Source organism: Arvicanthis niloticus, chromosome 16, assembly GCF_011762505.2.
Source record: "Arvicanthis niloticus isolate mArvNil1 chromosome 16, mArvNil1.pat.X, whole genome shotgun sequence".
NCBI classification, from domain to species: Eukaryota; Metazoa; Chordata; class Mammalia; order Rodentia; family Muridae; genus Arvicanthis; species Arvicanthis niloticus.
The window spans coordinates 46492334-46780691 of record NC_047673.1 but is presented as its reverse complement, the minus strand read 5'-3'; the positions used below and the strand labels follow the sequence as shown (position 1 = coordinate 46780691).

The 288358-nt window shown below is 35.0% G+C and overlaps 2 protein-coding genes across 3 annotated transcripts in view; one reads left to right on the top strand and one right to left on the bottom strand.

Moving 5' to 3' along the window:
* Window positions 1–90007: 90007 nt before the first annotated feature.
* Glra3 (glycine receptor alpha 3) lies at window positions 90008–254241 on the bottom strand. 2 transcript variants are annotated; one of them, XM_034520708.2, is made up of 10 exons: window positions 253693–254241; window positions 206203–206330; window positions 194143–194210; window positions 165316–165539; window positions 149058–149140; window positions 122569–122706; window positions 118591–118805; window positions 104511–104654; window positions 102189–102233; window positions 90008–91583 (listed from the first exon to the last, which is right to left on the bottom strand). In XM_034520708.2, exons 1-10 carry the CDS (start codon window positions 253761–253763, stop codon window positions 91305–91307), a joined length of 1395 nt encoding a protein of 464 aa, XP_034376599.1. In that variant the 5' UTR covers window positions 253764–254241; the 3' UTR covers window positions 90008–91304. The 2 variants fall into 2 exon arrangements, with proteins under 2 accessions (XP_034376599.1, XP_034376600.1); XM_034520709.2 differs by lacking the exon at window positions 102189–102233 and having other exon boundaries at window positions 91181–91583; window positions 253693–253846.
* Window positions 254242–284296: 30055 nt separating this feature from the next.
* The window catches only part of LOC117722028 (disintegrin and metalloproteinase domain-containing protein 29-like), a 20433-nt gene continuing 16371 nt past the window's right edge, over window positions 284297–288358 (top strand). Inside the window, exon 1 of the mRNA XM_034520963.2 lies at window positions 284297–284381. The gene's annotated coding sequence lies outside the window, so the exon portion shown is untranslated. The remainder of the gene's footprint in view (window positions 284382–288358) is intronic.

Here is a 288358-nt window from a genome sequence, read left to right as displayed (position 1 = left end):
TGTTCCGTAGTCCAGACTGGACATGTGCTGCTGTCTTGGAAAGGAGTTTCTCATGAGCACTGGAATGAAGTGAGCCAAGAGATTCTCTGTGGAGGGCTTCCCAAAGACAGTCAGCTGGGATGTACACTACTCTCTTTAGAAACATAAAACAATTTGCCAAAATGTCTCAGAAGTAATAGCACTTGCTATCTTCTACCCGAGAGGGTTCCATCTGCTCATGAAAACTATATCCTTCAGTGTGAAGTCCTGTTATCTCAACATTACTTTGCTCATCATGACTTCTGTACCCAACCATTAAAGGGTTAGAGGTTGCAAAGTGAAGGCTGAGAAGTAGAAGCAAGAGACACGGAAGTACCATGCCAAAATAAATAAATAAATAAATAAATAAATAAATAAAAATAAATAAAAAATAAATAAATGCAGTATTCTACCTTTGCTAAGCTTTCCTGAATCGAACTAGAGAAAGAGATTTAAATCTGTAGAGAATTTGACAGTTTTATAGGGAGCTGACGTTCCTCCAATACTGATAGCATTCATTAGTTCATGAGAATGGTTTTAAAGCTGAGTCATCTTTGCTCAAGGAAGGAAGAGAACAACTTGATGGAATTACAGCTAAAGAAGTATTTAGGGCGGGAAGAACAGAGGTTCTTCATGGTTATACCCATTCAAGTTTTACTTGTGCAATGAACTGGTCACATGTGCATGATAAAGAGCAACAAAAGCATTTCAAATCATGGAAATGACAACAAGGAAAAGATGTTTACCCACTCAACGATAAGGCTAAAATTATTTCAAAGACTTTTATTTTGGCAAACTTAGTGGAAAATTTCATAGGAAAAGCATAGTATTTAAGAAAATGCACTGCTATTTGCTTCTGATAGCAGTTTTAGTGAACTTATACCAATATAGTTGCAAAGGAAAGTGGGGCTCACCTATCGACAATAAATGCTGTATTTCAGAAGCAGAATAAAACCTATCCATGCAAATTAACCACATATATATCTGATTTTTAAATTTTAGAGGAATTTTATAATAGATGAATAAATAAATATTCCAATATTTGTTATTTTTATCAGTCATTTAAAGGGTGGATTAAAAACAGAAATATTCATAAAATCTAGGGTATAGCACTGAATATAAAAGAACATTTTTCTAGCTGTCCACACTAAGATCATGTGACTCTTGAAGCTAGGGAAGGATGGAGTATATGCCTATAAAGATTCTTTCATAGAAAAGACAGCAAGCCTGGCCTTTAGAAAGCCATAAGATGAGTAAGGACATGTCTCTGAAGAGCAGCCTTGTGCCCTTTCTAAAATTCAGGTTGGGATACTCTGAGCCCTTCAAGGAGAAAAATAGATATACATTCAAATATGAGATGTGAATGGACTTTCTTTATGAGATGTATAATGGAGGTTGTGGCAACAGCAGAAGCAGTAGTAACAAACATTAAAGATCTTACCCACATTCTCTTCCCTCAATAGTTCTCAGAGAGAAGATGACAGTTTCTCTACTTGATAGACTAGGAAGCAGAGACTTCAGGAGTATAGTCGAGCCAAAATTTTAAGTATCACATGATTATGAGATAATAAATCATGTATTAATGTCTCTTTCTTTTGTTCTTTCTTTCTTTGTCTTTCTGAATGTCTTTCTTTTCATGGTTACAAGTTGTACTTGGGGTCTTACACATGTTAGGCAATCTCTCTACTAAGGAACTTTTGTTCCCAACAATTGCTTCTTCTTGTGCCAAAATTATATAAATTATATGTATGTATGTGTGTATGTGTGTGTGCATGTGTGTGTACACACACGTATGTATGTGCATGCACAGGCACCATACATACCTGAGCTTGTAGCCTGTGCACACACTTGATTGTGCTGGTATAAATGCATGCAAGTTCATGTGGAGGACCAAGGATAGTAAGTATAATTCTTCATGGGCTATCCACCTTGGTTTTGTTATTTATTTATTTATCAGACTGAGTCTCTCTGTGGCCTAGGACCCTTCAAGCAGACTGTGATGACTGACTAGCAGGTTCCATGATCTACCTGGCTCTTCTTTCCTGTGTAAAGTTTATGAGCATACAGTATAATGCACAGATTTTTCATATTGGTTTTGAGGACTAGACTCGGGTAGAGCCTCATTCTTGGAAGGCAAGTGGCCAAATTCTGCTGGTGAAAGATCCCTGAGAGAGGAGTCCCTTACTCAAGTCTCGGGATGTCACGGCCACCCAATTATTCACAAGGCACCGATCTAGATGCAATCAGAAAGAGGTATATTTCGGGATCAACCCGCTGATGGTCAACTCATAACTCACACAGGAGCAGAGGAATTGACAAGACAGCTTGGTTAGGGGTGGTCTTGTATAGGGGAAACCCACAAACGGGGGGTGGTGGTGAAGGGGTAACTAAGGAAACATAACAAAAAACAGTGGAAAGTCTCAAAAAAGTCCCAACCGGTAATTCAGTCAGAGTCACTCGGAAATATCTTGTACACTCATCTTTCACAAGAATGTAACCTTTTCCAACCATCTGTGCTTCGGGCTTTGGGCCTTCCCCACCCGCAGGTGGGTTCTCTTCCCTGAGGTCTGAGGAATGTTAATCAGCCTCTCCCTTCCTCTCCTGAATGTTAATCCAGCAAGTGTCCTCTGACTTAGAAATAATGTACCTCTCCTGAAATGTAGAAGGTATCCTGGGCAGTGAAGACATAAATCTCACATTTAGTTCTGCTTTCTTGGTGGAACTAGTGAACCAGCTAGCCTGCATTCTTTTGCTCAGGTCTAGGGGTCATAAAATTTTTCTATATTTTTCATAAGTTTTCTATACCTTTCACTGGGCCATAGCAGGTATGATGTCAAATGGTTCCTGTCCCTGGAACAGAGCCATGAGAGTGTGGGCCTCCACAAATGTCAATGGCTGCTGTGGCTCTAAGGCTTGTTTGTATATATTTTACTTTATGTCTTCTCTACCAAGGTTAATGACTCCATGATAATCAGTGACAGCATGAAAATGGGAATTGAGCATGTGTCTAATGTTTCAGCAAAATGGTAGAATGCTGTGATCTTCAAAAGAGCCCTTAAGGCTGTAGGAAAGAATGCTGAAAACATGGGTTCAAAAATATATAATTTTTAAACTATATAAAATGTAAGGATACAATATGAATTGTATTGGAAGTTGTATAGGTCTAAAGGAACAGAGGCAGCTGTACTGTGAGCCAGCTTGTCAGAAAGGTACTAAGGAAGGGGAATAAAGAAATTTAAGGAATGGTGATCACAGGAGATCCCACCCAGCTATGTTTTTTTTTTCTTTTTGCTCACAGAGGTAGACAGATTCCTGAGTTCAAGGTCAGTTTGAGTCTAGGTCCAATCAAGGCTGGAATGGTAATTTCAGAGCCAGGTTCCACCCAGCAATCTCATTGTCTGTGCTTGCGCTTGTCTCTCTTTCTAAGAATCAAGAGGCTGAGGTCAGGAGTTGCTGATTTATGGAACATTCAAAAGGGAACCCGGGATAATGACTGGATTGATATGTAAATAAAGGACTGGGCTTAGAGAGGAGATATCCAGAGAGTTTTTAGAAGAGCAAGAAAAAGCTGTCTCAAGCAGAACACAGAGAGTGCACAATTTGGAAATTTGTCATGAGCAGAACATAGGCCATCAGCTTAAATCCTTGATTTGACTTGCAGTCATTTGTTTGGCCATTACAAGCACCCCTTCTCTCTGGAAACACTCTCCAAGCCTAGGCTGGTCCTTGGCAACAAGTGTTTTATCAACTCCCTCCTCACCCTCTTGAGTACTCTCTATACATTGTGTTAATTACTGCTGCATCTGTTTACTCAACAAATAAATATATTAAACATTTGTAACTTCATTAGTGTATCTGCCATATCGAGGGATCAAAAGAAGAATGTCTGAGGAAAATAAAATTCTAGTTTAGAATTTTGAACTGGAGTATTTTATATAGATCATTTAGATGGATTAAAAAGAAATTAACTGATTTATAAACTGTCCTTGTTATTCTAAGTTATTCTAACTTACACCTATATCACCCCATGAAATGTGTCTCTACATTATACAATCTTATTCTAGACTAGTTCTCATTTACCAGCTTCTGTATGCTTATGTTTCATGAAGAGATTAAACAAAAAGATGCTCAAAGACCGAACATTATTTATGTAGGGAATGAATGTATGTGAAGATTCTGGATTTAATAACAAAATTGACATAATTTCAGATGTGACCCTCTGACTTAGGAGTAACCTGATATACAGAAAATGACAATAGAACTGAAAGAGAAAGAATGAGGAACAGTTTTGAATGTCTGAGATACTTTAAGGCATTAGCCATATACTTCATGTAATTAAACCATAGTGCTAGGCTCTCTTTGGGTTATCAATATTATTTCCAACTTCAGAATTAATGAAGGCTTAAAAACTAAGTTGTTTAGGTTCATCTGACTGCTAAATTGAAGAGCCTCTGTGGAAAGCCACGACTTTCTCATTATAAAATATTCTTTATATTATGTGAAAGAAACCATCTTCCAAGGGATTTGTATAGAAGCTTGCAGTGTAGAAAAGGATCACAGAAAATTTTTAAAATTAAGAATCTATTTCTAAATTCAAAAATTGGCATAAAGTCTAGGAAGCACCAACAAACGATTAATAATGTCTTTCATGATGCAACAGCCCAGGACATAAACTAGGAACAATGACTCATCACAGTCCTAGTTATTATGCTTTATGATAATTACAAATACAGCTTCATCCCAATAGTAACTTCTTGCTTTGTTCTTTTGTGATAGATGAGATTTACAGTTATGTAGCTGTATAATAATGTTATCTATCTATATACTATGTTGTTTTTAGTGTGCTTTCAGTCTTATTAAAACAGAAACAAAGCAGATTAAGAACTAGAATCCAAAGGCACCACACAGAGGCACAGTGTGGACAGTGTAGCAAATAGATCTAAGTGTTCCCAAGAATAAGCTATAAAGTTTATGATGTAATAAACAGAAAACATTTTATCTTTAAAACAAAACTAATGCCAGCCAGCTCCTAGAAAGATTAATAGGGTCATAAGCAGTGCCATTTGGAGATAGTGTACCATGAAGAGAATGTTCACAATGAGTGAAAAGCAACAGACAATTGCTCCCAATGAGGCTGACAAGCGATCCAGGATCTAGTCATATTTACTTTTCCTCAATGTGAAATGAAAAGACTATTCTGACCTTACACTTCTGAGCACAGGTGTGGGTGATAGTTAAAGCAGTGTACCTCAAATGTATTGTCATAATTCACCAGTCAAAGCAATTTGTTATTGTATCACATTTTCTACAATTAAAACCAAATTACCAAGTGAGTATTTTCTTTTTAGGAAAAATGTATGGGTATTTTGTTGCTGTTGTTTGTGACTGAGTCTTATGTAGCCTAGGATGGCTTCAGACTCCCAATTTAGCTGAACCATTAACTTCTGATCTTCTGACTCTTGCCTCCCAAGTATTTGGGTTATGGGCATGTGCACCATACCACATATACCATATATGGGGATTAAACTAGGGCTTTATGATGCTGGACAATCATTCTATTTCTTGAGCAACATTCTCAGCTTCAAACTTTAAAGTGAGGCACAATATGCAAAAAAAAAAAAAAAAAAAATACATGAATTGAAATACAAGGAGGATTTTCCATAATGAACTCTCCCATGTTGACAACATCCAAGTCAAGAGATTTCCGTAAAATTTCAGCTCTACCTCCTAGTTGTGTTCTTCTTCATCACTGTTTCTAACACTGCAGGTGAATTCTCTAAGTCTAAAAGTCCTGTTTTGTGTCTGAGTTTTATACTCAACATTAATTTTCAGAGTATCATTAGTATGTTAAATACAGTAATAGTATATTCTCTTATGGATATTCCATTCTATAATATACCATAATTTCCTTAGGCATATTATAAAAGGCTACCTAGGTTTGTTTGTTTCATCTATGACAGTTTAGAAAGGGTACTGCAACACTCATTATTATTATTATTAATATTATTATTATTATTATTATTATTATTTTGTATGCTTTGAGGACATTCCTTAAAGACTTGCTGAGTTCTATGATTAAACACATTCACCTTCAAGGGTAAACTCTCATTCATCTAGAGAACTCCCAATAGCCCCCACCTTTAAAACTTTCATCAATTCCCAATAGTACCACTATGAGGATCAAACCTTTGATGAATGGTCTTTTGGGTGACACTCAACCTCTAAACTATAAAATACTCTCATTTTTCTCTATGGTCTTGAACTTCCTAGCTTCCACAACTGTGAATTCCAATATCTTTGCTCTTTATAAATTATATAGACCTTGGTATTTTGCTATAATGGCATAGACTAAGATGAATGCACAGACTTAAGTAAAAATTCTAAATTTAACAGGAATAAATTGAAAAATAATAATATTTAAAAATTCAAGGGGAGTGAGGGCATAATTTATTATGAGGTAGTTAAATACTCTTAATTTAAATGTTAAGTATAAAAAATCCAAATGACTCATTGAGAGCAAAGGATAAGAATACGTTGGAGGCAGAAATAGGCCTATATGTTTTGACTTCAGTAGTTTGGCACAATGGCTTATCCCAGTATTTCCAATTATTATTAATATATTCTTTATTGTTATTCAAAATACACTTGAAAATAAGCTCATATAAAAGATGCTTTGATGTTATAAAAACATAAGGACAATATAAATCAAAGTGTTGTGATTCAATGCCAAGTAATGTTTTGGGGCCTAAGGAACTATTTTCACTTATCATTGGCTTACATTCATGTTGGATGGTTTGGTTTGGTTTCTAGAATTCTTTGAGTTTTATGTGGAGGCGCCACAAATCTATTTCCATTAAGTGAAACTTATGCCCTTGATCTCCATGAAGCAAAATGTCAGTGGTCAGTTTGGTTAGCTACAATTCAATGAAAGCACTGCTAGTTAAATACCCAACCAGAAGAATAAACATTAAGATATGATCAAATTTATAACAGAGATCTGAATGTATTATAAATGTTCTAGTTCCTTCAACTGCAAAAATCCTGCAAACACAAGCTAGGACACATAGTTCTTAGTATCTTCCTGGAACATTTCCTTTCTGACCTTTGATTTTTTTTCTTTTCTTTTTTTTTTTTTTCTTTTTTGGGCCAAAACGCCTCCTATATTTTCAGTTTTAGAAATGATGTGTGTGTAGCATATCTTTATCTTACAAGTATTTGATCTTGAGTTTGTTCATCTTGTACTTCCACATCTCTGTCCATCACTAAGGGAAGTCAGTGCAGGAACTGAATCTGAGACCATGGATGTACTACTTAATGGGATTGCTTTCCATGGCTTGTTCAGCTATGTTCATTGTGCTACCTGTCCAATTGAGGACTATGCCCTCTCACATCAATCATTAATCAAGAAAATGTTCTCCTCACTGAGATGTGCCTGTATGCGAATATGATAAACAGAGTTGCTCAATTGAGGTTCTCTAAAGTGGAAATTTCTGGATTCTTTGGAGACTCAGTGGTGTCATGTGATGTTTTTCTGGAAACTTTTTTTTTTTTTTTTTAGAGGATCTTTTTGCTGAGGCAGACATGGGGGGATGTTTGGTTGAGAACAGAGAGGTGTATTTATCTGGAAGCTGCCTGAAAAAAGAGCATGTGATGTTTTGCTAGAGCAGATGCTTGAGAGGATGTGTGATGTTTGGAAAGGGTATAGATATAGCCCAACAGTGATCAATGATGCTGTGTGGCATAGGTTCACCTTGTCACTCTTTGCTGGTCTTTATTGAGCTTTGCTGACATTGGTCTTCACTATGATGCTGTGGCATTGGTGTGTGTGTGTGTGTGTGTGTGTGTGTGTGTGTGTGTGAGAGAGAGAGAGAGAGAGAGAGAGAGAGAGAGAGAGAGAGAGAGAGAGAGAGAGAGTTCATAGAGAAAAATGCCCCCAAAAACTTCTGGTGGTGTTCTTGTGGCTTCTTGCTGCTTCTTCAGTCTCAGGGCAATTGGCAGATGGCAGAACATTGTGGTTTCTTCTAGATTGAACTGCCATTGCTGATTTATGAATGGTGTTTGTGAGTGGATCAAGCTACCATTGCTGAATCCTGTGAACTAAACTGCTAATATCCTGACAATGAAACTTAGAATTGCATCACAGAACCTTTTCTAAACAGGTCCATATTCTCCTTTGACCTATTAACCTTTCCTTTCTACTACCTCTGGTGGGTGGTGGGCTAGAATGAAGGTTAAAACATTCAAGAAAGTATGTAAAATAAAAGCCTACAGTCCCTTCTTTCCAGACAACTCTATTTTTTTGTCCTGTTGACAAAAGCTAATCAGTACTAGCCCCTTCAAATTGGTCTTTCATGTCCACATTCAAGCAGTAGCATCTCAGCTCCTCCACACACACATACCCAGGCTAACAAAATAAATAAATAAAGTAATATAGTCATTAAAAGAATATTCAGGAGATTCAAGAAGGTAAACCAAATATTTGCAAGAGTTGGAATTAGGCACTTAAGGTTTCACTGTTTTATTTCACAATGAATTTACAAATCAGTATATGTTTAAGTAATTCAGTAAATTGATGCATTATTTTAGAACAGAAATATCCTCTCACTTTCTCTAAACAGTACTCTGTTGGTGGGGGGAAGAAATGTGTTGATTTCAACATTATTGAAGAACCAGCTCAGCCAAAAAAACCAGGTTTACGAATTGAAGAGAAAGATAATCAACAACTAAACTCCCAAGAAGAAGGAAATTTATTAAGGAAGAAGTAAGTGGTTAACTAGAGAGAAAAGTGTTTCTGGAAGCTGAGCAAATTAATTTTAAATGATTAAAAAGGAGGACTGAAATACAATTTGAAATTGAGAAAACTTGTTTTTTTTTTTTTTTTTTTTTTTTTTTTTTTTTTTTTTTTTTTTTTTTTTTTTCTATTCCTAAGCTTGGATTTCATTCTTAACTCCCTTGTCAGTCAGAAGTCTCTAACCATTCTCAGTTTCTGGATAAATAGCCTAATGTACATTATGGGTATCTAACAAAATGTAGGTTGGTGCAGAGTAAATCTTTAAGGAGGAAAAATAGAAATTCACAACTATTGAAATGTTTACTCTCCCATAGTTTCTTAGATTGTGGTTAAGGAGCCTAAGTAGTTAAACAACAGAGAGTGTAGACCATTAGAACAGAACATCTTGGGAGAAAAAAAAAGCTTGAATATGCTCTGTGAAGAGGGTTACTGATGAGATAATGTAATAGAAATTCATCACAAGTGTATAAGAAATATACTATTGTTAAAAAGTTAATGTGAGCTGCATTGTTGGCCTAATTTCAGCTACTGAATCTATAAAGGAGGTTATATGTGAGCATTAGAATTATAACAGCAAGAAAAGAAAACACCATGAAATATATCGCATAATATTAAATGGATACATGAGGGAATATGCCAAAAGAACTAAAATCATAGAAAATATTGTTAATAGAATTATGTTTTGGGATGAAAGTTCCTCACTATAGTCTATATAGAACACAGATCTAACACTAGCATTATATAACACTAAATGATATATATATATATATATATATATATATATATATATATATATATATACCAACTAATTCTGTTTATACAGTTATAAAAACGTGTACTAATATGAAAGCTCTACCCTAATTTATGAAGGCTAAAGTACAAATAGGTTTAAGATGTTTAAAGAAATCATTCAATTCTCAATTACATTTTAAACTCACATTATGTCTTAAGACTTTTCAGGGATTCAGTGTTCATACAATAGACTAATTGCCTTCAAGAGTCCAAAGTCCCATCAGAGAATAAAAGGCTCTACCACTGGGAAAAAAATAAAACAGTCATGCCAAAGTGCTATATTTTGGTGTGTCATATTTGTGGTCCTTTGGTGATAGTATCAGCATGAAATTATGTTCAATATCTCAGAAAAGTATAGGCAAATTAAAATCAGAATTGTGTATTAGTTCATTCCTGTTAGACTGGATTACATAAATGAGTTAATATATAAATAAAGAATATTGTTCTCTTAAGTGTTGAACACAATACCATGTACTAGTAGGAATTTAATGTGATGCTGCCACTCTGAAAACAATTGGCTGGTTCACAAAAAAGTTTAATGTATTGTCTACCATATAATCCGGCAACTCCTCTCCTAAATATTTGCCCAAGAGAAAGAAAAGTATAAATCTACTCAACGACTGATTTTCCTGTGTTCATAAGGGCCTTGTTCAACTGGAATCTAGCAAAAATACCCATTAGTAGGTCAATGCATTGATATTTTGCTACATGACAAAGAAATATATGCTACTTGAAAATGAAAAGGAAGTCCCAATTCTGTGTGTGATGGCATGAACACGTCCCAAAACAACCATACTAAATAAAGAGGCAAGCATGAAAGGATGCACAGGGAATGAATTCCATTTATATAGCACTCTAAAAATGAAACTAATCTACAGTGACAGCCAGCAGGTCAGTGTGTGCCTGGGGAAGGAAGGGATAGGTACATTAAGGCAATAATGGACGGAGTTTGCTTTGTGTATGAAGAACAAGTTTTCTGTCCTGGTCCTGATCATCATTTTACAGGTTTATATACATGTCAAAATATCACACTGCAACTTTAAACAGTGTCAAGGATTTGTGATACAAGTCCACTAAACATCAACAGCCAGAAAAAAAAAAAAAAAAAAAAAAAAGGCAGGATTTCAGGAAAGGTTTCCAGATTATTTTAAAAGGGTTAGAGGGAGAGGAAACCAATTGTTGTGAAACAGTCCTTTTTCTCTGCTCCAGTGTGTAGCCTAAAGCAAGCACAAACTGAAAATGAGAGATTTGTGTTAGAAATGTTAGTGCATGCCCATAACCCTGGCACTGTACTCAGAAGGTTAATCCAGGAGGCGTCTCAAGTTTAAGACCAACCTGGACCATGCAGTGAATCAAAGGCCAGGCTCACCAAGGTTATATAACAGATTCCACCTAAAAGACAAAAAACAAAAATACAGGGGAGAAAGACATTCTGCCCCTGCCCACTGAATACATAAATCTTTACAATGACCAAACAAGCCTCGACTAGTCTCACAACTCAGAAATATTTCCTCAAGGATCTAAATATTTCCTCAAGGATGAAATTCTATTGAATTTCAGACAAAATCCAGAAGGCAATTTGTTCCAATTTGCCACGAGAATTTTAATCTCTCCTGAGGAAAGCCAACACAGGGAGTCTCTCCAGCTCCCATGGTGCAATCAGGAGGAGGTACATGTGACAAAGCTGTATTGAGGTCCTCTATAGGAGCTGAGAAGGTGAATGTCATTGCGTTCTAGTAGCACTAGGGAATGCAGCTCCTTTCTGTGTCTTCAGTGTGATGTGCACTGCACTCTCGGATTAGTGCTTATTCTGTAGCAAAGGCTGACTTCTGTCTCTATTACAAAGGAAGAGATGTTCCATGTTAAAAGACTATTGTTGTTTTTAATTGTTTTACTAGTATTAGATATATTCACTTATTTCAGTTTGAAGCTTTAATTTTAACTTTCAATTAGAATAAGAGAAAATTTACTCATTCATCTAAACCTTTGTTTCCCTGAATGGTATAAAGCAAACTACTATTGTATGGTTTCTTTGTAGTCCATGACTTACCAAAGAGTACATTTGTAAAAGGGTAGTAGTGATCACTCAAATTGTTAATGCCTATTGACACTTAACATGAATACATACATATATATATACATATAACACATATACACACATACTTATAGATATATACACATACACACATACATATACATAAATATATATGTGCTTTTATATTTGAACATTATTTGCTTGTTTATATACACATACATACATATTTTAAAGTACAATATTTGTGATCCTTTTGGCAGTAGTAATTGCATGAAATTAGGTTCAATATCATAATTAAGTAAATGCAATCTAAAATCAGAATGATATATTATCACACTCATATTAGACTGGCTATTTATGTATATAATTACATATATTTATGTATGTACACATAATATATATTATGTACATATTTTATATATGAATATATGTAAATATAAATGTTATACATGTGATATATTACACATGTTATATGTATAATATACATTATGTATATATGTACAATACATATACACCCATGATATCTTCTTCATACCATGTTGCTCATATGTATATGTGTTTATGGCTGACTACTTGAGATTGGATAACCTATCTGGAAAAGTATGCAGAGTCAGCAACAACTAATTGAAAGTAGTTCTTTATGTAGGGGAAATATCTCAGGGTTCCACTTCTAGATGTTTATATTACATTTTATAATTTTTAATTTTTACACTACGTGATGGTTTTATAATCTTCTGATCACATTATAAAGAATTAAGAAATGTTCAATTATAGAAAACATACTCATGTCTTTTTTCAAACTGAAATAATTTTCAAACATAAAATCAAAATATTGTATTTGCTAGTTTCTTGAGTTTTTTTGTGTTTCTTTTTGTTTTTTATTCTTTTCTCAACAGTGATGTCATTCATCAGACTACGAAATGTCATGGAGGAATACCAAAATAATATTATAGCTGATTTGACAAAGCTATGTCAGACTGTATGGCTCCAACTCTGACATTTCCCAAAAGATAAACTGTAGAGGCTATAGGGATAGAGGAAAATAGGAGAGTCAAAGAGGATCTTATGGTACTCAAGAAATAGATCCACATGTCTGAATACGCATGTAACTCAACAGTAGTATTCATAGAAAACTCCATGAAGTAGTGTTCTGTGAATGCTGGTACATAAATTATAATAATTTATCACAGTATTGCAGAACACTTGGCAACCTGTGTAATTCCTTTTACTCACTCCAAGGGCACTTGCTTATTCCCTCCACACTTACTGACTATGATACCTTCAGTAAATTGCTTGACCAACAAGAGTTTCAGTTTCCTCACCTGTAACTGATAACCTCTTTACAGGAAGGATTATATAAATTATATAAATACCTTGCTTTTTTTTTTTTTTACCAGGGTCCAAGAAGTAATGGTTGCCATTGCTTTGTAATCATCAGCTATTCTGTGATCCACAGGCTGGAAATATATCACCTGTTAACAGACAGTAATCCTGGGCAGTAAATGAATCTTAGCTTCTTTCTTTTTACTTCTCTGGACAACCATAAAATTTTATGAGCAGGAAAAGTGTTATAAGAATGCTAACATTTATTTATTTATTTATTTATTATTATTTATTAATTTTTAATTTATTTTTATTGAATATTATATTTACATTTCAGATTTTATCCCCTTACCCCACTTCCCCCTACCACCCAGGAACCTCCTATCCCATCCCCCCTCCTCATGCTTCTATGAGGATGTGCCCACACCCAGCCCCCACCCTCCAATTCGCCCCCACTCGGTGTTCATCCTTCATGGGACCAAGAATCTCCTCTCCCACCTATGCCCGACAAAGCCATCCTCCCCTTCCCTCTCCTTCAGGGAGTCATGGGTTCCTCCCTATGTGCTCCCAGGCTGGTGCTTTAGACCTTGAGGAGCTCTGGTTGGTTGGTATTGTTACTCTCCTCATGGAGCCACAAACCCTTTCTGCTCCTTCAGTCTTCTCTCTAGCTTCTCCATTGGGAGACCCTTGATCAGATCAGTGGTTAGCTGTAAGCATCAGCCTCTGAATGTGTCAGCCTCTGGCAGACGTCTAAGGAGACAGCTATATCAGGCTCTTGTCAGCATGCACTTCCTGCCATCCACATTAGTGTCTACCTTTGGTGACTGTACATGGGATGGATACCCAGGTGGAATGATCTCCAGATGGTCCCTTCTTCAGTTTCTGTCCCACACTTTGTTTCCATATTTGCTCCCTTGAGTATTTTTGTGACTCCTTCTAAATACGACTGAGGCATCCACACATGGTCTTCCTTCTTCATGAGCTTCATATGGTTTGTGAGTTGAATTTTGTCTATTTCAAGCTTTTGGGCTAACATCCACTTATCAATGAGTAAATACCATGTGTGTTCTTTTGTGATTGGGTTACCTCACTCAGGATGATATTTTCTAGTTCCATCCATTTACCTAAGAATTTCTCGAATTCATTATTTTTAATAGCTGAGTAATATTCCATTGTGTAAATGTACCACATTTTTTGTATCCATTCCTTTGTTGAAGGACATCTGGGTTCTTTCCAGCTTCTGGCTATTATAAATAAGGCCACTATGAACATAGTGGAGCATATGCCCTTATTATATGTTGGAGCATTTTCTGGGTATATGCCCAGGAGTGGTATAGCTGGATCCTCAGGTAATGCTATGTCCAATTTTCTGAGGAACCGCCAGACTGATTTTCAGAGTGCTGGTACCATCTTGCAATCCCACCAACAATGGAGGACTGTTCCTCTTTCTCCACATCCTTGCCAGCATCTACTATCACCTGAGTTTTTGATCTTAGCCATTCTGACTGGTGTGAGGTGGAATCTCAGGGTTGTTTTGATGCATTTCCATGATGACTAAGGATGTTGAGCATTTCTTAAGGTACTTCTCGGTCATTCGAGTTTCCTTAGTTGAGAATTCTTTGTTTAGCTCTGTACCCCATTTTTTAATAGGGTTATATGGTTGTCTGGAGTCTAATTTCTTGAGTTCTTTGTATATATTAGATATTAGCCCTCTATCAGATGTAGGATTGGTAAAGATCTTTTCCCAATCTGTTGGTTGCCATTTTGTCTTATTGACAATATCCTTTGCCTTACAGAAGCTTTGAAATTTTATGAGGTCCCATTTGTCAATTCTTGATTTTAGAGCATAAGCCATTGGTGTTTTGTAATTGAGGTTGAGCAATGTACTGATCTATTGATATAACAACATGCTATTTGGAGCCATTGTATTGCTATGTTGATTTAGAATAGTAGTAGCAGTAGATTTTCCTTAGATCCGTCCTATGACTTACCTAGTCTCAGATTTTTAGCCAGTTTAACAGCATCATGTATGAGTTCCTACTCATGGAGTGGGCCTTAAATCCAAAAAGAGTTTTGTTATTCCCATAACGTTTATGTCAGTGTTGCAACAGCATGTTGCAACCCATGGTAGGCCTTGGGTTTAAGTCACAGGGTTTGTAGCTGGGAGATATTGATGATTACTTTTTTCCTCTGGTATTTTGCAGCATACCTTCTAGTACCATGCGTGCAAGTCAGTAGGGGAGAGCTTCTAGTTGGAAACCAGCTAGATTTTTCAGTGTTTGATGACTTAAGTCAGTATTGTCTTTAGCAATAATGTATTACTATTAGGTCGTGGGAACTAATAAATTAATTTGGCAATAACCTATGATTTTGTTAAGGTCAGGGGTGGGGAATTTATGAGACTCAATGACTTAATAAATAGTAATGTATTCTTGGCATTGGAGATATTACTTGGTGGGTGGCATAAAATGTCTAGTTGAAGCACTGTCACCCCCTTATTATTTGATGACTCAATTCAAATTCCTTTCATAGATGTATATTTTAGGAAATGTTGACAATAGTAGGTTTCTATTTAGCTTTTTAAAAGGCCTTTATTGTTAGTTTCCCCTCTCTATATTCTCCCCTTTACCCCTGCCTTCTTATCCCCCTCCTCATTTATTCTCCTATTTTTGTTTCTCCTTTATTTCTTTATAACACTACACTCCATGTTCCACTTCATTGGCTACATACCTGCCTCTGACTTAGTCTGTCACTGGCTACTGATGTGGATGCAGGGGTAGAAGAACAGTTATCTCTTACTGATAACAGCATAAACTGGTACAAACACTACAAAAATCAGTATGAAAATTCCCCCCAAACTCAATATTGTTCTACCTCAAGATTCAGCTATATTACTCTTGGGCATAGACCAAAAGAGATCTTCATCTTGCTACAGACGTACTTGTTCATGCATGCTCATTGCTGCTCTATTCATAATACCAGAAATTAAAAACAACCTAGATGTCCATTAGTTAATGGATGAACAATAAGAGTGTGGCACATTTACACAACAAAATATTGTTGAGTTGTTAAGAAAAAAGAAATTATGAAATTTTTAGGTCAGTGGGTATAGCTAGAGCAATCATCCTGAATGAAATAACCTAGAACCCAAAAGACAAATATTACATATTTTCTCTTATATGTGGAGTTTAGTTTTCAAGCTTTACATATGTTTACATAGTTTACAAGCTTTACATAATTTTAATCATATTAAATTATATTTTGAGAATGCTATTACTTGGAATAAGATCACCCATGTCAGTGATAATTAGCCTTCTTATATGAACGCTGTGAAGGATTCTACAATGGAACTAAAGGAACTCTTCATGGAGGTGAAAGAATTGATGGCAGGTGGTTAGGAACAATGGTTTCATGCTGAAAAAAATGAAAGAGAAAAGAGGCCTAACTTGTCTCAAGAAAGATCTGGCAGAAACAGGGTTAAGGGCAATGGAGTGCAACTGTGAGACAGAAAACAAATCAGTAACTGGATTTCCAGAAGCAAAGGCAGGCAAGTGCACAGGCTTGCCAGTGCAGATGAGAAAACTAAGAGAGATCTTTGGAGTGATATACAAAATCCCTTCCTGTAAGTTCTTTTACACAGTCATACTTTAGAAGCTTCCGGAGGCATGCTCTTGTGATGACATTTGTTACATAAGTTGACACAGTTAATAGATGTTCAAGGTATGCTTGAGATGAACACAAAGAAAACTAAGCTTGTCCAACATTCATTCAATGTTTACTTCCTTTTAACTAAGCTTTTAGCACATTTGGCATAAAGCAGTTTCCTTTAGCTTTCTGAGTTCTAAGAGTTTTAAGTCCCTTCAAACTATGACTCTTCTGCAAGCAGTATCCAAGACTCTAAATAAAAAGAATGGCAGTAATTAGTGTATTTCATTTCAAAACAAAACTAGCACAACTCAGAACAAGAAAGATGTGTACCATGCAAGACAATTTCAAAGGTCACATGTCAACTGCCAGAAGCTCTGAGAAAAGACTAGACAAGTCTGTATTATTACATAGAAGAAACATGTTATTTCCTTCACAATTACACTGAATGTATGACATTTCTCTCTGCATGTAGATTCCTCTATATTTACAGATACTATGATTTAAATAGCAATGGCATAATATTTGTATTCTATTTTTGAAGTAGCTATATTGAGTTAGCGAGATTATTGTGTAAGGTGTCTGTCACTAATTAATATGAAAATATTTGATTCCAAAATTTTATTATTGGGCTGGAGGGTTGCCTCAACATCTAATAACATTTGTTTCCTCTTGCCTAGGACCGGGTTTAAATTCACATCACTTTAAATGGTGGCACCCAACAGTCTGTAACTCCAGTCACATAGTGCACATATGTACATGTGGGCAAAACACTCAGACATATAAAATAGTAAATCTAAAATAACTGTAATCATCAGTAAGAATACATGCTACAACATCATAGTTTCCTAATGTAATCCCAACCTCAATAGTGTAGTAATCTCAGTCAATACTCATATAGACTACTACTATGATAACATTTTTGACTCAGAAAAATTCTGATGTTACACATAATTATTCAATAAAAAGAATAAAATTATACTAATTTCTTCTATAATAGAAATGTTGAGTTGCTATCAACTGTAATAATAAAAACATTATCTAAATGGACATGATAATTTTTTTTAGCATTGAGGCATTAGATTATAACTATATTGTTGAATTGTATATTTTTTAATTTTTGAAAATTTTATAAATGCATACAATGTACAATGTGTCTTTACCATATATCCTCCTTACATCCTACCTCTAATTTGACACTAGACTATTCTATGTATCAATCTGTCTATCTATCTGTCCATCATCTATTTTTAATAAATTTAAAATATTTGTTTATTTTAAATTTTTATCCTATGGAGTCTATTTAATGGCACTATCTACATGGACCTGGGCTCACTGGGTTTTCTCCAGTGGCCATATGCCTAAAGAAAAGTGGCTCTCCTTCCAGAAGCCATCAACTGCCTATAACTCTCAACTAGGGCTAGGCCCTCAGCCCTACCCAATCCACATGAGAATTTTTAACTGGCTGGATGTCTTGCAGATATTCTATAGATAACCACAGCTGCTATGAGCTCATGTGTTCAGACCTATTCCATACTTAAAGTCAGTTTCACAGCACCCTCTGCATCCTCTAGCTCTTACTCTTCCCTCTTCTTTCATGATGTTCTCTCAAGCTTGGGAAGGGAATTGTTGATGGAGATGCCCAACTACACTGAGCATTCAATCAGGTCTACTCTCTTGGCTGAATCTGAGGCCTGTTCTTCAAGAGGGAAATCAGGCTTAGTACTTTAAGCATGCTCAAAAGCCAAAGCTAGGAAAGTCATAGACCTTCAAGAAGAACTCAATGATATAATTATTATGGCCAATTTTGAAGACAGTTCCATGACATGCTGAGAAGAAAGTACATTCCTTATTGTCTGGGTACAATGTTCTGTAGATACTTGTTAGGTCCAATTGACTTAAGACAATATTTATCTGCAATGTTTCTTTGTTTATGTTTTCACTAGGTGATCTGTCTATTAATGATAGTAGGGTTTTGAAGTCATCCACAATCATTGTTTTAAGATTAATATGTGATTTTTAACTGTAGGAATTTGCTCTATATGAACTTAGGTGTCCTTGAATCTTATATATAAATATTTAGAATTGCAATATCCTCTCAGTAGATTTTTCCTTGGAGGAGTATATGTACTATTCTCCATTTCTTCTAATTCGTTTTGGTTTCAAGTCTATTTTGTCAGTTATTAAACTTGCTACATCTGTTTCTTTTTGGGTCTATTTGTTTGGAATACTTTTTTTCAAACTTTTATTCTGATATGATACCTGTCTTTGATGTAAAGTGTGTTTCTTGGGTATAGCAGAAAGATGGGTGCTATTTTCCAATCCAGTCTCTTCATCTGAGTCTTTTTATGCAAAGTTGAGAATTTTAATACTGACAGTTATTAATGAACAGTGTTTGTTGGTTTGTTATTTTCTTGTTCTGTGGAGTTTCACACATTCTTTTTTTGATTTATTGTCCTGAGATTATTTATTCCTGTGTCTTCTAGGGTGTGGCTAAAATTTTCAGACTCATGTTTTCCTTCTAGTACCTTTTGTAGAGCAGGATATGTAGGCAAATTTGGTTAAATTGTTTTTCATGTGGAATGGTTTTCTGTGTGTATCCATTGTGATTAAGAGTTTTTTATGGGTACAGTAGTCTGAGATGGAATCTCTGGTCCTCCAGAGCATGTAGAATATGCTTCTTCAGAGATTCAGAGTCTTCACTGAAAATCAGCTATTATTTTCATGGTTTTTTCATTGATTTGTGACTTGGTTATTGTTTCTTGCAGTATTTAATGCCCTTTCTTTGTTATATACATTCTTTTATTGTGTGTCATAGGGAATTTCTATTCTTGCACTATTTGCTTTGTATTCTTCATGCTTCTTTTGCCCAGTAGGTGTCTCTTTCTTTAGATTGTACATGTTTTCTATAACATGTTATTTAAGATTAATATGTGATTTTAGCTGTAGGAATTTGTCTTATATGAACTTTAGTGCCCTTGCATTTTATATATAAATATTGAAAATTGCAATATCCTCTTGGTAGATTTATTATAGAATGTCTGCGATAATTTTATTAAAATTTTCTTCTGCTCTTTGACTCAAACTTTTTCTTTGTCCTCTCTACCTATTACTAATATTTTTGGTCATTTCAAGTGTTCTAGATTTCCTAGATGTTTTGTCTCTGATTTTCTTCCCCCTAGACTTAGCATTTTCTTTGACTGAGATATCTATTTCTAATTTGTCTTCAGGACTTAAAATTCTCTCTTGCATGTTTTATTATGTGTCATGGGGAATCATTCTCTTCTTGCCCTGTCTAATTTGTATTCTATATCCTTCTTTTAATTGGTTGGTGATGCTCACCTCTGAGATTTTTGTTTGACATCCATTGCCAGTTATTTAAGCTTGGGTTTTCTTTAGTGATTCTAAGCATTTGTTATACCTTATTTTCATGTTTTTATTATTTCATTTAACTGTTTGTATATTTATGGTTTTCCCTAACACATTTATTTATAACTTCCTTAATGTCCTTAATCATAGTTATGGCTGCCATTTGAAGACCTTGTCTTGTGCTTCAGCAAAATTTCTTTACTCAGGGCCTATTGCAATAGGGTTGCTGGAATCTGGAGAAGGCATACTGTCTTTATATGTTTTGTTATTGTCCTGAGATCTAGGTATTTACACTTATGGCATTTGAAGGACTTCTTGGCATAAATATGCAACCTCATCTTTGTCAAATGTGTGTTCTGTTCTTTGGTTGTTGTTGCCTGCTCTGGGTTAATGCCTAATGTGGTCACTGGGGTCCCTGGCAGAGAGTAGTTTTTTTGAGTAGGCATGTGTCACAAATGAATGGATATGGGCTTGAAGGAAAGGCTGAAGGGGGAGCTAAGAAAGAACTAGGTCACTGTCAGAGAAACTTTTGACTGCAGTAGGTGGTAGTTACTACTGGGATATCTTAAAGCACTGGGATGAGGTGACAATCATTATTGAATAATTTTAAAATCACATGTGATTTCTATTTTGTTGTTGCTGTTGGTGCTATTGTCTTTGAAACACTCTACCATGGAGATTAGGTAGAGCCCAAACTCTTACTGTATCCAAGTATGACCTTGAACTTCTGATTGCCTTGCTTATTTTTCCCAGTTGCTAATGTGTGCCACCACCCCTAGTTCATGTGCTATGGTGGACAGAACTTATGGCTTTGAGTATGATAGAAAAGCACTCAAACAGCCTAGCCACAGCTCAAGTCTATAGATGCAATTCTGTAAGGACTAAATTGCATCTTCTGTTTTGGGTGCCACTCTTTTTCTATCACAGAATTTCAGAATTATTTGTGTATTAGCTACTATACAATAAATGTACTTTATAAGTGGGGGAGTTTACATAGTGATCCAGCATGAAACTTATATGCTTATTATCAATAGATTCTATCATGGGTACATGTAGAAACTTTTCAATAATGTAGAAAACATAATATTAAGAATTAATACTTTACAACTTCTACTTGATTGAGGATTTATATTGTATTTTCTTCATGTATACAGTTGCAGTAGCAAATATGATCATAATTATTGTTTGTATAGTTAAATTAATTCTATTAAGAGAATATTATTAATGTTCTAAGATGAACCAAAACAAATCTCATTAAAATAATCCTGCAAAATAGATTTCTGTGGTGGCATTTTAAACTCTTCCACACTTACTATTTGCCTTGTTGGTTAACTACTAAAACCCACATTGAAACTTGTCACTCAGAAAAATCTCATGCTCTGAAATAACAAATAATTTCAGGCTTCTATGCTAAGAATAATTTTCAGACTAAATCAAACCTAGTGCCAAATGGAAAAGTTGGAATAATACTTTCCTGAACTGTCTCTTTTCTTTTTAGTATAATGAGGTTATATAAAAATGTGAACATATAGTACCCTATGACATTCATTGTGTTATTGCTGTTAGCTGAATATACTAATACACTTATCTTTTCTTGTTTAAAGAAAGATGAGTAAGACATACCTCATAAAGAGGCACATGTTTTAAATAAATAATATATAGTGTCCATACCATGGGTCTTGAGTTATATCTTGTACAAAATACTTATTTTTTATTATGTTAAATGCTGTGTATTTTAAATATGGATTATATGGTTTTCTCCAATGGGGTAACACTGAGTATATCAGCCACTTTAGGGCAAGCCCCATCTTCAGGAGTAGTTGACCAATATATAACAGATTCCACAGTTTGTGTGTGTGTGTGTGTGTGTGTGTGTGTGTGTGTGTGTGTGTGTGCTTATTTGGTTACAGTTTGATAGGGTTTTTGGGGGGGAAGGCTGTTGCTTCATTTTGTTTTCATGGTTTGAGAGGGTTTGCAGTTTTTGTTTTTTGAGAAAGTACTTAAAGTTGGGTGGGTATGGAGCAGGAGAGGCTATGAAAAGACTTAGAGGAGATGAAGAATATGATCAAAATATATTTAAATTTAAAAACGGTTTTATATAATTAAAATATGGATTATACCTTCCATAGAATATTATAATTTGAACTGTAAGAATTACATAATTGTGATGTATGCTGTTACATGAAATATTATATTATATAATACATATATGCATTGCATATTAAATATTCTCACTTTCAATACTAGTATTTATTATATGTGCTATTCTTAATGATATTTTAAGCATTTCTGTTTCTTTTTGTGGTATTATATTTGTATGACATTTGTATTTTAGAAAACACTGTATTTTAAACATTGCAAAATGTTTCATGGTTTAGTTAGTTCTATTTCTTAGTTGAGTTCTATGTTGCTTTTCAAGTTGCATAACAAGATACTGTCAAGAAGGAATGCACAGAAACTTTCTGATTACCAGTGTTCTTATAGTACCTTTTAAAGAATTTCTCTACTTCAGCGTTGAGGTACCTAAACATTTTAGGAGAATGTGAATTCAATTAGGAACTAAAGCTAAAACTCAAGTATTGATCCAATATTTTATCAACATGTCTTATGAAGAACACCCACAGTCAAGTATTATGTCAGCTACATGTGTATTATTTTTACTATTGAGCTTATTCTAATCAGCTGGATTTTATTGTGAAGCCTTGTGAAATCCCTTCATTTACAATGCATGTGGTAGAGAGATTAGTGACACATATTCTATTTTATGTTCTTATTACCTGTGTCCTCAATACAGAACCATGGATCAAGTTGTGATCAAAGGTGCATCTAAACTCTACATATATGAGAGAGTTAAAATAGAAAAAAAAAATGAGGAAATCTTGTTTAAAAATGTTTCTGTAAGCGAACTGGTGGTGGCGCAGCAGCTAAGGCGTCCGCCTGCAGAGGGTGCGGGGCCCTCTGCCATCTCTCTCTATCCGCGCGTTCGAATTCCACTCAGTCCCGAGTCTCATGGGAAAAAAAAAAAGTTAAAAAAAAAAAAAAGCCTGGCAGTGGTGGCAAACGCCTTTAGTCCCAGCACTTGGGAGGCAGAGGCAGGCGGATTTCTGAGTTCGAGGCCAGCCTGGTCTACAAAGCGAGTTCCAGGACAGCCAGGATTACACAGAGACAGGGTTCTGTCTCGAAAAACCAAAAAGAAAAAAAAAAATGTTTGTGTAGTTCCAAGCAAATAGACTTCTGTTCCGTCTTTTAAATTAAATAAACAACTGAGTTGGGAACAGCACACTTCTTAGAGATTGCAGTTAGAGCTCCTTCTCTCTGTGGAGTTCTAGAGGCAACAGGAAATGAAAATAAATGGAAGTGAACATTAACTTCTGGCAGGAAAATGTGGCATCCGGATTTTGAACTGTGTGAGGGACAGAGATGAAGCAGACATTGTCTCAGTGGGGCATTTTCACTGAGAACAGTGAATTATTTTATATCCTGACTTATTTATACAGAAAGAGCTGGAAACTCCAAATCAACCCATTGTGCTTAAAGAAGACTGACTTTACTTGAATTACCAGACTGGTCTATTTCTGACAGCTAAGTAATATTTACCCTTCTGAACTACCATCACAACAAAAATAGATAAATTAATTGACTGCAAAAATTTTTCTGAGTCTTTTTTTTACAATGTGCCTATCATAGACGATGCAGCATTTCTCTATATATTTACTATTACTTTAAAGGAGCAACACATATTTGAGTATTATTCTGATGTTTATATTAAATTTACCCTGCAGGCATCTATAATACCACAGGATAGCAAAACATAATTGTAAAACTTATCATCTCAAGAAAATACCCCTCTAAAATTTAGGTTGCAATTTATCTAACATCATAGCAATATTAGACAGTAAATCCTTTTGGTGGTGATTTGATCATAAGTTTTCTGTCTTTACCAATGGCTTAATGACTCTACTCAAGTAGTAAGCACTTCTCACAGCAATGGATTCCTGATAAAATCATGGGATTCAATGGAATTTCTTAATTTTGTCTTGAATTTACTTCTTTGTTTTTATACTCTATCACAATTCACTTTTATCACTAGGACGACTTTTAGATACCAGCAGTCTTCTTCTGGACCTTCCATCTTGTAGAACTGGGAGTTAGAGAAATCGGCTTTTGATAAATTACAGAGTCTTAGACATCCTGCAATTGAAACATCAAATGACCTCCAGTCCAACATAATGAACAGTTAGGCAGGTAAGGAAAACTCTGAGAGCCAAAAGTATTCTTGGGTTGTTACATTGTAGCAAGGGGTAGACTTCAAGGACTAAGGAATAAGATTCAAAAGTTAAGTAAAAATAAATTCTCAAAGTACTCCAACACAGAAAATTGAGCGTGATAATAAAGTGTCTAGAAGAGACAGAGCCTCTATTTAGTTATAATGAAAGCCTCTCTACTACTGACCTTCCACTCCTTGTTTGGTCCTTTTGGCTGGGGCAGATATCTAGCAGGTCTGCTCTGTGAAGACACCTTATCCTGAACCTTTCTAGAGCAGCTGACCAGTGGTAGAACCACTACACTCAGAGCAGCTGAGGAACCACTGCACTCAGAGCAGTGAAGGAACCACTGCACTTGGAGCAGCAGGATTTCAGGATCCCAGAGGAAGCCTGAGTACAAGGAGCTCAAGATCACAGGATCACAGAGATATCTGGAATCTGAGGAGTTCTGACACAAGCAAGATACCTGGAAAGACAGGCCCCAGGCAGAGACAGTGAATGCAGGTAACACTAGACTTAACCAAATGGCAAAAGACAAGTGTAAGAATATAAGCAACAGAAACCAAAGTTACCTGGCATTATCAGAACCCAGTTTCCTACCATAGCAAGTCTTGGACACCCCATCACAGTGGAAAAGCAGGATTTAGATTTAAAATCACTTTTCATGAGGATGATAGAGGACTTTAAGGACACAAACAACTCCCTTAAAGAAATACAGGAGAAGACAGGTAAACAGGTAGAAGCCCTTAAAGAGGAAACACAAAAATCCCCTAAAGAATTACAGGAAGACATAACCAAACAGGTGAGAGAATTAAACAAAACCATATAGAATCTAAAAATGGAAGTAGAAACAATAAAGATTATCAAAGGGAGACTACTCTGGAGATAGAAAACCTAGGAAAGAGATCAGGTGTCATAGACACAAGCATCACCAACAGAATACAAGAGATAGATGAGAGAATCTCAGGTGCAGAAGATACCATGGAAAACATTGACACAACTCTCAAAGAAAATGTAAAATGCAAAAAGCTCCTAACCCAAAACATTCAGGAAATCCAGGACACAATGAGAAGACCAAAGTTAAGGATAATAGGGATGGATGAAAGTGAAGATTCCAAACTTAAAGGGACAGTAAATATCTTCAACAAAATTATAGAGGAAAACTTTCCTAACCTAAAGAAATAGATGCCGATGAATATACAAGAAGCCTACAGAACTTCAAATAGACTGGACCAGAAAAGAAATTCCTCTCATCACATAATAATCAAAACATCAAATGCACAAAACAAAGAAAACATACTAAAAGCAGTAAGGGAAAAAGGTCAAGTAATATATAAAGGCAGACCTATAAGAATAACACCAGACTTCTCACCAGAAACTATAAAAGCCAGAAGATCCAGAAGTGATATCATACAGACCCTAAGAGAACACAAATGCCAGCCCAGGCTATTATACCCAGCAAAACTCTCAATTACTGTAAATGGAGAAACCAAGATATTCCATGATAAAGCCAAATTTACACAACATCTTCCCACAAATCCAGCCCTACAAAGTATAATAGATGGAAAACTCCAACACAAGGAGAGAAATTACAACCTAGAAAAAGCAAAGAAGTAATCTTCCAACAAGCCCAAAAGAAGATAGCTACACAAACATAATTACACCTTTAATAACTAAAATATCAGGAAGCAACAATCACTTTTCCTTAATATCTCTTAAGATCAATGGACTCAATTCCCCAATAAAAAGATGTAGACTATCAGACTGGATACATAAACAGGACCCAGAATTTTGCTGTATACAGGAAATGCACATCAGTGGCAAAGACAGACACTACCTCAGAGTGAAGGGCTAGAAAAAATTTTCCAAGCAAATGGTCCTAAGAAACAAGCTAGAGTAGCCATTCTTATTTTGAATAAAGTCGACTTTCAACCAAAAGTTATCAATAAAGATAAGAAAGGACACTTGATACTCTTCAAAGGAAAAATTTACCAAGATGAACTCTCAATTCCGAACATCTATGCCCCAAATGCAAGGGCACCCAAATTTATAAATAAAATAAAATAAAATAAAATAAAATAAAAAAGTTACTAAAACTCAAAGCATACATTGTACCTCACACAATAATAGTGGGGGATTTCAACACCCCACTCTCAGCAATGTACAGATCATGGAAACAGAAACTAAACAGAGACACAATGGAATTAATGGAAGTTATGAACCAAATGGATTTAATGGATATCTATAGAACATTTCATCCTAAAACAAAAGAATATACCTTTTCCTCAGCACCTCATGGTACCTTCTCCAAAATAGACCATATAATTGGTCATGAAGCAGGCCTCAACAGATACAAAAATATTGAAATAGTCTCTTGCATCCTATCAGATACCATGAACTAAGGCTGGTCTTTAATAATAACAAAAACAATGGAAAGCCCACATACATGTGGAAACTGAACAACGCTCTACTCAATGATGACTTAGTCAAGAAAGAAATAAAGAAAGGAATTAAAGACTTTTTAGAATTTAATGAAAATGAAGACTCATCATACCAAAACTTATGGGACACAATGAAAGCTAAGGGGAAAACTCACAGCTCTAAGTGTCTACAAAAATCAAACTCAGGGCTAAAATCAACCGAGTAGAAACAAACAAACAAACAAACAAACAAACAAAAACTATACAAAGTATCAACAAAACAAAAAGCTGGTTCTTTGAGAAAATCAATAAGATAGATAAATCCTTAGCCAGACTAACCAGAGGGCTAAGAGACAGTATCCAAATTAATAAAATTAGAATTGAAAAGAGAGACATAACAACAGAAACTGAGAAAATTCAAAAAATCATCTGATCCTACTACAAAAGTTTATATTCAACAAAACTGGAAAATATGAATGAAATGGACATTTTTCTAGACAGATATCTGGTACCAAAGCTAAACGAGAAACAGAGAAACCATCTAAACAGTCCCATAACCCCTAAAGAAATAGCAGCAGTCATTAAAAGTCTCCCCACCAAAAAAAGCCCAGGACCAGATGGTTTTAGTGCAGAATTCTATCAGACCTTCAAGGAACACCTAATAGCAATTCTCTTCAAACTATTCCACAGAATAGAAACAGAAGGAACACTACCCACTTCACTCTATGAAGCTACAATCATCCTCATACCTAAACCTCACAAAGACCCAACAAAGAAAGAGAACGTCAGACCAGTCTCCCTTATGAATATCGATGCAAAAATACTCAATAAAATTCTCACAAACCAAATCTAAGAACACATCAAAACAATAATCCAACATGATCAAGTAGGCTTCATCCCAGGAATGCAGGGATGGTTCAATGTACAGAAATCCATCAATGTAATCCACTACATAAACAAACTCAAAGAAAAAAACCCACACGATCATGTCACTAGATGCTGAGAAAGCATTTGACAAAATTCAACATCCCTTCATGGGAAAAGTCTTGGAAATATCAGGAATTCAACGCCCATACCTAAACATAGTAAAATCAATATACAGCAAACCAGTAGCCAACATCAAACTAAATGGAGAGAAACTTGAAGCACTCTCACTAAAAACCAGGTCTAGACAAGGCTGCCCACTCTCTCCCTACCTATTCAATATAGTACTGGAAGACAACAAAAAGAAGTCAAAGGGACATAAATAGGAAAGGAAGAAGTCAAAATATCACTATTTGCAGATGATATGATAGTATACTTAAGTGACCCAAAAACCTCCACCAGAGAACTCCTAAACCTGATAAACAACTTCAGTAAAGTGGCTGGATAGAAAATCAACTCAAACAAATTAGTAGCCTTCCTCCACTTGAAAGATATACAGGCTGAGAAAGAAATTAGGGAAATGAAACCCTTCAAAATAGTCACAAATAATGTAAAATAACTTGGTGTGAATCTAACCAAGCAAGTGAAAGATCTCTATGACAAGAACTTCAAATTTCTGAAGAAAGAAATTGAAGATCTCAGAAGATGGAAATATCTCCTATGTTCCTGGATTGGCAGGATTAATATAGTAAAAATGGGCATCTTGCCAAAAGCAATCTACAGATTCAGTGCAATCCCCATTAAAATCCCAACTCAATTCTGCACTGAGTTAAAAAGAGGAATTCTCAAATTCATTTGGAACAACAAAAATTCAATACAGTGAAAACTACTCTCAACAATAAAAGAAATTCTGGAGGAATCACCATCCCGGACCTCAAGCTGTACTACAGATAATGAAAACTGCATGGCATTGGTACAGACATAGGCAGGGAGATCAATGGAATAGAATTGAAGACCCAGAAATGAACCCACACACCTATGGTCATTTGATCTTTGACAAAGGAGCTAAAACTGTCCAGTGGAAAAAGACAGCATTTTCAACAATTGGTGCTGGTTCAACTGGAGGTCAGCGGGTAAAAGAATGCAAATCAATCCATTCTTATCTCCTCATACAAAGCTCAAGTCCAAGTGAATCAAGACCTTCACATCAAACCAGATACACTGAAATTAATGGAAGAGAAGGTGGGGAAGAACCTTGAATACTTGGACACAGGGGAAAAGTTCCTGAACAGAACACCAATGGCTTATGCTCTAAGATCAAGAATTGACAAAGGGGACCTCATAAAATTGCAAAGTTTCTGTAAGGCAAAGGACACTGTCAATAGGACAAAATTGGGAAAAGATCTTTACCAGTCCCATGTCCAATAGAGGGCTAATATCGAATATATACAAAGAACTCAAGAAATTAGACTCCAGACAACCAAATAATCCTATTAAAAATGGGGTACAGAGCTACAAGTATCCTCAACTGGGGAAACTTAAATAGTGGAGAATCACCTAAAGAAATGTTCAGCATCCTTAGTCATCAGAGAAATGAAAATCAAAACAACCTGAGATCCACCTCACACCAGTCAGAATGGCTAAGATCAAAAACTCAGGTGATAGTAGATACTGGAGTGAATGTGGGGAAAGAAGAATGCTCCTCCATTGTTGGTGGGATTGCAAGTTGGTGCTACTACTTTGGAAATCAGTCTGGCATTTCCTCAGAAAATTGGACATAGCATTACCTGAGGACCTAGCTATACCACTCCTGGGCATATACCCAGAAGATGCTCCAACATATAACAAGGACATATGCTCCACTATGTACATAGCAGCCTTATTTATAATAGCCAGAAGCTGGAAAGAACCCAGATGTCCTTCAACAGAGGAATGAGTACAAAAAATGTGGTACATTTACACAATGGAGTATTACTCAGCTATTAAAAACAATGAATTTGAGAAATTCTTAGGTAAATGAATGGAACTAGAAATTATCATCCTGAGTGAGGTAAACCAATCACAAAAGAACACACATGGTATTCACTAGTTGATAATTGGATATTAGCCCTGAAGCTCACAATATCCAAGATTCAACTCACAGACCCCATGAAGCTCATGAAGAAGGAAGACCAAGTGTGGGTGCTTTGGTCCTTTTTAGAAAGAGTAAGAAAATACTCAAGGGAGCAAATATGGAGACAAAATGTGGGTCAGAACCTGAAGTAGGGGCCGTCTGGAGACCATTCTACCTGGATATCCATCCCATGTGCAGTCAGCAAAGGTAGATGCTGATCGGATGTCAGGAAGAGCATGCTGATAGGAGCCTGATACAGCTGATATAGCTCTCTGCCAGAGTTTGACATATTCAGAGGTGGATGCTCTCAGCTAATCATTGAACTGATCAAGAAGTTCCCAATGGAGGAGTTAGAAAAAAGACTGAAGGAGCTGAAAGGGTTTGAGGCCCCATGAGGAGACCAACAATACCAACCAACCAGAGCTCCCACATTCTGAACCACCAGCCTGGGAGCACATAGGAAGGGACCCATGGCTCCAGCTGTATATGTAGGGGAGGATGGCCTTGTAGGGCATAGGTGGGAAGAAGATCCTTGGTTTCATGAAAGCTGGATGCTGAGTGTGGGGGAATTCAAGGGTGGTGAGGTGGGAGTGGGGAAGTGGGCTGGGAAAAAAAGAAAGAAAAAAAATGGTCTCTCAGTACCAGCCATTCTTCCACAATGCACACATTAGAATTTTGTGTTTAGATCTGACACATTATTTAAAGCAAGAATATATCCAGAGGGGGGGCAATGACAAAGATAGTAAAGAGATGTGAAACTGTGTGATGAATATTCTGTGACTATATGACCTGAAAACAATGCTCCTTGGGAAAATACTCTCTGAATTGAAGAAAAACATGCAGAAGGGAAGTGGCATTTTTCTGTGTCCTCCCAAGGGATAGGATTATAACAATAGGCATTTTTTTCCTATCTTGGAAATATTTTGTTGTTCAGCATCAAACTTTCATTATATTCGTTTCAAGTTAGTCAGGGAGATTTACGCCAATGAAGGTATTGCTAAATGCAGAAACAAAAACACCACACTGAAGTAGCAAACACATGAGGTTCTTTACAATTTCTGATACATACGTTCTTATACAGAAGTTTACTTTTAATCTGATCAAAATATTTTAATCATTAACAGAAAATACTTTATTATTTATTTTCAGATTTTAAAACAACTTAGCTTGGAATTGTCAAAGTACAACTTTGGTAATATATGTAGATAACTTGGATTTTTCTTTTCATTTTTTTTTTTTTTTGTTTAAACTAGTCTATGAAAAGCACAGGCTGGCATGACTTTAGGCTGTCCACACATCTAATAAGCCATTACTCTGTGCCTAGTTCCCAGTGAACAGGAAAGTGGAATCCGAATTGACTTACAGCATCTGAGTAGTAACATCATACCTGCAATCAATGTTGTAGAATAACCCCCACTAACAATGGGTTTTTGTTCTCCCTACTTTTGATATAATTCCCTTTTTATGAGAATTCAATAGTCTTAACACAGAATCAATTGAGACACTACTCTATAATGCACTTAAGAAAACCAATTAGATACTGCTTCATGATATGGATATGTGACAATGTATTAAACCAGTAATTCATAATTATTTGCTCATCTATTTTGTTAATGTTAATGAATGAAAATCATCTGCTAACTGACATTGTCTTAGCTCCTTGGAACTTACATAGAATGTAACCTAACTGATAACTCTCTGCAACAGCCCTCAACCTCTGCTGCCTGTTTGTTTCTCCAATAAGTCCTTGTTATATACTTTATGTATACCTAGGTGCTGGTACAGACTTTGAAATGTCTGCACTTTGCCTTTGCCACCAGCACTGTGCTGGCCCTCTGGCTCCCTCCTTTATATAAATAATTTTAAAATGTAATTCTCTTATTTGAAATTCATTCAAACACCAAGCCTAATGAACACTAGACATACATGATGAGATGCTATGTGTTAGATCATGTCCTCTCCTCGGCACACAAATAAGTTGAGAACTTTATTTAGAAATAGGACATTGCGGAGACTGTTAGTTACACTTAGAAGTGTTCACACTAGACTCAGGTAGGCTTTTAATTCATCAGGACATTTGTCTTTTCAAGAAGACAGCAATATCAAGACAAAACATAGACGATGCCACATGGCCAAGATGCTGCAGACTAAGACACATGGTTGTACATCCAGAAATGAAAAACACCTTCCAGCAAACCAACAGAAACCAGCTGGGGCAAGAAAGGGAACCACAATGTCATTCAGAAGAAATGTGGCTCTGTTGACATCTTGGTTTTAGACTCCTAACTGCCTGAAACATGAAACAAAAATTTGGGGTGTGGTATGTCACCCAGTTTTTAAAACATGATTCTTATAGATTTAGCTAATACAGAAAATGGCTAAATATTCTTTCTTAAATCTTAGGGACAAAGCCAGGGATTTTATCATGTGTCATATAAGGGATAGAATCAGTGAAAGTCTTTTTACTATTACTTTCTCCTTTCTTTTTGTGGTTGGTTGAACACTAGAAATGCTAACTATGAACTACTCAAAATTATGAGTGAAACAACATTGTCATTTATTAAAGTTTCAGCTGAAGTGGTGCTTTAATGGGAAGGAGAAGGAAATTGGCCTAGAGATTTTTACATATTTATTTATTGTATATTTATAAATGCAATGTCCTGAATATTTATGTTTTGTTCATGCTACTTCTGTTTAAAATAGAAAGTTAAGTATTTTGAAGAACAGCTTACCTTAGTATGGCATTTCTTGCTTCTGTTGGAGCAGAGATGATTTGGAAGGTTTTGGTGGGGCATCCTATAATGAAAATACTTCAAACCAATTACATGTTCTCTATATATGACAATGGTTGTTCTGAACATTTACTATAGTACTGGCACATGTTTCCTGTAATGAGCTCAAAATTAACAGATTATCTAGAGAAAAGGGGTTTTGCATTCATTATTGCACAGAACTATAAGAGCCATAGGCTTTGTATGGGCCAGATGTTTAAAGTATCAATAGCATTTGAGCTATGCAAAGAAGCAGAGGCTTGAGCCTCATACAGAGATCTGTCAGTAGGTTATGGGTGGGTGAAGACATCTAAAGAAGTATACTAAAAACAAAACCTGCCCAGTTATATAGCTAAACTGTCCCAAGAAATCCTTAGTATCTATTTGCTGAAGAACAAATAAAAGTCACCCTGACAAATGATACCTTCTAGTGTTTTCTGCAGTGGCTGTTAACTTTCTGGATTATTTAATGAGATGCTGAGATCCCTACAGGGGAGGTTGTAAAGCAGTTGCACTTTTTGATGAAAGTGTTCTTAAGTAAGAGATAAATCAAAAACATATGTCACTCAATATTATTATATTTTCTATTCTCTCTCTCTCTCTCTCTCTCTCTCTCTCTCTCTCTCTCTCTCTCTCTCTACTTATTTGCTGTGACTTTGTATATTAATTAATCAACCTGAAAGTGAATCATGGTTTGGGTCATGGTTTCAGAGGTTTTGGATCATGGTCATTCTGAAGCTAAACAGTTTGGGTCATTGTGAACCAAAAGCAAAGTGAGTATGTGGCAAAGTAGAACTACTAACTTCAAGGCACCCAGGAAACAGAAACAGAAAGACAGCAGTCTTACAAGATAAAGCCCCAAGGATACCCTGTCACTGACTTACTTCATCTAACCATCTTCCCAAAGTTTCCATACCCTGTACGTAATGCTCTCACCAGTCTTTTTCCTGCAAGAGTAGAGGATGATTGAGTAATAAAGGTGAAAAGGAAATCAGGGGAACTCTAGCAAGCTAAGACAGTTTTTCTAGATCAGCACTTCACAAAGCCGTACTTCACCCTTCCAGACCTCCTGTTCAAATGGAAGCATCTCAACCCTTTTTAGAGAGACTTTCTGTTTGAAAGTAATGTAATTATCACTATTGAGACTTACAACTACCCAAGACAGGGAATGAGAGATGTTAGAGTACTCAGTTCTAAATGGAACCTATATACTATACCCTGTCCTTCAAAAACTCAGGGATCATTAGATATTAAGTTCCACCCCTAGACAATAGATATTGGAAATACTTAGCTGCTGGAGCGAAAGAGTCAGTATTCGGTAAATACTGTAATGTAGCCCTTCATATAGTTACCAAACTCCAGTCGAAGACCATACATCAAGAATACTTGCATAATACAAATTGGTATTAGTGGGCTAAAAAAAACCATATATAGTGTGCAGGAAAAAAGGACTAAATCTGGAAAGAGTTGAGGGAAGGAGGGTAAATATTAAAACACATTTTATAGAATTCTGAAAGTACCAATAATAAATAAATAAGATATGAAGTCACATTGAGGATAAAGCCATATCATCTCTCCCTGCTTTGTCAACCTTGTTCATGGAGCTGATGGTATGAGGCAATTAATATGTAAATTGGATGCTGATGATGTAACAAGGACCCTGTCTTTATTCACAGTAAGGGCTTTCAATAGTCTTGCTTTACTGTTCCTTCTCAATTAACTTAGAATGTCCCCATAATACTTTCCTCATGTGTTTTTAATGGCATGTTATTGTGGTTTTCAATTAGTGAATAAAATTTTATTTTGGATCCTCAAATAAAGCAACATATTAATGTATTGTTTTCTAAGTTTCAGCACTACTTATTAAGGTGAAAACAAATCAAATAAATAATTACAGAAAAACAATTTACAGCTCCCATAGGCTTTAACCTAATTAGCCTATGTGTGGCCTAGTGTTAAATAAATCTTTAAAGAGTGGGAAAAGTCAACATAGGAAGAATTAAAATAAGCTAGCATGGACCTTGCTGATGGTTTAGATGAATATCTTTCCAAAAGGTCTATGTGACAAATGCTTATAAAGTGAAACTGTTGGATGATGGTGGAAATTTTAGCAAATGGGACACTTTATAGGTCATTAAATTACTGGGGAATACCCTTGAGAAAGAGTGTCACATTTCAGTCATTTCCCTACTGTATCTCTGTCTCACAAGGCATGGTTTTCCCTCTGTAACACACTCTAGTCATGATAGGATGCTTGGCCAGAGACCAAAGGATGATATCAGTTCATCACGGACTAAAACTTACAAACTTGTGAGTGAAAATAAATCCTTTACTCATTTATAAGTTAATTATCTCAGACATTTCTGTAAAGAAACATGGCAGTGAACAAAAGAATTTTATCTGAACCAAAGATGTTTTACTCAAATGACTGTACAAACACTATCACACTTTCTGTCGTAGTTACTTTTCTGTGGGAAGCCATGGCAAGGCCTTACTCTTGGCAAACACTCACCCTTGGCTCTCCTATCTACTATTCTTCTTTCTGCTTACCTTCTATGTTTCACTTGTCAGTTCTCAGAACTTCAAATAAGGCCTCATAAAAACCCACCTTAGTAACCCTTCCTCCTGATCTCTAGATTTAGCCAACATCCTGCTAGATAGATGTTTTTAGAGCCCCTGGTAATGGAAAGGCTTTGTAAGAATAACTTAGTTAGACCCCACAGCTGCAGCTAGCTTCCTCCACCTACAGAGTCCTCTTTCCTTTCCTACCCATCCCCATATCCTGTTTTCAGAGTATGTAACCTGTGTGAACAATAAAAAATTTGCCAGCTTGATCAGACTTCTTGACTTGCTGTGTCTCCTTATTTTCTCACACATCTCAGTCCTCTCCACAGGGTTTAAGGGTCCCACTTGATTGTCTAGCTGGCCTGGACACTTTTCTATTGCTATGATAAACTGCCATGAGCAAGGGAACTTAGATGGACAAAAAGTTTATTTGGGGCTTATGGTTCTAGAAGGTTAGGGTCCATAATAGCACAGACGGTAGGTTGCAAACATAGGGGCAGAGCTGGAAGTTGAGAGCTGACAGCTCCCAAATAGAACTGCAAATAGGAAGTACAGGGAGCTAATTGAGAATTGCATACCTCAATTGAGAATTTGAAACCTCAAAGGTGGCTCCCAGTGACAAACATCTTTCAGCAAGGCCTAGCCTCCTAAGCTTCTCTAGACAGTAGCAGGAACAGGGGACAAAGTATTCTCATGACTGAGACTTACAAGGGACATCTCATCTAAACTTCTACATTTCCTTGATATGGATATGGAGATATGATGGTAAAATTCTGACACACATCAAAGCTAAGAACATCAATGCACCAATGCTTCCTTTCTTACAAGAAGAACAAATAATTTGGGGTAGAGAAAAAAGTAAAGGATGGATAACAATAAATATTGTTAGGAAAAACCATACAAAATCCTATTTTATTAAATATATATTATAATATATCCAATTTTATACTATCGTTTTACATAAAAATAAACATAAGAGTGTTTAAGTGGTGTTACCCTACACATGGAATAATGCTCTTCACAGAAGCCATAGGCTTCCAAATAAAAACACCATCCGTGGTACACCCAAGTGTAGCCATGGATTCCGTGAGTTATATTAATGCCATAGTATGCTTACGAGTACAAAAGTGGCATAAATATTAAAGGGGTAACCATCTTCTTTCTGCTTGGATTTAAGAATTACTCCATAGAAGAAACACGTACTTGGTAATGCAAATTTCTCCAAAAACCTGTATTTAGGGAGCTGATAGACATCAATGGTCAGCCTCCTACTGTTGTTATTTTGCTAAATGGACATATTATCAGTCTGCTCTTTACTTTCATATCTTTGTACCCACTGTTTAACATAATTCTCAGACCGCATCAGGGGAGTTGCTTTGTGTAGTAGATGGCAGTTAATGTAGAAATTTGCAACTGTACAAAGTGAACAGAACTAGTACTCTAATGAATAGCCAACCATACAAGACACATCTATATCACTCTTCTCCCTACAATGATTAGGACTTATTGGGGAAGATGGGGCAGAAAGAGAAGTCATGAAGGACTAGAGTAAAATAATGTTTTCTGGATATGACTGGAGTGCTACACTCACGGATTCATGGCAGCTGTGGTAGACCACACAAGGTCCAGTCTACATCCTAGCACAGAACAAGGGGGAATGTGGGGGACACTTGCTTTTAAGGCTCCAACTCTGAGACACTATTGACATCTGGTGCTTCTAGGAGAGTGAAGGTCAGATATGACTCCTGATAGAACAGCCACACTCCAGAGGATAACACTTGCTTCCCGTATTCATAAGTATATGGGCAGCTGAAGTTATTTTGTGCAATATAAATAGGACTTGATGGGTTATAAGGAAAAGAAAAACAAAACAAAACAACCCAAAGAAAAAAGAGGACATGTAGTTAGGAGGAGATAGAACATAGAGGGTGTCTCCAGTAGAAGTTAGCTGGAACAGTTAATGGTAAATACAAATACATTGGAGTATGAATGAAATTCTTAAATTTATGAATAATTTTTTGTATAAAACAGAAAATGGCACAATAAATCCCATTACTTAGCATGGATTCTATATTTGTGGAATATACTATGACATTAGAATGTTGTTACTCTTTCTTAAGAAAATTTGTTCACTTGAACTGTTTGATTGTACCAATTAAGAGTTTGGTGTTCTAATGGTGATTGATTCTGAAAAAAACAAAAACAAAAACAAAAAACAGTTTAGTAATACATTTTTTAAAGAAGAAAAATAATGACATGGCTTATAAACTCTGGCCTCTTACTCAATGAAGCACTTAATTTGTTAACTTTCGTTTAGCTTTCTGACCTTTGGTGAGAGTTTTATGTTGTAAGAAACCCACTTCAAACTAAACTGGATGTAATTTAAGATCTATGCACAGGATACCCCCTTCACACACACGGAGAAACACAGACACAGAAACACGGACACACAGACACACAGACACACACACACAGACACACACACACACACTCACTCACTCACTCACTGGATTTCTGCAGAAATTGCTTCTTTTTAATTTGCAAGTATTTTCAAAAGCTAATTGCTTTCTTGATTTTTATGTTGATGCCCTATCTTTAAGTAATACTATTTTGAAAGAGGCCTTTCACTACATATGAGTCAAAGGTATAAAGAGACATAAGCTTTTATATAGTTCTTTTTTTGTTTTCCATGAATTCAAAGTACAAGAAGACACTGTATAAGACCTATTTTAAAAAAAATTGTCTCCCATGTCCTCCTGGGGGTAAAAAAAAAAAAAAAAAAAAAAAAAAAAAAAAAAAAAAAACGTACAAATTCTGGAACTCAAAAATAATGCTACATTCTGGAACTCAAAAAAAATAATACTAATTAAGTTACAGAATACATTTAATCATATGCAAAGGTATATTATTGTTATGTTTTCTCCTTTTTAATCCATGGATAATGTCTATTGATTGCATAAGATGTCCTATGTGTGTAAACTATTTGAAAAAGGCAAGGTAGTGGCTGATATACAAAATAATAAAATTCTTATTTGGAAAACATTTGAAAATGAATGTCACATGTATGTACACATGTATGTATGTATGATGTATGTATGTAAAATAACAGTAATACCACACAACATGTGATTTTCATTCCAATACTTTCACAAGCTTATAGTTGTGATCACAGGGTCCTTGCTCCATTCACTGTTGGTCACAATCCTTGTGAAAGGTAACTTTGTGGAAGTATTTGATCCTTTCTTTTAAGATTTAGTTGTATGCACTCTGATATAACTTTGTTACCATGCAAGATAAGTTGAAATTTGTTTCTTTGAGACACAATCCCTAATAGTTCACTAGGATACTCACTTAGTCAGGGAACAGGGAAAAGAGAGCTTGTAGAATAATAACAAAAGATACATGAAAACAACATTTGAACTAAGTTTTCTGTGTAACTGGCCTTATCATGAAACAGATTTGGTGAATATTCATTACATAAATGTAAATGTTTTCTTCTGAAAAAAAATAGGTACACACAGAGAAAGAAATAAAGAAATTGTCTTTTCTACTACTGGCTACGATGCAGAGTTCTTATCAGATGAAAGAATCCCACATAATAAAACTTTCAATTCAGAGTAGAATCTAATACATGAATGTTGACATCTAATGTCTCATAACTATTTTTAAGACCATTTATATCCACATGCTTTACAAAGGCATTTGTCTAAAACTGGATATTTTTTTAAATCCCCACAGCTACCAAGATATTGTTTTTCACGACAGGAGTCCTGGAAAAATATTCAAACTTCCACATGAAGAAAGCATCTTACAGATGAACTTCAGCAACAGGGACACTGGCTTCCTATTGATGAATTAGTGTCACTCTTTCTGCATATTTAAACCTGAGACTAAGGGAAGTGTATTCCTTTGCTATATCTAATGGTATTTTAGGAGAGAGACTAATGAAGGGAATATGCAAAATACCTAATGGTTCTCCTTAGAACTATCAAGGTCATTAGGAAGGAAATGCTAACGGGCTGCCATGGCCACAAGATGTCTAATGAGACATGGCAACTGAGATTACCATAGTAACTTTGATGGATCTTGGATCAGAAAAAGAACATTATGTTAAATATAGAATATTTGAATAATGTATGGGCTTTATTAAAAATAAAGTGTCAATACTGGGACATTAATTATAATGTATTATCCTAATACAAGATATAAGCAGCAGGAGACAGAGGTTGTAGGATACATGGAAAATCTCTGTACTATGTCAGTCTTCTTGTACTTCTAAAATACATTTAAAATTTAAATTTACTTTTTTCTTCTATTGAAATGAATTTTTCTCACATGATATATCCTGGTTATACTTTCTCCTCTCTCTACTCCTTACAATTTTTCCCCACTTCCCCTTCCCTCTGGATCTACTCCCTTTCTATCTCTCATTAGGAAAAGAAACAAGCTTCTAAGGGATAATAATGAAAAAATGAAATACAATAGATAAAACCGAAGCTAACTCATTGGAACTGGACAGAGAGAGAGAGAGAGAGAGAGAGAGAGAGAGAGAGAGAGAGAGAGAGAGAGAGGAGAGAACCACTGATTTGCACACTTAGGAATCCTATTAAAATAATAATGAGAAGTCATAATCTATATGCAAAGGATATATAGAAAACAAAATAAAGAAGAATGCACAAATATCTCAATCAATATTAATCTGATTTTATTGAAGGCCAATTAAAAATAATAAGATGAAATTTAAAAAAAAAAGGAAAGCTTTAACATGACATTATGAGAGAAGGAACCTTTAAACATGATGTTGCTGTTGGCCCTCTACTACTGGGCAGGCATCCTATCCTGAAGAGTAGTTTTTTTTCTCAAGTGATAATCCCTCAGAAGAAACTAAGTTTTTATTTGCAAGTGATTATCAATTAGAAACGGCTTCTGGGTTAGGACAGAAGTAATGTGTTTGTTTCTTCTGTCAGTTCTGGGGCCCTGGGCACTCTGCCTCATGATCTATGAATTCATATGTGTGGTGATCATGTTGATTTAGAGGGCCTTGTTTTCTTGGCATTCTTCATCTACTCTGGTTCTTAAACTCTTTCCTCCTCTTATTCCTCAGTATTGCTTGAGCCCTGATAGATTATCATGGGAACATTCCATTTAGGGCTGAGTATTCCATGTTCTCTCACTCTGTACATCTGGATGTGGGTCTCTGTATTTGTTTCCATCTGCTGCCGGAGGATGCTTCTCTAATGATGGCTGAACAAGGGACTGATCTATGAGGATAGCAGAAGGTCATTAGGAGTCATCTTGTTGCTACATGTATTTTTATTTTAGAACACTGTATGGCTTTATCCTAAGTCCCTGTGCTATCTAGTCTCAGGATCTTCACTGACCAAGCAGTTTCAGATATGGCCACCTAAGGAGTTGCCCTTAAGTCAAACCAGATTGATATTGGTTGATTACTCTATAAGCTTTATGCTATGCTTGCACTAGCATATCTTGTAGGCAGGATATCATTATAGACTGAAGGGTTTGTCCCTGGATTGCTGCTTACATTTCTCCTTTGGTATATAGAGTACTTTCCTGTACCAAAGACACTACTAGCACAGTAGGTATAAAGGCTCCATGTAGTCATAGTATTGATTTATGCAGCATGTTCAATGAGTTTTTTAGATGTTGTCTTTAGTAATAGGGAGACCAACCTTGGCAAAAGTGTTGGCAACAGTCTAGTTTGTTTAGGGATCCCCATGGAACTCCCCTGGCTGAAAACTCAATTAGACGTAAACTCATACGAGTATTGGAAGCTTCATTTGGTGACAAGAGATTTCCAGTTGGAACTCTGTCACCGCCTTTATTTGGCTTTAATTTAGATTGTCTTCATATATATTTATAGTTTAGAAAGCTTCTACTTTATTTTTTTGTGGCCACTCAAATTGCCCTCAATTTTAGCTGTCTTTTCTCATATTCCCTTCCTTGTCCCTCCTTCCCTAATCTACACCACTTGATCCTCATATAAGAGCAACCCCCAACCCTCCATAACTATTTGTTCTATTTCCCTTTTCTAGAGAAATCTATCTGTCCCCTATAGTTCCTTATTCTATACTTAGCCTCTGTGATTCTATGAATTGTAGGTTAGTTATGATTGGCTTAACAGCAGGTGCCCACAAATAAGTGAATGTATACCATATTTTTCTTTCTGATTCAGGTTACCTCACTCAGGATGCTTTTTTTCTAGTTTCATCCATCTTCTTGAGAATTACATAATTTATTTTTTGTCTTGATTTTTTTCTCAAGACATGATTTTTCTGTGTGACTCTGTCTGTTCTGGAACTTGGTCTGTAGACCAGACTAACCTCAAACTCACAGATATCTCCCTGCCTCTGCCTCTGCTTCCTAAGTGCTAGGATTAAAGACATTCACTACCACCACTGGGTTTTATGATTTCATTTTTAACAGCTTAGTAATGCTGGATTATGTAAATGTATCACATTTTCTTTATTCATTCTTCTATTGAGGGACATCTAGGTTGTTTCCAATTTCTTGCTATTATGGATAGAACATAATGCATATGGGTAAGCAAGTGTCTTTGTGGTAGGATGAAACATCCTTTGGGTATATGCCCAAAAGTGTTTTTCCTGGAGTTTGAGATGAGAAGTTCCCCTCTTCTTGAGGAACTGCCACACTAACATCCGTAGTGGCTGTACAAGTCAGTGCTCCCACAAGCAATGGTGTGGGTTTTTTTCACATCCTCACCAGCATGAGCTGTCATTTGTTTTATTGACCTCAGCCAGTCTGACAGATATAAGATGGATTCTCAAAGTAGTTTTGAATTGTGTCTCTCTGATGGCTAAGAATGTTGAACATTTATTTGTTTCTCAGCCATTTGAATTTCCTCTATTGAGAATTCTCTGTATATATTGGCACCTCATTGTTTCTATTTGAGTTAATTGTTTGCTTGATAACTAGTTTTTTGAGTTCTTTATATCTTTTGGATATCAGCTCACTGTCAGATGTATAGTTGTTAAAAGTCTTTTCTCAATCTATAGGCTGCCACTTTGTCAAGATGATGGTATTTTTTGCCTTACAGAAGCTTTTCATTTTCTTCTTTTTAAAAAAAAATATTTTATTGGGTATTATATTTACATTTCAGATTTTATCCCCTTACCCCACTTCCCCAAACCACCCAGAAACCTTCTATTCCATCCCCCTCCTCATGCTTCTATGAGGATGTGACCCACCTACCCCACCACACCCACCTCTCCCCCTCACACCCCCCCACTCGGTGTTCATCCTTCATGGGACCAAGAATCTGCTCTCCCACCTATGCTCAACAAGGCCATCCTTCCATACATATACAGCTGGAGTCCTGAGGAGCTCTGATTGGTTGGTATTGTTGCTCTCCTCATGAGGTCACAAACACTTTCTGCTTCTTCAGTGTCTTCTCTCTAACTTCTCCATTGGGAAACACTTGATCAGATAAGTGGTTAGCTGTGAGCATAGTCCTGTGAATGTGTCAATATCTGGCAGACCTCTAAGGAAACAGCTATACCAGGTTTTTGTCAGCATGCACTTCCTGCCATTCCCTTCAGTGTCTACCTTTGGTGACTGCACATGGGATGGATACTCAGGTGGAATGGTCTCCAGATGGCCCCTCCTTCAGTTTCTGTCCCACACTTTGTTCCCATATTTGCTTCCTTGAGTATTTTTGTTACTCCTTCTAAGTAGGACTGAGGCATCCACACTTGGTCTTCCTTCTTCATGATGTTTATGTGGTCTGTGAGTTGAGTCTTGGCTATTCAAAGCTTTTGGGCTAACATCGGCTTATCAGTGAGTAAATACCATGTGTGTTCTTTTGTGATTAGGTTACCTCACTGAGGATGATAATTTCTAGTTCCATTCATTTACCTAAGAATTTCTTGAGTTCATTATTTTTAATAGCTGAGTAATACTCGATTGTGTAAATGTACTACAATTTTTATATCCATTCCTCTGTTGAAGGACATCTGGGTTCTTTCCAGCTTCTGGCTATTATAAATAAGGCCACTATGAACATAGTGGAACATATGTCCTTGTTATATGTTGGAGCATCTTCTGGGTATATGCCCAGGAGTGGTATAGCTGGGTCCTCAGGTAATGCTATGTCCAATTTTCTGAGGAACTGCCAGACTGATTTCCAGAGTGGTTGTACCATCTTGCAATCCCACCAACAATGGAAGAGTGTTCCTCTTTCTCCATATCCTCGCCAGCATCTACTATCACCTGAGTTTTTGATCTTAGCCATTCTGACTGGTGTGAGGTGGAATCTCCGGGTTGTTTTGATTTGCATTTCCCTGATGACTAAAGATGTTGAGCATTTCTTAAGGTGCTTCTCGGCCATTTGAGGTTCCTCAGTTGAGAATTTTTTGTTTAGCTCTATACCCCATCTTTTAATAGGGTTACTTGGTTGTCTGGAGTCTAATTTCTTGAGTTCTTTGTATACCTTGGATATTAGCCCTCTATTGGATGTAGGATTGGTAAAGATCTTTTCCCAATCTGTTGGTTGCCGTTTTGTCTTATTGACAGTGTCCTTTGCCTTACAGAAGCTTTGCAATTTTATGAGGTCCCCTTTGTCAATTCTTGATCTTAGAGCATAAGCCATTGGTGTTCTGTTCAGGAACTTTTCCCCTGTGCCTAGGTATTCGAGGGTCTTCCCTATCTTCTCTTCTATTAGTTTCAGTGTATCTGGTTTTATGTGAAGGTCCTTTATCCATTTGGACTTAAGCTTTGTACAAGGAGATAAGAATGGATTCATTTGCATCCTTCTACATGCTGACCTCCAGTTGAACAAGCACCATTTGCTGAAAATGCTGTCCTTTTTCCATTGGATGGTTTTAGCTCCTTTGTCAAAGATCAAGTGACCATACGTATATGGGTTCATTTCTGGATCTTCAATTCTATTCCATTGATCTTCCTGCCTGTCTCTGTACCAATACCATGCAGTTTTTATCACTATTGCCCTGTAGTACAGTTTGAGGTCAGGGACAGTGATTCCCCAAGAAATTCTTTTATTGTTGAGAATAGTTCTCGCTATCCTGTTTTTTTTTTTTGTTTTTTTTTGTTTTTTGGTTTTTTTTTTTTTTTTTTTTTGTTATTCCAAATGAATTTGCAAATTGATCTCTCTATCTCTATGAAGAATTAATTTGGAATTTTGATGGGGATTGCATTGAATCTGTAGATTGCTTTTGGCATGATGGCCATTTTTACTAAATTAATCCTGCCAATCCAGGAGCATGGGAGATCTTTCCATCTTCTGAGATCTTCTATTTCTTTCTTCAGAGACTTGAAGTTCTTGTTATACAGATCTTTTACTTGCTTGGATAGATTCTCTCCAAGATATTTTATATTGTTTGTAACTATTGTGAAGGGTTTCATTTCCCTAATTTCTTTCTCAGCCTATTTATCCTTTCAATAGAGGAAGGCTACTGATTTGTTTAAGTTGATTTTATATCCAGCCACTTTGCTGAAGTTGTTTATCAGGTATAGGAGTTCTCTGGTAGAAATTTTAGGGTCACGTAAGCATACTATATGGATTTTTGAATATTGAATCATCCCTGCATTCCTGGGAGAAAGCCTACTTGATCATGACGGATGATTTTTTTGTATTCATAAGTTAGATTGGTATGAAGTTCTCTTTCATTGTTGTGTCTTTGTGAGGTTTAGGTATGAGCGTAATTGTAGCTTCATAGAATGAATTGGGTATTGTTCCTTCTGTTTCTATTCTGTGGAGTAGTTTGAAGAGAATTGGTATTAGGTCTTCCTGGAAGGTCTGATAGAATTCTGCAGTAAAACCATCTGATCCCGGACTTTTTTTGGTGGGGAAACTTTTTCTTTCTTTCTTTCTTTCTTTCTTTCTTTCTTTCTTTCTTTCTTTCTTTCTTTCTTTCTTTCTTTCTTTTTATATTTTATTTACATTTCAGATGCCATCCCCTTTCCCCATTTCCCCTCCCTAGAAAACCCCTATCCCATGCCCCCTTTTCCTTTTTGCTATTACACATTTTTTTAAAAATGTTAATCAAAGGCTTTATAAGTTTGGTAATGCTCAATCAGAAGTGTAACCCAGTACCCAACCTAGATATATAAATTATCTTTGACTGGTGGAGACAAGTGAACATCTGGTTCCATGACCCCCCCCCTTCTCTTTCTTTCTCTCTCTCATCACCTAGCTTCACCCTTGCTGTTAAAATAAAATTTTTTCTCTCAAAATGCAATTAGAGAATAATTATTCCTAATGTACCAGTGAGGTACAAAATAGTCCTAATACCCAGTCCATCAGTTTGTTGACTAACTAGAACCTCTGTCATCTCTTCTAACTAAAACACTAACTTTTGATCCTGGCGTTTTTCTTGGCTTTAGAATGAATGTCAGCTGAAAACCATCCACTCAGATCTTTTCTCTCAAAGTAAATAGCCAGGATTGGCTATGGGACTATAGATTTTCAACCCCGTCAGAAATCCAGAATGACTGAGTTAACTGAAATTATGGGAAGCACTAAGCTTAGCTTCTAAAACTTAGCCAATTTATAGAGACCACTGAACACCTGGAAAGCCCCTATACTACTGAACGTTGGAGCATCAAATCTTCAGCCTTCTGGCCCAGAATCATCTGACAGACTTTAGTGATGCAGAATTATTAAGGGCTGATTACTCTGTCTAGGCAGATATAATCAGTTGACTATTCTGCAAGTGTGTCCTTTTCTGAACAGTAATTTGTCTGTAGATGAAAATAGGCAATTCTTGCCTAGTGGCTGTCACCGCACAACTGGAGTAACTCCAAGGATGCTCAATTTCTTCTTAGAATCCACTACAGGAAGCTGTCAGGAGCAGACAGGTCTCTAATAAAAATGAACATTAATATAGAAATATTTATAACATCAATTCTATGGACTTCTGACATTTTGAAAACCAACTATCCATGTAAGGTAACCTGGACTGTTGTCTGTTAACTCCTCTCAGCTATTTCTAAATAAAATATGGAAAACACCCTAACAATAAACTCAAAGCCCTGAATTTGCTCTAGTCCATTAACTCATAGGCTAACCGTCCCAAATCAGTTAAAAAAGTTAAAGAAGAACTGGGCCTAACCCTTGTATTCCTAAATGTGTTATACAGGCACAATACCCATGAGAGTATCAATATTCATCTCACTTTTATATCAATAAGAAGCTCGTACCAATGAAAACCTTAAATTTGAAATCAAAGTAAATTTTGTACCATTTAAGAAATTATTACGTCATCTTGATATTAATTATACAGATTTCTACCAATAGGTTATGGCTATGCAATAAGTCCTAGCTAATCCTCTCTGTTCCAACAAAACCACTACTTTTCCCTAGAAAGACAGCCCAATATTTACCACCTCAGTCCCCAAGCCCAGGGAATAGGGGCACTGACTCTTCTTTAACTTTTTCAAGCTGATTAAAGGCGTTGAGATATTAGAAGAGGGGTGGTGGGAAGAGTAAATTGATAAGCCTCTGACCCTGTGTCTTTACTGCATCCAGATGGAATTCCAGGACATCGGAGGTTTGGGCAGGTCTGCTCAGTATGCTTGATGAGTAGATACACCAAGGCTGTGTATTCTGCAATATACAATTCTCAGAACAAGTTTTAGTATCAAGAAAAAAAAATGTTTTTCCTAGAGGGCTGACATTTTTTTTAAAGACGTTGGTCCTAACAACTTTTCTTTTTTTTCCCCTTTTTAAAATTGGTTGTAATATTTACATTTCAAATTTAATCCCCTTATCCCATTCCCACCACCACCCAGGAGCCCCTTATCCCATCCCCGCCTCCTTGTGCTTCTATGAGGGTGTGATTTTCCAGTTTCTGTGATGCTGTTTCTATTAACATAAATTGCCTCCTAAATTTTTAAATCCTTCCCTTTGTGTTATCAAATCTCCTATTTTCTTTTTTTTCTTTCTTTTTTCTCTTTTTTCCTTTTTCCCCCCTTTTCATCTTTTTTTTTTTTTTTTTAAATTGGGTATTATATTTACCTTTCAGATTTTATCCCCTTACTCCACTTTCTCCCACCACCCAGAAACCTCCTATCCCATCCCCTCCTCCTCATGCTTCTATGAGGCAGTGCCTGCACCTACCCACCCCCACTACCCTCTTTCCACCCTCACATCCCCCCCCCACACACACTCTGTATTCGTTTTTTATGGGACCAAGAAACTCCTCTCCCACCTATGCTTGACAAGGCCATCCTCCCCTATATCATATACTGCTGGAGTCATGGGTCCCTCCCATGGTGGTTTAGACCCTGGGGGGCTCTGGTGGTGGGGAAACTTTTAATGACTGCTTCTATTTCTTTAGGGGTTATGGGACTGTTTCGGTGGTTTATCTGTTCCTGTTTTAATTTTAATACTTGGTATCTGTCTAGAAAATTGTCCATTTCATCCAGATTTTTCAATTTGGTTGAGTATAGGCCTTTGTAGTAGGATCTGATGATTTTTTAAAAATTTCTTCAGTTTCTGTTGTTATGTCTCCCTTCCCTGATTTTATTAATTTGAGTACTGTCTCTGTGCCCTTTGGTTAATCTGTTTGGTTAATCTGTGCCCTTTGGCTAAAGGTGTATCTATGTTGTTGATTTTCTCAAAGAACCAGCTCCTGGTTTTGTTGACATTTTGTATAGTTCTTTCTGTTTCTACTTGGTTGATTTCAGCCTTGAGTTTGATTATTTCCTGCCATCTACTCCTCTTGAGTATATTAGCTTCTTTTTGTTCTAAAGCTTTCAGGTGTGCTATCAAGTTGTTAGTGTATGCTCTTTCTAGTTACTTAGAGCTGTGAGTTTTCATCTTAGTACTGCTTTCATGGAGTCCCACAAGTTTTGATATGATGTGTCCTCATTTTCATTAAATTCTAAAAAATCTTTAATTTCTTTCTTATTTCTTCCTTGACCAAGTTATCATTGAGTAGAGCATTGTTCAGTTTCCAAGTGTATGTGGGCTTTCTGTTGTTTTTGTCCAAGTCAAAGACAAGTCTTATTCCATGGTGGTCTGATAGGGTACAAGGGATTATTTCAATCTTTTTGTATCTGTTGAGGCCTGTTTTGTGACCAATTATATGGTCTATTTTGGAGAAGGTACCATGAAGTGCTGAGAAAAAGGTATATTCTTTTGTTTTAGGATGAAATGTTCTATAGATATCAGTTAAGTCCAACTGGTGCATAACCTCTGTTAGTTTCATTTTGACTCAGTTTAGTTTTTGTTTCCATGATCTGTCTGTCCATTGCTGAGAGTGGGGTGTTGAAATCTCCCACTATTATTATGTGAGGTGCAATGTATACTTTAAGCTTTAGTAAAGTTTCTTTTATGTATGGGGGTGCCCTTTAATTTGTGGCATAGATGTTCAGAATTGAGAGTTCCTCTTGTTATATTTTTCCTTTGATGAATATGAAGTGTCCTTCCTTATCTTTTTTGATTACTTTTGGTTGAAAATCAATTTTATTTGATAGTAGAATTGCTATTCAAGCTTGTTTCTTGGGACCATTTGCTTGGAAGATTGTTTTCCATCTTTTTACTCTGAAGTAGTGTCTGTCTTTTTCACAGAGGTGCATTTCCTGTATGCAGCAAAATTCTGGGTTTTGTTTATGTATCCAGTCTGATAGTCTATGTTTTTTTATTGGAGAATTGAGTCCATTGATATTAAGAGATATTAAGAAAAAATGAATGTTGCTTCTTGTTATTTTTGTTATTGGAGGTGGAGTTATGTTTGTGTAGCTATCTTCTTTTGGGGTTGTTGGAAGATTACTTTCTTGCTTTTTGTAGGTTGTAGTTTCCCTCCTTGTGTTGGAGTTTTCCACCAATTATCCTTTGAAGTGCTGGATTTGTGGTAAGATATTGTGTAAATTTGGTTTTGTCATGGAATATCTTGGTTTCTCCATCAGTAATGATTGAGAATTTTGCTGGGTATAGTAGTCTGGGGTGGCATTTGTGTTCTCTTAGGGTCTGTATGATATCAGTCCAGGATCTTCTGGCTTTTCAGTCTCTGGTGTGAAGTCTGGTATAATTCTTATAGGTCTGCCTTTATATGTTACTTGATCTTTTTCCCTTACTGCTTTTAGTATTTTTTCTTTGTTTTGTACATTTGATGTTTTGATTATTATGTAGTGGGAGGTATTTCTTTTCTGGTCTAGTCTATTTGGAGTTCTGTAGGCTTCTTGTATATTTATGGACATCTCTTTCTGTAGGTTTGGAAAGTTTTTTTCTATAATTTTGTTGAAGATATTTACTGGTCCTTTAAGCTGGGAGTCTTCCCCCTCATCTATATCTATTATTCTTAGGTTTGGCCTCTCATTGTGTCTTGGATTTCCTGGATGTTTTGTGTTAGTAGCTTTTTGTATTTTGCATTTTCTTTGACAGTTGTGTCAATGTTTTCCATGGTATCTTCTGCACATGAGATTCTCTCTTCTATCTCTTGTATTCTGTTGGTGATACTTGTGTCTATGATTCCTGATCTTTTTTCTAGGTTTTCTATCTCCAGGGTAGTCTCCCTTTGTGATTTCTTTATTGTTTCTACCTCCATTTTTAGATCCTAGATGGTTTTGTTTAATTCCTTCACCTGTTTGGTTGTTTTTTCTTGCAATTCTTTAAGGGATTTTTGTGTTTCCTCTTCAAGGGCTTCTACCTGTTTACCTGTGTTCTCTTTAAATTCTTTGAGAGTGTTATTTATGTCGTTCTTAAAGTCCTCTATCATTGTCATAAGAAGTGATTTTAATTCTGAATCCTGCTTTTCCAGTGGATGGGGTGTTCATGGCTTGCTATGTTGGGGGAACTGGATTCTGTTGCTTATGTTCTTGCGCTTGCCTTTCGCCATTTGGTTAACTCTAATGTTATCTGTTCTCACTGTCTCTGACTGGAGCCTGCCTTTCCAGTTATCTTGCTTGTGTCTGAACTCCTCAAGGTCCAGATGTCTTTATGATCTTTTAATCCTGAACTCCAGCTGCTCTGAGTACTGTGGTTCCTTTAGGATGTCTCAGGATATGGTGTCTCCAATGTAGCAGACCAGCTAGGTGTCTGCTGTTCTGGGTGCCGTGTCTCCTCTAGGATGTCTCAGGATAAGGTGGCCACTGCTCTGAGTGCACTGGCTCCTCTAGGATGTTTCAGGATATGTTGTCTGTCACTCTGAGTTCAGTTGTTCCTCTGCCGCTCTGGGTTCAGTGGTCCCTCTAAGATGTCTCGGGATCAGGTGTCTACACAGGAACAGACCATGTGGGGATCTGCTCCAGGCCTCAGATCCGGGAGAGGGTTGGAAGGGGAGTGGTATTCCACAGGGGCAGGGTTTGGGTGTCTGCTGAAACCTGAGTGCTCCCTGCACTCAGCTATGGGTGTAGGGCAGTGTGTGAGTGTTCTTACCTGCTGCTCTGGGTTCAGTGGGACCCCTAGAATGTCTCGGGATCCAGTGTCCACACAGGAGCAGAACAATGGGGGGTCTGCGCCAGGCCTCAAATCACTTTTCATTTTCATGAAGTCAAATTTATTAACTGTTGACTTTAGTGCCTGTGCTAATAATGTTCTGTTCAGAAAATCTTTTTTGTGTTCCAGTGAGTTCAAGAATATTCATCATTTTGTCTTCTATCAGGCTTAGTATATTTGGTATTTGGTTGAGTCTTTGATTTATTTGGTGTTGCATTTTGTGCAGGGTGATAAGTTTGGATCTATTTGGACATTTCTATAGGAAGCTATAGAGTTTGACCAGCCCAATTGTTGAAATTGTTGTTTTCTTTTCCAAGTGTGTTTTTCTTGCTTTTTTTAAAATCAAAAATCAGGTTTGCTTAAGTGTGTGAATTCATTTATATGTCTTCAGTGTGCTACTGATCAATATATCAGTGCTGTGCCAATACTATGATGTTTCTATTATGAAGAAAATATAATTTGAGTTCTGGGTTCTCTCGAAGTTCTTTTATTGTACACGATTGTTTTAGCTATTCTGGTTGTTTTTGTTTGTGTTTATGTTAAGCTGAAAATTATTCTTTTAAGATCCCTGAAGAAGTGTGTTGTTGGAATTTTAATGGGGATAGGTTTGAATCTGCAGATTGCCTTTGGAATGCATTCCATTTTCACTGTAATAATCCTACTGATATATGAGCATGGATAATCATTCCATATTTTGATACCTTCTTCAATGGGTTTCTTGAATTTCTTCAAGTTTTCTCATTTAACAATTTCACTTGTTTGTTAAGATCTACCTCAAGATATTTTATATTATTGAAAGTTATTGTGAAATGTATTGTTTCTCTGATTTCTTTCTCAGTCTGGTTGTCATTTGCATACAGGAGGGGTACTGGTTATGTGAGTTAATTTGGTGTCTAGCAACTTTGCTGAAAGCTTTAGGAGTTTCCTGGTGGGATTTTTTTTTTTACAGTCAATTATGTCTATTATCATATCAGCTGCAAATATAGATATTTTCTCTCCAGTGCATTCAGGAGTTGTGTGGTAAAAGGAGATAAAAGATTGAGTATATATGAGGCTCAAATTAGGAGGAGAACATCTGTGTGAGCCAATGAAGATTAGAATAGGGGAAAAACAGGAGGCTGAAACAGGTGGTCTGCTGCAAAGGTAGAGATGAGGCTTAGGAATTAGATTTGGAGGGGCTGAGAGAGAGCTGAAGATTCGAAGTCAGCCACCCTTCTTCCCAGGCTGGAGTCAGATGATGATGTGTAAAATTGGGGATTCCTAATTAAGATATCTGTAAACAGATATGCCTAGATATTTACTGATAATGGAAAATTAAGTTGACACAGTGCTTCTGCTGAATAATTTGACAATATTTACAAAAGCTGCGAAAAGAGTTTATATCTCCCTTCATACAGTGATCCCAATACTAGCAACGTTTCTCATCCACATATGTGACTTTTTTAAAATTTGTATGTGCAATTGTTTCCATGCTTACTGACTGTCAAACTCATGTTAACATTTGTTTATTACTTGCCTTAGTCAGGATTTGTATTCCTGCACAAAACATCATGACCACGAAGCAAGTTGGAGAGGAAAGGGTTTATTCAGCTTACACTTTCCACATTGTTGTTGATCACCAAAGGAAGTCAGGACTGCAACTCACACAGGGCAGAAAGCAGAAGCTGATGCAGAGGTCATGGATGGATGTTATTTACTGGCTTGCTTCCCCTGGCTTGCTCAGCTTGCTTTCTTATAGAACCCAGCCCAGGGATGACACCACCCACAATGGGCCCTCCCCACTTGATCACTAATTGAGAAATGCCTTACATCTGGATCTCATGGACACATTGCCTCAAGGGAGGCTCCTTTCTCTGATAACTCCAGCTTGTGTCAAGTTGACACACAAAATCAGCCAGTATGCTATTTTAACAAAACTAAGAGAAGAATCATTAACAAATCTGACCTTGATTGCTCTTGCAGTTAAATGTATTAATTCTGCTGTGCTCATTAAATAAAGAATGGATTTTCTCTCCCACTATCCTCTTTGCTTACTCTCTTACCTTTTCTTTCTTCCATGGGATGACATAATAAGAAGGCCGTATCTTGTTTCATTTTTTAGACTTAGACTTTTTAGACTTTATAGCAATGTGAAATCAATTTATGTTTATTATAAATTGTTTGATCCATGATGTTGTGTTATAACAAAAAATCACTAAGAAAATATGTCAAAGATATTATTTAAAGTAGTATGTGAAAGATAAGTATGTAAAAGGATGTGCAGAAATATCTATCCGTAGATAAATATAAAAATAAACTTAAATAATACACACTGTAGCATACTTTCTGTTCTCTAGAAAAAGAAAGATTTACACATCCTTGAATATGTACATTATATACAGGATATATTTTTGGTGACTATATGTTGTGGGGCTTCATGTTTTGTTTCAAACTGACTATGTAACCAAAGATGACCTTGAATTCTCTTCTTCCTGTCTCTACATCTGGAGATTTGGTATTACAAGCACGCTTTACCACAGAATATTTGTAGTACTAGGCATTAAATCTAGTGTACTTGCATACTAGACAAGAACTCTACCAATTTAGGTTAATTTTCAGTCTCCCTCTTCTCCCCCACCTCTCTCTCTCTCTCTTTCTCTCTCTCTCTCTCAAAACTGCTAAGCCTGGCCTTGAACTTGAAGCAATTCTCTTTGTCAGATTTCCTAGTGCCAGGATTATAGGTATAAATAAGCATGAACTACAACTCCAAGTTTAGACCACACACACACACACACACACACACACACACACACACACGGATGAGTATTAGTATAAAGATGCTACAATTTGGGACTGGTGAGATTGCTCAGTGTAGAAAGAGCTATTCACTAACTCTAACAACCTGAGTTTGACTTCTGAATCCATATGGTAGAAAGAGGCAACTGATGCCTGCAAGTGTCCTCCAACTGTGCGGCACATACATACACCCACTACATACACAGTAAAAATGTTATCACTTGGTGCGAGTTTATCACTCTTAATTACTATGTTTTTGTACAATCTTTAGAATCAATATTCTAAATCAATATTGGTAGAGTTACGCTCTAATTGTATTTTAAGAAAAAATTTTATTTTAACAGGAAGGGTGGTGTGTAGGAGGAGCTAAAATGGGAGGACCAAGGAGAATAAGAGGAGGAGAAGAAGAGGAGAAGCTAGGTGACCAGAAAGAAAGAGATGGGGGGTGGGGGGGAGACATGGAGGTGGATGTTCGAGTGTCTCTGCTAGTCAAAGATAGTTGATATGTTTAGGTTGGGTATTGGGTTACACTTCTGATTGTATGGGCATCTTGTTATTGAGCATTGACAAACTTATAAAGCCCTTGATTAACATTTAAAAAATTGTATAAAAGCAAAAAGGAGAAGGGGGGATGGGATGGGGTTTTCTAGGGAGAGGAAATGACGAAAGGGGATGGCATCTGAAATATAAATAAAATACCCAATATAAATAAATAAATGAGAAAGAAAAAAATATTCTTGATTTGCTGGGCAGTACCATGCTCCACCTGTGGTCCTGGGATTTCTTTCCTCATTTTCTCTGAGAGGTGAGAGTTCCTTATTGTTATATATTTTAGCTACACCAGATGAAGCTCCTTTTTATGAGAATTGCTCTGGGGCCATGGAAGCTAGTGTGTCAACAGAGTAATAAAACAGATCTACCCAGAAGGTCCTACCTCCTGACCTGCTAGCAAACTGCTGAGCATAATTTAAAGCTTTGCTTCCTCCCACATTTGCAATGTTTCTAAAGTGTACCTTCCAGCTCATTAGCTGCATCAAGCAGAAAGCTGCCTACTGTGGACTCATGCTTTTGACCATATCCGTTGTTGGTTTCTTCTTTTCTCTCTGCCTTGCTTTCTCTACTTCTTTACCTAACTCTTTCAGGATTCCCTCTTAGATGAATGAATTGCTGTGAATTCCCGAGTAGTATCTGCTTCAGGGGAACCAGATTTTACCCAATCATCTCACTGTGTTCTCTTTATTGTTATATTGCTTCTCTTAAAATATACCATCAAATAAAATAAAACTCAGTCAGCTTACAGGAATCAGTATGCATGGATCTTTAAAATAATTCATAAACATTATTACCTAGTAAAACAAGTTACAACCTTAGACTTTGACTTTTTCGAACTAATGGTACGTTCTCATAAACCATGATATGATAGGATTATTCAAACTAGGATACTGGGTTTCTTCCTTCTATTGCCTCAGGCCATATACCTCAGAGTAAATCCATAGGGCTTTTTTTTTGGGGGGGGGTGTTCCTTGCAATTCTTTGCCTGTTATGGTTTGTTTTATATGCCATTGTTCCACAGAACAAGATTAAAGCATTTAGTAACAAACAAGTGCCAACCAAACCCAAATGGATAATGATGTTCTAGGCTGAGTCCCAGAAACTACTATTTTCCTGTTTATGAAAGAGGCTTAAGTAACAGGAATCAATTTTGAAAGTGATTCTTGGAGGGCTTCTGATTACTTGGAACAATCCTAACTTGAAAGCACGAGATGAAACTAGATCTTAGAGAAGAAGACACTTTCTACTACAGCAAATCGGGTGAACTCTGTTGACATTTCTTTAAATATTCCAACCAGCTCTGTCATAATGGTTTGATAGAATGCATGCTAGCAGAAGAATGGGCTACTTATAAAATATGTAAATAGGTTTGATGCTAGGCCAAATACATAATGCATTTCTAGTCTTCAGAAATTTTATTTTCCTTAGAATTTTATTTTTTGGTGTTTTATAGTTATGGTATAAATTGATACCTGCACAAATCATACACCATAAACCATGATATGATAGGACTATTCAAACTAGGATACGGGGTTCCTTCCCTCTATTGCCTCAGGCAGTGTATGTAAGACTAAATCCATAGGGCTTTTCTTGGGTTCCTTGCAGTTCTTTGCCTGTTATGACACCATCTGTTTATTCAACATAAATATTTGTAAAAGGTAGAACCATTGTGAGTTTACATTTTTTTTTTTAAATGTATGTATGTCCTATAAGGTATTGGTCATGACCATCAGCCTGAAGGACCCCTGTTACCACAATACTCATCTTCAACCTTTTCTCTTCCAAGCTAGAGATAACAATTATTATGACTTTTACCCACAGGATTTTCAGTTATACACTGCATATCAATAGATTCATTTACTGTATTATTTTAGCCTACCTCTTCCATATAGTAATGCTCGGGAGATTCTTCTATGCTATTGAATCCAACAGAAAAGCATTTTATAATATTATTTTGTTTTTAGTGTTAACAAGTTGTCCAGTGAATTAATATACCAAAATTTTATTTAAGGATTGTCAATGTTCATAAATATTTGAGTTGTCTATGGGTTTCAGTTCTTGTTAATAAATCTGCTACAAATATTCTTGTGCAAGGGATCATAGATGTATGCTTCCATTTTTCCTTTGCAAATATGTAAATATGTGTGGAGTGCAATTGCTAGATCATATGCAAGGGTATGTTGAGCTTCTTAAGAATGGCCAAACCTTTTAGCAAATGGTTCTTACCAATTTACATTCCAACCAGCAGTGTGGGAGGCTTCTGATTGCTCTCCAGCATGAGATTCTTTCTGTCTGGTGGTATTTGATTTTAACATCTTTTATCCTTGCATTCAGTGTGGTTTTCATTTGCATTTCATTGATAACTAATGAAGCCAAATGAAGTGCTTCTTAGCTATGCATACTTGGCTTTTGAAAGACAAGTTGTGAATCCCTAATCTGAAAACTCAGAATCTAATTTACATGGAAATGTCCCCAGGATAGGAAAGCTTGGAGAAACTGGTGGAGCAGTGTGTGTTTATGTGTATTTGACAGTCACAAGATAAATGCAGGAAATGACAAATGAACAACCATACTACCATTATTCTAGGAATGCTACTGAGACATTTATAATGGGAAAAGAGAAGAGAAGTCACTGGACAATCAGAGTCATGTTAGTGGTTTTGCTAACTGAAGTTCTTTTTAGCCCTCATTACCAACCTGTGTGATCAAAGCTGTCTTCCAGCTTTGGTATTATAGAATCGTTACATCTTGATTCATGTAAGAAAATACAGGTCAAATGGTGCCTTCTGTAATTATAGCTCCTGAATATCCTCAGATTTAAGTAACCATTATACCTATTAGTAATGCTTTAATATGGCATGTCTTTAGCACCTTTATAAATGAACGCCATTTGCATCCTGTCATGGAGTGTGTGTAGACCCTTCTTTTCTTTATAAACAAAACTTGTACATGTGTACATGAGGTATTCAAAACTGTCTTCTGCCTGAAATTTCATCTGGTTCTAAAGCCCATGTCTTTCTCTAGATTTTGATACATTTATTTCATCCCAGATTTTTCTTTCATCTGTCAGTTAGTACCAGTTAGTGGACCTAAACTTTCTCATGGTATTCACTTTGACCAATCTGTAGTTTTCTCCTCTTTTATTCTCCTGACTCTGCTCCAGCTTCCCTCCATTCATGTTACCTACTCATCTTCCCATAAAGTGTTCAGTCAACTGCACACACAACTGTGCTCACTTGTTACTGGTCTTTTTCCCTGTCAGTCACTGCCATCATTAAGTCACAGTTCCACTAAATTTTGCTTGTGTTCAGCTTTGCTTCTCTTTCAAAACTGTTATATAAACTTGGAGGGAAGAATTTACTTTGTCCAGATTTAAGGGGATCTACTAGTTCATTTTAGTGATCATTGCAAATCTGAAGTCCATGGTTGACATAGTCTTAAATTTGAACTTTTGTTTAGCCAATACTAGTGCAACTACATTTTTTGTTGCATGGGATTCTAAAACACTATAAAAGTGGTATCTGTTCTGTTCTAGTTATCAATAACCAGGACCACCATGAGATATTATTTTATACTGGGTTTTCTGTGTAACATTAAGGTCTATGGATACTTTTTTGTTTGTTTGTTTAAGGACAATTGCTTTGGAGGTTAAAACATGCAACACATTTTTCATAGTCCCAGAACACCTAGGACGACTGTTCCACCTACAGAAGCTAAGAAAGAAGCACTTCTAAGGGCGATAAACTTGGATCAGTTTTGACAACACAAACACAGTCACTTGTCACTGTTTTTCATTTTTTGTTGAGAACTTCATGATTGAGTTCAGCATGTTCACTGTTTCTATTGCCCCCATCTTGCCTTTCCAACTTCTTCAAAATGGAGCCTCTAAGAACTATCTCTAGAAATTAATTACATCTCAGAATAAGGCATCCTAAGGATACAGATACAAATATAGACAAAAATTAAGAAATTTATTTTAACTTAAAATAATCAAGAAAAAGAGGTAATGATATTTGATCTAAGATTATAGTCAATGTTCATTGGTTATATTTCTTTATTAAGTCCCAAGTTTAGGAAAAAAATAAAAAGATTTGATTTGTTTTTTAGGTACATTTTAACAAGGCATAATGGTTCCTGCTGTCATTTGTTTTAGAGTGAGCATATATAAAGCAAAATAATGTATCATTGGCTTCTGGTTTATGAAGAGCCCTGGTCACATGTTCACAAATTAAGATACTATTCTGTTGTCAGAATCAACAGGTATCCAGAGGAGGAGGGTGAAATTAGATCTTTTCTTAAATTACATTTTTAGAGGAGACAAAACTCTGCTTCTGTTCTCTCGGAGTTTCCAAGTAGGCCTGAAAATCAAGTCAGTCTGAAACAGATTAACAGGAGAGGCGTGTACAGATTGTTATGTGTACGTGCGAGCTTCATGGGAAGTGAGATCCAAAGACGAAGTTAGAGTTGAATATTCATATTCTCATGTGAACAAAAAGAGGTGACTGTGAGCAAGTAACTACAATGCTTGGAAAGCATAAAATAAAAATAAAATGAGAGCTGTTTTCAATGTTATTGCAGATATTCTCAGCCTTGATTCCCTTCCCTACATCCAATTTAGGAAGTGGTTTTCTCCTGGTAGACAAAGAATGGCACATGAAAGGTTATAGAAGAATTTAATTACTCTATTAGTGAAAAACTGAGGAAAGTTTAATTGCCCTTATAGTTCCTACTCTTATGTAATTGCTTTTTATTCAAAATAATCTCCATAACAATCGTATTTTATAGTGACACATTCAGCATGAAATAGGAAATAATGCTTCCACAATATTTGTATATATATATACATACTAAATATATATATTTAGTTTTTTCACATGTTTAATTTTTTAGTAAAACATTCAGTTCTATGTTTTAATAGTTGGTTATAACACACATAAAACTGTACTTAAAATTTATATTGTAAATGATATATGTAATTCAGTTTGTTTTGTATATCATGCCTAAAACCAAATCAGAGGGAGGTTTTAATTCTTGCATTGTGTTCTTAGACTATATACAAGAAAAATTTCTGAGACGGAATATTGGTTAGAATATTTCAAAGAGAAAACATAGCCAACTACATTCAATTATTAATGTATATTTATGATTCTGTGAAGGAGTTGACATAAGGGTTTATTTGAAGAATTTTCCCACCAAAACAAATTGTGCAAAAATTAGGACTTTTTTTTTTTTTTAAACCAAATCTATTAATTAGACTTTCACAGTTTTTAAATATTGGAAGTATGTATGTGCATATGTGTCTGTATGTGTGTGTATGTGTAGTTGTGTTTGTGTGTGTATGTTTGTATTTGTGTCTGTGTGTATCTAAGTGTATGTTTGTGTAAATGTATGTGTGTGTATGCATATGTGTATAACCCTCTATGCTTGTCCTTCTCTTCAGTTTTCATCAGATTCTGAAGTTATTTTTTAACCTCTGACTTAGGAGAAGCAACAAGTATGCTAAAGATTAAGAAATCTTCAAATTCATTATTCAACACCTGCAATAGAAAGATTAAAATAGTTAATTTAGAAAATTTTGACCAATTACAAAAGAAAAATAAAGATGGGCAGGATATACTGTATCTTCAATTGCAATCTTCGTTATTCTAACTGCAAAAGAAAAACTAACCTATGAAATTATAAAAAGACAAGTCATATGGAAAGATGCCTATGTTTTTATAAATTTGCCCTTTTAGTCAATGTAATGTTTGTTAAAAGCATTTACAGCTGGGGGGCGGGGGTGGGCAGCTAAGGCAGGAAGACAGGTTTTCTACAGTGGGAGTGAATTAAATTTAAAAGTCCTTGAACTGAGATGAAATTACAACCTATTAGTAAATAAAACTAATACCTGGACTATCAATAAGCTCATTCCTTTGTTACTATTATTGGAAAGATGCTGTCTTAATTAGGGTTACTTTACTGGCTGGTTTTGTGTGTCAACTTGACACAAGCTGGAGTTATCACAGAGAAAGAAGTCTCCCTTGAGGAAATGACTCCATGAGATCCAGCTGTAAATAATTTTCTCAATTAGTGATCAAGGAGGGAGGGCACAGCCGATTGTGGGTAGTGCCATCCCTGGGCTGGTAGCCCTGGGTTCTATAAGAAAGCAGGCTGAGCAAGCTAAGGGAAGCAAGACAGTAAGTAACATCCCTCCATGACCTCTGCATCAGCTCCTGCCTCCAAGAGCCTACCCTGAGTGAGTTCCAGTCCTGACTTCCTTTGGTGATGAAAAGCAATGGTGAAGTATAAACTGAACAAACTGTTTTCTCCCCAACTTGCTTCTTGGTCATAATATTTTGTGCAAGAATATAAACCCTGACTAAGACAAATTAGTACCAGCATAGTAGGGCATTCCTGTGACAACCTGACCATGTTTTGGGGAAGACTGTGGGAGGACTTTGGAACTTTGAGCTAGAAGAGCCATTGGGTGTTAAGAACTCTGTGAGATGTTCTGAAGAAGCTTGGAAGATTATATTGAGAACAATGTAAACAATGAAGGCCTGGCTAGTGAAATGTTGGCGGGAAGATTAAAGACTCTTATTAGGGCTGTTGCTGTTTTGATTGTGAAATGGTCTGTCGTTGAGATCATAGAAAAGCAAAGGTGTTTGTGGAAATTTAGTCTTAGAAGGCACCTTTGCGTCTGCTTTGGATGGCCGAAGAAGAAAAACATCATGTTAATTATGTATCTGGGGTAGGCAGTACCAGTTTGTCTGTAAAAAGAAACTAGTTGTTAATTAAAAGCTAAAAAATGTTGATCAGCATGTTGATTTAACCTGTGGAAGTAGAATAGATGACTTTTGAACCTTAAAGAAATCTTAAAAGTTGAAAAGAATTTTGGGCATATCTCATGAGTGTTAGAGAGAAAAGGAGACATTTAAACAAAAAACAAGAAAATTTTTGGTTGAAAAGCAAGAGTTTTTTGTTGCTTTAGGTGTTCCTGTCAGGGAGAAAAGGAAGTATTTAAAATTTTTGCTTGAAAAACAGAAACGCTGTTGCAGGTCTTCCTGTTGTGGAGAAGCAGCAGTAATGGTGGGTTTAGAAGCAGTGGGGGGAGGGCCTTGCTCTGCCATGTGGTGTCTGGCTGCTCTGGCAGAGAGGTCCTGTATTCCTCCTTTGTTTTTCTTAGAAATCTTAAATGTAGAGAAGGAGAAAAAGGCTAACTTTGAAGAAAGCTTAGAGGAAGAGACATATAGGCTTGATAGGAGAGCCAAGAGTCAGAAAGAGTGAAAGGCTGTGTCTATGGGAGAGACACGTGGCAACCAGGCCCAGCCTGATGTTTTTAGCAGAGAGGAAGAAAGGCGGAGGTGGGGAAGGGAGCAAGCAGGGTCCCGGACCGGCTGAACTAAATGGTCGAAGCCAGCCACAAATGACAGAGAAAAAGGGAAAAACCTATGTTAGCTGATGTTAGCAGGCAGTGTGACTCCCTGGGGGGAGAAACACTGGGGACTAGAGTTTAGAGTCAGTGCTCTTGAAAAGCTAGCAGGCACCCCTGGGGGGAGGGGCAAAGAGCAAAAATTAGAAAGTCGCAGCCATCTTGTCAAGTTGGAGAACGTGTGGGGAGAGAGACAGAAACTTATGTTAGCAGGCAGTGTGCAAAGACTGAAGTCGGCACTCCTGAGAGCTCAAACCGAAAGAGGAATCTCTCACCTAAGGAAAGAGTCTTAGAAGGAGGGTCACAACAGGCACTGCAACTTGAAAGACAGCTGTTAGCTATGAATGAGCCCTCTCTGTGGAGCTGGGGGATAGGCAAAGTAGAGGCTAGGGAGTTGCTGCCATCTTGCCCTTGACCTGGAGAGCACGTGGAGAGGGAGAGACAGAGAGAAAGAGGAAGAGAGAGGAGTTAAATCAGAGAAGCTGACAAGAAACACATGGAGAGAGAAAGAGAGGGACCTAGTCTTTTTGAACTAGGCAGGAGCTAGTGGTAGCTAGAAATTAGAGAGAAGATGTTAGCAAGGAACATGTGGAGAGAGAAAGAGAGGGGAGAGACAGAAAGGCGATGCCTGCCTAGTCTTGTGAACTAGGCTGGGGATTATTCACTGTCTTGGAGTTTCCTGGAGAGGCCTTTTGTGGGCACCCGTGGGGGGAGCACTCTTGGAGCTGGCTCTGCCTGTGTCCTCTACCACCTGTAGGGAACTATGTAGGCTCGTGTGTGGGCTTCTGTCTATGTTGTCTTGTGGGCCCATGGGTCTGTCACAGCTCATTTGACTGGAACTGTGGCTCAGCATGGCAGAAGCAGAAGTGTGGGATCTTTGAGTTGGTTCCATGCTATACCGGGAGGTGCTATGGGCCCCGTCCGGTGAGGAGAGTTCTCACTCAATCTGAAGTTTTGTGGGGTGCAGAGCTCTTGGATGGGGATCCCTGGAGGTGACCCAAGACTGACTGGTCTCAAGCCCTCGGGCTCTCAGAGCTCTGAGAGGCCGCAGAAGGACCAAGAATGTGGGAGTGCAACTGGCTAGCCCACAGCCTAGAGAAATGAGGGGGAGGGGAGAAGAAAGAGGCTCTGGCAGCACCCTGCAGAAGAAAGGTTACTGTACCTGCTTGTTTGCATGGGTGATCTAGTCCCACGTTGGTTGAGCCATCTTTTGTCAGGGATGGATGTCTCAGGGTAGCAGAGGCGGGTGCAGGGCTCTTGATGAGAATCTCCATTCTGGGCTCCAGTCGTCATGGGGGTGAGCGCAGCACAGCAGGATGGAGACTGTGGGGGTGCATTCGACAGGTCCATGCACTGAGATTAGCCGTCATCTTGGGGTCTTTGGACACCTGGCAGGATGGAGGTGGGGAACATGTGGCTCTCGCCAGGATGGGAGAGCTCTGGTGCCAAGCCTCATGGGAAGTATACCTGCTTAGCAGACTCAGCCAGGACAGTTCTTGTAGACATGTGGGTGTTCGTGGTCGTTGGTTGCGCCAACTGTCGGTAAGAATGACTGGGAATGCAGGCAGGGCGTCAGTAGTTGGCTGGGAATGCTCTGGGTTCCTCCAGCTGGAAGTTAGGCCCGGCTGTACACTAAAGGCCTCTCCACAACTCCTCACAGTACAGCCCCAAACACGAGAAAGTCCTTGGGTTTCCAAAACCGGTTTATTGGCATGATGGATGGTGGATGGATCTGGATGCACCCCCCCCCCCCAAACCGAGGGCAGTCCTGAGTTAAATAGGGAGGGTAAGAGGGGAGAGGGGCTGGGGAGGAATGCTTAATTGGCCCCACCCTCTGGCCTTCAGGTACCTCATTAGTATGTAAATCTCTCTAGGGCCTGAGGCCTGTTTATCATGACCACCTGTGCCCTACATGACTGAAGGGTGCAGGTTGAATGGAGATCAGACCTCATGTCAGGAGGCTGGGTTCTGGGGGCATGGCTGAACCCATAACCCAAGAACCAGGATACCCTTCCACGGCCCAACACAATGAGGCTTAATAGTGATGTATTTGTGTGTCAAGTTGACAAGGGGTCATTTGTACTGGCCAGTTTTGTGTGTCAATTTGACACAAATTGGAGTTATCCCTCTCTTGAGTAAATGCCACTATGAGGTCTAGCTATAAGGCATTTTCTCAATTAGTGATCAAGGGGGGAGAGCCCAGCCCATTGTAGGTGGTAATATCTCTGGGCAGGTAGTCTTGGGTTCTATAAGAAAGCAAGCTGAGCAAGCCAGGGGAAGCAAGCGAATAGGCAGCACCATCCATGGCCTCTGCATCAGCTCCTGCCTTCAAGTTCCTGCTCTGAATTCCTGTTCTGACTTCCTTTGATGATAAACAGCAATCTGGAAAGTGTAAGATGAATAAACCCTTTCCTTCCCAACTTGCTTCTTGGTCATGATGTTTTGTGTAGAAATACAAACCGTGACTAAGACAGTTACTATGGCTGTAATGATATGTCATGACCTCAGTAACTTGGACAAAGCAGGTTAATTTGGCTTCTACTCCTATATCACTGTTCATCTTTGAAGAAAATCAGGCATGGAACTCAAAACAGGGCAAGATGCAGAAGCAGGAGCTGATGCAGAAACAATGGTAGGATATTGATTACTGTCTTGCTGCACATGGCTTGCTCAGACTGTTTTCTGATAGAATCTCGGACCACCAGCCCAGGGGTGGCCTCACCACAAAAGATTGAGCCTTCCCATATTAATCATGAATTAAACTTGCCTATAGCCTGGTTTAATGGAGACATTTCTCAATTGAGACTTTCTCCTTTCTGATGACTCTAGCTTGTGTCAAGTTGACATAAAACTAGGCAAGACACTAACATGCCTGAACATTTATACAGCAATAAATGTATCAATATAGGTTTGAGGAATATGTAGCTCTAAACAAAAATTTGGTATTTGTACTCTTTAAATTTATGCCCTAAGTGTTATATAATTTGATCAAAATCTAAAACTTCTAAGACATATTTCTTTATTTATATAATATATAATATGTAAAATGTAGAATGTAATATAATATATAGTATATAGTATATAGTATATAGTATATAGTATATAGTATATAGTATATAGTATATAGTATATAGTATATAGTAAATATAATATAATATAATATATAATATATAATATATGATATAATATAATAAAATATAAAATATAAAATATAAAATATAATATATAACATATAACATATAATAAATATATAACATATAACATATCTTTTATATATATATATATATATATATATATATATATATATATATATAAAATATTGGTTATTTTGTTTACATTTCAAATGTTCCCCTCTCCTGGTTTCCCCTTTGAAAGCCCCTATTCCATTCCCTCTCCTTCTGCATCTAAGATGGTGCTACCCCCACCCACCCATCCACTCTCATCTCATCTCTCAAGCATCCATCTATGCTGGGGTAAGGAGCCTCCACAGGATCAAGGGCCTCCCCTCCCACTGATTCCAGATAAGGCAATCCTCTGCTACATCTGTGGCTAGAGCCATGGGGTTCCTACATGTGTATTCTTTGGTTAGTGGTTTAGTCCTTAGGAGCTCTGGCTGGGGGGTGTGTGGTCCAGTTAGTTGATATTGTTGGTCTTCTTATGAGGTTGCAGTCCCTAAGGGATTGTCTATCTAGTTGATTTTCTCGAAGAACCAGCTCCTAGTTTTGTTGATTCTTTGTATAGTTCTCTTTGTTTCTACTTGGTTAATTTCAGCCCTGAGTTTGATTAACTTCTGCCATCTACTTCTCTTGGGTATATTTGCTTCTTTTGTTCTAGAGCTTTCAGGTATGATGTCAAGCTGCTAGTGTTTGGTCTCTCCAATTTCTCTATGGAAGCACTCAGCACTATTTTGAGTTTTTTCCCCTGTTAGCACTGCTTTCATTCTGTTCCATAAATTTGGGTATATTGTCCTTTCATTTTCATTAAATTCTAAAAAGTCTTTAATTTATTAATTTCTTCCCTGACCATTGAATAGAGAGTTGTTCAGCTTCCATTTGTATGTGAACTTTATGTTGTTTTTTGTTATTGAAGACCAGCCTTAGTTCCTTGTGATCTGTTAGGATGCATGGGATTATTTTAGTTTTGTATAGGTTGAAGCTTGTTTTGTGTCCAATTATATGGTCAGTTTTGGAGAAGGTCCCATGAGGTGTTGAGAAGAAGGTATATTATTTTTTTTAAGGTGAAATTTTCTGTATATATCTGTTAAGTCCATCTGTTTTATAACTTGTTAGTTTCACTGTGTTTATTTTATATTTCCATGATCTGTCCATTGAGAGTAGGGTATTGAAGTCTCCCACTATTATTCTGTGAGATTCAATGTGTGCTTTGAGCTTTAGTAACGTTTCTTTTACAAATGTGGGTATCCTTGCATTTGGGGCATAAATGATCACAATTGAGAATTCACCTTGGTTGATTTTTATTTTTTGATAAATTTTGGTTGAAAGTTAATTTTATTCATTATTAGAATGTCTATTCCAACTTGTTTCTTGAGACCATTTGCTTGGAAAGTTTATTTCCATTCCTTTACTCTGAGGTAGTGTTTGTCTTTGCCCCTGAGGTGTGTTTCCTGTATGCAGCAAAATGCTGTGTCCTGTTTAGGTATCCAGTCTGTTAGTCTATGTATTTTTTATTGAGGAATTGAGCCCATTGATGTTAAGAGAGATTAAAGACCAATGATTGTTGCTTCCTGTTATTTTTGTTGTTAGAGATGGAATTATGTTTGTGTAGCTCTCTTCTTTTGGGTTTATTTTGAGAAGAATAAATTAATTTCTTGCTTTTTCTTGGGTATAGTTTCCTACCTTGCAGTGAAGTTTTCCATCTATTATCCTTTGTATGGCTAGATTTGTGGAAAAATATTGTTTAAATTTGGTTTTGTCATGGAATATCTTGTTTTCTCCAGCTATGTTAATTGATAGTTTTGTTGGGTATAGTAGCTTTTGCTGGCATTTTTGTTCTCTTAGTGTCTGTGTGACATCTGCCCAAGATCTTCTGGCTTTTAAAGCCTCTGTTTAGAAGTCTGGTGTAATTCTGATAGGTCTGCTTTTATATATTACTTGACCCTTTTCCCTTATTGCTTTTAATATTCTATTTTTTGGGTAGATTTTTTAATTTATATTTCAAATATTATTCCCTTTTCCAGCTTTCCTTCCAGAACCCCCTTATCCTATCTTCCCTCCCCCTGATTCTATGAAGGTGCTCACCCACTCCCCCACCAACCCACTCCCACCTCCCCACCCTGCCATTTCCCTATACTGGGTCATCAGATCCTTCATGGGACCAAGAGCCTCTCCTCCCCCTGATGTCTGACAAGACCATCCTCTACTACATATACAGCTGGAGCCATTGTCCCTCCATGTGTACTCTTTGGTTGGTGGTTTAGTTCCCGGGAGCTCTGGGGGGCAGGGTCTTGTTTGGTATTATTATTCTATGGGTTATAAACCCCTTCAGCTCTTTCAGTCCTTTCTCTAACTCCTCCATTGGGGACCCTTTGCTCTGTCCAATGGTTGGCTTCAAGCATCTGCCTCTTTATTTGTCAGGCTCTAACAGAGCCTTTCAGGAGACAGCTATGTCAGGCTCCTGTCAGCACGCACTTCTTGGCATCTACAATAGTGTCTGGGTTTGGTGTCTGTATATGGAATGGATCCCCAGGTTGGGCAGTCTCTGAGTGATCTTTCCTCCAGTCTCTGCTCCACACTTTGTCTCTGTATTGTTCTCTCTTCTAAGAAGGACTCAAGCATCTACACTTTGGTCTTCCTTCTTCTTGAGCATCATGTGGTTTGTGAATTGTATCTTGAATATTCTGAGCTTTTGGGCTAATATCTACTTATCAATGAGTGCATACCATGTATGCTCTTTTGTGACTAGGTTACCTCACTCAGGATATTTTCAAGTTCCATCTATTTGCCTGTGAATTTCATGAAGTCATTGTTTTTAATAGCTGAGTAGTACTCCATTGTGTAAATGTACTACATTTTCTGTATCCATTCTTCTGTTGAAGGACATCTGGGTTCCCTTCAGCTTCTGGCTATTATATATAAGGCTGCTATGAACATAGGAAACATGTGTCCTTGTTATTAATATCCTATTTTTGTTCTGTGAACTTGAAGTTTTGATTATTATGTGGCAGATGTAATTTCTTTTCTGGTCCCATCTGTTTGGTGTTCTTTAGGCTTCTTTTATGTTTATGGTCATCTCTTTCTTTAGGTCAGGAAAGTTTTCTTCTATAATTTTATTGAAGCTGTTTATTGCCCCATTGAGATGAGAATCTTCACTCTTTTCTATACTTAATATTTTTAGATTTGGTCTTTTCATTGTGTCCTGGATTTCCTGAATGTTTTGGGTTAGGAAATTTTGCATTTTGGATTTTCTTTGACTGTTGTGTCAGTCTTTTTCTATGGTATCTTCTGCACCTGAGATTCTCTCTTCTATCTCTTGTATTCTGTTGGTGATGCTTGCACCACCAACAGATCTGTGACTCCTGCTCTCTTTCCTAGGTTTTCCATTTCCAGGGTTGTCTTCCTTTGTGATTGTTTTTTATCATATCACTTTCTATTTTTAGATTCTGTTTATTTTCATTTCCTTCACCTGTTTGGCAGTGTTACCCTGTATTTTTTTAAAGGGGTTTTTGTGTTTTCTCTTTAAGGGCTTCTACCTGTTTATCTGTGTTCTCCTGTACTTCTTTAAGGGAGTTATTTATGATGTTCTTAAAGTCCTCTATCTTTATCATGAGATGAAATTTTAGATCTGAATCTTGTTTCTCAGGTGTGTTGGTGTATACAGTGCTTGCTGTGGTAAAAGAACTGGATTCTGATGTTGTCAAGTATCCTTGGTTTTTGTTGCTTATGTTCTTGTGCTTTCCTTTTGCCATCTGGTTATCTCTGGTGTTAGCTGTTCTTGCTGTCTCTGAATGGAGCCTGCCCCTCCTATGAGCCTGTGATTCTGTGATCCTAGTTTTGTCAGAACTCCTGGAGAACCTGCTGTCTCTGCAATCCTAGATGTGACAGAAGTCCTGGGGGGCATGTTGCCTCTGAGTGTAAGTGGAATGGGTGGAGTTTCAGAGCCCATGGTCTGTCTGTTCCTGGGCTCCAGTGCATGCCAGAAGGAACATGTGTCTCTGGCTGGGCAGGGGTGCCTAAGTCTCCTGGATCCTGGTGAGGTCTCAGTTAGGCCAGGTATTGAGCAGGTTGGGGTCTCACCTGTGATTCTGGAGCTGTTTGAAGTCCTAGAGGGCAGGCTGCCTCTGTGTGTGGGTTGACATATTTCATCCCAACAAAACTTACCTGATTTTTCACATGGCTTATTTACTTTTATGTCTTCTAATTTTCTTCCTTCATGAATGTTTGTTACTTATATGATAGAAACTGTCTTATGTGATATTCCTATAAAGAATATTAGTATATCGACAATTCTATTCCATACATACTCAGTGATAGTAGAGCATAGGAAAGTGGTTTGTTGTGTAAGAGTACTTATTGTGCAAGCCTGAGGGCATGAGTTTGAGTCCAGAGCAGTCATAAAATAAACCAGGTTTAGCTACATGTGCACATATAATCTTGTTACTCTGTGTGTTAGGATAAGAATGTGGGGACAGGACAATTCCTGAAGCTTGCCAGCTACTAGCCTTGCTCTATGTTAGGGAGCAACCCTGTTTCAAAAGATTAACACAAAGAATGATAAAGCAGGATACCTTGAGATGTTTCTCATGTCTCCACACCTGTACATGTATCTTTACACACAAATTAGCATGTATACCACACATACATATAATACACAAATATATCACACACAATTTAAATCTTACTAGAAGTAAAATAAAACAAATAACAGTAGTTAGTGCTAATAGAATAACTAAACAATAAAACTCTCACCTTTTGGGAGATCATCCAGTACAAATAGGCAGGAAGACCTACAAATTATAATGCACTAATATAACCACTAAGGTAGAATAATGACAACAGCCATACAAATTTAGGAAACTCAGAGAAGAGAAACTGAATCTCTAAGAAGAGGCTGTCATGACTGAGACATGTTTCATCAGGCAGGTGGAAAAAGGTACCGCTACTTAAACTGAGTTGAAAGAATTAGAACATACCTGCCAACTGAAAGAAAGAATGAGTTTTCATGGAAGCATACAAATATGAGGTGACATGATTATGTCAAAATCAAACACTGTTAGCATGACTTGATATAGGATGCCAATGGTAGCCTGTCACAGTGAAATTCAGGGAATCTGAAGGGGTTCATAGGAAAGGAACTGTCACTCTGCCGAAACATAGTTTAATTACTTCTCATTCCTCTCTAGGTAGTTCCATTTCTAGATGTGGCATTTAGACATCACAGTCTGTTTTGTAGCCCTCCTCTGCATATCACTGAGACTTCTCATATTCCCTAAAGTTACTTCCTGGCTTTCAGCTTTTCTGCTCCCTCTTAAGTGGTCTGGATGCCATTATTATTTCATTGGCATTGAAGCCAGCATGGAATAACTTCCTGCCCATTCTCTCCTTTTGTTTCTTCATATTACAGTTTCAGTTTTCATATGTGCAGAAGCCCTATGCACGTATGTAGTCACATGGTACCATACACATGGTACACCACAGACATCAGTACCATGGACAAAATTACATCGAAAATGGGACACAAAACCCCTCTGTTTCCAGCTCCATATAACTCTGAATGAGAATTCACCCTGGCAGAGGCATGTTTTTCTCACTAGTCTGTTTATATTTAATTTCTTCCTGAGACTTTCACAGTTTGGCAAGGGAGAGAAGGTTAGGATTACTCTTGTCCCTTGCAGCAAAGGTTTTATTTCAGATGTTGTAGGAGGGTCAAATCTTTAACTTGACTTTTTGAGGGCAGCAAATGTGCTAGAGAGTCATGAAGACTTACAAGTTAGAAGAAAAGCATACAAATGTTATTTAAGTTTTACTTGACACAGAATCTTTTTGAATAAGGAAAGGAGATCCAGATATGTGGTAAACCCCTCAAGTCTTTGTTTTAGAGTGTATAATAAAGATCGATTTTGGGAAAGTCAACTGAAGAAAGACTAAAATGTTGAGATTCTTTTAATAAGTTCTGTGGAGAAGATTTTCTTTCTGACATTGCAGAGGAACATTTCTCTTTCCCTGGTACAAGAAACACTCACTTCCCAGGGCAAGCTTATCTGCCACTTACAGGAAGAACAAGGGGGATTAAAATGGCTCTCTTGCATCTGCTGCTTTATAAGTACCTTGAACTCAAAATAATCCTTCCGTTTAAGTAGCATAATTTGGGGTGGAGGAAGTACATTCTCTCACCTTTTGTGGTTTTTTAAAAGACAGCTTTGAATTAGGAGACTCTTAACAGTAGATTTGACTAGATTTGGCCTTCTTATATTTGAGGAAGCTTTAAGCATTTAGAAAATCCTTCTTCTGGTAAAACCTTCTTATTGAAGTCTCTAATCTTATTGCAGTATCACACTATGATCCTACACTTTAATACACGGCTATTGAGACTTTCATTACTTTGATATTCATCTCCAATCCTGAAACTTGAGCCTAAAGAACACATTCATTAATTTCTGTTTTTACCACTTGTATCATTGGCCAAACTGTTTGTTTGAAAATGTCATGGAAAAATTTCAAGTCACATTCTGTCAGTTACCCATTCATTATGTGATCTTTCACCATGATTTGCAACTTGGTACATCTGGCAGTTCTCTATGCAGGTTCCCTCTATAAACTAGCTCAACTTCTGGTGCTGTACATATCTTTATCATCTGGATGAGACTACCCGTGATCCATGAGCTTGGGGTCAGGTATAAACTGTTAGTACCTGAGGTAGATTCTGATTTAATCTTTGTCTCGGAGGCAAGTTCTTCTGGCAAAGACACTGAATGTTTCAGGTCAGGCGTTTTGGCATGGATTTCATCAGACCTTTTTTCCTTGGTTTCTTCCTTTGGTTCAGGAAGTAATTCATTTTTACTGCTTGTTGTCCATAATGACTTAATGGCTTGAAAAATTTGCTTGCTTGTAACATATGCTTTTTTCCCCAGTTATCTTTGTACTTATTACTGACTGAGCTGAGTAGCAAACAGTCGCTCCTAGTTTCCCCATATATACTGCACCACCTCTCTATTCTAAATATATTGCAGATCAGCCTGGTAATCTACAAAGGGGCTTTGCATCCATCCATACAATAACTGCTTATTATATTGGCTGGTGCAAGGGCATTTATCTCTTTATGAAGAATGGGGTTATGGATACAGTACAATTTGAAAAAGATGCATATGCCTATCTGAAGAATCCTCCTCAAGATTTTCTTCCCAAAATGGGAGTGATTACAGCTTCAGGACTGGCAGGTTTGGTTTCAGCAAGAAAAGGTTCTAGGTTTAAAAAGATTGCTTATCTACTAGGACTGGCCACATTAAAGAACACATTCAATAGAAAAGGGACACTTTTAGAAAAAAATCCAAAAAAGAAAACTGTGTTCATGATGTTCTCAGTGTTACCTGGGTGCTGTGCTGGCTAGGCTGTGTTGGTGAAAGGAATACAATGCTTACGATTTTTCTTCACTAATTTATTTATTCACTTTACATCCATATAGTAGCCCCTGTCATCCAAGTTTCTTCTCAGATAGCTTCTCCCCCTCCCCCTTCTAGAGGCTTCTCTAGGTAGCAACTCACCCTGGCACTTCAGGACTAGATACATCCTCTCCCACTGAAGCCAGACAAGGTAGCCCATATAAGGGAAAGGGATCCACAAGCAGGCAACAGAGTCAGGGACAGCCCCTACTCCAACTATTGGGGGATTCCAATGATGGCCAAGCCACACATTTGCTACACGTGTGTGTGTGTAAAGGGGGTAGCACATTCATGTATGCTCTTTGGTTGGTGGTTCAGTCTCTGAGAGCCCTCAAGAATTATTGGTCTTGTGGAATCCCCTTGGAAGTTAAGAGAGGAGGCTGGTATAGAACTTTATTAGGTTCCTTTTCAAGACTGTCATCAGTTTGAGTGCTGTTACTGCAAAATAACACCAAAAAGTCAGTTTTTAAAAAAGTAAAACTATCAAAAATAAAAAAAAATGTTGTAATGTTGCAATACATACTTATTAGAGAATGCCAAGGACTGACAGAATATAGAATTTATATGCTGACTCTGTGGTTGCCGATTTACTCCTCTTTCATTCCTCTGAGAAGTAAAATGCAGGAGAGAATGACTAAAGGGCATTTGTGAACTAATTATGGTCACGTGAAACGTATATTTCTTCAATTTGGATGGTATTTGGTTGTTATGTCTTTTATGAAGAATACCTAGTCACAAGTTTCAGATTAAATCTAGGCCATACTAGCCAAATCTCATAGAATGAGAACAAATCGTACACATCTGGGGTTTTTGAGACAAAAATCCCATGCATCAATTTATTATCAAAGTAAAAAAAAAAAAAAAAAAAAAAAAAGGTTAAGAAAGTCCAAGGGTAAAGATTAGGTGATAAAAGACTTAATTATATTGTAAGAAAATTACATTATAGGCTTTGATTTCTCAAAACCTACTTTAATTATGGTTCTTTATTATTTCAACTTTCCTTCTTGCCCACTATCTGCAAGAGGTAAGGGAAAAGAAATGTTAATAGGAAACAGAGGTTGTAGACCTGTTTAGAAGTAGTTTGTTGGGACAATCCCAATCTTCTTGTCAGCAGTCCAATCCCCTAGCAAAAAACCAAACATGAATCAGTAGCAGCAGCTTGATATAGAAGAAACCACAAGGCTCTGCTGATTGGCATGAGTCAACTGAAGCAGCAAGAAGAGCCAGATACTACCAGAAGTTCTTTGGAGCATTTCTTTCTATGAAGTCACTACAAGCAAAGATCAATGAAGAAAGAAAGCAAGGAAAACTAATGCAACGGTGTTGTCAATGAAGACCAGTGTCAGCAAAGCATCAAGATGATCAGCAAAGTGTTGCATGGCAAACCAATGCAAAAGGATCATCTACCGTCTGTAGGGTTACACTTGTTCTTCTTCTAAACATTATATGTCCTTTCAAGTGTGACTTCAACAAAACACCCCATTTCCTTTCACCAGGCATCTTCCATAAAAACATCATGTGCCTATTCTCAGCAAAACATCCTCTCATGTGTCTTCTTTAACAAACATCTTCTAAAAAGACAGTTTACACAAATACATCACATGACATGACTGAGTCTCCATGGAAACCAGAAATTTCCATTTCAAGAAAAAAGTTAGGTGAATTGTATTCACATGTATATTTGCATGTATGTAGATTCTGAATCATTAGTTACCCAATTACCTTTCACAGTTTATCTTTATATTCTATTTTTAATGTAGGCAGTCATGTCTTAGTAATGGCTGTGATTCTTTTTGTTTTTACAAATCTTGATATTCTTTGTTTCTTTCACTGCCTTTATCTATTGTCAAGAAACCCCATTAAAAGGTTGACTGTGTTTTTTTGTTTTTGTTTTTTTTTTTTTAAATTGGGATGGATATCCATTACTTGCTGTCCTTTCTAAATGAAGTTCCTAGAACTTAGGCAATTATTTTGTAACCTGGGAAATTTTCACATACCATTTTTCTCTGCAAGATGTCTCAGGTTGCTCATATTTTGTGTACAATAGATACAAGCATGTTGGGAAAGGGAGAAAAGCTGGTGGAAGAACAAAGAATCTAGATTGACACAGAGAAGCTCATGGTTTGTCACAGACCAGTAAGGTGAGAAGGCTGGAAGCAAAGAGGTAAATATTATCAACAGTCTACACTCAGGCCAAGAATTTCAGAGCAAATAACAAGAAAAAAAAATGGATTAAAATGTTCTAGTCTGTTTCTTGGAAAAAAAGTTCTGTGGTTTAATATTCTGTCCTATGTGTAAGCCACAGAGGGTATGAGAGGTCATTAAAATAACCTTAGGTGAGATTGTCACTCATCTTGGTAGGAGCCAAGAAGAATGAGTCAGGCTGAAGAAGACAGGAAGCTCCCTCAATGATAAATGTCTCTATAGTGCATTCTAGTATTCCTGCAAGTTTCTTTACTTGTTTCTGTCTCCTTGGATACTTTAATACTCACTTCACAAGTGCCTGCCATATCTTCCAGGGATCACTTCTATTTTTCCATTTTCTTCTGACTTCTTGTCCACTTGTACCATTGTCTTTGCTTTGTCCATATTTTTCTGTTCAGTCTGTCCTTAGGTATCAGTTTCAAGTTGTAAAGTTTGCCTATGTGCCAATTCACCTCCTCACTTGTGGAACTGGTTAGACATGTCTTTAATACCTTATGGTTGTATCCCAGGAAGTACAGTGGTCCTCTCTTTATGGTTGTCGTTTCCATCATTTTAATTACCCACACTGAACCACCAGAAAGAATTAATTTAAATATTTTGAATATTATGTTTTATTCCTACCTAGCCTCATGCATTCTCATGAACTACAGCATGCTTACACGATCTTATGTTCTACTTCAAACTACATGAAATCAGAATCACTCTGTGTCCAGCATATTCACACTGTCTATGCTACTCATCTGTTAGTTCCTTTTAGCTAGTTTCTGTGGGGTTATTTTGTACAGCATCACAATGCTTCTGTTCAAGAAATTCCTTATTTTAATGCCAACATCACTACAGCACACTAATTGCAACACTAGCAATTTGGGCATACCAAGGGGTACAGAAAAGGACTTCCTTCAAGTGAATAGGCAGATGTTCTTCAGTTCAAATCTTTGTGTTGTCTGTCATTGGACTTCCACTAGAGGTCTTGAAACATATTCTGTATGTATAAGGGGACCTGTTATACATATTTACACTATACTCCATTGTTCATTTAAAATATTATGATTTTTATAAAAGAAATGTCTTAACCTCTAACCCAAAACATGAAAAAAATAAATGTTATAATATTTGAACAAGAATTTTACAGAACTGAGTATGAAATTTAAAGTTTAAGTTTTATTTTAATGTATGCACATATGAACTATTGTTTATATATACTACATGATACTTTCTCATGCTGTACAAAAGTATCCAATTTAAATTTCAATTGGAATCACAAATAAATGTACTATAATTTGTCAGCATGTGTAAGGTAGTTAAACTTGGAAGCTTACAGTCCATTGTGGACATCCTAATCACAAAATGCCTCTTGAAAATAGAATAAATATCTCCACTGGTGGTTTAATACAATGGGCATGTAGCTACTCTGGTTGATTTCCTAGTTCAGTATGCTATAACTGATTTTAAATTTGGCTTTTATTCTCTTTGAAAAATAAAGATATTTTTACATCTGTAGCCTCTTGAATTCTTTAATCAATTTAATCAAACTTGATGATGAAAGCATAGTAGCAGCACTGTGGACATTTCATTGTCTTCTTTATATCTGTAAAATAGATTTCTATACTACTGACTGTAGGTTGAGTTTGGCACTTTGTCTTGGGCTTTTGCCATTTCTCAGGATTGCAGTGCTTCTCTGAATGTTTTTTCTCTTTTATATGTTATTCAGATGAATGTAATACATTTAAAAATCCAATGCTCATGATTTCACTAATTCTATGGTAAACTTAGATAGTCAAGAATGTAGCAATAGCATGGCAGCTACTGTTGATCATTTATAAAGGGCACTTTGGAAATCAAGAATAGACTGGAGAGAAAAACTGGCATATTCAGTATATTTATTTATTTTATAATATATTTATTTTATAGTATTCTGTGAAAGGAATCAAGTGCTATAACATGGTTACATGTTGTTAACCACATATACTAGGCAAAGAAAATGCTGTTGAGATGTGGTAATGTTTAGAAAATCGAAAGTAATATAGCATATCTGTATTAAAAGTTATGTATGCCTTCATGTGAGGCATAGGACTGGTGCTACTGTTTATGGATGATGAAAGGCCTCCTCGGTGTTTTGTAAGCAATGACATTTACTTGAAGTTCTCTAATGACCTCTTCTCTAGAGCTAGGCCCTAAAGACTGAATACAGTTAAAACTTGAGATAGGGAAAATACTTTGGAATCCATATGTGAAAAGATTAAGGTCTGAGCTGCACAAACAGCAGGAGGAACAGACAGAGATCAGCAAAATTCAGGGGTAGATAGTAAATTGAATAGTTTCAAGTAAATGAAAAGTATATCAATTTCTGGTGTTTTATTTGATAGTTAAGAAATATGGAAAACTATGGTTTTAGTTATAGTAACTGGTTTTAGAAATGAATGATTTTTGTTTATAAGGGAGCTATGAGGAACATTTGGAACATGTGTGAATTGGGATCTTAATACTGAGTGGAGTTTTGTTATAATGTAGCTGATTGTTTAAACTTTTGAAGAGTTAGAATTTACTAAGAATAACACATAGTGTGATATGAGAATTGAATATTGCTCCCATAGGTAAAGCCATGAAACTCAAAGAACAGCAGTATCTACTAAATTTGGCTGTATAAACATTTCCTTTGGGAGGTAGTAAGTTTACGTTCAAATAAATACTATTGTATTGCTTCGTGACAATCATAAAAATACCTTTCATTCTCAAATTTTGATTCAAACCTACTTTAAGATCTGAGTAAATGACATGGAATTAAGATGGAAACTGTGTTGTTTTATAACAGTTTCCCATAGTTTGATCTCTTTGGTTGATTTTCTTAATTTACTGTGAGTTCAGATGAATTAAGTACTTAAATTTGCCACCTATCGACTTTCATATTTACAACTACTATGTAGAATTAAGTTCAGGTTGCCTTGTAGCATTTAAATTTTCATTTTTAAAAATAATATCAGTTTCTTAGTATATTATATTTATTTGAATGAAAAATTAAAGTACAAATTTTGACAATTTTCTAAGGTTTTTATGTTAACACTGAATTTTAAACATTTAAAGAGCAAAACTGCCTATTTGCCAATCATATACTTTAATTGAATGTTAACCATTTATGGTATTTATACAGTAAATTGTGAAATAATTTTAATACATGACAATCAAAATTTATAGTTTTACTTATTTGTGGACTTTCATGTGTGCATATTCATATGTGTGAAATGTTCATAGCTATGTATATTTAGGTGTTTGGAAGCCAGACCATAACCTTGGGTATTGTACCTTGGGAACTAGCTATCTACCTTGGTATTTTGAGGAATGGAATTCAAGTATTGAAACACTGTGTCTGAAAAATCATGACACCTGCTAAGAAAGCAAGTAACGACTCAGTGGTTATTATTAGTAGCAGTAGATTGCATGCAGACTACATCTGAGTGCATTGGTAATGAAACTGTGTGAGACTGTGATCACATAGTTATTGTCTATGTCTGTTTTAAGTCTTGGATGACTTTGAAGTTTCTAGAAATACCAGCTTTGCAATGCATGCTTCATACATTACTAATTTCACAATTGCTTCCCACGTGTCTGTTGGTCAACTGTATATTTTATGTAGATGATCAGTTAATGAACTATGGATTATTTGAAACGTGAAAGCCAAAGAGGTAAATGATTTTACAATGTCTGTGACATCTATTCCTTCTCTTCTTCCATCCCCAGCTCTTTGGTTGAGGTAGTGAGGTTTCAGTACTGATGTTCTCAACAGTTTTTCTGTTCTGCCCTTTGCAACAACCATGGCAGAATCAACATTTTGTTTTTGTTCTTAGTGGTCACATTTATAAGCACAGGATTCTATAATACCCATCCCATCTTAAACTTCTTGATTAAATCTTTGATATCCATCATCACACCTACAGACAACAAAAGAACTGGAATCTTGTTACACATTTGTGAAAACCTACCAGTTGCTTTGAATGTTGGCTACCCCAGAGTACAATAATTGTTAGAACAATTATTCCACTACAATGAGGTGTTTGCAGTATTGCATAATCTATCATAACACTCACAACATCGTGAGTCATGGCAACATTCAAAGAAATATGCACATTAATAAACCTTTTATATATGTCATGAGTTATGAGTCATAGGGCTGAATTGCTATAATACACATAGCCTCAGGCTTAAGAGTTATTCTCTTCTTTTGAAAGGTACTTATATTGCTACAAAATACTGTTGAAAAATATTTCTATACTACTTTGTCTTTGTCATACAGTAAACAGTTGTATAAAATTACATTTTTCTACTTTCAATTGATTGTTTATTATGTATCAAGTGGTTGAAATTATATATATATATATATATATATATAAAATTTTAATTATATATAAAATTATATATATAATCTGTTGGGGGCCAACTTTTAGCAGAAAGCGGCTATCAGCTTTGCAGCCATCTTGAGCCATATACCCTGACATGTGACTTGGATTACAATAGCCTACAACAGCTGAGCACACTCCAATAATCTTGGTTTAGATACCTTGAGATTAAAGGTGTGTGAGATTAAAGGTGTGTGAGATTAAAAGTGTGTGACTTAAGAGTATGACTTAGAAGTATAGAGATCAGAGTTAGAGACAAGACCTAAGGGCATGATTAAAGGTGTGACCAAAAGGCGTGGCTTAGAAGTGAGACATATAAAAGGCAGAGACAGAACAGATCACAATCAGACTGAGATCAGAGAATCAGACACATCAGACATTAGGGAGACACAGAGGAGAGAATCAGACACATCAGACATTAGGTAGAAGACACTTGGCTCCAGACAGAATCAGACACAGCAGACAAAGGAGACAGAGAAGGAGACACTTAGAGGAAGAGAGAATGAAGAATAAACGGGATTGAAATTGAATCACACCCTGTCTGGTTTCCATTCTTCGAGTCTGCCCTCACCCTCGCTCTTGCTGAACCCTGACCCGCAGACCGGAGCGGCAGCTTGGGCCGGGATACAGTGGCCGCCCAAACGTGGGTCGGCCCCGGCCTCAACATTTTGCTCGGGTCGCGACAATAATCTGCAATAACTATTACATAAACTCACTCTCTCTTCAGAGTTTTATAATAGTATATAGAAAGTATTACATTCACACCAAATCACTGACATAGTTTCAATGTTATCCATCATCTCATTTGTTCTAATAAATTAGATTTTGATATAATTTACCCTGACTTCAGAATCTACCACAGATATATACAATATTTATCCAAGTACCCACATGAATGCAATTTTTATTAAAATTTTAAATTATTTATATCCCATTAAAATGTACTATTATGAAAGAATTATAATGCTAAAAATACTGCAGGTGGCTTTCAAGTCTTTCCTGTTACCAAGGAAACCTAATGCAAATGCTGGTAAACCTCTCCCTTGTTTTCTACATGTCTCACCAATTAAAGAAACTCCAGAGTGATAGAATTAGAAGGAATTGGGGAACAGAAAATAATAAAACAACTTCAGTCTTGTCATGGCAACAGTAAATTGTAATTTTGGCAATAATAAGGGCAATATTTAAAGTGAAAGTCTGCCTTACAATATTTCTTTGTGATAAGTTAAAGGTAATTTCATATTTTAGCAATCTTTTCCTCAGCACCACTAATTGTTTCCTATTTTATTTTAAATTATATTTTGTTTTACTCTAAATTCCATATTTCAAGACATATGTGGAACTAGAACTCCTGAATGTTGAGAAATGTTTGATACACAAAAATGATTGAGTTTATCTATTTAAAAAAAAAATACTGCAATGGCACTATTAAATAATAAATTGTCATGCAATGAGGAACTAATTTTAACGATGATATGCTGTAAATAAACAAAATATAAGCATTATGCAGTACCAAAGTGAACATATGAGTTTTAAACTGATCCTGATTCTTATTTCTAAACTTTTAACTTCCTCTATTAATGGAGACTGAAAACTATTAGCCTTTATCATCTGAGGAATGCACACAGTTAGCTAGAGACACCTTTAGAGTTTAAATTGCTTTCTGCAGACTCATTGTCTCCTTTTGTGTGGGATTTTTCTTTGCTTAGATTTTTCAGTTCTACTAAATGTCTCCTGAGCAAGGTTCTTGATCCTAATTAGTGTCATCTAAATTTTAAAACCTTGAGATGACGAGGGCAGGGATAAATGTGGAAGAGGCAAAGGAACAGACCACATTTGCCCAAGTTTTAATTGAACTCTTGTCTTGTTGACCTTAAAATAGCTTCTAGCCTGTCAGAAGGAGTCACATAAAAACATTTTTTGCTGAAAAAATTCACAAGGTTTATTTTAATCATTACTGTCATTGGCTTTTGTGTTTATTTTTCAGATTTTGAAAATGACTGCTGTTTGTAAGCTGCAACAACATTTTAGGACCATTATATTATTAAACATACAGAAACTGAAGGCAAACTCATGGCTCCAACTTTCATACTGAATATCAAATAAGCAATTGTCAGCTTATTAAAGAATAAGCACTTACTTAAGGAAATACATACATGTTAAATGTGAACAGTTCTAGAATGCTCAAATTAAATTAATTATAAACATCATTTCATTTCAAATGATTTCCTATCCCCTCTCTTTCTCCAGTGGATTCATCTTAGCAAATTCAGCATGGGTGTTCAAGGATAATGTCAGTTTCTATGTTTTATGGTTATGCCAGAACTTGCAAATCATTTACACTTTTTTCTACTTTAAACCATATTTTGTGGGAGTAGAGAGATGACTAAGTGGCTAAGAGCACTTGCTAATCTTTCAGAGGACCGGAGTTCAATTCCTGTTACCCATTTCTGATGGCTCACAGCCACTTGTCCTTCCAACTCAGAAGATCTGACACTCTATTCTGGTCTCTGTGGGAACCTGCACACATGTGCATCCATACACATGCACATACACATGCATTTATGTATCTTAACATTAGATACATGATTATTTCTCATACCTATTTTCTGAACTTGGATTCTATCTTCTGTAGTATTAGTGCCGAGTCAAGTTATTGAGAAAGATTAGACCAATAAATTAATATTTTCAGGTTACATTTTCTCATGTTGGAATGTTGAAGAAATTGCATTGTCTTTGTTCATTATACTTCTTCTTCTTCTTTTTTTTTTTTTTTTAAAAATAAAGTTACCTACATCTAGCATTTCCAATCCTTTGTCATCAGTCAACTTATAAAAACCAAATACTCAAAAATAAGAAGCACAAAATAGTGGAACATGGTTTAATGTTAAGATATACAAGGTGATACGATCTTTGCATCTTTTTGACCATAATTTACCATACACATGTGGGCACACATGCATACAGGCACATGTACATATACATGCACACACAAACATATGTGCATGCACACACATGCATTCACATGCACATACATATACACACATGCACACATACATACACACTCACAAACACACACACACACTCACAAACACACTTTCTGTGGATGTAGAGCACATTGTTGTTCCTATTGATGATTAAGCACTTCCACCGACAAACTGTAATTGAACTGGAAAATGATTGACAGAGAAGTTAATGATTTGGCAGACTTTCCACAGAACCTTCTGGATCCCTCTGTTCTTTAGTTTATTCGTCTCTGATCTTTAAATCTTTCACTGTTAATTTTTCTTAGAATTCATAGTTAAACAGTTACTATAAGAAAAATGTTAATTTTTTTTACTTATTTTCTAGTTTCTAATTCTTCTTACTGATGTGAAGATCAAGAATGCTTATTTATCAAAATTGCTTCATTTCTGTAGACTCCACTTCATTAGTTCTAAAATAAAACTTAAGTAAGTGTCTCCATAAAACTCTTACTTAGTGAAGTTGTTAACATGTAGAATTATCTGACTCCCTGCAAATGTTTTTTTCACTTTAATATAGTCTGTCAAACCAATGCCATCAATCATCAGTGAAATTAAACTCATCAGATTATTTGAATGACATTGATAGTTCCCATACCAATGGGAGGGAGCCTTCTTGTCATTTACATTCTTTGTACATTTGCGAGATAAACAGTGTTTCATATTTACAAACATAGTGACTTTAGGAATATTGTAAATGTGAACTAAAATTTCATATTACAGATACACAAATTTCCTGTCTCCGAAGTACAGATTGTCTCTAAATGCACTTTAAATGGTTTGGTTGAAGTTAAAGGTGTATAGGTGCAGCACAAAATTAGTACTACCTATAGTTATTTGTTGATGTAGTGAAAACCTTTTAATCAAAGCCAAGTTGGTGGTTGTAATGCTTAGCTAAAATGTTAGAGGTTTCAGCTGTTTGCTTAGGAAGTAACATAAGGAGTAAATAATGACATGAAAATGGACAACAAAATCTCAGCTTTTACTCTCCTTGTAGTTCAGAATCATGAGAATCAAATATTTTGATAACATAGGCACTTAAACATGAACTGATGGTATTTGAGATCATAATATTTTTACTTTCTATGAACATAATGTTGGGCTTGTGAAAGGGTTCAGTGAGTAAAGGTACTTTCTCCACAAGTTTGAGATCATGATTTTAAAATCTGAAAACTGTGATGGAGAGAGAGAATCAGATCCTAAAAGTCATCCTCTAACCACTCATGTGCTATTATATTTCCCCATGTTCTTCAGTGTGTGCACACACATGTACACATAATACACCAATAATAAATTTAATGTAATTTCAAAAATAAGAAAAATATATAGGGCATTGAAAAGCACGGTGGTTAGTAATAATAGAGCAATTAGCAAAAGTATATCAACAACATTAAATATGACCATACAATTAATTCATTTTTATATTTGATTTTAGGATGCATTACCCTGTCTGTTAGGTTAATTATTTGAACATGATGTTCTTAAACACGTTTCCTTATTATTTAAAATAAGTGTCTTCATGAACTCTTCTAATTGTTCACTTCTTAAATTTTACAGTGTAAAAAAGCTATTACACACTCATTCAGCATCAGTCCATGAAGGATTTGATTTAAATTCAATTTCAGAGACTTTTCTATCTCTTTTTTGTGTAGTATTTTTCTACTTTCAAAAGAAAGAAACACAAATCTAATACTGCATTGGCTTTAAGCAAAGCATTAGTTTAAATTCCATCATATTATAAAACAATTGTATCTTGATTAGAGATTATTGATTATTTATAAAATGTACTAACAGAAAAAGCAAATAAAAGAAGTGTTTTTGTTTCTGTGTCCTGCAGCTTCTGCAGATGTAACTTTCTGCCATGCTTTGCTATGAAAAATGGAAGAAGTTTTTCTGTTTCTCTGAGATTTGCATGGACTAACCCAGTATATAAATACTTTAAATATTGAACAAAAGAGGTAGGAAGAAATAAAAATAGTCTTATCAATTATGCTAATAACATGGATTCTGTTATTTATATAATACAAATAATGGAATAGCAGTTATTCCTTTCTAAGGATGTCATCTAATTTAAGGAGCTTTTAAATATATAAAACTTATTCTTTGAGCTCTTTTATTTTCTGTGTCAGAAATTTTGACAATGTGTAAATTATCAGTTAATTTGCTATTAATCCCCATTATCCTTAATGTTCCTTAATCCTTAACCTGGAAGGGGATATGTTACAATGTAACATTTTAAGCAATAACTACCACAGAAAATATGTTTCAAATGAGATCAATTTGAAAATGAAGGAAAGATCTCTGTCTGCTTCTCTAGTTCTCACTTGGTCTGCCACTGTGTGTATCTTTCAGTTTCAATTTATCTAAGTGTCTATACATGTACACACACACATTTGTAATGTGCATTTGATTTACTGAAATAAGAATGAGATGAAGCCACAAAAATCAATTATTATTTAGAGGTCAGTGAGTATATTTGTTTCATAATTCCTCACACATAGAATTTTTGTAGAATTTTATTTAGAAGAATTTTCTAGTACTCTCTGTTTCAAAAGAAAAGCACAATGCCATGCACACATTTATGTTCAATAGTTTGAGAACAGATTCTGTTTACAAGAGCAAGAAATAGTAGACTTGTCAGTGGCGAGTAGAAAGCATTTAAGGTTTAGCTGTTTACTGTGTGGGTAACACAGTGTATTTGCAGACAAATTCCTCCTTATACTATATAAGTGGATCATTGATGGACACAAAACTCTTTCCTTGACCAAAGTATGGTCCCTTTCTTTTCTGAACCCTTAGTTACTACTCCCTAATTTGGTATCTGCCCTTGGAGTACTTAATTCAGTTTTAGCATGAATTCTTCCAGGTTAGGTTTTTTTTTTTTTTTTTTTTTTTTTTTTTTTTTTTTTTTTTTTTATTGTTTTGGTGTTTGTTTGTTTAATAGAAACTACCCTTGACATCTGATCAAATACTTTTTCCCCATCCACCATGTCTTCCATTTTAGCCTCATTTCATCAAGAATATTGCTTAGTCAATGTGGCTATAATCCCTCTGACACTAATGTTTCCTCCTAGTAATTTTCTACCCACTCACTTCTGCCTGTCCATAAATCTTTAACTGTTCTTGTAACATTCAAGAGAAACTTGGTTCTATGTTGAGGAATATTTAATCCAATTGTAAATCTTCTTGGAGAAGGTTTGTCTTCACTACCTAAATTTGCATGCAGCATCTAAGTCTTATTTACTTGAGTGAATTTTCAAATACTAGTAGAATAGTGGACAAGAAGCAACTGGATAACCTGACATATGATTTCAAACATAAGAGGACATTATAAACTAAATAGATAAGTACTTCAAGCACATGACAGTTCTTCTACTGTACTTTCACCCAGATTTAATGGCCATGAGAGAGTATTTGGCCACACTGATTTATACAACATAGTGAAGAAGAAACAAATTTCAACAGTCATTGATTACGGAAAGAAGCAATTGTTGGGAAAACAAGTTGGGATAAATATGCAGAGAAAATTAAGCATTTGGTGGTATTAAAGCATTTGGTGGTATTAAAATTGACAAATATAGTCAGGATAATGATAGTAATTTTAAATTAATAGCAATTTAAATTATATTAAATTATAGATATATTTATTAATATTATGGATATAATTGAACATGATATTATAGTAAGAGAATTGATTTAAAAAGTCATATTTACCAATAAATTTCTTTACACTGTTGTTGTAGTCACAAATCTTTTTTATATTTTACTTACATTTTATTGATAGACACCTTTAGCTCTTATTCTGAGATGACTTTGCCTAATACCCTGGCTGTGTTTCAGTCAAGAGATTTTGCTGATGTCAAAATGTGATGATTTTCTAGAACTGTGATGTCCTAGAAGCATTTACAGAAGAACCATTGAGGAAATACATGCCAATTTAGCAAAAAATTTCCAATCTACAAATTTTACTGGACCTTGTGCAGTAAATTTGTAATGTTCTGGAAAAGGTTGTTATGAATGAATGTTAGGTTCTGCAACATTGAGAGACATGTTATAATCTTATACCATACAATAATAGTTTTAAATGGTCTTACATGTCAAGGTTTTCTATCATTTATTTGTTACTGCACTATCAGTACACTCAAGCCTCATTGAGTGATGAACAAAAGCAAGGTAAACTTGAAGATTAAAATATAAAAGAATATCAAATACTCCATTTAGAAATATTGCCTTTAAATAAATCAAGTGATTTAGTCAATAAAAAAATTTTAAGGAAATGCCTCTCAAGCAGTAGGCATTGATGCAAGATCTTTTATTCTATCTTAATCATAAAGGAAGCACCCTGACAGATATTAGTCTTTTTTTTGGGTGATATATCCTGGGATAAAAATATTACATGTGATAGTTTGTAGCAGGGGAAATCTAGTATGATTTCTCAGATAAAGTCACTCTCTAGACAATTAGACAAAAAGAGAATAGCGGTCTTGAAAAACATTAATTTTTTTTATTCTGATCAAATTATCTGCAGTTACACGAGGAAGACCATATATTGTTCACAGGTTAATGATTCATTAGAGATTTTTTTTAGCTGCAAAATTAAAGTAAAAGTCATATAACAAAAACAAGTTGATAAAATCATGCAGACCATTTTAATACATTTGAATCACAATGTTGTGAAAAACTGTAACATCTGTCTGGACAGAAAGGGAGCCTCAAATATCCTCCTTAGGAAGTTGTGCTTCTTCTCTGAGGAATAGGCTGTTAGACCATCTTTTCTCATTAGTAAATGATGTCACTACACAACATGTAAAAAGAGTTCATGGAAAAATATATAATATGGTGTTTTCAATTTTGTGTCCCACAATACCCATAAAGTGTCAAAAGGCTACACTCTATGTTTTCAAAGTCTTATCACTCATCATCACACGCTAAAATGTGAGCTTACGGAGCAGCTTCTGCATAATTCATAAAGACAAAACAGTAAAGAAATGCAAAATTATTCAAACACGTTCAAGTACAGTTTTACATCTGAATCCTTTTTTGGCCTTAAATTCAGAGTTTCTATTCCTCAAGAACCTTAGCAAGCTTGCCTAGAGACTGTGTGTGGAAACAGTGTTCTCTGAAGATAATTTTTGCTCATGCACTTCACAGATAAATAAAGTGTTAAACTTAATCAGGTCATTATATTTAAATTACACTTTAATCTAAATAAAAGCATTATGTTTATTTTATAGTTTTAAAAAATTTGTATCGTTCTAAGACTTTATATAACTTTATATCTGAAATACATTGAATAAATATTTAATTTAAAATAAGTACTAAGTTATAGGACAGAATTTAAAGTTACTGAAAATAATTTACATGGAACTTTTACCAGTATCTTTTACTAAATATACAATTTTGTATTTCATTATTTTGCAAACCTGAATACATCTTATGGTTTGACAAAGTGCTGCAATGAATTTTTTAAATAAATAAAATTAATAATATGGATATTGAATTGGGCAGAAACAATGGCATTAGGTATTAGGAAAGGCAGAGGGGACTCTAGTTGGAACAGAAGTAAATGGTTTTGAATGATAGATAACCTTTTCTTATGCAAATTATGCAACAGTAAAACAGGCTGCTGACCTCAGTCTCTGGATGGAATCTAGTGGATTGTCTAAACAGTACAGTATTATTGTTACTGATGTTTGCATTGAACCTAGGGCCTTTCTTATGACAAGCAAGCATTCTTTCCATTGAAGCACAGTCCTGTAGTTACTATGTAGTATTAGGAATAGGACTCTAAGCCCCCAAAGAAAATGCAATAATGAGTTCAGAAACATTGAGGAATCATGTAAATCTTTAATGGAATTTTAATTGTTTTTGGCAATACTTTCCACTGTCTGTTATTCCCATAAGTTCAGCTAAGGTGTTCTTGTTAAAATTATTTGAAAAAAAAAAAAAAAAACCCATTGCATCTGGGAACTTTTTTAGATTTACTGGTACAGGTTAGACAGTCTTGGGTCTAGTTTTATAGGACTTGAAATGTGATATTTAAAATATTGTGCAGTTTGATCTCTAAATTCTTTTCCAAAATTCACAAAAAGTCAGCAATTTATTTCAACTTTACAGTGTCCTTGAAGCCACAGAGCTAAAAGGATTAGTGCCTCTATAGCAAATCCTTGCTCAGCTTTGAAGCCAGTCATAGGCAATACAATCAGGTTCATCTTGCTAAAAATGAATGCAAATTAACAGGCCAGGAATACAAATACTATAGTTGTGCTTGATTGGTAGATACTAATCAAGAAAGCCTTACAATTTCAATCACTATTATAACAATCTTCTCACAGAGATATTTCTTATGTTTATAGGTCATATTTTTATTGATAGTAATTGGTTTAGATCGATTGTCAAATTAAATTGCTCCATGGTTAGAAACCATACTAATGTGTTCCTAATATGTTAACGAAAATGTCCACTCTATTATAATCTTTACCTTTGCAGTTTCAATGAATATTGACCACTTTGGCTGAAAAATAAAAAGAGCATATGCTGTTAATTTTAAAGAGTTTATGATGATGTAAAGTCTATTTTAAAGGAGATTGGATTGTATTGCTTTCATTTTTCCAACACTTAATACTAAAAATATTTCTTATTTTAGTTTCTTACCTGTCATCATTTCATAAGTCAACTTCATGTGGTGCACATTTTATAAATAAAAGAAAATTTAGTTGCCAGTATAATACTCTTTTCTTCCAAGTAACTCGAAGATTAAAATATATCATGCTGAGATTAGAAAACTATGTTTCCACAAAATGAGATGAGGGTAATTTTAAAATAATATGAAAGATATACCTAACTATATTCAAATAATGTATTCATTTACAAAAATATTAGAGTAGTTAAGAGCCTATAATCTTCTTTTAAATATATGATTTATTTTTCATAATTTTCATGATAACTTCCAGTATATTATATAGATACTGGACATTCATATAATCAATGCATGTAATCATGTATTTATACTTCAAAATTAAAGTTAAATTTATTAAAATATATTCACAGATGATTATTGTGGAATAGGATAAGAGTTCATGATACTCTGTATATCAGAGATGAGAGCTGATTAGATCTTTAGATAAGTGTAAGGAAGAAAATTCTGGAGAGAATATGGATGACTTAAAACTGTTCTTTCCTATGTCTAAAGTAGTTCTGATATCCAAGTCATAAAGAAATTTCGAGGTCTTGTAGTGATTAGTGAGGAAAGAAAAAGTTGTACACATCTATACTAATAAGAAAAACGAATTACCTAAAAATGCATGTTCTGTGAATCCAAATATTTCAAGTTAAAAATGAATAGATTTTAAAATTAAGTGAAATAAATATCATGCATGCTCCCTCCCCCTTCCCCCCTGTATTTGCAATATGGCTAGTTCGGAATACTTCAGACACTTTGCCCTGGAACTCGAAAATAAATGAGTGGCGGTTAAATGAGTATTTAAAGTATTTCTTCCCATTGCTATTTTTCTGGCTTTAATTCTAGTTTGGGACTCAGGCTGTGATTTAGTAGTAACCTCTTCAGAGTAACAAACTCTGGATGCAATCTTCAGTACTATGGATCAGTCTCACTGAACACAAGTATTTTGATGCAAATACCTCAGGATGTCGTTATTATTGTAGTTTTAAAGGCTCTGTAATGTCTCATTAGTTTATTAGAGGGGACATATTTTAGGTCCTCTTGAATCAGCCCTGTTTGCTTAGTAATGGCTGCCTTGTAAGAGAAAGCTGTTTTTAGTGTTTTCTTTGTGTTTGGAAGGCAGGATAAACATAATAGAAAGCAGAATTATTTATAAGGAAAGATAAGGAAATGTACTTTTGAGATAGCAATATTTCTGTAGAACTAATGTCATTCTTGACAAATTTCCTCATGGCTGATACGTTATTTTCCAACTTCAGAGATTAAAAAAAATGAAGAAAACGACATCTAGTGACCTCAAATATGAAAGCTAGTCACACCCGTGGTTTTCTCTGGGGCATATGTATGTTTGTGATAATTATAGTTCTGTTTGCTTCTGGTAGAATTTACTCAATTTAAGAAATGTTAGAAAACTTTTGAAGTGAGATATATTAAGTATAGAAAAAAAATGTATGCTTGTATTTTGCTAACATTGAAGGGGTACAGTTCATCGTTACTTTAAACTCTCTAGCTAGCTCTCAGCATAAGCAACATATCTTGCTCTAATATATAATACATGGATATATTTCTATGGTTTTGGCTCATAGACAGCAAAGGGTAGCATGTATATCCAATTTTCAAGAAGAGGGAGCACTTGGAAATGAATTATTTTACGTGTAGACTTTGCATAAAATCACAAACACAATGTTCTTTATCTTGTGTAAACTAGTTATAAAAGTGGTATTTTGCCTTTAATGAGCAAACACTGCTCAGCATGGACTACTTCTTAAAAAGTTAGGTTTAAAATCTATGGTTGACTAACCGAACTACAGAGATATTGAAAAGCTTTCAGCTTTAAATGGCAGTTTCTGCTTTGAGTTTTGGGAGTCATTGGAGGTCAGAAAATAGTACCATTGGGTTCAAAAACTTGATTTTTTTTTCTTTAACATATCTGAGATTTTTTTTTTAAATTCTTGATATTTTCACTGTATTGATTTTATAGACTAATCAATGCTTAAAATATCCTTAAGTCACTCGAAAAGTTTTAAAGTATAATATTAATGACAATAATAATTTTAAAAAACAGTAAATGAATCAGAGACTGGCAGCTGCTTCCTGATTGAGCGAACAGAACTTGAATACAGCTGAAATAATTGCATGGGTCATGAGCAACTTTCAAGCAAAATTGCTTTTAAATTCTTCACAACTCGTGAAGCCCTACTATTTTAAATGATCATAAAGATTAAAATTATTTCACTTGATGGAACTGATATGTTTAAATCACTTAGAATTAAAACCCATCCTCCTGCTATTTGGAGGCATTTTGGGCTCATGGATTACTCTGATGAGAAGAAATTTTAATGAGAGAAATGATTCTTATTAAAAATCTTTTACGAATCTATTTGTATTTGTTTTTATCAAAATGTAAGTGCTTTAGTATAATTAATATTTAAAGTCTCATTCTACACTAAATAGAAAAGTCTTAATTGGATATTGTTAAGTTACAGAAAAACACCAAACATACAAATAAGCCACTATTAAGTTTAAGAAAAACAAATGTATTGGCTTAAAGTTGTTAGTGTTTATTACTAATTAAAATAAATGTAACACTTATTTACAAGCAAAGACTGTTTTCAGTGTCTTCCTTTTTATTCCTAGAGATGTAAAGATAAGTAGAATTTTATGAACATGATAGTTTAAGCCGTAATGTCCTACATGATGGCTTTTATTCTGACCATCTGATTTTTTTTTATTATGGGTGTTAGTTCTACACTGTTTGTATGAATACTTTTCTAACAGGAGTGACCTTGACATTTGATGATCTTGTTACCTTCATTAATATGCTGTATTATCTCAAGCTCTTTTATTATCCTCATCATTTTGTTATACTTGCTTTATAAACTTTATTGTGTAAATCTCGATTCCACAATGTTTACTCTAATTGGATTAAAATCAAGACATCCCAATGTAGTTATCATGTCTACTCTATGTGCTAGTAAAACATCCGCAACACACATTCACGCTAGGAAGACAACAAATCACCTGTCAGAAGTATGAAGCAGGACCCCCACGATGTGTATTTTGTATCCCTTAGAAGAACCAATCTGTCTCACTATTTTACATAGGAAATCAAAATAAACTCTTTCCTCATATGCTGTTCTGATGAACTGGCTCTCACTTGTACCCCAGATACACTCCCCCACCCCCTCCTTTGGCAGGAAATCTTTCTACTGAATGCTCTGTATTTTGTGTGACTTCAGAGACTTAGTCTTGCTGCTGATGAATGTCTTCATGCCTAAGGATTTTATAGATAACCCAGTAGAAAATGTTAAAAATCAGAAACGCTAGCGGAAAGCAGGCTCGGGAGATGGTGTCAATCTTCTTAGCCCTGTCGATGAAGACCTTCCTCATTTCATCGGGGCTCTTTGTCATGACCTGGACAGCGTGGTTGGGGCCTTTTGGAACCACACCATCCTTTGCTTGAAGACAGGGCCCCATTCCATAGGGGGTGAAGCTGAACCGACTCTCCCTCACCTCATCATCCTGTTTACAAAAAACAAAACAAACAAACAAACAAACAAAAAACAAAAAAACAATCAGGAGGTGTTTTAGTAAGGAAATGGCTTGCAATGCAGGATTTCAGAATCACGACTTAACTTCTATAATGATGCATGTTTGCTTTAATATGAAAAACGGACAGCAGAAGCACATGAAGATGAGTTGGTTGGAGTTTCCCTTATCTTGCTACATCACACAGATGTACTGATTATTATGAACTCCCAAATGAAATTTTAATAGATAAAAATTCTGTGTGTGGTGTTTACATATCACAAAGTATCTAAATGAGAGTAAGAAAAAAATCTATTGAGAGATTTAGTATAAAGACACACATCTTAGAAAGAACTTTTTTGCTTATGAGTTTAAATGCATAAATTCTCAACCAAATGGGAAATAAATACCAGAATCATTGACTGAATTTTTCTTTCTCCTAGAGACACCTTTTTTTATACTTATTTTTCACAGTTCCTGTTACTTCCTTGAAAAATACAGTCTATCAGAAAACACTGCTTGCTTTGAGTTTCCCTTTATGTTGAGTCTTTATTTTACACTATTATATTCAGAAGAGCTACTGGATAACCCCATCCTCTAATTTGGATATAATATCTTCACAGATACAGTGGCTTGATCAGTTATGAATGAAAATTGAAAGACCTTTACTTCATGTTCAAAAAGTGAACTTGCTATCACTTCTTGCCCTTTTCATGAAGATCAATAGCCAACAATAAACTTGTTATAAAGTTAAAAGTCACAAATGATCTTTGTTTGAAATTGTACTATTACTTTCAAATACGACAAATTAAAGAGAGACTTCCATATATTTACATTTAAAAACACCCTGAAATTTGTGGTTGGACAATGACTTGGTGGGTAAAAGCACTTATTGCTCTTACAGAAAATCTAAGTTCGGATCCCACCACCATCATGGTGGCTCATGACTGCATGTAACTCTGGCCCCAGGGGATCCAGTTCTCTTTTCTGGCTTCCACACTGTAAGCACATGGTACAAATAGACTTTCACAAACACACATACATACACATAAAATGTTTAAAAACTCTACACAATGTAATGTAAAATTAATATAACATCTGTCTGATAGAGAAAGATTTTATTAAACTGATATATAATAAAAATCAACAAATAATTTAGAAGATGAAAATAAATGGTTACTGATAACAAGATTCTGTTTTTCTTTTGCTAGTAAACTGCAAGTTTAAAGGTACAGGTTAATATATTTTATAGTTATATCTCTGCTTGGATAGTTCTTTTACATATTCGTCTAAGAGAACAATTAATCATTTGGTTCAAAACTGCATTGGGTCTACGAATGTAGCTGCTCAATAAATAGTGTATTATAAAATATGAAAGTGAAAATAACCATGATTATGGATTGGAAATGTGAGAAAATTATTAAAATTGATTTAGTAAAGTGTGAGATAGATTTTTAGAATTATGAAGGTAAGGCATTTTCACCTGAGAGACTAAAGCGTATAATTACTGGAAATATTTCAACTGTAAGGTTTATTAAGCAACTGGATTTTAATGGAAACAATTAAAATATCATAATTAAAATCATCTTAAAATAAAGCTTCAAAGGAAGATATCTTTGTCTATTGTAATTTTGCAGAGAAAAACAAAAACCTTTTTTTCAGGACTCCAGTAATTGTGTTTGTCTATGCAGCCATATTTTGACTTCCAAAAAAACAATTTTATGGCAAACATCGCATGCTGTGAAATTGTCTGTCTTTAATAAAAAATATATATGACTTCAATTTTTATTATGGAAATGGTTGATTTACATCTCTAAATGGTATATTATCATCTTTAGGATTTAGTAAATGATGCTAGTACTTGCTTTTCCAAGTGGAAACATAAGTTATCCCACTCATGTATATTGTGAGTGCAGTTTGCTTGATTTTGAAATATAACATATTACTTAAATTATATATCAAACCACGAGTTTAAAAAAATCTTTAAGCTAGACAAAATAGCTTCTTCCGTGAGCATTTATTTACATACATTGCTACAGTAGTGGAAGCAACTGAAAAGTTTATTATCAAAGTACTAAGATTTCATGATTCTGCAATATATCTTTAGCAAAACAGAATTCATTGACTATCTTTTCATTCTGGACAATTTGTTTTAAAATCTTTGAGACCACTGCTGCTCTTCTCAAGTAAAGGTTTCTCATTTGAAATTCAATATAACGAGTGAACAGACAAACTCTTTCTGTTGTTTCTAACTAGCTTTATGTAGTGGGTTAACATCAGTCCTGAGCTGTTATGGCACTCTGAGAATGACCCCTGGGTTCTAAATCATTTTTTTAAAAACATAAAGTTAAACTAAATGAGAAATAGACTTCACTCTTTCATGAGAATCAAGAGAGGCTGTACTTAAGCCTATAAATCTTTAGCCACTATATAAAACACAGTATAAAACTTCTGTATGTATTGGCAGTTACATACTCCTTGACTAATATGCTTGGATCACCTACATAAGCAGAGGCAGTTGAAGCCAGAGAATAGGGAGGAACCAGAAGATTAGAACACACTGCCAGAATTTGTTTGAGGTCAAGCAGAATAATTCAGTGAGAATTTGGGAGAAGCCAGATTGAACTAGTTAGCTTGGAGAGGAATTTGAGTCCAGAACAGCTGATTTGAACCAGCCAGCTAGAGTTCAGCAAGCACTAGAAAGGGTGAGCCTATTCAGTAGTAGGCCTCCAAGACAACAATTACCTCTGAAGAAAAAAAAAATACTTTTAGACAAATTATTGAGCCTGAGTCTCATCATGGGGATATGGATGGCACAGATTTATCTCCTGGTGAAGGATTATGGGGAAAAGCAACAAGATTAAAAATTAAAGAGAAAGTTCTCCCGAGATCCAATAATTTATTTCCTAATTAACCTTCCTCATGAATTTGGAGACAATTGGTAGTAAGAAAAACAGTAAAGGAAGAAAGAGGTTTTCTGACCTGGCTCAAGGTAAAAAACTTAAATATATATATTTAATTTTGATGACACTGGTTGGTGACTCTAAAAATGTGTATTTATAGTATATTTTGCCCCAGAAAAATATGTGAGCTACATGTTAGTATTTGAAATAGACAATGTTAATTTCAACACAAATATTTGACTTTAGTATTCCAACCTGAAATTTCAACATTTGTGCAACATATAAAATGAAATTGTTTACTGACTTAATACTAAATTTGGGTGGTATGGTGTGTACTTTGTATTTACTTCTTCTATAAATTCAGATTACATTTCTAGTTTTTGATACCCATATATTTCCAGGAGCTATCAAATAGGGCAAAATAGTTGCAGTGTAGTATTTTTGGTCATTTTGTAGATTTAGCAGACCTCTATGTGAACAATGGTTTCATGAATTTTCAGGTCAAGATGTAAGAGCTAACAATAAAATTTCAGATGATGCTATGTGGTAGAAGTAGTAATTTGTAGCATTCTTATTCAGGAATACTGGTTTTAGTGATCAATCGCCAACTTTTGAGTGAGCAAAGATCAATTTTGGATAAAGTCTGTGGTGGTGTTAATCTATCTTGAGAAGGGAAATTGGTTCCTACTAACTATGAGGTGAAACTCTTTCTGGAAGGATAGATATATTAGGTTCAAGGATAGCCACATCATCAGAAATGAGCTTACTCAAGCCAAATCCTCTCTCTCAACTCTATGTAATGGCCATGAATAGAGGAAGTCTTTCATTGCAGAAGGTGAGAAGATTTGTAGATTCACGAGCATATTTATTCCTGCAGATGTCATGCTGGGTTCACTAGGGGGAAGAAAAATCTCTCTGGACTATTAAAAAGATCACTAGCACTTTTCACATGGCTATTAATGGCTATTAAGAAACTAAAAGAAAACAGCGGCCAGGATTCCTGTAAGTGATTTCCAGGCACATCTGTCACTATCTGAAAGACTGGAATTAGGTTTAGTTTTAGAAGCTAGCACTTTTAAGACTGTTTAGTTGATTTGTTCATATCAGACTTTAAAAGCAACGGTAACAGTGGAAATGGAGATAAAGACACAGATGTAAGTTTTTTTTTTTTTTAATTTATCCTGTCAAATATATTTAATTAGGCAAATGAAGTTAAGGCCATTGACACATGAAGACTGTCTTGAAGGCCAGGATTTTCTTGCCCAACTTTAAGTAGGAACCCAAACTGAAACACTATTTAAAATGGAGTGATCAAGAACACTAAAAATCCATTTTTGAGATACTGGAAATCAGTGAGATGTATGGCACTATTACAAAGAAGCAAGAATACAGTAAAAGGAGACCAAGAGGTGTGGGTGGGACAGGAGAGAGGAGGCAAAATGAAGTGACTGGCTATGGCTGTAGGTATCAGTGGTCATGATGATTCTAGGTAGGAATAAAGAGAATTAGAGAGGACTTTGGCTCCATGTACAATTGAGAGAATAGAACACATATTGCTACTTAAGATCTGAGTCTAATTCTTGAAAAACTCTTTTTTAGTATAGTTTTTACTGGATATATTATAATGGGAACTGTCACAATTATCCAAATCTTTATCTGAAGTAAATATAAACAATATAGGTTAAAAAAAAGTGATACTTGGAGTTCTCAGCTCTGATTAAGTGAGTGGAGGCAGGGGTGCTAGTTCTAATCATTTCACCCTTAAAACAGTCTGTTTGGCCTTTGAAAAACCTAAATGAATCTTGGCAGTCTGGCTGATCTTTGTATTCAGTAAAGAATTCTTCAACCCATCTTCATAATCTGGATATAGTGAAACTTCTTGAGATTTTCTATCATGATAAAGGAGATAGATATGATTTGGCTGATGTTTCTGATATTTTCTTTTACATTTCAATCTAAAAATAAAGCTGTATAAATTCATGTGGGAGAGATAGATTTACTGTCTTCTTCCTTCTTAGAGAAACTGCAGTTCCCAACCTATTGTAGAAAGCTGATGAACACAGTTAAAGTTAATCAGTTAATGATGAGTATTATCTTTTCTAGTCAAGGAGTAAGTCAGACAAGTTTGGAAGCTTTAGTAGCACACATGACTGGGTAATAGAAGCCAATCTGAGTAAAATTCAGAATTCAGCTGCATTTGTCTCCATCTAAGGCTCATGGAGGCTAAGACCAACATGTAATTAATAAGAATTGAAGGAAAAATCGCCATCACTTCTGGACACAAGTATGAGAAAACCAACAGGTCGTACTCCTGAACTCTGTTGGGTTTATTCTGGACTTTTATTGGCCCCTTTGTATTCTATAACTTAAAGATAAAATGCATTTGAAATGCAAACAAGGGCAAACTGTGAGATCTGAGGTTCACTGCCTTAAAATTCACTAATTATGGAGGCATCTACTACTAAAGACGGCATTGTAGGAAAAGATCAATAGTAGAATTTAAAAGTGACAGCTAGAATGTAGGGAAATAAAGCTCCCAGTGCTGAGAGCAAAGAGGATGTATTTAAGTAATTTCTATGAGAATTCTCATGAATTTTGATAAAAATAGCCATCAAGGCTGAAGCAAACTGCAGGGTATTGATCTATATTTTGTTCTGTTATATATTTATATATCATGGGTCATTTTAAAAGGACATTTCAATCAATAGTTTCTTATAAAATGAACACTTTATATTAGGGAAATGGTTTATTCGGGAATATTCAAGGAATATTGGGTGGTATGAATCAAATTCATATAAATGCAGTTTATCTGACGAGTCCCAAATGGAATCTCCTCCTGAGTTGTCAAATCTCCTCTAACCTCATGACTGTGTCCTTCTTGAGACAGGAAAAATAACTTATCTTACTAATGAGAAGACATATCTTAAAGTATACCTTCCCAAGAGGTTTCCTACTATTTTTTGAGTACCATAAAAGTCAAGTGAATTACTGAAGTGATTTGAAATTTCTCTGAAAAGCTGATATTAAATAATAAAACAATAGTAAATCTGCTTTAGAAGGCTATTATTATTATCAGGTTATTGATTTAGAAGATATGATACATTATTTTATTATGAAATTCATTTTAGTTTTGAATAACTGAGACAAAAATTATGTTTAGGAACAGAGAAAAAATGTTTTAGTAATTATGCATCAAAACAACACTGACAACTTGAATAGCCTTTTCATTTTATTTTGAGCCTCATTTTGAAGAACAACTCAGATAACTGCATATTGTAGATTGAAATGGAAGAGATAACCTGAACATCGTAGCCTAGATGTGGTCTTTCAGCAAAATTGCCATGTCTCTGTCATCACAATAATATATTATCATACATGTAATTTCAGAGCAACCAGAGTGAACATTTTAATCCTTTTCCATGTCTTCAAAATGACAAAAATATAAATATGGAATATGAAAATGGCAAAAGCACGAAAATTACCACTGAATGATTGCAAAGCATTATGCATCTAAGTCACCCGGATGTATTGATATTGTCAATTACAGTAAGATATAGTGAAGTATAGAAAGATATAGTAACATTTCATATATAATTTTCATCTTAATGTTTCTATGTTATTAGATGTTTTTCAAACATTCTTTATACAGTTAAGGAATAGACCTATTTGTTTAAATAAGTTTTACAAATTTATTGTCAAGTGAATAAGTAACAGAGAAAGGCAATTGGATTGATTTCCATTTAGTTGATTTAGAAATGTGTGGATTTAAAAAATTGCTAGAAACTACAATAATTGCTTACTTTATAGGGGAAACTACCATTTAGAGAAATATGAGATCAGAGGAAAGATGGCAATATATATTTTTAAAAATCAGTCTAAAAGACTGATTTTTGTTATTTTGTTAGTGTGCCCATACATGTTTTTGTATCATTTCAAAAATAAATCATATGAAAGTACAAGTATAGTCAGTGAAACTATTGTGTATTCTCTTCATATTCAAATATCAATATGAATTTCTTTGAGCACTAGTTGAAGGAGAAGTCTGTGTTTATTATCGATGTCATCCCACTTAGCTTCAGAACTGAGTACATGCTTGATGTATGGTTCATTGGTTCCAAAAATAATTAGGAGTTAACAAAAGAGGTAAATTTTAAGATTTTAAAGATGAATGTTTAGGACCTAGATGAATTATGAAAATAGAATATAAATATTACGAGGGAAAGAAGAGAATTCCACAATCTTCTAAAACATTTTCTACTTCTGGTGTAATATATTAAATTCTAAAAACAAATAGTAATTATTTATTGAAAGTTATGAGATTAGAATAGATGGTATGTGGGAAAACAGCATGCTTGTTTTAATTTTGAGATAGAAATAATTACAATGAGTTTTAATTTCAAGTAAAAAGAACTTATGTTGTTTCTTTACTTTCCATTATTTTAAAGTTACCTCCTAATTCTCTCTCTCTCTCTCTCTCTCTCTCTAGGGCGGGGCATAGGATGGCACAGGGGTAGAGGTTACAGAACAGCTTGGGAGATTCAGTTCTTTCTCACATTCTGAGAATAGAACTCAGGTCAGTTCATCATCCATTTTCATCGCAAATACTCTTATCTACAAAACCATCTTGCTAGCCCTACATTACTTTATTGAATATGATTTTCCTGAATAGGTATTTAAACAGTATATACCTCAAAGGAGTAGTTTGCTTAACGTAAGTTCTAAATAGCTGTTTTCAGAAAGAATCAAAATCTTATCATTTTGTTTTACTTGAGAAGATACAAATTTAATGCCTCATAAGTGGGTTTTTGGGAAAAATTCTTTTTCAATTTTAAATATTGAGAAACTACTTTTTAAAGGTATATATAAAAGTTGTAGGTCATACCTATATAAAGAATGTCTTAAGTCTAGAATATGGCATAAATACATCATGTTATATGAAACATGTTATATGATTTTATGTATGTAAGTAACATATAGCATCAGTCATGAGATTTCATCTTTTCAAACAACACATTACACATAAAATTTGTATTTGTTTTAAGACTGTGGAGCTGACAAAACACAAGACAGAAAAATAATTTACACATTAGTCTTAAAAGATATAATGAACTATTTTAAAGTAAGACAACATATACATTTACAATAAAAGTAATTTTAAGTTATTAAACAAAATTTTGAAATGCAGTCAATTGTATCTGTGTTTTATAAAGACAACTGTTGGCCTAGCCCAACACAGACTTTGGTTATAACTTCTTAAGTTTAATACTAGTTTATTTTTAATTTATTTGCATATGCAGATAATATGTACAAAGAAAGAAGTTCTAGAATATGGTGCAAATGAATTTTCTCTTAGCAAAGCATTGTATCATTATTGTAATGGGTGGGAAGCTACATGAAATGCACTGAAGCGGTCCCATGTCACTCAAAGCCCTCAACAGATTAGCTCATGTTTGGAAATACTACAGTATCTGGATCTTTCCATTCTCAAGAATAATAAACCCTAACAACATACTTTCATAACATGCATGCACCCACACACATTCAGCACTGGAGGTAGCATCTATGACATGGCGCAGTGGGAGTCAGCACACAGCAGGTAACGACAGTGTGGGGTGGGGAAGTTTAGATATAAGAGCAAACTTTTATTCCTCCAAGTAGACAATGTGTTCTTTTGTACCTCTAATAGCAAGGAAGCGAAATTCCAAAGATGACATACAAAATTCAAGTAGGTATTAAACTAAACTATAAAAACATTTCTAGATATTCCATCTGCACTACTGGAAGATCTCTTCTTGTGACAAACTTTCTAGAAAGAGGCAATTTTGTTTACTTTGGTTATCCTTCCAAATTAGCGTGAGGAGGGAAACTCATGTAAATTGGTGCTTATGAAAATAGACACTTTGTATTAATTTGGTCTTATTTTGATTATGTGGATTGTAAGTCTTAGATGGCTTAGAACATTTCAAAATAGCATATGTAGTTTAAGAGGATAAAGAATTTGGTAAGCCAAATTCTTATTTTTAAATTTTACATATGCTTATAGTATTTATTATATATTACTCTACATATGTTTATGACTATATTTAAATCATATTTGGTTATTCAGATTTCAAGAAATTAAAAAAGTCTTTAATAGAATAGTTACAGTCAATAAATCTTATGATTTTTCTTTACAGATTTAAAACAAGAAATATTGGGACTAGAAAATAAAATATAAATTAGACTGCAAAACAAACTAGTTAAGTGATTGTGGATTCTAGGAGAACTCAGTAAGTACTTGTCTCAGTTAGGGTTTCTATTTCTGTGATAAAACATCATAACCAAAGAAGGCAGGGAGGAAAGAGTTTATTTGTCTTACACTTCTACATCATAGTCCATCACTCAAGGAAGACAGGACAAGAATTCAAGTAGGGCAGGAACCTGGAAGCAGGAACTGATGCAGATATAGGTTATAGGTGCTGCTTACCGATTTGTCCTCATGGCTTGCTCAGCTTGCTTTCTTATAGAATTAGGACCACCAGCCCAGGGATGGCACTACTCCAAATGGGTTGGAGTCACCACTGCCAATCACTAATTAGGAAAAATGCCCTAGAGCTGACTCTTATGGAGGCATTTCTCAGTTGAGGTTACCTACTTTCAGATCACTCACATTTGTGTCAAGCTGACAAAAAACTAGCCAGAGTACCTTAAAGCAATACTGGGTAAAGGTAGTACACATGAAAGTTAAGATGGTAAAAGTGTTTATTTAATATTATTTTATTTGCTAGATTCTTAACTAGGATGCTCAGCCAAATCATCTTAGAAGCTACTTTAAAAATATAATTGACCCCTAAACTTTCAGTTTAGCAAACTAGACTATATATACTGTAATTTGATGAACTAAGTTCTTGGCTTTGGTACATTTGGAAATCATTTATGGACCAATATTTTAGACTTCCTTCATAGAAATTTACATATTATGCTTGGATGTGTATCTTTATGGTATCTTTTTATATTTATATTTGTTCAGTTGAAAAGATACTCTTACTAAAACAAAATTGTTAAGTTCTTAAACATAATCATAATGAATAGATTCTAAAGGTACTCAGACTGGACAAAGCATTTTGGAACTCATTTCCAGGTTGTTTGTATAGTTACTGTTAGAGTTGTGTAATAAGTAAATTTTCTATTTATTTCTTGACTTATTTATTGCTTCAGTGTTTATTTATGTATTACTGATTAATTAATTAATAAATTTATTTTTGAGACAGAGTCTGGTCTCACTGTGTAGCTTGGCCAGACTGGAACTTTTTGTAGATTAGGCTGGTTATATCTCACAGAGATTTGTATACCTCTACCTTCCTAGTGCTGGGATTGAAGATGTGTTCTACCACACCCAGATCTCATTTTTTTTTTATTTGAAGTTAAATTTCCCCACTTCTGTGATTTTTTCCCTGTGGAGATTTTATATATATATATATATCACTGACTAGTTAAATAACTCGGTGAAAATAAATGCATCATAAGTTAGACTTTTGTTGAACAAGGAAAGACAAGAGTATAGCTCTTAGAAAAGTCAAAGGAAAATGCTGTTTGCTTAGCTTTATGTCTGTAAGTGGCTCTGTTTCCCCACCAAACACTGCCTCGAAGCAGAATATGCTGTCTGCTTTTTATAGATGATCACATTCTTCTACTTAGAGTTTAAAAAGACATTTACCGTGTCTGAGAAACGGTAAAACTTCTCCAGTGCAAAAGCTTCTGTCTGTGGGAAGGTAAAGTGGACCAAGAGGGATTGAGAAACCAGAGAATCAAGTCATGTATAATTACACAGTTGATTTAAATCTCATACACGCTTTTAGCATATATATGCATCAACTCATTGATGTTCACAGATGCAAAGTATCCATTCAAATGTATTGAATCAAAATAAGTGGCTTTCTTCTGTGGTAAATATTAATAAACCTTAATCACATATGCTTTCTGAATATTTCAAATCATGATGATAAACTGATAAACCATTATTATTTCTAACTTTCTGTGGAACACTAGTCACTGAGAATATTAATCTTTGTATCTTACTGTGAGCCAAAGAGTAACAGACATTAAATGCATCAAATATTTTATCTCACACCTACTTGTGGTAAAATTGCATAAAGAGGCATCTCAGTCAAAAAATAATATTGGAAAGAGGAACCAGAATTTAATATCAAATCCGTGGACTGTTTCATTATTTAGTAAAATTTAGTGTTGAGTGTGTATGAGCTAGCAGTCTTTTTCTATTAGACAGCGTATGAATAATACTTCTCAATTCTAGTCTAGGTAGTCTGCAGTTTAAGCATGCTATAGTAGATAAGGAAGAAAAAATAAGAAAGTGAAAATAAAAGTGTAAAATGAGATAGAAATAATGACAAGTATTGCCCCAGTTTTAACAAAACGATGCTCAGGTAAAATGGCTCAGTCATTAACAGGAAGAAAAGGCAAGTGTGTCAGGTCTGTCAAGGCTTGGTTCTATAACAATGTTTCAGTTCAGTCTAAGAATCAAGAACAGTCAGGAAGAGATGGCTGCCTAAAAAGTGGGGAGGAGAAAGGAGGGAAGGAGAGAGGGTCTTGGGAGAAAAAAAGAAGAGGGGAGGAGGGGAAAGAGGTGGTAAAGGAAGAGGAGAGGAGGAGATAGAGGGGGGATAGGAAGAAGAGCATGAAGAGAAGGAGGAATGGGAGGCGGAAGGGAAAAATGGTGGAGGATCAGGGAGAAAAAGAAGAAGAGGACTCAAATTTAAGTGATGAAAGTCTAGGGGAAGGTGGAAAGGCAATATGAAAGTTAATCTCCTCATTACAGGTCCATTTCAACATAGGAATGGTAAGGCCCTTTTCATGCAAATTTAAAAAATAGAAAATTGAGTATTGTTTTATGTCCAATCTAATATTATCTCAGTGCTAATGCTCCTTTCCTGAAGCCGCTTGCAGATGTTTATTGGGTTTGTGATAAATTTTGGAAGTCAGTTGCCTTAGAATTCATTTAATTGGACTTTAGCTGATAGATCAACGTCTCTTGCCTTAAAATACTTAGTAAATAAAAGTATTAGATAACTTACAAATAACTTTAAAGATCATTAAACATCATAACATATAAGCTAGACCATTGTCCTTAAGATTTACATTTTTTTTTTTACATATCTCAGTATATTAGGACTGTCACAGTACTTTTATGTGACTCTGACAGTGTTGTGTTGAACAAATGTTTTTTCTTTAAGTTGTCAGTTGACACATTTGCATTGGAATAAGTAAATCATGGATCTACTGTTGAGAGATATTCTCTGTTATTATAAAGCAAAGAATGTTACTTGAAATCATGTGTCCATAAAGGAAGATGCCTTAAGAGGATTTAACAGAGAGGAACAAACCTTCTGTACAATGAAATTCCGGTAGCATGTTACTTCCATAGCTTTTTATCACCTCCTATTGAGGCTCCTAATGATCTTTCATATAGTTCTATCTTTGATCATATATGAGCAGGGCAGCATTAGCACTTGGTTATGTTACCACAGAGTTTCATACCAAAAATATTAAAATATAAAAATGTGCATAAGAAGGAGACTTAATTGCATGACCTCATCACGATATCAATACTTCCATAATATTATATGGAAACAAATTAATTAGCTTAGAAAAAGGGACAAGTTTCATAATTAAATGTGATGTCTGTATTAAGTAATGCTATCAGAAATACTCAGGCACTGCAAGTAGGAGATAGAATATTTATCAACTGAACCATAAACAGTGTTGTTTGTTGAATTACACTAATGACCTTGATAAAGCAGATCATGTCATCAGATGTGCTCCTTAGATATAATTCAATACTGCAATTTCTCCCTGAACTTATTCTAACACTCTTTTTATTTTTGACTGAATAAAACTGAGAGGTTATTATTTCATTTAGTCTCTGGTCCAAATTTCCCTCCTGTACATTTTCATTAAACAGAACAAATCATTTTGCACTGCAAATTGATATCCCACTGAACCCAATAAAATAATCACTTACCTTATTCTTTCTCTTTCGCCGAAACCTCAGCAGCTCTTTATGTTGCCTTGAGACAAAATTCACAGCTGCGTACTCCAGAAGTGCTGAGAACACAAAAAGGAGGCACACTGCCATCCAAATATCAATAGCCTTGACATATGACACCTGGTCAGTGGAGGAACAGAAAGAATGAGAAAGTTGACTGTTATTGCTGCTGCCTTTAAAAACAGCATTAATTGTTACTTTATGATTCTGAATATAAATTACAGATCAGTTAGATAAAAATAAATGAAAAATCTATTTACTAAAAATTTCCAAGACAACTTTTTACAAACTTATAGATTAGTCATAATTGTAGAAATTGAATGCATTTTGCTATTATTTTCAAGTTAGGCATTAACTCAAATACAAGAAAAGAAGAAAGATGAAATATTCATATCAAGGAGAAATAAATAGTAAAAAAAAAAAAAAAGTCAAGTTATCTTTATTTGCAGACAATTTGGTTCTGTGAATAAAGGACCCTGAAAACTCTACTAGAAAATACCTACAGCTGATAAATTGTTTCAGCAAAGTAACAAGATATCAAATTAACATGCAAAAATTAACATTCTTCCTAAATAATGACAAACAGGATGAGAAAGAAATCAGAAAAAAAATACCTTTCACTATAACCTCAAAAACTATCGTGGGATGACTCAAACAAGGAAGTGAAAGACTTGTGTAATAAAAACCTTTAAGACTTTGAAGAAAAAAAGATATAGAAGACATTGGAAGATGGAAATATTTCCTATGTTCATACATCAGTAGATTAATAATGTAAAGATGCCCATCCTACCAAGAGCAACCTACAGATTCAACACTATCCCCATCAAAATTCCAACACAATTCTTTACAGAAATTAAAAACAACATCAAAGCTTTCAACTTCATATACAAACAAAGGAAGAAACAAAAACAAAAAGAGCTAAAATCATTCCGAAAAATATAAAAGAACTGCAGGAGGTATGACTGCTCCAGATTTCAGGTTGTTCAGATTGCAGAGCTACAGTAATAAAAACAGGATGGTATTGACATAAAGACAGGTACATAGATCAGTAGAGTTGAACTGAAGACTCAGACCTAAGTCAACATACCTAAGGACACCAGATTTTTACAAAGAACCTAAAAAATACATGCTGGAGTTAAGTAGAAGCATTGCCTGCCCCTATACTAGAGTTACATGTGACTATGAGCTGTCTGAGGTGTGCTAGAAATCAAACTCCAGTCCTCTGTAAGAGCAGACTGTGCCCTTAAACACTGGGCCATCTCTGCATTCTGTATGGAATAATTCTTTAGTAAAAGGTGTCTTATGGGAATGAAGGCCAGGGTGTAGGTATATTGAATATTGAACTTCACAACAAAATGTTTATCTCATGCTCATACAACATACTGTTATGGTTGCCCTGAGTCACATTTTTTAAATTGACAAAGCTTGGAATCTCTCTCTCTCTCTCTCTCTCTCTCTCTCTCTCTCTCTCTCTCTCTCTCTCTCTCTCTCTGTCTCTCTCTCTGTCCTGCTATTATCTATCTATCTATCTATCTATCTATCTATCTATCTATCTATCTATCTATCTATCTATTTATCCACCTTTTATCTATAAAGCTATCCATCTATCTACCCATCCATTCAACTTAAATACTGAGTAGTATTGCTGATTGTATTTTAACATCTTCGGGTTTGTTCATCCTTTACCATTTTCTATCCCACCTCAATCTTCTGTTAACCACCTCAGCCGTGCTGTCTTGGAACCATCTGTCACCTGTTCCAAGCCATATTCTTTTACCATTCTTTATTGTCTGTAGAACACTGGCTTCATCCAGGCTCTAGGATCCTAATGACCCTCAAGGAAGTCCCCACAGGCCTTGTATTCTTCTTATCGAGAGTCCTGTAAGGGCTTAGGGTTCCTCAAAATGGGAGTTAGTTGCAAATAATTGTACAGTTTCATATAAGTGCTGAGTAATGAATCCAGGTTCTCTGACAGAGTCGCAAGTCTCTCAGAGACTAATTTTAGGGGCGAATTTAACTGCGTTGCCTTCAAGTAAAACTCAGTATTTTCTCATCTTGAATTTTAAGTCTCAAATCTGTCAGAGGGCACATAAACCCCTTTGTTTTTAGGCTCTATGTTACATCTCTTTTTTTTACTATTTTATGCAATATTTATTAAATATCAATGATTCAGCCAAATTCTATTTTTTTTGTGTGTGTTATGAAATAGAGATGATTAATGGAGCTTATGTTGCAGTTATTAAGCAAGGGATGCATAACAAAACTATGGAAGGATTAAGATGATAAGAGAACTCTTAAAAAGAAACTATGGAATAATGGAAGAATGACTGCGGAAAGGAGATTGTACATAACAAGGACCTCTCTGAGGATGTGTTGATTACTGGCATTTGCCATTTGCTTACTTAGTTCTAGCTTTCATTTCTTCCTTTGAATTTTTGGAGACTTACAGCAATCAGCAAGTCCCTTCTTGCCTTAGCAGCTTTTTGCTGGTCTTTACCTTTGTCTGGAGTAATCTTTTGAGTTAATTCTGTTTGTCCTTCTGAAGTCAGCATAAGCTACTTTCTCAGGAAACCTTTTTTTTTTTTTTTAAGTGTTCATAACAGAAAAGCTCTTCCTACTTCCTCTATCTTTCCCAGAACCAGACGCAAAGCTCTCATTTTAGAGATTGTATTGAGACCCAGTGAACTGCCTGCATAAAATCATAGAGCTACCAAATTGCAAAGCTAAATCTGAATACAACTAACCTACTTTATTTACCTCCCCTTGAGACTAATTAAGTCATCACTACAAATTATTAAAAATATTGTAAGATGGAATTCATTTTGTGTTGTAAGCTGCCATCTTTAATCTTCTCCTAAAAGCTAAAAGTCAAAGGTCATCTATGACTTTGTTTGCTTTGATCTTAAGCCCAGACCATTCCCTTTTTACCAGACCATGGGAAAGGAGACACGGTAAAGGTATTTAGAAAAGAAAGACAAAATGTCTTTAGATCAGGAGAAGCAAAACTTAAAATCAGAGAAACATTTTTTTTCTTCAAAATGGACTAAAGACTCTTCTTGATTATATACAAATATAACCAAGCTTTCAATGCATGCCGATCCAGAAGATCATTTTTCTACTGAATTTATATTAATCTTAGGCAAGTATTGTCAGCTTTATATTTTATGTTAAGTATCCAGACCCAACTTCCGCCAAACCTGGTTTAAAACAAACAAACAAACAAACAAACCAAAACAAAAAGACAAGTTCATTCAAAAAGTAAGTGTATAGTCAATCTGCTGCAAAGGAGTGTCACTGGAGTATTTCGCCATAAATGACACTTCTATATTACCAGTTCCCATCCCCAAACTGAGGGACAATTGCAGAAGAGGAGCTCAAAATATTTTAAGAATCAAAGCCTTGAGGACCAGAATTAAACTGTTTCCCAGACATAATAGAAGCACTGCACTCAAGAGCTCATAACAATTGTAGTTGCTTGTGTAAAATCAAGACAGTCAGCATTCTAATATGGAGGGAGTATGATTCATGAACCACTACCCAAACTGTGGCATTATGAATAGTTGATGGTTTATGGGGAAGAGAGAGTCAGTTTTCAATAAATTGATGGTTACTCACAGATTGACGACATCTAGTAAATGGTCCCACACCCAAGAGTATGTGGGCAGCCCAAACTGGACTCAGTGGATTGTTAGAAAAAATAGACACAAAACCCATTTTTCTACTCTCAGCATTCTTTAGTTGGTTGTTGTCTTTTGTGGAGGGTTAAAGACTTTGAAAGAGAGCAATGAAGGATGTATGGGACGGTTTAGAGAGAGGAAAGGGAATGGAAACCTGTGAAGAAAAGGGAAACAGGGAGATGATGGGATGATGCGATAATTTCAAAAATTAAAAGAAAAAATAGAGAATAAAACTCGTGCAAAGTTGAATGGCGTAGGGAGATGGGGATGGATGTTTATATTTCAGAATTACTGTGTATCTCTTATATTGCTTAATGTTATAATTAGAAAATAGAGCAAACTTATATTACAAATAAGATAAAAACGTATATGACTGAATTTTATCATTATTGACAAGATTCAATATTATAGGCAGAGCCAAGTCACCTTGGTCCCGGGAAAAGGACCTACTTGTGGAGGTTGCCTCAGTACAAATTTCTCTGTTTCCCACTTTAAAACATAATATAATGGAAGTTGGTTTGATGAGATTTCCCATATGAAACTATATAATTAATAGACAACATCAAAGTCTCACTGGCTGAAATAACATGTCCCATGCCCACTTTTGTTGAAATGTGGTCCTGGTGAGGTGCTGTCATGGTAATTCTTTCTTGTGACACAGTGGAAGAGGAAATGCAGGACACTTGTGTTGTCAATTGGGTGATTAATGGGCCAGGCTTCAGGAGGCCTGGGTCATTTTGGTTAAAGTTCAGCAACCAGAACTATTCCAGGTCAGCCTCATCTTAGAACAAAGCAAAACAAAAACTGCCAAGTTTCTCAGGTACCTGGAGGGGGAAACCCAGAAGGACTGGCAAAGAATTATGCTAGAGACAGAGGAGATCAGAGAGGGATTTTCTACCTTTTGTTCTAAAACGAATTCAAGAATCCCCACTGGCTCAGAAGTTATGATATTTTGAATTTTATAAAATAGTAATACTGTAAGAGAAGCTTCACTGAAGAGCCAAACACACTGCCTTCCAGGAGAAGATATTGTTCCAGTAAGTGTGTGTGTGTGTGTGTGTGTGTGTGTGTGTCTACAATGTAGCCAAGTTTTCAATAGCCATACTGCCAGGTAAACATAGTCAGTCTGTAGTAAGGAATGACAAACATCAGGGTCAGAGCAGTGCTTCCACAGAGTGCATCTTGGTCTAAGAAACACAATTGTCTGGAGACAAGAGAATAAAAGCAGAAAGGCTGTATTCTATCCCACCCATGAAATGATGTTGAGCCATGTAGTTTCTACAAGCAGAGAGAGAAAATATAAGAGAAGAGGAGGAGAGGACAGGAGAGAAGAAGGGAAGGAGAATGAGAGAAAGAGGAAAGAAGAGAGAGGGATGGAGAGAAAGAATAATGTGCTTGTAATCCTAGAAACCACCTGATCACTTTGCTAGCAAATTCAATCCTGTTCCAGTTGATCACTCATTTGTGGATTTAGTCCTGAAATTATTTCATTTGTACTCACTCTCTGATCACCAGTGATATGTAGGTTGTATCTATCCCTGTAAAATAGTTCATAAGTCCATACTCCTGTGCACGATCTTGTTAAGACCACTCAAGAGCAGTGTTTCAGGGTTTGTTGACTGACAAGCACATTGTGGGAACTATATTGTAGGTATGGAAACTTGCTAAGATTGACAGACCTGCCAAGACACATGCCTTTACTATAATCTAATAAAGTAGTCAAAAGTATTACCATGAGGCCAGTTAATTCCTATGTTACTGCTCATAGATACAATGTTATTGGATGAAGATATGTTGGAAGTGGTTTGATAATTATTACCCAGACTAGTGCTCATCAGTTATTTTCACAAATGAAAATTTAGATGCATTTAAAAGCTTAAAATTGAGAATAGAAAACTTGCCTGGTGGTGGTGACAGATGCCTTTAATCTCAGCACTCAGTGGTCAGAGGCAGACATATCTCTGAGTTCAGAGCTAGACTGGTCTACAGAGTAAGTTGCAGGACAGCCAGGGCTACACAGAGAAACTCCATCTTGAAAAAAAACAGCCAACCAACCAACCAACCAACCAACCAACCAGAAATTGACTAAAGCAGAACCCTGCCTAACTCTTATGAACCTCATGAAAATACATTTATAAGGCAAATTTCCACAGTTCATTTAAGAGTGATTGCTTTGTCAATTTTTCTGCAATCTAAATTTGCTTTTCTAAGCCAGGCAGTGGTGGCGTACGCCTTTAATCCCAGCACTTGGGAGGCAGAGGCAGGCAGATTTCTGAGTTCGAGGCCAGCCTGGTCTACAGAGTGAGTTCCAGGACAGCCAGGGCTACACAGAGAAACCCTGTCTCGAAAAACCAAAAAAAAAAAAAAAAAAAAAAAAAAAAAAAAAAACAAAAAAAAAAAAAATGCTTTTCTAAAAAAAGAAATACATATTACAGAACATTACAGTGTATGCCTTTCGGTAAGGCAATTTGTTCTTCCTCTAATGGCAATCCATCTTGGTAGATTTCCCCGGTACCAGAAATGTCAAGTGAACGATGACAGATATGTTTGACTGTAGAACAAGCAAGTGGCTCAGACACATAGACAAATGTGTTTCCCAAAACATACTGAAAATTTGTGTGTTTCTTTGTTTGCTGGGGTTTTCATTTCTGATCTCTATGAGTTTTACTTACTTCTTTTGCTTATTCACCAGGATGTGAGATCCTACATAAATGTTTACATTTTTTAAATATTTATAAGGGAAATATTGCTCTGAAATACATCTGAATGTTATCTAAATCAGGGATAAAGTAACTACAACAAAGAAAAGACTAGATGGTGCTTTAAAGTCGTCTGCTAAAACAATGGTGTTGGTATTGAAAGCACAAAAGCAGATTGCTAGGCAGGCATGACAGTGAGCATTATATGGATAGAGGTTTGACATGCTGGGAGTTTTAACCCATATCCCTGGAGGGTGACTCTCAGCAGCCTCACTGATGCCCTACTCATTTGGACTATACACAGAACTATAGTAAATCCACTATGCTCCTATACAGCATTCATCACACACACAAAGACTTTCACTTTAAGAGAAAAAATTCAGCAGAAAATCCTGCCATCCTTGGTTGCATTGTTTCTAATGAGATGGGCTATCCTTCCGGCTGCCTAAAGAAAGGGCAAAGGGAAAGAGCAAAAGAATGTGAAGATCATTTACCTCTGAATCCAGTTTCTGTTGCCTGAGCTTTACTTTCATATTGTCTATAGCTTGTGAGTAATGGTTTTTAACATTTACATGAGAAGGTAAACTAAATCTAGATGTCACCAGAGATGTTTCTTGGGAGGATGCCATTAGACTTCCTGGCACGTAAAATATAACTCTTGACCTATTCATCTGAAGTGAAATTAGGCGTGTGACTTCTAGCTCCAGTTTTTACATGCTGGAGGTTTTGTACTCTGCAGCTGCCTGCTTATTACGACAATCTTTCATCCTAATTCCTTTTACTCGGGTGTTTAAGAGAGTTATTTATGATGTCGAACTAGAATCATGGAGACAGATATTGCCTTTAAGGGCCCTTTAAGTACTCATTTTTGAAGCAAGGTCTTTCTTTTAACAGAGGTATAGTTTCCCATGCTTTTTTATCATTTAGAAAGTTCATATATATTGTTCTAAGATACACAGACACACATATACATATATATGTGTATATATCTCAGAACCATGTATATGTACATGTATATGTGTTTACTCATGTGTACATAATTTTTAGATAATAATATTCTTAAAATTACATGTGAAGTTTTTGCTTTTTAAATTTAGTTTCACCATGAAGCCATGGTATAGTGCTATTATGAAAATGTAAACTTGGGAACTCTCTTAACCTCAAAAATGTATACATATGTGTTTATACATGTATGAATGTAATAGCAACTCATGGAAAAAGTCTATAACTTTGAAAGAGTAAAAGAGAGTAGGAAGCAGGGTTATATGAACAGGATTTCAGGGAGCTGTAGGTAAGGGAACTGGGAAAGGCTGTATTTTATAATCTCAGAAGAAAATAAATAAATTGAAAAATTATAATGCCAGTTTGTCTATATGTCTATATAGTAGAGAGAAAATGTTTTTTAATTTTAATTTCAGATGTATTAAGACTCATAAAACCTAGTACATGTATCAAGATGAGAGGACAACCACAAATACCCATCAATTCATCTTCTTATAAGACTTTTCTAAAGTGTAGAAATTATGTTTATAAGATATTCTTATATTAATAATAAAACTTTTTAGCTTAATATGCATTGTATAATATGCATTTAATGAGAAAGTTTTGGGTAAATCCTGCTTTTATTTTCTGTGTGGTTTTTTTTTTTTTTTTTTGCTCTTTTTTCCAAAATTATCATGCATGGAATATTAATATTATTAAGTAAAAAACTTACATAATTAATTTATTATACTGGTCACATTCAAATGAAAATTTAGTATAGGATATCAAATCACAATAATAAAGCAGAAAGGAACTTGTGTGTGTCATATTTTTTTCAAACTGTATTGAAGTAATATCAGTTAACTATGTTTTGAGTTTAAATAGTAAAGAAAATTCTGCTGGAGTACCTTTCCACTCTTATAATAATAAGAAAACATGAATATTGTATGCTCCCCTCATTTATATTGCTACATGTCTGGAATATAACATGAACGTTCTTAAAAACCATAGGTGTCCAGAGAAACAAGGAATGTTAAGCACAGGGTATTATCTTTCCAATGGAAAAACTTGGCATTATACCCCATGAAGTCTGCTCCAGGTTGACATAGTCAATCTGCTCCTGGGTTTTCATTCAAATCACTTCCCATGGTTTGCTTCCCTGTATAATACCTGCAAGGATTTCTTCTGCTACAGATATATAACTTACTGTTTGAGTCCACAAAGTTTTTTTTTTTAGATCATTAAGAGTGTGTGTTTGTTAATTAATTAAAATGAAACATTAAATTTAACCCCTTCTGTTTTTTCAGCCTTTATTCTTTCAGTTTAAACAACCCACAAATAATCAGAATGCCAATATAATCTAATATATATATATATATATATATATATATATATATATATATATTTACTTTCAATTTATATTAGCTATACTTATTTTTAATTGGTAATAAAACTATATTTATACTTTCCAAGATCCACTGTTTTCTTTATACTGTATGCAAGATAAATCCACTGTTTTCTTTATACTGTATGCAAGATAAATGTAAACTTTATATTCAGTTGCATTAATTTTGTGGTAATCTAATGAGTAAATAGAGAAGCAGAAGTGAAGTATAATCCAACCAACGTTTCTTGTTACAACAGAAAGATGAAAATGCTTTTTAAAACAAAATATTGAGCAAACAGTTTAAAAGCCTTTGTCATTTAAATGTGCATGTGGTATTCAGTAGACACATATGCAACTTTAGCTTCTGAGGATCAAAATACATAAGTAAAGCTTTGTCCTCTCATCAGGACACTTCTGGTGGGTTTCACAATCAGATTGCACAACAACAAGAAGATAGGAATGTAACTGAAATACTGAGTTCAAGCTGTTGTCCCTCAACCCTCAAATACTCTTTAGTCTTGAATTTGCAATCTGTGTTGTTAGAGGCTTCTGAGCTTCTGTGACAAGCTTAATTATTTAAACTTTCAAGTATTCTTTGTCCTTTTATGGTTAGCAGTGTTTTGTAAACAAGAGAACTGAAGTGGTAGGGATAGAATGGGAGAAATCTACAAAGATTCCTCTCTCTCTGTCTCTCTCTGTCTCTCTTTCTAAATATATATATCCATCTTTTCTCACCCTTTAAGCCATTTTCCAAAATAAATATGAATGAACTACACTGTAGTCTAAGAAAAACACAATGTTTTAGCAGATAGCATTATTTGCTTGAAACTATTTCTTTCCTTTCTTAGGCAAATGTTTTCTTGAGCATGGGATACACTCTCCAATCTATCGATTTTGGGTTTGGCCATAGAACTTGGTATAATTTGTGGGATGAGAACAGAAATAGATTATATGTCCACACACATTGACCAAACATATTGTGTGGTGTGTGTGTGTGTGTGTGTGTGTGTGTGTGTGTGTGTGTGTTTCTTACTGCTTTTTAGTTCCTACACACTTCCAAGTGGAAGGCATGGGACATTTGTCTGGTAACCATAGTTACTACATGATGAGACAGCCAAACCACTTGGCAGTCTAAACCCAAGACCACTTTCTTTCAGTTAATCTCAGGCAAGCCCAGATGAGACAAAGGTAATTCACAAATGGACATGGCTGAGGTTGGACCCAGGGGAAAATAAGAAGTAAGAATGGAATCTTTGAATGCCCTTTTTCCCTCATTTTTTCCTCCTATTTCTGAGCATATATTCATTCTTGATGAAAATATCATGTCTTATCTATTTCCCTGTCCTTTTTTCACTCATAAAATCAGAGGCTTAGATTTCCTGGTTAGAAGCCCTGAGGCTCTTGTGCTTTGGTAGTTCCATGTGTCAGCCTCATGAAGGTCTCAACATGAAGAGACTGTATGCATCCTCTCCTTCATCCTGTGTTGGAAATGACTTGCCTGTCAATCATCTGGATACCACCCTTGATTTCTGCCCTTCCTTGGCTCTGCAATGTGCCATTCATAAACACATCTCTTTTCACTTCTAACATTCTCAAACATATTTACTGCTCTTACTCCTGCTTCTTGCAGACCACCATCTACAAGGAACTATACCAAACTTAGAGTTCTGGTCCCTGCTTTCTTACCCATGTACAGAGTCATAAGAATTACTAATTTTAAATATTTCTTCAGGTTGTCCTACTAGTGATGACAAATCTAATTATTACAAAGGACAATTATTCTGTCTACAACTTGACCCCATAATCATTACTACTTTTATTTTGCTCATTTATAATAAATTTCACAGTGTGAGAAACACTTATCAATATAAACTCTCTTGAAGCTTTGCTGTCAATAGAATACACATTTACCTCTTCTGTCCAATTGATGTAAGTATTTCTGAAGGACAAAATAGTTCAAAATTCTCAGGAATGGACCATATGTGCCTCCTGGCTTTGGGATATGATGTACTTGACTTAGCATGACATTGAAAAGGCTAAATCAATTGATTATGTAAGAGAAGAATTTTAAGGAATGACTGAAATACAGTCTAAGAACCTTTATTTTGAGTCTTTCATAATTTCTGAGCTTCTTTTATTCTATTGGAAATGTACTAGCATGTGGCTGATGTGAAACACTCAGCAATTATTGTAAGTTAATGATTTATTGTTTTTTCTTGCTATTTAATAATTCATCATTATTATTACTCTTGAACTGAATTTGTTTTCCACTTCCTAGAACCTGGCAGTGGCTATAGGTTGATGGTTTATGTCACAGTCCCAAGGTTGAATTGTGTGAGCTCTTTGAGACTGCATATTGCAGATGAGACTCTGTACTTTTAGGTGACAGTTTCTAAATATACAGGTGAGCTCTCTGAATCTGCTTCCCTGGCCTTCAAACAAACAAACAAACAAGCCCCTCCTCCATTCAGAATTCTAATTTCCAAGTGTGAAAATAAAATTTGAAAGCAGCATTGTAACAATAACAAAAAATTCATGGTCAGCAAAGACCACCAACAATTTGTTAAATGTATTCATAATAAAATATTAAGTCCCTGCAGGGTCAGGGTGACCAAAAATAAAGGCATGCAAGGGCATGCCCAGACAAGTCCAAACAAGCCCAAGTGAGTAATGGGCTATCTGGTGTTTACTTCTCTCTCCCTCCCTTTCTGGGAGGTCCGAGGTTCTGCAAGTTCTGTCAGTTCTGCAAGTTGCTGATGTTTGAAATATCCAATCATATGTAACCGCGCCAAATTTTCCCGCTCTCCCCAACCCCTACCCATAAATATCCCAAGTTTCCTGGGTTCTAGGTCAGAACCTCTATCTCCTGCATGAGATATGTTCTGGCCCGAGGGCCCTCGTCATTAAACCTCCTGTGCAACTGCATCAAGATGGTTTCTCGTGTGTCCTTGGGTTCGTGCAGATCTGGGCTTGGGTGAGGGTCCCCTTTTGGGGGTCTTTCACAAGAGATATTCTTTTCTTTAAATAGTCTGATCTAGTATATTAATGATTATTGTTTATAATGGATGTTCTGAGATGGCTTCTCTGTTATTTACTTATAAAATGTCCAAGATAATAAGTCAGGCTTATATTGTCTTAGGTCATACCTGCTTTTGAATTCTTTCTGTAGGTGAAAATTAAATTTCTTGTGGGACATGTCTCTATTATCAGAATAAATTGCATAATATAAAAGCACATGTATATATATAATAAACTTGAACTGATGATTGAAAATCTCTTCTTTCATTGAAATCCTGATGAAAACAATGTCTTTAAACACTCTCTATTTTATGTTTATAGATGAACTGTTTTAGAGTGACCATTCTATTTTGCTTAAACTCATATCCCCATTTTGCTATCTTAATTTGAATTTTTAAAATTTTAAATTCTGGGTTTTTTTTTTTTTTTTTTTTTTTTTCTCACACCTTTCAACTCTCCCAATCGAGCCCCACTCTGGGTCTTAAATATTTCATTTTTGTGCCTCACAAAACCAATTAATTTATAAAACAAAGCTGATTCCATTATTTTTCTAGCTGATAACATATGACTCCAACAAGTTTTTCTCATTTACAGATAGATCAGGAATAAGATAAAAATGAGTAAATTCCCTTCTGATTTGACCATGAACTTTCTACTATCATCCAGATTCCTTCTGCCATTCATACACAAATTCATAAGCACTGGATATCACATTAAACAAATAAGAATGTTTAACATTTTTACATGGGGGATATGTAATAAAACAAATTGGTTTGGACTATTTAAAAGGTGCAGTTAAGTGTTAATAAAGGGAGACATTATTTTAAAAGACAATTAATTCTTACTGAGAAAACCAAACTTTATCAAACATCAAATTATTTCTGTGCTCTGTAACATTTGCAATGATAAATTATCTTGTAATCAAAGTTTATTTACCTATACATTTTTACTTAATTAATTAAATGAGAATTCATTCATAGAAACCACTAAGGGGACAATGTGTGCATTTATAATTTACATCAAGTAGCAGGTGCAGCATTCTTGAGGAGCTAATAGTACTTTATTATATTGAAGTTCATTTTAAGAAAAATAATAGGTTATTGTGTTGGACATTTTGGTGGCTTCTTCAGATAATAGATACTTTGTAGAAATATTCTTTTTTTCTATTTTTTTAATTTTATTTAATATTTTATTTACATTTAAGATGCCATTCCCTTTCCCCATTTCCCCTCCCTAGAAAATCTCTGTCCCATGCCCCCCTTTCCTTTTTGCTTTTATACAATTTTTTTTAAATGTTAATCAAAGGATTTATACGTTTGGTAATGCTCAATCAGAAGCGTAACCCAATACCCAACCTAGATATAAAAACTATCTTTGACTGGTGGAGACACGTGAACATCTGCCTCCATGTCCCCTCTCTCTTTCTCTCTCTCATCACATAGCTTGTAGAAATATTCTTATAAGAAGAAAATAAATTTTATTTCTGTCTTTTTAAATAGAAAAAGAAAGCCTCTTATCTTTCAGTGTATTTTATTAAGAGAGATATTGAAGCTTTCACGGACTTTATATAGTAAATAGATTAATTTTGGATGATTAGAATGTATTCAAATTATTAAATTAGGTAAGCACTCTTGCCCATTGACCTACAACTGCCAAGAGTTAGAAGATGGGGGCACAGTATAATGGAAGCCAGGCTGTGTACTATGGAAATATGATACAGTCCTTGATGGGAATAATTGCTATAATGTTTTTCTGGAAGTAATTTTAGTAATAGATTACAAACACATACAGCTATCAGTATTTTAGTTCATGTTTTAAGTATCTATTAAGAAAATAGTATGAAAAGGTTGTCTCATATCTATGTGCACACATCTATGCATTAATATTACTTATTACTTTTTATTAATAATAATATAATATTAATATTACTTATTAATATTATATTATTACTTACTAATAGATTAATATTAATCTATGTGTTAATAGCACTTAATATTATTATGTGGATCAATTTAAATAATTTTAATATATTTTAGTTATTCAAATATATAGATACAAAAATTCCATGGTACCTATAATGATCATATTTAAATAAGAAATCATTATACATACTATGTGAATAGCAGGCATCATCCATCGATTTATAGAATATTTTTCTTCATCAACAGCTGCATATTGCAATATTTGGTGGTTTAAAAATCAATAACAAATAGTAAATATCTGAATGAATTTTGACAAATCCAGCATCAACATTTTATGTATGTATCCAATGTATGTCCCCTCAGGACACTTACCTTTGGTAAGGAAGCCCGGGATCCAGAACTCTGTGTGGTCATAGTGAGTACAGTGGTGATGCCCAAAGCGACCCTCGCTGGGGCTGCATCCATGTTAATCCAGAATGAGACCCAGGAGAGAATAACAATCAAAAGGCTGGGAATGTACATCTGGATCAAGTAGTAGCCCATCTGCCGCTCAAGATGAAATCGCACTTCTATGCATGTAAACTTTCCTAATTTTTCATAAAATAAATGCAACAATTAAATAAAACTCAGGTTTTGTTTGGATATCAAATAGGACTTACATGAGATAATAATTTTATTATAATTTTTTTTTTACTAAAATGAAGGAACATTAAGTCAAATACTCAAATTTGGTTTAGTTTTTTAATGTTTTTAATCTGTGCATTTGGAAACAATGTGACAAGGGAATGAACTCTTCTAAAATAGTATGTAATCCTATTTTCATGTTCAAATAGCTTTTCATACTTTGTAAGCAATCTCTCTGTCTTTTTTTTTCAGTTTTTGACACTTGTCAGGTGGATAGAATAGTACATGCTTACTGTGTAAAGGTTACCTATACTTTGTGTTTCTGGAACTTCCAAATGATTATTTAATTGGGTGCTATTTGTTTTGAAAACCTTTGTATTTTCTGTAAGTATTAAGAAAGAAGTGCAAATGAGGAGGAACTGTTTTATAAGTAATACTATAAAAAGTAAATATGTATCATTTTGCTTTAATAACTTTTAAGATAATTTTAATACACATGGTAAATCAAATGGGTTACATTCACTGTATATATCTTTGTGCCTCTGTTATGTACCTCTGATTCTGCACATAGAGGTTTTGAATGTTTAAGTCAACATACCTTTAATATTTCCACTTATCCCTGAGTTCTAATTCTATTCATTTATCTCTACTGCTTTGTTATCCATCCGTCAAAGAAACAGTCTTCTAAGTCATTTGATTCTTGGTTTTATTATCTATTATTTTGAATAGGATGATGTCACAGATCTAATATGCTCTTTAAGTATCATTATCTGATATGACCACAGGAGAAAGAGATCAAAGAGCATGACTAGAAAACCATATGGCAAGGAGAGTGTCTAGTGCAGACTCCTATTAATAGTGCAAGCTCATAAAGGATGGCAGAAAGGAGGCCAGTGCACAGCCTCTGGAGAAAATAGAAGTGACAACAAAACTTTAAGATCTTGCCAGCTCTGGGGACAGTGGAGTACACTTTTTAATATATAAAAACCAGAACCATATACAAGCCATACACAAGCCTTCTCTCAACTCATGAATGTAATGATTAAAGATTCCTTTAATATCTAAAAACATTTAGATTTTAAAGCAATATAAAATATAGAACTTTAGCTTTTCACTATAAAGAAAATGAAATAGAGCAAGATTAATTGAAGTAGTTATATTAATGCTAGTCTATTAAGTAATCTCATGACAAAATTAATTTTTTTACCATTTGTGTATGTTCTCTATGTTTCATGTAATTCTCAAGAAAAATACAAGATTTCATTATGTATTTTAAAGTCATTTTATAAATATAACTAAGATGGAAAATAAAGTCATACAGAATGCAAATATTATGATTGTACATAAATGTACATATAAATATGTATGTATACTAACTTCATGGTTGTGCACATGTGCGTTTTTTATGTGGTTGTAAAGAGAAAACTTAAACTAGGACCACAGTGATGAGAGAAAACTCATGCATACAAAACAAGATAAGCATACTAAGCAAGGGTAAGAAAATAAGTAAGATTTTAGATGAAAAAAAAACAGATCACATAAGCCTGAAGTAACTTTTAGACTTGTGCAATTTTTATATATATATATATATATATATATATATATATATATATATATATATATATATATATATAATTTTTTCCTCACTGAGTAGACTTACTATTTAATCCAGGTTGACCTCAAACTCATGTTGATCATCTTGCCTTTGCTTACCAAGTGCTGGGATTAAAAGCATATCTCTCCACACCTATTAATATGTAATGTAATTAACACCTAGATATGTAATTAATATGTATGTGAAAGAAGATAAACTTCAATAATTTTATTTTCTTACAACACCAGGCATTTACAAGTATGGATTTGTGTGTGTGTGTGTGTGTGTGTGTGTGTGTGTGTGTGTGTGTGTGCATGTGTGTTATTTTTTCTTTCATATGCAGAGGGAATTATGTGGTATATGAGCCTACACTGGAAAACAATTAAAATAAGAATCCTGCACATTGGGGAAATAACATAAAACAAAGTTTAAGATATGAGACAAATTAATCACATATGTGAATAGAGACATTACCAGATGTTTGTATAAGGTTTTGAGCCTTGGTACTTTGGGCATACTTTCATCTTTTGTATTAAACACATATTAGACAACTCGGTATTCTAGAAAATTACTACTGAAGTAATTGCTTGAAGTAAGCACTCATAAATATGAGCTGTAATATCAAGGTATGCAAATGTACATTCTGCTAAGATGAGTCTCCTGTCTCTGTATCATCAAAATTCTCCCTGAAATAATGTCTAGAGTCAGCTATTGTTCTGTGTTGAATGTGTCTAAAATTCAAATCCTTAGAGAATCTGTGAATTTCAGTTTATTTAGAAATCATTGCTTGACGTGAAGACACAATCAAGTTAAAATTTATTTCAATATCACTGTTGTCCTTATAGAATGAGGGATATTTGGCTACAGAGACACAGATGCGTGCAGAGGTCAGCATGTGAATATAAGGACAGAAACTAAAGTGCTATATCAAGAATTAATAAGTACCCAGAATTGTCAGAAATAGGTAACTAAGAAAATGACAGGGAAGGAGCCTTCTCTGAAGCCTCCAGAGAAAACATAATTTTGCTAACGCCTGATTTTTAAAAAATACTTAGCTACTAGAGCTATGAGAAAATGAAAGTTTGTTGTTTTAAACTACCAAATTCATAGTCCTCTGTGATGACAGTTCTACTTACCACCTCTAGCAATTTTCTCAACATCTCCTAAAAGAAATTATCCATCCTTAGAAAAATGTGTGCACGTACTGTCTGCTCTTTAACTTCATGCTGAGATGTTAACCTTGTTCTTGTTCAAAAATTAGCTAACACTTTCATCTGTGAGTTGAATATGGTAGTTTGCAAAATCAGATATTGTGAGTTAGTTATGGAGATAAGAGAGACTGGGGGGCTTTATAGGATGGCAACTGAGCTCACACTTCTGGAAAAATGCTGAGGGCAAGATGAATCATGCTTTACTGGAATGAAATGGTAAGAGTAACGGCTAATGTGAGCACGTGAGCATCAGGCCATATGTGCATCTCTTTGGGTGAACACTTGAGTTGTGAACGGTTAAATGCCATTTTTGTTGGAGAAAGTTTATGGGAATCGCCAATGACACTTAAGAGAAGTGAGCACATTTCATCAGGGTACAAATACCACACTGAGTTTCTTAATTTTTGGTGTTCGCTGTTAAATATGTTATCTACTCAAGACACAATGTTTCTCTCTCAGTTCAAGAAGTAACTGAAAATAGAAATTAATAAAGTATCAAAATAAAGAGTAAATAGAAAAAATAGAATAGTGTTTTGGAATAGATAAAAATATGCCAGATAATGTCATTATTTAAAATGACAACAAAAGTCCTTTTGTTGGCATATAAAGTGTTTTATGCCCAAAAATTGTTTAATTTATTTTCCTATAGAAATAAAGAAACATGTTTATAATCATCATTTTACCCACATATATGGTGCTCCATAAAAAATTTTCAAATGAGACTGAGCACCAAGCATTTTTTTCATCTCATACAAATCACATATAACAAAACACAATGAGTAAAAAGCTCATTTGTTTTGAAATTATTCATTTTGTACTCCATAATCTAAAACAGTTAAAATCAACACATTATAATTTTAATAATCTGTATATCATTATATCAAAAGTCAAAAGCATTAGAGAAAAGTTCTCAGTCCATACCTGTATTGTAGTGTTTAGTGCAGTATCGCAAATCTTTTTCTTCTTTTAACAGAAATTGAGGCAAAGTGAGTCCTTCAGCCACTTGTACTGGGGCTTCATCTTGCCATTCAAAAATGAGATCATTCATCGTGTACCCAACTAAATAAAATATAGAAATGTTTATATCCAAAGGGAGACATTCAAGTTGAAGAAATAAAAACTTTCTTTTATAATCACATGGAATGAGAGCATCAGTGTGACCGTGAGTCAGTCAATTGAACAGTGCATTATCTGATTCCATATCCCACAAGTCTATCAGCAGTAATGTAAAACAATGATATAGGCTCAAAAGAACACAATATGGAAGGTAGTATTTATTCTTTCTTGGGAAAGAGAAGCTCTTGGATTGATTCAGAAAATGTTAACATTGTTCCAGTATGTTAATTTCTAAGACTACATGATAAGGCCAAATAGTCCATGGTTCAAAACTGAATTAAAGAATAAATTTCGCTGGGAAAAGTATTAATGTCTAATGCCTCCTTTGCTTTAATCTTCTCAGCTTACTTACCTGCTTCTTTGTTCCAAGTTCCAACATGAACAAAATAATCTTAAAATGCAAGTTTGTTCTATTTGATAGAGGTGATTAAAAGGTATACATGGAATAGTTTGACACAGTAGTAATTAGTTCAGCATTGACCTTACAAATGCATTTTTCAGTAAGCCAGCATCTTTTATTTTTTTTTGGGGGGGGAGGGGGGAAGGGGGGTTCAAGACAGGGTTTCTCTGCATAGCCCTGGTTGTCCTGGAACTCACTCTATAGACCAGGCTGGCCTTGAACTCAGAAATGCTCTTTTCTCTGCCTTCCAAGTGCTGGGATTAAAGGAATGTGCCACCACTGCCCAGCTTGCCAGCATCTTTTATTAAGTTAAAGTATTATATTTCTCTTTGGAGGGGCTTAATATCATTTTCTTTTTTTCCCAGTCAAATGAAAAATTATAGAAATCTATGCTTTAGTGTTATTATAGTGGAGAAGTCTAAGTGAATGTGAACACAGCTGTTATTACTCTAATTAGTCAATTCCATAGTGTTAGAAAAAGAAAGCAAACATGCTATGATCCATGAATTGTATCCATTGGTTAAACTAGTAAATTGTGGAGCTGTGTGCAGAAAGAGTTTGTACTAGAATTTCATGGAATGATTTGGCACAACTTTTGTGGATAGGTTAGGTAATGGGTAAAGGTGGTAGCAGCTCATCACGCTCCAGTCTCTCTCAGAATCTTCCAGAGAGAGCAGATTCTGATCTAACTGTAAAGGAAATTGGGAATATTTAGTAACATGTACTCAATGGGCAGTGGGGACAGTAGTGTTAAAAGTATCAGAAATAAAAACTCTTTAGATGGTGTAAGAACAACCATATCAATCAACCAGACTACCCAGAGCTCCCAGGGATGAAACTACCATCTAAAGAGTACAAATGGAGGGACCCATGGCTCCAGCTGCATATGTAGGAGAGGATGGCCTTGTCAGGAATCAATGGGAGGGGAGGTTCTTGGTCTTATAAAGGCTCAATGCCCCAGCAGCATAGGGAATGCTAGAGTGGTGAGGTGGGAGTGGGTGGGTGTGTGTGGAGCACCCTCATAGAAGCAGGGGGGAATTGAATAGGGGGCTTGCAGAGGTGAAAGTGAGAAGGGGAATAACATTTGAAATGTAAGAAAATAAAATAACCAATGGGGAAAAAAAAGAACAAAAATATTTGACTAATGAGTTTTCATAGGTGTTGTCAGGTTTATTTGTGTGTGTGTGTGTGTGTGTGTGTTTCTGGCTCATTATAAAGCAAGAAATATTTGGTAGAGTTTGTATAGCCATCCAAATTGAAGAGTGCCATGTCTGAATTTTGGATCAAAAATAGATGTATAACTACAAGATTATTGTCTAAATAAGTTGTTCTCAGCCTACCAAATGTCGCAGCCCTGAAGCACCACTCCCCATGTTGTGGTGACCCACAACCATAAAATTATTTTTGTGCTATTTCACAACTGTAATTTTCTACTGTTATGAATCATAATGTGAATTTATGATATGTGACCCACAGGTTGGGAACCACTGTTCTAGACTTAGAGATTGGTTTACTTATACTTATTATTAACTTCTCAATGAAACCCCAAATTAATAATGATTGGATTGGTAATAAAAGAATGATTCACTTTTGTTCATAAGTCCTTCAACACGTGTATTATAGATAACACTCTGCTTTAGGGCACATTTCTCAGTGATCTAAAGACAGTAAAATAAGCACCAATTTTATCTGCTGCCTGATAAGGCAGGTCTCTTATAATTCATAGAGATTCACAGAAGACAAAATAATTGAGATGGCTTTTTTTTTTTTTGTACCGGTTTAGACAGATGAAGGAAAAGAAAAGCAAAACCCTCTTTTAGTTTTGAAGTGATAGAGTTTTGTGTAATCATTTATGAAAAGAAACTGGCTGCCTGAAATTCCTCGGAAGTCATGCTCCAATTAGTCTCTCTTCCATTTTCTAGGAGCACATATAACTTGTTATTGTGGTGAGGAACTATTCACATCAAGTGATCTATAAATGGACATTTTACAGCTGTGTTATTGTACACTTATTTACAACTCACAGGATGTTTAAACTTGAAAACAGAAGGTAAATAATGAGATGGCCACGCTTAAGGAACATTTCCTTTATTCTGAGTAACTTAATGGGTGCTGAAGGAAACTTAATGACACTATTGCCTCAATAAACCTTCAAACAAACTTTTAATAGATTCTCTTCTACAAAGTTCAAAGTGTTTTAATATTCTTTTCCTTTGGATAACAAATATTTATAGAAGCTTGAAAATATTAAGGAAAATATATTGGGTAATGAGAGCAACATGGTAAATTTAATTGTCTTGTATAATCTCACAATGAAAAAGTAATTTACATAAGGAACAAAGATATTCATCTACACTTGACAAAAGATTTTATTTGATGACTATGATGAGGCTTGCAAATAGCTCTCTCAATTCTTGCTTTTCAACAAGTATTTACTGAGTACAAATTGTAGGTAAGACATTCTGTCCCATTTCAGTTGGTCCTTGAAAGCAATGAATGGCTCCTCCTCCCCAATGAAGAACACAAGAGAAAGTAAAAAAAAAAAAAAGTTAGGATGAAGGAAAAGCCAATTTTTTTGAAAGAAGTTAAAAACACCCAAGAATTGTAAGCGAAATTAGTAATAGCTCTCTTCATCTTTGGAGACACAAAATGACTTCACAAAATTGTGCTTTATAAACATGATACTAGCGTGATCCTTTCATAAAATTCACAGGCCTAAAAGATTTTTCATGGTCACAGTGACATATTATTTGTAGTTTTCATTGTTCTAATATTTTCTATGATATTGAAACAGTGATGGGTTATGCTTTAACATAAATACAGGCAGTGATACTAGGCTATGCTGGAAGTTCCTATATTTCTAAGTGTCATATTCTTTAGAAAAGAAGGGAATTTTCATTTAATTATGCTCATGTTTGATCAAGTAGTAAATACCCTGTGGGAAAAGCAATGCAGTTTCAAACACACACACCCACACCCACACACACACCCACACACACACACACACTAAAACATTCTGCTATTCTCAGTGCCTTGCTCAGCTATCATGAGAGATGTTTCCTCCTGCAGCGGATGGAACAAATACAGTGAACCACAGCCAGACATTATGCAGAGAGTGGGAGACCCTGGAACACTCAGTTCTAAATGGAATGTCCATTCAGTTCCTCCCCACAAGCCTCAGAGAATGCTGCATAGGGAAAATGAAAAGAGGATAAGAGCCATCTGAGAAGGAGGATGCCAAGGAAACAAGGATGTCTAAAACAACCTGATAGATGCACATATGAACTCACAGAGAATGAGACAGCATGCACATGTATCTGCTCCAGATGGGATCTAAGAGATGAAAGAAGTGGACACATGTCCCCCATTCCTAACCCAGAAGCAATCTCCAATTAATAGAAAAGGAACTCTAAATGATGTAGGATTGGTAAAGATCTTTTCCCAATCTGTTGGTTGTCGTTTTGTCCTATTGACAGTATCCTTTGCCTTAAAACAGATTTGGAAAAGATCTACAAATTCTACATCTAGTACAGGTCTAATATCCAATATATACAAAAAAAAAAAAAAAAAAAAAAAAAAACCCTCAAGAAGTTAGACTCCAAAGTACCAAATAACACTATTTAAAAATAGGGTACAGAGCTAATCAGAGAATTCTCAACTGTGGAAACTTGAATGGCCAAGAAACACCTAAAGAAATGTTCAGCATTCTTAGTCATCAGGAAAACACAAATCAAAACAATCCTGAGATTCCATCTCACACCAGTCAGAATGACTAAGATCAAAAACTCAGGTGACAGCAGATGCTGACAAGGATGTGGAGAAAGAGGAACACTCCTCCATTGTTGGTGAGATTACAAGCTTGTACAACCACTCTGGAAAGCAGTCTGGCACTTCCTCAGAAAACTGGATGTAGTACTACCTGAACATATACTACTCTTGGGCATATACCCAGAAGTAGCTCTAACATGTAATAGGTACACATGCTCCACTTTGTTTATAACAGCCATATTTATAATAGCCAGAAGCTCGAAACAACCCTGATGTCCTTCAACAGAGAAATGGATACAGAAAATGTGGAAAATTTACACAATGCAGTACTAATCAGATATTAAATACAGTGAATTCATGAAATTCTTAGGCAAATGGATGGAAGTAGAAAATATCATCCTGAGTGTGGTAACCCAATCACAAAAGAACACACATGGTATGCATTCACTGATAAGTGGATATTAGCCCAAAAGCTCTTAATACCTAAGATACAACTCACAGACCACATGAAGCTCAAGAAGAAGGAAGACCAAAGTGTGGGTGCTTCAGTCCTTCTTAGAAGGAGTAACAAAATACTCACAGGAGCAAATATGGAAACAAAGTGTGGTCACCAAATGCAGGCGCTGTTGTGGATGTCAGGAAGTACATGCTGACCAGATCCTGATATAGCTGTCTCCTGAGAGGCTCTGCCAGAGGCAATGTTAGCAGCTAACCATTGAACTGATCATGGGGTCCCCAATGGAGGAGGTAAAAGACTGAATGAGCCGAAGGGGTTTGTGGGCCCATTGGAAGAGTGACAATACCAACCAACCAGAGCTCCCAGGATCTAAACCACCAACCTGGGAACATGCTTTGGAGGGACCCATGGCTCCAGTTGTATATGTAGGGGAGGATGGCCTTGTCAGGCATTGGTGGGGGAGGATGTTCTTGGTCCCATGAAGGCTGGATGCCCCAGTGTGGAGGAATTCAAGGGCAGGAAGGGGCAAGTGGGTGGATGGGTGGGGGCACACCCTCATAGAAGTAGCAGGAGGGGGATGGGATAAATGGTTTCTGGTGGGGAATGGAGAAAGGGGATAACATCTGAAATGTAAATAAATAAAATATCCAATAAAAATTCTTACCATGTCTTTTATGACCTAGAATATTGTTGGGTGAAATAATCTATAGATGTCAGTTCTACACAGTTGCTAGGTGTTAATGTTTAATGAAGAGCGTCATGCATTCACAATTGTAATGCACATAAAATTTATTTACATATAAGCATTTGCTAGAACTATGAAAAAAGAAAATATCCAATAAAAGATAAAAATAAATAAAAATTTAAAAAAGGAACTCAAATATTGGAAGTCCTTGCTTCATAATGTTGTATCATGACTGTCTTTGCTGTTGTTGTTTGTTTGTTTTTACATCTTATTTTTATTTAATTTTATTTCTCTCTTTTATTATTCTACAGGTTCTCTGTCTCTGTCTCTGTCTCTCTGTCTCTCTGTCTCTCTGTCTCTCTGTCTCTCTGTCTCTCTGTCTCTCTGTCTCTCTGTCTCTCTGTGTGTGTGTGTGTGTGTGTGTGTGTGTGCACGCGCGTGCGCGCATGCGTGTGTGTGTATAAGACATATTATGGCTTCCAGTTTAGTGTTTTTATGATTCCTGAATGTGCAATGAGTGCATCTCTTCATCTGTACCTGTTTCATGTGCCTTTTCTTAGGGTCTTTCTGTTCTGGTTGTTTTTGTTGTATTCTGATATATTAGTTTTTGTTTTATTTTATTATTATCCCTTCTAATTATGTTTGTTTACTAATGACAGACAGACAGACAAAAGGAGGATCTGGATGGAAGAGGAGAAGTCAAAGAACCAGGAGGAGAAGAAACCCTAATTAGCATATCCAATGTGAAGAAAAAAAGGCTATTTTCAATAAAAGAAAAACAAAAGAATACAACAACAAAATGTCTAGCGTGTGAAAGAAGCCTTTTCAGTCTTTTTTCCCCCCTTTTTTTGGTCAAGAAGATGTTATTTTTCTCAATGAAAAAAAGATAGTTTATCCAGCAGGACCAATAGATAGTGATAACAAGTTCAAATTTAGTAACACTTGTTGCATCTTTGAATACAAATTATTGTGATTTAATTTTAATTTTGGAGATCATTTAACATTGGATTATAGCTCCTTAGATCTATCCACCCAAATAAAACCTTTCAGTTAATAATATTAGATGAGTACATTAGCTTAAATATTTTCTTTTGTGTTCTGATTTTAAAAGGAATCCTCTCCTAAGAGGAAAGAGATTAGGTCCCTTCACAGGTGTATAGGGCAATCAGTTTCTTGGATGCATGTGATGTAGATTTTTGTTGTTGCTGTTGTTGTTTGTTTGTTTTGTTTTTGTTTTCTAACCTTGCTATAGAACACATCTTTCTTTTGTGGCTGGGCTCTAGCATCGAATAAATTCTGGGATGGGTAAAACTGCATAGTTATTTCAATTGGTACTAATGTCCTTTGGTGTTCTCATTTGTTGCCATATCAACAGGGAAACAATTTAAGCCATAACCTCTAAGGAACACTTATCACCACTGAATTAGCCTTCAGTCTTTGTTCTAAAATATTTTTTACCTTTTCTAAACAACAGGATGTGGAAGTTCTTTATTTTAAACCCCTTGGTGGATGAGCTAAGAATTGAAATTACTAGCTCTGAGTTTATTGGACTCTATGGAACCATCTAAAAAGTCTAGACTATTTCCAAGTAACACAACAATAATAAATCAAAACAAAAAATGTGTTATTTTGTCTCTCTTTATTTTTTTACTCTGTCAACCAAAAAAAAAAAATCTACCTATATATATTTTTATCTATTTGCTTAGCTATCTCATGCCACATGGACATAGTAGATTTTGTCCGCTCAGGCCACTGGACAGGGAGAATCAGTTTCCAAATACCTGAGGAGAAACCTCACACAAATAATTTCCTTTTCAGTTCCCTCTAACCTTTCTGAAGCTTGTGCCATTTTATCAAACACCCTGTGATTTTACTGACCATCCTACTGATTTGGGGGATGTCTGTAGACAATTCCAACAGAATTCTTTCTATATTATCACTCCTCTGAACATTTCTCATTAGACACCAGAAAAAATTATTCCTCAGTATTATTACTGGGAAATCACCTTTCATCCCACTTAGGATCTTTTCTTCAGTTACTTTCTCTGCTATAGACTATTCACCTCTTCTCTCTAATGAAATAAAACAAACATGTCTTCAAAATAAATAGCTTGAGTAAATGAAAAAATTAAGCATCATTACATCACTTAAAGTTGAGAAGACCATATCCTTATAAAGAGAAGAAAACAAATAATTATTGAAAGGCAAAAATGTACAAACAGTGAAAAATAATGGTCTTGTGCAGAAGTTCATGCAGTTGTAAACCTTCTCTATTAAAATTGTTCCATACCTTTTACACAATTGAAATGAAAGTTTTATTGTGGTTCTCAACTGGTAATTAATCCAAGTACAAAGATAAACACCATGGTGCCAGTTGGGAGAACAGTGTAGACCTGCTATATCTATTTATCTAGATAAATAAAGCTGTAATCTCTAAATGATTTTAAATGACCAAGTAAAGAATTAGTACAGAATAGAATTCAGAATCAGATATAGGAAGAGAAACTTACGGTAAAAGTTACACTTTAAATCAAGGTGGAAAAATAAGATAGATGATAATGGGAAAATAGTCTATATTCCTAGAAAATAAAAATATAGCTTGGGTTAAGGAAGATGGCACACTGAGTAAAAGTTATTGTTGTATCTTGAGGATTTTATTTTAATTCCTCAAGCCCAAGTAAAAGGAGAGAACTCATTCCCAAAAGTTGTCCTCTGATATCCAGACTTGTTTAGTAGTAGTAGTAACAATAGTATTAATAATTATAATAATATTTGTTAAAATAAAACAAAATTAAAATGTAGAAACAATTTTCCTATTGCAATTCTGGATTAAAACAAATAATAACATTTTTGTATAATTACCACATACATAACAATTTATTTAGAACATTATAGATTTGTAACCCTTTGAACCACTCTGCTCTGAAAGATGAAATAAAGTTTTGTGATGTCACTAACAAAATAAAAATATACTTATTCAACTGTAGACTATGGGCCCTGAATATATTCAAGTTCAATTAGAGCCTAGAGATGTATTGAAGAATTATAAATTTACATTTAATTTTTAAGTAAATCAGAAAAACATTTGGCCTAGCTATTTCAAATGTTCTTTTAGGAGAGAGGCAGAAAAGTATTTCTAGTTTGACCTACTTTACAAATTCTTGTGTTCTTAATCAACATCTGGATTTAAAAAAGAGAGAGAGAAGAAAATACTTGCTCTTGGCACATGCTGATTTTTGCTGGGAGAAATATTACTCAAGTCACTTTTATTAACTTGACAAGAAACAACTGTTATGTCAAAACACATTTAACTGAAATATTTTTATGATTTGTGCATTTGATTTGAAATCCTTTCCCATAACTCATACTGTCACATGCAGTTTCATTTAAATTTTTAAGTTTGCTAAATTAAGTGCCTTTTACTTATTATAAAGCTCTCTGGTATGTCTGACTTACAACTTATCTTACATGTTCTTTGAACACTAGAATTACTTTAGCTTTTTCTGTTTTGGATAATGGTGGAAATAGAGTGAATTGTAGTCTTAAATAACAATCAGAATAATCTCAAAATATCATAAGATTGACACTCACTGAACATGCAGTGTTAGAAGTTCCTGTGGGAGATCTCAGATAAAACTGGCAAAAGAACCAACCTTGAGCTAGACCATTTTCATGAGAAAACAGGTCACATATGTAGTTGGGTTTTGCAGTAGGGCAGCTTATAGGACGACACTGCCTGCCTACTTCTTTTGAAGAAACTTCACTTGGTGGGAAAGCAGTCCATGAAGCCTGCAACAGTTCAAATTTATGTAAAAAGTTGTCTCATAGTCTTCATCTCACACCAAAGAGATGCACTGTGAGCCAATCAATGTGTCAGTAGCTGGAAGCTCAAAATATCCAGAGCAGAGACTAGAAAGGAGCTACATTTATCCTTCTGAGATTTCTTACGTTTTATATTTCAGTCTACCACTATTCACTTCTGAAAGACATAACCTAGGATATGAATATTGAAGAGAAAAATGTTCTTTGATACTAAAAAGGAGACTCTTCTTTCAAGAAGTATTAATTAGAGTCATGAAATAGTATTCAGAGTGTTTTATAATTTAATTTTAAAATTATTAAATAGATTTAATTTAATTTAATTTTTATGTTTAAAAAATAAAATTACCAAGTTGAATCTAATTACTCTCCAAAATGGGTATTATATAATACCTAACATTGTATGCCTTCGGAGAGATGCAAGAGGGATGGAAATAATTAACAGTTTTTGAGAGATATTTCAGACACTATAACTGACACTTAATTCACAGTGCAATAAAATCTAGATGTTAGTATAAATTATTTAGTGTTCTATAATTGCTACAAAACCCTTCATATGTTATAATATGTATGATTTCTACTTTCAAATTTTTATTAAAACTCGAACCAAAACAGGTTATTGCCAAAGACAAAACATAGGTGATGTCTTCCACAATAGGCATATAATATGTAATTAAAATATAAATAACTATTGTGCCACTAAATATTCACATAATTAGAAGTAAGTGGCTATAAAATTCCTCATCCCACAAAATAATTAAATTATATGCCAGAATAGCTCTTGACTGCAATGAATTCAGTTTTATGGAAGTCTTTGTTATATTCCTGTGAGAATCACAGTACTAATAAAATGCTCCGAGGCTATTTTATTTCATATTATATTTTTCACATCACAAAAAATATATTCAAAAGACCTAGTGTTTTGAATTGAGTCTTAATCAAAAATTGTAAATGCAATTGAACCAGAAGTTTTAAACAGTCCTTGGTTTAAATTATACCAGCTGGTGATGGCTCAACTGGAGGTCAGCATGTAGAAGAATGCAAATCAATCCATTCTTATCCCCTTGTACAAAGCTCAACTCCAAGTGGATAAAGGACCTTCACATAAAACCAGATACACGGAAACTAATAGAAGAGAAGGTGGAGAAGAACCTCGAATACCTAGGCACAGGGGAAAAGTCCCTGAACAGAACACCAATGGCTTATGCTCTAAGATCAAGAATTGACAAATGGGACCTCATAAAATTGCAAAGCTTCTGTAAGGCAAAAGGTACTCTCAATAAGACAATACAGCAACCAACAGAATGGGAAAAGATCATTAACAATCCTAGATCTGATAGAGGACTAATATCCAATATATACAAAGAACTCAAGAAATTAGACTCCAGACAACCAAATAACCCTATTAAAAATGGGGTACAGAGCTAAACAAAGAATTCTCAACTGAGGAAACTTGAATGGCTGAGAAGCACCTTAAGAAATGCTCAACATCATTAGTCATCAGGGAAATGCAAATCACCAGTGAGATACCACCTCACACCAGTCAGAGTGGCTAAGATCAAAAACTCAGGTGATAGTAGATGCTGGCGAGGATGTGGAGAAAGAGGAACACTCTTCCATTGTTGGTGGGATTGCAAGATGGTACAAGCACTCTGGAAATCAGTCTGGCGGTTCCTCAGAAAACTGGACATAACACTACCCGAGGATCCAGCTATACCACTCCTGGGCATATACCCAGAAGATGCTCCAAAATATAACAAGGACATATGCTCCACTATGTTCATAGAAGCCTTATTTATAATAGCCCAAAGCTGGAAAGAACCCAGATGTCCTTCAACAGAGGAATGGATAAAAAAAATGTGGTACATTTACATTCAGCTATTACAAATAACGAATTTGAGAAATTCTTAGGTAAATGGATGGAACTAGAAAATATCATCCTGAGTGAGATAACCCAATCACAAAAGAACACACATGATATTTACTCACTGATAAGCGGATATTAGCCCAAAAGCTTGAAACAGCCAAGATTCAACTAACAGACCACATGAAGCTCATGAAGAAGAAAGACCAAGTGTGGATGCCTCGGTCCTACTTAGGAGTAACAAACATACTCAAGGAAGCAAATATGGAGACAAAGTGTGGGACAGAAACTTAAGGAGGGCCCATCTGGAGACCATTCTACCTTGGTATCCATCCCATGTGCAGTCACCAAAGATAGACGCTGATATGGATGTCAGGAAGTGCATGCTGACAGGAGCTTGATATAGCTATCTCCTCAGAGGTCTACCATAGTCTGACATATCCAGAGGCAGATGCTCACAGCTAACCATTGATCGGATCAAGGGTTCCCAATGGAGAAGTTAGAAGACTGAAGGAGCTGAAAGGGTTGGTGGCCCCAAGAGTAGAGCAATGATACCAACCAACCAGAGCTCCCCAGGATCTAAACCACTAGCCTGAGGGCACATAGGGAGGAACCCATGACTCCAGCTGTATATGTAGGGGAGGATGGCCTTGTTGGGCATAGTTGGGGGAGGAGATCCTTGGTCCCATGAAGACTGAACACCGAGTGGGGAGGAATTCGTGGGTGGAGATGTGGGAGTGGGGTGAAGGTGGGGGCACACCATCATAGAAGCAGGAGGAGGAGGGATGGGATAAGGGGTTCCTGGGTGGAGGGGGTAATGTGGTAAGGGGATAAAATCTGAAATGTAAATATAATATCCAATAAAAAAATATAAAAAAAAATTTAGGAAGCAGAGAGATAAAGGCCAATGAGTCATAGAATGAACAAACTTGAAAATTTATAATTTAATTAAGAAGTACACAATTCTTTTATAGAATGGTCTTCTTTCTTTCAAACATAAGAATTTGAAGAACATTGATTTAGATTTTATTCAATAAAATGAGATTGGTGTATGGGCAGAACTCATTAGGTAACTTTGTAAATGTAAGTATGCATTGCGTTGAATTTTCTACTTTTTTTCAATGTTCTGTTATTTGCTCTTATGCTTAAGACTATTGTTTAAAAGCAAAATTTAACAAAATTGTATATATACTTTAATTTTGAGGCTCAGTATGTCAATTCAGACCTATGAAATACTCTTTTGTAATATTCCAGGGATAACAGGTTTTATACATGCTGTGGGAAGAACATTTATTGCCAAAAAATAAAGATAAACAAATTGGTTACCATTTACTTGTTAATATCAATACATCATTTTAACCAATGTATAAATATTTTTTGATTTCATGTATGTGTACTTGACTATATATATTTGTATGTATGTCTACATATGATATTTATGTCAGTAAAATAAATGTATATGAGTACATAACTCTCAAAAAATAAATTATACCAGCATTATTTTAGAAAGTTAACACATACTAAATAAATATCAGAAATATTTTTATCTGATTTTATTATATAGTACATCCATGGGATATATTTTGTGAGTTCTCACCCACAATTTCTAATTACATGATGATTTACAACTGATAAATACAAAAACTTCCATTTTTGTTGTAAAGTGTTTTGTACCCAGGGTATGCATTTAATAACTAAATGTTATGAAGATGATAGAAATAAATATTATATGGACAGAAGTTTAATTATAAAAGAGCATGTTAACTACCTCTGGGGCGATTTTACTATTTTTTGTGTATTGAATACTCTCTGTTATAATTCTTGAGTTCAAAATGATTACGTGAAGAAGAATTGTGAGACTCTGACCTAAGAAAAACAATCACTCTAACGTAAGCTGAAATATCTAAGGTTGGGTATATTTTGAAGAATAGGACACCTGGAACTAGTAAGAGTGCATAAAATTGAGCAGGCATTTTTTAAATACGAAAGAAACTCCAAAATTCTCTGGAATGTGAGGACTCTTGTCAAACAGCTAGAAAAGAACCAACTAATGAGGATTTTTAGAACATGGTTGCTCAAAAGGATAAACAGACAATAAATGGCCAAATCCACTCCCATAAGTCATATTAGGTCCTGAATGGGAATCTCAGAGCATACTCAACTACATCTTAATTTTACCTCACCAATTTATTAAAAATGTCACGCTTCAGTCACATATTTGTGGGTCTTTAAAAAGTAGATTATTATCTCCAAATTTTCAATTTAATTTTTTATTTAATTTCCTTTTTAGTATTTTTAACTTTTCTGGTTTCTTTCCAATTATCTTTACACACAATTCACATTGTGTTTGTTTAGTGGTTTGAGTCAATTTTATGCACTATTGACCTGTGGTGTGTTTATTCTATCATTTCTAGATACTGTTTGTGATGGCTTATACAAGCTTGGCCCAGGGCGTGGCACTATTAGAAGGTGTGGCCCTGATTGAGTAGGTATGGCCTTTTTGGAGTAGGCATGGCACTGTGGATGTGGGCTTTAAGACCCTCATCCTAGCTTCCTGGAAGCCAGTATTATTCTAGCAGCCTTCAGATGAAGATATAGAACTCTCAGCTCCTCCTGCACCATGCCTTCCTGGATGGTGCCATGCTTCTGCCTTGATGATACTAGACTGAATCTCTGAACCTCTAAGCCAGCCCCATTTGATGTTGTTCTTATAAAAGATGCCTTGATCATGGTATCTGTTCACATCAGTAAAACCCTAAGGAAGACACTGTTTTTAGTTGTAGCTATTGGATTCATAATCTTGTTTTTGTTTTTTTTTATTGGATATTTTATTTACACTTCAGATGCCAGCTCCTTTCCCCATCCCCCCCCCCTTTAGAAAGCCCCTATCCCATGCCTCCTTTTCCTTTTTGCATTTATACACTTTTTAAAAATGTTAATCAAAGGCTTTATAAGTTTGGTAATGCTCAATCAGAGGTGTAACCCACTACCCAACCTAGATATATCAACTATATTTGATTGGTAGAGACATGTGAACATCTGCCTCCCTGTCTCCTCTCTCTCTCTCTCTCTCTCTCTCTCTCTCTCTCTCTCTCTCTCTCTCTCTCTCATCACCTAGCTTCTCCTCTCCTTGTATATGTATTTAAATATTTTATGGAATCTGAGATTTGAGATGACCTTTGCAGATATCTAATGTAGCTCACTCATGTTACAAAAAAGACACTCAGACCATGAACAATTAATGGGTTTGAAAAAGCCCATGTTATTCTTAACAAAAGACTTGAGGGCATATGACATTTCTGGAATTTTCTGGCATCTGAGAGTGGATACTTGGCATATGGGTATTTGTGACTGTACTATGGAGACATCTCTAGGGAGAATGTTACCCAAGCTTTGAAAGAGCCTGCTCACATAAAGTCATTTGTGTTAGTAAATACAGCATTGAGGGAATTGAAGATAACTGGAGAATTAACTAAAGAAGAGAATAAATGGAGATGAATACTAAGTAGACAAGAATAGCAAACTCAAGAATCACAGGAAAAAAACTGTAATGCTATCAATTGCAGGTAATCTTTGGTGTCAATTTCATGGAATTAGTTTTATTTTTCTACCTTTGCATGGGTTGTTAATATTGACCATAGGTCATCAGACACACACTTTATCTTCTAAGTTACCATATTGCATCTCATGCATAAAGTCATTTGTCTTTAAAGCAATATTGAGTGATGAGCACTTTTAAAAAAATCAGACTATGAAATCTCTATTCTCATAGGTAGCGTTACTACTGCTCTAAGAAGGATATTCGGCCTAAAACATTCCTTTAGACCCCTTTATTTTTGTGCTACAGAAAGGGACAGCAAGAAGACCCTGGTAGAGTCTGGTATCTTGATCAGTATCTAGTGATAATATATTTCTGTCTTTTTGAAATTAACCAGTATGCAGTATTCTGTTTTAGCAGCTCAAAATGAATCAGATTTATGTGTAACTACCATTAAAATTATTTTTATTTGCACAAATCATCTTTCCTGGATAAGTGTAACTACTAACTCTTATCAAAGCTCCTCTTTACAGTAAATAGAGACAATCACAGAAAACCACAACTGGACAAACACAATGCAGAAACTAACTGATCATGGGGAACCTAGCCCCAGTGGGTACATCTGTATTATAGCTCTCATGTCTATGGCTTAGGGACACAATGTTGGGGAGTGAGCAGAAGGATTTAAGAGAATTCCTGCATGTACTGAATACCATCTGCCCTAAGTATAGTCTCATGAACAAGAATAGAATGATGGCAATAGCAACAGGCATATTAATATAGAAGAGAGAAAAAATTTGCGTGGCCTCACCCTAGACAAAGAATTATAGGCAGCCAATGACTTCTCAGAAAGGGATAAGACTTCCCATAAAGGGATGAGGCCCTTTATTGGTTGTCCAATGCAGAGTGGTCAGTGCATGTGTACTCACACACATCACAACAAAAACACACAAAAGTAATAATTAAAAGATTTAGAGTTGAATAGATGGCTCAGTGGTTCAGAGAGCCTGCTGATCTTCTTGAGGACCTGAGCTTTGCTCCCTTCACCATACTGGATGCCTATAATGTCAGCTCTGATCAATTCCATGTGCTCTTCTGGTCTTCGAGGTCAACTGCACACACACACACACACACACACACACACACACTCACTCACTCACTCAATATTTTAAATGTAAAATACATTTTAAAAAAAGTATTCAAAGGAAAAGAAAACAATACCAAGGGTAAAGAGCTGAGGAGATTGGCCCTTTGTTGAGATGATTTTGGTTTAACATGGCAAAGAGTACAGGGAGCACCGGGAAGATAAATTGAGTTCAGTGTTTCCTAGGTAACATGAATGAGGAGGGAGATGGAACAGGCAGTGACTTAGCATTCTTATATTAAAGAATATTTGGGTTAAGCATAATACCATATTCTGCTGCCATGTGTACGACCTTCTCTTATTAATGACCTTAAAGATAGAACATTTTCCTATCTTCATGGGGATTCTAGTGCCAAAAACTAGTGCATAAGATAGTCTACTAATCTCCTTGAGAGGATGGAGATAGGGTGGGGAGTAAGAATGTAAAAAGTCTCAAATAACATTGTAAAGGAATATAACAGAACAAGTGCTTGGGGAGCAGAGAAGTGAAGTGTGGGGAAAGAGTGGGCAGGAGTGACCTAGAGCTTTATAGAAGGTCGAGCCTTTTAATCTATCTCCCTGGAGAAATAAAATATTCTGAGAAATGAGGATGTCTTAGAGCACTGATAGAAGCAATGTTGTATCTGAGAAGCAGGAAAAATAATTACACAGAGTTTAGTATATTTGAGTTTATTCACAGGCAGACACTGTGTTAGTGAAAGCAGAGCTGAGTACTGAATCCCCACAACTTTGCGAGAATGTCCAGACCAGAAGGCAGAAAGAAATGATGACCAGTAGGAACCCAGTTTGGGATCATGAGGATAAGGTTCATTATATTAATAATGCACCATGTTCTTATTAACTTTCCTGGATTGTTATTTGACTATAGAGTCACTTAATTTTTAGATAAATATTTGATGTGTTATATTATTAGGATTTCAAGAAGACTTGGTCAGCAGTCATTGATGAGGGTTTAGCAACCTTTAGCTTGTCAAACTGTCATTTTGTTTTAGGGGTTAAAAAAAAAGAAATATCTGTAGCATATTGTTGCCAAGCTTTCTAAGGCTTCCCCTTTAGAAAATGCATAATGGTGTACTGTTTAAATCTCTGCATGAGTAATCGCATCTGGATGACAGGGTAACCCCAGAAGATGATATTTAGCTAACGGAAATTATAGAGAGTTGGTATTTATTCATATAAGCTACATGGACAAATATAGGACAGAGGACATAGAGTTTGTGATATTTTATTGGCTGAAGTGAGTTGGAATCCAAAGTGGTTTGCTGCTGGGATCACAGTCTGACACTGTCAACCAGTGCCCTCTTTTGAAGGTTGAGTCTATTGTAACAACTAAGACTATAGCCAGAAAGAAAGAAATGAAGAAAAATATAAGCCAACCTTTTCTTACAAGTATTGGAGATGTATATCTTGTGGAGAAATCTTAAGACTGTCATAGTGACAGTTTATAAATAGACTCACCAGATTTTGAAGATCTCCAGCAGATCTGATCATGGCAAACATGATCCTGGCAGGCCTTGCTCTTCCCCTTTTCCTCCCCTTTACAAACCCATAGACTACTTCCCTAAAGCTAGCCACCAAGGTTTATTCCCTTAGACATTTCCTCCTTCTGAGGCTGAGGCTCACAACTAAGGAACCTGCATCCAAAACCCCTTTTGGCTTACCTAATTAACATGCCCAGTCAAAACAAACCAACTCATTCTAACCTTAAAGGGGCTTCCCCTTTTTGCTTTAAGAACTGTGTTTTGCCTCTGAGCCATGGCTGTCTCATTCTCACTTCTTTGTTCTTGAGGGAAAAATATCCCTTTTCCTCTTCCTTGCTCTGGTCCCCTTCTCCCTTGTTCTTTGTACCCTGTCTTTGTCTCTTTTTTCCATGCTATTTGTCTCTCTGGGGCAAATAAATCTTTTTTTTTTTTTTTTTTTTTTTTTTTTGTGCTTGGTCTTCGTGTGTCCTGTACCAACTCTAGTACTCTAGTTCTAGTCTTTTCAGGTTTAAAGGTGACTAATGTTTGTATAACGTCTTTGAGAATTACTAAGTCACTTTCATTTCATTGTTTTATGCCATTTGGGGAAAACAACATCTTTAAGTATTGTTGGCTTTTCTTTGAAGTGGAAATAAACCTATTTCATTAAGTTGTGACTAGGATTACATCAGGAAATATGTTTGAAAGATATAAAACCATAAAACTATTTGAGACATCAACACTTTATAAGCTGGTGGCTGCGTCACATTTTTTATTATGTGGCCATATGTTTAAAAGATCTGGTAATCGGAAAGTCCAGTTACAAAGATGTGAACTAAAGAAGTTATAAAAGTCACTGCTGTTATAAGGGATGTGTTGCTTTAAGTTCAAATAGGAATTTATTTTACAAAAAATGCGTTCACCAGTCAATAGTTTTGTCTTGAGAGAGCTTTTTCTTCCTAGCATTGTAACTACAGAGATTAAATAACAAATATTCACAAAACAAGAACCATCTGTATCTCTGAGTAAGCAAACAAAAAGCACAATGGTACCCTGAACTTAATCCAAACTCTTAAATTATGAGAGAGTTTGGATAATGGTAGAAATTATTAGGACACAATTGTAAAAAATATCATCACAAGCTCTATTTTTAAAAATAACTAAACTTAGTATAAAATCCAGAGTAAGCAATCTATATATCAGACCTGGCTATGAAAAAAATATATCAATAATAAAAACCTTTCTATGTTTAGAGTTCTATCACACACCTCAACAAAAGCATGGCCTACTTTTAGATATTTCTGTTTCCAAATCCCACTTAAGTACATTTCAAACGTTTTTCCTTTCCTTTCCTTTCCTTTCCTTTCCTTTCCTTTCCTTTCCTTTCCTTTCCTTTCCTTTCCTTTCCTTTCCTTTCCTTTCCTTTCCTTTCCTTTCCTTTCTTTTGTTCTGTTCTTTCTTTTCTTTCTTTCCCATTCTTTCTCTGCTTTCCTCCTCCTCCTCCTTCTTCTCTCTCTCTCTCTCTCTCTCTCTCTCTCTCTCTCTCTCTCTCTCTCACACACACACACACACACACATACACACACACACACACACACACACACACAGACACACACACACTTTCTGTGCTTTCTCTAAGTTGACCTTCAAGCTTCTTTCTCATTAAAAATTTTTTCTTTTAGATATTTAAGGCACTGTTTGAGGATAATTATATTTCTCTACTGTTCTGTTTCTTTTTTGTTGTTTATTTTTGAAGTTCTAAATTAATTACAGTATTTCTCCCTTCACTTTACTCCTTCCAAGCCCTCTATGTATGTCCCTCCCCACTCTCCTTCAAAGTGTGGGCTCTTTATTTTGTTTATTAATTGTTGTTGCATACATATGTGTATTTGTGTGTGTGTGTGTGTGTGCTTACATGCTTGTGTGTGCATTTGTACATGCATCTATATGTGTGTCCAGGCATGGTGTACACATGTCTCTGTGTGTGTGAGAGAGAGTTCCTAAGTATAACCCGTTGAATCCATATGTTACTTGTGTATAAGTTTTGGGGCTGATAATTTGGCCCTGGCTTTCTTTTGTTTCTTCATTTTTTACTTTACTTTTCTGTCTCCAAGAATTGGAATTTATTTAAATGTTACACATCAGGGGTGTCTTTTCCTTACATCCTCTGTCTTATTCTTTAGATGTGAAGCGGAGAACTAAAGCCTTGTGGTTATGATGATGATTAAGGTGCCCGTCATCTTTAGCAGGCAATTGGCACTACCAACAAATTTACAAATTTTTTTATGATGTGAATAAAAAGCAAATCAAATACAGAACCTTCCCTATTGCTATGTATCTCTTTGTACTATAAGTTGTTTAGAAATAGGACCTGTTTCATAATAGATCTGTATTTGTTAGTTATTCCCAGTCAATACAAAGCACTTTACTAATGCATTTCATATAAATGTATTTCTACATAAAACTAATGTCAATAAAAATGTCTTTTGAAAAGACAGAATGATTGAAAACTTCTCTTTAAAAAGTTGAGTCAGTGGGAAGTGCAGGTCCATAAACCAACCCTGTCTAGACATGAAGGGGAAGGCCAGAGATCCTTTATGTCACACAGCTCCTCACTGGGAAGGAGCTTTAGTCATCTAACTTACACCGTCATACAAAAAAATTTAGTTTTAAATTGAAAATAATTAAGGAAAACTAAGCCTTCGTCAATGCATAGAAATGTATTGTCATTTTCTTTGTGACTTTCAAGACAGTTGTGAGTAATGTTCCCACGCTCCCAAAACATAGGCCTCAAGTCTTCCAGCTGCACAGCCCTCCAGGTTGCTCACAAATATCCTCCATGTACATTCAGTTCCTGATTTACCTGTTTCTTACTTAGCTTCACATTTTTAGAGTAATGTGGCTATGTGCCTATATTTTCAAAACTGTTTATATATTGTTTTCCCGAATGCTAGATAGTTTTTATATTTCTTGTAGTAGTTTCCTACTTCTATTTTTTTTTAATTGAAATTGGTATACTAGTGAGAGGGGTATGGATTAGTTAGAAGGTGCTTGTCTAGAATGAACATTAGCCTGTATTAGTTATCCAGGACTGAATAACTAGGCAAATAGATAGACAGACAAACACAGACAGAATGACAGACTGGCAGGCAGGCAGACCCACAGGCTGACAGGAAGGTACATAGGCAGGCAGGTCTGAACATTCCATGTAGATTTATTTCTTGAGTGTAGATTACTTAATTTTGTCCTCTCAATTGCATTTGGCATGGCACCTTAAAATGGATACCATTTGGTTCATTCTTAATGCTTGTTTAACAAATAGTTTTAGAGTTTAGAGCACACTTTTTCATTACTTTCATTAATTAAATTTATCTTCAATGTGTATAATGGTTTGAATATGCTTGGCCCAGGGATTGGCACTATTTGGAAGTCTGGCCTTGCTGTAGGTGTGTCACTTGGGCATGGGTTTTAGTGCTCTTCTCCTAGCTGCCTGGAAGTCAATATTCTGTTAGCATCCTTCAGATGAAGATGTAGAACTCTCAGCTCCTTCTGCACCATGCCTGCCTGGATGCTGTTGTGTTCCTGCCTTGTTTATAATGGACTGAACCTCTGAACCTGTAAGCCAATCCCAATTAAATGTTGTTCTTATAAGAGTTGCCTTGGTCATGGTGTCTGTTCACAGCAGTACAACCTTAACTAAGGCAATATGTAAATCTAACAATATGTAAATTTATGATTATCTTTGTTTTTTGACATGATTCACAGATTTTATTTTATATTTAAAAGTTTGTTTCATTCTAATATTCTCCTTTCTTTCTTTTTTTATTCTCACTCATGAGTTACTCTTTTTTGTCATTGTTGTTTTGGGGCATTTGTTTGTGTATGTGTGTGTTTTCTTTGATTGTTCTTCACGAACACACTCTCAGTCACATCACTACCTCAGAGGGTTCCTATCTATTGAGTTGCTTGTGGATTCTTCCTTCTTAAACACTTCTTTCCTTCTACACTGTGAATGATATCTAGTTTTAGAACCAAGCCATAAGTACATATTTTGAAACATGTGGGATTATTTCTCGTTTTCTCAAAGTATAACATCTGGGTATTTTTTTCTACTGTCAGTTCCGTTCTTAGAAGCATCATCTTTGTGCAAGATTCTCACAGCATTTCTTAAGGAAGCTTAACAAATGGTGCTTTCAATATGAATAAAAGCAGTTTCTATCAAGCGGGAAGGCAGTGTTCAATGACCCATGCTAAAGGACCACTTGAGGCGGGACATTCATTCCCATACAGCAATGAAGGAGAAAGAGAGAAGCATCAAGAGGCTTTTTTTTTTTTTTTTTTTTTTTTTCATGTATTCAACTTTAGATTTCCCTGGAAACATTCTGCAGAAGTCAGATACATGAAAGACCCTAAGTGCCAGCATTTGGATCCCATCAAATAGTCCTGATGAACTTTCCTTATCACTTTTAATATTTAGTGCTTAAAATTTTTATAGTGTATATAATGTATCTTGAGTCTCCCCTACTTTTCTTCCCATTTCTCCTAGGGCATTAAACACATTTCTCTGTCAATTTCATGGTTTTTCTTTTAACATTATCAATCCACTGAGTGGAGTTATTGCTACCCATATGTGTAAAAATATGCAGTCAGCCACTGAGGCATAGACAACCTACTAGAGATTACACTTTAAACAATTGTTGACTATCTGTTGTTCTCATAGAAGCCCCCAAGGACTAAGAACTCTCCAGCTATGAGTAGAACCTTTCTGGCCCTTCTTTTAACTGTCTTGATCTTGTTCAGGTCTTGTGCATATATAACCTCAGTTGCTGGGTTTTTGTTTTTGTTTTTTCTCTTATTCACTTTACCTCCCATTCGCTGCTCTACTTCCACTCACTCCCTCCCACAATCCTTCTCTCCTCCCCACTCTCCTTCTCCTCTTAGCATGTGAGGAACCCCTGTTATCCCCCCTACCCTGATACTTCAAGTCTCTGAGAGGCTAGGTGCTTCCTCTCCCACTGAGGCCAGACAAGGCAGCCCAGCTAGTAGAATATATTCCACATACAGTCTTTTGAGATAGCCTCAATTCCAGTTGTTCAGGACCCAAGCTGCACATCAGCTAGATATGAGCAGGGAGGACTGGGCCCAAGGGTCCATGTTAGTTGACTCTGTTGGTCTTCCTGTGGAGTTCCTGTCCCTTTTCTCCTATTCTTAAAACCAAGACATCAAGTTTGTAGGCAAATGGATGGAACTTGAGAATATCATCCTGAGTGAGGTAACCAAATCCTCCAAGGTATGTACTCATGTATAAATGGGTATTAGCCATAAAATACAGGTACAGTGTTACACTCCACAGACCCAAGGAAGCTAAACAAGAAAAATGGCCCAAGTGAAGAAGCTTGAATTTTATTTAGAAGGGAGAATAAAATAGTCATAAGAGACAGATGGTGGGAGAGAATTGGGAGGGGGAATGGGAGATTCAGGATCAGGTGTTGGGAAGGATAGGAGAGGTGGCTAAGATGGTCATGAAAATGAATGGAAATCTGCAGCTGATGGGGGTGAGGAGGTGGGGGGCATTCTAGGAGGCAGAGACCTGGGATAAGGGACGTGCCCAAGAATAACCTGGGATAACCTAATCTGTGATTCGGTACATAGGGGATATGGAACCTGAAGAGGTCACCTCCTGTATCCAGAAAGAAAACTCATTGGAGACACCACCAACCCATAATACTTTCAACCCAAAATTTACCCTGTCTACAGGTAATGCAGGCAGAGAAAAGGGAGCAGAGACTGAGCAAACCGCCAGCCAATAACTGACCCAACTCGAGACCCACCTATGGGCAAGTACCAATCCTTAGCATTATTAAGAATACTCTGTTAAGCATGCAGACAAGAGCATGCTGCCCTCTGAGAGGCAGCTGATTCAGACAGATGTAGACACGCACAGCCAAACAGTGGACCACAATTGCCTTTGCTCTGAGCTCTTCAATGCTGTGTTCTTCATTTGCCTCTCTTCCTCAGCTACTATTCATAGACTGCTGGACTTCGCTCTTCGTTCCTATTTTCTTATCATCTAATTTTTTGATTTTTAAGGTGTTTAGAATTTAATTTTTTTATCCTCATTATTCCAATTACAGTTGTCACTGTTGACAACGATACTGATCTGTTTTTTAAAATTTCATTCAATATAGTTGCCGAACTCTACAGCCTCGTTTTTTAGCTTTATTTTATTTATTTTTTATTGATTATTTTTGTTTATTTACATTTCAAATGTTATCCCCTTTCCCCCCACAACCCCCTTATTCCTTCCCCTTCCTTCCTGCTTTAATAAGCGTGCTCCCCCAGCTACCCACCCACTCCCACTTCACCACCCTAGCATTCCCCTACTCTGGGTCATTGTGTCTCTACAGGACCAAGGGGCTCCACTCCCATTCATGCCAGACAAGGCCATCCTTTGCTACATATGCAGCTAGAGCCAAGTTTAATTTATCTATGTTAAGTCTTTTCTACAATTTTTATCCTAACAACTTATGCATGAGAGGTTTCCTTAAGGGCATGTTCTTTGTAGTTATTTTGCTTTTTTTTTTTCAGTAAATTCATCTAATTTCTTGAGCCAAAATTCATAACTTTTAATAATATAATTTCAGTTCTGTCTTTGGCTGTGGATCTGAATATGCCAAACCACAAACTTATTAATATTGCATTTGTTAATAGTCCTATAAATACTTCCTTTTTCATACTTTTCAATTATTTCTTAATGTCTATGACATGATCCTACTTATATGACCTTATGCCCTTTTTAGCTCTGATTCCCAAGTACCCAGAACCTTTCATGTCCACATTAATATTAATCATCTTCATTAACTATTGTCCTTTCCACATTCATTCTTTATTGTGTTATTCTTTGTTTCTTTTTTTCCTGTTTTATTTGTGAGGGAGATTATTGGAATTTTAACCTAGGACCTTCTTGAGTATGCTAAGCAAATGCTCTCTCTACCACTGAATGATGTCATAAGCCTTCTATTATGTTTTCATTTAGAAACAAAGGGCTCATTAGATAGCTCAGGCTGACCTTGAACATATGATCCTCATATGTCAGACATATAAGCCTCACATGTCAGACTTCCAAATACTTAAAACTACAGTTCTGAACCACAGTGCCCAACCTTGTCCCTATTTTCTATTCCTATTCTATGAGTATTATAAAAATGTATTGCATAATCTTGGTTCATTGGTAAAATAATAATGAAGTTATTTGGTGTTAGGACATGGCTCTCTAATGAAAATGTTTGCTAGGCAAATATAATGACTTGATTTTAATCCTCAAACACTCATAAAAACCTGACTATGCCTTCAATCAAGCACAGTGCTGGGGAAGTCAAGACAAGAAAAATCCTAGAGTTTTTAGGGATTTTTTTTTTTTTTTGATAGTAGCCAAGTCCGTGAACTCTGATCTAAAGATAAGTAAACAAATAAGGTAGGTAAATGAAGTAGCAAAACAACTGAAGGAGACACCTGATATGTCTGGCCCCCATTTATACACATCTTTATATACATGTGCACTTGTGTTCACATAGACACATGCATATACACACATGTAACACGTAAATATAAAACATTTGGCAAATAATTTCTTTGTTCCTTAACGTTTGAATATTTCCCCTTTGGCCTCTAAATAGCTTTCAGTGATCTCTATCTCTATCTCTATATCTCATATATATGTTTCAGTGATATAGTGATATATATGTTTCTATATGTCCTACATTTTTCCTGTAAGATAACTATGAAATCAGATAATTATTTTATAATTATTTTTAATAAGATACATTATTAAAACTTTATGAATTTTGGCTCAAGAAATCAGATGAATTTACTGAAAGAAAAATATACTTAGTTTCTCTACATCCTCTATTGATCAAGATACACAGTTAACTGTCCGAAAGTTTCTCTTCTTTGTTGTACAAAGTTCAAAGAATACACTGCTAGGCAGTTTTCCTTCCTTACTCCTCCACAAAACATCTAAATATCCCAACTTTAGATTGCCTTGCTTTTCCTTTACTGATGTTTTCATTTTATCCATGCCTGGCTTTAATACTTAAGAGACACAGAGTAAACCATTTACAATTTAAAGACAAGAATTATTATTAGAGAAATAAATATTTATAAGCCCTCAAGAAAAACAGTGCAGGGTGGGGATAGAGGGTTGGGCCATGTTCCCCCACGAGTTTTGCACGCCATCTAGTGACTAGTCTACCTTACTACAAGCCTTGCCTGTCAGACCCTGAACTCTGCAGATAAATTTTCCAATTTTCCTCTGGATAGAGGTTTAAATAGAATACCTATATATCTATATATCTATATATCTATATATCTATGTATCTATATATCATCTATCTATCTATCTATCTATCTATCTATTCTATCTATATATCTATATATCATCTATATATCTATATGCAATCTATATATCTATACATCTATATATCTATATATCTATATATCTATGTCTATGTCTATATTTATATCTTCCTTTGAATAAACGTTTTAAAGCATTTTACTGTTTATATACTAATTATTATGTATATATTTATCATTTGTCTAATATTATACCACTTATATTATTTCAAAAGCATTTTATGAAACATGCTTCTGATACTTTGTTTTATGTTAGTGTTAATCAATGATATTCATTTATCAGAAAGGCTTATGAAGGAAACTTGAAAGCTTCAGTTAGTCTCAATACATTTAAAGTTCTTTTCTTCTGATGTGACCCACACAACATATTCAGCTAAAATGCCAAACACTGAATCTCATAGAATAGTCTCAGGTAAGGAGGCAGGCAGGCATTTTCCATTGGCTCTAATTTTTCGAACATTACCCAGACACTCTAAGGGATGATTTTTATATCCAAAAACATGGGAATAAAAACATGGGAATAAAAACATTTTTATTGCATCTGTGGTTACATGCAGAAAATGTTTGGACCATTGCAAGTTTTCAGCAAATATAGATGCCAGGTCATATTCAAAGATGTGCCCATTTTATTTTTGTTTCTCAATAAACATGTACCCAGAAAATCATAAAATAAATTATATGATCTAGCCACTAAAGACTTACATCTCCTACACTTAAAAATGCTCAGAAAAAGTCACTCTTACTTACAGCTTTCAAGTTGCATTATGCATGTTTGTACATCCATTGGGAAATTCTTGAGATCCATTGGACAGGAGAGTGTTAATGTTAACCTGAAAGGATAAAAGGGATTCTTTAAATGGTAATTCATACTGACACATGCATCTTCCCCTGTGTAGAAATTCTCGTGTTGATAGAAACTAAAACTGTGCAAATGAAAATTTCTTCAAGTTACGGATGGTATTTATTCTGAAATAGGTATATATTTATAAGTAAGTATATTTATTTTGGTGGGAGAGATGTTGAAGTATCATCATACCTCTAAATAGTCTGCTGCACTTATTTGTTTGTTTCCTTTCTTACCATAGAGATACCTTGAATAAGCATTTCTTTCCAAAAGTGATTCCCAAAAGATAACTATGAATGTAGATTCTATACAATTACCAAGATGTGAAATGATGCATTTCATTTAAATATCATATTACTGTCATTTAAGAGGACAGTATATACAGGAAAGTGAAGTTCTAAACGTGGAGAGATAGAATATAGAGAAATAATCCTATATGACAGACAGTTCTTGGTATTTTTGCAGCTTTCTCTGAGAAGTTGTCAGTGGATAGAGAGGCATTGAACACAGGATATCAGAAGAATTTCAGTGTTTGCTTGCAGAGTAAGCAATGGATCCTATTCTAGCTTGAGCATTCTACAAGTCCCTGTCAGAGTCAGGAAATGGTTCTCTAGTATTTAATATAGTATCCTAATAAATTTATCCTAATAATAGTATTCTAATATTAGTATCCTAATAACTTTTCTCTTCACCTACCTCTGTTGAGTGGTAGACTAGAAGAGATGTTGAACACTTATTAAAAGCAGATTGCAAAAATGTATGCTGTACACATATACATGTACATATATTCATATATATTATATAATGTAATGAAATACATACATATATATATATTATATTACTTATATATTTTTCATTTTTACCAAGACCTTGTATTTTATAAAAGTGAGAGAGAACGTGATCCAGACACATGGTCAGTGTTCTTCAAAGTTCTTTTCTGAGAAACCCCACTCAGCCAGGTTTATATTCATTTCCTTACTGAAGCACATTGCACTAGTGAGCTTGCTAAGTGGTTAGTTTACCTGAGCTTGTGAACAGGGGCATGTTACTCTAACCTCCCTAAACAACAGTTTTCTTATCTTTTATACCTGAAGATGTCAATGATGCTTACTGGAGAGTTAAGGGGAGGAATCCTGGATCATTCTGTGGAATTCCCTTAGAAAAGTACTGGATATATAGGGAATACTGAATGGTTACTAAAATTTAACGACTGAATATTAACTCTCCACATTCCCTTTCTCAAAATTCTAGTGTGTGGGAACAAAGATGAATTAATTAAAGTTCATGTGAGAATTATTTATATATACATTAACAAAAAATGACTAGCAATATAACTATATTCTTTAAAATGGATTTTTAAATGTAAAGCATAGACATAAAGTAACAATAATGTACCATATCCAGTGAATATTTTGCTGACATAGGTCTAATTAGCAGAATTTGGGAGTCATAAATGGATAGGCTCATGGATTTTTAAGAGTCTCAGAAGGATTCTTGGGTAATTCATTCCTTAGCACACTACAATAATCAGAATGCTCCATACGCCAAAGCAGGTTTTTTTTTTTCCTGGCTTAGCTAGGTTAAGTGATACTAAATAATAGTATTCTCTCTTCAAAACTGCAATTTTAAAACTAGATGGACACAATGTTCCCTGCCTTGTGAAATAGTTTATCAGCAGGGAATAGACATGCACATTCAGAAATTCACAGGCATTCATTCTCCAAATATCCAAGGCTATTGCCAGCCAGTTTCCTACACTGACTTGCAGAATGCTCTGATCAAACCGTCCTCAGAGTCTTTTACTCACTCTCACAGTGCATGTGTTGTCAAATTCATATCCTGGCTATTTCTCTGCTTGAAGTGGGAACCGCTGCATAATCCCAACAACAACAAGTTCAAAGGAATTCTTTGGCAAAGCAAAATAATTTGCAGAAAACTTGTTGTAAATCATTCCTATAAAAATCAGTTTGTTTTCCTCGGTTTTTTGTTTAATGTAAACATTATTGATTAATCAAAACACGGATTGACCAACAAATGTCTACTACTTGTAATACAGAGTGTTTGTTTATCCAGATATTACATGTAAAATAAAGATGTGATCTGACCACATCAAAGGTAGACCAGGCAAAGAAGCAATGACTCATATTCTGTTTTGGAGATGAATAACTCCTTGTTTAAGGAGAACACCAAGTTCTCTTTCTGAGAAGAGATACGTAAACAGGATATAGCACTTCTTCCTCACCCTATGAAATCTTGGCTTAGTGAAACAGTGATGATTTTCAAAAGGCTGACTCATCTTTGAAAATCATTGGCCTCATTAAAATTTAATTATTATCCATTTTTAAAACAGCATTACTTATAGTTCTGTGTCTCTCCCGATGTCTATTTGAAATTAAACATTTTTTTTCTGACTTTATCACTGCTTTCTTGGATCAAAAGAAGTGTGCTTATGTTTCTATTGGTGTATCATTTTATTGGTGTAACATAAATGTATTGAGCATAGTAACATTTTTGTGCTCAAATACATATTACAATATTGCCCAATATTTTGTAAGTTGATAACATAAAGACAATGTTTCTTCCTCAATGACCTAAGGGGTTTTGAAAGAGTTTCCTCAATCCCACACTAAAATATTTATGTCACTTATTTTTATTATTTTATTTATTTATATTTCAAATGTCATCCTTCTTCCCAGTCCCCACTCGACAACCCCACCACCCTAACCCCATCCCCTTTGCCTCTATGAGGGTGCTCCCCGAGCCCCTCACACATCGACTCTTACCTCACCACTCTAGCATCCCCTTTTTTGGGGGCATCAAGCCTCCACAAAACAGGTACATCTTCTCCCATAGTGGCCAGACAAGGCAGTCCTCTGTTACATATGTAGCAGGGGCCACAGACAAGCCCATGTATGCTCTTTGGTTGGTGGCTTAGTTTCTAGGAACTCTGAGGGGTCCAATTAGTTGATACTGCTGTTCTTTCTATGGGGTTAAAGTCTCTGTCAGCCCCTTCAGTTTCCCCTAACTCTTCGATAGGGGTCCCCAGGCTTAGTCCAGTTGGTTGCCTGTGAGTATCTGCATCTGCCCTAGTCAGGTGCTGGCAGAGCCTTTCAGATGATAGTTATACTAGGCTCCTGTCTGCAAGCACATCTTGGCATTAGCAATAGTATTGGGGTTTTATGTCTGCAGATGGGATAGATCCCAAGGTTGGTGGGTGGTCTCTGGATAGCCTTTCCTTCAGTGTCTGCTCCATTTTTGTCCCTGCATTTTTGTTAGACAGTAACAATTCTGGGTTAAAATTTTTGAGATTGGTGGGTGGCCCCAACTCTCAACTGGGGCCATGTCTATCTACTGGAAGTGGTCTCTTCATGTTCTTTCTTCTCTTTGATGGCCAATTCAGCTAGTGTCATCTCTATTGGGTCCTGGGAGTCTTCTACATCCTTGGTGTCTGTGACTTTCTAGCAGTTTCCCTCCTTCCCCACCCCACAATGTTGTATACTTGTATTCATTCTCCTGGCCCTCTGGGCTTTTATCCTGTCTCCCCCATACCTGATTCTGTCCCCCTTTTTTTCTTCTCTCTTCCCTTTCCCAACCAGGATCCTCCCTCCCTCTTCCTCCAGTGACTATTTTGTTTCTCCCTTTTAAGTGGGATTGAAACATTCACATTTGGGCCTTCCTTCTTGTTATGCTTCATATGGTCTGTGAATTGTATCATAGGTATTCTGAATTTTTTGGTTATATCCACTTATCAGTGAGTACATGCCATATATGTCCTTTGGTACTGGTTTACTGTACTCAGGATGCTATTTTCAGGTTCCATCTATTTGCCTGAAATAGATTTCCAAAGTGGTTGTACCAGTTTGCAAACTGACCAGCAATGAAGGAGTGTTCCTCTTTCTCCATATCCTTATCAGCATTTGCTGTCACTTGAGTTTTTTTATCTTAGCAGTTCTGATTGGTGTAAAGTGGAATCTTAGGGTAGTATTGGTTTGCATTTCCCTGATGACTAAAGATGTTGAATATTATTTTAGCTGCTTCTTGGCCATTCAAGATTCCTCAGTTGAGAATTCTCTGCTTAGCTCTATACCCCATTTTTAAAATTGGACTATTTGGTTTTCTAGAGTCTAACTTCTTGAGTTGTTTGTATATTTTGGATATTAGCCCTCTATCAGATGTAGTGTTAGTAAAGATTTTTTCTAATCTGTAGGTTGCTGATTTGTCCTATTTATAGTGTCCTTTGCCTTACAGAAGCTTTTCAATTTTATGAGGTCCCATTTGTCAATTGTTGATCTTAGGGCCTGAGCCATTGGTGTTCTGTTCAGGAAAATTTCCCCTGTGTCAATGTGTTTGACACTATTTCCCACTTTCTCTTCTATTAGATTCGGTGCATCAGGTTTTATGTGGAGGTTCTTGATCCACTTTGACTTGAGCTTTATACAAGAAGATGAAATGGATCATTTTGCATTTTTCTACATTCAGAAAACAAGTTATACTAATATCATTTGTTGAAGATGCTCTCTTTTTTTTTCCCCCCCCACTGGATGGTTTTGGCTTCTTTGTCAAAGATCAAGTGACCATAGGTATATGGGTTTATTTGGGGGTCTTCAGTTTTATTCCATTGATCAACCTGTCTGTCTCAGTACCAATAACATTCAGTTTTTAATCACTATTGCTCTTTAGTAGAGTTTGAGGTCAGACATGGTCACTCCCCCTGAAGTTTTCTTATTGTTGAGAATAGTATTTGTTATTTTAGATGAACTTGAGAATTGCTCTTTCTATTTCTGTAAAGAATTGAGTTGGAATTTTTATGGGGATTGTATTGAATCTGTAAATTGCTTTTGGTAAGATTTCCATTTTTACTAGGTTAATTTTATAGATCCATGTGCATAAGATATCTTTTCATCTTCTGAGGTCTTCTTTGACTTCTTTCTTCAGGGACTTAAATTCTTGTCATACAGATCTTTCACTTGCTTGGTTAGAGTCACACCAAGGTATTTTATATTATTTTTGACTATTGTGAGGAGTTTGGCTTCCTAATATCTTTCTCAGTCTGTTTATCCTTTGTATTACTAATTTTCCTTTATTTAACTTTATATTAAGCCATTTTACTGAAGTGTTTATCAGCTGCAGGAGTTCTTTGATAGAATTCTTGTAGTCACTTATGTATATATCATATCATCTGCAAAAAGTGATACCTTAACTTCTTCCTTTCCAATTTGTATCCCTTTGACCCCCTTGTTGTCTAATTGCTCTAGGTAGAACTTTGAGTACTCTATTGAATGAATAGGAGAGAATAGGCAGCCTTGTTTTGTCAATGATTTTAGTGGGATTGCTTCAAGTTTCTCTCTATTTAGTTTTATGTTGGCTGTTGGTTTGCTCTACAATGCTTTTATTATGTTTAAGTATGTGCCTTGAATTCGTGATCTCTCCAACGCTTTTAACACGAAGGTGTGTTGGGTTTTGTCAAATGCTTTTTCAGCATCTAATAAGATGATCATGTGGTTTTTTTTTTTTTCTTGTATTTGTTTTTATAGAGGATTGCATGATGGATTTCCTTATATTGAACCATCCCTGGGATGAAGCCTACTTGATCATTGTGAATGATCATTTTGATGTGTTCTTGAATTCAGGTTGTGAGAATTTTATTGAGCATTTTTCATTGATATTTATAAATAAAATAGGTCTTAAGTTCTCTTTCTTTGTTAGGTTTGTGTTTTGTTTAAATATCAGAGTACCTGTGGTTTCATAGAACTACTTAGGTAGTGTTCCTTCTGTTTCTATTTTGTGGAGTAGATTAAGGAGTAGTGTACCAACTCTTTTTTGAAGGTCTCATAGAATTCTGCACTGAATCCTTCTGGCCCTGTGGGGGAGGTGGTTCTTAATGAGTGCTTCTATTTCCTTAGGGGTTATGGGACTATTTAGATCATTTACCTAATTTTGATTTAACTTTTCTACATGGTATCTGTGTAGAAAATCCTTTTCATCTAGATTCAAGTTTTGTTGAATGTAGGCTTTTGTAGTAAGATCTGATAATATTTTGAAAATTTTACTTACCTCAAATAAAAGTTTAAATTATGATCTCTGAATTGTGTGTAATACTCCTGAAATAAATATTCTCATTATTTGATTTGAAAGGGAGGCTTCTGCAGTATCAGACACAATGTGGTCTGTGTGCTATTAAAGTAACCAGTATTTAATACTTAACTGGTTCTGTTGTGATTTCTAATTTGTGATGAGGATATTGTTACTCCAGTTTACAGTCATAAGGCTGAGGTTTACATAGGACCTTCTGAAAGTGTTCAGTATTGATCAGTGGACTTTGTGAAACACCATATTTATGTTTTGTCATCTTGTTTTGTTTTATGTTTTCAAAAAATAAAAGTAAAACTTTAGTGCCTATTATATATCTGAAACCATGCTATGTGTTTCACATTCATTATTTTAGCTTAATTTAGTTAGTATTATTGTTTTCATATACAGAAGAAAATGACGGTCAGTATTATCATTATGCATTATTACTATTATAATTATTATTAATTATCATTTTAGAAGAAAAGAGCCTTGTCTCAAATCACAGCTAGTAATCAGTACAGTACAAATGAGGGCTGGTGTTAGAACAACCTAAGACAGGCTCAGTCTTGTTAGTGAAATAAAAAAGGAGGAGAGGCGGTGAGCTTTTGGGGCTGCTTAGCAAGAATCTGACATGGGCCAAAGACAAAGAAATGGGCTGCTTGGCAAGAATTTGACATTGGCCAAGGACAAGGAAGTAGGCTTCAGGCAGTAATCAGACTATAGGCTAGAACAAAGAAGTAATTTCAGGTAGGAATATAAATCTTAGACTAGAACAAAGAAGTAATTTCAGACAGGATTCTAAATTTTAGGATAGAACAAGGAAGTAGGCTTCAGACATGAAAATGACTGTGTGATAGGACAGGGAAGTAGGCTCAGATACTTTGGTCATTCTGATAAGCTCTTAGGAACAGTTATCATGGAGGGAGTGTTCACATAATTGGATTTAATGCCTTGCTTTTTCTTTGACTATTTGTGTTTATTGTCTTACTTGTTCCTTGACTATCTATTGTATTGCTAGACCCTCAACCTAGAACTGACCTTAATACATGCATGTAATTAAAATGGTATAAAAGCATAAAGGAGGAAGGGGGATGGGATGGGGGTTCTAGGGAGGGGAAATGTGGAAAGGGGATGACATCTGTATTGTAAATAAATAAAATATTCAATAAAAAAACAAATGAGGACTGGAAGATGTATTTAGTCTTTACTGTGCCTCCTGTTCTCTCCATTTGTCTTGCTGAGCATACTAAGACTAAGAGCCCAGCCAGCATTTTACCTGCACCACATCTAAGGATTAGACACTGCAAATATTCTGAAATGGGATTATATTGTTTACTTGGAAAAAGAGAAGGCTTGTTTGCAGTTTGATCTAGAAACAGTGTGTTCTCCAAGCTCTCTCTTCCAGAGTCGTCATACAACTGTCTGTGCATTTTTATTCACCTGAAGCCACTGCATTGGTCCAAGGAGTGTTGGGGAGATGTGAGAAGTATCCTTGCTGTTTGCTTCCCCATAATAATATAATCCATTATTTCCAACTCAGGAATTTTGTGTTTTCAGCAACAATAAAACAGTGAAAGGTTGGTTTTATAAGCAGGATAAAAATAAAATTTGAAACTTAATCTTGAGGCAAATGTCTGACTCCAAACTCTTCATCTAAAAAGCAATTTACTTAAGTGTTTTTTAGTGAAATCCAAATATATGATTTAAAATTTCAAATAGCTCCATAAATTATTAAACTAAAAAACAAAACAAAACAAAACTATAATCCTACTAAGGCTGAAGAGTTGGGTCAGTGATTAAAATCACTTGTTACTTTTTTAGAGGTCCTGGGTTTGATTTCCAGAACCAACATGATACCTTGTAGCTATTCATAACTCCAGACATCTGGAACATCCTTCTGACTTCTGCAGGCCATTGGCTCAATGTAATATATATATATATATATATATATATATATATATATATATATATATATATACATACATATACATATCCTTTCTCAGTTCTATTTCCTCAGTGGTAGACTTTTCTGCTGTGTGTATAATATTTATGTTAGTATATAACATGCTATTATAAAATGATTATACGTAGTATTTAATAGTTGAAATTGTTTAATATCCTATAAAGGATATACAAGGATTTTTTAAAAATCTTATAATCTATGCATACTTAACTTCACACCAATCCACAGACTTACTTATAGTTAGACAAATATTAAACAATTATATGTTAGGAGTCTGTGATTAATGTTTGTGTTTAGGTTGGTAATTTGCATAATTACTGTTCTCACATAATGTTTTTATTTTTTCTTGATATTAATAAGTGTTTTACATTAACTTTTTCTTTTTTAGTTTTATATTCTTACTACTGCTTTAAATTCTACTGTCTCACTGCTTCAAAATTGTTCTTAAAGATTGAACACAGCAGGGCATCTGTCTGTGGCATTTCAATGAAAATTCTTCCTTTTTGTCTGTTCTGCCTTTCAACTCAGACTTAGAGTTCTATACTGATGTTCAAGTTTTGCATCCTTCTGACAGTCATCTGATTATGTATGTGTGTATATGTGGTTATGTGTATATGTAATATGTGCAAATGTGTGTGAATGTGTAGGTATATGTGTGTATGTGAGTGTACATGTGTGGTCTATGTGTGTGGTGTGTGTGTAAGTGGCTGATGTGTGTGTTGTGTGGTGTATGTGGGTGTAATGGGTGTATGTTTTTTTGTGAATGTATGTATGTTTATGTATGTATGGTGTATGTATATGTGGTGTGTTTATCTGTATATATGTGTGTATCCTTTGTATGTGTGTATGTGTTTGTGTGTGTGTGTGGTATGTATGTGTATGCATATGTATGCATGCACATACGTGTACATGTGGGTGGGTGTGTATCATTCTTTAATTCTACTTACATGGAAGTTTCAGCTAACTTTCCCCACTGCTTGATAGTACATAGTATCATAGTCTTTATTCTTTTATTCCTGGAACTATCATTTCATACATGGTTAATGGGAAGAAAAACTATCCTTGACTGAAGAGCCTGAGTAAGGAAATCAGGACATGGATTCACTGGTGTTCCTAAAAGTTAAAATCCATATTTATTTTCTTCTCTCCTTTTTTTTTTTCATTTTAGTTCTTTGCTATCCTGCATTTTCTAAAGTCTGTTTTGCCTAAAATTCCTTTAAGTTAGATTTTAATTATTTTCTGTCTTCTGTTGTTCTCCCACTTTGTCTCATGCTCTGCTGTCTCCAAGTTTTTATACTACACTTACTTCCCAGTTTCTTAGACGATGCTCTCAGCACTTGTCTGTTGTTGATTTACCGTCTGTTCATTTCAGCTTCCTGTGTCCCAATACTATTGCTCTTATAAATTCAGTTCAATTAATGGTTTCAGTGAGACTTAAAGAGGAAATACAGATGACAGCTCAACTTTACTTGGTTGAACTTGCCAGGACCTTCTGCATTCATTAAACAGCCGGAGAAGCCAGATTTCACATAAAACACCACAGATGCTCCATTTGCACACTGAACAAGATTTGTTTTCTTGTACAGTTTTTTTCCTAACAAAGAAACTGATGATTTGGAGCATTTGAAGATTTCAAAGTCCTGTGAGGTATCCAAAATCAACTCACAAAAATTATTTTTTGTTTGATCATTTAATCCAGGATACAGGAATGACTGTTAACCAAAAGGACTTCTGTTTTATTTGAATTCATACTGAAAGATAAAAGATGCACTTCTAAATCATTCTATAATCTTTTCTCCACATGTTAGAAGAAATACAACCTATCTATAATAGATGATACTATTTACAAAGAGACAAATTCAGCTTCTTCCTCTATTTTCAAACAAAATATTTCAGCATTTACAAGAAACACAGTATCAGTGTCTTGATAATTTACTGAATTCTCTTTTAAATAAATGATGATACTTTTAGCATGATGGATTTCAACTGGAGAAATTGTTTCAGTCTTAAATTCATGTAATCTTAATAAATACATCTGTTGTATTAGATGAATCTTCAGAATGGAAAGACCTCATTGTTTTAAAGCTTCCAAGATATTATATTATTATAAAAAGTTCTTCCTTACAAAAATGACTCCAGTTTATTATTGTGGGAATATGCTATGCGAGCTTAGTTCTTATTGTTTAATTCATATTTCTAGCTTTCAGCGTATTTATGGGAGGAGGGTCCCATGCATGTCATGTGCACATGTGGAAGCCAGACCACAGGAAAAAGACAGTTGGTCCTTTTCTCTTAGCATTGGGTCCTAGGAACCAAATTCATGTCTTCAGGCATTGTGGAATGTGCCGCAACCCACTGAGCCATCTTGCTATCCCCAAACTTAGTCCTTTATGTTAATATTTTCCAACTCCAATAAAATTTATATGTAACCAAATATACATAATCATAGTGTATATATTTCACACTCAGATGTACACACATACACAGAGAAACACAAACTTCAATAAAATTCATATGTAAATAAATATACATAACCATAGTAGAGATATTTAACAATCAGATACCACACTCAGATGCACACCCAGAGATACACACACACAGATTCATATACACATACCGTATTTCAGTTCTGTTAAATGAAATAATCTGCACACTCGAATTTTGAAAAAAATGATGCATCCATTCTACCTGGTGCTATATTTTAAAGAAAATTTAATTTATTTTGATTAACTAATTAATTAATTTCTGCGTGTGCATATATACACATGTAAATGGACAGTCCATAGCACATGAGTAAAGAAAAGCTTGCTTGCAGTAGTGCATTATCTCTTTTCATTTTGGGGATTGAACTCAAGTTCATCAAGTGTCTTACCTTGCTGAGCCATCTCCCCAGCTCTGCAGCTTCTTCATCTTATCCTTTCTCTCTCTCTCTCTCTCTCTCTCTCTCTCTCTCTCTCTCTCTCTCTTTCTTTCTTTCTTTCTTTGTTTATTTGCAAATATAACCTCTACCACAAAAAGCTATATAGACAATTAATCAGGAAAAAATATTATAATTGACAAAGGTACATTTTTGACATTCTGGTTATTGCACTCAGAAATTTTAATATAGCAAGCAAGCACTGTCCCATGGAACCACATTAGCAGCAGCAAAAATACAAGCTTTAAATTAGCCTGGAAGAATTAAACTTGTTAAATGTATTCCATATGATGGAGTTATTGAAAATTACCATGAGTCTACAATCCAGTGAGGTCAGGATGACAGGAATAAATTAATGGAATCTGTCACATACTATATGTATTTGTTTTCTAAGTAATCTATAGCTATTTGTTTAAAATTCAAATAACATAAATTTACTTAGAGTAAAATTTATAGTTCTTTATTACTGCATAAATCCTACCACTGTTTTTTATAGTTGGTTATTTTAATCAATTATGAGTTTCCTTCCAAAGTTCTTACATAGATCTACACCCATAGTCACATTTTACTTAAAGTGGGAATACATTTTAAGAAATGTGTCCTGGATTGATCATTGTATAAATACTATAGAGTGAATTTTAATAAGCCTATTAATATATGGTACATCTTATTGAAATCTAGTGTATGTAATACAGATACTTTTATCCAACTGCCAGTGCTGTAGAATGATAACCCCATATTTACTGTAAATAAGTGGTTAGTCTACTGTGTGATAATCTTACAATGGTTATATCCTACTAGAATAAACAATATCACAATCATAAATCATGCTAATTTGCTTTTAATTATTTAAATTTGGTATTTATTTATATGTGTGTGTTTGTTTATAAGTATATGTGTACTTGTGAGTACAGTTGTATGGGGGCCAAAGTCTTAGTTGTTTGTTCTTCCCAAGGCTTCAAGTACCATCCTCCATTACTTTTTCCTTCTTTTACTTCCTTCTTCTTTTGCCCTACAACTCACCAAGTAGGCTGCACTGACTGACTAATATGACTACTAAGGCTCTGAACCAGTCTGTTCACCTTCCCAGCTATATATATGAATGATATAATGATATATATCCTATATACAGATATATGTATTACATACATTACTGATAGATATTTATGTAATTACATAATTTATATCCTTTTCCTGTATCCAAAGTATCCTATTTATATTTTCAGTCTGCTCTCTTTCAAATTTATAGCCTTTTAAAAATTATATACATATATGGAAGTCTAATCCATTCCCCTAAACTATATATATTTTATATACAAAATTATACTTATACATATATTTTTTAAAAAATTAAAATAAACATAAAATGTTACCATTTAAACTTAAATATGTATTGGAGGCAGCTGCTATTCAATATATCCATGGCTAGTTTAAATAAAATATTTAATAGTATGAATCTATGGGTTCAACCATATTCTTTTTTAAAAATTATATACATATATATACATATATATATATATATATATATATATATATACATATATACACATATACATATACACACACCAAACACACACACACACACACACACACACACACACATATATATATATATATGAGTGTTTTGCCTCTGTGCATATTTGTATATCACATGTGTGTCTAGTACTGTGAGTGTCATCTGTACATGTTGATTGAGAATCACACCTGGGTCATCTGGAGGAGCAGCCAAGTCTCTTAACTGCTGAGCTGTATCTCAGACTATTTACTAATGAACTTATTGATAATCATATACACTACTTTGTTGTTGTTGCCATGAGAGGTCCCTTTGTGTGCAAATTTAATACACACATTATGTATGTAATTTAGATTCCTAGAAATAAATTACAAAAATTTAGGTACATATCCATCTTATCATGTCTAAACAGAGCATCTTGTGTCAACTGAGTTAACACTAAATATCATCAGCATTATTAATTTCTCTTTTTTATGAAAATAATCACCTGATTGAATTTGAGAATCACCATTGACCTGTTAAAATGTATTTTATGTATGTCTCATTTGTTACTTATATTGTCTTTCTGCATCAGTTATAATTTAAGATAAATTGTTAATATAATTTAATAAACTCAGGATTAGAAGGAAAAAAACTATTGTATTAACTTTTTTGCTGTTTAGTTTGTTTTCTAAAATTTCATTGTTGTAGAGGAATTTTAATCCAGCAATTTTCTGCTCTGGGAAGGGATCACATTTAAAGACCTTCTAGGTCTATGTGATCTGCATGGAATACAGACATGACTCCTTTAATCCCAGGAGACAGAAGCAAGCAGATCTCTGAGTTCAAGGCCAGCATGATATAGGGCAAGTTTTAGGTAAAGAAAGGCTTAGTTCCATGTGTGATGGTACATGCCTTTAATCTGAGCACTCAGGAGACAGAGGCATGAAGATCTCCTATTCAGTTGAGTCAGTACATTGAAAGGCAGTAAAGTGGAGTGTAGTTATTGGCAGTTCAGTTCCTGGAGTTCGAGGCAGTTTTTATAGTTTTACAGAGACAGCTAGAGAGAACAAGCTAGACACAGGTGAAGACACAATGAGCCAGAGAATGAGAAGAATTTAGAAGATTAAAATATATGGCCAGAGTTAGTTTGAAGCCAAGCAGAGCAATTCAATCAGAAGCTGAGAGAAACCAGTTTGAATCAGTCAACTTGGAAAGAAGTTTCAGCCAGAACAATTGATTTAAACCAGCCAGCCAGAGCTCAGAAATAACTAGAAAGGGTTAGCTTATTCAGCATTAAGCCTCTGAAACAACAACTACATCAGCCAAATAAAAGATACATTTACACCTTGCCCTTTTTTGTTTTTACTATTTCTTTCTGCTAGAAAACTTTCTTAGCTAGACTTTTAGAATAAATTTACTTCTAATAAATTCCTACAGCTTCTTTCATACATAGAATCTCCCATTTCCTTTTCACTTTTGAAGAATATTGTGTTTTCAATGCTAAAGGTATACTTCTTTGCTGATGTTTTACATTTTTTATTTAAGCTAAGTTAATACTTTGCTCATTAAAAAAATTTATCATGGCTAAAGCTCATCTAATATTTAGTGTGCTTGCCATATTGATTTTTGGCATTAATTCTTTTTTCTTCTCATATGTGACTTTTCTGGTGTTTTATATAATAAATGAATTTTGACTAAAGTATAGGTGTAGTTATATTATTTTGTTGTACTCTCAATCTCATTTTAACTTTCTGTTTCAACTGTATTACTCTGACACTGCTCTACCAAACAACAGGAAATGTTGCTACTTGATTACTTCCAATGGCAAGTAAAAAACTCAAGATTTTCTAGCCAATATCATATTGACCTGTGAGTGAATAGTCTTAGTTACTCCCACTGACACCATGAATAGAGTAGCTTTATTACTAAACAGTGATTTGCCCATCTTGAGTTTCAATTAAACTTATCTGATACTACATAAACACAGAGGAAAGATTTGATTTTTGGATGGGGGAATTTAGTTCTATATTGAAATCTTTCATAATGTTTTAGTCTGGGAAGGTAATCACAGGCTGGGGAATTAAATGTTGACCTGACTCCTTTTTTCAGACACTGACTGTACTTACAAAATAGGATAACTCATTGTTTTTCAAGATTGGAAGCCTCAGCTCACATGCTGGGCATGTGGGCTTTAAGATAACCTGAGGCAGTGTCACATTTTGTGTTCTCAGTGTTGTTCACTCTTTGGCTGGACTGTTGAAATTGGTTAAGTTTTTTTTTTTTTTCTTCCTAGGATGCTGCTTTCCAACCTAGACTAGCTAGAGAAAATAAGCTTTGGCTGTGACTTATTTTGTCAGCACCTATTGGTGATTCTGTGTTGGCAGCTTCTTCATTTCTAAGTGTGGGATATGTAAGTCCAAAAAAGGTCAGGAATCATTAATGTTGCATGGTTCTTAGACTTCAGAGTCTATGGAGAGTTTGTCTGCTTCATGCATCTCTGAGTATGTCTTTTAGTTGGTTATATGCATTATGTCCAAAGCTGTTATTTGTATTTAGGTAGAATAGGAAATTTTTTTTGTGACACAATTACCCAGTGGTTAAACTCTTGCTTTCTGATTATTTTAACAATTTCCCAAAAGATTTTAGATCTTTTTTTGCTCAGAAAGGGCTCCCCATGGAGCTATTCTTTTATATAGGAAGTACTTAACTAGAGAACAGTTCAAGCACTTTCTTTATATCATGAATATCACAGACTCATAGGCATTCAGAAATCTGAAGAAATTGCCAGTTAATGGTAGACACTTTTAAGGCACAAAAAATGTATTAAAAGAAAGTATAGGCACATGAAATGGGGAAGTATTAATAGCTATCAGAGTAGGATAAAGTTATAAGGAGTAAATACAGAACAAAGTACTTTTGGAAAATCCCTTGGCAAGAAAGTTTTAAAATAACCATTACAAATTAAATTCATTTTCTGTACATATTATACCACTTGGTAAAAATAGAAACACCTTTAACATTGTGAAGATAAGATAAAAATAAAAGACCTCTATTCCTTATTGAAAAATAATTAGCATGAATAAGAACAGAGTTAATTTTATACCTAAAGCTGACATACATCTAATTTTTTTTTGTATTTAGAAACATGCTACTGTTGATACAAACATTTCAACAACAGCATGTTAGTTTAAGCACAGCATTTTCCTCCTGAGAAAGATGTCATGAATTCTGTCCTTGACATTTTGTTTATCACAGCTAAGAAAATAACTGTAGAACACTTTTGAAACAACAATTCATATATTTTGAAAGACATTTCAAATGTGAAGATGATTAAGTATATTCCTGTAAGTAGCTGTTTTTTTTATTTCCTGAGCCTGTACCTATTTGATATCTAATGACCTACCAAAGTTGAGTAAATTCTAGAGCCTTGATATGTGACCCAGATGTCTTTGAACTGCCTTTGTGAAAGTTGCCAACTTGCTTATTTAGTAATCATTAGTGACTTGTTAAGATGGACTTTTGGAATTTACATTGTCACTGTATTATATACTTAAGACTGTTATTGATTAGATATATTTGAAATATCATATGCTAGCACAAAAGGGGAACAATGGTTTGACCCCAAAGTTTCAAAATTACATCAATAGCTATAAAGCTTGCAAACAAAATGCAAACCTTATTTTAGTAAGATTGAGCATTTAAGTCTGTGCTTACCTTATTGAGTAAAGAACATTTCCATTTTTGAAAATTCTTAGCAGCTTGTTATCCGTGGTAACTTCATGGAAGTTTGCCCCCTTCTCATTAGCAAAGAACAAGTCAGGTTTCCAAATGGAATCTAACATGGATGGGTCAAGGTCTAATGAATCATCAGGGTATTCACTGTATGCAAGACGAGGATCATTCCACTTCTGCCGAAGAAAAATGTTTACTCTGTAATCCTGAGAGAAAGAAACAGAAGAAGTGGGAACAGAGGGATGGAGGGAGGGACGGAGAGAGAGAGAGAGAGAGAGAAGTTTTAAGAAATATATTAATCCCAGCACTTGGGAGGCAGAGGCAGGCGGATTTCTGAGTTCGAGGCCAGCCTGGTCTACAGAGTGAGTTCCAGGACAGCCAAGGCTACACAGAGAAACCCTTTCTAAAAAAACAAAAAAAAAAAAAAACAAAAAAAAAAAAAAAAAAAAAAACAAAAAAAAAACAAAACAAAATAAAAAAAAAAAAGAAAAAAAAAAGAAAAAAAAAAGAAATATAATATACCGATGTCTGTCATTATAGCTTAACCAATTACAAATGGAGCCCCATGGAATATATAAATGATGGGAAAACTACGGACGCAGGACGCAGGAATGTTTTGCTGTTTCAACTATGTCTTTTACGACCCACAGGCCTTCCATGAAAAGGCAACACAGAATGACATTTTATCACACTTTGTTTTTCTCTTCAAATGTTACTTTCCTTGTTTGTCACTAAAATATTAGATAGTGGTCACATATTTGAAGCCAAACGTTTTCTCCATTACACTTATTTTTAGAATCATGTCTTTTAGACATCTAACAATATTAAAAATGCTATTTTTGAACACTTTCTATGATAGAAAATAGCCATGTATTTTTTTATAATTATGATTCACAATTTTAATTTTACTTTTTTAAGACAAGGTCTCACCATGCCATCTTGGTAGGTAGGCCTCGGACTCATTATGTAGACCAGGCTGGGTCAGAACTCATAGAGATTCTGTGTCTGCATCCTGAGTGCTGAGATTAAATGTGTGTGTACCCATATCTGGCATGATGTACTTATTTCATATGTAATGATGTTTAATATTAAACTTTGTTTAATATGATAAGTCCTCTAAAATACTTTATTTAAGAAAAAAACAGATGATTTGTAAGTGCTAAAAGAATAATAATAGCTAACCCCAGCAACTATTTAAGGTGATTTTGATAGTGACATTTTCCAACTATACACTTTAAAAATTATTTTAAAAGAAGAGTCAATGTTTTCCACATAAGTTTAGCTTAGTGAGTGCATGCGTGGTTTCCTGCATGTATGCCTGTGTGTGTGTGTGTGGGGGGGGTTGTCATGCATACAAAGTGTATAAAATATTATACAAGATTTCCTTTTGTTTTTGTCTTTTTGAGCCAGAATCTCAGGTTGGTCTCCCAATTACCATGCAGTCCAGGATGATCCTGAGCTGCTAATCCTTATGTCTTCACCTCTCATGCTAAAGAATTACTGATATACAGGACCACGCCTCATCATGTAGACTTTTTCATCATTAGTTTTCTCCTTATATTTTTAAAAAGGTAAAATATATAAACCACATTAAATGTTAAGTATATGCTTGAAGAAAGTTTCAGTTATCCAGAAACTGTTGGCGATATACAATGAATATAATACCTGTCCATTTTCTTATTTCTTTAATATCCAGTATGGTAAGCAAGTTATACAAAGAGCAAACACTCAGATGTTGTCTTTTAGGCAAAGTAGGGGGGTAGGCAGGGGCACATCCTCATAGAAGTTGGAGGAGGAGAAATGGGATAGGGGGTTCTTGGGTGATGGGGGAATGGGGTAAGGGGATAAAATCTGAAATGTAAATATAATATTTAATAAAAAAGAAAAAAATAAAATAAAATTTTTAAAAAAAGACAAATCAAATCCAGCCTTTGCTTTGAATGCTTAAAACATATGTCCTTCTGGTCAGGATTTGGTGCTAATACTAATCACCTCTAACTTCAACTAAACTTACATACCAGACGTTCCCCCCTCTGCCTACTAGATGTTCCCTACATCTTGCTCTGTCTCTTCTTCTGGTTTTACTTTATCATCTCAAAAAATAATATAAGCACTACTGAATGTATAGCATTTAGCAATATACTATTTTAAAGAATTTTACAAAATTTCTTTTGAACATACTAACCCCATTTTTCCAAGATCCATCCTTCCCCTGCCCTTCACACCAAACTTTGTGTCCTCTTTTTATTATTATTTTTTAAGATGGAAACTGTTTTGTTTAATTTTTTTCCTACCTAGGGATATGAGCAGATACTGATATCTATAGCTTTCACATGCACACATTTTTTACGTTTAAATAATTTATGCACCTATATTGAGTGCATACATACATGTGTATGTATGTATGTATGTGTGGGGTGTGTGTGTGTGTGTGTGTCTGTGTGTCTGTGTGTTTGTGCATGTGTGTGTTTGTATTCTTGTGTACACAGAGGCCAGGAAAGATTATCAGTTGTCTTATCTGTCACTTTTCATCTTTTTCATTTGAGAACCAATGTGGAGGAAGATACCTCTGTCTTTTTTTTTTTTTTTTTTTATTGAACCCATACATTCCAATTCATGCTGTCCATATGTTCTTGGGTGTATTTTCCACTGGTATGTTTCCACCTATCATGAGCTAACTTATACTCTTAAAAACTCCTTCCAGCATCAATCAATTGTAGGTAACTTCTCAGCTACAGATGGGAATTTGAGTGCATATTCCATCTCCATCACATTTGGTCAGCCTTGGGATTACACAGATTTTGTGCATAATGTCAACTTAATTTTCAATATGCATACAGATGTATATATTTTAAGATATTTCTAGCAATCAAATTCTGATGGTAATTAGACAGGGTGTATGATGTGAATGAAAAGTAAAAATTCATAGACATATTGAAAAATAATCCAGAATTTCTGTTTTAAGGGGTCCTAAGCCAAGTTGCTACCAGAGTTTACAAGTAAGCAGAAAATTATTTGTCAAAGAAATAATAAATGTAACTCTCTCCAATATTCATCTAATTTAATTTTCTAGAGCTTTTCAGTTCTGAAGAACTTCACAGTATAAGTCTGTGCATCACAAAGCACAGAACACTAATATTCTATGGTGATATAATTGTTTCTAGCACTTTCTCTGTAATATCCCACATGCTGCCTGCACCATCTGCTTCAGGAGCATCCACAGGGAAGCTGGTCGTCTGGGACCACTGATTCTGAAATAATGGCCTATTGGAAAAGCCTCATTCATTCTTCAGTCACTAAACCCATAGGGAAGAAAGCCATTTTATATGAACTATTTGGAAATTTAAAAAGGTTATTTCAAAACCCCCTCTGAGTTTCTCTTCATTATCCATATGTTTATTCTCTTTGAGAAGGTCAGAATCATTTATAAATTACCAAAAACTGTAAATGAATATAGTTTCATACCAATTCTGACATCAGACAAAAATAAGATGTATTGGTTAGAACATAAAATGTGTTAAATTGAAAGAAATACATTCTTTTTAATCATTCAATAACCTCTTTGTGTGGTTAAGAGTTAGAGTCACAGATCAAGAACACTGTTCCATCCTTACACAGGGATGTCAGAATTGTTGAAAAGGCAAAATTATTTTCATGAACATTCTTACAAAAGTTAGAGGTTTATTTCACTACAATGAGTTTATTCAGTTCAATTCAGTCTTAGTTTTTCAGGGGAACACTGGCACACAGCCAGTGTTTCTAGTAGCTAATGGATATCAGTGAAAAGTAATAGTAACCATTGTTCTTTGGCTGGTAGGTGAAAGGCATTCACTGTGTGCATTACAGTGATCCAAAAGTCCCTATCATTCTCACCATCTACCACACATGTTCACTTTCATCCACTTCCATTCTTCAATTCCATTTTATCTGCACATTATGTGTCTAATTGTTCCCTCTTTTCATTGGCCTTGATAAACAGCCCAAGTACATTCTCATAGCCAATTGTGCCAGTAAACTGGTGGGTAGGATACAAGAACAACTTCCTGCAGTATGCTTCTACCCACTGCTTCATTTTATGTTATACCAAATAGGAAAACAAAGCAAGAATCGTTGTTGAGACATTAGATATAGAAATCCTGCCACTACTAGTATTTTCTGTCAAAGACCCAAATCTGTACCTGGAAGTTTTGCTCACTACAACATAGAGCAAGTTATTATACTTGTTCCTATTATAATACTTAGCTGTATTATATCTTGATGGGAATCATAATTTGCATGTTAAAAATAACATAACCACTAATGCAGTCATTCATTTGCAATAGATATTTAACATTATGTGAGCATGATTTGCTTGTCATTTTAAGGCTCCCATTAAACAATTACCTTTCCTCATCAGAAAAATATAACTCAAATAATAAAAGGCACTTGGCACTTTAAAGAAAGATAGGACCATTACTAAACATATTTCTGAAGACCTTCCAACCAGTACATTTCCTGAAACATTTTTGCAAACTATGATATATGCAATAAGTGTTTAAAATATAGTGTTAGATGAACATAGAGTTAGCTATTAGTGGAATTTGCTACTTTGATAATATTGTGTACACATAACAAGTATTTAGTTCCAGATTACTTTTGTCACTCCAGGAGGGAAATCATTACCCATTGTTCAGTCTTTTGTCTTTACTTTCAACCACTGATAACCAGGACTCTGCTTTCAAACTTGTCTTCATCAATAGTACTAGCCACTTTGGTTCATCCAAATGACAGCATTATTAACTGATGAAATGTAATTTTATTAAACATGAGTCTACCTGCTTTAGAACAGAATCTTCAAATACAATACTGAATAGATAGGAAGAGAATGGACAGCCTTGTCTTGTCTCTGAATTTAGTGGTATTGTTTCAAGTTTCTCCACTTAATTTGATGTTGGCTATTGGCTTGCTGTATATTGCTTTTATTATGTTCAGGTATGATTCTTGAATCCTCGATCTTTCCAAGTTTTTTAACATGAAGGGGTTTTAGATTTTGTCAGAGGCTTTTTCACTATCAAAAGAGATAATCATGGGGTATTTTTTCTTTTGGTTTCTTTATATAGTAGATTATGCTGATGGATTTTCATATATTGATTTATCCCTGCATACCTGGGATGAAGCCTACTTGATTGTTGTGGATGATATTTTTGATATGTTTTTGGATTCAGTTTGTGAGACTTGTATTGAGTATTTTTGTGTTTATTCCTAATCACAATTGGTCTGAAGTTCTCTATTTTTTCTTTTTTTATTGAATTTTTTAATTTTTGTTTTAAATGTTATCCATGTTATCCCCTTTCCTAGTCCCACCCCTCAAAACCCTTTATCCCATACCCCTTCCCCTGCTTCTATGAACGTTTTTCCTCACCCACCCACCCACTACTGCCTCTTTGTCCTCAAATTCACCTACACTGGGACATTGAGCCTTCATAGGACCAAGAGCCTCTTCTCCCATTGAGGCCCAACAAAGCCATCCTCTGCTACATATGTAACTGGAGCCATGAATCCCTCCATGTGTATGCCTTGGTTGGTGGTTTAGTCCCTGGGAGCTCTGGTGGTTCTGGTTGGTTGATATTATTGTTCTTCCTTTGGGGTTGCAAACCTCTTCAGCTCCATCAGTCCTTTCTCTGACTCCTCCATTGGGGACCCCACTGGGGACCCTGTGCTCAGTCCAATGGTTATCTGTGAACATCTGCTTCTGTATTTGTCAGGCTCTGGCAGAGGCTCTCAGGAAACATCTATATCAAGCTCCTGTCAGCAAGCACTTCTTGGCATCCACAACAGTGTCTGCATTTGGTGATTATATATGAGATGGATTGCCATGTGGGACAGTCTCTGGATGGCCTGTCCTCCAGTCTCTGCTCCACACTTTGTCTATGTATTTGATTTCATGAGTATTTTGCTCTACTTTCTAAAAAGGACGGAAGCACCTTCTTCCTTCTTCTTGAGCTTCATGTGATCTGTGAATTTGTATCTTGCGTATTCTGAGCATTTGGGCTAATATCCATTTATCAGTGAAGTATAATATCCATTTATACCATGTGTGTTCTTTTGTGATTGGGTTACTTCACTTAGGATGATATTTTCTAGTTTCATCTATTTGCCTAAGAATTTCATGAACTCATTGTTTTTAATAGCTGAGTGATACTCCATTGTGTAAATGTAATACATTTTCTGTATCCATTCCTCTGTTGAAGAACATCTGGGCTCTTTCCAGCTTCTGGCTATTATATATAAGGCTACTATGAGCATAATGGAGTATGTGTCCTTGTTATATGTTAGAGAATCTTTTGGGGTATATGCCCAGGAGTGATATAGCTGGATCCTCATGTAATGCTATGTCCAATTTTCTGAGGAACCACCAGACTGATTTCCAGAGTAGTTGTAACAGCTTGCAATCCCACCAACAACGGAGGAGTGTTCATCTTTCTCCACATCCTTGCCAGCATCTGCTGTCACCTGAGTTTTTGATCTTAGTCATTCTGACTGGTGTGAGATGGAATCTCAGGGTTGTTTTGATTTGCATTTCCCTGATGTCTAAGGATGTTGAACATTTTTTTAGGTGTTTCTTGACCCTTTGAGTTTCCTCAGTTGAGAATTTTTTTTTTTTTTTACTTTTATTCTTTAGCTCTGTACTCCTTTTTAAAAATAGGGTTATTTGATTCTGTGGAGTTTAATTTCTTGTGTTCTTTGTATATATTGGATATTAGCCCTCTACCAGATATAGGATTGGTAAAGATCTTTTCCCAATCTATTGGTTGCTGTTTTGTCCTATTGACAATGTCCTTTGCCTTACATAAGTTGTATAATTTTATGAGGTCCCATTTGTTGATTCATTATCTCAGAGCATAAGAGCCATTGGTGTTCTATTCTGGAAATTTTCTTCTGTGCCCATGTGTTTGAGGCTCTTCCCCACTTTCTCCCCTATTAGTTTCAGTGTGTCTGGTTTTATATGAAGGTCCTTGATCTACTTGGACTTGAGTTTTGTACAAGGAGGTAAGAATGTGTTGCTTTGCATTCTTCTACATGCTGATCTCCAGTTGAACCAGCACTATTTATTGAAAATGCTCTCTTTTTTATCCACTGAATGGTTTTAGCTCCTTTGTCAAAGACCAAGTGACCATAGGTGTGTGGGTTCATTTCTGAGTCTTCAATTCTATTCCATGAAGTTCTCTATTTTTGTTGAGTCTTTGTATGTTTTAGATATCAGAATAATTTGGCCTTATAGAATGAAATCAGGAAGTATTTCTCTTGTTTCTTTTTTTTTTTGTGAAAAAAAATTGAGGACTGTTGATACTAACTCTTCTTTGAAAGTCTGGTAGAATTCTACACAAAAACTATCTGTTGTTGCTGTTTGCTGTTTGCTTCTGCTTTTGGTTTGTGAGATTTATAATTGCTTCTATTTCTTCAGTGGTTATGGGAATGATTAGTTTACCTGATTTTGATTTAACTTTGGTAAGTGGCATCAGTCTATAAAATCATTTATTTTAGAGTGTAGGCTCTTGAGTGAAGTAACCCAAGACCCAAAGGGACATTCATGGTGTGTACTCACTTATAAGAGGTTTTTTTTTTTTTTTTTTTTTTTTTTTTTTTTTTTTTTTTTTTTTCCCATAAAACACAAAATACCCATCATATATTCCATACACCCAAAGAAATTAAACAAGAAGGAAGACCCAGCAAGGGTGTTGAATCACACTTAGGAGGGGGGACATACAGTCATAGGATGCAGGAGAAGGGAGGGAAGTGAATGGAAATAGGCAGGGTGGAGATAAGGATGCATGTGGGAAGAATAGGGAGAGAGATAGGAGAGGGCCAGGAAATGAATGGAAACCTGCAGCTGCTAGGGGTGGGGTAGTGGGGAGAATATTTAGGAAATCCCAGAGACTTGAGATGGGGGAGGCTCCCAGGATTCAATGTGGATGACCTTAACCAAGACCTTAACCTCGCTAAAAGCGAGGACATGGGACCTGAGAGGCCACCCGCTATAATCAGGCAGGACCCCCAAGAGAGGGATAAGAACAACTGACCCATAAAACTTTCAACCCAAAATTTGTCCTGTCTGAAAAAAAAATCAGGAAAAAAGATGGAGCAGCGACTGAAGGAATGGCCACTCAATAACTGGCCCAACTTGAAACATATCCCATGGGTAAGTATCAATCTCTGAAATTATTAATAATATTCTCTTATGCTTACAGACAGGAGCTTAGCATAACTGTACTCTGAGAAGCTTTATTCAGTAGCTTACTGATACAGATACTCACAGCCAAACATTGGATAAATATTGGGGACTCTTATGGAAGAGTCAAGGGAAGGATTAAAGACCCTGAAGGAGATGAGAACCCCACAGGATGACTAACAGAGTCAACTAACCTGGACCTTTGGGATCTCTCAGAACCTGAGCCACCAAAAAAGACCACAGTGGAATGCAGCCCAAGGCACATATGCAGCAGATGTGTAGCTCAATCTCTGTGGGTTCCCCAGCAACTGGAGTGGAGGCTCTCCCTAAAACTGCAGCCTGACTGTGGTATCCATTACCCAACAAGGCTGCTTTGTCTGGCTTCAGCAGAAAATGCTCTACTAATTTGGTAGAGACATGATGGACCCGATTGGGGAGATAACACTGCGGGGGTGAAGACACATTCTCAGAGAAGGGAATGGGGGATGGAGGATGGGGGATGCTCTCAGTGAGGGGGCACCAGGAGAGGGCAGCACTTGAGATGTAAATAAATAAACTAATGAATTCATTAATAATTTAAAAGAGAACATAATCATGCTAAGATTCAGGATTCTATTTAATCATGTAAATTTTTTCTAGCTTGATCCTTATCATTAACACATTTAATGGTGGCAATGTCTAACAATCAAAGTGTCACTATACATTTCCAGCAATTAGGCTTTATTTAATATATGTAATTTGAGATTAATATTTTATAAGTAACTAGCTAATGGTTTCTTTTGAGTCTATGTAACATAAAAATTTAACAAAGATAATTATGTAAGCCAACATTCTTTACTTCAAAATATTCCACTTTAAAGTTATTTATCTAGGTTTATGGTACTAGATGAGTTTGTAAATTACTTGTAGGCAAAACCCCCAGGCATGAAAACCTGAGTTCTGTCCCTCATACTTACACATTTTTCTTTTTTTCTTAAAGATAGCTTGGCGATACACACTTTTAATTCCAGTGCTTCAGGGAGAGACAGGTAGATCACTGAGGATCACTGACCAACCAGACTACTCTACTCAGCAAAATCCTGGTTTATTAGAGAATTTGATTCTAAAATCAATATGGGCAATATCTAGGAAATGATGTCCAAATGAATCTCTGGCTTTATACATACATACATACATACATACATACATAATACATACATACACACAGTATCTAGATTTTGCTATATACATGCATATTTTCAACGCATAATTTATTATTTTGGTATTCTATTTACACATCAGTGTTTTGGTATACTTTACAACATCAGTGTTTTCTTAATACAGTAGCTTTGTGTTTGATGAAAACTCACAGTTTAGTAAACATGAACAGAAGAAAAGATATTGGCAAACAATTTTTGTTTAAATAAAATTTGAACAAATAAATAAAACATTGTGATGATTATTTTGAATATTTTAAATAGTTTGGACCATCAGCTTCATTTAAAATATATAATATTGTTTACATTTCTAAAGTTGAAGTCTTTTATTGTTCATTGGAATTTTATAGTCAATGAGAGATTATATGGCATACACCATTTACTATGTAGTATTTATTACATGCTGAAGATTCAGAAACATTGCTCCATTTTGCAAAAGTTTTAGGGAGAGTTAAACAGTGTTCAAGACAAAATGAAATTGTTTTCCATTTGTTTTTCTTCTGAGCAATTCTGATAATTCTTTAGAAGCTGTTTATTGATTTGGAGAGTGGCCAAGAAGCTATGTGGAGTCTGCTCAGTGTACCATACAGATGCAATGGAATTAACTTCTTTTTAGAAACCATTATTGAATGTTTCAGGCTTACTTATAAACTTCTTGAGGATAACAGACAAAATTTCTGCTGCTTCTGAGTCAAATGAAGTAAATGCTTAATTTTTTTTACAATTTAATGATACCTAAATGGTATATAAACAACCTAAAACAAAACAAAACAGAACAAAACTACAAGGGAGTTGTAATGATTCTTTAATTATTTTATTTCCTGGGTAGATAATATACTATTAGCATTATTTCATGCATATATATACATATATATGTATATATATAATTTAAAATGTCATTTTCCCTTCCTATTTCTCTCTCAATCCTCCCCCATATTTCCCCCTCTGTATCTCTCAAATTTATGTGTAGTTTATATATAATTATCTGATAGTTGAATTTAATGTGCTATGGTAGGTAAAGATAAGTTACCAAACTGTGGTGTGTTTTTATTTTTCATACTTGTCCCTGGTAATCTCTCTCATCTTTTATTTGAATACAGTGTGAGAATGTTAGTATACTATAATGGGATGTAAATCCTAGGACAGACCTAGCATCAAACTGGTGGTAAAACTGAGAAACATAAGTACCATTATTCCATTTCCAGATTACAGTTTTGTCCTGATCTACGTCTGAATCTACTGATATATTAATTTTTCTCTAAAATTGACTTAGTGTTTGCACTTGATTACTTTCATAATAGAAAAAGTTACTTTAACTTACTAAATTCCCAGAGATTGAGAGCATTAAGTTGCTTTACTAATGTCACATGACAGGCAAGCATTAAACCTGAGATTTTGTCATTTTCCTTCAGGCCAAAGACTATCTCAGTATGCTACAGAATGTACTGCCTTTTGCAAGAGATGTTGTCTCAAAAGCAAGGTGTCCTTTGTGGAAGCAGATTTTTGTCTGTCAGGTACGGTGTCTATCGCACTCACGGATTACCACTGTGTGACCTTTATTGACACCATGTGGAAATGGCCCCACAGCATGTTTTTTCTCACCTACAGAGCATCATTTTTTTGCTCACTTGGAAGCAATATTCTGTTGAGAAAAAAAATTTTTTTAGTTGTGATAACAAAGTGTTCCAGCATTTTTGCTGAGCCGTCTAGAATGATATTTTCTTATAGTCCTTTTGTGACTTCTAAGAAGAACTGATTTTTAAACTATATTAAGTAAACTTATACCTCAGGTTATTTCTTCAGCTTTGAATGAAAGCACTTATTTTTCTCAGATACAAAGGATGATGGCTAATATGTATAAATACTCTAGCATGCTGTATGTAAGTGATGATTTAAAAATAATAACAAAGCAATGGCCAAATCCAAATGTGACAAAATAAAACATTATTTCAACATTTTAAAAAATGTAAACACAAAAAGGTAGGACAACAATATTCTTTGTTAGGAAGCTGAAAAGATGAAATTGAATCAGTGGATTGGGTGTTTATGTGCATTTGACAAGAGGCTCTCTTTATTCATTTGGCTTAGAAGATTGCATTGTTCAGAGCTTTAATAAGCTATTTTGAGAAATAAGATTTGAAGAGATAAGGCAATAAATCTACCTTCAATGGCTGAATTCTCCAGAATGAATGAAGTTTTAGAACACATTCCTTCATGACCAGGATACTAAATGTTGTCAAAGGCAAATAATGTAGCCCTGATAAGTGATGAGAAATAAAAGGCCCATAAAGCATAGAAGATTGCAAAAGAAGATTGCCTACATCAGAATAAAATAGTTACTCAGTTTTTATACTGGATGATACTTCTATACTCATGGCAAAATTTAAGAAGAAAAATATCTCCTTTGTTTTTTTTCTTTTTTAAAATTATGTTTTGTTTATACTTTCTTGTTTTGAGTTGAAAGGAAGGTAGACTAATTCAGACTTATAAATTAGATAATTCAAATCTTATTTCTCAAAAAGTAGCTAATTAAAGCTTTGAACAAAAGATCCTTTTATCGCCAAATGAATTAAGCAAACCCATTGTCAATATGCACACAGACACTGAACCCACGGATTCAATTTTAGCGTATCAGCTTTCTAACAAGGAAAAATGTTATCCTTCCCTTGGTTTGTTGTAAAATTTTATCTTTGTATCAGATAGATAATTGAGTGAATATGAGGGTGTGCAAAAATAGGACCAGGTTATTCATTAGAAATTTAATGATAGGCGAGTGTTTTTATCTAACAAAAAATTTAAAAAATATTTCAAAATATTTTATTAATTCCTCTATCATTTCATACAAGTTTTATTTGTGTTCACCATTCCTCCATCAGGGTTCATTCTGTCAATCCTTTGCCCTTCTCACCCATCTTTGTGCTTTTTCCCACTTCAAGGCCAGTTTGTGCTGCCCAGATATTCTTGGAGTTTGTTTGTTTGTTTTTGCCTTCCGCTAGATGGTCCTAGACTTATCAGGGGCTACATTCTTAGGCAAAAACCACTCTTACTCTCATAGAATACAACAATTGCCAATAACTCCACTGATAGTGGTGGGAATGTGCCCTGACTTCACATCTCCATGCTGGGAATTTCTCTTCTTGGGCTTCCATGAGGCTTGGGCATGCTGTCATGGAAGTTGTATGTTCATATGCTCAGCTGTTCTTCTGAGTCCTGAAGACACTTTTCTAGTATTCATCTACTTTTTCTGGCTCCTGTGCCCTATCTGCTTCCATAAGCTATGGAGTGGTATAGTATATATGTTCCATATACTATTGTAAAGTGGATAAACTTCTAGTTATTTTTATTAACCACAAGAAGCAATTTATTAATGTCAAAATTTGAAACGTTAGCCTAATTTTACTCACTTTAAGATGACAGGATATATGTAAATATATATACATACAGACATACATACTTATGTACATGTATATATATATATATATATATATATATGAAGTAATATGTATTAAGACATAAATCATTATAATAAACTGAAAACAAAGACAAAACTCTATTTTGTTGCAGGTGTGACATGACTAATTAGAAAAAATCTCTATTCTGAAACATAAATCTTCCAGTAAATATAGGTGAATGTAATGTATTTTGAGAGTTTATTTACTAAGTGTTCAAAAGCTTCTAAATAAAACTTTAAAATAGCCCAAAACAAGCATTCATAAGCCAGATACATCTATGGCAGTTTCTTAGCAAAATTTATAACTTATAAACACAAAGAGTTTTTAGCCCAAAGAAGTGTATATAAAGAAGAGAACTGCTAAATAAAATGTTACACTGGTCCCAAGACTGGAAGTCTCACCTGCAGCTAACTACATTGAGGCAGCAACAGAGACCAAGTAATCCAATAGTCAAGATGGAGCCTTCGTCAGTTCAGGCTCTGCAGTGATTCTAAACTTTGGACCTTAGGCTTAGTCCCATACTGTGGATTGACTAACCAAATGCCCTTCCGTTGTCAGTTCCCTGCTGCCTAAATCCTCTAGTGGGCAGGCATCCAACCTTCTTCCTTTCCACTACTGTCTCTCCTGGTCTTCCATGCAGTAATTATAGTAAAGTATCTTCATGTCCATATGCCATGACTAGTTTTCAAGTTTCCAGAGTAGCCCAGTCTCAAGTAATAGGCCCCCTCTCAAGACAACACTAGATTACAGTTCTCTGAGAGAAGAACAACAGAATAGATTTTTTTTCTCTGCTTCTCATCAGATATGTAGAAGGAATTACCATCTCATCAAATTTCTCTACTAGAATCAAAATTTATGAGAACTGGAGGGTCATCTTGTCATTAGTACTGCTCAAGTACTGTCACTGGGACTACCCGATGTCTTTATGTTTATGGCTTTAGGTTCCCCTCCATACAGGAGGTTAAGAGTAGAAACTGCTGTCTTTTTGCCTCTTGTATCACTCCTTACACAATTCTTATCTCTAGCTCTTGAGATTAACAGCTATCCTTGTTACCAAGTCTTCTCATTTCTAGAGTGGCTCAGAAGACGCTGCTAATTCAACTTCTACACTGTTGGCAGCAGTCAGTGGAGAGATGTGTGACCCAGGAAAGTGCTGTGAGTGAGATTTAGTGCTCAGCCAGGAACAGAGCATCTTGCTTAACGCCACCATCCATCACCACCAAGCCTCAGGGAGTATCCTAGAAAAGGAGACTGAAAAAAATTTAAGGGCTGGATTATGGGGGGAGGAGTGTTGTGAAATGCTGTCCTCTGGATGTGACATTGGCATCACAGCAACAGGCAAAGATGGTACATTTGGTCCCCAGGATTCTCCCCATACTAAAGATATATTGGCAGTGGATAATTGCTGAGGGTGGGAGAATAATTATTTATTGAGAATATTACAAATGATAATATTTATGCTCCAGTGAATGTCCTATAGAGATTCATATATAGGTAGCACAAACTATATTTAGTGATCAAAAAACTTAGAAAGTTACTCAAACCAATTCTGTTGCCACTGGAAAAAAAATATAAAGAATGAAATTTGCACAGGATTTTTGAGAATAGTTTTACTATATATTGAAAAAATATGATTCAATAATGAGTGATTAATAGATGAGTGTAATAAAAGCATAAAATATCACAGACTATAAGTGAAATAAAAGTCTTTCTTGCATCAGAATGGGAAATAAATATGAAAGAAGTATGAATGTATCTTTAATTAATGCAGATGTCTATTTGCACACTTGAATACATATAAAGTTTTGAAAATAACATCTGGAATAGATACATCATTATAATGACAAAAGACAAAATATAATTTGGCTTTCATCTTTCATGTATTATTAATTTTTCAAATGAATCAAAAATAATGTTATGTTACCTTTTTCTCAGAATATATCCTGTTTTTACACATCCCATGTACCATTGAACAAAGATAGATTACTTTGTGCTAATTGTACTCATGAACACCATATAAATATATTCTCTGGGGGCTGGGAATGTCTCTAGGTGGTAGAACATTTTCCCAGCATGTGTGAGGCCATGAGTTTGGTTCCAGGACCACAAAAACAATAACTACAATTATCAAATATGTAATTTTGCATATCCAATTTCAAGAAGGACAAATGTTGTTCTCAAGGGAACATAAAAGTGATTCTCTGTGTTGAGAAAAATCATCCCTTCCTGAAATATTCATCGTAGATAAATAAATCTGTATTGTAGATGAATTGTTAAATTTTTATAGGGAGGAAAATTAAGTGAGAAAGTGTGTAAAAGAGGTCTATAGGGAGATATAATGAAAAAAAATAGCACTTATGAACCATCATCCTAGTGAGTAAAAGCAAAGAGGAAATGGAAAATGTATTTATTTTTTTCATGTTTGCTGTCAAGTATTGATTAATAATTTTAATTTCATGCTGCATTGGATAAAGGATAGCAATTATCTTGGTAGCTACTTACAATTGAATATAGAGTCAAATATATTTAGAGGTGAAGTTTTTTTTGCTTGTTGTAGCTATTTTCCTAAATGTTTATTTACAACATTTGATATGCTGTAGTTCAGCAAACAATCATTGAAAAAAGTGAGCAGAAATCACAAGAGTACTGAGTACATAAGCAATGGCAGTAAGATCAGGGGAATGTGAAAAAATGAAACGCAAGGCAAGGCAAAGGAAGACTTCCAACAGAGCATTGGGTTAAGTCTTTATCCTGTTGGCTCACATTGCAGTCTGGGTGGTTTTGCAAAGAGCTCTGGTAGAGTCCAGAAGCAAGGCTTCTTTGTGAGAGCAAAGGTGAGTAATGGGGAGGGTAAACAGATGGGGGGGGGAGGAGGGGGAAAAGAGAGAAGGAGGGAGGGAAAAGGAGGGAGGGAAGGAGAGGGAGAGAGGGAGGGATGGAGGGAGGAAGTGAGGAAGGGGGAGACAGAGTCAGAGAGAGACAGAGACAGAGACAGACAGAGAGACAGAGAAGGGAGAGAGAGAGAAGGGAGAGAGACAGAGAAACAGAGACTGAGACAGAGAAACACAGACAGAGTGATATTGTGAAAAGAAAAAAAAAAGAAAGAATATTTTCTTGTTCATAGATCTGGGGAAAGAAGAGAGTGGCACATTTCCAGGTGTATTTCCTGTCTCAGAGATTAAAAATAATGTTACATTCATCAACTGATAAAGTAAATGAGGTTACAAGTGAAGGTTGCCATGATTTACTTGCAAATACTTGATGTATCTATTTAATATTGCTAGATATATGTTAAGAAGCTCATTTTTGTTGATTGAGTCCTTTAATATTACTTTGTGACAGGATTATCTGTCTTATGATTTAGCTACTCACTGGATGGTTGGCAATATTCCACAAGTAAAATCTAATTTATCAAAAGGATTCTCCAGATTACAGCACTAATGTGCTACTCAACTTAATTTGTATGCTCTCCATCGAGCAAAAGGGTTATGTTTTCAAGTCTCCTTGAAAAGAGTTAAAACAAACTGGTTTTGGGTTTTTTTGTTGTTTTTTGGTTTTGTTTTGTTTTACATTTAATGTAAACCTAGCCTCCAGGGTTCTGTTCAGAGAGGTAGAGAGAGGGAAAAGGAACAGGAGATCCTGTCCAGTACAAACCTCCCATTTTCTATTAGTGTTTTGAGTAACACATATTATTTACCTCCTTTCTATATATACTACATTTTACAAGGTATAGAGATACAGAGCCACATTTTTGTCTCCCTAGCTTGTTTTGAACCCCTTTGTTATAAAGTCAGGCCAACTGACGTTTTTGTAAACAGACTTGTACTGTTAATTCTCAGCCACCGAAAAGTGGCAGCAGGCTGGTCCAACAGTGCTTCCTGGTTAGCGTTGCCTTCTGCATCAGCTAGACTCAGTCAGTAGCTGAGGAGCCATGGAAACTGCTTGCCACATACTTACCACTAACTGATATAAAAGTAACACATTTTGATTGCTGCCAATCCTTTTAGAGAACATCATCTCCAATCTTATTTCCTATTTATTATTTGGAGAGTGAAATGATATTTTGCAGTATATATATATATATATATATATATATATATATATATATATATGTTACCTTCTCTAAGTAAACAGTTTGAGGTGAATCTCATGAACTGTTCATGATGAGAGCCTGCCATTTGATGGGCAACAAAAGGTGTTTGACTGATCTGGTGGCTAATAGTTATATGCCAAGCATGCTTCTAAAGAGACCTGCAAACATCTTCATTGCAAATTCAGAGTAGAGAGAAGTGAATTTAATTGAGTGGCATATACCTTTGCCTTTACACTTAACATTAAAGAATTCATCCGAAACCTTTCAAATATCTAATACTAGGAAATTAACATTTTAATCTACAGATCATAAAGAAGCTCTAGGCAGACAAACGATACTCTAAAGGAACGGAGTCACAGAGATGAGGGTCTGAAATGGCTTCCCTCTCAACACATTTTTCTCTCTGAGCCATCAGCATCTTTTGTCTTTGGCACATTTCTCTTTACCCCTGAAATTTTAAAAAAAGCTTTTATACAATTTGTTTGTTTAACAACACCAAACTGCCACTAAGCAATCATGTATTTTGTAATATTCTTTGCAGGAAATTTATCACTAAAGAAAGATCTTCAGGGTCCCTTTTTGAGAGATGATGGTTAAGGCCTGTCTTGTGGACGAATATATCCAAGTGAGATTTATTCATAAACTTGATGGAGGTCACTAAGGTGTGTAATAATTCCACACACCTATTTTCTGCAACTATTCCCATAAATGAGCCCGTTTATGGTTGATGTTTAGAAATGAGAGTTCAGAGCACATGCATGCTGCCTGTTACTGGTTACTCATGCATGGAATTAAAAGTATTCCAGACCAAAGATATTACTATACTTTGGGGTTGCTTTACTATTATAAAAGTAATGCAGTGAGGTCAAGATGTTAACAGATCCAATGTTAATATTAAAAGTTAATCCATATGTTTTCAGGCTATTCCTAAAAGAAGTGAAATGAGTTATTGAACCTAAATGTAACATAGGATTGCTCTCTGAATGCTATTATAGTACTCATAAAAAGTAAAAATGTCTTTATAGGAACTTATCTCATTGGCAACAGACTCAAAGGACCAAGCAGTAATTTCTGGCAAAGGTTATAAAAGGACAAAGCAAGAGACTTCTCTTAAATTGTACACATTTCCTTCCAATTGTTATGAGAAGTATGTTACAGTGAATTTAATAAGTAATTGCTCTTTAATATTTTAGATTTAACAACTGTTCTTGTTGAAGGGAGTGATATCCCTCACAAGACACCCCAAGACCAAGTTATCAGCACAAAAAATATTTTATTGGCCTCAGAGGGACAAAAGGCTGGGAAAAAGAGAAAAAACCAGGGGATAGAGGAGAAAGGAGAAGGGGAAAGGAACAAGGGACAGGGATATTTGTCTTGGAGGGCATGGACGGGGTAAAGGACTGCCTCTCGATATAGAGAAGCCAGACATGGCCCCTAGGCAAATGTTAGTTTATAAAGGGAAAAGGGGAAACCACATGTTAGGTTGAGTTAGATTGTTTTGAGTGAGCATGTTAATTGAGGCAGAGGAAGTAGAATCTTTGATGGCTAGACTTCAATATTTCAATACTTGGACCTTGGTAGTCAGCCTCAGAATGAGAAAATGGTCAAGTAAGGGAATAGATCTTGATGGCTAGCTTTAGGAATGTATCTATCTAATGGTTTTAAGCAAGGCCTGCTAGGGCCACATTTACCATATCTGAGACTACTATAACTCCTCCATGTATATCACCATAAATACTGTAGAGTCTCTAATTTCTGGTCATATATTTTTCTTCATAGAAAACTGTGAAATTATCTTTGCATCAAGATTTCATGAAAGCCAAATTTCTCTTGAGGAATTATTGAACTCTATGGGTGTGGGGAGCTGACAGAAGGCTGCTATCATTCTTGCAGCCATCTTGAGCCATATACCCTGACAAGATTTGATTACATTAGCGTACAACAGCTGAGCACACTCTGATAACATCTTGGTTTAGATACCCAGGATCTTTTCCTTGGTGTGTGAGACTTAAAGTTGTGTGACTTAAGGGTGTGACTTAGAGATCAGATTTAGAGACAAGGGCATGACCTAAAGGTGTGGCTTAGAAGTGAGACATATAAAAGGTGAGAGGCAGACAGAAGAAATGAGTAGGAATTAGGCATTGAGGAAGAAGACACTTGGACTATAGAACTCAGAAGAAATTATTATAGGTAGTAGGCACTTGGCACTTGGAGGAAGAACTTGGAAGTAGTAGTAGGCACTTGAGACTCGAGACAGGCAACTAGGAATTAGACACTTGAACTTGAGTCTAGGAACTTGGAAGAACTTGGAACTAGGGACTAGGAACTCAAGACTTGGGGCTTGAAGAGAAGAAGAGAGACTAAAGATTAAACGGGGTTGAATCACACTCTGTCTGGTCTCCGTTCTTCGCATCTGTCCTCACTCTCTTGCTGAACCCCAACCGGCGAAATGGAGCAGCTTGGGGCAGTGCGGGCTAACAAGTTAGTCCCCAAGGCTTTTGGCAGTGCGGGTTCCAACATTGACAGAGTGGTCAGAGACATTTTGGCCCCAAAACGTGGGCTAGAGCGGCTCTCAACATTTTTGACACCCAACGTGGGGTAGCTCGGGACACAACATATGGGAAGGTAAATGAGAAAAGGATGAGCACATTCAGAAATTATTAGCCTGAATTCATCTTATTGTACAATGAAACATCTAACAAATATTTCAGAGGCCAAAGCACAGATTTAAGACTGGGACTGGGACTCAAAACTGTAGGAACACATGAAATGACAGGAATAAAATATCCTCTATTCACCTGTGTCAATTATATTATAGCAAGCTATCTTTGCAGGGAAATGCGCTCTGTTAGCCAGAATGAGAAAATTACCTGCAAATATGCAACAGCATGCAGTTAGAAGATAATTTGTAATGAGTATTATAAGAGTTTATAATGAGACAGCAAAACATGTCTCAGAGAGAACCATTGTTTTACAGATCCCGTGGTTACAAAATTTAAGAAAACATTTAGGTAGAATATTAAAAAGAAAAGGTTGAAACCAAAATTGAGAACATTATGATTCCATTGAAGTCTATTTTGTAACTTTGCACTTGGAGCAAAGAGGCAAAATAGCCCAAGTGAATTAGATAAAAACAATTACAAATTTTCAGAAATTTATTTGTCCATGCCAATTCTTAAATGCAGGAATTACAGGGATGAAAACATAAGAATCTGAAGAGATAATATCATTGAAAGTTTCAGGTATGGAGGAGACAGTACAGTAAGTTTTCTGAAACAATGACACAAAAATTGGCAAGATTCTTCTTCAAAGTTGGATATTGGAGGCTAGAGGAATGGCTCAGTGGTTAAGAGCACAGGCTGAGCTTGTAGAGGAGCCAGGTTAGATTCTCAGAACCTATACAGTAGCCTATAACCAACTAAACTCATGTTCTAAGGTATCTGATACCCTCTCTGACCTATACAATGTCAGAGGTCTCGTGACCTCTGGCATGATATGAGGTAAATGTTTATTCACAATAAGAATGAAGATATAAAGTGATAAAATAATAAATGTTAATAAGTCCAGACTGCAGCAAAAATTTCCAATATAACCATTAAAAAACAAAGCTTATTTAAACTAATTATAAGAAAGACCCCAAACACCACGACACCTAAAAGAAAAATATAGAGAAGACATTTACAGAGATCTTATGCATGGGAGTATTCCTTGATAAAGAAAACTATGACTAAGCTGGGTGATAGAGAAATCTAAACAGGACTACATGCGGTCAAAAATGGAACTCACTGTTAAATCCCTTTGGGCAATAAAACTGTTGAGACAGCTAGCTCATAATGAATAATATGGGAGAAATAAGATTTACAGTAAGTATCCTAAAATAATATCAAAGAACAATTATTTTGAACTAGTTTGGAAAAGCATCATATTGGCATTGAATAAAATTTTCTAAGTATGTGAGAAAATGTAGTACATTATCATAAAGTGAGGGTTATGACCAGAATACAATTGAGTTGCTCTTTAGAAATCAACCAAGGCATTCTATGATCTTGCCAAAATAAAGGAGGAGTCACACAATCATTTTACTCAATCCTGGGATCTCACTGGATAAAACACAGTGTCATTTACAAACAAAAGAAAATAACAACAATCAAAAATACTTTTTTTCCTTTTTTATTGGTTATTTTATTTATTTACATTTCAAATGTTATCCCCCTTCCCAGTTTCCCCTTCATAAGCCCCCTATACTCTCCCCCTTCCCCTCCCTCTATGAGGGTGCTTCCCTACCTGTCCACCCACTCTTGCCTCAGTGCCCTAGTATTTCTCTATTCTGGGTTATCGAGCCTCCACAGCACCAAGGAGCTCACCTTCCAGTGATGCCAGATAAGGCCATCCTCTGCTACATATCCAGCTAGAGCCATCGGTTTCCCCCTGTGTACTCTTTGGTTGGTGGTTTAGTCCTTGGGAACTCTGGGGGGGGGGGTCTGGTTGGTTGATATTGTTGTTCTTCCTATAAGGTTCAAAACCCCTTCAGCTCCTTTAGTTTTTGCCTTAACTTTCCCATTGGGGTGCCTGCACTCAGTCTGATGCTGGGCTGCCTGCATCTGCTTCTGTATTGGTGAGGCTCTGGCATAGCCTCTCAGGAGACAACTATATCAGGCTCCTGTCAGCATGCTCTTCTTGGAATCAGCATCTTAACAAGCAGGCTTAGGGCAATGGCAGGTAAAGGGGGTTGTCAAACATCAAGAACTCACTTTGATCTCTAGTTGCACTTGGTGAAAGAGAAAACCTACTGTAGTGAGCAGTTCCCTGACCTTCACATAAGTGTAATGGGATTCAGACACACATACACACACAGAGATAGACACACAAACATGTATGTACTCACACAGGCACATGCACATACATAAGTGAACCATAAAATAATTTTGAGAAAAACTTGACAAACAAATTGTCTTGTATCTGATAAAAATAATTTATTGGAAGTTACATTTAATGTGCTTTTAATGGGAATTTGCAGATTTATAAAATATTAATTCCACAGATACATTACATAGTCATGTTTCTTATGGATATCTTCATACAATTATGTCATAGACTTCTACTACATTAATCCTCTTTTTTTTTTTCTGACAACTTATGTTGATTCACCTAATTCCTTTGGGTAATTTCTCATATATGTGGTTGTATGCATGTGTAAAATTTGATATTTATAAAAATAAAGTATCTTCAAAAACAGATTTTATATATATATATATATATTAGTCTTTCTGAGTATGGTTTATTACCCTTGATACAATAATCTCCAGGTATGTCTATTTTCAAGAAAAGCAGATAATTTCAGTTTTTCTTTATAGGTTAGTTATGTTACTTATAGATGTATGTTTACTACTACATCTAGTAATCTACTACATTATCCTAGAAATGTCAAAGAAGCAATATTCATAAAGTCTCCACAACATAGCTGCCTAAACGAGACCTTAACAAGGACGACACCAATAGATGCTAACATGAAAGGGGAAATCTCATGAGACCCCAATGGCAGATAAAGAAGTAAGGCAACTAAGGAATAGTTCCCCGGGAAGAGGTCACCAATTGCTTGTCTAATGCATATACATACAAGGAAAATTATTCATACTGAGATTGTTCTATTTGTATATTTAGAAAAAATAGATATAACAGCAATTAAAAAATGAGGCCATGGATTTATAAGAGAGTGAGGTACATGGATACATGTGGAAGGAGGAAAGGGAAGGGGGACAGATATAATTATATTTTAATTTCTAAAATAAAAATAATTATAAAATAATAAAATTGGAAAACAGAAAAAATAGAAGCAATGTGAAAGTAATCTGATATTAGCTATATATATGAATTCATCAGATGTTACGTGGTATTTTGAATGACAATATTCATCAAAGGGCTCAGAGCAATGGCTCAGTAGTTAACGGAAACCAATGCTCATGCAGAGGACCCTGGTTCAGATCCCAGAGCCCACATGTTGGCTCACAATCATCATAACTTCAGTTTCAGGTGATTTGATGCATTCTTCTGACCTCTACCAGTCCCAGGCACATACATAGTGCACATAGATACAAGCAGGCAAATGGTCGTGTGCACAAAATAGAATAAAAAATTCATTTTTAAGAGCAGCGAGGCAGACAATATTTTTATGTACAAAATAATCATGGGAGACAGAGGAAGGAAGGAACTTGGGTGGGAGAGTGGAGAGAGGAGAAAAAAACGGGGGGGGGGGCAGGATCAGGTACGAGGGGATACAGAAGAAAAGCCCAGGAGCCAGGAGAATAAATTGAAATATGGATCGGTATGAGGTGAGGGGTAGGGGAAACACTAGAAAATCCCAGAGATCAGGGATGTGAGAGGCTATTAGAATTCAGTGGGAATGACCTTAGCCAAAAATGCCCAACAGTAGGGAGACAGAACCTGAAGAGACCATCTCCAGTAGATAGACATGGCCCCCAGTTGAGGCAGCGGCCACCCACCCACCTTCAAAATTTTTGACCCAGAATTGTTCCTGTCTAAACGAAATGCAGAGACAAAAATTGAGCAGAGACTGAAAGAAAGGCCACCCAGTGACCAGCCCAACTTGGATCCATCAAATGAGTGCACACTGAACCCTGACACTATTACTGGCACCATATTGTGCTTGCAGACAGGAGCCTGGCATTGCTGTCCTCTGAGAGGTTCTTCCAGGAGCCGACTGAAACAAATGGAGATATTTACAGCTATCCATTGGATTGGGTCAGAGCAAGACCCTGCCTTCCCCCCCCACCCCACCCCCCGCTCTAACTGCTTCTAAACCCGCCAAGACAACAAAGAAACACACCTGAGACACTTAACCCAAATTTTTCTTGCTTTTATTTAAACGTTTCCTTTTCTTCCTAACAGGAACTTCTAAAACAACAATGTTCATGGTTTCTTCTGCACGGGGGCATCAAGCCTTCACAGGACCAATGGCCTCTCTTCCTGTTGATGTCATCAAGGCCATTCTCTGCCACATATTTATCTGGAGATATGGGTCCCTCCATGTGTATTCATTGGTTGATAGTTTAGTCCCTGGAAGCTTTTGGAGGGTCTTATTGGTTGATATTGTTTTTCTTCCTATGGGATTACAAACCCCTTCTGCTCTTCTAGTCCTTTCCCTAACTCCTCCATTGGGGTTCCTGTGATCTGTCCAACGGTTGACTGAGAGCATCCGCATAGGACTTTCTTAAGTAGATCAAGCTATAAATCCACAACATATCTGCAGACGTCGTAGGTCAGAGCCATGCAGGCTCCTTGACTGTTCATTCTCTCTGAGCCACTATGAGCCCAGGTAAGTCGATTCTGTGGTTTTTCTTGTGGTGTCCTTGGCTACTCTGGTTTCTATAATCCTTCCTATCTTTAGCTATGTATCTCTACCTCTGTTTCCATCCATTGCTGAATGAAGTCTCTCTGAGGACAATTGGGCTAATATTGTCTCCAAATTCTATGAGTTTAACAGGGTAAGCACATGATTATTCCTTTCCCTTTCCTCCCTCCAAACTCTCCTGTATACCTAACTTGCTCTTCTTCAAAATTATGGGCTGCTTAACACTCCTGTATACCTAACTTGCTCTGTTTCAAAATCATGGGTACAGGATAGTTATTTTGGAAACACATGTATAAATATGTATGTGTATTTTGCCACATATATTTATAATCAAATATTAAAATACATTCAAACACAAACACACACACGGAGAGAAAATTAAATAATATAATTTGGATGTAAGTTTTGGTAATCTCCAAATTTGTGAATAGTTCAGTATAGTCATTTGGTTTATATTTTCATACAAACACCAGGAAACTGATTTCAACTGAAATCAAATGTTTATTTTAAGTATTTAGAGAAACTACTCTTTAGACTGAAGTAAATAACTATAATTGGTCTATAATGTTCAATTTTATAATATAGTGATGAGAATTTTAGTTCTTATCTTATTATCTATGAATCTTGATATGTCTAAAATTATTTGATGAAATATATTAAAATAATCAATAGTTTAAAGATCCTATTAGAATATGTGTAATTATTTTTTTTGTCATGATGCCTCAAAGATCTGAATAGTCTAATTACTAGATGATCTAAAATAATACCAACAAGTATATACTCATTGCAGGAAGAAATATTGAAACTAGCCTTTGTGTAAATAAATAAAACACTTAACCATTTAATAGTTCTCGGACAATACAATGACTTCATAATTTTCTTTAAATTCTTCTTATATATGTATACATAGAAATACATGTGAGTAGCTATCAAAACACAACCTGAGTTTTTCTCTTTACTTTGTAAAATACATGTATTCTATTAGTGTTGACCAAAAAAAAAAAAAAATAAGGTTTAAAGGGTGAGTACTGATTTTTACTACTTAACAGACATTTCTAATTCTCTAACACATGTGTCAAAAGATGAATGTCAACTGTTTTCTTGGCTTGATGGTTAAGCCAACATATCCATTTGATATACAGCTATAGATACATATCTAAACAACTACTTGGGTTAAACATAAAGCTCACTTGAGAAGTGTTTCATCTTAAGATGTAAGTCTTATTTATTGTTCAACCAATGATTGCATGAATATACATCATTGTCATAGAAGTCTTGGGCTTTGCTTTATAAAACAATCATAAGATGTTTTCATCATGGGGCCAAAGCACAAGATAGATGTACTTTGCATACCCGACCCTCCCTCAACACACAAATATTATATAATAATATACCTTGATTTATGAAGAAAATGTAAAAAATATTTTATAAGCTTTAAAAAATAAAACATCTTGTAGTGAAAGAATAATGCTAGCTTCAGATGAGAATAGTACTATCTATTGAAATAGGAAGAGGCAATAGTTGATAAGCTCCATCCAGCAGAGGGAGTCCAAATATTTGGGTTGTAGGATCAATGAACATATTTCCCATTGTTGTTAAGCATATATGTACATATATAGGATAATTATTTAATAACATTTATATATGAATTCTTAGACACAAAGATATTTATGAACAATTTGAAGCAATCTGGAATTACATTCTGAGTGGATAATTTTAGTTTTATAATCATATTATCTATAAAACATATCTGGAATAATATGAATGCATTTAAAAATATGGTGATGGAAAGATGGTTAGGTGGGTAAAAGCACTTACTAGCAACTCTGAAAACAAAATTTCACTCCTAACAAGTCACATGGTAAAGAGAAAAAGCCCTATAACCAAAAGTTGTTCTCTTTCCTGTCCATGTGTGCTCTGGTGTGAGTATGTGTGCACATGGGTGGCAAATACACACACAGAAGTAATAAAGTAAGTAAGTAAGTAAATAAAACAAAATAAAATATTAACATGTTATTAGCATAAAATTAATTTTAAAACATTTTAACATATTAATAGCAGAAAAATTTTTTTGAGAAATACAACCACTAAATAGTAGAATGGACTTAAGTTGCAGAGGAATGAGGATCAACAATGTGAATAAAATATAACAAATTAATTAACTGGAAACAAAATAATTTATTAGACTTCTGATCAAATATATGAGCAAGTTCCATTTTTCTTTATTCCTTTAGAGAAGAGCACCATATTTCAGCTATAGTAGCTGATAATATGAAACTTTTAAAACATCCAATCAGCATTTGAGTGAAAATAATGGCATCACATATTTAATAATATAGAAGAAAAGGAAAGACATTAATCCAAAATACTTAATGAACACAATTTCTGGGTTCTTTATTAATATCTACTTATGCTTGCTCATGAATGTCAAAAAGGGAGGGGCAGAACATTTATTAAAGAATATATAGGAATGGAAAGGTTTGCTATGCTGTAAGAAGGACATAAAACTGAGCCCTATTTGCCATGTCTGTATGTTTTCCGTAATTTAGAAACAGTATACAGACTACTAACACACTTAGTCAGCACAGTCATATTGTAGCTACGAAGAATCACTTCATAAGAAGCGGAAATCTCTAGGAACCTATCAGTCAGAGTTCCTCTATTTTATCCACTTCCTGTGACCTTACTTCACTAACTTTTCCAACTATGGTTGTGAGAGGCATTTTTTTAGAAGCAATCTTGCATGAGAGAAATAAGAATGAAATGTATTTCCAGGATTTTAGAATTGCAATCCAAGTATAGAAGAAATGAGAACTAGATAGTTGCCAGAGAATATAAATGTAACTCAGGAAGTACACAGAAAAAAAAGCTAATTGTAGTTTTCATTTGATTATTTAGACAAAGCATATACACATGCAGGAAATGAGCTAGATCTAGATATACAGTGAGTCTAGAATATGCTAGTCTGGAACAACTGCAATTACTTTAAAGACAGACTCTTGAGAGAATCACACTGTGCTTATATAAGAAATCATATTTTCTGTTACATACACATGTTTTTATATGCTGTGCTAAAGATGACTACAATTTTTTTTTACCATGCATTAAAGTTTGAATTACATTATTTTCAATAATGCTTTTCTTGTAACTACATTGCATTTGAGGGGACCATGGAGATTTTGTTTAATGGTAAATATTGCACCTGTTTGACGGAAATGGTAACTAAAGTTACCATTTAAAGCTCCTTCTGTGGAGATGAATTCATTTCTGTTGGGTATAAAACAACTGGCAGAGAAAACAATTCACAGATTATCGATTACTAATTGTTTTTCAGATATATTTCATAAGAAATTTCATTATGATGTGAGTCTGAAATATGTAAATGGTTAGAATTTTCTGATAATATATTTGAAAATATTAATTTTCAAGTATTTTATATGATGCTTTATTTAAGTCTACTTGGGATATTAATGCAAATTTATTCTTGCTAAGTTTAAGAATGCAGTATAACTAGGCAATGAAAGAATCAGAAAATTTGTTTTAAATGTTGGCAGCTTGATAATTTTCCAGTTGCTCTGTAGTTCAATGACATATTTTTGCTTTTTTATATCAGCTAAACTTCTCAGTCAATGTTATAGGTCAAACAAGAAAATAAAGCACAATATTTTATATTAATATCAAATAATTCAAAACAAACTGATCTATAATGATCGGCTTTCTTTTCTAGGGCTTTATTAACAATTTTCTATGGTTCTCTTAGATTCCAATGTTAGATGATGCTGTATAATAATTATTATTTTTGTAGGTTATTTTAGTTTTGGGTTGGTTTTTGATTTTGGTACTAAAATCTGAGCCTAAGTCTTCAGGGCCAGGGTTAGCACTGACATGAAACAGCATCTCACCAGCTCTCTGTTTTATCTTTTACTTATTTTTTTCATTTTGGTAGTGTCTCATTAAATTTCTTAAGCCAGCCTTCAATTCTCTGTGAAGTTCACACAGCATTTGAACCTATGATCTTCTTGCCTCAGACTCTTGAGTAGCATGAATTAGAAGCCTATATCTCTAGGAGCAGTGGTTAGTATAAATCTTTGTTATTATTTTGGGAAAGTGCTTTATTCACTTGAAAAATGAATTTAGTAAGATACATAAATGTTGATGAAAATAGACTATAAGCATGCAGAAAAATTAAATATCAAGGTATTTACTTATATGACTACTGAGGCTATTAATGAACACTGGAAATAATCTGGTAGAGTTTTAAGTTTAACTAGGAATTCAATTGTATAGGGTTGAAATAGGACAGTCCAATCTTACTTTTAATGTTTTTTTAATTTTCGAATTAGACATTTCTGGATAGATATCATTATCTACAGCCATCCTACTAATTTCATTTATTAAAATTTCTTTCTATCAAATTAAATTGTAAATTCTCACTAATGTAATTGCAAATTAATCCAGTTTGAAACTTGTTGCAGAGTGGACAGGCTTACCATAGTCGTCTCTGCGATAGAGCCAAAGCTGTTTATGAATATGTTGCACGTGACATTAACTGGAGGACCTGAAAAAAAGAAGAACGTCATAAAGGCTGATAGATGCTCACTTAAAATATTTACAACTAATCCTGTAATTTTCATTAAGGTATTCTTTATTTGTTCATAGATATGCAATGACAAAGGCAGTTACTCTGGAAGTCTGGATGTACAACCTCACATTTGTTATGTCCTTTGAACAGTGACAATGGCTAGTATGTAAAAATTTATTCTAATGAATATAGAAAATGTATGTGACTGAATGGATGTAAAAGTCTATTTTCATACCACACAAAGACCAAATTGAACTAATTCTGGTTCATCTCAGGCTCTGTAATATAGGAATGAAAGGAAAAGACGGAGTCTATTTCCTTTAATCTGGAAGTTGTAGTGGTTTTGTGACTGTCTAATAAATATAGTCTATGAGCTACTTCAGAGACATTCTACTGTTTTTTTTTCCCCCTGGGATGATGTTTTTCTGTCTGTGTATGTCTCCTAAAGTTTTGTTGAATATTAGAAATATCAAATAACTATGGTATCATGTAGCTAGACAATGTATGGTGGTAGTCCTCCAGCCCCATATACACAGTTACCTCCCATCCACACTTTTCATTTTTATTTATTATTATTATTATTATTATTTATTTTTAATTTTATTCAGTAAGTTACAGTGATTCCCAGTCACTGCACTCTGTTCTGTGAGCTTTCATGTCAGAATGCCTGGACAGCAGTTTCCTAAGTTCCTTGAGCCTTTAATTATCTACTTAGTCAAGGAGTTTCTATGTTTTGGAGGATAGGACTCTCTCCCTTAGCTTTCTCTTCTTATTACTACAGGGCACACACTCAGCCAGAGCTGGCTCTGTTTCAGTCTGTGTTGGATATGCTCACAACCCTCCACTCACTTGTACATAACCTTCAAAGTTCTCATAACACAAGAGAGCTTTTCAAAGCTCAGATCTGTTTACTATACTGTACAGACTAACTTGAAGTTTGAAATAATAGACGGCAAAATCAGTTTCTGATTGTTTTCAACAAATGTCCGGGAAATTAGGGCTGTACCCAAATGTGTTCTTAGGCAAGCCAATTATCGAGTAACTTTTGTTTTGAAGCTTCCAAACAGGCCACCCAGGGACTGATCTCTCTGGATGCGCTGTCTAAAGATCTCCAGTCTTGTCTGTTCTCTTCGAGGCTGCTGTAATGATGCTGTATTTCAGGTTACTGTACAGCTGGGATTGAAACCGAATTTAAATGCCTTTTGATGCTAAAGAATTCTATCATCTCTTCTTCATCAAACACCTCCCAGACTGTTCCAAACTTGTGGTTTACTTTTAGGATTCTGAAATCTAATTTTGACAATCCTTTGCCAGTGTTTTATTGAAAGGGGAGAATCCCCACTCAACCATTCCTCAACCCCCTTCTAAATGCTTGAATCTTTATTCATCATAACTTTAGGGAATTTTATTTTTATTTGGGCCCTTTAATAACTTCACTAAATATCTAAGGCCTGCATACAGCACATGGAAGATTCACAGAGGCTCAAAGTGTTGGAATCAGTTAACTCTTAAGTACTTCTTGTCAGGTATAGGATATTATTTGTTCCAAAATAATCCAGAAGTGGACAATATTCTACCATTTGAAACATTAAGATATCAAGAATATCAAATGCAATAGGAAGTCTTGTGGAAAACTTTGGAGAAGGATTGAGGGAATCAGAAGGGATAGAGAGTCCATATGAAGACAGAGTCAACTAACCTAGACCCTTGGGTGCTTCCTGAGACTGAATCACCAACCAAAGTGCATGCACAGGTTGGATTTAGATGCACACACATACGTAGCAGATGTGCAGCTTGGCCTTCCTGTAGGTCCCTCAACAATTGGGGTGGAAGCTGTTTCTGACTCTGTTTCCTGACTATGGATTTTGTTCCCCTAACTGGACTGCCTGTCTGGCCTCAGTGTGAGAGGATGCTCCTAGTTCTGCAGTGAATTAATGTGCCAGAGTGGATTGGTACCCTGGAGGGCAGACCTGCCCCACCCCATCTAAGAGGAGAAGAGGATGGGATGAGAGGATGGGCTCATGAAGAGGGTACTGAGAGGAAGGGGGCTGGAAATGAGATGTAAAATGAATAACTAAATAAACTCATGGAAAACTATCTAAGCATGCATATGTGTGTCTGTAACCACTGGAGATAAGTTGATTTTGGAAGCTTTCAGCTTACCCTAGTCTAAACAGCAAACTTTCTGTCCAGTGAAAGACCTTGTCTCAAGGCAATATTATAACATCTTCTTGTTTGGGCACATGGGATGCACACCTGAATACTCCCACACATAACACACACACACACACACACACACACACACAGAGAGAGAGAGAGAGAGAGAGAGAGAGAGAGAGAGAGAGAGAGAGAGAGAGACACACACAAACAACAACAAAAGGAGAGAGATTCTTCACCCCAAAGTTACCTAAATAGAATATTTAATGGTATAGGTATACATTCTGATGCTCACACAGGATTGAAATTTTTTTATATATATCTGTCCATATCCTAAAAACAAAATTATTTTTTAATATTCTATTGCCTATACAGAGTTAAATTTTCATTTGATGTCATGTTTACTTTTCAAAAATATTGTAGCATGCAAATATTCTCCAGGTATATTATTAACTTATCTGTACATTCTGAATGTGGCATTATCATCTCTAGTTGACCAGAGGATTGAATATATAGGTTAGTGAATGGTATAAGGAAACAAGTCTGTCCTTACAGAAGAGCAATGCTCAAAGGAAAAGTAGGTCATTTAAGACTTTTATACATAGTAGGGAAAACAAACTAAGCCATAAAATACTTATAATCTCAATTCATTTCTTACACAACCATTGTCTGAGATTGATGATTTTATTATGTATTCCACATAGCTTTTGTCATGTTCATCATTAATTGACCGCAAGGTCTAAAGTACCTAAATTACCTATGAATGTGTGCAACTCAGTGATACCCTAGTAGTTTCATTTTCCTTGGACTTTCAATCCAGAACATTTTTCTCTGGAGCAGAATAGTGAACCTGTTTAGATTCTGCAATTTCCAAACAGTGCACTGGAGAGTGTTCCCAAGGCCTTGGTTTGCGGGATGCTGTTTCATGGTGACTATTTCTTTTCTATAAGGTTATTTCTTCACTTTAACTGAAGATATCTTTTGTTAGTTTTTTCAAATGATACACGAGGCTATAAATCTTTTAAACTTCCTTACCTACAAATGTATTTTGTATTGTTTTCATACTTAATATGCAGTTAGTTTCTCTTACAAAAATTTAGCTAGAAATAATATTTTGCATCTGAGTTTTTATGTCATTCCTCCATTTTCCAGCATGGGCATAGAAAATTACAAAAGAATGATTTTCTATCTTTGTAAATGACTTATTTTTCTTTCTAAAGTTGTGCCAGCCAGTGAGAGATGGTAGTATAATATTTAGATTTGTAGATGAATTAAAGATATACTTGAATATATATATATATTTATATATATATATATTTAAAATATTAGAAAGTGAAGTGATATAAATAAAAAAATCTTCTAACTATGTATGGGTAATAGGATTTTTAAAAATATTGTGTTTGGGATATGGGTGGATAGATAAGGAAAAGACTTAACCTTTATTTTCTGGGTTAATATAAGAACATGCCTACATTATTAAATACCTTAGCTATAAAACTCAAATCTATTAAAATGTTGGCTTTTAGAGCCCAGTCCAATTGGATATGTCTACAAAACTCTACTACCTAAAGCTAAGAAATCATGTAGAAGAGGACTTAGAAAGATAGCAAGAGCCAGAGGAGTTTGTTATGAGACTATGTCTCCTAGTACTATGACAAGCTCAACTCATAAAGTCTCACCAACATGTTGCCAAACATGAGCTGAATAAGGATACACCAATGAAATCCCCAAAGTGGACAGACCTCAATGCTATGCAGAGAACTATAAGCAATTGTATAAAGCTGGGAATGGGAGAGGTAGTCATTCTCAAGGAAGAACACAATAAATCATTGTTCAGTGCTAAAAAACATCAGCCCTGAAAACATACATACAAGTAATATTATATGATCGAACATGTTATATTTAAAATATATGTATAAATGCATATATGAATGTAATAACAATTAATCAATGAAGAGAACATAAATTTGAAAAATTGCAGAAAGAGATACATAGAAGAATTTAGTGGAAAAAGGAAGGGAGAGATACTTTAATTGCATTTTAATATCAAAAATAAAATTAAAAAGAAAATTTAGACGAACAAAAACTATCTTATTTAGGTAACTTGAGGTGAATGAATACCCTAAGATTTTGGTAGTAAAAGAAAACAGAATTTGTTTCTCCATTTCTTTTCATTTCATGAAAAGGAAAGTGTGAAGTCACATTTAAGTGTTAGAGGTATGTTGTTTTGTTTTGTTTTGTTTTGTTTTTTGATTCTGAAAATACACAAAGGGTGAAAGACTTCAAACTCTTAGGCTATTAGCCCATGGTTACACTAAAAGTCAAATAGTGTTCTTTTCTCTTGTCAATTACAATTATACAAGTCTCAAGAGTCATTCTTTACTTTTCAGATTAATTATGTCAGACTTTCTCAATTTTCTTTTAGAAAAGGAAAATCATAATTTATTAGTATTGTTTTAGTTCACTTCAAAATAAAATGCTGATGGAGATACAAGTATGTTGGGGAAGACTGCCCTGGAAGCTGTAACAGGGCTAACAGCCTCATTCGTGTGTTGAAACTGAGATAAAAGAGAAATGACCTTCCTACCTTGAATTTATCAAACAGGGCCTTGGTTGTTGTAAGACTTTGATTTGTGCTATGCATTGGGTAGAAGCTGAAGTATTCTCTAATTATTTCCTTTTTAAATTAATTAATTATTTTCTTTATTTATAACACAAATGTTGTTTCCACCCAGTCCATCCTCAAAGAGTTCTTTCCCATCCCCTCTCTCCGCCTCTGAGAAGGTGCTCCCTTAGTATTAACCTATCCTAGGGCATCAAGTCTATACAGAATGATGCTTATCTTTCCCACTGAGGTCAGAAAAAGCAGTCTTCTATGTAAGTGCTGGGGCCCTTGGACCAGCACGTGTGTGTGTGTGTATATATATATATATATATATATATATATATATATATATATATATATATATATATTGGTTAGTGGATCAGTCTCTGAGAGTCCAGTTTACCACTGTTGGTCTTCTTATGGGGTTGCCATTAACTTCAGTTCCTTCAATCCCTCCCCTTACCCTTCCATAGTGGTTCCCCAATTATTTCAAACACTATCTTTTAAATATCATTTAAATCCACAAAAGTATGAGTAGTAGCAGAAAAAATAATTTAGTAACTCCTACTTGAATGAACTTTCTTGAGAACAAATGCTTCAGAGCCTATATTTATCATCCCTCTAAGGTTCAAAAAGGGCTTCATTAAATACCACATTAGGAAGAGAAACCACAGTTTTTTTTCCATAATATATTGTAATTCCATCCTATGTTGAGCAGATGTTTGAATATGAAAGACAAAGAATTTCACAAGGAAACTAATATGTTTCTACAGAAGAACTAGGATAAAAGGAAACATAGCCAGTTATGATTCTATAACTGGCATCCCCTGCCACTGTAATATGTTTCCAACAGGAGGCCAAAGAGATCTTTGTAGAAATAAACAGTTGATCTAGCTTTAATTTTTAATTTTAATCCTGGGAGGGCACCCTCTTAGAGGCAAGGGCAAGAAGGAATGGAATGAGAAACTTTTGGAGGGGGGCAAGGAGGGGGGCAGTGCCTGGAATGTAAACAAATGAAGTAATTTTTAAAAATTTAATCTGAAGATAAAGTAACTCATAGTGGCTGCAGATGTAAACGTTATACTTTGCCATGTCAGATCTCTCTCCCCCCATCTCTCCCCCCTCTTTATATATATTTTACATAGTACTATTTGATGTTCAGTTTAGAATTTAACTGGTTTGTGTAATCTTCCTGCAGAAGAAAGCTCTAATTACATTTTTAAAAAGTACAGCACATATTCATTCAAAAGACATACTCATATGTAAATAAGATTGATATGTATGCCATTTTGAAGTATTAAAATAAACATCAATTTGGTTATAAAGGTCAATGTTTTAGATCATGGAGTCTCACATGATATCAAAGTGTTTGTAATTCATGATCATTTTGGGGCCTTTACAGATTCTTGATCATGTGACTGTAAATGTGTCTTGATTAAATTTTGTCATCTTGACACAAGCTAAGGGTACCTTGAAAGAGGAAACATCAATTGAGCAATTGCCTTCATCAGACTTGCTATGATAAGCCTGTGGGACAATTTCTTGAATAATGACTGATATTGGAGGACCAACTCTAGATGATGTCACTTCTAGGTGGCTCTCCTGTGTTACATAAAAACCCAACCTGAGTAAGCCAGTAAGCATCATTCCTGCACAGTTTCTGCTCCTGTTCCTGTATCCATGTTCCCAGCTTGGCTTCACTTTTTCTGGAATGGGGCCTGTATGCGAATAAGATTCTTCCTTCCCAAGTTGTTTTAGTTCTTGGTGTTTTATTACAGCCATTAGCAAGAACTAGAACAAGGAGGTATCCTTTCTCTGTTGTGAAATCCAGAATTTCACTGGTAGCTAAAGGTTTTGGAGGATTGGATGTAGGATATTTTTTCAACAATACAAATGTATTACAGAGTGGACATGATTGTGGACAGTGAGCACAGAGACAGACTCAAAGAATAAGATGCATATAGACCATCATGTTTTAAAGAAACTGTGTTCTACCCAAAAGGCTGGTCCAGGTCAGATAAGCCAGCAATTTTGGAGCATCCTTTTTATCTTAAGCATTGCTATATCTATTAAAAACTTTTATGGAGTATGAAGCTCTGAGAAGATTGTAAATCTACTTGCTATCACAGACAACACCTGCTTAGCACTTCTTGGCCAATCTGTTACTCTCTGTGCCAATGCAAAAGCTGTTATATCTATCCAATACACCCTATGTTTAGCAACAGCAAATAACTGCTACAGCATCCATATGGCAAACTGTGCTTCTAAATTGTTCATTACAGTCGACATCCTTGGCCTGAAAAGCAAATGACAGTAGTTGCAGATGTTTTCAGCAGCAATTTTTCTTTTAAATGTCCTTTAAAGACATAGAACATGGCTTTTAAGTTTAGAGATGAAATGAAGGCAGAATATCAAAGTGCAGTGCAGAGACTTGGTGACGATGTTATTTTTAATCACACTGGAGAAAGTGTTCATTAGACCAATGTAGAACAAACAATTAAACAACCCAAATGTTCATAAGAATGACTCTAAGGAATTTTTAACAGAATCCTGTACCAAAGCTTTTCCCTTCTTACAGACAGAGTATAATTGAAGATTAAAAAAAAATCCAATCTAAAAATTTGTTTTTATTTTAGTTAAAAGCATATATATGTCACTTGGCAGATGTCTTGCTTTCTAATGAGCAAAATATTCTTAATGACTAAAAATAAAATTTGTAATTTCTGGTTTATGAAGTAGCAAGAATAATAGTGTCTTGGTGAAATAGGAATGGTTAAAATGAGAAAAGAAAATCCTTAAAATATTTATGCTACACTAAAAAATACATAGAAATAATGCATTATATAGCATCTTGCAGATTATATACATGTAATATATAAATAGTATGTATGTGATATATATGTGTGTGTATGTAAATGTAGTGAAATAGACACTAATAGTGTTAATTGATTTGAAAATATGTGAGGAAAGATATTAACAGAGAAATATTGGAAGTAGAAATCTCAAGGGCATGGTGGAAACAAATAATGTTATTCCTATCTTTTAAACAAACGAGCATTAGAGATTGAGTGAAGGGACAAATATAAAACAGATATTGGTGAAGAGTTGAGATTTGATCTTTAAAGGTCATGAGAGGCCAACCAAAGTAATCAAGATTAGTAACAGTGAGAAGAAGTAAATTCCAAGAGTGGCTGCTAACAATATTTTCATTAAATACAGTGTTCTTATAGTGGTTAAACTTTTATTTGTTATTCAGTTATTCTATGAAATTGCTTTGAGTTTTTGATGATCCAATTTTTTTTTACTTCAATTAAAAAGACTTGAAAACAGTTTTCCTTGTGTGTAGAGAAGATGATTGCCAAGTAAAAATGAGAGTTAATTAATGTACCAAAGAAAATGGAAAGAAGTTCATAATTAGTTTAATGGCATAAATAGTTAAAGGCTATGGTTGACAGATGACATAAAGCAACATGTTTTGTGAATGCAAGTGAAAATGGAGAATCAAAGGACTCAGGAACTTTCTCCTTTCTCATTTCCTGTGAAACAATCACGGCCTGGTATTAGTCGGCTTAAGGGAACTTTTGACACTGTCTTGACATTGATTCCTCAAAACTAAACCTTCTTCTCAGTGTTGGCAAGCTTGTGTATTAGGAGCTTTCATTTTTACTGTGGAAAAATATAGAAATGATGTAAATAAGGGGAGAAAGATTTATTTGCTTCACAGTTTTTAGGGCTATATAGTTCGTCATGACAAGGAAGGCATTTTGGCTGGGACCAGCATGGTCTAGGCAGAAAATTAAAAAGTATGGCTTCCTCACAAGTCTACAAAGAATCAGAGAGCTGAGGCCAAGCTTATTTAATATAAGCAATTCTTCCTCCAGCTAGATAGGATGATCTGAAAGTTACATCATCTTCAACCACCTGAAGACTGTGTGCTCAAATGCTGGTGACTATAGGGAACACTTTACATCCAAACAATTAAACTTGACATAACCCAACACTTAACATTCAACACCAAGCAAAGGTCCAATGTAGACAGCCTTTCCTTTTCAATTGTCTTTTAAAGAGACAAAATAGAAAAACAAGAAACATACCCCGCATAAACCATTCTCCCAAACAAGCAAATAAGCCCTCCAAAACCAAACACACGAAAACAGTGAACAAGAGAGAAAAAGAAAAAGCAGTCGCATAATGCTCATGCCAACCAACTCAATTGTTCTGAGCTTAACTGCAATCTACTTCTCAGAAGAAATTTGGTGTCTTGCTACAAAACCAATATTAATAAACACAATTTCTCCTGTGTAATTTTTAAATTTAGGAGTAGAATTTTTAGGGCAGTGAAACTATTCTGTATGGTGTAGACATGGTACAAACATAACATGATGCTGTGAGTTTTATTGCCTGTGAAAATTGTTCAACAGAGAAACAGCTCTGGGGCAATGTAGGGGCTCTAGGTTATCAATTATAATAAATTAACTACATTAACAGAAGATACCAAGAATGGAAAATCAGGAGAAAATTATATGCTTTTATAATCTATATTTTCTAATTCATAAACTGTTGTACTTGTGATCCCAGCATTTAGGAAGCTGAGGCAGGTGGAATATCTGCAGTTTGAGACCAGTCTGTGCTATGTAGTATCAGTCAGTTCTTGCCCAGGTGGAGCTGCATAGTAACAGACCTCTTAATGGAAACCTAAGCATTAGTTAAGATATACATATATGTGTGTGTATGTATACATATGTACATGTACACAGATATATTTATACAGACATACATATATGTGTATATGTATATACATATATATCATATATATACATGTGTGTATGCATATGTATATATATATATATATATATTTCAGCTATATTTATATCAAAAATAAGAAAACAAGAAGAGTACCTATAAACTAATTAAATTATTTTTATAACTTATCCTATTTTAATCTATAAATTCAGAACATACTTAATTTTAAAAATGTTTAGAATCTGAGATATCTTGATGAACATCAAAAAGTAAAATCTCTCTCCTCTTTGATGATACTAAGAGAAGCAAATTTCGTCTTCAACTTGAGTATATAAATAAATAAGTAAACACAGTCATTTCTGTAACTGGATTGATTACTGGCTAGTGCTATTGGAATACTTCTTATTTACAAAAGAATCTACCATTAGTATTCTTCACATAAATTACAGTTATCATATTTTTAAATAATTTGATATTTCTTTAATAAATCACTGAAACAAGAAACCAGAATTAAATTGTCTTAAGGACTAGCAAAAGCAGCAGAGATACTTTTGTATTATTAATAATTCATCCGCATTTTTAGTAAAATATCTCTTTGGGCTGTTTATATGTTTTCATAAGTATACAAAGACATCTAAAAATAGAATACATTTTTTTCTGTAATTTTCGATGAAAATAAAGTAATCCTTCTGAAATACAGAATATGGAATCACTAGATACTGAGTAGATTCATTCTGCCTTGCTGACATAACTGTTTGTTTCACTGTGAATTCAACATCAGTTCTTAGTGTTGCAAGATGGATCTTAAGCGACATAATTTCTTGCTTTCATGTATTCATGGTATCTCAGAAAACTGTTCCATATTATCACAGCTACATATCCATATTCCTTTATTATGTTAAAAAATATAGTTGAAAACTTAAAAAAATTCAGGAGATAAATCTATTTTTAAATGGGTCTCTTCTCTGGGAAGAAGGGGAGAAGGCAATGAGGGGAGGGATTTGTAAGGGTGGAAATGGAAAGAGGATGGGTGCTATTGGGTTGCAAAGTGAATAAAGAATACATTAAAAAACATGAAACCCATTTCATGTTGAAGCAATCCAACTGATAAATTCACACTCAGGAATTCGCAATAAAATTTACTGCCATTGTTGTCTGTTCTTCCTTATTATTGTTTTAATTTTGGTTTTAATCTAATAATTTTAATGTTTTTTGATATTTTAATTTTAAAGTTTACTTATGTGAGTGAGAATTTGTGTGTGTACCACATGAATGTAGTGCCCTCAGAGGAAAAAAAAAAAGCACTGGATACTCTATCATTGGAGTTGTAGACAGTTGTGAGTTGCTGTGGAGGTCCTGATAATTGAACCCGGGTTCTCTGAAAGGGCAGCCAATGCTTTTAACTGCTGACACATCTACACTGTCATTATTGTTCTGACTTCCAAAATGAAAGTAGATTAAATTCCATATTATTAAAATGTTTTCCTTACTATGTAAACAATATTCAAAATAAAATAAATTGGAGCATTCAGGCAACTTTCTAACCTTTCATTTTAAAATTAAATTTCAGATAGTATGGTTATAGATAGGTCATTTATATACATATACTACTTATCACCACATGGAATAGAAGAAGGGATATTCTTAAACTAATTTTTACTTTTTTGAAAGAAATTGATGGATAATGTTTGGTAGGCAGAATAATATTTTAATGTTTTTTAACCACTGTTAAATATCCAGCCCCTTTTAAAATAATTGAATAACTAATTTTGTACAGTACAAAGGGAACTTAAAATGATGAGAAAAAGCCAAGACTGTGGCTGAAGCATGTAATTCTATCCTTCCAGAAAGAGAGGCAGGGGGATCAGAAGTTCAAGACCAGCCTCTTTATTTAGACATGAGACTCTATCCTAAAAGCAAAATTGCAAATAAAGAAACAAAAGGAACGGGCTGGAGGTATGCTACAGTGGGACAACAATTTTGGACCGTAGGCAAAGTCCTGTGCTTGAAAACCAGAGTTGGGGATGGGGCACTCAATGTTCCTTTCCTCCCCGCCCCCAACACACACTCCTGTAGTTTAGAACCCAGGCATTGTGGTGTATACCTGTAATGCTACCTCATTAAGACTAAGGGAGGAGAATTGCCTAAATTTTTGGCTAGTTTGGGCTACATGGCTAGAATACACCATCAGTCAAGGATATGTAACAAGGCCTTGTCTCAGAAGACCATAATCAACCAAACAACAAATAATTGCTAAAGACATCATAGTACTGTTTGTTCACAGAGGGTGCATTACACTAGCTCTGAACATGAAAATGCACTTTCCCTTTGCAGGCACAACTTCTGTTAATACAGTATTTTAAAGACTATTGGATACAAGTATTGTGGTTTCCGGTAGAACCAGTTTTAAACTTTTATCCTCTTTAAGAGCCCTGCACCCAAGGAAGTAAGCAGAAGAGCTACCTTTGAAATTGGGCCTGATTCTTGCATCATAGCCCGATGTCCTCCCCATTAGTTTGTCCAGAAAATCAGAAGGTGACATTGGAGCACTTCGAGACCGTGCACTGTTTGTTTCCTTGGTGGCCACCAAACTGCAAATGAAGACAAAATGAAACACTTTACAACCAGAAGCCAAGCACTGCTACCTGCAAACGTACAAATGAGAAGCAAGAATGCCCTTGGCAATAACAGGAAAAGAAACTTATATACCTCAGAGTTGACATTATGAAATATATACTTATGAATTGTTCATCAATGCTTATTTATAAAAGTTTCACATGTATTCCTTCGTTTGGGCAGTATGTGGTCTTACACAAGGGAACAAAATTTATTTCCAAAAGTTTTAAGATTTCACAATCTGTTACTCAGAACTGATGTCAGATTGCCATTTTTGCTAAAATATCCTGAGTGCTTGAAGCATAAAAGTATATGGGTATAGCCATGATGAGTAATTTTCATTGCTTTTATTTAGACAAAAGCCTCCACCTTTTAGGTTTAATGCAGTTTGCTCAACAGTAACAAAATGTCTATGGAATATATAAATAATACTTTTCCTTCCATTAGAATGTTTGCTTTAGTATTTACAATTTAGTTAAACTCATTGGTATTTATAGACAGTTCATCCATTATATACATTATATACATTTTGTTAAGATCTAGTGTGTGACAATGTTGAAACACCTACCATAAATTTGATCTGAGAACCTAGCTAGATTCTACACAAGATAGAAACTGTGTAGAGAAAAGATAAGCTGTATTTGTATTTGTTTACATTTCAAATGATATTCCCCCTCCTGGTTACTCCTCCACAACTTCCCTGTTCTATCCCACCCTCACTACCCTCTTCTTGGCCTTTAGGAGGGTGCTCCACTACCCACCCAATCTTGCCTCATAACTTGAGCATCCCATATGTTGGGACATCAAACCTCCACAGGACCAAGGGCCTCCAGTCCCATTGCTGTCAGATAAGGCCATACTCTGCTACATATATATCTGGAGCCACGAATCACTCTGTGTATACTCTTTGCTGGTGGCTTAGTCTCTGGGAGTTCTGGGTTGTCTGGTTAGCTGATATTGACCAGAGAAACTAGCTAGATTCCTACGCTGTTACAATCACCCTCAGTTCCTTCAGTCTTTTCCATAGCTCTTCCACTGAGGTCCCTGGGCTCAGTCCCTTCCCGGGGTGAAAATGATCTTAGAAGTTTCCTACTTCAGCATCTTGAGTGCTAGGACAATAAGCATGGGTACCATGTCTTACTCAGACTCTCTCCTTTTCATAACATTGACATTTCTTAATACTCAAAGTATGATTGAATTTTTGCCTTCTCATTTATCTAGATAAATAATTCTTTAATCTTCAAATCCTCAAGAAAGTAAAACTGGCCTATTGAATATATAATGTTTGGACATTGTATATTCAAGTTTCCTCTATTTCTTGGGATTTAACATTGCCTTTATTCTGTCATCTATGATAACCAATTCAGAATATTGCAAAACTTTGAACCATTTTCCTCTATTTCTTGGGATTTAACATCGCCTTTATTCTGTCATCTATGATAACCAATTCAGAATATTGCCAAACTTTGAACCATTTTGGTCATTAGCTGGCCATATCACAGTAAATTATTAAACCTCTTGTATTTCTCCTGTCAGTGCTAATGTAAAGTGAAGAAGACCTTAAAACATAACTACTAAGTATGTACCACACAGGTGCAAGTAGTGATTCACTGTTGAACTTGAAGATGCATTTACAGTGACACTGAGAGTGGTGTCTATGGAAACACTGTATCACTACAAACAGCTCCTATAATTGAGCATCTAGTGGTCCTTCCTTATTCTATACTCTCTACTCCCTGTCCCACTTAGTGGCTTTCATCTGGCTGTTTTTGCTTTTTTATGCAGATGAAAACATTTCCTTTCCTTTATTATCCTCTCTAGATTATTTTATGATTCTTATCCCTAGTTATCATTTCTCAACTTTATTCCCTGTTTATGAGAGCAAGCAGATTTTCCTAACATGAAAAAAAATTTGTAATAATAAAAAGAGGAAAGCTACTACCACCTCAGTGCTTCTAGAATGTGCCTCACCAGGTTTGACTGTTCTCAACATTTGCTCATATTCTAAGTTTGAGAACACCAAACAGCAATGCAGTGCTAGAGGTACACACTGCTCCATCACAGCCCTTCCTTTTATGTCTATTTACCTTTGACAAAATCCCTCCATTTAGGTATAAGAACATAAACTTCCACATTCTTCTATCTAATAGTTTATCTGCATAAGACAAAAATGCTGTGTTTTCTACAATACAAAAGACATAAAAATCTATGTTTAATAAAAGGGGAAAACTTAAAAAATAGATGATTGAACTGAAATCTCTCCTATTACTTGGTGGATAGAGGAGATAATGAAGTTAAGCTTTCTTTCAGTGCAATAATTGGTTTCTTTATAAAAAGGAAGGATGAGTGAGACTTCTTGGGAGACAGAAAAGCAAAGGTTAGATGAAACAGAGGCATTGGAATGTAACATCATCACTAAGGTCTGTAGACAACAGCTAGAAGCTGCAAGAGCTGAAGTAAGTAAGAGCAGCATTGCTCGCCCCTCCTGCAGTCTGAGGCCTGCGGGTAAGTGCACCCAGGAGCCCCCCAGACACATTCTGGGGGATCCATAGAACACATAGCCAGCGCTAGCACGCCCCTTCCACCGCTCGCCCCTCCTCCAGTCTGAGGCCTGCGGGTAAGTGCACCCAGGAGCCCCCCAGACACATTCTGGGGAATCCATAGAACCCATAGCCAGCGCTAGCACGCCCCGTCCACCGCTCGCCCCTCCTGCAGTCTGAGGCCTGCGGGTAAGTGCACCCAGGAGCCCCCCAGACACATTCTGGGGGATCCATAGAACCCATAGCCAGCGCTAGCACGCCCCTTCCCCTGCTCGCCCCTCCTGCAGTCTGAGGCCTGCGGATAAGTGCACCCAGGAGTCCCCCAGACACATTCTGGGGTATCCATAGAACCCATAGCCAGCACTAGCACGCTCCTTCTGCTGCTCGCCCCCCCCTCCGGTCTGAGGCCTGCAGGGTCTGAGTCCCAGACCAGACCTCTACCAGGTCTGCAGTTGTGTGGACCCCGGATTCCACCTGAGACATACTGGAAGGTCCGCTCAACCCAGAGCCACAGAGGAACAACTGAACTCAGAGTGTCAGACAACATACCCTGAGATATCCAAGAGGAGACACTGCACCCAGAACAGCAGACATCTAGCTGGACTGCTACCTTGGAGGCACCATATCCTGAGGCATCCTAGAGATACCACTGTAATCAGGGCAGCTGGAAAAAAACCACAAAGACATCTGGACTCCTAGAAGACCAAACAAAAGCGAGACAACTGGAAAGACAGGCTTCAATCAGAGACAGAAGTACAGGTAGCACTAGAATTAACCAGATGGCAAAAGGCAGGCGCAAGAACGTAAGCAACAGAAACCAAAGTTACATGGCATCATCAGAGCCCAGTTCCCCCATCATAGCAAGCCCTGAACACCCCATCACACCAGAAAAGCAGGATTCAGAATTAAAATCACTTCTCATGATGATGATAGAGGACTTTAAGAAAGACATAAATAACACTCTCAAAGAACAGATAGAAACCCTTAGAGAGGAAACACAAAAATCCCTTAAGGAATTACAAGAAAATGCAACCAAACAGGAGAAGGAATTAAACAAAACCATGCAGGATCTAAAAACGGAAGTAGAAACAATAAAGAAATCACAAAGGGAGAACACCCTGGAGATAGAAAACTTAAAAAAACGATCAGGAGTCATAGATACAAGTATTACCAACAGAATACAAGAGATGGAAGAGAGAATCTCATGTGCAGAAGATACCATGGAAAACATAGACACAACTGTCAAAGAAAATGCAAAATACAAAAAGCTACTAACCCAAAATATACAAGAAATCCAAGACACAATGAGAAGGCCAAACCTAAGGATAATAGGAATAGATGAGGGGGAAGACTCCCAACTTAAAGGACCAGTAAATATTCTCAACAAAATTATAGAGGAAAACTTCCCTAACCTAAAGAAACAGATGTCCATAAATATACAAGAAGCCTACAGAACTCCAAATAGTTTAGACCAGAAAAGAAATACTTCCCGCCACATAATAGTCAAAACATCAAATGTACAAAACAAAGAAAAAATACTAAAAGCAGTAAGGGAAAAAGGCAAAGTAACATATAAAGGCAGACCTATAAGAATTACACCAGACTTCTCAGCAGAGACCATAAAAGCCAGAAGATCCTAGACTGATATCATACAGACCCTAAAAGAACATAAATGTCAGCCCAGACTACTATACCCAGCAAAACTGTCAATCATTATTGATGGAGAAACCAAAATATTCCATGACAAATCCAAATTTACACAGTATCTCAACACAAACCCAGCACTTCAAAGGATAATTGGTGGAAAACTCCATCACAAGGAGGGAAACTACAACCTGGAAAAAGCAGGAAAATAATCTTCCAAAAACCGTAAAAGAAGGTAGCTACACAAACATATCTCCACTGCCAATAACAAAAATAACAGGAAACAACACTCATTTTTCCTTAATATCTCTTAATATCAATGGACTCAATTCTCCAGTAAAAAGACATAGACTATCAGACTGGATACGTAAACAGGACCCAACATTTTGCTGCATTCAGGAAATGCACCTCTGTGGAAAGGACAGACACTACCTCAGAGTAAAAGGTTGGAAAACAATCTACCAAGCAAATGGTCCCAAGAAACAAGCTGGAGTAGCGATTCTAATATCAAATAAAATCAGTTTTCAACCAGAAGTAATCAAAAAAGATAAAGAAGGACACTTCATATTCATGAAAGGAAAAATGTACCAAGAGGAACTTGCAATTCTCAACATCTATGCCCCAAATGCAAGGGCACCCACATACATAAAAGACACTTTACTAAAACTTAAAGCATACATTGCACCCTACACAATAATAGTGGGAGATTTCAACACCCGACTCTCAGCTATGGACAGATCATGGAAACAGAAACTAAATCGAGACACAATGAAACTAACAGAAGTTATGAACCAATTGGACTTAACTGACATCTATAGAACATTTCACCCTAAAACAAAAGAATACACCTTCTTCTCAGCACCTCATGGTACCTTCTCGAAAATAGATCATATAATTGGTCACAAAACAGGCCTCAACAGATACAAAAAGATTGAAATAATCCCCAGCACCTTATCAGACCACCATGGATTAAGACTTGTCTTTGACATGGACAAAAACATCAGAAAACCGACATACACTTGGCAACTGAACAATGCTCTACTCAATGATAACTTGGTCAAGGAAGAAATTAAGAAAGAAATTAAAGACTTTTTAGATTTAAATGAAAATGAGGACACATCATATCAAAACATGTGGGACTCATTGAAAGCAGTACTAAGAGGAAAAATCATAGCTCTAAGTGCTCACAAAAAGAAAGTGGAAAGAGCATACATCAACAACTTGACAGCAAACCTGAAAGCATTAGAACAAAAAGAAGCTAGTATACCCAAGAGGAGTAGACGGCAGGAAATAGTCAAACTCAGGGCTGAAATCAACCAAGTCGAAACAAAAAGAACTATACAAAATATCAACAAAACCAGGAGCTGGTTCTTTGAGAAAATCAACAAGATAGACAAACCCTTAGCCAGACTGACCAAAGGGCGCAGAGACAGCATTCAAATTAATAAAATCAGAACTAAAAAGGGAGACATAACAACAGAAACAGAGGAAATTAAAAAAATTATCAGATCCTACTACAAAGGCCTATACTCAACAAAATTGGAAAATCTGGAGGAAATGGACAATTTTCTAGATAGATACCAGGTACCAAAGTTAAAGGAGGAGCAGATAAACCACCTAAACAGTCCCGTAACGCCTAAAGAAATAGACACAGTCATTAAAACTCTTCCCACCAAAAAATGTCCGGGGCCAGATGGTTTCAGTGCAGAATTCTTTCAGACCTTCAAGGAAGACCTAATACCAATCCTCTTCAAGTTATTCCATCAAATAGAAACAGAAGGAACACTACCCAATTCATTCTATGAAGCTACCATTTCACTCATACCTAAACCACAGAAAGACCCAACAAACAAAGAGAACTACAGACCAATCTCTCTTACGAATATTGATGCAAAAATACTCAATAAAATTCTCGCAAACCGAATCCAACAACACATCAAAACAATTATCCATCAAGATCAAGTAGGCTTTATCCCAGGAATGCAGGGATGGTTCAATATTCGGAAATCCATCAATGTAATCCACTACATAAATAAACTCAGAGAGAAAAACCACATGGTCATATCACTAGATGCTGAGAAAGCATTTGACAAAATTCAACATCCCTTCATGTTAAAAGTCTTGGAAAGATCAGGAATACAAGGCCCATATCTAAACATAGTAAAAACAATATACAGCAAGCCAGTAGCCAACATCAAACTAAATGGAGAGAAACTTGAAGCAATCCCACTAAGATCAGGGACTAGGCAAGGCTGCCCACTCTCACCTTACCTATTCAATATAGTACTGGAAGTCTTAGCTAGAGCAATTAGACAACAAAAGGAAGTCAAAGGGATACAGATAGGAAAGGAAGAAGTCAAAATTTCACTATTTGCAGATGACATGATAGTATACTTAAGTGAAACTAAAACTTCCACCAGAGAACTCCTAAACCTGATAAACAACTTTAGCAATGTGGCTGGATATAAAATCAACTCAAGCAAATCAGTAGCCTTCCTCTACTCAAAGGATAAACAGGCAGAGAAAGAAATCAGGGAAATGACACCCTTCACAATAGCCAGGAATAAAATAAATTATCTTGGAGTGAATCTAACAAAGCAAGTGAAAGATCTGTATGACAAGAACTTCAAGTCTCTCAAGAAAGAAATTGAAGAACATCTCAGAAGATGGAAAGATCTCCCATGCTCCTGGATTGGCAAGATTAATTTAGTAAAAATGGCTATCCTGCCAAAAGCAATCTACAGATTCAATGCAATACCCATCAAAATTCCAAATCAATTCTTCATAGAGATAGAAAGAGCAATTTACAAATTCATTTGGAATAACACAAAACCTAGGATAGCGAGAACTATTCTCAACAATAAAAGAACCTCTGGGGGAATCACCATTACGGACCTCAAACTGTACTACAGAGCAGTAGTGATAAAAACTGCTTGGTATTGGTACAGAGACAGAAAGGACGATCAATGGAACAGAACTGAAGACCCAGAAATGAACCCGCATACCTATGGTCACTTGATATTTGACAAGGGAGCTAAATTCATCCAGTGGAAAAAGGACAGCATTTTCAACAACTGGTGCTAGCTCAACTGGAGGTCAACATGTAGAAGAATGCAAATTAATCCATTCTTATCTCCTTGCACAAAGCTCAACTCCAAGTGGATAAAGGACCTTCACATAAAGCCAGGTACACTGAAAATATTAGAAGAGAAGTTGGGGAAGACCCTCGAATACCTAGGCACAGGGGAAAAGTTCCTGAACAGAACACCAATGGCTTATGCTCTAAGATCAAGAATCGACAAATGGGACCTCATCAAATTGCAAAGCTTCTGTAAGGCAAAGGACACTGTCAACAAGACAAAACGGCAACCAACAGATTGGGAAAAGATCATTTCCAATCCTACATCTGATAGGGGGCTAATATCTAATATTTACAAAGAACTCAAGAAATTAGACGCCAAACAACAAAATAACCCCATTAAAAAATGGGGTACAGAGCTAAACAAAGAATTCTCAACTGAGGAAACTCGAATGGCCGAGAAGCACCTTAAGAAATGCTCAACATCCTTAGTCATCAGGGAAATGCAAATCAAAACAACACTGAGATACCACCTCACACCAGTCAGAATGGCTAAGATAAAAAACTCAGGTGATAGTAGATGCTGGCGAGGATGTGAAGAAAGAGGAACACTCCTGCATTGTTGGTGGGGTTGCAAGCTGGTACAACCACTTTGGAAGTCAGTCTTGCGGTTCCTCAGAAAATTGGACATAGCACTACCTGAGGACCCAGCTATACCACTTCTGGGTATATACCCAGAAAATGCCTCAACAAATAACAAAGACATATGCTCCACTATGTTCATAGCAGCCCTATTTATAATAGCCAGAAGCTGGAAAGAACCCAGATGCCCTTCAACAGAGGAATGGATACAAAAAATGTGGTACATTTACACAATGGAATATTACTCAGCTATTAAAAATAATGAATTCGAGAAATTCTTAGGTAAATGGATGGATCTAGAAAATATCATCTTGAGTGAGGTAACCCAATCACAAAAGAACACACATGGTATTTACTCACTGATAAGCGGAGATTAGCCCAAAAGTTTGAAACAACAAAGATTCAACTACCAGAAGACACGAAGCTCATGAAGAAGAAAGAACAAGTGAGGATGCCTAGGTCTTTCTTAGAAGGAGTAACTAAATAACCAAGGGAGCAAATATGGAGACAAAGTGTGGGTCAGAATCATAAGGGGGGGTTGTAGGGAGACCATTGTGTCTGGGTATTCATTCCATAGGCAGTCACCAAAAATAGACGCTGATAGGGATGTCAGGATGGGAAAGCTGACAGCAGCCTGATAAGGCTGTCTCCTTAGAGGTCTCTCAGAGTCGGACATACCCAGAGACAGATACCCACAGCTATCCATTAATCTGATCAAAGTTCCCAATGGAGGAGTTAGAGAGTAAATTGAGGGAACCATGAACCATACGGGCTGGTGGCCCTGTGAGGAGAGCAAGAATACCAACCAGCCAGAGCTCCCCAGGGTCTAAACCACCAGCCCAGGTGCACATAGGGAGAGACACATGACTCCAGCTGTATATGTAGGGGAGGATGGCCCTGTTGGGCATAGGTGGGAGACAAGATCATTGGTACCCTGAAGGCTGAGCACTGAGGGGGGGGAATCTGAGGGTGGGGAGGGAGGCTGGGGGTAGGTGGGTAACACCTTCATAGAGGCAGGAGGAGGGGGGATAGGATAAGGGGTTCCTGGGTGGTGGGGGAAATATGGTAAGGGGATAAAATTTGAAATGTAAATATTATATCCAATAAAAGAGGGGAAAAATAGAAAAGCGGTTAGAACCAACATTCTTAATAAAATGTCAGCCCTCTTTAAAAAAAAAAACTATCTTGATACTAAAATTTGTTTTGAGAATTGTATATTGCAGAATGATCAGCCTTGGTGTATCTACTCAACAAGCAAGCTGGGCAGACCTGCTCAAACCTCTGAGGTCCGTGAATTCCATCTGGAGGCAGCGAAGACACAGCATCAGAGGATTGTCAACTTGCTCTCCCCCCACTCCTCTTCTAATATCTCAACGCCCATAATCAGCTTGAAGAAGCTAATGATGAGTCAGCGCCCCTATTCCCTGGGCATGGGGACTAAGGTGGTAAATGTTGGGCTGTCTCCCTAGGGAAAAGTAGTGGTTTTGTCGGAATAGAGAGGATTAGCTAGGGTTTATTGCATAGCCATAACCTATTAGTAGAAATCTGTATAATTAATATCAAGATGAAGATATAAATTCTTAAATGTCACCAATTTACTTTGTTTACAAATTTTAAGGTTTTCATTGGCATGAGCTTCTTAGTGATATAAGAGTGAGATGAATATTGTTACTCTCATAGGCATTGTACCAGTATAACACACTTAGGAATACAAAGCTTAGACCCAGTCCTTCTTTAACTTTTTTAACTGATTTGAGATGGTCAGCCTGTGAGTTAAGGGACTATAGCAAATTCATGACTTGGAGTTTATTATAAGGGTGTTCTCTATGTTTTATTTAGAAATAGCTGAGTGGAGTTAACAGGCAACAGTCCAGATTACCTTACATGGATAGCTGGTTTTCAAAACATCAGAAATCCTTAGAATTGACATGACAAACATTTCAGTATTAATGTTCATTTTCATTAGAGACCTGTCTGCTCCGGACAGCTTCCTATGTTAAATTCTAAGAAGAAATTGAGCATCCTTGGAGTTACTCCAGTTGTGGTGAGACAGCCACTAGGCAAGAATTGCCACTTTCCTTCTACAGACAAATTACTGTCCAGAAAAGGACAAACTTGCAGAATAGTCGACTGATTATATCTGCCTAGACAGAGTAATCAGCCCTTAATAATTCTGCAGCACTAAGGTCTGTCAGATGATCCTGGGCCAGAAGGCAGAAGAACAGATGCTCCAACGTTTTGAAGTAGAGCGAGTGTCCAGGTGTTCAGAGGTCTCTATAAATTGGCTAAGTTTTAGAAGCTATGCTTTGTGCTTCCCACAATTATAGTCAACTCAGTCATTCTGGATTTCTGATGGGGTTGAAAACTTATAGCTATTTACTTTGAGAGAAAAGATCTGAGTGTATGGTCATCAGCTGACATTCATCCTAAAGCCAAGGAAAAAGCCAGGTTCAGAACTAAGTGTTTTAGTTAGGATAGATGACAGAGGTGCTGGTTAGTCAACAAAAGGATGGACTGGGTATTAGGACTATCTTGTACCTCACTGGTACAAATAGGCATAATTATGCTCTAATTGTATTTTGAGAGAAAAGTTTCCTTTTAACAGGAAGGGTGATGTGTAGGAGGAGCTAAGGTGGGAGGAGTACTGAGAGGAAGAAAAGGAGTAAGAAGAGGAGAAGAAGAAGGAGAGGAGAAGCTAGGTGATGAAAGAGAGATAGAGGGGGGAGACAGGGAAGCAGATGTTCATGTATCTCCACCAGTCAAAGATAGTTGATATATCTAGGTTGGGTAGTGGGTTACACCTCTGATTGAACAATACCAAACTTATAAAGCCTATGATTAACATTTCTTAAAAAAATGTATAAATGCAAAATGAAAAGGGGGCATGGGATAGGGGTTTCCTAAGGGGGGGGAATGGGGAAACGGGATGCTATCTGAAGTGTAAATGAAAGATCTAATAAAAAAAAAAGAAAAGAAAAAAAAAAAGAGGAGTAATTTTACAAAAAAAATAAATAAATAAAGTAAGAGCAGCATTTTGATTTTGATTCTTGTGCACCGGCTTCACAACTGTTTTTCAGAACAGTGGGCAGGTTCTTGGTGTCCTCTGTAGCCATTTGCTATGATATCCAGAGAAAATGGGTATGAGCCTTCCAGTACAGTCTTTAATTGTTCTAGCCTTCTACCTTAGAATTGTTCTTTCTTAGTTCTTTTCTTTTAAAATTACTATCTTTGATACTGTTTTTTTCTGCTTGGTAATTTTTCTTTGTGATACTTCTTTTTAGTTCTTGGGATACATTTTTTTTTCTTTTATGGCATACAACTTCTTCTTTTAATGTGTCTTAAATAACTAATTTAAAGGCTTAACTATTTCCTATGACTTCACTTCATTACTAACTTACAGTTGGTAATGAAAACTAGACAAGTGAAATGGTACAATGTGAAAACTTTAGAAATAGTCACTCTTCATCCCCCATACTTTGCTACTGTATTTTGTAAGGCTGATTCTTCTGAACTAAATCTGTATTGTCTACATTAATCATTTGTCGTCATAGGGCTATCTTCTTGTTTAAAATGGAACAGGTGTTTACAACTCTTAGATTAGGACTCCAAGTATTGTTGGAGGGTGGTTTCATGAGTCAGATAGAATTGAGGAGGCCTTCTTAGGTCTCTTCTGAACACACATAGGCTTAAGCAAATTTTCTGGTAGGGCTGCCATTGTAAAGTACTACTGACATTAATTTTTCTATTTTTCCAAAGGCTAGATGTTTTCGCTGTTGTCTTGTTTTTGTTGTTGATGATGTTTTACTTGTGCAAAACTAGATATATCTGGGAAGAAAGAATTTTAATTGAGAAAATGCTTCCATTAGACTGGCCTATATGTGGGGAGCCGACAGAAGGCTGCTATCATCCTTGCAGCCATCTTGAGCCATCTACCCTGACAAGAGACTTGATTACAAGACTTGGGACTTGGACTAGCAAGAGAGACTGAAGAATAAACGGGATTGAATCATACTCTGTCTGGTCTCCATTCCTTGCGTCTGTCCTTACTCTCTCTTGCTGAACCCTGACCCGCTGACCAGAGCAGCTTGGGGCAGTACGGGCTCTAACAATTTAGCCCCCAAGGCTTTTGGTAGTGTGGGTTCCAACATTGACAGAGAGGACCATGACATTTTGGCCCCCAAACATGGGCTACTGTGGTTCTCAACATTTTTGGCACCCAAAGTGTGGCAGCTCAGGCCACAACACCTATAGGCAAGTGTATGGGTGTATTTTCTTGTTGAATGGGCAAGCCATTGAGAGCAGGCCAGTAAACAATACCCCTCTATAGCCTTTGCATTAGTACCTGCCTCCATATTCCTGCCTTGAGATCTTGGCCTTAATTTCCTGGATGATGGACTATAAGACATAGGTAAAAATCAATCTTTTTCTAAGTTGTTTTTGGTCATGGTGCATTATCACAGCCATAGAGAACTACTAAAATAAGTGTAGAATCAAGGGACCATAAGTGTTGGCGTTCCAAATAGCCTCCCTCTTCAACATAAATATGGCATAATCTCTGTCTACAGGGACTAGTTGTGTTTGTGTTCTTAAATACAGTCATTATTGTTTGAGTGACTTCCAATAAAATTTCATTTTACTCTAATTCTTCCAGTTCCAATTAAAATCATGTTTTGTGGTACTAGATTTATAGCATCAATATGAATTTTTAAATGACACAATTCAGTTTACATCACATGGTATACTCACAATCCTCTACCATACATGTGACCATTTAGATGTCTAGAGCATATGAATGCTTTTCAACCCCCCAAGTAAACATGCAAATCCATTGATTTTTCCTTCTCACTGTTGTACATTGCCTCAGGTACTTGTAAAACTAAGCATTATATCTATACTTTTGATAAATGTCTCCAGGAGAAAAGCTTTTTGCAGTGGTGAGTTACAAGTTACATTAAATAGAAGGCTTTTTGCCAGAACATTTTCCCAGGGATATGTGAAAATAACAACAACTCTCTGAGAATGAGGCACTGCAGGTTGAAGCTTCATTCTGCACCTTGTGATTGACTGCTCCTGTTTTATGGTGTCCCCACAGAGCTTGAGAATTTGGTCTAGGAATTCAGAAAGCTATACTGCAACAAGTTTCACTCTTCTCAGCAAGAGTTATGTATTCTCAGTAATTAAGTTACTTCCTAGATTGTGGCAAGCCTCTTATTAACTGGCAGAGTTTTGAAAATGTTGGATGTCAGCTTTCTCTCACCATTTATAGAGAAGTTGTTAGACCCAACTTTCCCCTGCATTCCCACAATGTATCTCCTAAACCTCTTTTCATATTGGTCTTATGTTTTTGTTTCTCTAAGGACATAATGTACTTATGTCTTCATGTTATTGTTCCTTTCTATTATACATAATTTTATTTCTTTTATTTATAATCCCAGATACTTCCTTAATATTATTTTTAGGAATTAAAAGACTCTCAAAACTAACATCTAAATTTGGTAGTAAATGAAAAAATTGTTTGTAATTTTTTTGAGTTTTCAAACTGAGAAATCAAAAGCTATTAATAATTACATACTAATAAGTGTTCACCTGATATTCTAAGCTGTAAAATTGAAAGTACTATATTCCATTTATCTAATTATCTATCATCTATTATACTTTTCTCAAATATCATCTATATATTCACAAACAATGTATATTTCTACCAGAAAGTGAGAAGCTATTGATCTCCATAAAAGTAGTAGATGTTGACTTTTGGGTGTTTTAAAATGTAACTTCATATCCGTTACAATATATTAAATGGTAAATAGCATCATGGAAAACAATATTACTAAGATCTAAAATTAAGATTTAACTTTCTTCATTTTGGCAAAAGTAATTATATTTCTTTTTTTCTTGGATATTATATTTACATTTCAGATTTTATCCCCCTACCCCATTCCCCCCATCACCCAGAAACCCCTTATCCCATCCCCACTTCTCCTGCTTCTATGAGGGTGTGCCCCCACCTACCTCCCACCTTCACCTCCCCACGGTCGAACTCCCCCCACTCAGTGTTCAGCCTTCATGTGACCAAAGATCTCCTCTCCCACTTATGCCCGACAAGTAATTATATTTCTTTACCAGATAGAAATAAATTTTTAGTACTATTATATTGTGTTCAAACAGTTTTTAATCTTCCTTCCTTCCTTCTTTCCTTCCTTCCTTCCTTCCTTCCTTCCTTCCTTCCTTCCTTTCTTTCTTTCTTTCTTTCTTTCTTTCTTTCTTTCTTTCTTTCTTTCTGTTTGTTTTGTTTTTGTTTTGCTTTTCGAGACAGGGTTTCTCTGTGTAGCCTTGGCTGTCCTGGAATTCACTCTGTAGACCAGGCTGGCCTCGAACTTAGAAATCCGCCTGCCTCTGCCTTCCAAGTGCTGGGATTAAAGGCGTGCACCACCACTACTTCTTGAGACTTACTTCTCAACTATCTTTTGAAAATACTACATACTATCCTCAGTCTTAAATTATGAATATTATTATACTAGTAAATGCAAAAATACATCATTTTTATCACATAATAATCAATTATATATTCTTTGTAACAAATTATCATTTGACATTTGAATCAGTCTGAAGACCCACATGCTGAAATATTTTATTAGTGGTCATAAAGATATCATCTCTGCTTTGCTCTTATCAATGAACTGTGGCAGAAAGATCAAGGCAGGTTTATCACCAATAACTTCAGAGAAGTCATCTGAAGAAAATGACTGAAGGGAAGAAAGGCTGATCACTGTAACCATCAGTTGCTGGTTTCCTTTGACAATAAATAATGGCTTACTGCTGTCATTGCCAATGCCTAGAGATAATGTATTTTTTTTTTTAATTTTTGAATAAAGACATTTGTATATTCCAGATGCTTGGTGCAAGAGCAATCTGCCAGTGTCCTGCTTTCTTTTATTTTTTTTAAACTTTTAACTCTTTTTTAAAAATTTTTTTGTTTACATTTTATTTACATTTCAGATGCCATCCCCTTTCCCCATTTCCCTTTCCTAGAAAACCCCTATCCCATGCCCCCTTTTCCTTCTGATCAAGCATTACCAAACTTATAAAGCCTTTGATTAACATTTTAAAAAAATTGTATAAAAGCAAGAAGTGTCCTGCTTTCAACTTAAATCACTGAGGCCACTCTACTGTTCTGTTAGAATCAGGACTATAGTGCTGTATCACCACATGAGAAGTTCAGAAGCAGCCTTTCTGTTGAGGGTGGGGATGGTTGTGTACAAAGTAGAGAAGTATCCAATTATGTGGCAAGCTTTGTGTAATAAAATTTTGTTTAAAGTTAAAAAAAATCTCATCTGTATAAATTTTTTTTTAATAATCTCTCCAAAGTCTACTATTGGTTAGTACTAGAATACTCATGGCCTTTGATAATTTCATTGTCTAATGTATATGATCACATTTAAAAAAACCCCAGAAGACAGGTATGGTAAGAAAACACAGTAAATAATAAAGACAATAAAAAGATTTTATATAGTTAATGTGGCATGTTTCCACAAGTGAATATTTTTGCTCTGATTCATAGACATCATTAAGACATAAAAGGTGGCAGTGATAAGTTGTATCCTACCTGAAGGTTGTTTTTTTTTGTGTGCATACATGTGTGCATGGTGTGTATGTGTGTATGCATGTGTATTTGTGTGTATTTATGATCTGAACAGAAGCAAAACCAGCTTTTTCTCAACAAATCATCTGTGTGCCCAACATAAAGAACATTGGTCCACTACACTGGTATGAGCCCCAAATTCCTGATTGAATAGTGTATTATCAAATATGGTTAAACAAGACCCACATTCAATATCTCAAATACTCCTTTTGGAGAATGTCTTTCAAAATGGAAAGTACAATTATTACTATTTCAGTGACAAAATAAATTTTGACTTCATCCATTAATAATCAATTATGTAAAATAATTTAATAAGTAGTAAAAATTAATTTCCCATGTGTAAATAAGACATCTTGGTTATGTTTCTGTTTGATTTAATAAATCAGATATTTAAATAATTGTGCTTTTATGAAATTTGATTTGGGTTACTCCTATCAAATTTATCTTTAAATATGATCTTGCCCTCATAATTTTGTGTTCTTGGCTATAGCACAAAACACCATGATATGGAATTACCAGGAGTGCTAATATGATAATCTATTTTTGTTAAGGACAAAAATTGTATGAACAGAAAGTCATTAAATTATTTATTAAGCAATAATTACTGAAGCCTGACAAAGACTCTACATTATTTCTTAGAGAATTTTAAAAGAAAGAGATTTAAGAGAATGAAAAATGTTTATAAATAGAGAATATTTTTATTTAAAGGCATACATATGCATACATTCATACATATCACTGAAAGACAGCATTATGTTAACACAAATGATAGCACTCATTGTTTATGCAATCAAGAGTCAATGTAAGCCAGGCGGTGGTGGCGCACGCCTTTAATCCCAGCACTTGGGAGGCAGAGGCAGGCAGATTTCTGAGTTCGAGGGCAGCCTGGTCTACAGAGTGAGTTCCAGGTCAGCCAAGGCTATACAGAGAAATCTTGTCTCGAAAAACCAAAAAAAAAAAAAAAAAAAAAAAAAAAAGTCAATGTAATTTACAAAACTAAAAAATTAGCATCTCCTTGTCTCCTGTAGTCTAGTGTGAAACATGGAAGGTATATTTCTCCCAAATAGTTTTAGAAGTGTAAACTGTTTCAGTGCACATCAGAAAATCCAGTGAAGTTATCCACTTTCTCTAAAAAAGCAACAGTGGATTTTATTTCCAAACATTAACTTATAATTTTGCAGGCTGAAATTTTTATAACAAATAAAATTAAACAAGAAACCATGGTTCTCTTGATAAATAGCACATTATATTTAATATAATTGTTTATCTATCTTGATTAATAATTTATGATAAATACATGAAATGTATGTTATGTTGAGATAGAGATAGGATGAAAAAGATGATTATTTTAAAATATGTAGGATTTCATAAATCTTTTACATAGAAAGTTCATTAATCATAAAAATACTATATATTTTTACTATATAATTCTAATAGAATGTCATATGTATACTTAAATATTTGTACATATACTTAAATATTTGTATATATCCATAGTAAGACAACTAATTTTATTTTGTACATAATTTACTACATGTGAATCACTACATTAAGAATAGTAAAGTAATGACTCAAGTTTATATATCTTTATATTTTAGAAAGCTTCCATAATATTCAATATAAATATGACTTTTAAAAAGGCTATTTGTTGTCTGTCCCCATAGTCACATAAGGTGGGAAATAATGCCTCAAGGAAACATTTTATTCCACCAAAATCACAGTGCTAGGTATGAGTTATGTCTTGTTAAGTAGAGCAAGGACTGAAAGAGCTGAAGGGGTTTGAAAGCCCATAGGAAGAACAACAATATAAACTAACCAGACCCCCTCTCCCAAAGCTCCCAGAAACTAAACCACCACCCAAAGAGTGCAAATGGGCTCCAGCTGGATGGATATGTAGCAGAGGATTGCCTTATTAGGCATCATTGGGATGGGAGCCCTTTAGTCCTGTGGAGGCTTGATGACCAAGGGTAGGGAAATGCTAGGGTGTTGAGGTAGGAGTGGGTGGGTGGATGGGGGAACACCCTCATAGAGGCAGGGAGGAGGGGGAGAGATAAAAGATTTGTGTGGAAGGGAAACTTATAAAGGGGATAACATTTGAAATGTAAATAAATAAAATAACCAATAAAAAACAAAAACAAAAAAAAAAAGAAAAGAAAAGGAACCATCAAATTATTCCTAAAAACACATTCTTTACTCAAAGATTAGTGCCTTGCTTACTCCTCATCAGAGAAGTTTCTTGAGCTAGATGGTAATTAACAAAAGGATCCATTATTGGAAAATATTAAAAAGAATTACAGACTTTGAATCATTGAGTTCCAAATGGAATATTTTTATCAAATCCTTCTCCTCAAGACTTGGGAATCTAAGAAACAGAGGAAGTGGAAAGATGGTAACAGCCAAAGGTATGAAAGACTCCAAGAGAACAATGTTTTCTAGACACAACAAGATTGATACACATATGAAAAATGAATAAATAAATACATAAAATGAATTTATCTTGAAAAGAATACTTCTACTTTTCTAAAAAATGTACAGACTTTGCATACATATGAGACTTTGTATCAACTCTAATTCTTGGTCTTACATGTTCCTAAAATGTTCTGCTTACACACTAGTATCTGAGCTTTGTACCATATTAACATTAGCTGTAAGATACTTTATATTTAACATATCTCATCTCATGCTAAAACATACCTAAGGCTCTATAATATGGTATGTGTGCTGTTTTGAAGTATAAACGTCATGCGCATACATATTGAAAAATGTATGTTTTTAATGTTTTTAAACTTCAGGATAGAAATAGGAAATCAGAAAGTTTAGAGCATTAATGGAAGAAAGATATTCTGAATATAGACATTATCATTGAGGCCAGTGTTTGTTCAAAACCTTACCACAAAGCTAAGATATTTACAACAAATTACTATGGTTGTTAGCAAATTATCATGATCAGTACTTTTAAAAGAAGCAAACTTGACTCATATTTATGAGTTGTCTCAAAATCAGTGTTAATTAGCTTTCCTCCCACACTTGGCTGCTGTTCATTTCTATGATGTACTGAAGATCCTACTTACTATTAACTTTACTGCGAGATAATGTGTGGTGTTAAACACAGTTTCTTCAAAGCTTTGGTTTTGAACCTAAGTATTTTACATATTAATTGTAGAAAGACACAGTAGTTGAAAGTTCAGAAGCTTTTTAAATATAATTCTTTGAGAATTCCAATAAAATATAGTATGTTCACATTCACCCTCAGGCATCCTTTCAACATCTCCTAGACTTAGGATCAACTGTTGAGGTTGAATACTCTCTAACCTCTGTCTTCTTTTGATGTAAATAATGCACCAAGTCCAGTTAGTATCACCCACACTCTGGTGAGTGGAACCATTCTCTGAGTGTGGTCAACATGCCAGGGACCATACCCTTAGAAAAAAACTGATTTTTCCTCCACCAGAAACCATCAATTTCCTATAGTTCTTTAGTTAGGTAGGGTAGATGGGGGCTCATGAATCCTTCCCCTTCATACTAGAATGCAGTCAGGCTTGAACTTCCATAGGGCTTCTGCAGGGCAACCACAGCTGCTGTGACTTCATGAGTGCATTTGTACTGCTGAAACCAAAAGTCACTGTTTCATTCTGGTTCTCCATGACTTCTGGCTCTTATGATCTTTCTACTGTCTTCTGAGATAGTTCCTGACCCTCATAAATGGGATTTGATATAGATGTTCCATTTGTGAATGAGTGTTACACCAACACATTCTCTGCACTTTTATTAGATATAGGTTTCTGCATTAACTGTAACCCAGTGAACAAAGAAACTTGTGGAATAAGGTCTGAGAGCTAAACTAATCAATGGTTATAGAGATACGAATGTATGTCCATTTGGCAAAACGATAGGATACTAGTAAGTTCACTAATGGGGCCTTTTAAAGGTTTGAACACTCTATTCACTTAATTTCTTGATGTAACCATTAAAATTGTCAAGAACTTTGAATAAAATAAAAAATAAAGTTTTTTTGTGGTCAAGTCCAATGACATAATATAAATGCTTTTAACTTTTAGTTAAACTCTCAACTACTTTATCAATGCTAAATGAATGTTCATATAATAAGTGATAACCAGAGATTTATAGTGGGGAAAGTATTGTCGATGTAAGACAAGTTTTTGTATGTATGGCTACAAACCTCAATGCATATATTTTTTGTGAGCTGATTTACACAAGGTGACCTGTACAGAACAAATGAGTGTACCGATTTTAAGCAGAAATGTGGTTTGTGCAACAGAAAGTGTTTGCTGTGTCTTCTATATCTCTATTAGCACATCTTGTAAAGGTGTTCCTTGGGAACATAAAGTCCAGTTGTTATTGCTTGACATTTTCTGAGTGAGAGTAAAACACAGCCCAATTTGAGAAATGAGAGCAAAGTTGGAGAAATCTATTATCCAATTTTTTTTTTATGCTTCAAGTGTAGGACCAACAGAAAAAAAACATAGCCCATCTTAAAATAATTGATATTCTGATTATTCCAACTGAAAAATATTATCTTTAAGGGAATTATTGTAATTAAGACTATTAATAGATATTTTATTTTGATTTTTATATTAGCAAGAAGATCAAAGTGGAAAAATAAAAATGGACTATTTTGGAACACCTCTACAGGAACATAAGTAAGTAAAAACTGACAGGTTATGGGATCTTGAATCTTGCTACTGGGCAATGTGTCAATAAAATATGAGTATTGTTTTTAAATGATTTCATTTCTTCCTGAAATGAGTACATGGAATTTTACATTGCCGACAGAAATGACAACTGCCTCCAGGTTACTAAGGTGCACAAGTTTTGTAAAGAGTATCCTAATAACCTTGGTGGGTATCATTAGTTATACATTAGCAGAAAAGTTTTCAAGGTTTCCCCAGCACTTTCACATACTAAAACCACCAAGATATGTTTTAAATCAAGTTACTCTTTCTTTTCCAAAGTTCTATAAGAGAGTGAAAACACGTGGCTTTTGTTCTTTGCTAATGAACAAATACCATGTAATCTTGTCTCTTTAACCAAGTGTACCTTTTTATACCATGTTTGCTTTCAGTGTTAAAACCATGCTGTTCTGTCTCCTTTATAACAAGAATGAAACAACAGACAGAAAAACCTTTTTTGAAACCTGATAAAATGCACAGTGAAAAATATCATGGCTAATATCTGCAGAGCAAAGAAATTCACAGAAAACATGACATTTGAGGTTGTGTTTTATGAAGCAATAAATTTTTGGAGCAGCAGCTGAGAACTTAACAATAGAATGCAAGATCTGAATGTTTTATGAGTCTAACATGAAAACAATTACATCCTGGGCTCATCTAAGGTGTAAATTCTGAAGAACTAAAGATCCCAGAGAATTATAACCGTTGGCAAAAATAAACAGAAACACAGAATCTTAGAAGTATCCATGGTTTCCTTGGAATCACCTGTATCTAAGATTAGATTGAAACACAGTGATCCTAGATATAAGTAAAAGCATGTAACAGCCATGGAGGGAGAAAAAAGAAGCAACACTCTAGATTTGCAATGATGCCTAATCATCTATCTATCTACCTATCATCATTAGAGATTTCTATATCTATAGAAATCTATAGATTAAATAAATAAAATATATTTATCTATATCTAAAAATATGAGTATGTAGATATATCTAATTATAAATATCCATAGAATAGATAAATATCTACAGAGATGTCTATGTCTATAGGCATCTAAATATTAGATAGATAAAGTCTATCATCTATCTATCTATCTATCTATCTATCTATATCTATAGATATCTATATATTATATAGATACACAGACAAATAGATAGATCCATAAATGATGAAGAGAAAGGACTAATAATAAAAACCAGACTAAGTATATAATGAAGATTCAGATCTCATCATCACCAGATTAACTTTAAATGATATTTCTGTACATTTAAAGGATTAAAACATAAGGTATAGAGTTTCAGCAAGGGGGTCTACTTTTACTTACCATCCAAGTCAAAATGATACAACTTTAAAACAAATTAGGTTTAAGAGCTCAACTGTCTTCACAATAGATTAGGTGCAACTCATAAGCAGATCACTCACTTCTAGGAAACATCAAAAGAAGATGCTTAAAAGGCATCATGGACAGATACTAAAATGAAGACTCTAGGATGGAGTGGAAAGGTCTTCAAAGAGCTTATATAAATTCCATGAATAACTATAAAATAGTAAAATAAGAGGATGAATAGGAAATACAGACAGACACAGTAACCAAAGGATTAGTTGGTAAAGATATCCTGAAACCAAATATATTTAACTGCAGAACTGCAGAATCACTAAGTACTTAAGATTTAAAAGAACTCTTTAAAGGTAATCTCGATACACATGCAATGTGTCCTAAAATAAGCAAGAGAAAGATAACCATAACTTTATCATCATCATCACCATCATCATCATTATTATCATCATTATTAATGCTATGTGAGCTAAAATAGGTAGGAAAAAGATAACCATTAATATTATTTATTATGCTAAATATCAAACCTGAGGTCTCAAACGTGCTAGGAAACATTTTGTCACTGAGCCACAGTGTAGCAGGTACAATTGAACAATATTAAATTTTATACAAGACATATCTTCATCACACAATCACTACATTTTACTGAATACTTTAATAGTTCTAAGCTTAAAATTCTTGATGACTCCTGGAGCTTCGTGAGAGCTGATTATCTCATGGGTAATGGATAGTCTACTTGGTAGTTTTGGCATCAGCTTATTTCAGCTGAAAGAACCAAAAGGCCATAACACAGCTAATTAACTCGCTAATTTGTAGTTTCCTAATGACTTATTTATTTTAAAGAAAACTAATTAAATGTTTCAGCGTACATGGAAATTGCTTAGAATCGGCTTAACAGCTCTTATTATGTATTGAGTGCACAGGATAATTAAACAGAAGGCCTCTTGGTAGAGTGATTAAAAGCTCCAGATGCACAGCCACAAGTCTCACTTTGTGTGCCTTTGCTGTCACTAACTAGTTGTTTGGCCTTGGGCAAGCAAGACATTTTACTAGCAAGAAAACAAACTTAACAGTGATCCGCATTTTTTCACAGATATGTTTAATAAAAGTAAATGGCAGAACATATAATATGTTTATTATTATGTAAGGAAGTTACAACAATGATGTTTCCCTTTTGCATTTAGCAACATGACTCTTTGATTGAACTTAAGAGAAATCAGTGCATGCTAATTCACAGAAAATGTCCTGGGTGGTTAGAGTTGGCTCTTGAAGCCTGAGTAGAAAAGATACAGAGAAATCTCAGTGATAAACAAGGAACATAAACAGAAAAATATTCAGATTGACTGGACTCCAACTATGAATGCAATTTGTATTTGAAAATGTTACAGCAAGAGAAACTCTAAGTCAAATTCAAAACTGGTCTATCTATATGGGCATTAAGTAACATCCTTGTCTACTCAAAATTCTCATTCATGACATTGTATCTACTGTAACTCAATGATTGAATTTTCTATTAACACTTTCGACGTTATATTGAAATTTTTTCAATAGATAGATTGAAATGTGTTTTGCTTCTGTAGTATATTTTAAACAATTTAAATTGAATCTATCTGTACAAAGATCTGGAAGATATAACATGGGTGGCTGTTGTTTAGAAATTCATACAGAAAAAAAATGTTTTAAAGGACAAATGACAAGAAAAAGTACCATGGTATTTATATGTAAAGACACAGGAAATCCAGAACATCAAGATGCTTAGTGAAGCTAGAATAGAGACAAGGGATGCTAGCAAAATGCTAAGAGTGGCTGGAGAACATGATGGGTACCACATTACTCAGAGCCTTAGGCAGTCATACAGCTTGGTCTCTATAACATCACATGGAGACAATCTCATTGTTCAAGGTGAGAGGGGTCACAGATAGTGATAGAGAACAGGATCTTGGAGATTCATAAGAAGATTCCACAAAAATTAAAACATATCACAGAACTGGCAGAGACAACTGGAATTGTGTGTGGGAGTGGGGCTATTTTAGGGGTGAGGTAGAAACCTAGTGTATTGGAAACTCCCAGGAATCTACAAGGATGACCTTGGCTAAAACTCCCTAGTAATGGGGGATACAGAGCCTGAATCAGTCATCTTTTGTAACCAGACACTGCTTCTAGTGGAGGAATTGGGACACGAACCCAGCCACAAAACTTTTGATCTACAATTTGTCCTGCTTCATTAAAGGTGGCACAGAAATTGTGAGAGTAGCCAACTAATGACTGGTTCAGCTTGCAACCTATTCCACTAAAAGGAGCCTGAATGGGTAGGAACCAGAGGCTGGATAGCTCGGAGACCTAGGATAGAACCAAACATGTCAGGCAAAAATTAAAAAAGGAAAGAAATGATTCCTAATGATACTTTGCTACACTCATAGACAGAATCATGGCATAATAATCATTAGGGAGGTTTCATTCGGCAACTGATGGGAACAGATACAGACACTGACAGCCAAACATTAGGAGGAGTAAGGTATTTATGCAGAAAGATGGGGAAGAAAGGATTGTTGGAGACAGAGTTGTCAAGAACACTACTAGAAGAATCATAGAATCAACTAACCTAGACACATAGGGCCTCACAGACTGTGAACTAACAATCAGGGAGCCTACATGGATCTAACCTAGACCCCTGAATATATGACTGTTATGTAGTTTGGTCTTTTGTATGCCTTTTAATATTGGAAGAAAGGGCTGACTCTTGAGTCTTTTGCTAGTTTTGGGGACCCATTTTTTTCATATTGGGTTGCCTCTTCTAGTCTTAATGTGAAAGGAGGTGCCAAGTCTTACTGCAACTTGATATATCATATTTGGTTGATATCTCTGGGAAGCATGCCCTTTCCTGAAGAGAGAAGGAGGAGGAATAGAAGTACTGGGAGGAAGGAAGAGGGGTAAAACTGTGGTTGGGATGTGATACATGAGAGAAGAATAAATTAAAGGAGAGAAAAAGAAATTGAAACATTTCTACCTTATGTGAAGTAGAAGAATTTTCTAATAATAAATACAGTAATTTTTAAAATATGTGACTTTTGAAATGCCATTTATTTTTACTGGTTATCCTAATTTTCTCCATTTTAATGTTGGCTGGACTAGTACCGTGAGTATAGTTTATACTATTTTCATTGCTAGGAGATAAAAATAGGTGAATCCCTTGGGCCTACTGACCAGCTGGCTCTGCAGAATCATTGAACCCCTTGTTTAATGAGATACTCTGTCTCCAAAATGGCAGTAGCTTCAGGAGATTACTTAGTGTGTAATAGTTTTAACCATGAAAATGTAAATGTGAATATCTGAGTTTGAATCCCCATAATCCCAATAAAATCTAGATGTCGTAGGATAAGAATGTGTAATTCTAGTGTTTTTTTATTGAGATGTAGGAGGCATACTAAATCATTCTAGAAGCTTGTGGGCAAACATAGAAACCATGTCTCAAATAAAGTGAATTGCAATAACCAACACTATCCATATCCTCCAAGATCTACATGGGTTCTCTTAGTGGTGTGGTGTAAACATACACACATTCACAGATGTTACTACATGCATACACATTTATTACACAGACAGAGAAAAAAGGGGAGGGGGAAGTAAGACCAACAGACCAACAGACCAACAGACAGAGAGACAAACAGAGAACACAAAGGCCTAACAGGTGCGCATGTGTGCACATGCACACACACACACACACACACACACACACACTGCAAATAAAGAGATTACAAAATAAAAGCATTTGTGTTACCACACGATATAAATATCATGTATTTTTTCTTTTATTTAAAATTTATTTGTGTGTATTTTCAAAAACATATACCTATACTCATGTTATTGTTCCTATGTAGTACCAAAGCATCCACTGTAAACTCTATGGAATAGAGCATCAGAAAAGTCTGTGTGGCCCACAACTGCACATTACAATGGAAGAAGCAGAAATATAAGAAAACAGGAAAACCAGGTAGCATTCTAAGTCTGAAGGGAAAGAAACCAGTAGAATAAAATAGACAATGAATAGAGTTTATACAAGATGGTGTGTCCAAGGAAATTTTTATAAGGAAGTAAATTGTGAGCTGAATGTGAGGTGGACTGAATGATGTTCTGAATATAGGGAAGAGCTACGTGAAATTAGTGGTGCCATGAAACCTCAACCATTTATAGGAAAAGGCAACTTGATCTTTTATTTCACACCATGAATATAAATAAATTTCAAGTAATTTAAAGCTCTACATATAAGTAAATATTTTAAATATACTATGGAAAAGTCACTAATAATCATTGTCTTGAAATGGCATTAAAATAGTACCAATGTCTAGAGCCATAAGTTTATCTTAGAAATTAGTAAGAAAAAGTCTCAAGGAACAAAATCCTTTAAGTTCCCGAAAGACAAAAAAAAAAAAAGGCAAAAATAATTTTCCCTGTGTTTGTATATCTTATCATGTAGATAACGTAAAGAAGAGGATGAAAATATATTTCTTTTCAAAGTAAAAGGTTCAAAGTAGGTTAACTTATGCTTAGTAAAATTATAAAGCATTAAAAATAAAACGAACGTCCTCAATGGTATTACAAATGTAAATTAGTTCTTGTTAGGGCTATAAGCCACTCTTAAAAGAAGAATCTCTGCCTGGCATTGGATGGCCAACATAAAACCCACACACACCAATTATCAATCAAGAAAATTATACCACAGGCTTACCCATTAGCCAATCAGGTGTGGGCATTTTTTGCAAACAAGGTTTCTTTTTCTAAAAGGACTGCATTCTGTGTCAGATTGACCTGAAAACTACCCAGCACAATTAAGTATTCAATAAAATCAAACAAGACAAAGACAGAGAAAAAAATGGAGGACTAAAGGCAAAGAATATGTGAGCCAATAATAAACATTCTGAAGTTATTATTTAAATGTGTGAAAATAATCATCAGAGTAAAAGCAAGCATTTGAAAATACTGCTCCTTATGAATACAAATATATGGGCTTCAGGACAAAGGAGTGCTAAGAAGATATCTTTTTTAAAATTATTATTTTGATGCTTTAAATTCATATGCAAATTATTCTTTGGAAGAATTTTAAAGTAAAGGACTAGAAATAGAGCAGAATTTGGTTAAGACTTGTATAAGAGAGTTTTGCAAACAAGAAAAATTCAAAAGTCATAACAGGAAAGTGTGATTTTATTTAATACCAACACCTACTCATTTTCTCTTTACACTATTCTTAGAAAATATTCAATATACCAAGTGCTATTTGAGATACTCTGGAATCTACACCCAAGAAATTGGACCCAAATCATGTGTCTCAGACAATTTATATTGTAGTCAACAAGAGTATCATAAAGCAGAAATAAACCCCAATTTGAAGTATATATTTGTGTAAGTATTTGCTGGGATCAAGAAGTTTATCTACTGAATATTTATTATATTATATTATATTAATTATATTATATGTGTACTCAAAGCCATTGAAGCTATATAATTTCTTTGGGAAAGCAAACAAAACAGAAAAGAGAAGAATGAGCAGATTAGAGGAGAAAACAGCCCAGTTGAACAAGAAAAACAGGTGAGAGAGAAGGACACCCAGTGTAGAAAGGCCCTAGGAACCAGCTTGAACAAAGACACTAAAGAAGAGGAAGCAAGGGGACAGCCACAAAAAATGTTGACAGTTCTAAAATATGAAGACTGAAAGCTAATCGTTTTCAATGCAGAGGTTACTGTTAGCTAAATGGCACACTGTTAGAAAAATTGTGGAAGTCAAACTGGATGGGTTTTAAAAGAATAAGAGAGGAAATAACACAGTGGGTATAACAAATTTATCATCATAAAATAATCCATAATATTAGAAACGTACATTATAAGTTTCCTTAATAATACACTTAGTAAGTCACTTATAAAGTGGATATCTAATAATACATTAATATTTAAACTATGTTTTACACAAAATCATTTAGTAAACAATTCCCTAGAAGAATGAATAGAGTGTATGAATAAGCAATTTATACAAACCATACACATTTAGCATAAAACAGACTTATTAAATTTAGCAGCAACCAGACAATGTTTATTTCAATTAAGTGTAGACCTCACTAAAATTGGTAAAAATTTTGACATCAAAAATTCATGAATGGATGAGTAAAAGATATTTTTATTTGACACACACACACACACACACACACACACACACACAAGCACAGGGTGGATATAATTGCTATGGCCATTTTAAGTGAAGATTCATCATGTACACCCTGCTTTACTCAAAATTCATGGGAAAAGGCAGAAAGAGAGAAGGGGCTCTGTTTGATTTGATTCTTCTCCTAAACCACCCCAAAGGAAGTTGTGTCTGTTATGATAGAGAGTGACCAGAGAGATTTCCTGTGACACTTCTATGTGTCTTTTTCTTATCTGTCTCTTCTTCTCCTTCTGTCTATCTCTGTCTCTGCATTGTCTCTCTGTCTCTCTCTGTGTGTGTGTGTGTGAAAGAGAGAGGGGTGGGCAGAAAAGAGAGAGAAGGCAGTGCTACTCCTATTTAAATAATCTTGTCTTGAAAAATATATAAATCCCAAATTCATTTACATTGAGATGCACTTTTATGAGTGTGTAATCTGACCTGGGGAGAAGCTTGAGTTCTTTCGTCACTGTCTGTAAGGAGAGGACCACGGGCAGTACTGGGGAGCAGTTTTGGTTTATCTGAAGTATTTGGATTTCTAAACTGACAACAGAACAACCTAACTTATTATTGAAAAAGTAAAATTAAATTTACATAAACTATTTGAGATGGGTTTGAAGTAAATGCCTATGGTGATTTGAAATTTGAATACAGATTCAATGTAGTTTCATGACAATTATTACATTAGCATCTACAACACCAACCCTACAAAATGTCAAATTAGTTCTGTATCCTGCTGGCAGGCCAGAGAAATGTGTATCATTAAAGTTTATGTTTTTTAAAAAGATGGAAAATAGTGCTAGTTTCTTACGATGAGTTGCATATTTTAGAATGCTGTTCATAATTACCATGGGTCTTCTCCTCCTTTCGAAGGAAATATTTTTTTTTTTGACATATACTAAGAAAACTTCCTTTAGCCTTGGGTCTCTCATCTCTTTAGGTTGGTTTTGAAATCTGTTTATTCTATATGTGGTCATTTGTCCCATGTTGGCACATACACATAATTCCACAGCATACATGAAATTTTCATTACCTCCATGAATGTTACATCTTAAAAGGGGGGGGCAGAGAATGTTCTCTATCTGAAATATGGAATATAAGTAAGATCCACTTAGTTGTAATAACAACTACTCACAATTTGGAGTGTGGACAGATCATTGGGAAGTAGAATATATATTTTGCTGAATAGAATTTTATCAGTTATTTTTCTTAATTGTCAACTAGTTCACGTTTCTCTTGCTTAGCTGAGTCAGAAGTTTCTTTTCTCCAACTGTCACTTATAGAATACAGCCTGTGTCATGTGTATAAATCTGTCACTCACTGGTGTTCATTATTGATATTTAATATAAAACATCATTATATTCTCTATTAGGCTAGAAACTTCAGTGATAAGGGTAGAGCCTACATCATGTAACTTTTCTCACTGGGATTGAGATGACCAAAGAACACTAATATACTATTTGTATTTAGTGTTCACCTTGATAAAGAACAAGTTGCTCAAGGTATAGCTCAAGAGCATTTTTGTTCTTTAATACACATTAAGTAGTTTAATTTACAAAAATTCTTTGAGGTTTGTTTCAATAACCTTTTGAATGATTAATGTCAAATCTGCTATATAAAATCATCAGCAAACAGTTGTCTAAGAATAATGTCTTGGTTCTGAATTTTAATTAAGAAAGTACCTCTTAGACTTAAAAATACAGTTTGTCAAATAATGTAAATTTGTTTTTTTTTTTTGTATGACCAGAAGCATCATATAAAAACATGGAAAACTACTACATAAAAATCAATGTTCTTGACCTCATCAATTAGGCATGAACAAGACTATCTGAAAGGACTTTTCACTTATAATTTAATAGTAAAGTTCACCAAGAAAATATGCACGGCATTAGTAATACTAATTTACTTTGAATTAACTGGTTGCTATTTTGGCTAAATTTGTATCAATGCATTTTTTTAAAGTACATTGTAAAAATAAATTCTCTACATGGTAAGATCCAAGATATAAAACCAAGATATTTTAAGGCAAAGCACTGGTCTTTCAAGTCTTTAGTGTAGGAAAGATATGTGCAGAGAATTTAAAACAAAACCATATTAAAAATGTGGTTCATAAATAGCACTGAGTGAACAACATGGCGATACTCAGATTTTCAAAGCTATTTCCATTTGTGTGACTATGAATTTTTATGTGAATGATACCTTGCACTGCACGGTGCTGTATCTAAAGTGTATTTAAGACAGACTGAAGATGTTTCTTCCTGTGCCTCAGGCAGCCTCATCCAACCTCACTATCATATTTTTTGAAGGAGAGAGAATTGACACAGAACAAACTGAAAATCAAATAATACCACCAATCATGATTAGAAATGCTAAAGATAGAAATGTAGCAAAAGATTTGGTATTAATAAGCTTCCCAACAGTTAAAATTATACGAGACTTGAAGGTTTCTTATTGGGCCACATTCTCTTAAATAGTAAACATGAAACAAAAAAAAAATCACAATCAAAGATGCTCATGTTCTAATACAAGCTAGTAACCACCTTATACTTCAGCCAGAATACAGCGCTGCTTCCTCACCTATACCTTTACCTTCACTCCCTTAGCTTTTAAAAATCTTTGATCTATATGCATAAATTGTTATGGGATGATGTAAAAACTGTTTGGGTAGCCCTATATTATAGAAATTATGTCACTTAGCATTAGGAGATTTTGCATGTACTTAACAAAATGTATCATCCTCCGTCACACACAGTCAGTATTTTACAATAATAGGTTGGCTATTTCAAGATGCAAACAAAACAAAACAATCTCAAGATTATTAATGAATATATAGGTCAGAATTTCCTGCTTCAGTGCCCATATATAAAGTAGTGTAAGAAAAATAAAAAGTTTGAAAGCATCACATTTTCCAGTAGAAAAAAATAATCAAGACTTAAAATTTGAACCAAGAAGTGGTGGCATATGCTTTTAATCCCAGCACTCAGAAGGCAGAGGCAGGAGACTCTCTGTGTGTTTAAGACCAGCCTGCTATGGACAGCAAGTTCCAGGACAGCTAGGATTACACAGAGAGAACCTGTTTTGGGCGTGCCAGCACCTAAGTGCCATGGATGCACCTCAGAGGATCCAGCAGCAATCCCCATGGTGCTAGCACTAACATAACTAGTCTTCCTTCCTGTCCCTCTGCTGCACTAAACCTGTAAGGGAGAGAAATGATGTCTTACTGTCTTACTTTGCATTACTTGCCATTGTGAGGAACCTTTGGAGCATCTCTTAGGAAGTACTCAAAAGCAAGATTGGAACTGTCTTCTCTTTCTATAGAAATTTGGGTACAGTGTATAACTGTGGGAGAACCACTACCCTGTTGTAAGCTAATGAAACCCATAATGTCAATGGATGTATGATGTTTTCACCAAAGAAAGAAAATATGGTCCAATTAAATTTTCCAAAGATAAGAAAAAGAGAAAACAACAACAACAATAAGATCAGTATGTTTTTAATTTGATTCTAATTAACTCTGTCACATTTCAAACACTTTGTTTTAAATTTGTTTTGATTTTGATTTTGTGTTTGTTTGTGACTTAGTTTAATTCTATGGTCCAGGTTGACCTTTAATTTCAATGACCTTTCCATCATCCTCCCAAATATTGATACTACACACATGTGCCACAACCCTGGACCACTTTTCATCTTTGAAAGAGAGATGTTGTTAATGTTGTTGTTGTTGTTCTCATAAGCTCATATGACATTGATTAGGAAAAATAAGCCGTTGGTGTTAATTAGATAGCATGAATTCTATTCATAACTTTGCAACCCAAACTAGTGTGGTTTGACAAAGGTTTTAGTCTGATCCTGAGCCTCCCCCTTCACAGTTGAAGTTTGCTGCAGCAATGCTGGCCTGAGTCTTTACTGAGACCAATAGTACTTCAATGTTGCAGTGTACAGAGTAAACAAGCCTACTTTTATAATGGTTTGAGCAACCATTGCATGTCTGATTTACTGTTCATCTTTAGCTCAGTGGATAACCTGGCCTCCTACTAGAAAAGAGTAACTGGACATTCCACTGTCTTAATTATAGAACCTTTCCTAATCCTATAGCCTATGATCCACCTATTTTAATGCCCATTTTCATTCCAAAGACTTTGACCTCTTGGGGGCTTCAAAATCATCTTTTTTAGCTCTTGTTCTTATAACCCTTCTTCAACTGTCAGACTCTGCACTCACCTTTTCTTCTTAACACCCATTCCAAAGCATTTCCTCATTCATGGGCTTTTTTTCATAGACAACAAACTTAAGCCTTCTTGAATTTCTAATCTAGTAAGCAATTCTTATACCTCAGTTTTAGACACATGACAAAATTAATAAAAGGTTCTGAGCTGCTCCATACATGCCCTGCTCCTACCAAATCGCTTCTATTAAAAATATAAAATGAAATAAAAATAAAATAAATAGAAATTAAAAGTAAAACAAGCGAATTAAGAACTCCCTATTTTGGTCTTTCCTCCCTCCCTCCCCCCAGCTACATTTATTAATGGGTTACAGGTATGCTGTCAGTACCCAGAGCTCAGCTTCCAGTGTATGTGAATCAGCATAGGATTAATAGTGTCACAAGTCACAGATCGACAAGAATGACCAACCATTTCACTCCTGGCAATTCCAGTGAATACTATTATGTTTGAAAAGTGCTCAAGCCTGGCAGTGGTGGTGCATGCCTTTAATCCCAGCACTTGGGAGGCAGAGGCAGGCGGATTTCTGAGTTCCAGGCCAGCCTGGTCTACAGAGTGAGTTCCAGGACAGCTGGGACTACACAGAGAAACCCTGTCTTGAAAAAAAAAGAAAAGAAAAGAAAAGAAAAGAAAAGAAAAGAAAAGAAAAGAAAAGAAAAGTGGTCTATGCTCTGAATAGTACCACCCAATGTTTACTTCCGAACCCTCTAATCACTTCTGACATTTTCCACTAACGACTCACTCTCCCACAACTGGGAGAGTCATCAATGTCACATCTTTATCCTCAGTCCCCTTCTGTTTCTGCTTGCATGTCTGCGTGTGTGTGTGCATGTGAACTCACGCTTGCGCTTGTGTGATTATTATTCTATGCTACTCTCTGTTTCTCACATGCAACTTAGTTGTAATGGTTTTCCTTCTATTTTTGATATACAGATCCTTCTTTATTATAGAATGTTTTATTAAACTGATCATACTTTACTCAGCACATTGGATCCCTTACAAATGAATCTCACCTGAGCTAAAATAATAACTTTTTTGTGACAATTAAATATCTCTTATATGTATGACTATAGTGGATGTTAGTTATAAAGTAGCCATTTAGAAGACAGGCTATTGACATAAAGCAAATCAAGCATTATCCCTCCAATGCTAAGTACATATTTCTGCTAAAGAAATATGATCATATTTTGATAATGTCGGGTTTTACAAATGTATCTGTCGATGCCTACAGCTGTAGACATAACATTCTAAAGATAAGACAGCAGAGTTGCAACAGTCAGCCCATAGAAATGTCACTGAGCCTTTTAAAATGAGAAATGAAGTTTGACTCAGAGTATTGTCTCTACATTTATTGTTTAGATGTTGTTAACAGAGAAACCAGATAAAATGTAAGACTTGATTTTTTTAAGTCTAAAATAGGCTAATTGTTTCCTATAATGGCATACAATTTTAAATTATATTCCAAGATTGGATCTTAGTTTTCTCTAGGTCCTTGATATTTTTATATTTATATATGAAAACAGACACACAGAAGATAATAATAACTTAAATATTGAAGTAAAGCAAAGGTTGAGGTTTATGTGATGTTGGTTAAGGAGAAATATTTGGGCTAGAAATAAGATTCAACGTTACTATAATCTCAAAGACACCAGCAGAGATCTGCAGTGGGATCACTGTCTTTGATGGTGCTCACGGTTGAAGATTTATAGGAAGAAAGAGATATCCTAAATCCCAAAGGGTTAAGGGAGAAAAGAAAAGGATTCAAAGGTCTTTTCAAGTATTTTAAGACCTTACAAAGGAACAACTTGAAGAAGAGTGGGATGTACAGTATTTTAATCTATATAATCCTTGCTGCTTCTATTTCCCTCACTGCAGAAAATAGGAGGCAAAAAAGCACACAAAGAAGGTAGTGTAGTTTTATTAGACAGCAGGATGCAATGTACAAGGAAAGGTTCTTTTGTAGGTCTATAAAGACAAATCTCATCTTATGAGAGGATAATTGAATACAGAATAGAAACACCATTCAATGCATCTTAGAGTTGTAAGCAGCAAGTAAGTCGTTTTATAAAGGTACAGATTTAAGTTCTTAGAATTAGGGTTGCCTGATATATTTTTGTGGTTTTTTTTAACAAGAAAATAATCACTTTATTAACACCATGAAATTCATAAACCTATGCATATGTGTGCACTCATCTGTGTTCACATGTGCTTGTATCTAATGTGTGCTATAAATCTATTTATATGCAGGTTCCTATGGGTATGGATGTGTTTAAATATGAGTGCTTACCTGTGAATGTTTGTAAAAAAATTTTTTGACACACCTCAAATGCTATAATGTGATTTTGAGACAGGGCTTACCACTGGAATGTGAATCTCATCAATTTTACTAGACCGCCTGGCCAGTGTGTTCTTGAGATCAGACATCTCTTCCTCTCTAGGGCTGGAGTTGCAATCTTGCACCCACAAGTGGTTTTTACAAAGGTTCTGCAGATAGAATTAGGGTGCTCTTGTTTGTTCAGAAAATATTTTACTAGCTTACTCATATCCCTGACTCCTCTTTCCTGAAATTTTTGTTTGTTTAATTTGCCTATAGTGCCCTTCTTCACACAGCCAGAATTTAAGTGATAAAATTAACAAATCAACAAATACATATAACAAACACAGGCAGATACATTAGCTTTTCAGAAAGTAATATTCCCTTATGGTCAAGGAAAGGCAAATAAAGCATTTTGTAATAGAGAATTTTTTTTAAAGTGTGTGCTGATGTCCTACAAATACTGCAGGAGTTCTAAAATCACATAAAGTATTCATTTATTTAAAAGAAAATGTGAGGTCCTGTGTTAGAAATGACACTGTGAAGCTGACTGGATCCTCCATTTTGTTTTCTTGTGACAATGTTGTCCCTGCTAATATTGCAGTCTCCATCTGAAATGGCCTTCTTTCCCCTTCTCACACCCCACCTGGAGTCCTGTGTCCATTTAAATGAACTTATTCCTTAGAAATACTTTCTTTTTGTTCTCCCCCCCCCCAAATATGGGTTTTATCCAATATTTGTAACTGCTGCTTTATTTGCTAGTTATCTATGGTTATATATTCAGTTATTATCAGCTTTAAAAAAAGAAACCTTTTGCAACTGAATTTTTATATACCCACAAATAAATAGATTAAAAAGAAAAAACCTAATATATGATATCCTGATTTTCAACTTATCGGGGTACTCAGAAACATGCCAGTGACTCTGATCTTAGAACTGTAACAGATTTAATAGAATTTAAGTGTGACCTTCAATATGTTAATTAACAATTGATTAATATCTGGCTCATGTTTGGTGATCTCTTGGTTATGTTTCTCCTTTCTAATGTGGATGTATTACCAAAAGTAAATGAGGGGGCTGGGCAATAGCTCAGTCAGTAAGCATTTGATATCAGATTGTGTCTGCACTCCTAGCGCTCTTGTAAAAATGCCAGCTGTAGTGATAGAAGTCCGCAATTCCAACATTGTAGAGACAGAGACAAGGCCATGGGGTTTACTGGCCAGCCTCCTAGCTAAATCTTTGAGATTCAATTAAAAAAATCTCTCTTGATACATAAAGTTGACAGACATTAAACTCTGCCCTTCAATTCCGGCACACATTCACTCACAAACACATACATACACAACAGTAAATGACCAACATTCAGGAAATATTTACAGGTCTATTCCATGAATGAGATGGTTTATGTTTTACTGGGACTTGCAGGTGGCTTCTTGCAGTAGAGGAAGGCAGGCAGGGATGGACTTCAGTAGGAAGTTCATGTGCAAGATATTCATGTAAGCCCCAAAGAGGGACTATGAATATATCACTGTCTTTTTCTGAAAGAATTTACACTTTGAGAAGGGGGTATGCTCAACTATCATGCCTTTGGGACATTGCCATAGGTCCATGGAAGGTAAATCCCTACTGAGACTAGGGATGAGATCCGAGATGTTATCTTAGAGATGGTGACATAAAATGAGTACTGTTTAGCCAAAGAGGTAGAATTCACATTTTCTCTCAGTCATTTCATGGAGAGAAAGAGGATATCATTTCACAAGGTTTTACCTGTAGATCTCACAGGCTCACACGTGAAATATTATTTGGAGAGTCTGAATAAGAATTTTTTCAAGTCAAGCATTGCTGCTGCTGATTCTTCATATGCTATTGATGATTTGTAATTTCCTCTAGTTTATCTGTTGCTAGAATTTTTGGTAGATTTGTTGTAAAATTTTTGTAATGGCTGCATTGAGCTTTCTCTATTTACCAAGCATAAAACTTTCCAAAGCAAACACTACCACTAGCTACTGAGATCTGCTTTAGAAACACTCTATAATTTTACAAATGAGAATCTGCATGTGCCTAATGTCCATACTAAAATTAACAGTCTAACTTACAGAAAAATACACTAAGTGACAATGTACTAATGTTCTTTTGTAAAGACATATAGATAAGACTCTGACAATTATCCACTAGTAACTTAAGTCAGGGCAGTTGTGACTTAAACTATATTTAAAGAAAGCTTAATGCATTGGCTTTTTTTTTTTTTTTAACTTTTACCTTTTTTCCTGCTTTTTTTTCCTTTTTTTAAAAAATCAAATCGTAATTTTTACTTTTTCACACATGAGTTATAAACACATAAAGGCAGGATGTGGGGAAGGGGATGACACAGGAGCATAGGTGTTCAGGGGGAGTACAGATATCTTTCAGAACAGGGTATCGGCTGGGTGAAGGTTCAGGGGACAGGTCACTATGACTCTTCTTATGATTCACTTGTCCTTATCTAAGTTGGTACTATCCACCAAGCCTGCCTATGTACAAGGTCTATGACTACTCAGGCTGGTAAATTTCCACAGAAGCTGTCTGTTTACAATAGCTTATAGCCAACTGTTTCAGTGTTTTTTCACAGAGACCCAATACTTTGTGTTAGCAGGCACATATTTCAGGCCTATTGCTGGTTTTAGGCTTATGGCTGATTTTAGACCTTCAGTGTATAAGCAGGGCTGCCCCTGACATCTCCTCCCTTCTCCAAGTATAGAAGGGCCATGGTGATTCTAATCTTGCCAAGGTGGGGATAGAGGCCTGACCTTCAGCTATACCACTTTGGGGCATATACCCAAAAGATGTTTCAACATACAACAGGGACACATGCACCACTATGTTCATAGCAGCCTTATTTATAATAGCCAGAAGTTAGAAAGAACCCATATGTTACTCAACAAAGGAATGGATACAGAAAATGTGGTACATTTACACAATGGAGTACTATCCAGCTATTAAAAATAATGAGTTCATGAAATTCTTAGGCAAATGGATGGAACTGAGAAATATCATCCTGAGTGAGGTAATTCAATCACAAAAGAACACACATGGTATGCACTCACTGATAAGTGGATATTAGCCCAAAAGTTCACAATACCTAAGATACAATGCATAGACCACATGAAACTCAAGAAGAAGAAGAAAGACCAAAGTGTGGGTGCTTTGGTCCTTTTTAGAGGAGTATCAAAATACTCAACCAGAGCTCCCAGGGTCTAAACCTCCAGTCTGAGAACACAAAGGGAGAGACTCATGGCTCCACCTGCATAGGTAATTGAGGGTGGCCTTGTCAGGCATCAGTGGAAGTGGAGGGCCCTGGTCCCCGAAAGTTTGGATTCCCTAGTGTTGGGGAATTAGAGCACAGGGAGGATGGTGGGAGCACACCTTCATAAAAATACGAGGAGGGGGTATGGGATAAAGGGTTTTGGGGGAAAATGGGAGAGGAGATAACATTGAAAGGTAAATACATAAAATATCCAATAAAAAATAACAGACAATGGGTCTGAAAAAAAAGATAATTTACTTATTTCAAATTATTTTCAAAAGTTTCTAGGAGAGACTAATTGGCTAAGATCTTATTTTAAGCTCTCCACAAAAGAATTTTTGTCTCTGTTTAATATTCTCAAAAGAGATGCAAATCCTAATTTCCCTCAACAATTAATTGACAAAAGAGGAGTAATTTTACAAACAGTAGAAGAAGCTATCATTAATCGATATATTATATAGATTGATTAGTTGTTGGCGGTTTTATAACAGTCCTTTGATAAAAGAGATTACTAATATAGATCTATATTTCTTTAAATAGTGTCTTCATGACTCTGAGTGTGGAAGGAGTGGCTGCTGGCGCTTCTGCCCTGATTTTACAAGAACTCTGAAAAATTGGCTTTAAAAACAAAATAAGGGGAACTGTACCCCCAGAAGAAGTCTCCCAGAAATATTCTCCATCATGCCTTGTTCACTTTTAATTTTCTAAAACTGAAAGCTCATGGCAAATCTGCTGCTGACTGCTTCTGGCATCACTGAGACCAATAAAAACTATGCCACAGCTTTGTGGAAGGACCCTCTTATCCTTAAATTGAATGGCCAGGACCCAGTTCTCATATGGGGCCAAGGATTGATATGCCTGTTTGGTACCACAGAAGACACAGCTAAATGGCAGTTAAAAAGGTTAATGAAATAAATAGATACCCCCACAAACCCAGGTCCAATTATAAATAAGATGAATAACAATTGACATTCAGGGAAGAGAAATCTCCATGAAAATTCCCTTCTTTTTCCTTTCAGGTAAAAATGAATCACTCATGATGTCTGCTGTTCGAAGTTTTAATCCTGATGCTTCCCTCTGAATTTACAATACTCAGACCTTCGATGGGCCATTGACAAGGAAATCAAACAGCTAAAGAGTGGCATCACTAATCTGAAGAAATCCCTCGTTTTGTTTTCTGAAGTGATCTCCAAAAATTGCAAAGGACTTTGTTGGACTTGATTTACTCTTTTACAATAGAAAAGACTGTGTACAGCCCTAGACTGTGTACAGCCCTTAAAGAAGAATGTCGCCTCTACATAGACAAGACAGGGATGGTTAAAGAGAGCATGAAAAAGGTAAATTAAATAAGGCCTTGAGAAAAGACAGAGAGAGAAAGAGAATATTGAGAGCTGGTACAAGAATTGGTTTTCAATCTCTCCATGGTTGCCAACCCTACTTCCTTCCATCTTGGGACCATTAATTGGGTTATTTTTGCTTATTTCTTTTGGTCCCTGGGCCTTAAATAGGCTGACTAACTTTGTGAAACAACAGATAGATAATTTGGTAGCAAAACCTATACAGTATCATATGTTAGCTATGGAGGACCATGAGACTCAAGATGAGGTTGTTACTCTATCCAGGGTTTTCCCAAAACTCATCTCCACCCAACCTAAAAGAGGGGACTTCTGCCCCAGACCAAGCAGGGAGGGGCCACACAGAACCTCCTCTGACTGGCCATCTAAATTCTTGCTTAGGCTGTGAGGCTAAGCACTGCAAAAGAATATAAATAAAAGTTAAAAATATCTTTCTGGGTTCCCTGAGGGACAAGCCTGACTGCGTAGGAGTTGATGTCAAAAGTATCCCCTCTCCAGGAAAAAGACATCGGGATGGGTATGGCCCTCATGCCTCACTGGACAATGACAGGAAGACTGGAGCCATTACAAGGTCCCCTTTAATTACTGGAGGCCTAATGCTTTCTTAAAACAATGCTTTTATGAAAATCCCTTGCTGCTTTTCTTTTAGGACTATTTCATATTTAGCAGTGTCAGTAGTTAAATGATACAATTTTTTCATTTTCAAAGCTACAAAGACCTAGTAATCCAAAATCATCAAAAATGTATTTTCTTTCTCAATTATGACTCCAGGTTAGGACTATTATATAAACTATATAATTTTTCATAATTGTATTATATTGTGTAAAGTGCACAAAATTGTAAGACGCAACACTACAGGGTGGCAAGCATTAGAATATGGGGTTATTACTACCCCAAGGAAGCTGTGCAGATATTTTTTATTGTATAAGAATTTAAGCTATTATTAATGTATAAGAACAAACAGATATAAAGTACAAAAACTGGAGATACAAAGGGCGTATTTGTGCTATCATAATTTCATGGACTATTATTAGAATATATAGAAAATAATTGTTAAAAGCAATAATGAAAAGGATCTGAAGAAGAATTAATAATATTGTTGATTGGATAATTTTATGGTAATTTGTATAACATCACATTACAGAATCCATTGTCCTTGTGGAATAAAAAAAAAAAAACTTTATTACAGCCTTTAAAAGTTCCTAATATCTGTGTGTTTTTAACCTCACAGTGGGTAATGTTTTCAAAGTATAATTTGTTTGGTCATGTATCTTATATGAGATGTTGAATGTAAAATTTCCTTTATGTCATATGATAGATAAGCAGAAAGTACCTTTTAAAAAACTATATGTTGAGTTTCTACTTGAGAATTGATATTGAATTAAACATTAAAGAGCTAAAACATAATTCAAAAATAAACCAGTCCTTGAGGAACTTATAATTAAGGTAAGATAAAATCTGCATAAAACTAAAACACAAATATGAAATAGATACCGTGAGTACGGTAACTATCAAAAGAAAACTTTTGCTCTAAAGCTTTACATATTAGAAAGTAAATGTAACCATTATTTCACAGAGTTTAATAAAAACCATGGAAAGATACAGGTGAAATTTACAAAGTGATTTTAAACTGGAGTGTTTGATCTTCATGCATGGATCAACAGACTTGAAAAATATTCCCGACTCAAATCCTGATTCAGATATATCAGTAATGTCATCTAAACTGTAAAACTATAAAAAGAAATGAATAAATAAAACCTAAATTCTAAGACCAACACTTACATTTGCAAATATAGGGAATGCAAGTTTAAGCTCACTTTGGAGAGAAGAGATTGAATAACTTAATTTTACTATTAAAATTATTTAACAAATACATTTTCTTTGTTAATAAAGAAATCTCAATGTAGAGAATGTTTAAATCTGAACAAAGAGCCTTCCAACGTAAGTGTTCCTCGGGTGTTCTAAGAGTTAGGTAGGAGACTGATGCCCCAGTTATCTCCATTTAAACCTCTTCCAATACTATTACATTAGTAGTTAAGTCTTTAACACTGTTGGAAATATCTCAAGGTTAGTACAATCGATGTGGAAAATGTGTGATTGCAGGCCCTCACCAATCACCTTCGAAATTCTTCCATCCATTAATTCTGTAATAATACCAACAACTTAGTTTTCATGTTTAAATGCACCTGGAAGGTTACTTACTATACTAGGGGTTAATTCCTTTATTTACTAGTGACACTTTCTCCAGGAGAACCTCTTGCATGGAGATCATGCATTTCAGAAACTATGATGGGGCCACATCTATTTATCACTTTCTCCCTCTGATGACGTCAGAGGATTAAAATTCTAATTTAAGAAATACACGTTGTTGGCGTGCAGTTTTAGCAGAGGTTCGCCTCCGGGCTGACATTCTCAATTGATTCACACATTTTGTTGGTTCTGTCATAGAGTTCCTACTTCTAATCCAAAACCAGATTCCATTTTCCTGGCTACTTCTCCAAGCAAAACAAAGCTACAAGCTGTCCTATTCTTCATGAGAATCAACAAAGTAAAGACAAACAATGAATAAATATATCACAATTCTATGCAGACATGTGCCTATTATTTGTTGTTTTCAGGAGCACTGGTAATCTCAATATAAAGAATTACAGGTAAGCTTGATAGGAGAACGAGTAAAGATACATAATACATATCACATGCTATAAGAGACCCAGGCATGTTTTTTACTTGCACCCTATTTTGTGTTCTACCCTCATTGCACATGCATGTGTTTTCCATTTTTTTTGTTTTCCTAATTGCAGTTAAGTGTATGTGTATATTTCTCTGCGTATGTATGCACATGAGTGCAGAGACCTGAACCTTGTACTCTTGAGCTTTTAACTACTGAGCCATCTATCCATCCTATGTTTGTATTATTTATATCTCTCTTTGTGCAAGTTCCTTTAATATTTGTTTTATAAACATTTGCTACATCTACATTGGTAGCAGTTAAATTACTGCAGATCTCTACTTACCTAAGAGATGGCAGGATATTAGGGTAGCATTTCACACTCGAAACATTCTAAACACATGCAGCTCTCCTTTCTGAAAATGACCCAAACAGTCTGCATGACTCTAATATATTAGGTAAGTTTTTTGAACAAAAATGCAAAAATGTAGTTTAAATTATAAAGCAAACATGCAAGTAAAGATTTATTCTTGTAATTTAAGTTGTAATTGTGATTTATTTCAGTATTTTCTTATTTTTCATCTTTAAGATTTTTTTGTACTGTACATTGAACCTAGGGCTTATTTTTACTGTTGTCAGTTTCTTTAACATTTGTTTACTTGTGTATGTGTATGTCTATATTTATGTGAGTACTTATGTATTGGGGCATGTACATTCCACAGCATATGTGTGGAGGTCAAAAGACAACTTTTAGGTTATGCAAGTATTCTACTACTAAGCTTTACATCCAGCCTTCATTTTGTTATTATTATTATTATTATTATTATTATTATTATTATTATTATTATCATTATAGCTTTGATAATGGTTGTTGCTCTGTAGCCCAAGAAGGCCTTTAATTTTCAGTGTTTCCCTCTTAGGCCTCCTGGTTAGCTGGATAATAGCACCAGAATAGACTAATTTCTATTACCAAACTTATGATAACCTACATGTTTTAGACTGAGTCGTGTTATGCTCACTTAGGTGTCCTTGGATTTTCTGTGTTCAAGTAACTCACCTATCACAGCTTCTTGAGTATCTGAGGGCACAGGAGTGCCACAGTATCCGGTCATTACCTATAACTTTGAAGGAAACTCTGTCTCTCAAGGAGAGGGATATATAGGTATTTTGATCCAAATTCTAATACTACCCTTATAATAGTAACTATAGAGTTGTAATTACATCATTTGCTTCTAAATTTATTCATATCTTATTCTATTCTGTAGGGTTTATTTTTACTGTTATTGATTTCTTTAACATTTGTTTACTTATGTATGTGTGTGTCTATATTTATGTGACTATTTATGTATTGGGGCATGTACATTCCATAGCTCATATGTGGAGGTCAAAAGACAACTTTTAGGAGTCAGTTCTCTTCTTTAACCATATTATTTGTAGGGTTAGAACTTGGATTATCTGATCTGGCTGCTGGCACCTCCCACAAAGCCATTTCTATAGCTCTGCAAGATTATATTGATGGCTATTTTAATATCTATAACAAAGAATATGATCTCAGATCACAAACTATGAATTCCTTCCATTGACTTTTGCAATCATCATTACCTGTGCATACACTATGTGACTATACAAGCACCTGTAGCTCAAAATAGTCTTTTCTGATCATTAAGCAAGTATATGACCTGACTTAGAACAAGTGTCAAACATTCTTAATAGCCTCCCTGGTCAATTCCCTAAAAGAGTACTTGTACATTTCTTGACACTTGACCCCACTTTATTTTTTGTGCTTTAATTACTATGCTTTGAAAGGTAATAGTTTCCCAATCAAGTGTAACTACCTATTTGGGGGACACAAGCATATAGAATTTGAAGAAAGACTTATACTCAAATTTTTAACATTATACATGTGATCATAATAGTTAATTCACATACCCGGGTGCAGAGTTGTCTGAATAAAAAGAATTAAGTTTATAGAGCAAAAGGATATTTTATAGCCTCCTTTGTAATCTGAAGCGTAGATTGACTAGGATGTTGGATTATAATTCACTTCTATATAATCAATTCATACAAAAACATAAGAATCATGTATATGAGGTATAATTCATTGAAAGCATAATAATTATTAATTCAATGTAACTTCATGTAATAAACCTTAAGTATAAACATTTATTCTTTGAAATATATTCTTTTCAATGTATTACATGAGAAAACAAATATCCACCCCACAAAACCACTTAAAAGTATTGTTTTCAATCTCTGAAGCAAAACCAAGAATTTAAAATGACAAAATGTTTTGGTAGACTTTGAAGTAATACAATAAGACAAGTTCTCATCTCATTAGCATTGACCTGTGAAGTTTACACAGTCAGGTTTAGCCACAAGGTATTATAATTTATCCAACTAGCAAACCTATGTTGGGCCTCTATAAAAATAAAATGTTACCTGGTATATTCTGCTGACCACCATATTAAAGAAAATTTTGCTTGCAGTTTTGTGCTTTGGCATTTATTCTGCAAGCCCTTCTTAATCATCAGCTATTTGCATTTCAAAAATAGATGAACAGTTGTTCCTTATTTTATTAGGATGAAAACTAAACACAAGTGTTTAATAAAATAGAAATATTTTAGTAAAATGTAATAGTGTTGACAATTAGAAGTTAATATTTATGTCTACACAGTTTTGAAACATAAATTCATTTAAATTTATGTTTAACTCAACTTCTTTTAAATTTTCTTTAACATATCCCAGACCTGATATTAGATTTGTTGCTCACAATCTAATTGATTTTTGATGATAGATATTCTAGTTATAATTTTAACTGATTTTGTTAAAGTTTATTACAAACCCATAGAAATTATTCTGATGTAAAAGATACAAAAACTGTGGTCTTTCAATAATGAAGGAAAATGTTCAACATTTTTTATAGTATCTTAGCACTACTCCAGATATGTATTATTAAACAAGAGGAACTCAGACACCATTTATAGGAAATAGAATTAGGTGTAACAGATTTAGGAAGATTACAAGGTCTACCAAAGTTTCATATACTCATCTAACCATACTCTTACTTACCCATCCAGAAATTTTTCTAAAGAAAGTCTCAGGTCTGACATACACAGTACTCACATACATACATATGTCCATCCATCCAAATATATATGCACACATTCATGCAAACAAAAGTACATATGTCACATGATGATCAAGAATATTCATGGTAGACTTATATTAGGCCAAAGCTGAAAAATAATCTATGAATCTATTAAAAAAGAGTAAGTTGATTGTCCTAAGGTCTTACAAAGCTCTCCCATACTTTAATGAGAATGAGTTACTGCAATGTGCAGCACCATGGGTAATCATACAAACATGAAGTTCTGAAGAATGAATCAGATGCAAATTATTATTTATTTATAATGTTCAAAAGCAAGAAAAACATATTTGTGGCATAAATTATGATAGCTTTTACCTTTAGAAAATGTGATGACTTTGAAGGAGATCAAGGTGGTGGCTGGCGTGAACACCTACCTAGTATTGATTTTTACTCCTAATTCTAGGTCTGTGTTCTCTTCACCTGGGTCTGTTCAGTCTTTTGAAACCTTATCTAAATTTTATGTATATATCTATTTTAGAATTATCTATGCTCTTTCAACAGAACTTTTAAAATCATTTAAAAACCAGTTAAAGTTATTTGAACAAGAACATTATAAATGATTTTGGTGATTGGTTGATGCTGTTGCCTCTATATTGTCCTGGAAAGAGTTTGTTAAAGTATAAGTATGATAATTAATGATTTATGTTCTTCAATAAGACTATTAGCTGACTATAGCTAACAATAATGAAGGACACATTTCAAATCACAGTCTTCATGTCTCATGTTCTATCAATACATCATAGGTAGATTTAGTTAACAAAGAATAATTTCCATGAAGACATTTTATATATCATTTTCAGTAAGATGCTCTTTCATTCCTATGGAATGCTTCTTTTAAGGACCATCGCCAGGGGTAAAAATATTTATTATTCAAATGTTACTAAAGTTTTCACAGAACATGATCTACTGTCTTATGATTCCAGTTTAGGATAAAGTCTTCTCTGGGTTTTGAAAGAATAAAATGATGAAAAATATATAAAATAAAATCCTCATTGGGGAAGTCTTTTTCTAAGAATTTATGATTGAATTATTGTTTAAAATTTTAATCATTAATTAATGATATTAAAGATAAACTGTACTTATCTATTATTTTGGGAAATTTCACTAAAGTATCACAAATCAAAGCATCCAATAATGAAGATTACATATCAAGTTACCATAAAACTATTGTGATGAATTGTTATTATATAAATTTCACCTTATTGACTAATATATTTTAATAATTGACCTTAAATATAAACCAAACCAACATATGTGCTTTTAAAATATATATTATCATCTTTGATATTAAATTTTGTAAATAAGCCTTTCAAAATGACTAGCATATTGTAACCTGAGTTTTGTGACACTTTCTTTAATATATTCATGTACATGAGACCTCTACATACTTTTGATTTGCATCACAGATATATGACCTCTGTCAATTGAAAGTTACAAAAACCCCATAAAATCATCTTAATGTACTTTTCACTGAAAATACTGTGATCTGAGATGTTTTAAGACTTCAATTTAAAAGGAAGTCAGCATTTGTAAGAAATGTAATTTTCTTCTCAACCACCTCCTATTACAAACAGGCATGCCAGAACAATACATGAATCACACTTTTAAGACAGCTGAAAGATTAAAGCTGTATTTACTAACACAAGAAGGAATACTTACATCACATGGAAACCAGTACATGCTTAACTAATTCAGTGTTCTAGTTATTTAACTTTGACACTCTTGAAAAGGTTGTCAGCCATAAAGTGAATATCCCACAATAATTATGTGACAATAGTAATATAAAATTTCAGTTGCTAGTTTAAATATCTATATGAACATTTTCTTGCTTTCATGCAGTGTTTACTGAACAACAGGTTCACCTAGCTTGTTTTAGTATCTTCTATATAGCTATAAAGAAATGTAAAAAGCCTACCAAATATAACTGAGACATAGGAAAAAACTGTAATGGCAGGACTATTTTACAAGTTAGTAGTCTTCTTATACCGCTTTCTTCCAAAAGACAACTGTAGGCACAGAACATACCTGATGATTTATTAATGATTTTGCCTTCATGTATTGCTGAATTAGGTCACTGCAAAGTAGTACCTTAAAGTTTCTATTTTTTATCTAATCACTGCATATATTAAAATGACATTTCTCTTATCAATAATTGCTTGTGTTCTACATTACTCTTTCTATTTTAATGATGGTCCCATTTCTAGTTTCTTAATGCTTTGTATTTTTTTAAAAAAAAATTAACACCCAGAAAACATAATTCATCACCAAGAAAACTCTAATGAGAAATATGTGAGAATCAAAATAACTGATTTTTTAAGTCATTAGGTTTGAAAGAGTAATGTGGGAAGACTCCAGTTAAATACATACCTTCAGTAAAAATTAATAGGAAATTACATGTTTCTAAATGTATCAATAGATAGATTACTAGGCTCTTTGAAACAAATAAATATAATTTAAAGTATAGTTTCAGTAAGTCAGAACACAATCACAGATTTCTCAGCTTCCTCATTAACAAGTGGTTGCAGATTAACACGATGGCTTATGGAGCTATTGAGATCTCTTAATGAGATTGTTAATGCATGCGGACTTACCTCAGTAACAGTGCGGCTTCCCAGAAGTAAAATCCAGAAACTAATGTCCGAAAGTGTCTCACGTGGGCCATGATACGGAAAGGTATTCACGATCCTGAAAACAGTCTTATCCAAGGCATGGGGGACCAGAAAGACAGAAGTGAAAATGTGCCATCTAACCCCTTCTGGGGCTGCTGAAGACAAACGCTTGGGAAGCTTCAGCACCTCGGACAGCTCCAGCAGTACTATGAATCCCTCTTTCAATACTTGTGTTTTCCTGGACCCCTCCTCTGAGCACTGAGCGGAGAGATTCACAGGGCTACAAACATGCGAGTGATTTCACAGTGAAGCCACAGAAAAGCGTGAGACTGTGACGACGCGCCAGGTCCTGAGCAACAGTTCCCCCCAAAGCTCTATCAGCAGAAAAGGACTCGCCTTTTCTTGGCTCTGACCCTGGCAAGGGTTGAGGAAGAACAGCAGCAGTCAAAATTGGGAAAGCTGCTCCACCACATCCAAGAGCTGGAATCTCGCTCTCCACCTTTGCAAAAATCCCACGGAGCGGAGCGCGGCAAAGAGAGGCGGGGGCGGGGCCAGAGGACTTGTCCTTCCCGCCAATCACAGCTGCACAGCAGGACAGAGTGACAGGCCACTTACCACGCAAGGGAATGCTCAGCCTTTCAGCTCCTAAAAAAAGGAGGGGCAGTGTAGAATTGGTGCAGAGCCCACTAGGCTCCAAGAGGGAGTGGGGAAGGAAGCCTTGGAGCTGAAAGGGGAGAATCAGTGGTTTGCAGGATTAGGGGTAGAACTATGCTGAGAGGCTCCCTCTCTCTTAGAAAAGGCCCAATTTAGTAAAGACACATCTTTTCATATATGACTGTCTCATAGTGCTTATACTGAAATGCTAGGGTAGATAGTGAACACACACCCTTGATAAGGGCTTGGGAAGCTGGGAATGCAATGCACATACCCAGCCGAATAAGTTGCTTCTAGAAGCATCTCATGAACAGAGCCAGCTTGCAGTCAGTTAATTGACTTTGGTGCTAATGAGGCTTCTGAAAAGACTAGGGGAGGAAGTCTCCCGAGGCTGCTGCTAGAGAGACATCACTTAGATTTTTTTCCCCTCAGTTTTTCAAACGAAAGGATATTTTAAATGGAAGAATTAGCACATGACACTAACTGGTTTATTTCTTCTTTCATCTTTTCTGAACTCAGTCTCTCTACCTCTACCGTGCTCCATTCCACCGTGTGTGTGTGTGTGTGTGTGTGTGTGTGTGTGTGTACGTAAAATAGAAAACCTTTATTTGAGGTTGGCCAGTATCAAATTTTTAACTTCTTTTGGCTTAAAAAAAATCCACTACAAATTTATACTGAAAGTCCTCCTTTCAACTCTTAACTTGTTCACCAACTAAGCTACATATTAAGAATACATTCTTAACCCGTCCCACAATCTTTTTCATAGTTGAATTAAAAGTGTAATTTACAATTTAAATGCAAAATTCAAAACTCGATTTAGCTGGAAGTATACAAGACATCAAGTACCAACCTACTAAAAGAAGTTACAGTAAATATTCTTATTTATGTCTCCTATTTAGTAGATCACATTATTCTTACCTCGTTAAAAATACGTTTTCTGAGTTTGTTTCTATATTTGTAGAAGACATATTTTATGTGACTATTTTCCTATTTAAATCATAAACTTACCGAAGACTCATAAGAAATGCATCAGTTTTATAACTCATTGAAAGTTCATAATATTCTTTTTTATATCTATATTACATTTGTGTGTGTGTGTATGTACATGCATACATGTATGATTGCATGGCTTAGCTTGTCATGTTTGGAGGTCATAAGATAACTACTGGAGCAGCAATTCTGTCATTTCACATTTTAAGTTGGAGGGAATCACAATTAGATCATCTAGCATGGCAGCAAATGCTTTTACTTGCTGAGCTATCTCACTGCCTCTGAGAAGATATCCTCTTTAATGAACCTGTTAAAAAGCTTACACTATACAGATGCTTCTCAGTTAGTTATTCATTGATTAAAAATTACAGAGGATTGCATCACTGGGAGGAAAACTGTTTGGTAGGGGAATACTAGGGCAGTGAGGTGGGAGTGAGCAGGTTCCCGGGAGGGGGGGAACCCTCATAGAGGGAGGGGGAGGGGGAAGGGATAGGGAGTTTGTGGAGGGGAAATGGAATGGGGATAACATTTGAAATGTCAATAAATAAAATAACCAATAAAATGGAAAAAATCAGCTTTAAAACTACATATAATAAAAAATATCTATATTAAAATTTTCCTTATTTTATTTCTTGTTCAAGACAATAATTATCCAAGTTCTACTACAGCCTGTCACTGAGACCAAAGCAGAGTCGGGCACCAATGGAGGAAAGTTGCTACTAGTTTGCTTCCTATGGCCTGTTCAGTCTGTTTTCTTAAACCACTCTGACCACATGCCCAGAGGTGGTGGTGCCAGCACAGTGATTTGGGGGTCACACCTATCAACGATTAATAAAACAACTGCCTCACAAACTTGCCCACAGACCAGGATCCTCAGACCAGGCTCCTGGAGGCAACTCCAGTTAGTTATTCCTTTTTCCCTGATATGTGTAGGTTTGTGTCACATGACAAAAACCAGTCAGCACAATGTTGATACAATTAATGTTGTTCAACTTCATTTACAATTAAGGGTTAAAACTCAAACAATAGGGTGCCATGTTAGAGTCATCAGAAGATAGGACATGGCTCCTAGTTCTTAGTTGTGCTCTTGATAACTTCCTTGAAATTAAAATGCATTACTTGGAAGACCAACATTTGCAGACTCATGAAACACATATCTTCCAAACATGTAAAATGAAGAACGGAATGGGCACGACTTTTATTTAAACAATTGAAATGAATATTCTGCATTCTAGATGTGCAAGATGACTATCCAAGCAGTACTGAATTTTTCTTTAGAATGAGAATCTTATTAATTGATAGAGATACCCTTCTTAGGACATCTCAAATTCATGCACATTATTAATTATTATTAATAATGATCATTTTATTATAATGAAATTTGTGTCTATATACCTATGTAAACACATAAATATATAGATACAACCCACTACATCCATTGAGTTTGTCTTGTCTGTATTCTTTTGGTTTTTTAGATTATAATAAAACTGCATCATTTCACCCTTTCCTTTCCTCCTTCCAAATGCTACCATATAATCTTCTGGAAACCTAGAAATGTTGAGAGTGGGAGAAATTATCTTCCCTGCAGAAACGTACACAAATTGGTTACCTGGTACCAAATGGTCATCCCTGAAAACATACATTCATGTAACATTATACAGAAAGAACAGGTTGTACTTATATATGTATGTTTATGTATGTATGTATGTATATATGTATGTATGCATTATGAATGTATGTATGTATGTATGCAACAAAAACTTATGACACATAAATTCTTTAACCTTGAAAGGGATATTTTATATAAATGACTAAGTAGTAACTGGACTAGATCCTTAGTCCCTGAGGTTGAGCAACTGATTTGAGATCTGGAACAAAAGGGCTTTATCCTGACACCCAGGGAGTGCTGGCAGTCCACCTGCTACAGCACCATAAACACTGTTTTGCAGAGACTAGACTTTCTTTGCTTATTTACTCCTACAGTCAAATTTAAGGGCTAATAAAAAATAACAAACATTCAGAGAGATCAGTCTGTACAAACAGACCTCATGTTAGCAAATACATTTGGTTTTGAGACAATATTTGAACAAAAAAAAGAACTCAAAGAAAATTAAGTGTATTGCAAATCTTTTTCTATTAAGAAATGCTGATTTTCTAAATACTTCAGAATGTAAAATAAAGAACAGTTTAATAATAAACCCAAGCCACTTTAGTGATAAAGAACATACAATAGAACCATTCTGTAGCACCAAGATTCAACTTCTGAGAAAAAAATGGAATCAGACACTTAAAGAGATGAGATAAAATAACAAATTGAGACTTGCATAATAAAAAATATGTCAGAAATTTAAGAGGTAGAAAGTGTATAATCTGTGACAAAATAGTTAAGTAAGTTGAAGAATTAATGGAATTATTAAAATGGCAAATCTAATTTTGCAGACAGTTTTGAAGTGAAAATAAATATAAAGTCTTCTATAATTAGTAAGTTTGTGATTAATGGTAAGTTTACCTTAACATTCCTATATATAAATTCAATAACCTAAAAAATAAAATTAAATAGAAGAGTTTAACAACTTATTATAGAAAAAATTGGTATTTTATTACGAAGTGAGGCATATATTAAGAAGACAGGTGTTTTTCAATGTAAACAAAACTACCAACTTGGGCATGGTCATGACAGTCGTCCAAGTACATGAAAGACCAGGGCAAAACAAAATAAATCTGGTTTATGTAGAGTTGCAAGACCACAAGATCTGTATATTTGCAGCCTGTATCAGAAAACAAGAAAACAAAAACCCCAAAACACAGAAAAGAAAATGAAAAAAATGAATTTATGGAACAATTTATGAAAATTTAAGTAAATGAACACAGGATTATGTATGTACTTTTGTAAGCATGTAACATTTAAAATTCCAAGCAAATTGGACAAATACAATTGTAAATATAATAAAAATTATTAAATTGCCAAATAGTTATTCTGCTTAAGTTAATGTTATGAACTATTTCAATCAAATGTGTATGTTAACACATTATTAATATTGTGGTGTATTAGAGTTTATATGAATGATGTAAGTTACATGAAATAATAAAAATTTCTTCATTCATTTTAAAAGAAGTTAAAATAATACAATATCATCTAAGAATGATAATATTGTCAGTCTTTTTCCTAACTTCAAAGACCACTTTGTAGCAAATAAAGTAGAATAGTTTTACAATCAACAGAGGAACGAGTATATTCAAGTATAAAGTACAAAATACATTAATGCCTTATTAATGTTTAAACTTGAGATCTCATATACCACACACATACAAAACACATATATACATACATGTGGTTATATACATGTGGTGCTAAGGTAAGTTAAATATTGTTGTGTTGTCAGCAGTAACCTGTTTGGAAATCTTATTATCCATGATTTCCTAATGGCTTTGAATAATTACAACTAAATTAAATTTCTTTTGGACAAATTTTCATCTCAGATATGAGAGGAGAATTATACTTATTTTCTTTCACTGATGGAAGAAATGTAGAAGCCAACTTTTCAAAATAGGTTTGGCCTAAATAGATTTTTAAAATAGATTTATCTTAATGATTATTGGTATTTGAAAACTTGAACACACTCTGTAACATGCACCACAGACAAGATTTATAGTGTAAATTTTGTGGTTGGAAATAAATTTTATTTTGCTTATATTGTTATTAGAAATTTTCAGCATAGATAAATATTGACTCATTTCCTCTGAATTGAAATATTTCATCCAGGAGGAAGTCTCATTAAGATTCAAAATTAAAGAAAACCTTTCCAAACTTCAGGAACTAATCAATTCACAAGTGTTAGGAAGCTCCTAAAATTTACAAGATCTATAGGGTCCCTCTGCAAGGAAATATAGGCAGTAAAAATGAATGGAGAGAAGATTTCAACCTGTCTGCCATGTTGCCCCCTTGTCACATAGGGAGTTCTAAGTATGCAATTTTCCTGAGTTTTCACTTAGGTTGGGTTTAAAATTCTTTTTAAAAAAATCTCAGCTTTTTGAGACATCCATGACCTTAAATGAAACTTCAATATCCTCACTGGTTCCCTCAGCTAGACTTAAGTGAAATCCTTTTCTTGCTTTGTTAGTGTTCTAAGTAGGGTAAATAGACATTGCTTTGTATCTCCAGAAAAGTTCACACAATATAACTAAACCTCATTCTGTGTAAATATTTAAGACAATAAAAAAATGGTTATAGTTTTAAAATCCTAGTTATTCAAGTGTATCATTTTTATTCTTGAAAGTAACAATCTGTATTTATAATTTATTTTTTCCTAAATTTGAATTTCCTAAGATATTTTATAATTAGCATTTATAATACTAATATCAAAAATCATTTTCTTTAAAGATATTATGAGAACACTATTTAAGTATGTTTTGTATTTTTATCGGTAAATTCTTTAATTTTTAAAATATTTCTGAGAATTTCATACATGGGTATTGTATTTATACAATTTACATCCCACACCGGCCTACAGTTCTTCCTGTGTCTACCTCCTCATTCTCAAATTTTTGATCTTTTTCAATTATCATCCTTACCTGTTTATATAACTGCAACATGCTAGGTTTATTTAGCTATTTTTTTGTTATTGCATTATGCTTTATTTTAATCTTGCATATTTTAATGTATTTACTTTCAGGTGATATACGTAATACCTTTTTTTTTTTTTTTTTTGCAATATAATTTTCCAGCCAGATATTATAGGATCTTCAAGTATTTTGTTTTATAATTAAAATTTTCTATGTACTACTTTATAGTGTTCTATTTATTATTCTTCCCCATTATGTATGTATGTGTATGTATATTTGTGTCTCTGTGTGTCTGTATGTGTGTGTGTTAGTGTAGGTGTGTGTATGAATGTGATTGTGTGTGTATATGTGTGTTTTGGTATGTCAGTTGTGCATATGCTACAACATGTCTGTGGAGATTAAAAGACAATTTTTTTCAGAGTTAGCTCTCTCTGTCTTACTTGAGTGTCTTTCCTGTTTCTGCCACTCCTTTGAGTATTCGTCTCGCAGGACCATGATATCTTGCTTTTGCTTCCCATCTTGCTGTAGGAGGATTGATCAGAGATTCACTTTTCAGAGCAATATACTTTCTAAGCATATTTCAAAGGCTTCAAACTTACTGGAGAATTCAACCAAAAATACAAGCTAAATAAATGTATGGAGAGAATAAATAATTCTTAATGTGTATGTTCAATAACATTTAGTAGGATCTTTTTCATAAGTAGAAACTTCTATATGGGAAGACTGATTTATCTATATGTAGTAGTGATAAAGCTAATAATTGGCCCAAATAGAAATCAAGCCTGTTTTGATAGAAAAGGATTTTTTCATATTAAATCTCAACCACTGGCACAGCTGTTCCTGAATTAGGTGCTCAGAGCAACTCTGTCAGGATTCTGATTCCACATTTGTTAAAACAGGTGAGTCACAATGTCAACTAGTTATGTATGGTCACAGTAGTTAGAATTTTAATTGTTCCTAGAGTGTAAGTATAAGTGGTTTTCTGAATGGTTTTGAACATTTAACTACCTGACATGTATGATATACATTTCCCTTTTGTTGTGGTGGCTAAAAATGAAGAATTTTAGAACCATCAATATTTTAAGAGGACATTTTGTCTTCTATTTTTATTTGTGTCCTGGAAGTAATAGCATGAGAGTGATTTTTATTTGCAGAAATATCTGAGTTTCTAGGAGAACTTTAAGAATCATCATCAGTATTTGTAATACTGTGGTGTTTTGAGGTCAAGTTCTAATATTGGCCCCTGTTTTCTTGTTACCATTTTCAAAATTGTCTTATAAGTGAACTACAGTGTTATATTTGTAAAACATTTTTATCTGTTTACATTCTTTATAATGCATTTCCTGTGATTCTCATTTCCTTTAAAATTTTATGTCTGTAGAATTATTGACATTTTCATTATTATTTTGATACCTGTGATCTTTCATCTTTTGATTCATCATGAAACGAAATAGCAGTTTAATGACTGAAGATAAAAAATTTTGTTATTGATGCAATTTTAAAAATAACAGCTTTACTAAAAATTAAAGTATATCTTATACTATTTCTTACTCCTTGAACTACCAAATTCAGCACGTCTGAAGTATTTCCATATAATTTTGCTAGTGAGGTTGTAATATTTAAAGTCTTTAACAACATGCCTTACACACTTTGGCATTCATTTTAATTTTTTTTCACCTCTGGCTTCTGACAAGCAATAACCTAATTTGCTTCTATAAACTGACTTATTCTGCATATTTCCTATAAATAGAACCATTCAAAATGTGGTCAGTTTTTTTCATATATTTTAATGTTTTCAGATTGGCTGAAATTGGATTAGTAGGTAGAGTATAGATAAGAGAAGAATGAAAATACTTTAATTTCTCAAACTGTTGTTTCTATGTAATAAAATGTTTATGGATATGGTTTGTGCATGTGTGTATGTGTGCATGCACATGTGCATGTGTGTGTGTGTTTGTGTGCGTCTGAGTGCAATTACTTATGTGCCCATGCAAATGCGTGCACACGCATATATGCACATGTATATGCAGGCCATATTATTTGTCTTTTTGAAACAGGAACATGATGCTCCCTGACTAGGCTAAGATGGCCGGCCAGTGATCTCCAAAAGAGATCTACTTGTCTTTACCTACCCAGCAGTGTGATTACAAGGGTACACCACTCCAGATATGATTTGTTTTTCAATGCTAGAGATTGAAATCAAGTCTTTATGTTTGTTTTGCAAGCCCTACACCAAGTGCAATAATTCACATTATTTTAGAGTAGATATAGATATACTCAAAGCAAAACTATGTGGAATGATTAGAAATATCATAAGCACTACAAGTGCTATGATGTATAATGCTCCCTATAATTGATATCCCATGATTAAATGATATATTTGTGTAAAATGATTTAAAATACATTAAAACATCATTATCACATAAATACCATAGTTTACATTATAATTTATTGTTGCATTGTACATTATCTGTGTGTGCACAAATAAACTGTGGCATGGCCCTTTTACTGTAGTGTCATAGGGTGATCATTAAAACTCACAATTTCTCATTGTTTTACCTCATCATACCCTTTTTTCTTCTATTATCTGACAGTTGCTCTACGTTATATTGTTTCTGTTTCGCCTCGCTGAAATTACATAAATGAGTCTCTCTATTCAATTTTATATGCATATTTAGGACTTCTATGTCTTTCCATGATTCAATGACTCCTTTATTTTTAAAATTAAAATATTTTATCATTTTGGCACAACACATCTATTTGCTTATTAATGTACTTAAGATTATCCTGAAAAAAAAAGAAAAAAAGTAATAAAAGAAAAAAAGATTATCTTGGTTATCTCTGTGTTTTATAAATTATCAATAAAGTTATCTTTATTTATTTTGTAAATATAAATGTGTTCATCTCTCTTAGGTAAATATAAATACTGGGTTAAATCAATAGGTGACTATTGACCATGACTTGAATTTTGTGGGTGAAATAGCTTGGTACTTTTTAGTTACACTGTCAGTTTGCCTTCTAGAGCAAACATTGCTTTTCATTTCTATCAGCAAAGAATGGAAGTACTTTTCCATATCTTGCCAGTTGCATACTATGAAAGATTCTGGCTATTCTTAACATTGTATAGTGATAACCATTGTTGTATTATACTCTGATGGCATGATGTAGAACAACTTTATGTCTGATTATTTGCTTTCTCTCACCCCTATCTGGTAAAATGTCCATTGAAGCCTTTGACTGCTATCTAAATTAGACAGTTATCTTCCTGCTGAGCTTTGAGAGCTTTATGTGTACTTTTAATACTAATATCCAGTGAGTTGTATATAGTATAAACTATTTATCCCACTATGTGCTTTGATGCTGCTCTCTCTACAGTGTCTTTCACAAAGCAAGATTTATTATATATAGATTTATAATATATTTTGAGTCAACTGTTACCAAGACTGTAACATCTGCATTTATGTACATTTCTCTGCATGTGAACTCCATCTGTTCACCACTGCATTGGTGAAGGTGCTTCAGAGAACTATCAATAGAGAGAATAGAATATCAATCGACAAATAAGTAGTTAGGTATGTAGATGAGAGAAGATTGATTAGATTTGGTTCATATAATGTTGGAGATTATAAGACTGCAACCTGCCCGTATGACCTCAATATTCCAAAAGTTTGAGTTCATCCATGTATGAAGAGAGGCTATTGATATCACTCTTAATCGGAGGTCTGAGGCAGAATTTTAGAGTGTCAAGAGATTTTTAAGTGTCAATGACAAAGGCAAGAGAAACTGGAAATCTGATGTTGAAGGGAAGAAGTAAATGAATTCCAGCTACACAAAAAAAAAAAAAAAAAAAAAAAAGAAAAGAAAACCAAGCAGTATATTCATTCGATAAATCAAGCCAATTGAATGTTCCACACACATTCAGTGGATTTCATCCACCACTGGTACCAAATGACATGATAGAGATTTTCTCAAAAAATGCCAAAATAATCTTTTACTATATTCTAGAAATTTCTTAATCTTGTCAATTTGGCTGTTAAAATAATAACCTCAAGATCTACTGATCGAAAATACTGTACTTTCTTAACTATGTTCCTTATGCTTTTAAAAATATATTCTGTATGTATTATTTTATAACTCAATATTTCATTGTCTATCATTTTGCCAGTGCTACACTTTTGATAACTTTTGGTTTTAAGACATTGTTCTACTTAACATTTTGCTCTTTCTCAGGTACTTTGGTGCTTCTATAATTTTAATACATGTTATTAATTATTGTCTTTTAGTGGAAAATTGACCAATTTATTATTAGTGATTAATATCATCCCTAGTGAATTTACTTCTACGAAAGTTTCCCACTTTTTAAAGTGGTGTTGCCATGATAGATACACACACACGCACACATACACAAACCTTTGAGGTTCAAAATGATTATTAACGTAAATGTAGTTAAAATAATGCCTAAGTATATTACAAGCTCTGTTTATTTCAACTGTTCTTTGTCCCTGTCTCTGTCTTCCATCATATTTAACTTTCTAGAGATTTTAGTAAGCATTTTATTGATTTAATCCTCTTTCCACTCAAAGAACACTTGTTCTATTTTTTAATGTTTATATTTTTTTCCACATTTGCTCAAAAGTTGGCAATGATGTTTGCAATGAATCAAATTCCACTTCAAGTGGCAGTATTTCTCTTCCTTCGTGAGTCATTTAACAATCCCAGAATAATAATGTTTTCCAACTCTTTTCACCCATCCTTTATATAGTTTCTTATTAACTTTACTTTTATGTTAGCTCATCTAAGATTATATTTATTATGCTTATATAATTAGGATGAATTAAGACTATGAACACTAAACTTTATATTTTACTATAATTTATCTTTTCTCCAATGTTCTTTCAATTTTAATATGTATCTCTATTACTGACCCTTGCCACTCTTTTTGTGAAAATACACCTTTCAAGGTAGCTTCCCAAAGAAAGCTAGGTTCTTATATTCTGTCTCTTGAGAAATCTGTTTTCCCCTATATTTTAAGCACAATTTTGTTGACTATGAAGACTTTGTATTGTTAAACTGCTTTCTCTCAGCATCTTAAAGTTTTATTACTCTATCATGCATGGATTCTGGGCAGTCCAGTGAAATTTCCACTTTGCTTCTCTTTATTATGCTTTAACTATGGCTCCTTTCAGGCGATTTTTCCTTTGTTTTTGATATTCTGTATTTGAATATTATGAGTCTGTGTATAATTGTTTTGGCATTTGTTCTGTTTGGTGTTCTCTGAGCTTCCTGGATCTGTTGTTTAGTGTCTGATATTGATTTTGGAAAATCTGGTTCATTATTCTTTCAAATATTTTGACCATATTTTACCTCCTCTAATCTAATCACTCAGGAGGCAGAAACAGTCTGAAATCTGTGAGATCAAGTCTAACATGGTTATGTAGAGATATCCATGTCAACTAGGGCAATGTAATTAGAATTTGTCTCCAAAAAAAAAATCAACCAAAAGTAACTAATTTTCCTTTCATATACTGTGTTACTATTAGCATATTTTGATTCTCATAATTCCTATATTTGAACTTATATTACTTACCAACTTTTGCACAAAGTCTAATTTATCTATTGTAGCCCTCACCATAGTAATCATGTTACATTGCTATTTCAATAATTCTAATTTCTGTTATATATGAGTTTGATGCCTTTGGCTCTTGATACTATTTTCTCATCTTCTGTTCATTGTGATTTTTTTTATTAGTTAGCAGGCTTGAGGCAAAGATTAAATAAAATTTCCATATATAAGTTTCAGTGATAGTGTGGTGAAGTGTAGGATCAGGGAAGGGTTTATAGTCCTAGCATCAGGCTTCAGTGCGTTATGAATCCGTGTCCTGAACTGTCCATTCAACAACCACTTCTGATGATTGCCGCATTAGGGACCAATTTTTCAACACATGAGCTTTGTATGAAAAATTCAGATCAAAATTATAACAGTTATACTCTGATGTAATCCCAGCATGTTTAGACTTTGCTAAGTTCTCAATATAAAGGACAAGTTTTTTAGAAAGCATATTCTAGGCTGAGCAAAGTGGTTTATTTTCCCTTTTCTCTGTCACAAATATGAGAGGCCTTTGCTCCAGTAATCACTGTGAGTATTTGCTAGCACTCCAGGAACTAAGCCCTTGAGAATCCTCAGCACTCAAATTTGAGCTTGCCTAGTGTGTCTAAGTTCTCAGACTCGTACATGGAAACAAATTTTCAAGTGTTCCTTAAAATTTTAAACCAGGTAGTATTTCCGATGGCAGTTCCCACTGATGAGTCTTATCTGCTATCTTCCAGCTGGCACTCCAATTTTGAGGTGTGACTGACCTGCGTATCAAATCTGGCGAGTATCAACTGATTCTGCGATCTTACCCATTCAGTTGCTTTTCAGTCTGTTCCCTGTTTGAATTGCTCAAAGAACAAACGGTGGATTCTAAACCATATACATGCTTTATGACATTGTGCAAGTTGGAAGCTACTTCTTAGTCTACTGGAACCATACTTATTATTTAAGATATTTTAAAACAGTAAGGTGATATCAGACATTTTGGATATCGTTGGGGATTTTCTTTTAAAAATTTTATTTTTAACCATATTAGTTTTAAACTTCAAGCATGGTTTAAGGCATTTCTTGAAGAAAAAGTGGTTCATGTATATGTATAAGTTAATATAAAAATTATTTCAGAGGTAATTTTTGTTCATTTTTAATAAATTAGGTTCTTTTACTTTCTTCAAAACACTTAACTAACTTTCTTTAAAATATGTAATTGTGTTTTTCTCTAATCATTATATTTAACTGTCTGCAAGGATAATTGCCACTCCTCTTACTATTTGGGCTTAAACAATCTTGATAGCAGGTATTCTTGGCCATCCTTTATAACCTACACACTTTCTTCTTCTTCTTTTTTTTTTTTTTTTTTTTTTTTTTTGTTTTTCGAGACAGGGTTTCTCTGTGTAGCCTTGGCTGTCCTGGAACTCACTCTGTAGACCAGGCTGGCCTCGAACTCAGAAATCCACCTGCCTCTGCCTCCCAAGTGCTGGGATTAAAGGCGTGCGCCACCACCGCCCGGCTACACACTTTCTTCTACTTGCTATCAGATCATTCACTTAGTACCTAAGTAATGACCTCTGTAAACGTATTTTCAGTCCACTTCTAAGTTTCTTGAGCTAGTTTCCCTCCTTCTTTATGAAATAAATATCCATTTGATTTTTCTGTTACCTATAATAATAGCATAGCATATATATTAAAATAATATTTAAATTCAGATAGAAAGAGTATGAATTGGCTTATGATGGGGACATTTTGTGAATGTCCTCATCATAACCGACAATGTAGTAGAGTCAATTAGAACCAGAGTTCTAGGGATATGGCTCAGTGGCAGGATGTTTGTTTGCTGAAATTAGCCATAGCCTGGGTCTAATCCCAACTACTTCAAACAATGACCAAAATTTTTAAGACTTGGGGTATAGGTCAGTTAACAAATTGTCTGCATAGCATCTCTCTCTCTCTCTGTTTCTCTCTCCATACATCTACCTATCTTTATTCATATTTATATCATATGTATGTGTATGAAGAGAAGAGATAATTTATGGTTGAATAATTGACATTCATATTTTGTTATTCACAATGCCTGAGAGAAGAGAGAGAGAGAGTGATTTTTCTATGATATACATTTGCGGACATAGAGCATGGAAAACATTGTGCTGATTGATGGAGATATGCCTGGTAACTTGGCAGCTTTTCTGGCATAGTTTGTCAGTGGGGTCCTCAACACTGGTAGTAAACAATAATTGATGCAGACATTATCACCAAGGTCAGCCTCAGGGACAGACATTGAATCTGTGGCAGTGGCAGCTGCAGTTGTCTCTAGTGGGTGTTGGTAAGTTGACATTTCTAAGAAGCAATATACTGAGCTATTCAGTAAACAAAAGAAGACAGAAATGTCCTAAAATATCATGTAACCATGGAGACAGCTAACTTTGGGGGCCATGAGGTAAGACACTATCATAGACCTCTCAGTATCTTCTATTAAGGAATTGAAGGTAGCTTGATTTCCTGAAAGATAAATAAATACATGTTGAGATGTGAGAAATAAATGTTTTCTTACAAATTACTCTCATTTATATATTGATTTAAAAAAGAAACTGTGAAGAGCTGGAAAAATAGTTCAGTTATTAGTAGCATGTACTTCCTGCTTTCCAGAGTACCCAAGGTCTTTTCCCAGCAGCTGTATTAGACAGCTCGTAACTGCTGCATCTCAATTCCAGGGCATACGAAGCCTGTTTCCTCCAAGAGTATCTGTACTCTTGTGCACAGAAACACATGGACATACACGCACACACATAATTGAAAAAAATATTTTGAAAAGAAAAAAAAAAACTATGAAATGAAACCAAAACCAAAATAACTCAAATGATTTTCTGTGTACAAGAAAATTCAAAAATATAAACCAAATATTTGCATCTTTCTATGGTTGAGAATGCAGATAAACATCCTTGTTTAGGATAGCTAGATCCAAGTTCTCTATGTGATAATAATAATAATAATAATAATAATAATAATAATAATTGGAAATATTATTCTTCACAGTTTTAAATATTCTCATGGAGTACGTTATTTACCCTTTGTGGTAGTTTCAAAATGCTTGGCTCATGGGTAGTGGAATTATTGGAAGGAGTAGCCTTATTGGAATAAGTGCATCTCTGTGGGGGTAGGCTTTGTGGTCCTATGCTCAAGCTCTGCCCAGTGCAGGAGAGTCTTTTTCTGGCTGCCTTTGGCTCAAGATGTAGAATTTTCAACACTTCCAGTACCATGTCTGCTAGGACACTGACATGCTTCCCACCATGATGATATGGATGAACCTCTGAAACTGTAAGCCAACTTCAATTAAATGATTTCCTTTGTAAGAGTTACCTTGGTCATATTGTCCCTTTGCAGCAATGAATCTCTAACTAAGACACCCTCTATAAAATGCATATCCAAATAACCATTTAGTTTCTTATGTCTTTTTCATCATAATGTGAAGTTTAAAGCAGTTCTAATTTACTTGCTATTAACTGAATGCTGGCAATATCTCCCATTAGCTATGCAAAGGGCTACCAGTATATTCATTTTCTTCAATCCATTATCATCCCTGCAAGGGAAAGTTTTCTGCTTAAAAACATACTTTTACAAGTACTAAGAAAATCAGTCTAGGACATTTGTCTGTTTTAAGTTTCTCTTGAAGTTGTAGGATATCCCTTGGTGAATAACAGTGCAAAGGATTATTATATTTCATTTTCCAATTGATAGCATGGAGAAGATACTTTATTTCACAATACCTTTAATGATGTTTGTGTGATTTATCATGTCAATCTACAGATAACTGCTAATACAGTGTTTAATTTGTATATTCACTTTTTAACCTTAGAATCCCAAACAAAGAATATTAATTTTATTCATCTTCTCACATACCAAGGACCTACACTGTATTCAAGATGATATTTACCCTCAGAATACTTAGAGGCTGACAAAATCTTAAAGAAGCTTTAACTAAAATTACAAGAGTACATTTAAAATCAGATTTAACATTAAATAGTGACCTTTGAGAGGAAAATCAATTCATAAATAGTTCAAGAGCATTTGTGAAATTAAATATCAAAAACGACGGTTGGTATTTTTAGACATTTTCTCTTTTGCTGTTCTAAGAGGGTGTGTACATCTGTGTTTGTATGAGTCTTTGTGTGTGTTTAAGTATTCCATGGTTGTTTCATTTCCTTTAACTTATAATATTAATTAAATTTTTATAAAACTATATTTAGGAATAAACTTGTTTAACTAGAAAATAATGATGATATTTACAAACTAAAAAATAATATGTAAGCTACTATTTTTGTGTATGAGTTAATAATTAATTAATCACTTGTTTCTTGCTTTCAATTACACTCATATTAAAATATAAATCTTTAACCTTTAATTTATTTTTAAAGTCTTTGCTATAGAATATTACTATACATATGTTCTTAAATTTTAGGACAAATGTAGTAATGTAATATTGTTAAAAACTGTATAATATATGTATCAAAATTACATGCATATATTAATATTTTTGTTTTACCTTAAATCTTAGTATAATACACCATGACAATATAAATTTAAACATAGTATATACTACTTTTGAATTGTTAAGCATGAAGACAATGGTATGTTATCAACCAACTGCTTCTTAATTTGAAAAATGCATTATAATTTCTCTTCAACCAACAGAAAATGATGGATCGGAGAGATACATGTAATACAGACTGGCAGATACAATCATTCTGAGTTGACTCTGAGACGAAGAAGTTCATTGAAACTATATTTTCATACCATTACTTTCATCTTGAGAGTTCTTGGCTCACATGGAATTTTCAGCTTACCCACTACTTGAGTTGAAATGAATACTGAATAGAATCAATGGCCCCTCCTCCTTCATGGTCCCTTGCTTATAAAAGCTATCATTACCATGAACAATGTGACAATTTAGCTTTGAAGTAATTCAAATAAATGTGAGAGTTATTTTTATTTGTCCCTTCGAAAGAGTTATGGGTTGAAGACTTAGTGGACAACTGTTGGAATCTTATAAATTGCCTGGATAATCTAGGGCTCTGAAATGTTCAACTCACTAAATACACTGATGGAATCAACCTTTTTAGAATTCTTTGGAGTTAGCAAAAGCTAGTATACATGCCTAATTGGAGGAATCATGTCAACTGGGTACTCTTTACAGAGGGTGTGCCTTGTGTTGTACTTTTTTTGGCTATCTTCTCAACCACTAAAGGTTGAGCTTCCTTCTCTTCCACTTGCTTCTGTAACCATCAGACTCTGTATTGCCAGGAAACTAACACTAAAACTTCTCAGACCATGATTAAAAAACCACAAACCAACAGATACACAAAATCTTCTTTTATATTGTTTAGGTTAGCTATATATCACAGTGATATATTGTAGCTAACACAATCAATTTGCAATTTCTTACAATATTAATATGATAGTAGATTGAGAAAGCTTTGTATCTCAGTGTTAGAGGACTATTCTTGTATGTACCAGGCCTTAGGATCCACTTCTAAGCGCTTAACATACAAATTTAAAAGATGATGAAATTCAGATTCCAATATTATAACCCTGACCTGTGAAAATGGCCAAAATATGACTGTGTTAAGTGTTGTTACATTTCATCCCCAAAGCTAGAGTATTCAATAACACAAAGGCATTTTGAATAATTTTAAAGTATGCCTTCCAGATCTTCTTAACTAAACTATAGGAGCTCGTTAAGCTACTGACGCTCATCCCTCTCAGTGGGAGATTGAGAGAAGAGGTAATTTTGAAAGCATCTGTGAAAGTGCATTTTATCAAATGGAATAGCTTCACTGAAACCTGTGAAGGATCTATAAAAGTTTGGGGATACTGCTAAAAATAAGAAGGAAAATACTGATAATTGTACTGGAAGTGACAGCAAATGCTTCAAGTCAAAGGAAGTTTATGTCAGCTCTCTGAAATTCTACTGGAAGAGGCTGTCTGAGGAACAACTCAGCTGCAAAGAAATGTGTTAACCTTTCACAAAAAGGAAAAAATATCTAGAGTTATGCTGGCTGCCTGCGAAGGTTATCCCTAGAGTGTGAAAAGTAATGAGTATTGCCAAACATTTAGCCATGTGTGTTTCCAATCTGTCTACCCGGTAACTACTCTAGAGCTCCCATTTCTCTTAGTGTTTGTCTCAGCCTGCTCACATTTATTGGTCTTTGTTCATCATCCTTCCCAGTAATTTTCTACTCTACTTCCCCTGGTTATATAGAACATAAACTGGAAATTATTTATATTACTGAGATTAATTGACATTAAATTGTGTCACATATTTTTGTAGGTCCTGAAATGGACTTGAAACTATTTAGCAAGGCCTTGAGTAATCTTGTGAGAAGTTGGTTTCCTCAAGTTTCCTGTTTCTGCTACCTAGAGACCTGAGGGGGAAAAAGTCCTCGTCATCTCCCGCACATCTTCTTGCAGGTGACACCATTTTCTTTAATCCTTCAGTGAGTCCCTCATCAGAACTGAGCTTGAGTTTCCAGCTCTTTCTACTTGCTTACTCTTAAGTTTGTACTACCACCATGTGTTTCCTGGCTTGGTATTTTCAATAAATAAGGACTTCATTGACACCAAAATTGTCACCAAAATTTAGTTTTACATGGCTTGTGCCTGTAGGATTTATAGTAAATGACAAAAAATTTTATAAAACTATAAAAATTCTCATTAATGTTTAAATTTAAATTACCATAGAAAAACACCCACCCATCTTCAAAACTTTTAACCCAGAATTGTTTCTGTATAAAGGAAATGCAGGGACAAAAATAGAACAGAGAGTGAAGGAAAAAAACACAGTGACTGTCCCAATGTGAGATCAATCTCATGCATGCACACCTAACCCTGATGCTATTGTTGACACTGTATTGTGCTTGCAGAGAGAAGCCTGGCAAGGCTGTCCCCTGAGAGGCTCTATGAGCAACTGACTGAGATAGATGTAGATACAGATTGAGGTTGGGAACCTATATGGAAGAGTTAGGAGAAGGACTGAAGGAGCTGAGGGGATTACAACCCCACAGGAAGAACACCAGTGTCAACTAACCCAGACCACTCAGAGCTCCCAGAGACTAAGCCACCAACCAAATATCATACATGGGCTGTCCCATGGTCCTAGGCACATATGTAGCAGAGGACTGAGATGCACATAATCCTGTCGAAACTTGAGGCTCCAGGGATGAGGGATACTGATGATACTGATGAAGATGAGTGGGTAAGTGAATAAGCACCTTCTCAGAGGCTGTGGGGAAGGGGTAAAGAAGTCAGGAAAAGAGAACCTAGAAGGGGTCGAACTTTTGAAATGTAAATTTTAAGAATATATTCTTAGTGTGAGAATGAAAATACTACTAATATCTTTGCATGATTAGATGATTTTTTTCAGTTTCTTAGATACAATGTACTGTGATCATATTTCTCATCTTCTCTATTCCCTTCCCACACCAGATGACATCCATCTTCTTCCAACTCTAACTTTCATACCTTTTTTTTTTTTTTTTTGGCAAGACTTTCAAAAATGTCAGAATTATTGTGTGATTATGGCTGCAATAGCCACACCAGATCATATCCAGCATAACAATTTATATTCCTCCCAAGTCCACAAGATCTTACAATCTTCCCAAATCCTCTTCCATAATGCTCCCTGGGCCTCAGAATGAGCAATCTACATATTTTATTTAAAAATAATGCTGTTAACAGTTCCTCAGCAGGAGCTAACAGTCTCAACTTTGACTGTTACCAGTCTACAGGGATAGCCCTAAGTACATAGAAGCAGTTAATTACTTTGATAAACTCCATTTACCAAACTGTACACAGTAGATTCCCAAACAGTCCATGGCCACCTTCCCAACCTCAGACATATACTTTTGACCAAGTTTGCCTTACAAGGCATGTATTTCTTTCTATGCAAGAAATTAGAAAGCAGTTAGTTGTCCACAACAGTCACACCACCCTTGCATCCATAAGCATGTACTGGATGGTATGAATGCAGTCTACAGGTAGGCTAGTAGCAACTAGCATTGCCCTGTTTGATATTGGACTATTAATTTCTTCAGACAAATAAGCCTCACTTTGTTCATGACTGTGATTCCACTATTTGGAAACAGATAAGCAGTATCTTAGCATAAACTAAAAGATGGTTTAGATGTGGCTAGGGGGGCAGTTCAGCGTGTCACATATGACATCATATGTCAAATTTTAGTCTCTTTTAATGGATAAAACATGAATTGTCCATGCTAGTTGCATGTGTAGCCTCCAGGAATTGTTAAAGTTATTAAATAATCACTAACCTGTGATGCCCTTTATTGATGAGTGTCTCTCTGGAGAGGGACCATGCAGGAACAGTTTTTAACATATGCAAACTCACTGACTCTCATCATGCATTGATTGTGACTTGAAATTCTGATAGCCAGAAGGTTACCCACCTTAGGCAGCTCCCCTACCTTTTGACTATAACTGTAATCCAAAAAATTCTTTTTTTGTAACCTACCCAGTCAGTTTATAATAGTAGTAGAAAATAGTCTTGTACATGCTGCTATAACAAAAGACAATAGCCTAGATAGCTAAACAAACAAAAGTCTTTTTTCTTATAATTCTGAAAGCTGAGTGTCAGAGAGGGAGTTTCTAGCATAGTCAGTTTTTGGTAAAAATATTCTTTCTGTTTTGAACAGACCACCTATCTACTGTGTTCTAAAAAGATGTAAAAAAATCCAAGGAACCCGACTTTTACACTCTTACATAACTCAACTTTTGTAATTTGTTTTTTATGTTTCTTTTTAAAATACTCATGCAATTAAAAAAACATATTTTACTTAATTTGCATTAGCCCAACATCTGTTTTATTTACTATATATATCACATATATTCAAATTTTACCTAATTAATATTCATAAATGGTTTTTAAAAATAGAAATAAAGAAAAAGAATTCTGTAACAAATGCCACATTTACAAAGCAGCCTTTTCTTTATGTCTTATGTTAGTGAGTTTTGAATTACTGTGACAGAGTAAACATTGTAATAAGAAAAGGTTTATGATAATTCAAAGCTTTAGAGTTTTCTTCATGGCAGCTTAGCCAAACTACATTTAGACAAAAGGCAGTCCTTTCCAGTGTGTGGTAGAAGTGTTTAATGCATCTCCCAATGCCAGAAAGCAAAGAGAATTAGAGCTTGCTTTTAGAACAGCACACATAATGGCCATTCAGTTGGTAGATTCATACACTAATAAGGTGGGAGGTACCTGAGTTCAATCATCTCTGTAAGAGAGATAGAAAGCATAGAACACATGAGATCTTGGGGACAAGTCTTAATATCCTCTTTCACCCTCTAGAACAGGGCTTCTAAATTTTGTTTTCTACTGTTACCTCTTTTCATCTGAGATATTTTGTAGGCCTACATGTGTGTGTGTGTGTGTGTGTGTGTGTGTGTATGTGTATGGTGTGTGTATGTGTGTGTGTGTGTGTGTATGTTTCTCTGTGTGTGATGGAATATATATTTACCGATAAACAAGTGTAAAGAAATTTGTTTTAAGCCAGTATTAGAATTCTACCATTTATGAAAGATGAAAAGAGCCAATTTTCCTGGCAATGTGAAAGGTATACTTGTTTATTTTTTCAAAGAAAATGAAATCTTGGTGGAACATTTAATACTACATGACATTAAATCTCTTCAACATTTTTCAGAGTTCATAAGTACTTTAGCTTCATAATTATCAATAATGAGAATGTCCCATTGCATAAAAGCACAATCTAAAATGTCAAAAATGTGTTTAGGGCTATTTGAAAAATTACTTTTATATCGAACACAAGTCAGCAAAGGAACAACAGTTTTAAATAAAACATTCTGACATGGTAACCTAAAAATATATTAATTTGGTATTTTTATGCAGGAGGACGGAAATATTAAAGTAATTGTTTTCTGTATTTAAACTTTTATGTTTCTATGAGGCTGGAGGACATTGCTTATATAAAAATACACAACAGTTTATAATATATGATTGGCTTGAATCTTACAGAGGTAGTTAAAAAGTCCCGTTTGACAGCATGCTTGGAGCACATGCTGTGTGTTCATACTAAAGGCTATATTGAAACCAGATAATATAGCTCCATTCTTTGGGGAACACCTCAGATTTATTGCATGTTTAAGTTGAACATAGTTTCTGGTTGTGTGTTCAGAAATTCTTTTCTTTTGCTAAGCTTCTCAGCCCTCACTTTCTGTTACTCAAGTCCATAATGAGTCAAGAGCCACGTGTTTAGGTTCGCTCCTATGCTTAAAGATCATATGACGTTTTGCTAAATTTCAGGGACAACAATCAAGATTCTCCAATAACAAGATTAAGGACACAGAATTGTGCTTTATACTTTGGGGAAGTAAGGAAACTCTGATTGAGTGTGTATTATTGACAAGGACCAAAGCATTAGACACACCCCTAGGGAATTTTCTGAGCTTTCCTTATGGGTCAGGTATGGAACTGGCAAAGCTTTCATTTGTTCTAAGTAGGATATTGACAGAATATTTCTGGTCAATTAATCAGTGTGTGCAAAACTTAGCAACTATAGCTTCATCTTCTTGTCTTTTTACAGCCTGTGACTACTAACTATTCTCTGTACATAGGGGTGTGACACAAATGTACTATTTATGACTGAGCACTCACACTTTCTCTCAGCACTTCGATGTGTTGTAAGTCTGTACATTAACCACCACCCACTGGCAAGCAAGCAAACAAACAAACAAAAAACCTTCTCTGACCAATGCTGCCATGTTGACAGCAGCTGACATCAATGGATACAAAAATAAATATACAGTAGTAGATTGACAGCATGATCACTGGCCAAAAATAATAATAACGTGGCTCCATTTGCACTTCAGTGTTATGAAGGTAGAACTTTATAGTTGTGGTACATCAAAAGCATTTGATATTTACAAGAGAATCCCAAGGTCTGAAAAGCTGAAAATATTCATCTGTCAGTCATTTCCTAAAAATATTTGTTGATTTCAGTTCAATAGTATCTTTTGATCAATACAATCTCTTGATCTACAGATGATGCATTTTAAATACAGCAAATTCAAGGACCAGCTTGTGTTCTGAGCCTCATTGTAAATTCCCAGATTTATATCATTTGGTACATATTTTTCAGTAATCCAAAATGTATTCCCATCACTGACTTCATTTTAGTGACCAAGAGTTCTGATGTCTTAGAAAATACTGGATGTTTATATCATTAAGAAATTTATCAGATTTTGGGTGGTCATGCATAACTGTCATCCTAACACTTTGAAGACAGAAGCAGGAAAATTGGAAGGCAGGGATGCATGGTAATACTTGTTTTTATAAAAATGAAAATTAAAATAAACCAAACAAAATCCAACAGCAAAATGTCAAATGTTGCAGTACCTGTGTTTTATCAGGTATTCAGCAATATGTAAAGACTATTTACTATTTTTTGCTTTTCTTGTTTTCCACAGAGCATCAGAAGATATGGTCCACAAAAATAACAACAAAAAAATCAGAATTCCTTCCAACATACCATAACAGAATTGGGCAGACTAGAATTTGACCTGGGGCAAGATCATGTGTTATATATTTTCTACTTCAATGAATGCTTTTGATTTTTCATTCCTGATGGTCCATGAAATGAAATTCATGTACCAGGTTAGTAGCTACTATATTATTTTTTTCCTGTTAGTGTGACTAATTACTGCAAAGTTAGTGGCTTAAAACATTAATTTGTCATCGTATTAGAGTCCATTGTTTCCAAAGTCTAACATACGTCTCATAAAAATAAGATTAAAAAATAGAAGGCTGTATTTCTTTCTGTAGTTTCTTGAGAAAAGTGGCTTATTTCATCATTTCCAGCATCTTTGGCTACCCATTTTGTTAGCTACTTAACAACCACATATAGCAATGTTGGTCCATGGCCTCACTGTGCTTTTCTATGTGCTTGCTGATCAGGTTCACTGTCCCATGCTGTACTCCATACATCAGGATAAACAAAAGTAATTACCCTAGATTAGTAAATTTCCTAATTAGTGACCTTGCTTTCTTTTCTCTATTAACTTTCTGTATGCACTGCTTTAGGGACTCTAGTCCTGGACTGCTTCATGTGGTCATTACTGTGGCTACCACTTCTACTTATTGATTAAGAATCTGTGTTGCTTTTTCCAGGAAAATATATCATAGACAGGTATAAGTAGGTATGTTACTTAGTTAAATACTATAATTTTCACTGTTAGATGCCACAGCTTGCTGAACTTTTTTCATAAGCCACTACCAATGAATTAATTAAAAATATGAATTAGAAGGAAAATAAAATTTTATTAATTTCAATATGGTTCAACCCATTGACACTGAAATGTAGCACTGTGAATTTCTACATGGCTATAGAGGAAAACTCAGAATCATGGACTTCTGTTTATTTGCTTCTACAATAATGTCCTCATTCCACAACACAGAAGTAATTGGATGGTCTGCTAGCAGCTGGGTAAATCACTGTAAGCGCAGTTGAAGATGTTGAAATTAACAACAACAAAAAAAGAGTATTAGATTTATGAAATTTGTAAACATGGATGCTGTATAAATTATCATATAGCATAGACACTCTACTCCAATGGTTACTTTGTTATGGTGTTTATTTTTCTATTACAAACCTAGTTCAGACTGTATTTCCAACAGCTCCAGGTAGATTGCAATTTTCTTTTTTCAAAATAAACAATTACTTTGAATAATGGATACATACCACTTGAGAAAAAATGAAGAAATAGCTCATATACTTACACACACATGTATATGGTATGTATGTTTTTCCTATGGATACATTTTGTAGTAAAATGCTAATGATCAATTTAAAAAGTACTACAGCCTACATACAAGGACTGGTTTATAGCACTGTTTCCCATAAATACCAGAAAGAAATAAAAAGCAATAAACAGTCTCAGTAAAAATACAAGAAAATATATATTAAGAGCTATAAAGTATAGAAAGTCCTAACTTTTGTATTTCTATATTTTTCAGCATACAGATAATTTAAATAGAATGAGTGTATATTAACAATCTATAAAAATATATTTGCGCTTGACATATTTCTCACTATTAAAAAATACATTTACTACACAAAATAAACAAAATGGATTCTGTACTCTGAGTTATTTCAAATAGACCAATCTATTTCATTTGAATGAATGCTGCTTTGGTATTTGAATGTTATACTGCACTAAACATTTCTGTTGCTGATATATGTGTGTGTGTGTCATTTTAAATATTTCCTACTTACAGGAAATCTAGTTAATTATGTTTGCTGCAATCAATACAACCACTGCATCTCTATGAGCATATGAGATGTTTGCTTTCCATTTTGTACATTTCATAACAAATCACATTCATACAAAGTATTGTTTTTTTTTTTTTAACTATTTTCCTTCATGAGTAAGTAGCATAGTATTTTGGTATAAGCCAAAAACTAGAAATGCTACTTTATTTCTTGTTTCTGGAAAAAGTGCTTTTCCTTCTTAATTAGTTATTATAGGTATAGCTCAAACAAAGTGCACAACTGCTCTCTCGTCCTGTTCTCTACAGATATTATGTATTCTGCTTATATCAATTTAAGCATGTAGTTTTACATTGCAGATTGTCTATGTGTAGTTGTTGCATTTCATTTTGTTTAATTTTACATAAAACTTTGTCTAACGTGCACTCCCCCCCCCCCCCAGCCCTTTACCATCCGTGGAAGAGAAAACACGAGAGGCAGAGATCTGGTAGTTACTGCAGAACGAGGCTTTACTCAGTATCACACACGTGGAAAACGCGGAAGGGAAGAGATGTGGAAGGGGCCTGGCTTAAATACAGTCTAGAGTGACGTATTCACTTCTGATGGGCTGTTCGCTCACCACCCAACATTCAGTGACTTTGGCGGGCTCTCTGCCTAGCATCTGCGTAGATAATTGTTTACTTCTGGGAAAACACGAGGCTAGCGCCAACTTGGGGTGGCAGATTATATTGCGGCTCCCAACAACTTTGTTTTGAGATGTTTATTTTTATCTTTCAATATTTTAAATCTGCTGGTATGAAAGATCAGTTGGACATGTTGACTTCACATCTTCATTTTTACTCTGGGCAACAATATAATTAACTCCTAACTCAGATAACTTAACCACTATAACACATACACTCAGTAGGGAATACATTATTTCAGCACAACACATGGCTTTTTATACTGTACTGATTACTTGTGTTTCACATACTTGTATAAAAGTGTTGATAAAAATAAAATCAATGACAGGAAAAAACCAAATTATTGTCCCTAAAGGCTAGCATATTATATAGAGAAAGCATCCCAGAAATAGGAAACAAAACAAAACAAAACGAAAGCAGAATATTTTAGTTATGAAGTCAATTCAATTACTCAGATTATTATAAAAATTGGGATATTCATTAAAAAGTTAAATATTTGTTACATATATTAGCCTTTAGGAGTCTCTGATGTATCAGTCTGTTCACTGCTTAAATTTCCATAGTTCTTACTTTATCCACATTAGAATTAGTGTTCTTAATTTTGTATAATACAAACAGGAATAGAAATGAAGGAAGAAATTTACATATAAATTAGTTCTTTGCTTATTTGTTTTTGTGTTGTTCATATGTATGTTTTTAGTGCAGAGTCAATAGAAACACATTTTGGAAAAGACTAATTCTTCCACTCTTATCTGCCATTGTCTGTAGCTCTTCATGTAGGGGTGGGGCCTTGTAGGATTTTCCTTATAGATGTTAGCAAGTCAACAATATTTTTAATGCTGCTTTTGAAAATTTGTTTTATTGGCTATTTCATTTATTTACGTTTCAAATGTTATTCCTTTTCCCAGTTTCCCCTCTGCAAACTTCCTATTCTATCCTTCTCCCCTTGTGTCTATGAGGGTGCTCCATCACCCATCCACCCACTCCTGCCTCACCACCCTAGCATTCCCCTACACTGAGGCATCAATCTTTTCACAGGACCAAGGGCCTCCCATCTCTGATGCCAGAAAAGGCCATCCTCTGATACATATTCAGCTGGAGCCATGGGTCTCTCTGTGTGTGCTCTTTCGATGGAAGCTTTGGCGGCGGGGTTGGTTGGTTGATAGTGTTGTTCTTCCTATGGGATTGCAAGTCAACTGTTATTATCACTGGTTAGGGCTTGTTTGAACAGGCATTTGTTGAAATATCCTATGAGAAACTTTTCTCTCTTATGCAGAAGACAGTCTGACAAGAGTCATTCAGGTCCTCTGGCTTTTATAATCTTTCTGCCCTCTCTTCCAAAGGTACTTGAGGCTTTAGGATAGGTATTGTGTTGTAGATGTAGATGTACTAGTTGGGCCCAGACAAGCTAGAGTCGGTTGTTTTCTGTGGGGAAAAAATCTTGCGGGCGGAGGGAATCCGGCGGCGGGTCTCGGAGGTGGGCTTCACATCCCGCCTGGAAGGTCCCACATTCACGCAGCTGTCGGTAGTCGGGCCGGTGGCTGCATCGGCAAGGTTCCAGGGTTCCAAAAGCTGGGAATCAGGTGGAGAGACCATGGACACGTGGAGTCCGGTTTTCTAAAGCTTTTATTGTTCATGGCATGGTGAATGGACGCAAGTGGTACGTGCTTCCCCCGCCAAAAGCAAGGGGAGACCAATCTTATAGGGAAGGGAGAAAGGGGAGGGAATAACTTAATTAGCTACTCCCCTGGCCTTTTGATAATTCATTAATATAGTCTTCATGTAAAAACCTGTTAATTACTGATCTGAGAATCTATGAAATGTTGATCATGGATTCCACTTAATTGTACTCTAAGATGTAGGATCAAATAAGACCATGCTTTCCAGGCATGCGTTTTGTACACATCAAGATCTTTTCAAGCATGTGTTAAATGATTATGTATAGATGTGTCTGTTTATTTTTTACCATGAATAGTAATAATATATCAGCTTCCCAGAAAAGGGGAAGATACATCTCTGACTTCCCATGGTCATAAAAATTGCAATATCTTATATCTTATATCTTAAACCTATATTTAAAAGCTATGCTTAACCACCATAAACAATGGCAAATTTTAAGTAAAGTAAATAAAACCAGTAAAGTAAATAAAAACAAGAAAATATACTGTTTTAACAGTTTAACCTGGTAGTAATTGTCAGATTTACAATAATTATTTCTTTCCCTTCTAAGTACTTCAAATTTAAGGATAAAAACAATTATCTGATTTATATTGGCTAAAAAAATTAGAATAACTTTACAAAACTGATAAAATCAGATAGAGTAAAATGGGGTGCTTATATATTTATTTAATTATATTTAAAATGTACAGATAGTATTAATACCTTTATATGTCCATGTTTTTAAAAATATGTAGTGTTATTGACAGAGTAGAAGACATATGAGCACTCTTCAAACTTATGAGTATTTTAAAGCTAACAGTTTCTGACAGGTTTTCCTATTATGTAATAATAATGTAACCTCAGTACTAGGCTATACTCAGTGAAAAATATTTAATAATAGCTCAAAACTCGTATCTTAATTATAATTAAACTAATGGGACTTCTAAGGGAATAGTTCATTCTGAAATAAGGAAAGTTAGTTTCAACTATAATCAAATTTAAATGTCAACCTGAAAACATTTGAGTGTATTCTATAAGCATAAACTGAATTATTATCAGTATTGTAGTGATTATTGCATAGCATTTAGTTAATAATGAGTGTTTATTTGAATTTTTAAAATATGATGCCCTTAGTTCTAGGAATTTCTAATGCACTGTTTTTCTATAATACAAAACATTATATAACAATTTCTAAGGCTAACTTGGGAAAACCAGCATGCATGCAGCCATGGTGATCTCAGTGTAATGCTGTATGGGAGCAAACTCAGTGGAGTAAAGACAGTGTGAGCTGAGTATTCCCCAGAATAATATAATGCTGTTGCCTCCTTGGCAAACCTTGAGATCTGTCCATGTGGGTGATATAGGAGTCTATGATGCAATTGAGGATAAAGGAATCAAAGAAAGTTCAAATGTTTCAAAGTTGTCCACAATGGAATTTATGAGGTAGCAGAATTGGTTAATTTATTCTCTTCTTTATCTGACATTCCATATAGATTATTAAATCTGTCACATCATTGTTGTAGACTAGTGTTCTCCCTCAAATACTCAAGCTGATGAGCAGTTGTTTAATTTTGTGTTGGTCTTGTTTTCTATAAAGACTAACCTCATCAAGAATAGACATCCTCCTGGAACTGAATGATTTTATGATTTTAAATTTGTACATTTGATAGTGGGTTTAATATAATGTTACTTTCTGCTTTTATTTCATAAATAATATATAAATATCATATATAATATATATTTATCATTACAATAAAGGCACTAATTTTGACAAGAAACAACATAAAAGATGTCATTACATAGTAAAAACAAATAATTGAATATTAAATAGGATGCAGGTAGAATACACCTATACAATATTTTTTAAAGGAATGTTTTGACACATATAAAATCCTATAACAAGTACTTTATACTGATTAAGAAATGTTTATTTATTTTGTCTTAAGTTATTTTAATTCTAGGTATATTGAATATTGAATATTTAAATAAATAATATTGGGCATTAAAGTATGAGTTCAGAATTTTGTCAGACTTATTAATATCACAGCCATTAGATAATCACTAAAGTATAAAGTTCCTCATATATTTAAATTTTATCTATTTGTAGAAGAATATAAAAATTATCTTATATGAAATTTGATGGCATACAATAAAAACCTATATATTGAAGTTTCTGTTTAGGGAATAGAGGATTTATATTATTTATTTCTCATTTAAAATTGTTTTTTAATTTTCATATTATTTTAATTAAAATAATTTTCCCTTTCTTTTCTCTCCAACTCTTTACATGTACTACTTTCCTCTCTCAAATTTATGATCTGTCTTAAATATATATATGCCCAGTCCATTTAAAGTTGCTTGCTGTCTTTCATCTTGGAATCTTGTAAACATATGCTAATATTTGAAAATATTTTGTCCTTGAAGGAAGTCTGTTTACTAAGACACCACTGTCTTTCTATTCATTGTTTCTGCCCTGTTTCTCTTAGAAATATTTAGGAACACATTTCTAGAGAAGATAGAAGTACAAGTTCTATATTTTTATTATGTGAATTGTACCAATGATGTTTGTATTTACTTTTTATATAAAATTCTTCCAAACACAACTTCTTATTAACAAATCAACTGTAGGTTGAATATTTGAAAAAATATTGACTAAAGGATAATACGTTTTACTGTAAACTGGTGCTTCAAAGATAATGTACCCTAATATTCTCATTTATGTCATTCAACAGCACAATACTCTTCAAAGGGACATTGTGGATTTTTTTTATATTAAGCATAATGTGTGTTGAAGAAAATAATTACACTCTTGTAATTAATAGGTGTGAAAAAAGACTTCCTCATGATGTTTCTTTAATGAAAAAAATTTAAGTACCCAATAGTCCATTAAATCGTTAGGGCAGACTGGTCTAAATAAATAGTTAACAGAGTTTGAGTTGTAGCCCCTAACATACTTGTTTTGTACCACAAAACTTTCATCCAACTTTGTCATGAGATCCAAAACTGTAATACTTCCCTAAACTATAATAGTAAAATATTCCTGACTCATAACTGACACCCTCAGACCTTTCCTGGAGAAACATTCTTTTCTCTATTATGACATCACATTTATTAAGCACATGGATGGTTTAAAGATCCAGTGTAAAAGACACTTTCCTGAACTTCTTGGAGGACATCTTTCATCATAAGAAGGACATAACTAATTTAACACTCACTTACCTGTACTTTTTGCATGTACCAAAGGTAATAAAACAACCATTCTTCTGGATATGTCATGGTAGTTTTGCATATTACTTAGGATTAAATTACTATTCTAAAACTATGTCTTGAAAATTATTCAAAAGATGGACACATAAATTTGTTCAAATTCTAGGAATCTAGATATAGCTTGACAACTTATTTGTAGTACTATATTTAAATATACTTTTATCTTTATTATACAATGAAGATAAATGTTTTAGAACCATGATTTTTTGGTGTTCTTTTAGCATATTTTAGATATAAAGTTATTTGTTTTCTTTCTCCTGAAGAAATGGGTAATATCCATAATTGTATCTCTAAGCTTTATTGAGACACTGATTTTTTTTAAAATCAGCTTTTTATTCTAAACACTTTTAAGTTTCCATATGTTTTACTATGTAATAAACCGACAATCCTTTGAGTTACTCTAATCTATAGCTGGTCTTTAAGACTGACATGATTTATCTACTTACGGTAAATAAAGTAAAGGCCAGTGTTTGAAATAGTTTATGGGAAAAAAGGTAAAATTTTCAACCCTTGATACCTATTACTGCATTGAGATAAATTTTTATCACTTAAAAGATTATAACCATGAAATTGCAGTAACTAAACATATCTTAGAGGTGATTCCTTGAGTCTTGATAGATGTACCACACAATAGGTTCCCAAATGAATTCATTTTCTATAGTTGCATAGAAAGTTAGCACAAACATAAGAGCATAAGAGGATGCTATGTTGCAGTTTCTGTGTTGTAAGTGGAAAATAATCAAGATTTAGCTCAGTTTGGTCTCACAAGTCAAAAGCAAGGTACTACTTTACATCAATTCATTTTGTCACTTTATGTAGATTTCAGTCTTATCAATACTAATAAAATTTTGTTGCTTATGGTTACAGCACTGAGTTCCTGAGCAGCTCTTCCATACTAATATTTTCAACACTGCTGCTTGTGTCTACCTAAGGTCAAATGGATACTCTTTTACTTTTATGACCTTTATATGATTAGGTCATTCTCATTCAAAATAACGTATCTTGTAAATAATTTAAAGTCAACTATTTTTAATCAAATTAGTTTTACAAAATAAGCACACCAAAAACGAAACGTAGTCTGATCATTCAAAGTCAACATCCTTGATGCAAGTAAGAGGACAAATTTATATGGGCATTAACATCATGGAATTCTAATGGTCCATTTTAGCATAATTTTCAGGAATTAATTCTAAGCACAATCATTTAGAGAAGTCTTTGGTAAGCTAATATGTTACCTGTGAATGTAAGGCATTTTTCAATTTAATTGTTTTTTTAATTTGTTTATATGTTTGTGTATTAGATGTGGAATTAGGGATTATTGGGATTGACCTGATACAGTGAGGGGAACTGAACTATGAATTCCTGCCTTCTGCAAAAACATATGTCTTAACTCTTCAGCCATCTCTCCAGCTCTGGCGTTAAGTTCTGTGAACTCAGCTCAACAATCATTTTGTGTATTGCTTCTTTCTGAACCCTGTTATTCATTCACATGGAAGAGATTAATACAAGTCCAATCAGTATTGTGACTCCTTTATGAAATCACCACAGACCAATATCATGAAAAGGATTATTTTTGGCACAAGGTCAAAGTCCTTATTTAAAGATATCAGAAGAAGAAAAATGAAGCCCCTATTAACATTATTTGCATGATTTTATGGTCTATTCTGACTAGCTTACTAGCTTGCCAATATTCACTTCAATATTTCCAAAAAAAGTAAATATAAACTTGTCATTTCCTTTCCTATTATCACTGCAGCATTCTCATTCCATTAGGTAATTTTGACACAGACCAAAATTATTGGGTGGTCTCTATCAACTAACTTCCAGAAAGTATATACTATTAATATGATTTGACTGGCCACTAGCACATGAGACCTTTCAAGATGTAAGGATAGATCAGTTTTTAACTTGATGGAATTTATTGTGTTTTTACTAGTTTGTTTTGTGAATACTTGGAAAGGTGATTACATAAATTAATAATAGAAAGGCTTTGGAATAATCTGTTATGTTTTTAAAACTTTGAACCATTTACACTTAATCTAATTAGGAATGCTAAATATAAATGATTAACACATTACATTTTCTTTAATTTTCAATTGATAAATTTTATATTAATGTGAATATGAAATTATGTTTTAGTTTATGATTATACCTTAAAACAATTTCATTAGGCTAAGCTAATATCATTAGCTTTTTAAAAAGTGAGAAACCTAATAGATAAAAAAATGTTGATCAATGGGTCCAACATTGCAGTTATATTAAAGAAATAACTATTGTTGCTCAATTTAACTATTGTAAATAATTTATAATAATGTATTGAAATTTCAAATTTGATAAAAGAACTAACATTTTGGAGACAGGGTCTCTCTATGTAGTCCTAGCTCTCCTGATGTCCTGGTGCTCACTCTGTAGTCCAGGCTGACCTCACACTTACAAAGATTCTCCAGTTTCTGCCTGGGAAGTATTGAAATCAAAGGTGTGCACTACCACAGCTGGCTAAAATAACAAGCTGTTAATGTTAAGGGCACTATGGTAATTCCAATGGATCCATAAAAGATGGCTGTTAAGAATAAAAGATATTCATGCAAAAAAGAGACAACAGCAAAACACTGGAAATCTCCCAGGTAATCATTTTAACAAATAAACTGTCCTGCCTCAAATCTCAGTACTCCAAACATTTCAAAAGGCCCTACCTTTAAAGAAACTCTCAGACAATATTGTAAAATATTCTACAATTTTAGTCTTTGATTTTAAAGGCAAAAATTGTATTGGTTATGTGGAAATAAATTCTGGCTCCCTACATGGCTGCTTGCTGGCTTCACTTGAAATCTTAAAGACATTTTCTGATATGTCATTATCCATACATGCAGAACAAACTGGCTAGTTTTCAACCATTAGTGTAAAAACATTTATTTGTCTGTTATGGCACTGTTTTTTATAATTGATTCCAAAGAATTTGATACCATTTGATAACCCTAGTCTTGGGGTATTTTGACCCAGAGCAGATCATTTGGTGATCCCTAACAACCCATTTCTATGAGCCACACAGAAGCAAAATACCTATTATTCAAACTAGGTGTGGGCATATTCCTTCTTAGAATGACTCATATCTGAAAGTAAGGAGATGAAACCATTTCCTGCCATAAAATTTGACCCATATATTTGTATTCTTAGTAGAAGAGACTAATATATTTTCTATATAAGTCTTATTTATACTAAATTATTTTAAAAACTTTACTAAACAGTACATATAAGCTAGGAAATATACTCAAGAATAAACTATGTTTTTAAGTGTATATATTATATTTTCACATGTGTAAAAAGTTGAATTTTAATTATTTTCTAAGTTGTATATGCTCTTTGAGTATCAGAACAAAAGAAAATTCCAATGGTATTAACAGTTGAATAGACTCCTAGTCAATGAAAACATAAATAACTGAATTGACTAAGAAGACTGACACGTATTTTTATAACAACTTCAGTGTTAAGCTTATTTGAAATATTGGACCCCAACTATTATGTTTTTATATAATTGTTTTGCATGTTAGAGAATTAATTTTGTTCAAGTAAATATAGGTATCAAGATTTCTTAGCTAGGAAGGCAAACTCTAAAATTACATAAATAATTAAAGGGATAAATAAATCATCATACAGCACCAATGACATAAATAACATTATATATATATATATATATATATATATATATATATATATATATATATATTTTTTTTTTTTTATTTGCTCCCTGAAATATGAAGTAAATAAGCTAATGGAATGTCATAGCTCTGTTCACATTAACTGAAGTAGAATTTGTTGCATCCTTAAACTGTTAAAGAAAATGATTCTGATGAACTGTCAGAAGCTACATATAAGCTCCTTTGAGAACTTCTGAGGACAAATGCCACCCAGTTAGTGTTCCCTCACAGTTGTTGATTTTAATTTTATGAATTGCA

Excerpts from the sequence above, each read along its gene's own strand:
- Glra3 (XM_034520708.2), bottom strand. The coding sequence starts at position 253,763 with ATGGCCCACGTGAGACACTTTCGGACATTAGTTTCTGGATTTTACTTC. Across the intron at positions 102,234-104,510 it reads GGCGAAAGAGAAAGAATAAG|ACAGAAGCTTTTGCACTGGA; the intron begins GTAAGTGATTAT and ends ACCTTCCCACAG. Across the intron at positions 91,584-102,188 it reads TTTACCGTTTCTCAGACACG|GATGATGAGGTGAGGGAGAG; the intron begins GTAAATGTCTTT and ends TTTTGTAAACAG.